The 288,358-nt window shown below is 41.0% G+C and overlaps 3 protein-coding genes and 1 pseudogene across 12 annotated transcripts; 3 read left to right on the forward strand and 1 right to left on the reverse strand.

Annotated features, from left to right (window-relative positions):
• Positions 1–33,810: 33,810 nt before the first annotated feature.
• On the reverse strand, positions 33,811–34,992 carry LOC148034758 (uncharacterized). Its single transcript, XM_087680710.1, has one exon. It carries the CDS (start codon positions 34,990–34,992, stop codon positions 33,811–33,813), a length of 1,182 nt encoding a protein of 393 aa, XP_087536836.1.
• Positions 34,993–76,981: 41,989 nt separating this feature from the next.
• LOC148034759 (Protein kinase superfamily protein) lies at positions 76,982–225,791 on the forward strand. 10 transcript variants are annotated; one of them, XM_087679726.1, is made up of 22 exons: positions 76,983–77,699; positions 113,631–113,675; positions 113,918–113,956; positions 114,077–114,247; positions 114,393–114,461; positions 147,164–147,199; positions 148,536–148,579; positions 148,679–148,769; positions 148,848–148,889; positions 149,034–149,142; positions 149,624–149,738; positions 149,854–149,903; positions 150,420–150,498; positions 150,696–150,746; positions 173,888–174,029; positions 196,758–196,805; positions 197,061–197,168; positions 202,630–202,671; positions 202,775–202,966; positions 203,056–203,151; positions 203,262–203,387; positions 225,168–225,791. In XM_087679726.1, exons 1-22 carry the CDS (start codon positions 77,310–77,312, stop codon positions 225,171–225,173), a joined length of 2,091 nt encoding a protein of 696 aa, XP_087535852.1. In that variant the 5' UTR covers positions 76,983–77,309; the 3' UTR covers positions 225,174–225,791. The 10 variants fall into 10 exon arrangements, 9 of the variants coding, with proteins under 9 accessions (XP_087535852.1, XP_087535854.1, XP_087535853.1 ...); XM_087679723.1 differs by having other exon boundaries at positions 76,984–77,699; positions 114,345–114,461; XM_087679725.1 differs by having other exon boundaries at positions 76,984–77,699; positions 114,393–114,497.
• Positions 88,057–88,778, forward strand: LOC148034760 (uncharacterized; annotated as a pseudogene).
• Positions 225,792–265,222: 39,431 nt separating the features above from the next.
• Positions 265,223–268,209, forward strand: LOC148034761 (pentatricopeptide repeat-containing protein At1g06140, mitochondrial-like). The gene has a single exon (XM_087679731.1). It carries the CDS (start codon positions 265,530–265,532, stop codon positions 267,495–267,497), a length of 1,968 nt encoding a protein of 655 aa, XP_087535857.1. The 5' UTR covers positions 265,223–265,529; the 3' UTR covers positions 267,498–268,209.
• The last annotated feature ends 20,149 nt before the right edge of the window (positions 268,210–288,358 follow it).

The raw sequence follows: 288,358 nt of genomic DNA on the forward strand, positions 1-288,358 counted from the left end.
CTGATCTTCCTCGTATGATTCGCAAGGTGGTCTTAGATACTTAGTCAAAAAGGCGCAGCTTTGCAGGTATTCCTTGATGCTAGTCTTTGCATTAAGAGGTGTGGTTGACAAGAAAGGATGATTACACCTTGTAAAGTGGCTATCGTTCATGTCTTCAAGGATCCTCATACAAAATGAGGGGATTGCCCTCATTCTAGTGATAGTGCAGCTATCTATTCCTAGGTTAATGTCAAGAAAGAGTGGGGGAAGGTGGGCTTCCTCAGTTGGTGGCTTTTGTTTAAGCAAAAACCTAATGGTCTCACTAAATTCAGTTGCATGCACGATGGCCACAAGGTCTTGGGTTGAACTCCTATATTTCATATGGTCATTTAGTATAAGTATAGAAAAAGGGAGATTTGAACCTTGGTAAATGGTTAATAAAGTAAGTGACTTACCATTAGGGTAGCCACTTGGTTATGAAAGAAAGAGAGATATTATGTTTAAAAAACCAAAAAAAGAAGTGGATCCCCTTGACAAGGGTGCAAGGGTAGCACCCCTAGCCTGATGGTAAAGGGAATATTTCATGGTTGACTAAGGACACTTGATAATATGGTAGGTCAAACCAGCCAACTTGATCACCTTTTTGGCTATAAAAGGGCGACCCCTCCAAAGCCATTGTTAATTTATCTTTCACCGTGTTAGAGTTCTTCTAACTAGCCTTAAGCTTGTCACCTGTCATTTGTCAAGATCACTAGATAAATTTCACAATGGAAGCACATGAGCTATCTATGTATTGGTTTGTTTGGAATTAAAGAAGTCCCTATTCTTCTCTTATTTGTTGTAGACTCTCTACTCCTTGCTCATATTTAGTAGAGAGCTCACAGAGGCTTTCTACACCAATGGGTACAATCACAAGGTGTGTATTTTCATTGTCTTATTGGAAATACCTAGGATAAAGAGTAGAAAGGTCAATGATGACATAAATTCAACTCATCATATAATATCAATATCACATGAATGTGTTGCAACTTGTCCAATTAATCAATAACAAGTACTAGTATGCACGTGTTTGATCAAAAGGTCAATAGTATATGTGTCATTAATTACAATAATTGCAAGTGCAAAAGAGGTCACTTGTCCATGGAGATAGATTATCCACATGGCTAGACTTAAGAGTTCCATGGATGTAAACATTTGTGCACATGTGTATTCGCCAAATTATATATATGTATATTCACCATTATAAATGGTCCTAGTTCTAATGTAAATGTCATGAAATTATTTAAATACTACATCATCTTTATGTATTTGTATCTAATTGTATACATAACAAGGGAGCTCTTTTATCAACCATATCTTGTAAAGAAACTAGATGTGTCTACAAACTTCAAAAAGTGCCAATGGAGGGGCTTATGATAATCCCCTAATGCAACAATTTAAGGTTATGAATTTGAGCTTTTGTCTTAAATTATATTCTAAGCATAGATATAACGAGGGGATTGATAGCCTAAGAGTGTAGATATAATTATTATGTAAACTTGTGCACACTACAAATGTCTTTTTTTTATTCTCGTGTATTTTTTTAAAAAGATGGTTAGTAGCATGTGTATAAGGCATACTTGCCCTTTACAAATTGCAATGAGACAATGAGAAACAAATGACATATCAAATAGTCCTTGCTAACCTCATTTTTGGAGTGCAAAGTTGAAGGAAAAAATAAGAATAAGATTTTTAATGATCAATTTTGTGGATATATGTTACATGATCTTCATCAAATTGAATTTGGAATACTTGTAATTTTCAAAAAGATACTATATTTCAGTTGTATTATCTAAGAGTCAGGCTTACTCCCATGCAAATTGTTTCACTTCTTATTCATGAGAGAGTCCATAATTAAGCCCCTAAGTATACATATGCAATGTAAGGGACAAAGCAAGGGATAGGGTGCCCAACTTTTAGGGAAAACCTTACAATTTAAGTCTATACATAAATGATTAAAATTTGAATAGAAGAGGTCATTCTTGTATGTGCTAACTTTGAGAGCTCTTCTTCTTGCTTCTATCTTATCCATTTTGGAGCATCTTGTAAAAGTGAGGGAGGGAGAGAGAGTGAAAGTGTAATTATGAAAACTATGCTTGTCTTTGCATGTCACATCTATGCATATAGGGAAGTGAGAGACAGTGAGCATGCAATGATGAGAAGTATGCATCTTTTTGCATGTTCACAATTGCTTGGAGTATACAAGGATCAAGCTAAATCTCTGAAGCGGTGAATCAAAAAGCAACACTTGGATCATGGAGCCACTTTTAAGCCCATCGAGCAATGAGGACTACGATGAGATAGATAAGTAGGTTAGCTCTCTATAACTTAGATCTAGTCATGAATTTGTCTTCTTTTTTTATGAATGTTTTCTTGATTGGATAGAGAAAAACCATTTATAGCTAGGTGAGAGATAACATAGCTAATATGGTTGAGGTTCTTGAATCAATAAGAGTTCCACCATTGACCAAAAGCCCAATATTCAGGTTCCATTCCTAAGACAAAGTTGGAAATGATAGAGATAGTGTAGCCAATATGGTTGAAGTACTTGAATTCATAAAAGTCTTGTCGTCGAGCAAAAATCCCAACATTTTGGTTCCATTGTTAAGACAAAGGTAAATTTGACTGTTGATGTACATACACTATCACCATGCAATAGAATAGGAGGCTTATGAATGAAAGAGGCACTTTGAAACACTACATTGTTAGCTTAGGAAATCTAGATATGGGCAAGATCAATTTGTCGACATGTATCCCTCCCTTGCATTTTTTGCTCACTATGAACCAAGTGCGACATAGGTCTATTTTAGTTTGAGTTCACTTGTGAATGCAATGGCTCAAGGACTGATGCTAGTTTAAGCTATTAGGTGACCTTAGCGTTGAATTAGGAACCTAGATTCATGTTGATCCTTATGGGTTACATTCAGAACCTTCTATTGCGGAGTGGACTTGAGAGAGACTAGGTGACAAACCCCATGCTATTCTGAGGAGTATCGGGTGACATCACTTAGGAAAATCTCTTGATGGACTACTAAATTGGCATTTTGACTTTTGCTTAGTGTTTGACTAGATTAGGATATGATTGTAGGTTAGAAAATGAAAAAACCACATCAAAGTCAAAAGTTTATTTAAAAATACCAAAGAAATACAACTCTCTCAATCTTTGGATAACTTATTATAACAATCACAAGACTCTACTACATAGGACTCCATCACACAAAGTATACTCCACCATAAGTAGAAACTCACTTACAACAATGGAATAAAGTTAGTAGAGTGAAATTTTGATTTTCATGTCTATTTTCTCAAGATCCATGGATTGTTGATTGTGTAAAAAGGGGGAGTGCTTAACTTTTGCTCTCAATGCAAGATAAGGGAATGTAGAATGTTGATGCTTTTGTTTTAGGGGAAAAGCATCCTATTTTTCGTTTTGGAGCTAGAAAGAGCTAGCCATATTATTAACAAGGTTGCAAAAGAGAGAGGAGAAGCAAGAGGAGATAGAGGAGGAGCAACAAAGGAGAAAAGGACTCTACCAGTATCATCATCATCATCATCACTATCATCTCAATAGCTCTAGGTATTACGATCACCATTCTACTCATTGGAATACTTTTTGTTCATGATTAGATAGGGGAAGTAGTCATTTTGGAGTGCGGTTTACCCTTCTAGTCATAATAACATACATGCTTCCTATTAGGGCCTTGAATAGGCCATCTAGTTACCCTTCCCTCTCCTTGCTCTTTGTCACACTACTACATAGCCTGATGCCACATGCATACACAATTGTGACTCCTTGATCAAGCACATAAGAGTTGATATTTCTCTCAAACACACAAGGCATACACCACTCCACACACACTATGTTAGTCACACATTACACTAGTCACAATCACACACTACACACACTCCCCTCCACATGCACTCACATTCGGCACACACTTCACTCTACTATGCACACCCTAATCTCCACATTCACACACATGCCATGTGTTACACAAAATAGACACAACACACACTCGTAGTGACTCACTACACATACACACTCAAATCCATATTAGCACACTCACTAGACATATAGGACATTACACTCCACCATATACACTGCTCGCACACACGTCACATTAGGCATTGCACTTATACATGTTTCACACACTGTGAACAGCATCACACCTGAAGCACGCTAAGTCACACTACACATACAACATGCTTGCTAAGTCACCAATGTAAAACCATAGAGCTTTTACAAATAATTATATTACTCGTGCACTCAAGCATAAGGTACTAGTATGTTACATGCTTTACAACTCACTCAAGACACGCTCATTAGTGTAGCTCTTGTGTAGTTATATTAGACACTATATGTAGTAATCACACAACAAAATACACCATCAACATTGAGACACAAGCACACTAACACTTTTAGGTACTCACTATAACGTACCCATCACTTAATGCACAAGGTAATACTTGGTAGTCAATCATGGACAATTATGATACTTAACTTTACATTCATATTTTTGCCATAACTTTTGCATACGATATCATATTGAGATGTTTCATAGATAGAAATGAAGATCCCGAGACAAGAACTACAGATATGAGCACTCATAGAGTTAATTTTGTGCAATTTTTAGTTCTTTGTTTTATACAAAATAGAATAGTTTTGGTTTGCACAACAAGCTTATAAGTTAGATAGCTTTATATATTACATGTCTACATATTTTTTGAGCCTTCTATATGCTTATGTTGATGTTCGAAACTGATGTTTATGCCTAGATATGTTTATGGTGACCTTTGAAGCTTGATTTGAGCTTGGTTGGATGTATTTGGGTGCTATCCATTTATATTAGTGATTTTTTACTTGTGGATTGAAGACATATTGAATGTATATACTCTTGGATGTATGCTTGGGCTTTCCAGATGTTATGTGTTTAATGTACTGACCTTTATTGTTTGTAGAGCTTAGTTCTTTGAGTCAATGGGTGACTCTTTGTACTCTGTTGGTTTATACATACACTATTCATTCTAGAGATTCATGACTATGGACTAATTTGATTCTAAGCTTAGATATATTATATTTATAATTATCAATGGCTTGTCAATGGTGGATACATGCTTGATATGCATTGTTGTATGCATCTATGTATCTGACACCCTCTATGTTTTGATAGTTCTTGGTACTTGGTTGTTAGATTGTTGGTTGTATTTTGTATATCCTAGTTGCTATCTAAAGATTCCTAGCAATGTGAGCTTACTCCTTTAGTCATTTCTCTATAAATGTATAGTCATTTACTATAGTTTTATGGACAAAAATGCTGAAAACTATCTATAAGTAGTTTCTTTGAGAGCAAACACCTTGTTTGAGCACTCTACTGCATATGGTTTGTGGATAGCTATGTACTTCTTTGTTCCCCACTCCTTGTGCTCATTTTTCCCTCAAATTTGGGGCTATTTTGTTGCAATTATAATAGCCCATGCTCTTATACTTTGTAGTTCTTTTTGCAAACATAATGACAAGTACTTCTAATGCATCAAATGATAGTGCTATTTTCAACATCAAGAAGTTGGATAGTAACAACTTCTAATATTGGAAGATGCAAATATGGCAAGTACTACTACAACTGAAGCAAGTTAGGCCATTTAACGCCATTGATATAAAGTTAGATATTTGGGATAAAGATGATTGGGATGAGCTTGATGAGTTATGCAAGTCCATTATCATACAGTCTTTGTCTAAGAAAGTGCACTTCAATGTTATTTCAATGGGTAGTGCATATGATTTATGGAAGAAGATATGTGATATTTATAACAAGAAGTGCTCATGATAAGTTGAATGCTTTGAAAACTCAACTCAAGAGGAGCTTTAAGATAAAGTAAATGGGACATGCATCTCATATACTTGGTATGTGCATTATGTGCAATTGCTCTAAGGAACTCCTTTACTTGTCACAAAAGGAGTATGCTCATAAAGTCCTTGAGTGGTTCCACATGCAAAGTAGTAAGCATATTGGTTGTGCATTACTTCTCATGTAAGGGTTAGTTAGATACATTATCCTCACTCAGGTGATGAGAAGGCTAAGATGGCCAAGATCTCATATGCATTCACAATTGGTAGCTTGGTGTATGCCATGATGGCCACTAGACCTAACATAGCATTTGCAATGGAATTTATGTCTCATTATATGGTGACACCTAGTAGGTGATATTGGAACACCATGAAGGGTATCGTGAGATACTTTTAAGGACATTATAGATATGTATATTTGTTATGGTGGCTAGGAAACTAGATTCATGGGCTACACAAACTTTGATTATATAGAATATACAAATAGTAAAAAGTTCACCTTTAGCTATGTCTGCACCTTTGCTAGATATGGGAGCTTTTGCTCAACCACCAAGACCCACCAACCACTTATTGCTCAAGCATTTTGAGTTGAATGCTAATGGATACCTCTCACATAGCCATATGCACCCTCTACCCTACAAGACTAATGAGCTTACCTCCATGCTCGATCGAGTATCCTTCTCTCTTGAACCTTGTGGTAGCTCCACGATCTGATTTGTGAGCTCAAGCAACCTCAATCCTCCACCTTCAAGCTCCATACTCCATAGCCACATGAGACAAGAGATGAGAAGAAGGGAATGAGAAGAAGAGAGGAGAAGATGGAGAGCTTCTCCACCACCGTCCCTCACCCTCACTCCCTCACTCTCACTCTCTCAAGCACAAGTAAGAACAAAAAGAAAAGAAGAAGAGAAGAAGAAAAGGAGAGCCACTTTTTGCCACACAGTAAGAATGAGCTTCTCTATTCACTTTTTTACTTTTATATATGCCCTAATCCCTTTTGGGCACCTACCCCCTGTTTTACATGACCCACCATCTTGCCTAGGTCCTCTTTTCCTATTCCCTTCTATTTACATTGTCCCTTCACCTATGCTCGTCTACACGTTACAAATTGCACAGGAGGGAGCCTGGCGCTCTTTATAAAAATTTAGGGGCGTTTTTGCATTTTAAAATGTGGCTTTCCCCTTTTTCATTTACCTTGAACTTTTAACGTTGCCCTTGTCCTTTTGGCCTTTTCTCCTCTTCTTCCTTTCGTCAAGCCACCTTTTTGTATTTTTGAATTTTCTAAAAAAAATTACTTCCTTTTTCTATGTCTTGCACTAGGGTTAACATTACCACCCTCTTAGTTGAGTACCAATCACATGGCACTTGCAAACAGCTCCTAATGAGGGCTTGGGTAATTGAAGGGTTGCCATGTGGGTCGATGATGGGTCCTTGTAGGGATTAGATGTGGAGAAGAAGCATTTCAAAATGGTGGAGGTTGAGAGTGGACGGGCCTCCGAAGTAGGTGGTTGGTTGTGGGGTGTTGGATTCACCTGAAAAGAAAAAGAAAGCACACTTCCTAAGGGATGTGTCTACCTTACAATGAAGTGCATTGTGTATGTGCCAATGGAACTGGGAGCCCGATCGAGAACAGCATGCAAGCTTGGGGTATTGTCCCACACTTGAGGACCCAATTCATGCATAGAGGAGGTGCGGTGGGTCTAGCTTAAGGAGGCATATCTAACCATAGGTAAGTGTGGCCTCTCTAGGTGTGTTCTACCCTTGATGATCCCTAAGTGTGTGAAGTGGGGGAATAAAAGGGGCTAGGGATTTAGCACCAACCGAGGCCACCGAGTGCACCTAACTTGAGTACCCCTAGGTATGTTGATTGTGGTGCTCATCAAAGGTGAGATGTATTGCTTTTTTTCTCTTTTTATTTTTTTTTCCTTTTCTCTGCTCTTTTTCTCTTTCTTTCTCTCTTTCTTTTCAAAAGTACGTGAAGAACTAATCCCCATGTTCATGATCATGGGAGGAAGAGGTTGGGGGCTTGAGGGACTTGCTAAGAAAGTTATTACCCTACATGTAGCCCTTTAGATTTATGCATACGTTTAGAGGGGTTGTGGAAAAGAATGGATGATTACATCTAGTGAATTGTCTATCATTTATATCCTCTAGTAGAGCCATGCAAAAATATGGGAGAAATGTGGCTCACATCATGAGTCAAAAAAGAGGGGCGGTAGGTGATGTTCTTGAGCAATAGGATCATGTTTGAGCAACACCCTAAGTAACCTAAGGTAATTGCAAGTTGCAATGAAGGTTGGATCACGGCAAGAGGAAAGCTCACTAAGGAAGTGGGAGATAGAGGACCTAAGGTCATCAACAGAAAATGTGAGAGATTATTTTGGTTTAGTGGCATTTACATTATATATCTTGGGGAAGTCATAGTAGCTATGGATGTCAAAATTAAAAATCCACTCCTACCCTTCTTGGATATGGCATGTAGGTTAGGTAATCTCTCTCATAGGGTAGGGTGCTGCAAAAAGACATCCATGCATCCATGTTTGCATCCCAAATTTTTCTCCTCCACTTGGGTTGTGCTTCATACCCCTTCATAGTCTTGGGCACTTTCATGACCTTATCTTCCCAATAATCTGGTGATTCTATCCTCCACCATGGGTTCTTTTATCTTTCTTCATTCCATCAATCCCCAAGTTGTTTGCCCATGTTTATCACATGCCATTTTCCAACGTGAAGGTAAAAAGATTTCAACTTTACATAATGAAACAAATGAACTTCAAAGATAGAATGGAAATTTTTGCTTCAAATAGTCTGTAAATTCCAAGCAAGCATTTCCTAAATATTCTTCTTAAATGCAAAGCCTCTTTATCCATCTTTTTACTTTTGGGTTTCGATTTTAAAGTTTTCTTCCTATTTTCTTTTCCTTTTTATGCTTTTATTATTCATGTTTCTATGAGGTTTTCTTTGCCACCTTGCCCCTTTCTTTTCCACCTTACCCCCCCTTGGAAATGATGTGAATCCTTCCTAGGATTGGATGATGAAGGGTTAAGGGTATTAAGCATATGGGTGTGATGCTTTTACTTTTTCATGAGCCAAGCATAAAACTGTGGGGTGTACTCTATCTAAGGTAGCATGATGGTCCATGTCCTAAGGTCTAATGCCGATGTGCATAAATGTAGGTTAGGACATCAGAGAGGAAGTCACCAAAGTTGATCCGGCTCGCAATGTGTAGTTCTTCCTCACTCAAGATGCAATCCAGGTAAGGATAGGCCATAACATTATCTTCTAAGGATTGACTACAAGTGATGGTCAATACTCTGAATGAGGTAGGAGCCACATAAGTTGGATCATACTCCGTGGTTTTGATGGCACACCTTTGCTCAGCATTGGTCATGATTTTGCAGCCCTCTGTTCCCATTGAAGACAAAGAGAATACCATTTTCGTAGAAAAGAAGAGTCTAAGTTGGCCAATACTTTCAGCTCTTCTAGTTCTTGACTGGTTATAGAGACTTTGCTCTTGCTATACAATGTGATCAGTCATTGTTTGCGAGTTTGCTCTTGAGAAATGTCATTGGCAATCAAATCCTTAGCTACCATAGAGACTTTAACAAACATGAATTTCTATTCTTCCCAAGTGCATGGCAACATTTGTATTTCCATTGCTAAAGGCTTGTCTAGGAGACCTAAGTCTAATGGGTCATAGCTTTTAGCAAGCATAGTGAAGGTGGCATCCAAGCATATAGTGCATGTGACCAAGTCATCCCGTATGTTCTCAGCTAGATCAGAGACCAAGGTAAGAATGGATCTCCTTTCATAAGAGGGTCTAAGGGCTTGCAGGAGGTTGGGGTTTGACTGGGCTAGATAACTTAGCAATTGGTGTCTGTGGCTTTTGCTAATCCTTAGGGCATGTGTTAGCCACTTGTGTGATAGACATGGTTTGCGGCACAAACATTTTGTTGCTTACTGCTTGTGAAGCCATTAGGACACTAGCAGCATTAGGTTGAGTTGGTTTAGGGGGAGTAGGTTACAATATTGGTTGAGAGACATGTTCCGGTTCTATGGGTTTGGTGGATTTTGGCTCAAGTGGCTTGTCAGTTGTTCTAAGTGGCTCACAAGGTCTTGGAGATAGGCTAGTAGTAGACAGCTAAGGGACATGTATGCCACTCATGGGCTTAGGCAAACAAATCTAGTTTTTGCATTCACAATCACCTTGGGCACGCATTAGGGCTTTAGGCACCCCGTCGCAGCTTGGTCATTTGTTTGGTTCTATAGCACCAACTATGTCTTCTAGTTTTAGGGCATGATGTTTTGGGATGATGGACTCGTGAGGGTTGGCTTTTGGGTGGGTGTGGGTGTTATTTAGGTACCCATTGGAGTTGTGGCTCTATGGGATTGCTTGTGTTTTCCTTGGGTTTCGATTGGTTGGACTTGGCAGGGCGAGACAAGTCACAACCCCCCTCCTTAGACTTTGCGCTATTAGGTACTCCTATCGGTGGCAATGCGGGCTTAGATGGGGCCATGCTGCCCTTGTTGAAAGACATAACTATTTGCACATTGCCAATAGCAAGGTGAATGTGCTGCAAGTCATAGCTAATATTGCAATGTGTTTACTTTTTGAATGTGTGTCCTAGCAGTGATTCCTTACCTGCGACCTTAAAGTTAGCCGATACATAGAAAATCGTAGATAGGCTTTTAGCCTCAATAGAGAATGCTACTTGACACTTTCCTAGTAGTAGGTAAGATTGTCCCCCAAATGGGTTGAGCTTTGTGTTGGCTACGATTGGGGTTGACCAATGAGATTCCGATACTCATGGATAAGGATGTTGAAGTCAGCTCCCTAATCGATAAGTGCATCAAAGGTGTGCATTTTTTGAGCAACGAACAACTATGATTTGCAAGTAAGAAAGTTCCATTGCTTCCTTGTCTATATCCTTGATTTCTGCGATGGTGGCTACTCTCACGTTGACAAGTGGTTGCAACATTGGCAACTCGTGCAATGGATGGGTTGGAGGGTAGTACTTCTTGAGGCGACTACCATTAAAGAAGCCCATTCCCTCTCCCTCTAAGGTCTTGAGCTCTATGTTGCCAATTCGACTAATGTTGTGGACTTTGAAAGGCCCTAATCCTCTAAATTTGAACTTCTACTTATGATCCTTCACTAAGTATAGCAACACTGTCTTCTTGCTCAAAGTTACATTGTTTGACATGCTTGTCAAACCAACTCTTATGTCTTTCCTTCTCATAGATTAGCGCGTGAGTAGTTAAAATTCATGGCTTAGAGAGACATTCTAGCTCTACTAGGTATTCCGCCCATGCCTATTTCCATCTCATCTCTCTTGCACTACTACTCTCAGGCTAGGAACGAAAAACTCTACTTGCAGGATTGCTTTGGTCCCGTAGGTCAGCGTGAAGGGTGTTTGTGCCATTGCCATCTTATAATTTGTCCTATGGGTCCACAATGCTATCATTGAGCTTATTGTCCCAATCACTACGTGAAGCAGAGACTACTTTAGTCAACACATTCACTAAGATCTTGTAATGAAGCAAATTAACCACATTAGTTCACTTACCTTTACCAAAATAAACCCTGTAAATACATTAGCCATGATGGTACTAGGGTTTACTATAAAAAGGTAAGAAGTGCTAATGTAGGGATCTTTTTGACACCTATACTAGTTTTGGGAGATCTCTTGTCCATCACCGTCTTGGAGTGAGTACCAATATTTGCTTCTTGTATCTTGATTTCAGCTTCCATGGCTATGTTGTATTATGGTATAATGGAAGATATCTATGGCATGGCCATGATTGAAGCATTTCATGTTCTTTTCTATTATTTTCTTAGTTCAGCTCATTAGTTTTCTTATTGATTTCCATGGTAGAATAGGCCTTCTTTACATTGGTATCAGAGCTTTAGTTTAGATCCTGTCAGAAGTCATTTTCATGCATTAGATCTAGTTGTAGTGACTAGGGAGTGGAAACCATAGTTAAAATTTAGTCACAAGGGTTAGTTCTTCCATAAATATCGTTAAACATGGAGATCTATCGCAAACTGTGACTAAGATGGAGGTTCTTGGCATGACCCTAGTGGATAATGGCGGGGTACACCAAGTAAATGATCTTCAGCCCACAGTATTATAGCAAGCAATTTATTGTTAAATGAAGCTAAAAAAGTGCTCAAACCTTCTCCAAATCAGTCCCAAAGCATAGACATAGCATCCCATAACATCCGGGCATCACCGGGCATCAATAGACATCAAACGGGCAATGCCAAGAAGCATCAAACATTAAATGTCAAGCACTGCCCTATTTTGACAGTCCTGGGACTATGTATACAGCAAAGGGCTGAAGGGGGGAGCACTCGAATCGATCATCGGGAGTCAAGCATTAATGCCGAGGAGTCAAGCATTGCCAAGAGTGTCGGGAAGCCGAGAAGGAGCAAGGAAATGCCGAGGAGTCAAGCATTGCCAAGAGTGCCAGGAAGCCGAGAAGGAGCAAGGAAATGCTGAGGAGCAGATCAGCCCAGCCCCCTAAAAATGCGCCAAAAATTGTGATGGCTATTCCTGGGGACTGGGGGGTCTTCAACAGCCCTCAGGGGCACTCTGCAATGTCAAGGGGGCTCCAATGCAACCCGAGAAGAAGCCGATAAAGGTCTGGAAGCTTGGGGAGGAGGAGGGAGATCAAAACATGCCTGCGAATGAAGGTGCCATGGCTACCATTGAAGCTCGGGTTGAAGCTCTTCAAATCCGGGCGGGCAAGCTCCAATGCCTTTGCTCTAATACCAGTTGAAAGGGAAGTGGAACCCAGGAGGAAGAAGCTTGGTGGTGAGAGCTATGGCGGATGGAGAGCAAGAGCCAAGAGAGAGAGAGACTCAAAAGTGGGAATTCCAACAACCACAATGTGTGGCCGGGCCTTCCTTTATTCAAACTGTCACTAAAAGAATAAAGAATAAGTAACTGTGACGGGCGCCCGCCACCTATAGTGTGTAGTGGCGGATACTGTCAGTGTAGTAATACACGGCCGGCTAGGCGGAGGCACCTTTACCCCCAACAGAAAGAGCATGTTTGAAAGGGAGGAGGGAGGGGAGATTGTGATACAATATTCTCTCGCATTCACCTTTTTTCCACATATTTTAAGGAATCAAGGGAGAAAGTATAACTTAATAGATGATTATTTATTTATTTATTTGATGGAGAGAGAGTCATTTTAATGACATAGAGGGGTGGGATTTAATTAATGGGTGTACTACATCCTCTTCCTCTTAGAAAAATTAAGATGCCCTCATCTTGAGAGAAACTCAAAGTGGTCTCTCATGAGAATGGACTTCTTGATCCTTGTGGCATCCTCTTCAAGAAAGTCTTTCCACTACGTAAGGTACTCTCGTAAAGAGTACAATTCCTAAGAGGATTTTTTCTGATCTCTAGGATTCTATCAAGTTGAACTTCCGAAATTCACTAAATTGGCATTACAATCTCTCCATCATCTAGGATATCATTAGTGTTGGGGACATAGGGTTTCAGAAAATTTACATGAACACATTGTAAACTTTGAGATGAGGGGAAAGTTCAAGCCTATAGGCATTTCTACCAAGATATTTATCAATCTTGTAGGGTCCACAATATCTTGGATTGAGTTTTCTTAATTTCCCAAGAGATAAAGAAATGTTCTTTGGTCATTGAATGTATAAGGAGTCCTCTTGAGGTCTGTGTAAGCCTTCTACCAGTCTTATGCTACTTTGATATATTATCAAATATCCTACTGCTCCTCCATCTCTTCTAGCATTTTTTAGGACTTCGACCCTTAAGGTCAAATTAGAAAATTTGAGAAGGAATAAGCATTCTTACCCACACAATGCATGAATATGAGTCATATCAATACTTTGTTGCTATGAAGCATTGTAGGCAAACTCTACTAAATATAAGTATTCTATCCATTTTTTAGGGTCCCTACTACAATATTCTTCAAAATATATTCCAATACTTGACTAATGCTTTTAGTATGCCCATCAATTTGAGGATAATAGGTAGTACCGAAACAAAGTTGTATGCCAATGGCTTGAAAGAGACATGTCTAGAATCTAGAAGTGAAAAATAAATCTCTATCACCGGCAATCCTCTTTGGCAACCCATGCAATTTGAATTTTTACTTGAGAAACAATCTAGCAATGTCTAATGTTTTGAGATGGTCTTCACAGGAATTATATGCGCAACCTTTGTCAACATATCTATGACTACTAGAATTGATTCATATCCACCTTGCACTATTAGAAGACAAATCACAAAATCCATACTCACACACTCCCACTTCATCTGTGCTATGTCCGATGGGTGTAGCTCTCCTCCAAACTTGATCTTTTCAGCCCACTGATAAGTCCAGCATTGCGTTACATCTTTTGTGGTCTATCACAAAAGCCAATTGTCTTTCGAGCAAATAGTGATGCCATAATTTTAGGGCATGAATGACTTCTAGAAGCTCAAGGTCATGCATACCATAAATCTTCTCATAAGGTTTAAGCTTATGAGAAGAATACACCATTGGATGCCCTTCTTGGGTAGGAACACATCTAAGTGCCATGATGCTAGCTTCTATGATGACCTCAAATTCCTTCGTATCTAGCAACTTTAGGATGGGGATAATAGTGAGACATTGCTTTAGCTTATCAAAGCTTTCCTACTCTTGAGTAGTCCATGTGATTTTTCCTTGTTTTTAAGGAGTTCAATTAGGGGTGCTACTATCAAGGAGCAATCGTTCGTGTTTATAAGCCATCCATGTGATTTTTCCTTTGTTTTTAAGTAGTTCAATGAGGATTTCTACTATTGAGCAATCTTTGATTTTAAAAATTATGTACCACCCTGTGAGACATTGCTTCAACTTGTCAAAGCTTTCCTACTCTTGTCCTCCATATGATTTTTCCTTGTTTTTAAGTAGTTTGATGAGGGGTCTTGCTATCAAGGAGTAATCTTTAATAAAAATCATATACCACCTTGTGAGATGCAAAAATCATTGGATTTCCCTAACACTGGGTTGGCAACCAATCTTGAATGTCTTGGACTTTGGCAAGGCCCACTAATATTCTTTCTTTCAAGACGATGAATCCTAGATATTCTATCGTCCTTTGCACACTTTTTCTATTTGGAAAAAAGCTTGTTTTCATAAAGAATTTTCATGACAAACCATAAATGGCCTAAGTAATATTCCTCTCCCTTAGAATAAGTGATAATATCATCAAAAAATGTGATGAGAAATTCATCTAGGTATGGATAGAAAATATATTGGACCAACATGTTAAAGGTAGTAGGAACATTAGTTAGTTCAAAAGACCTTAGAGTGAATTTGTAATGGCCATAACTAATGTTGAAGGTCATCTTTGGTATATTCTCTTCCTTTATCTAAATTTGATAATACCTGGTCAATCTCAGAAAAGATCATTTCTCCTTGCAATAGATCTAGTAGCTCATCGATTCAGGGAATGGGATATTTATTCTTGATGGTGACTTCACTTCATCCCTTGTAATCGATATACAATCATAGGGTTCAACCCTTTTTCTTTTGGAATAGAACATGAGCACCCCAAGGAGAGTTACTAGGATGAATAAATCCTTGGTCTACCAGTTAGTTTAACTACTCTTTTAATTCAATTGCCTTAGGGATGGACATTTTGTAGGGTCTTCTTGTGACTAGTTCTACTCAAGGGACCAACTTGATCTCATGATCCACATCCCTCTCAAGAGGTAATTATGCTAATTCCTTAGGAAATACATTAGTATACTCACTCAATCATGAAGGACCCTCTTCATCCTTGATATCCTCCACTTTTATGAGTTTGATTAGATAGACAAGAAATCCTTTTCTTAATCCCTTCAAGATTTGACTAGCTTTAGCAAACTAAATCTTAGATTTTCTTGCTTTTCTCTATGATTGGACCATTTTTCCAAATGGATTTTGGAATGTGATATACCCTTCTCCACAATGTATGTTTGCCTAATTGGGTACTAACCATGGGTAGCAACTAGTCCATTCCTAACAAACAGTCATAAACTCCTAATGGCATGACTCAAAAATTTGATGTAGTGGTATTTTCCCCAAATTAAAATTGGACATTACTAATGAATTGGGTTGGCATTGCTTCCCTCTCATTTGCTAGTCCTACAATGAGTTTCCTAAAGGGTTTGGGATTTAACTTTGACCACACTTAGGTAAAATAAATGAATGAGTAGCTCCACAATCAATCAAGATTTGGAAAGAAATACCAAATGTTCTACTAGAATTTGGATGATAGAGGACTATCGCCCAACACCCTAGTTGTTGAATAATGGATGAATAGACCCTTTTTCAACTTCCTCTTTGGAGGCATATCTAATTTATTGTTTTTGCAATAACATAAACATGAGATCCAGCTCCACGTCTTGCTCCTTGCCTTACTCCCTATCCTAGTCTTGGCCTAGCTCCATGCCTTGCCTCACATCCATATCCTTGATTATTGACTTTTTCCTCACTTGGAGGATTACGAGGTGTATTAGCATTGGCATTAATTTCCCTATTGGGACATTGAATGTGGAAGTGGCCTAGTTGGTTGCACTTGAAGAACATAGCTCATTATTCCAATTCTTGTTGCTATTATTATTCTTGCTAGGGTTCTAGAGAGTATTTGTAAGATTAGCATGGCTCTAATTATAATGTTCCTACTAGTAACTCACTCCAGTTTTTTTGGCATAAGGAAACTTGATGAACCTACTTTATTGCTTGGGAAGAGTGGTCAGTGGTTATGCCCTTATCAATGCATTTTCCAAGTGAGTGGGAATCATTGCCTCCGAACTAACCATTAAGAGGTAGATTCAAGTCCTAACAAAAGCAGACCACTTGTTGACTAATGGACATGTGAGGCACATACTTATGTAGTGTAACAAAGTAGGAATAGTGCCCTTCTAGAGTCATCCTTTGTTGCTTAAGGCTAAAAAACTCATTCATTTTAAGAGTTTGATACGCAAGAAAAAAGTATCGGCTTTGGATTGCCACCTTGATTTGGCTCCATGTCATAGTAGACTCAAAGACAGCCTTGTCATAGTACCACTATTTTCACCAAAGCCATGCTTCTCCTATAAGCCTCAAATGTGCAATCACTGCTTGGTTTACCAAAGTAGTTCAAGTAGTAAAGAAGTAATCTTCAATTTGCTTGAACTAAGTTTCAACACTTACCTCAACTTTCGTTCTTTCACCATTAAATTCAAGCCACTGTTAAAGGTATACTAGTCGAAGGAACCCAAAATTAATAATAATAAGTTTCTTATTACCTTAGTACCATTCATGATTTTTACATAGTTAGCAATGCATTTCAAAATAACTCAATTAATTTTGAAGATCGTAATGTCGAAAAGAGACAATTCAAGATCATAATCAAAAGTGTTTGCTTTTAAGTAGAGATTTTATTATAAAAGTCACCAATTTTATTTATTTCAACATAACACTATATTATCAACTTGGTAGAAATTTTACCAAAAAATGGAGTTGTATATCCACATTATTTTTACACCATAGGTTGTATAAACTTTTACAAAAGGTTTCTCATACAAGGCCAAAAGGAAGTTGTACAATATTTCAACTTTTTCTACATTTGATCTTTCTTGTGAGTACTTACATGACCTCAATCATGGATTTGAGATAGTATTAAGGTAGTGTAAGTAAGATTTTCCTTGTATGTATCTAGGGCTAGATAACTATCAAGAAGGTTGGGTAGTTCTTAAATCTTGTAATTAAGTAGATGAGACCAACAAGCATAATGACATGATTTGGTTGGACAACCCCAGTGATACAATAATAAACCCATTGGTTTAGGGTCATTGTTTTTCCTTGGATCCATACCAAAGAGTTCTAACTGCTTATATGAAATATGTAAAGTCTAACTAAATGAAGCCTCTTTGCCCAACGCAGCCTCCACAAACTATATTCTAGGCCGTTTCCTTGGTTGGTTACAAATGCACACGAAACTTTCCAACATTTATTGTGCACAATCTTCAAGGATATACTTTATTGTGCACAATCTTCAAGGATATACTTTGTAAGTATCTTGAGGTATTCATGGATGACCTCTATGTTAACTCCTCATGGGACGAACACTTGGAGAAGCTTTAAGCAATCTTCAAGTGATGTACACAATATTAGCTCTCACATTGAATCCACTTAATTATTCTTTTTTTATTAAACATGCCATCATTCTAGACTACGTAGTGTCTAAGAATGAAAATGACATATTGAAAATTTGAGTCACCTTGGAGTTGCAATTCCCCAAGAAGCCCAAAGGAGTACAATGCTTCCTAGGATACAATGATTACTATACACACTTCATGCTTAATTATGTAACCATTGCTAGACCACTATACAAGCTCTTTGTAAACTAGGAGTGGACCAAGGTAACCATAGAACACAAGGGACTTAGCATGGTAGATGTTGTTAAGAATTTTCATCAATACCTCCTAGCTATTTCTTTCACCTTCCACATAGGCCATCAAGGGCCTTATTACTTTTGATAAACAAACTATGCATCTCATGTCACATCATGAGCTTGTTGTTTCTGGTAGTGGAATTTGGTTTAACATTGTTCTAAGATAGGGAAGACAACATTATATTGCCCACCACATGTCGAGAATGACAAGTGGAGAAAATGCAATGAGGATTGACAATAATCTCTCATACTCCCAGTCGTTCATCCTATAGTAAGGGGCTCAACATTTCAAGGCTGACCTAACCCTCTATTAGGATGATTATATTGTTGACATATTGGAGAATGCATTACTCAAATGCCCAAAAGAGAAAGATTGACTTACTTTCCTACTCATTAGTACAAGTGTTATCTAATTGCTGTTGGGAGTAAAGGCGCCTTCGCCTAGCAGCCCGTCTATTACTACACTGACAGTCACCGCCATTGCATACTGCAGGTAGCGGGTGTCCGTCACCATCACTTTATTCTTTATTATTTTAGTGACAATTTGAATAAAGGAAGGCCCGATCACACATTGTGACTGCTGGAGTTTCCATTTCTTGTCTCTCTCTTCCTTGCTCTTGCTCTCCCATACCATAGCTCTCGAGTGCAAGCTTCGATCCTTCTCACCTTTCAACTAGTATCAGAGCACGACTTCCCAACTCTTGGCTCATGGCATTCTCAACTTCCCATTGACTCCCCACTCGCATTGGGTCTCCTTCTTGGCACCCATCATTCCTCGGCTTCCCGAGCTTCTTCCCGACCTATTGAGGAACCATCAAGGCATTGACATTGAGGTATTGCTTCATTATCTCAGAGATTTATCTCAGTCCACAGGTCTAGGTAAACAGGGTTTTCACAGGTTGTGGGCAGCCATAACTCACACCTCTTGGAGCTTCCCTCACCTGGATCTTGCTTCCAGCTAATCAAGGCTTACTGAGGCTTGGTGTAGGCCTTCTTTGGCCCCCATTTGTGCCCCCTTTGGGCCCCATTGTTGACGCATGGGACAGCAAACCCCCCCAACCAGCTCACGTTTTTTTTGCGCCTGTTTCAAAATCTGGCCCAAAAATCACCCTTTTTGTCATATCTCGGGCATTCGGAACCCGATTTAGGCAAGGTAAGAGTCTAAGTTGGGGTTTTGGCACGCTCCGGACACGATGGTGATGTCGGATTTTCCAAATTCTGATGATAAAATATTTTGCAACAAATTTCAGGTCTGAGATAGCATGTATTTGTATGCCTATGCTTGTTTGGGCATGACTACATAATCGGTTTGATGCTTATTGCATCCTGATTAATTGGGGGATTGAAGCTACATGTAATGCTATGATTTTGGCCTGATTGTGGGGCTAGAAATACATAGTTTATAACATTAAATGCATGCTGAATACTCTTGGGCTGAAGCTATCTTTTATGCTTTGACATATGCCTATTGGTTCCAGGTGTATGTCTTGGGTTATGCTATGATGTATTTATCATCGAGGGACGACTTCGAGCTTGTCATTGGATCCAGATGCTTTTGGAAGCTTGAGCCTATTTCAACCCACACTTATTGACATCGGTCTATGCTTGACAGTGGTCAGTGCTTTGACAGTTATATGCTCTTTAGGTACATGCTTACCCGACGCCTACGACTATATGCATTTGTCTTGGCATAGTGTACCATGTACCTGTTAAGCTTTAGTGCTCTCTGAAGACTTGGCTTGGATTCTCATTTGCTATTCTGGAATTTTGTATTGGATGTCACTTTGGTTGTCAGAGATCTTTATTGGGATGTATGTCTTGCTCATGGATGCTACCTACAATCGCTCTGTAGCCGTCATGCTCTTGGGATGCTATTGAGGCATTGTCTTGGTTACCTATCTTTGGTACTTTAACTTGGTTTGATTGAGCTGTTGAGCTCATTTATCTGCCTTTAGTGCCAGTGGAAGCATCTTGTATGCTTGACCGACATTGAGCAGGAGGTTTATGCTATTTGAGCATTTTGAAGATACTTGAGACTTTGGGATCTCTTACACTTAAATGTTGCATGGTTCATGCACTGATATCTTGGAGTTGCTTTTGACCTGAGCTTGGGCTTTGCACTCTTGTGAGCATACACCTACTGGTGTCAGGTCTTGCCAGTGTTATGTATACTTTGCCCTACTATCCAAGGAGTATGCCTACTCATCACTGACGGATGCTTTGGTGACATTTTTGGGTGTTTGCTCAGGGTCTTGATGACTGTTTGGTGCTGATTTATGCCCGTTTATGGCTGGTCATGTCTTGGTTGTCATTTATTGACTTGGTACAGTGATTTGGTCTTGACTCTCACAGTACCCTGCTGTCATTTATTGACTTGGTGCAGTGATTTGGTCTTGACTCTCACAATACCATGCTGTCATTTATTACAGCAAGCATATAACTCCGAACTGACATGGATTTTTCATGCTGAAATATTCTGAAATGATGTACTTTCACTAGTACTTGGTGGGCAGCAGCTTTGGTTACACTTTTCTCGCCATTTTCTCTCGATTTTGGTGATTTTTTTGGTCATTTTCTACAATAAACAGCAAGCAGTTTTGAACTGTCTACAGTCTTCCAACCTACATTATGATGGGTTTGTCCACTGATCATGCTATTTTTAACATCACTAAGCTTGATGGTATGAATTACTCTTATTGGAAGAGCCAGATTTGGTAGGTGTTGGTGTAGAAATTGCAGATCAAACCATTGAGGTTAAAAATGCATCCACCTGCAACTATGCCAGATGAGGAATGACTTGAGCTTGATGAGTTACGCAAGTCCACTATTGTATTATCTCTCACAGAACAGGTTCATTACAATGTATTTGAAGAAGAACAGAGTGCATGGCAGTTGTGGGATAAAATCAAGAATCTTTATGACAAGAAAAGTCCAGCAGGTCAGACGTATTGGCTGAAGCAGCTTATGGATCTGTGCGCATGAAGGAGAATGTGACTATGTCTGCTCACTTGAGCTAGTTCCATGCTATACTCAAGAACTTGACTTCGCAAGACATCACTTTTGCAGAGGATGTCACTCCTCTTTTCTTGCTTAGTACTCTTAATGAGTCATGGGATGTATTTCGCACTGCATTATGTGCCTCTGTTGCTACCTTGAAATTATATGATGTTGAGAGTACTCTTCTGCAAGAAGAGGTTGGATGCCTCTCATGTGTCGCATGCTATGACAGTTAGAGGCAGGAATGATGGGTATGGAAAGCATGGCAGTGGCAGTGGCCGTGGACGGGATTCTCAGAAATCTCGGTCCAAGTCTCATGGAGTCACGTAGCAAATCCCGTGGCAGGAATGCAGATGTTACTTGTCACCATTGTGGGAAAAAGGGCCATATTAGGCCACAATGCCATGAACTGCGCAATGAAAGGCGCAAAGATAAGGGGAAAGACAAAGTGTAGAATAAGTCTTCTGATCGCAACATAGTGCCTACAAAGTCCAGTGTTAAAATTGAAGAGATCAATGTTATGCAGCCTGAGAATGTTGATGATGATTATATCCTTGCAACTTCTTCTAGTGCTTCGCAGATGACTGAGATACACTCTATGTATGCACAGTGTTGGCTCTTGGACTCAGGTGCGTCCTTTCATGTGACACCTTGCCGACAGTGGTTTCATTCATACCGTACTATTTCGGGTTCTGTGCACTTGGGTGATGACAACTCTCTTGATATTGTGAGCATTGGTGATGTTAGGCTGCAGTTTCCTTCTGGCAGCAGTTTTGGTATGCAGGATGTATGTCATGTACCTGCTTTGACACGCGATCTCCTGTCAGCTGGATAGCTTGATGATGCAGGTTATCATGTATCTTTTGGGGACTCTGCATGGAAGATCACTCGTGAGAGACTTGTGATTACGAGAGGTGCCAAGGCTGGCAGCCTCTATCCCTTGATTGTATCCGCTTCTTCCCTTGATCATGTTTTGTCTGTGGGTTCTATCCCACATGTATCTCTTTGGCATGCCCGTTTGGGCCATATGTCTTTGAAGGGAATGAAAATGCTTTCTGGTTTGCGGTAATTACCGCCCCTTGATTATGCATGTTTTGATTCATGTGAGCATTGTCTTTATGGCAGGCAGACTAGATCTATGCATAAGAAGTCTGGTAGGCCCCGCATGAGTGAGCCCTTGGCATTGGTACATTCGGATATCTGTGGGCCCATGCCTTGTCCGTCTATGGATGGTGCAAAGTATTTTGTTACTTTCATAGATGATTTTTCACGAAAAGTTTGGGCTTATCCCATTAAGCTAAAATCCTATGTCTTGGCTGTGTTTCAGAGATGGCTTGTATTGATTGAGAACCAGTCTGGGTATAGGCTAAAATGCCTAAGGACAGATAATGGGGGTAAGTATGTCTCACGTGCTTTTGAGCAGTTATGTGATGAGAGGGGTATTAAGCATTAGTTGACCGCCCCCTACACCCCCCCCCCTAGAATGGTTTGGTTGAGCGAATGAATAGAACCATCCAGGAGCACGTACGCAGTATGCTCAGCCATGCAGGCCTACCACAGAGCTTTTGGGGTGAGGCAGTTAGTATAGCTATGCATATCATAAACAAATCACCTTCTAGTGGTTTGGATTTCCAGGTTGCAGAGGAGGCATGGACTGGAAAACCTCCCTCTTATGCGCATCTTCGTGTCTTTGGATGTGAGGCATTTTGCCATATGCCCAGGGACAAGAGAAGTAAGCTAGATCCTAAGAGTGTCAAATGCATTTTTCTTATGGGGAATCAGGCGAGATGGGTTACCATCTCTAGGATCCGCAGGCGTGGAAAGTCATCCGTAGTCATGATATAGTCTTCCATGAAGACAAGATGCATAGGCAGCCTGAGAGAGTTGTTGAGATCTGTAGGGTTATATTTCAAGAGGAGCCGAGAGCTCCCACACAGCCAGTTGGACAGCCTACAACTGCAGCAGATGCTCATGGTCAAGGTGTTGGATAGGCAGTTGGGCAGGCAGCAGAGCCTGCTGTGAGACAGTCTACTAGAGACAGATGTCCACCTGATAGATTTCAGCCCTCGATGCATTATGTCTTGGTTACAGATGCAGGAGAGCCTTTCACTTATGATGAGGCTATGCGCAGGGGTGACAATCACTCTTGGGAGAGGGCTATGCAGTCTGAGATAGAGTCATTGCATAAGAATGACACTTGGGATTTGGTTTCCTTGCCTGAGGGCAAGAAGGCTTTGCCATGTAAGCGGGTGTACAAGCTGAAAAGTACCCCTGGATACCCCAAGCCGGCATACAAGGCTAGACTAGTAGCAAAGGGTTTTAAGCAGGAGCATGATATGGACTTTGATGAGGTCTTTTCTTCTGTGGTTAAGATAACCACCCTGCGCTTAGTCTTGGCTTTGGTTGCTTAGCTTGACTTGGATTTATACCAGATGGATGTGAAGACGGGTTTCTTACATGGGGACTTGCATGATGAGATTTATATGGAGCAACCTAAGGGCTTTGCAGAACCTGCCAGGGAGCACCTAGTGTGCAAATTGAAGAAAAGTATTTATGTCTTGAAGCAGGCACCTAGGGAATGGTATCATAAGTTTTATGCCTTTATGCAGTCATAGGGCTACAGCAGGAGTGCTATGGATCCGTGTCTTTACAGAAGAAAGCCCATGATGGTTCTTTATTGATTTTAGTACTCTATGTGGATGATATGCTGATAGCAGGGAAAGCTCATGATGAGCTAGATGCTCTTAAGGCTCATCTCAAGAAGAGCTTTGAGATGAAAGATCTGGGACAGGCCGCTCACATACTTGGTATGCGCATTAGACGCGATAGGCATCAGAGACTCCTCTACTTGTCACAGAGGGAGTACATTCATAAAGTCCTTGAGCACTTCTGCATGCAGGACGTAAAGCCCATTGGCTGTCCATTGCCTTCTTACGTGAAGGTATCACAGGCTGATTGTCCGCAGACAGATGAGCAGATGGCCAAGATTCCCTATGCATCCATAGTGGGCAGTCTTATGTATTCTTTGATCGCCACTCGTCCAGATATTGCCTTTGCAGTTGGTGTTGTGGCACGCTATATGGCTACACCTGGCAAGAAGCATTGGGATGCCGTGAAGGGTATCATGAGGTACCTAAAGGGCACTGCAGATATGTGCATATGCTATGGCAGCCAGGATACAGGAGTCGTGGGGTACACTGACTCTGATTATGCAGGATATGCAGATAGTAGGAAGTACACTTTCGACTATATATTCACCTATGTTGGCGGTGCTATTTCTTGGATGCCCACTGTGGATTCTCAGTGGGCAGTCTTATGTATGCCATGATCGCCACTCGTCCAGATATTGCCTTTGCAGTTGGTGTTGTGGCATGCTATATGGCTACACCTGGCAAGAAGCATTGGGATGCTGTGAAGGGTATCATGAGGTACCTGAAGGGCATTGTAGATATGTGCATATGCTATGGCAGCCAGGATACAGGAATCGTGGGGTACACTGACTCTGATTATGCAGGACATGCAGATAGTAGGAAGTCCACTTTCGGCTATGTATTCACCTATGCTGGCGGTGCTGTTTCTTGGATGTCCAAGGTGCAGAAATGCACGGCCCTTTCTACCAGAGGCTGAGTATGTTACAGCCACTGAGGCTTGCAAGGAGGCCATTTGGTTGGGTCATTTGGTTGCTGACCTTGGTATTGATGCTACCCCTACACTGCATTCAGATTTTATGAGTGCTATTCAGTTAGCCAAGAATCCGGTCTTCCATGCAAAGACGAAACACATTGAGGTGAGGTATCACTTCATACGTGGGGTCATTAAGGACAAGTCTATTGATCTTGTCAAGATCTTGACTGACCAGAACCCTGCAAATCTACTCACGAAAAGCCTCTCTACAGAGCGCTTTGCCTTCCTCAGAAGGTTGATGGGCATGGGATGAGATGACGTCTTTCCTCATCCTGTTGTACATGTGTACATGTTGTACTATCCTTTTTTCTTTTTCTTTTCACTCCTCACTAAGTGGGAGGTTAATGACCGATTCGCCTTTAAGTGGGAGGTTGTTGGGGGTAAAGGCACCTCCGCCTAGCCGCCCGTGTGTTACTACACTGACAGTCACCACCATTGCATACTGCAGGTGGCGAGCGCCCATCACCATCACTTTATTCTTTATTCTTTTAGTGACAGTTTGAATAAAGGAAGACCCGGTCACACATTGTGACTGTTGGAGTTTCCATTTCTTGTATCTCTCTTCCTTGCTCTTGCTCTCCCGCCATAGCTCTCGAGTGCAAGCTTCGATCCTTCTCACCTTTCAATTGCAAGATAGATGTATAAGCTAGGACATGATGGATTATTGAGGAGGTGCACATGAAATTATAAGTTTGAAGATATATTACAAGAGGCACATGTTGACATGATGGATTGTTGAGGAGGTGCATATGCAACTATAAGTTTGAATATGTACTACAGAGACAAGGATAGTTGTATAGGCTAGGACATGATGGATTGTTGAGGAGGTGTATATGCAAGTATAAGTTTGAAGATGTATTGCAAGAGGCACATGTTGGAATAGCTAGAGGCCACTCTAACAACACCATAGCTCTAAATACACTACGAGCACAACTTCAGTGGTCGACACTATTCAAAGATGTGACACAATTTGTAAAAAAAATAGGTACACAAACATGCTTAAACAGGACAAAATGGAGCTAGTGTCAATTCTAGCCTATCAATCCTTCAAAAAATGGGGGATTAACTTTAGGAGACTCATCAACCCCAAAGCATGGTATTCCCAAGCATGATACATCGTACTCACCATAGACTATGTGACCAAATGGATTGAGGTGCAATCCATATAGAAGGATGATGCACAAACAATAGTCAAGTTCTTGTGGGAACAAGGGATTTTCAATTTATGGTGTCAAATAGATATTGTAAGTAATAGAGAAGCTTATTTCATATGTGAAGTGGTAGAGCATCTGCTCTCTATGCTCCTAATCATTCATTGGAAGCCAGCACCATATTATCCACATGCAAATGGCTAGGAAAAGTAAACTAGCAAAACTCTATACTAACAAAGATAACCTCATGTTCATGATTCAATTGAGATAACTAGCTCATGGTAGCTCTATGGGTATACTAAATAGTAGATAAAATTGCCATGGGTCAAACCCCTTTCAAGCTAACTTATGGCACCAATACTATCATGCCTATGGAATTTTTAATCCCCAACCTACACATTGCAATAGTACAAGAATGTTGGGAAGGGAACAAGGCTTGGACTAATAACTCGATGAGTTAATAGCAATCTTTTGATCGAGAAGATCTAATTCTCCTATATTTGCTCAAGGGACATACCTGATTTGGAGAGGGTAATCCTTGCAAGCAATTTTTTGTCCCTAACTATTGTCTAGGTGTGGCATAATCATTGAACATCAAATTTGGTGAGCCTAACAACCATGTTGACATCTTTTTGCTCAAGTTGCAATGATGTCTCCTTTAAGGATTAGTATTGTAATATCTCTAATGGGGTGATGAGGCCATAAAGAATCCATAAGTTCAAATTGAGTAGATAAATGTGCATACTAACACAATGATCTCATCATCTTTAATGCTAGTTGGTTAGCAGTTTCTAGTTCAAATGTGTGTCTTCAGAGATCTTATAGTTTAGGTAGAAATGACATTGATCTCAAGGCCTCCACTACTATAGGTGTTGAAGTAATCTTTGTGTGCACAATCTTATGGGGGATTGATGCTTTGTTGCATACCATCTTAACTTTCAATTGGCCTACATCCAGCATAAGTCTCTTGCGGCACTAAAGGATAGATTACCATACACACAACCATGAAAAAGGATCATGCCATTATCTTAGTAAAAACAACCATATTTCTACGATGGGCTCTTGAAAGAGCACATGTAAACAAATCTCTTCTAGACCTTCTTGAGTTGCATATCCTACCAAAGGTTTATATCCTTGTGCCAATCTCAACTTAGAAGTGCCATGCATCATAATTACATCCTTGTAGCTAAAATTTAACTTTGGCCTTGCTCATTTGTTAGTCAAGCGTATTTGCATATCTAGATGCATTCCCTTAAAATAAATTTCCATTAATATTATTGATATAGATGAATAGTGGTATTTATGTATCTACTAAGGAAGATATCCACTCCACTATCCCCCAGAAAACACAAAAGTTAGATATCATATATATAAGATCCAAACAAAGTTAGTGGTAGTGGGGTAGCCCTACTTCATCTTGATGGTGCAAATTTACCTTTGGATTATGTACTTTGATAACAAAGACCTATGATTCCCTAAGCAAGTTCATTCCACAAGCCTTACTTCATCTCCATGGTGGATTGCAATTGAGTCTCCCTCTAGAGTCTATACTTGGATCATAAATAGCTATGATTCCTTAAGTGAGTTCACTCCATGCCCAAATCATAGCCTCTTTAGCAAACATGTCCATGACATCGTGCTCAAGGCTTTGTGTAAATAAAGTAAACAACAATAAATCATATCACCATGTGCTCCACCCTACCATATAATACAATCAATGTGAGAATGTGATGATCAAGAGTTGAGTACCTCTATGGTAATATGCCTACCTTGGAGCTCTCAAGCCATGTGCATTTGCACATCTATGAGCTCATGCTTAACACTATAGGCATACTTGGACAATGTGCAACCAATTGTGATATGACAGTAATTACTATGCACCATGGATCATGTGTCTTCAAAAAAGGCTAGTGCTTGTATGCTAGTTGGACAAGAAGCCCTCACACATGACCTTATTGGACACATGTGTCGATAAGGTTGCCAACATATCGTTGACATATATAAGATGCTCCTTTTGAAGGGAGTTGGGGGTATCAATACTACTATCAAGATTCCTAGTTACCTTTAGAATGAGAAGGATCTCAAAGAGACCATTACCAAGATTTGGGGGACAGACCTTTAGTATGTAGGATAGCTAGGGTTTGGATGATTTCTTATAGGAGACTAACTCTTCTCTTAGAGAGTATTCCATGAGCACGAGGGAGGGCTAGGATGTAAGTGGAAGGCCAAGAGGATGCATGCCACCATCATAGAGATATAGGGTGAACAACAATTTTTTTGCACTATAGGCCCTAGAAAATCCATATAGGGAGTTAGAAGACTTAGAATATCACACAGATCCTTAGCCTAGGGGCCTCAAGTGGTAGTGCAAGTAGAGCCATACACTATTATGCCACCTTATTGGGCTCCACAACTACATCTCCAAGGTACAAAAGAGATAGACTATTTGACATAGTACCCTAAGAGCGCTCATTAAGAGTATGAGTTAAAATTTGATGGCCCCCTTTTAAGAGGAGGAGCCTTGGGATGTTGAACTATCCTATTAGGCAAATGCGTAGTGGGTGATGGATTGGATCGGGCCTTCTTTTTGAGCTATTGGGATGTGGTTCCCTTTTGAAAGGCAATAAAGATAGATTGAAGATTACATTGGTTGTGACAAAATTTGGTATCTAAACCCCAGACCTTTTGATGGATTTTGGAGGTATTGGGGGCATATAGGAGGAGGATTCTCCAGAGATAATAGTGTAACCTTTGAGAGTGGGCTTGGAGAGATCTCTTTGCAAAGGTAACCTTTGAGAGTGGGCTTGGAGAGATCTCTTTGCAAAGGTGCCCAAGGAGATCCTTCCACATTTTTTAGCAAAAGAAGATGGAACAAATCCTTCCAAAATCAAGGTACATACTTACACATTTTTAAAGGACTCTTGGACCATTTAGGCATATGTATCAAGCAATTAATAAGGCCCACTTGTTTGGCTTGAGAGTTTATATAGGATGTTCATCACCATATGTGAGTATGCATGTACTCTTATGAACAAAGAAAACATCTAAGGCCTGGCGATAATTAGTGTGAGATAAGCTGAAGTTGACTTGATCCCCAACATGATAGTATGCACACCATTCTTGATGTTTCAAAATCTCTTGATTTTCAATAGAAGGTTGGATCCAAAAATGACATTTTGTGCATTTATACCAATGAAATATTGAAATCAACACGAGTATGGCTCTACTTCCTTCTGATTTGATTCTTCCTTCTGAAATATTATAAGAGAGAGAGATTTGATTCTTCCTTCTGATGTCACCTTCAACTCTCCCTTATAATGTTTGTTTGGTTGCTATTGTAATGCCCCAATCTAGGAAGCATCCTCTCTCTCTCTCTCTCTCTCTCTCTCTCTCTCTTTTGCCTCAACTATTCACCACTTGCCTCATCAATAGATTCACCCTCCCCTACCTTACAATTATTTCTTTCTTGCATCATTTTGAGGAAAGGAAATATCCACTCAAGTGTACCATCTAGGTAGTATTCAACCAACCCATCCAACAAAAAGGGATTTTCGCTAGCTAAACTTGTAATGTCTTACTTATCCTCTATTGTAGGCTAACTTCTAAGGTTTCTATCCTCTTGTTGATTTGCTTTTATGAATTATTTTTAGGATATCTTATTGACCATAAGTATGAAATCATCATGGCTTGCATGTACATAGAAGTTTCTCATAAGTAGTTAGATTAGCCAAAAAGTAAGGTGAGCACGACTTTAATTTTAACAATACAATTTTTAGTATTTATTTTGAGTTAACATGTTTAGGGTTTCCCCTATTTAGGATGCCAGCATAATTTTAAAATAGATTTTTGAATTTTCTAGATAGGTTTGAATGGTCTACTACTTGTGCGTGCGTGCGTGCATGTGTGTGTGGAGAGAGACAGAGAGACAGAGAGACAAAGAGACAGAGATGAATATAAAAAGTGAGAGAGAGAAAAGGTAGTGAAGACAATAACCAATGTGGAGGTGGGCACAACCACCCCGATATTGGCATTTGTGTGTGTGTGTGTGTGTGTGTGTGTGTGTGTGTGTGTGTGTGTGTGAAGACAGACATATAGATAGAGATGTGTTCATTGTTGAAGGAGACAATAAGAGAGAAAAGAGAGGGATAATAGTGGTGGAGAAAAAAAAATAGGATGGGGGTAGGGCATCAACACTGCACCATGCAGCATGCATGTCATGGCGGGCCATCGGCATTTGAGGGGGGTGTGTAGAGAGAGAGAGAGAGAGAGAGAAGAGAGAGAGAGAGAGAGAGAGAGAGAGAGAGAGAGAGAGAGAGAGAGAGAGAGAGAGAGAGAGAGAGAGAGAGAGAGAGAGAGAGAGAGAGAGAGATGTGTTCACTATTGAAGGAGACAATAAGAGAGAAAAGAGTGGGATAAGAGTGGTGGAGAAAAAAAATAGGATGGGAGTAGGGCATTGACACTGCACCATGTAGCATGCATGTAGAGAGAGAGAGAGAGAGAGAGAGAGAGAGAGAGAGAGAGAGAGATGTGTTCACTATTGAAGGAGACAATAAGAGAGAAAAGAGTGGGATAAGAGTGGTGGAGAAAAAAAATAGGATGGGAGTAGGGCATTGACACTGCACCATGTAGCATGCATGTCTTAGCAGACCATCAGCACTAGGCCACTTCCACCCTCTTTTCAATCCACCACCCCACTCTCTCTCCCCCTCACTCTTAATTTTCTCTCTAATTGCCATGTCTCTATTTCCCCCCATCTCTCTTCCACTCTATCATTGACCCTCTCTCCCTTCCTCCTCCCTCTTTTCCACTCCATCACCCCACCATCTCTCTATGCTTAGATTTGATAGTTTATTTTTCATCCCCTCTCTCCTTCTTATGCATGAATTGCATTAAGTAAAAACATAAAACTTAGCCTAATCATGTAAGAAAGGTCAATGAATTTCTCTTCAACACCTCTCCCTCTCTCACATATCTTCAAGTAGGATGATGGCACCTTTCCCCCATCCCATCCCCTAGCCCTTATCCCTCTGTAGCCATAGTCCTACTCTCTCTCTCTCTCTCTCTCTCTCTCTCTCTCTCTCTCTCTCTCTCTCTCTCTCCAATGGCTCACCCTTCCCATGTTATCGTCATCATGCCCTTCTTTAGAGGTCTTAATGTACACAAACTCTCGTGCATCCAAAGTGATTGTACACCAAATGAGGAAATCAATTTTTTACAAGGTAGATGTTGGCCATCATCCATATTGAGGCGAATCATCAACCACCTTAATTAAATATGCACATAAGATTATATTGGCCCAAATACCTCTTTAGCACACAATTATTCTAATATTATCTTCTCAATGAACTAAATGTGACATTGTTATGGCTCCCATCACAATTGTTTATACATATACCCTTGACTTTCTAGAATGAACCACCATCCATCTCGATAAATTTACTAAGCATCAAATGTTCTGGGATTATCTTATCAAAGAAGTAAAAGTGATATGGTTATGGACACCATCATAATTCTTCTTTCTTATATCCCCAACTTTCTAAAATGATCAATCATCCTCTTTAATGACTTTCCAAGCCTCTCACCGTCATGCACATGAATACATCACTTGCATGCATAGTCACCATAGCCTTGAGAAAATAGAGGAAGACACAAAAAGCTACAAAAGCTTTGTTAACCTCCTATCTACTCAAGAGACTAGCTTGTTTTAGCACCAAGTTTGTGTATTTGGCAAGCCTTGATGAGTCCATTGGTAGTTATTACCAATCCTTTGACCCTTCGGTCCATGTACTCTTATGTTCATTCCTTGGCATCCTATACCCTAACCTAAGCCATACATTGACCCTTCAACCCTCTCAACAACTTAGCATGCCAACCTATTGCCTATTATTGATGTTATAGTCAAGTTATTCTACAAATCATGTTTGCTAGGCCTTGAATTGACATTACTACCCAATTTATCAAGAATTATTAGCCTTTTAAAAAATGGAAAATATCATCCTGATTGCTTTGTTTTTCTAAGTAGAACCTTCCTAAAGTCTATCCTTCCACTTCACCAAAACTTGCTTAAACATGATGGCATGTGTTGTGTTCATGAAAACTCAAGATTTGTTTTGGCTAATGAGGCTGAACACTATGTCAAGGGACAAGGGTATTGAATGTACATCAAATCTAGTGATCCTCAAAATCAAGCATTGTAGTGGGTACTCCAAAAGACCCTATAAGGACTAGCATTTCAAATATCGTGAAAGTCAAAAAATGTGTCTCAAGGTATAGAGTTCTTGAATAGACATTGCTTTAGACACAAATTTAGAGTATTTTCAAATCAATTAGAGTGGATTGATCTGCATTTTAGATTGTTGTTGATATTAATGTGACCAATGGAGACTAAAGGTTGGGATGAACAATATGGTACACATCCATTCCCCTCAGATCATACTGATGTGTTTGCTTAGCAAAAAGCAGGCTTGATATTCACCAATATACATTATAAGAACAAGGCCAATAGAATAGGAATATGGTTCGCTACAATGTGAATATTCCTAGAAGACCACACTCACTCCTATGCAAGCATTCCCAAAAGTTCCGGTAGTTATTGAAGAAAGGGCATCCAACACCCAATGATGCTTGCATTTCAAAGCTTCCAATCCCTATTGATGTTCCCACCTCAACTAACCAAAAGCAATCACATATGAAAGCCTCCAAACTGTGTTCAATTGGAATTTGACACACTCAACGGTGCAATGATGAGCCTTAAGTTGGGCACACACACGCCTAAAAGAATTAAATGTATACCATCGACAGCTATAATACTTTTACTCCACCATGAATGGTATCATGGTGGATACTTAGCTTCGTTCAAATCACTCTTGAGCAATTTCAATATGACCCACCTTACTAGGATCAATTCCAAATCTAAGATTTGTACAAATGCAACCATCCTTGTAGGGATTGGTATTTGATGAAACTATATCATCCATAGCAACTACAGCTCCCTACCTCATAAAATATTGGCACATGCACGCACACGCACACGCATTCTCTCTCAAATAAGATAAAGCTGCCATGTCAGACAAGCCCTGATACTCCCAGAACGGTGGATCTTCAACATCTGTATTTCTGTCCCCAACTCATTTGGGTTTTCTATGTATTAAAGACACCAGAAAGACTTCTTGATCTGGCAGACAACTGAGAGTATCAGTAGTTTCCTGCACCAACTAAGACGGTGTAGAGCAGCTCATGAGGTACTGCATAAATTAAAACTTCTCAAACTAAACCTGAAAGCTTTTCAATTATGCATTATGATTGTACAAAGGAGCATCCTGATCATGCAGGATTGCAAGATACTCCAGATAATGTGTACTGGGCAAGGCCTCATTGACCGAATCTCCTGGGAATAACCTGACCTTTATATATGTGGCATGAAGAGAGAAAATGCACAAGATGCACAAAAGCTGCAGGAGATCATTCACCACTTTTCCAGGTATCCAGATCTGAGGTAGGACCTCCAACAGAAACATTGAGTTGTCCCATGAATCAGGACAATAGATTCTGATTCACATAAACCAAGTCTTTTGATCAATCACTAACCACTGTTAGTGCAGCTGCAAAAGCTTGATGAATGCAAGACACCTCTGCAGTGCTCATTAAGTAATTGCAACTCTCTGAGTCATATCACCAGTAACTCATGACTTTTTTGAGCTCCTGGTGGTTACAGGGTACTTGATTATTGCAGTATTCTCTTGGACATGGCTCATGGTGCGCATGCCAACCAAAGTTGTAAGAACACCAGGAGTTGTTCGCGCATACTGAAGCGCACATTGTGCGTTTGTTCGTTGTTCTCCAAGCTCAGGAAACCAGCTGATTATTTCTTTGTTAAGATTCTTGCAAAGGTCTGAGAAGTGCAGAGGTGCACCTACAAAAGATGAAAGACCAAGACCGTGTGCAGCATGAAAAGCAGGAAGCATTTTCCCTTTGACAGATTGTACTGCCGTATACCCTGCTTCTGGCAAACTGGCATTGAATGGAATGATAATCGCTCTAAAGTGATGATCTTCTCCTCCAACTTCCTTGGCAGCTGCAACCAACTCCTCCATGGACAGATAGCCAGGGGTATCTGGAGCAAGACAGAAGCAGTTTATAGTCGACATACCATAGGCTGTAATTTTCCCCTCTTTAACGCATTCTTCCATGGCTGCAAAGGCACCCTTCATCTTGTCCATGACCTCAGCACGAGATAACTTCTTTAGCTGCATCTCTGGATTGTCAACATAGTACAAATCAATGGTCTCCAACCCCATCTTCTTCCTGCTCATATCCACCTGATGCTTGAGGTATGATGGAGTCAGACAAGTATGTTCCACATGAAATTCCTCCACACTCTTGATGATACCCGTGCTCACATACCTGTCACGCACATAGTCATCAGCCTCGGTGTCTCGAGGCACATTGTCTCTGAAATCCACATGGAGGAATGAAGCTTTTGAACAGATAACAACTTCATTTCTCTTGATGATGCCCCTTTCAATTGCACGCAGGACACTCTTCCCAACAGCGACCTCACTACGGGCCTGGCGATAGAAGTCAGACGTGTCAACAACATTGACGCCAGAGGCGAAGCATGCAGTGATGGCATCAATGTACTCGCGGTCAGCCTCATCTGTCATGGGGCCATACCATGTGCCAATGCCTAGAGAGGAGACAACAAGACGGCTGGTGGTGCCACCGATCTTGAGGTTGCGGAAGTGGCCGGGGCCGGCAAGGGAGGCCATGCGCTGTGCATAAGCCAAAGTACCGGCAGCATCGGCACGGCCGGGGATGAACCTGGACGGCAAGGGGGATGGGGCAGGGGAGGAGGCTGCGGCCATGGATGAGATACGCGCCGTGCTCCGCCATGGCTGCTGCAGTGCTGTCAGGAGAAACCCTAGGCGTCTTGCTGGCTTTGAGCTGCGGGCTAACATGGCCATGCTCGACAGGCCGGTAGCGAAGGTGTGCTCTAGGAAGCCGCAGCAATCAAGTGACTTGATTACTATATTAGCAGCTCAAAGTTCCGCAGGTCTGGTCTCCATCCGAGCAGAAGGGGGGTTTTAGGTCTCTTGCACAGTCGAGGGTTTAGACTTTAAAAACATCTATCCCCGAGGATTTAATATTTACAAAAGTTGCCAAATGGGTTGCCGCCTAGTGGTTTGTGTGTGGGTTGAGACACAAACCCTCCATTCACAAGCATTAGGGGTCCAATACATGTAAATATTAATATACGCAAAGAGAAAGGACTAGGCTTGATACACATTTTGAAAGAGAAGGGTTTAGCATAAGTATACCTATGTTCTAGCTCCTATCTATGCTATTTAGTTATTTAGTATATATTTCGATACTATATTATTATTCAAACTATGGCTTTCCTAAACCCAAAGACCTAGAATGATCTTCCACCTAGCTCCAAACCTAATTTGAATATTCCCACCCTCTCTCTCTCTCTCTCTCTCTCTCTCTCTCTAAAAAAAAAAAGGAGTTTTTTTTTCCTCTTTCTCCCTAACAAGTGAGCAAGTGGCTATGGAGGTGTGCAGAGAGTACTCTCTCTTTCTCTATGCTTCATCTCTATTGTTCAGGTGAATAGTGGGGAGGAGGTAAGCAACCATTCATAGACAAGGCATCATGTGTGCATGTCGATGATGAGCGAGGCAACAGTTACTAATTGATAGTAGTGGTAAAAAAATGCATAGGCACCAGGTGATCACAATGCACACACACACAGAGATCCTCGGGGGGTTCACTATCTATAAACCTCTATATCACATGCATTCAAATGCCACATCATTTGTTAAACAAAAGAGTTATTCTAACATTGTATCTGGTCCCAATGATTGGGATCAAATGGAATGTCAAAAATCAATTTCTTCCATAAATAATCTAACAATGTGGGGTTTGACCCCAATGGTCGGAGTCAAATGCGACTTGAGCACAAAAATAAAAACATCCCCATGTTTTTATTTAGTTGTAGGCTTTATGCGCCTAAAAGTTCATATTCTACACTCACAAAATGTTGTTGATTTTCTAATGGTAGAGAGAGAGAGAGAGAGAGAGAGAGAGAGAGAGAGAGAGAGAGAGAGAGAGAGAGAGAGAGAGAGAGAGAGAGAGAGAGAGAGAGAGAGTGTGTGTGTGTGTGTGTGTGTGTGTGTGTGTGTGTGTGTGTGTGTGTGTGTGTGTGTGTGTGTGTGTGTGTGTGTGTGTGTGTGTGTGTGTGTGTGTGTGTGTGTGTGTGTGTGTGTGTGTGTGTGTGTGTGTGTGTGTGTGTGTGTGTGTGTGTGTGTGTGTGTGTGTGTGTGTGTGTGTGTGTGTGTGTGTGTGTTCACTAGCCCACCCTCTCCCTCACTATCTCAGCCTAAGGTTGAGACCCTTGAAATTTTTGAGCCATTTTACTTTTTGAATGGATGAAATTCTTCTAGTTTGAAACATATATGGATTAGATCGGAAGGCCAAGTCAATATGGAACCAAATTGATGGATGAATGAGTAGAGAATAGAATAGTTATAAGTACTCTTTTTCTTTTTTCTTCATCTAAACACCATTAAAAATAATAAAAAGACTCATCTCAATATTATGTTAAGCTAAGAATATTGAATCCATCCAATGTTTTGCTTCCTTGCATCATTTCAAGTACTTGATGTCATGCTAAAGCGATTCTAGAGCATAAATGGAAGCACATGAAATTTGAGTATCATTGCATACTATTTTTTGCTTCTTTTGAACATCATTGCGGTAGAAAAGTGGCTCAAAATCATGTGTGTATGTAGAAAGATTGAGGAACTTTATGCTTAGCATCTAGAGGATAAGGGTCAGACACATCAATATTGATGGGCATTGTTTAGGAACATCACTTGAGCATCAAAATGATCACCTCGATTGCATCCTCATACCACCCCAATCGCTGCTATTGAAGCAAAAATTTCTATGCCAAAACACACACTTGGGGAAAAATAAAAATTCTTTTGAAAACTTGAGGACTGGATCTCGCTATTATGCATACATCAAGGGGTCGAACATTGTTGTTGCCACTTGTCAAAAGGTCTTTGATCATCACCTCAACTAGAATCAACCATCACCTTGATTGGCTCTTAAAATCACCTCAGCACACTTCCAAGGGTGAAAGTACATTAGGGGGCATCTTAAACACAAATCAATCCATCACATGTTCACTAGAGGCACTACTTGAATTGTTGAAGTCAAATGGAAGTCGAACATCATCACCTTGATTGTATCATTATATCACCTTAATTATTGGTTCTAAGATCGATATCGTTGCCAAATATGATCTTTGTGATTGTAATAAAGAAGGGCCATGCAAGGGATCATACTAGTCATATAAGGGTATTCGAAGTTAAATAGGCTACTTTAGACACACATGTATTGATCATTGTGATTACCCACCATCACCCTTACTAGATCACCTCCATTGCATCACCTCCACTACACGACCTCTACTTACCCATCACTTCTATCATATGACCTCCATTGCATCTCTTTACTTCTACTCAAGGGGATCATCACCTAGATTGACTTTCACCACCTTGATTAGATCACCTCCACTCGAGGTAATTATGTGTACAGATTTGTACTTTGCAATAAGTTGTTCATTATTGTTTCATACTTTGCACATTTCTCATTTTTTCCATTTAGATAAAGCAGAGAAAGTAAGTAACCTTTGGATCACCATTTGACAATGTTGGTAACATGCTCAAATCCTATGTTGCATTCTTCTCTTGAAGTATTCAAACACTTGATTATAATTATTATTTCTTTTTCATATGTACAACATCCTCTTAGGTCACCTTTGCCCAAGGTCATCATCATCAAGTCGAGTGCCTTCACCTTGACTACCATCACCATGATTGAGACCACCCACTCATCACCTTCAATCATGGATGGTGATCATCACCTCCACTCATGGTGATCCTCACCTTGCTTGTATCCCTTCACCTCCATTGTATTGCACAATCTTAATTGGACCAACTCCACTTGAGGTGACCTCAACTACACCACCTCTAATTGCTCCCATCACTTCTATAGTATCACCTCGATTGCATCTCTTTACTTCCACTCAAGTTGATCATCACCTTAACTAACTTTCCCCACCTTGATTAGATTGCCTCCACTCAAGGTGATCATCATCACATCGACTAGCTTCACCTTGACTGCCATCGCCATGATTCAGACCTCCCATTCATCACCTCCAATCATGGTGATCATCACCTTAATTGCATCTCTTCATCTCCATTGTATTACATCACCTTAACTAGACTAGCTCCACTTGAGGTGACTACTATCCTTCACCTCCAAACAAGGTGAACATCACCTCGGTTGCACCACTTCCACTCAAGGTGATCATCACATTGACTACATTGTACTAGTTTCTAAAAGGTGGACATTATCATGAGGAAGGCTAACATCCATCACCATCTGCCACCAATCCATCACATCCACTCAAGGTGGCATCACCTCAATTGCATTGTATCACTTCCACTCAAGGTAATCCAATCAAGGTGATCATCATCACCTTGATTAACTTTACCTTGACTAACAACAATTTGACTTGACCATTTCCACTCAAGCTAATCATCCTTCACCTCCACTATACCACCTCAAAACCATTGTACATTTGTTGCATTCCAATACCTCCATAACCCCACAAACATCACATCAAATGCACTTCGCCATGATCCAAAAGGTGAATACCACCATTCAGAAGTTGATCATCAACATCTAGAAGGTGATCAACAGGTGAATCGTCACCTCGATCAGAGGAAAAAGTGGGTCATATTTTCACATTCTAGATAAGGATCAAGGGAAGATGGGTCCAAAGGTTTCATGACACTTTTTTTTGGGCTACAACACATAATTAGTGGGTTATTAGTGTATGATCTTGAAATTCAAGATGTTTACACACTAGTAAACATGTGTGTTTGTTGGATATTTCCTCTAGGAGGGGAGGGTAAAGAGATGGTGATAGGGGGATTTGCCCCGATGGTTCAGCAAGAGCCATCAAAGACTTAGGCCCCAAAAGAAGATGATGCATTGCAATCAACTTTACAATGGATGGTTGATCCAATTCTAGTGTTTGAGGCAATGGAGTGGGAGGAGTATCAGCCTCCTCCCTAATAGGCTTATTAGACCCTCCAAGATGTAGGTATTGAGAGTATCCAAGAGGAGTGAGAGTGGTAGGATGGGCTACAACAATGTCATTGATATCATGTCTATTCAAGAGAGTTTCTTCACACCAACTACAAGAGTTGATGGCCCATGGTATGGAATACAGAAACCCCATGTTAGTTGGAGAAGCCTTATAGCATGAGTATTGGCAAAGAGCCATGGAGAAAGAATTAGAAGCCATTGAGTGGAATGATACATGGGAGTTTGCCTCAACAAGTCAAATGCAAAAGTTATCAGCGTGAACTGGTATCCAATGCCACAACAATGACTCTTTGGACAAAGTCAGAGCCAAATTAGTGGCTAAGGGCGTTTCTAGGAAACTCAACATAGAATTTGATAATACCCCTATTGCATGAATGGTGACCATTTTGACTATTCTTGCCCTTGTTGGCCATAGAAGATGGTTGATTTATCAGTTGGATGTGAAATCTACGGTTTTGAATAGATTCTTGAAAGAGGAGATCTATGTTGAGAAGACATTGGGTTCACATAGTCAAAAGGCAAAGGACATGTATACAAGCTAAACAAGGCTCTTTATTGGCCTCAAACTAGCTCCATATGCATGGAACGAGAAGATTGGCATCTTTCTTAGGGAATGGTTGGGGTACCTTAGATTAGACTTTGATCCCAATTTGTACATCCATATCTCAAGTGGTTGAACAACTATGTTTGTGTTTTTTGCGAACAACCTCATATGGACTAGTGACCACAAGTGGATGGTGTAGAAGACCAATGCTTCCTTCAACCAAGGATCAAGATGATTGACATGGGGTTGCTTCACTCCTTTCTTAGCCATGTGGCGGCATGGCAAAGTGAGAGGTAAATTTCTCTCTAATATGTAGGTGCTTTCAAGATAACAACCTATCATTCTGTTTCTACTCTAATAAATCTAAACTGGAAGGTGTCAAGATATGGAGATTCAAAGGTTGTTGATCCTCCTAAATACTAATGTCTTGTATGATCTTTGATTTGGCTTACTAATACTCAACTTGATTTATGGTTTTTAGTTGGTCTTCTTGTATGATTTATGAGTGAGCTCAAGCAAACTCATTAGTATGCAACTATGAGGATCATGAGATTCCCCAAGAGTAGACCAGACCATGATTTGTTCTTTCCAAAAGGCTCAAGAGATCTCAACATGGTATGTGTGGATGGACTAGCTCTGACTAATGGCTCCAAGTGGGCAAGAGATGTTAATAATCGGATGTCAACTATGGGCTATTACTTCTTATTGGGTTCATATGTTGTTTCATGGAGCAACAAGAAGTGACCTATTGTGGCCCTTTCTTATTTAAAACATATAGATAGATATGTACCACTGCATGTGAGGCTATGTGGTTTTGAAGGCTATTATGAGAGCTTGTTTGTTTTTCGAGCCATGGTAATACTATCCTATGCAATAATCAAAGTTTCATAGCCATTGCTCAAAACTTATTGTTTCACGCATAGACCAAGTACATGGAGATCTAGTATCATTATTATATTTGAGTGAAGATATTGGATGGCATCATAATTGAGTATTGTAAGGTGTAGGATAACTTAGCAAAGCTTTTCACTAAAGCTCTTGCTCAAGTCGTATAATATCTATGCTTTAGATCTCTTAGTCTCATGACCCATCTAGGATCTAAGAGGGGGTCTTAAAGTGCCATCTCCTAATTAGATGGTGGACATGTGGATAGCTTGATGGTAGGCAATGAGTAGGTCGAATGGCCCCAGGCAAGTGCAATACCTAGACTTGGGCGATGCAGATGGGTGATAGGTTGGGTAGGTCGATTGGGCAATGTGACCACCAATGGACAGGAGTCAAACCAAGTAGGGCAAGTTGGCACACTTTTAGATTGCAAGTCTATCATTTTCCGCTGGCCAACTTGACTAGTTTGACTACCTATTATAGGCTATAGGTTTTGCACTCATGTACTTTTTTGTTTGACAAATTAGTGAGGTTTTCTACATGTTATACATCCAACACTCACCCAATATATTTATTTATTTATATCTTTATTTATATATATCTCTCTCCCACACACACATACACACATTTCACTCTAACATGTATTTGACATCCTATTTGATGTGTCGATAACCCACCACTCTCCAACATGTGGATTTCTTCTACGGTCAAATTAGTGCATCATGCCACTGGCCATACTTTTGGAACCTTGGGTGATGCGTGATGAATGGAAGAACAAATGTTTCATGTATGGTCCACACTATCATTACAAAATCACACGAATTGGTGCCGCATTTTATGTTGATTGCTAGCTTCTCCTCTTGAGCTAGACCACTCCATGATGCCCCAAAATGAAGATGCAGGCACCCCATGTGATATATATTTTAAGTTTTTTTGCATAATCCCTCTCTAGCTCTCCCAATCATCCTTAACATTGTACATGGCTGTGAGCTAGAATCTTTCTGATAGCCTAAACGATGTCATGAAGGATTGTCTTTACCACCTTTTCCTCCGAATAGTAATACTGCCCTTGATTGGTATGTTTTTTATCACATACCCTTACTTCTTGTACCCTTCTTCTAGGTATGTTTTCGATCACATACTCAGGCCTGTGAGAGGCGTTGGCTTCCTTGGATCCCACTTTCCCATCAACCTTGCATTTTCAAGCTACAATCACATTGTCCCCTCGAAAATTAGGACGTTTATGCAATTCAGTTCCTCTTGTCACCTCCTCAACCACCCTTACCGTCGCTCGAGATGTGGGACTAATTCCTTGTTGTAGTCAACTCAAAAGCTTCTCTACACTGGGTCCTACACCATGGAACTTTCCACCAATGAATGCATGTCGTTTTTGCTCTATAGTAGAGCATTGGCCAAATCATTGACACATGCATCATACAAGTTGATAGATCCCTTGAATCCCTCCCCTGCCAACCAACTTGCATGCATTAGCTCTGCCAGGTTCGTGGTTGGCATATGAGCAATGTCCTCCACCACCTGGACAAAAATACAACATGAGAAGGTTTGGAGCATGAGAAAACAAATGCAACACACATCACATCCTACTATTATGAATTAGTCTTACACCGACAAAGTTCCGCCTCCAATGTAGATATCTAATATGCCACTAACTAAGCCAACAATCCATTGCTGGTATCTTGCAATCTGCAATTTTTCCTAAGGGCCCACCAAGCCTGAATGAATCGATATTGCATTGTTGCATCATCTTCCATGACTGCACACCTCCACATGCGGCACAAGTGCTTATGCTCATATTGGAAACTCTTGTGCACATACTGTGATGTGTGTATTTGGTGACTTTGTTCCCAATTAAATAAGCAAGATCTCTCCCTTCCTTGCATTACGTTGTCCAGATCACCATTGAACACTATGCGGATGACTCTCCAAGCGGTTGCCTCATTTGCCATGAATCCTTGAAAATCAACACTTGGGTGTCCACACTTCTCTATCACTTCATTCATATTTGTCCAAAAGAGGGCTTGTGCATGTGTATCATCTTCCTTCATCTCACATATTGCCAAAGTCATCAACTCTTGTACACTACAGAAACATAAAGGAATGAGAGAGTAAGGAGAACTATGTTACTTAAGTTCATGTTGTGAAGGTAGAATCACGTAAGAGAAACTACATTGGATCATACACATGTGCTGCCATGGTGGTCCAATCATTAATGCAATGCACCTAGTCAAAGCATACCCAGCTATTGCACAGATCCCCAATGTTATTCCTTTGCATACGATTCACTAAGTCAACCCCTAAGACTGGCCCAGTCGTTGACATTTTGAATATAAAGCACCTTCTATCATTGTCAACAGCTTGCCCAGAAAATAGGCTACCATGGAAAAATCTGTATGTACTGTGTTGCTTTAACTTTAGAAGACAAGATTCCATTCCATGATCACTCTTAGCGCGTGCTGCACGGACCATGTGTTTGAACCTACATACACAGAATATTGATCTTCATATGCATGGCTTTTTAATGATATTTTGGAATGTGTTGTGAATGGAATAAAATGTTACATGTTCCTCTGAATGAGTGGTTGAAGTTCCTCGAGCATCGTCAAGAGTTCAGTGACAAACATGGGGACACCTTGCTCACAAACCAAGGCACCCATCACTAGCCACAGTCATCTGCATGTGTCGAGATCCAGTTGCACTAAAGTCTCTTATCATTTCCTTTACGGTCTTTCGCACCTCTTTGACATTAGCTCTACATGTGCCTCTTTGCACCTCATGGTTATGTATGCCTTGATGAATAAACAGTCTTGACATTGGCCTTGCTGACATCACATAATACACTACACACTCGCACTTGGAGAGCAAGATGGGGGGCCCTTACAATAGAAGCATCCAATGCTTCCGATACTATCAGCTAACATTTTGACAATCAGTGTGCTGGTACTGAGTTTACCTACATGGCATGTATTGGGACTTGATTAGTATGATTTACTTGCAATAGGATAGTAGAACCATGTCATGCGGCTCTACAATCATTTTAATGATAGTGGAGCGAATGAATAATCATGTACTTGTCCATGCCACCTTGTTTGGGGAGCAAAAAATTGACCTGCCAGTACAATCTCTATTGGGACACTCTAGCTCTCCAATACATTTGCTTCGGCAAATAGTACCGAGGAATGCCATTGATGTTGATGCAGGCTTTGTCCAACAATGGCCATCGTACTTTTGCTCCATATCCTCCATTAGACACATATTGTCTGCTACTAGTGGAAGCTCGTACGCCACATTGCCATCATAGAAAACTGGGATCTCCTCCACTCTCTCTATAGCGCTTGTATTCTTAAGCAAATGATGTAACACTCGATGTTTGTCCCCCCTAAGACATTATCTACTCAACCACACTTACAACATAAGAGGATTGTCACATCCCCTCCTCTTCCACATCAAGTGTGATAGGGATGGTTTTGATTTTCTCAATGTTCGAGAGGGGTGGTGAGGCTTCCACGGTGATTGTTATTTTCTCAACGTTGCAAGGGCTCTGGGTGAGGTCTATGGTGGGGGAAGGCGACAATGTAGGCCCATTTCCTTGTTTGACAATATAGTCTTGCAAGACCAAGGTATCTAGAACATATACTTGGACAGCCTCATGGTCATTGTTACAATGGATCGACGTGCTTTGTATTTAGCCATTTGCATGGGTGATAGCAAGAACACAGTAGCCATTTCCATTGCAAATGTCTTCCTTCTTAAACATCAAGAACCGACTACTTGTGTAGTGCATAATAGGTTTGGTAGAGAGGGATGATACATATATGTAGACCTCGGTATTTGGTGTAGCACTGGATGATGGATCCATTTCCAAAGCTATCTACACATGTACGAATATGCATGTCAAATATGGGTGTCATTGAAAGATAGTGTGGGGGTGTGTGTCATATACGAGAGAGAGAGAGAGAGAGAGAGAGAGAGAGAGAGAGAGAGAGAGAGAGAGAGAGAGAGAGAGAGAGAGAGAGAGAGAGGGGGGGGGGGGGTTGGAGAGCACCAAGAGGGAGCCAGGGAGAGAGACTGGGGGATGATGGATAGAGTGAGGGGAGGAGGGGAGATGGAGAGAGAGAGGGGGGGTTGGAGAGCACTAAGAGGGAGCCATGGAGAGAGAGAGGGGGGTTGGAGAGCACCAAGAGGGAGCCAAGGGAGAGACCGGGGGGTGATGGAGAGAGAGAGAAAGAGAGAGAGAGAGAGAGAGAGAGAGAGAGAGAGAGAGAGAGAGAGAGAGAGAGAGAGAGAGAGAGAGAGAGAGAGAGAGAGATGTATACGTACATATGAGATTAAGAAAATATTCCACAACTTGAGGGAGGGGGAGGGATTGTGTCATAGGGGGTGCATGGCCTTATATAACCACTTTGAGATAGTGGGGCACTAAATGCACGTCTCAAAAAGAGAGAGAGAGAGAGAGAGAGAGAGAGAGAGAGAGAGAGATGGAGAAAGAGAGACTGGGAGATATGTGCCGTACGAAGAGAGAGATGTGAGAGGGGGGAGGGGTGCTAGTTATATTTTTGTACACCAAATATTGGGCCATCGGTGACCCCTTCTTTGTGGCGACAAAATGATCCCAATCCACATGCACTCTCTCTCATTAGCCATCCTGGCCCACACACACACACTCTCTCTCTCATACTTTGGACCCTAAACCCAAATAACTAAGATAGACACAGGCGTTGGTGGCGACCCCTTTCTTGGCGGGCGCAGAACGATCCTAATCCATATGCACTTGCACTCTCTCTTCATTCCCTCCAAAAAAAAGCCCCATACAACTAACATATTAATACACAATCATATTAACTGATTAATTAGTATTACTATACTAACACATTGATTTATATGAAATGATTAATACTAATATATAAATTAATAAATAAGTTAAGTAATATTAATATACCAATTGTTCACTTAATACTACTTGATTGCTATAATAGCTAATTAATAAAAAAACTAGTTGATATACATGAACTAAAAAACAAGCTAACTATCATCAATTAAGAAATTATTTAATAATTTAATTGATATAATTTGAATGATACACTAATTAACTAATTGATACCATCTTGGTAAATATTATTTGATTTATATTAAATCATTAATAATTTAATTCATATATTAATATTAATCAATTGAGTAATAAATAATTTTAATTACTAAATAATTATGTGATATAATTATTTAATGTTTTTAATAAAATAAACACATAAAATTAAAATTAACAATTATTACTCGAGTTAAAGATATTTATTGGTTGTTAATAACTAATTAAAGATATTTAAGTAATTTATAAATAATCAATCATTGGTTATTTGTTTTAACTAATTAGTTATTAATTTCAAGTAACTAGTTATTGATTATTAATAATTGGTTTTTAGTTATTAATTTCAAGCAATTGATTAATATATAATTTTGTTGGCTAAGTAATTGAATTAATAGCTATTAAACCAATTATTTATTTATTAATTATTAATTTTAAGTAATTATCTATTTAACTAAATATTAATTAATTTTAAGCACTTAATTATTAATTTTAACTAATTAACTAATATATAATTTTATTTGTTAATAAATAATTAATCTCTTAATTGATTAAGTGATTACGTAATTAGTTACTTGGTTTTTAAATAGATAATTAATTATTAAATAATTAAATTTAAACATTTATTAATTAACTAGTTAATGTAAAAAAGTTATTACTTAATTTTTATTAGTTACTTAATTAATAAATAGATTGATTTGTAAGTGAAATTTATTAATAATTAATTAAATACTTAATAGTTAATTGTTGATAATTAATTAATTAGTTGGTGATCCCTTCTGGAAAAAAATCCCACAAGTCCAAGAATACATGGGGGGAAAGAGAGAGTACCAGAGTGATGGGAGAGGAATGAGAGAGAGAGACAACATGAAGAAAGCAATGTTTGAACGAGTGTGTTTTTTTAGCAATAAAGCAATGTTTGAATGAGTGTGTATAAGCTTCTACTTTGTATGACTATCTCATATTATATATATATATATATATATATATATATATATATATATATATATATATCACTACAAGATATAGGCCTTATATCGACGTTAAAAGCGACGAAAATGTAAATAACAAAATTTGCCCCCGTCGTCGCAAAAAGTGTTATTATTGGGGACGCCATAGAGCAGTCGTTATCAGCGTCGCTATTTGCGTCGGTATCAACATCGCATCTGATACTGACACAAATAGCGACACTGATAACGACGCTCTACGACGCAAATAACGACGTGTATAGGTAAATTTGCGATGCTAATAGCGACGGTAACAGGGGAAAAAAACATGTCACCTTCCAAGTGTCATCCAACAAAAGGGAACTCTAGGGGGTACTGGAATACCTAACGCACCAGCTAGCTGGCAACCCAGCTGCAAATTTCAAACCACTCCAAGATCTCTTAAAGGATTCCAATTGGCAATGGACCAGGGTGTACGATTTGAACCTCATGTATAACTGGGCCCTAGTTCCTGACCAACGACACAAGGCATACCAAGCCCTAGGAGATGACGAGCAGTCGGATGACAAAGATTCCAACGACGAATACGAAGACTGCCAATCCTTTAGTGATGAGAGCAAGGGTGAAGTAGATACCATAGAATACGACACTGAAGGACGAGAAATTGAGCAAATACGAGCAGACGCCAAGCCACAGAAAAGGTAGACCCTTAGAGTGGAGCAAGGAGTCACCCGCATGGAATGTGATCGTGCTTGGTTGGAACGCGTAAGAGCCATAGACCTGGAGCAAGCAGGCCTAGCCCAGCCAGGAATGACATCAATACTTAGGACTGAATCACCATCTGAACTGCGCCCACCAGGGGAGACCACCTCTTCTAGCGAAGATGGAGGGTTTGATTCTAAATCGAAAGTTACTTCGGACAGTGATCCAGAGATCCCTAGGCCGCCCACGACTAGACGTACCAAGGGGGACCTACCCGTCCACCTGAGGCGCAGACGGTTAAGGCAGGAAAACACAAAGCAACCCAGGGATACACAATCAGAAGAACAGCAAAAGCCGCAGGATCTCCCTACATGCTTCACAAAATTCAAAAAAGGGGATAGGGTAGTAGTTCTGTTAGGTGCCAAACGTCAAGGCCAGACGAGAGAACCAATCAAGGGACCAGCCAAAGTCAAGGAGGTAGACTTAGCCCAGGAAGGGGAAACACCCCGACCAGTGTTCATTGCCGACGACTTGATGGGCAAAGAAGAAACGAGCCTTGTCGCTCTCTTGTGAGAGTATATAGACGTGTTTGCCTGATCCTTAGAGGAGCTACAAGGGGTAGATCCGAGTGCTGTGACTCACAACATACCCATGACGTCGGACGCGACGCCGGTCAAGCAGCGACCGTACCCTATGAATCCAAAACACACTCATGCTGTCAAAGAGGAAATTGATAAGTTGATGAGAGCTGGATTCATTTACGAAATTGAGCACACAGACTGGGTATCACCCATAGTCATTGTGATGAAGAAGAACGGAAAAATCCGAGTGTGCATCAATTACAAGAAGGTGAACACTGCTACGAACAGAGACAGCTATCCATTGCCGTACACCGAGCACATGCTTGAGAGGCTGGCTGGCAAGGAAGCCTACAGTTTTCTAGATGACTTCTCAGGGTACAACTAGGTGCAAGTGCATCTTGCAGACAGGCACAAGGCCGCCTTTGCCCCTGAGTGGGGCATCTTTGCATACATAGTCATGCCCTTCGGGTTGACCAATGCCCCCGCCACTTTTCAACGTCTCATGTGCACTATCTTTAAGGACATGCTTCGCAAGCAGTTAGAGGTCTTTGTCGATGACCTGTGTGTCCATTCGACCTGGATCGAGCACTTAGACAAACTCCGCGCAGTCTTTAAACGGTGTCGCTTATATCGTCTCTCCTTGAACCCCTTGAAGTGTCAGTTTTGGGTAAAGCACGGATGCATCTTAGGACACATGGTGTCAAAGAACGGCATTGCCACTGACTTCTCAAAGGTCAGAGGGTTATTATTGACCTTCCACCCCCAATTAATTACAAGGGAGTTCAATGCTTCTTAGGCCATACAGGATACTATCGGCGGTTTGTACTAAACTATGCGCTGATCTCCAGACCATTATACAAGCTGTTGTTTGTCTTCGAGTGGACCGAGGCATGCCAACGAGCGTACGAAGAATTGAAAAAGGCTCTAACAACATCACCAATTCTACGAGCCCTAGATTGGACCATCACCTTCCACGTGCACATCGATGCTTCTAAGTTTGCTGTGGGGGCAGTGTTGTGCCAACCTGGTGAGCACAATTTAGATTATCCAGTGAGCTTTACTAGTAGACAACTCACTGAGACGGAGATGAACTATTCGACAACAGAGAGGGAGGGATTAGCCATGGTGTTCGCTGTGAAGAAATTCCGGCATTATCTATTGGCCACACCCTTCATCTTTTTCGTGGACCATCAAGCCCTGCTCTATTTGGTAAACAAACCTTGTGCTACAGGATGCATAGCTCGATGGCTCCTCCTGCTCCTAGAGTTCGACTTCTCTGTGGTAGTACGAAAGGGAAAATAGCATTACATGGCTGATCACATGTTACGCATCCCCACAGGAGAACCCGCTAGACAAGGCATCCTTGACGAGTTACCCAACGCCCACCTATTCCACCTGTCTAGCGAGAGAGACTTATTTAAGGCTGATCTAACGCCATATTGGACGGACGACATCGTCCAAGTGCTCGAGCATGGACTACCTGAGCGACCAATAGAAAAAGCCTCACTCAGGCGCTTGATCCTGAATATTCAGCCCTATCAGCTGATTGTAGGCCAACTCTATAGGCTGGGGCAAGACGGATTGCTGCGTAGATGCGTGTGTGAGCATGAGATGCACGATGTACTCTCAGAGGTGCACAACGGCATCGCGGGAGGACACTTTAGTGGAGACACAACAGCACGAAAGGTGTTGTAGGCTCAACTATGGTGGCCCACACTTTTTCAAGACGCCAAGCTATTCGTCAAGCATTGTGACGAGTGCCAACATACAAAAGTCCCGATTCGCAAAGATCAAATGGAGTTGACCCCAATTATTGCTCGCCAACCCTTCGAAAAATGGGAAATTGACTTCATAGGGCCCATCAGTCCTACGGCGCAGTACTCACAAGCCAAGTACATCGTGGTGGCCACAGATTACCTCACGAAATGGGCAGAGGCAAGAGCCACATGAAAAAATGACACTAGGACGACTGCTAAGTTATTATGGGAGCAAGTGATCTCGCGCTTCGGTTGCCCCATCAAACTGGTTAGCGACCAAGGCACACACTTCATCAACGAAGTGATAGCACATCTCCTATCCACCTTTCTCTATATCCATCGCAAATCCTCACCATACTACCCTCAAGCGAATGGCCATGCAGAATCAACTAACAAGATTCTTATCAATGTCCTGACTAAAGTAGTCTCAGCCTCACGCAGCGACTGGGACAACAAGCTGATGGCAGCCTTGTGGGCCTACCGCACAGCTTATAAAACGACTGTCGGCCAAACCCCCTTTCGGTTGACCTATGGAACTAAGGCAATTCTACCATTAGAATTCTTCATTCCTAGCCTAAGAATAGCATTTCAAGAACGATGGGAAGGGACAAAGGCATGGATGCAACGCCTGGTCGAGCTGGAACGCCTATCAAAAACTCATCTTCTAGCCACCCATGCACTTATCTGTGAGAAAGCCCGACGCAAGAGCTAGTTTGACAAGCATGTCAAGCAGCGCGAGTTTGAACAAGGTGACATAGTGCTCCTTTACTCAGTTAAAGGGCATAAGTAAAAAATGAAATTCAGAGGTCTCGGACCCTTCAAGGTTCGTGCAATTAGCCGAACCGACAATGTCGAGCTTGAGACACTAGACGGTGAGGAAATAGGCTTCTTCAATGGCAGTCATGTCAAGAAGTACTTCCCTCCCATGCGTCCTTTGCATGAGCCACCATTGTTAGAACCGCCGGTCAAAGTACGAGTAGCTACAATCACTGAAATCAACGAAGATGATGAGGAAGCCCTAGAACCTGCTTACCTCCGTGTCACTGCCAAGCAAACATGCGCTTTCAACGCCTTGATCGACGAGGGAGCAGACTTCAATGTCTTAACCCACAGTCATTAGATCCAACTTGGCAAACCGCTACTTCAACCCACAACTGCCAGATTAAACCCATACGGCGCTCAATCATACGCACTTCTCGGCAAGTGCAGAGTCGCCATTTCTAGTGAGTCTGAGACTATTCCAATGCTCTTTTACGTATTGCGAAGTGCTACAAACGTAGAATGGAGTCACTGCTAGGGCAAATCTTCAAAAAGCAGACTCACTACAATGTTGATTATGAGTCACAGCGCATCCACCTAGCAATAGGCAACGTGCGCATTGTCACAGCTTCCAGCAAGGGCTGCGCGACACCATCACCGTCCGCAAAGCCACCGGTAGAAACATCCATCCACAAGACTAAGGAGGGGGATAGGGCACGGTTGCCACTCCCCGACTTCCATAAACTGCAGCCCGCAGCGACCAAAGCGAAGGCCCAACAGCCTTGCTTCCAATGGGTGCCTAAACAGCCGCAACAACAACCGCCTAGGAGTCGATGCACCTATCCTCATAAGACCCAGAACTCTAAACCTAGGAGGCCAAGACGCAATCACAGGAAGCGCCGCGTGGTCAAGAAAAGATGGGTCCCTAAAGCCCTCTTGCATGCGCAAGGCTACTACGAGGGAAATACCTGGCTGTGGATCCCAAAGGTCCCCACGGCCAAAGGCACTATTCATACGCCACCCTTAAGCTTGATCAGCCCACGTCCCCCAACGCCTCAAAACCATAGGCCACAGTGCTCCCCAGAGCCCCAGCCATCTGGCTCATCTATGCTTCGGCCCAAGAGAGCCACACAAACCTATCGGCCCAAGCAACAGCCACCGTCTCACAGGCGGCATCACCCGACCAAGTCAAGCCGACTCCCCACGGCAAAGCTGACTCCAGCAGCCCATCCGTTGTGGCTAACCCTAATCCACCCATATTCCAAACAGCCCAACTGCAGGCTCAAGGAAAATCCCAGCTGCAACTATGTATTATCAAGGCCTCTAGTTCCAACAAACCTTGACCGCCCGTCAGCCTTACGCCCTCCTATGAACGAAAATCCTTTCTAGTGCTAGCCACTGACCTCGCCGAGGACACATGGGATGACGTGGTGGAGTGCATTAAACGACTCGATGCCACCTTCGTCTCACTAGCCCTCATCTATGACCGCTTGGACCTGGGCCTATTGGAAGAACCCTTTGCAACGGAAGTGCGCAATATGCCTTGCTCTTGGGAGACTTTTGAATTCGCATTTGCAAAAGCTTCTCGCACTGCTGTGCTGAGTTGCTCAACAACGAGATCTCCAAAGAGCAAGCCATTAAACAATGTCTCATCACATCCTCCGATCAGCGAACCACTTCTGCTATCACTAATAAGGAAATCACTGAGTTATCTAAGCTCACTGATACGAACTCCACGTTTTTGCAGAGTTGGTACAACCTTAGGCTGCAATGGGAAGTTGAGGGGTGCCACATAATGACCAATGCTGAGCAACGCCGCGCAATCAAAATAGCAAAGTACAACCCCACCTACGTCGCACCAACCTCGTATCGAGTATTAACCATTCTTCGACCGACCCATGGAAGAGCACATCAAGGGGCATCCCCACCTTGACTGCCTCTTAACAGAGGAAGAGCTCCACATTGCAAGTTGGGTCGATTCTGGCGATCTCCTAACCGATGTTCTGGCATACATCACGCATGTGGTATCCGCCCATTCGAATTAGACTGAGAAGCTCAGCTAGAGTATAACCCCAACTTCTATGCTTGGCTCCTGCGCAAATAGACCGACGCCCTTTATGCTGAACACCCTTGTCCTCTCAACCTCCAATTCTGGGACGGATTCTTCCCGTTCCAAAGGGGGAGGGGGTAAGGTGGAATTTAAAAAGTAAACCAAGTATGAAATGTCAATAAATTTGAAATGCAATGGTAAGATGTAATGGTAAAAGTCTGAAAAGAAAAGTTAAGGCTATACTCAATAAAATCTACTACGCTTTTCTTCTTTTAGCAAGTTATTTGTCAAAAAGCACTAATAGTGAAAATGGCTGAACTTGCAGGCATCGATCATGGCAAGCCAGGACAATGCGGGCAAGCTCCCCTTCTCAGAGGAGGAGCAAGCGAAGTACGGCCTCACGGTGGAGACGAGAGCCTTCAACCAGTTGAAGTTCCGTCACATCTTCAACCTTGAAGATGTGGCCATCGAAGAGTCGGCAGTGCGCTAGATCATAGACCAGTGCCATCCTCTGCAGAAATACCTAGATGCAGTGGGTCAGAGGGTGGACTACACCCAGTGCACCGACTTTTTGCACACCTTCAACAGAAACAGAGGCACCGTCACGGTGTGCGAGAATGAAGCCGCCAAGCAAGTGCAGATCGAGCTAACCCCGGAGTTGGTGGAAAGGGCACTGGGGCTGCCAAATAAGGTGGAAAGGAAGCCGAAGAGGGATGTCTACGCCATGTTGAAAATGGACAAGGTGAAGGTCCATACTAACGATGGGATTAGCTTAGCAGACATCCCAAACCCAGAAATCTAGCTGCAAGCAAAAAATCCCCACCTCACACCGAAGAGCAGTGTAGGTCTTTAGATGAAACGGAGACTGACGAAGACGAAGAGGGAGAGTCCCAAGGCAGCCCACAGAGGCACGGAGAACAACGAACAAAAGCCCTGCATGGAAAGAGGGAAGAGGAGCGCAAGAAAAAAGAAAAGGAAGATCTGGAGAGGGCTCGAAGGGAGTCGGTCAGGGATGAGGAGGAGAGAAAAAAGAAGACTGAAGAGGAGCTGAGAAGGAAGGAAGAGGAAGAAATAGCGCTGGCCACCCGTCGCTCCATTGAGGAGTAGCACAAAACAGACGAGGAAGGCGCAGAGAGCCCACACCAACCAGAGAGGCATCTGGTTCTAGTACCAGTGTGCCGAAAATCACACCCCCGCCCCCGGCCGAGGGAAAAGACAAAGAACCGATGATGCCAACTCCCCCCCTCTTCATACCTTCCACGCCAGCCACTCTCATCATGACAACACCCTGCCACCGCCACCCAAGGCTCCACCTCAAAAGTCGATGAGAGCAACATGGTCACTTGGCTGCAATTCCTGGTGGAACGGGAGTTGGCAAGAGAAGCGGGCATGGCCACCCCAGCGTCAAGAGTCAAAAGGGCAGCCACCACGGCTGATATGGAGCCAAGGCCGGGGCTAAAGAGGCAGAAAACAGAAGCCGTTGTCACCACTGCCACCATGTCCCATCCCCCACCTCCAGCAGGCCAATGCGACAAATATGTTAAGGAGCTGCTCTCGCAGCTAGAAAGGGCCAAGGAAGAAAGGAGAACAACCGTGGAGGAGCTGGCAACAAAGTGCGAATCACGAGTCGCTCTCCAGCTGGAGAAAACAAAGCAGATAACAGAATACCAAAGGGAGATTGCTGCGCTCAGGGAGGAAGCCAGCAATAAGGATGCAGAAGAATCAAAAGCCCTGAAGGAACATGACGCTGCTTGGGAAGGAAGAAGAAAAATCTTGATGGAGCGCCTCAATAGAGAGAGGGAGACCAATGCTCACCTGCGGTGCAAGAATGACCAACTCTCTACAGTCAACCTGGAAGCACAAAACCAGCTTAACAAGATCAGATAGGAGGCTGCAGAGCTGGACCAGTTAAGAGGAGAGCAGATGCGAAGGATGCAGGTGAAGCTGGACCAGCTCAACACTCACACAGATCACTGACGAAAGCCAGGAGCAGTCCCGCCTGCACCGCGAGCTCGAGGACTAGCAGCAACAACTCATGGCTATGACCCTCCATCAGGGGGAGAGCCTGGAAGATATGGAAAAAAGAGCAAAAGAATGGGCTGACCACAATGAGGGGAGAATAGAGACTTGGCACACCGGCTAGCCAAAGCAAAAGGAGATAGGGTGCTGGCTGAGAATCAGGCAGAGGCGGCCCACCTCTCCATGATAGCCTAGCAGCACACCTTTCTCAATACACTGCTCCACTCCACCAAACCGGAAGGAAACGAAGCCAATGATCAGCTGTAGAAGAAACTAGCCATTGCACGCAGAGCCCTAACAGCATGCCTGCATGTGCCACTGTAGCTAGGAGGCCCACCGCCACAGAGCCTGGAGGAGCAAAGAAGATATCTTGCACAGGTAGGCCTGACGGCGCATGAAATAGACGAACTCGGCTTCACAGAGGCGAAGGCGCAAGAAGACGTGCAAGCAGAAGGGGGTGAACCAGAGTTTGATCTGGGACCTCAGGAGGAGGACTACGTCCCACCACCCCCTCCTCCACAACAGGAGGAAGTGCAGCCCCCTGACACATCTGCTAGGAGGAAAGCAGCCCAGGCTAGCCGCAGGAGAGAAATGGTAGAGAAGGCAAGGAAAAAGCTGAACGTTAGACCTGTTCCAAAACAACCTACCCCTCTCCTACCGCGCCCTGAGAATCTCCCCGCTAAATTCCATGCAGAGCTGATTATCTGGGAACAGCAGGAATGTACCCACGATCCCTTCAACTTGAGCTTTGAGTTTCCCGCTATATTAAACAGAGTAATGCCCATTCAACTTGTAAACGATGTAATCGCCATGGGTGCAAGGCTCAAGGCCAAGTGGCTAGCAGAGCGAGAGGCCAACCCAACTGCTTGGGGAGCCGAGGACCGCGAATTTTGGCAGGATAAAGTCCTCCAGGTGCCTAGATCAGTGGAAGGCTATAATTGCCAACCCACCTGGAGAAGACACATTTTTAACGTCAACCTTGACGCGTGGATGGTGTTTTGTAACACCCTCCCTTCTGAGAGAAACGACCCCACTTTCATGCCGTATTCTCGAAGGGTAGGGGTCGACTTTAATTCATCCATCCATGGCAGGTTCGACTTTCCCATTATCTATAATGCCAATAGCACCTCCCATAAGGACGCCCTCCTCTTTACCCTCCCTGGTTTGTACAGCTCTATAGATAGATTTCTTAGAGAGTTCACCTCCTGTCCTGACCCCGCCTTCATAACCACTTGTAATTATCTTAGACTAATTAGGGTCCTAGTCCACCAAGAGTTTGCACCTCAAGAACGCCACCTCCCACCCCTCTACTTCGACCCCAACGCCATAGATAGCAGCATCATGACTCGCCTCATGATACACGCTACTCTTTTGCCATCCTTCTGTGTTGCACTGCTCGAAGATATGAGCGATAGCAAATTCACCTAGTGCAACCACCCCTTCCTTTCCACCGCCACTCTCAAAACCTGCCTCAACCTCAAGGGCTACTTGTTGAGTCGCAAATTCCTTAACAAGGTCCCCCGCCCTCCACCATCCCCTACCCGCCATTCGGATGACGAGGAGTAAACTCCCGTCATGCCCTTGTATCACATGTATCCATGTATAAGCCTCTTTATTTTTTTATTTTTATTTTTTAAGAAAAGAAAAGAGAAGAAGAAGAAGCAGAAGAAGAAGAAGAAGAAGAAGAAGAAGAAGAAGCAAGCCACAAGGCAACAAAAAAAGGGTGAACTGGAAAGAAGAGACGACAGCAAAGCATAGCAAAGCTAAGGGATGCATCTACCATTAAGCAAAGATAAGCGGTGAGACCTTCGCAAGATCCGCTTGCAACTCCCCTTCACCTCGTCGTGCACCGCCGTCATTGCACCTAGGGTTCTCCCTAGCCCCTTCCCCACTTCACACTTAGGGCAGATCAAGGGCAGGACTTTCAGACCTGTCACCCTAAGACTTGCACCGCACCTCCAACGACACACTAACTGGGTCCTCAAGTGTGGGACATTACCAAGGGCTTGCCCAAGGTTAGACCCATCTCCCAGTTCCACTGCCACGGGCACGATGTACTACACGGAGAGGCAGACACACCCCTTAGGGAGTGCACAACTTTTATTGCAGGTTATGTTCAAGTTTCAAGAAATGGCTACTCCGCTGAAGAGGATCACCCACGGCATCCTTTAATGACCAAAACTTTTTCCATGTGCTGGTGTCCAGCCATCTGCCTGCTGATGGCTACCATGATTGAACCAAGCCAAGATAGATCTGCCATTGGCATAGATCTTGGAACCTCATCTTCCAAAGATGCATGTCCAATGCCTCAAGATCTACGGATCGCTTGTTGATTCCACAAACCTGAAGAATTTCAATGCAGAGTTGAAGATCTTCAACGCAGTACTGAAGACCTTCAACTCAAAGACGAAGACCTTCAACTCAAAGACAAAGATCTTCAAATCAAAGACACAGATTTTCAATGAGAAGACAGACCATATCTTTGTCAAGACAAAGTTCGGGGGGGGGGGGGGGGGGGGGGGGGGGGGGGGGGGGGGGGTGGGGAGGGGAGGGGCTTCTCTAGAAAAATCCCTCCAATACCATCCTCTTAAGGGATTGCTTATTGCTTTAAGCGTTTTTTATGCTCGAGGGACAATCGGCTACATAACGGATGCCACAAATGTGTGAAAGATGCCGAGCATCTTCATGGAGCCTAAAGCATGCCGGAATCTCTCCTGGTCATCGTCATTAAACTCCATCACCTGTCATTCACACAACCACCTTGGAAGCAGTGTCATTCACCTACCTGTTCCACCTAGCAGCCGACCTAACTAGCCACTACGTCCCACCGTAGTGCCATGGGACTGGCACTTGGCTAGGAGGGGGTAATGTTACCATGTTTCCCGCAGCACAGAGGAGCGAAAAAATGAAAAAAAAAAATCACCAAAAAGGCGCAGGATGAAAGCAGAAAAAGGCGCCTTGACTGGTAACCAGACCTTGCAAATTTAAATGTTCAAGCACGACCCTCAGGAAGTCTCGGTGTCGCCCCGAGACAACAGAAGAGTAAAAGGCGCACCATTAAAATGTGGAAGCACCCCCGAATCCTTGTAAAAGAGCGCCAAGCTCGCTCCTGTGTAAAGTGTACGTATTAGTTGGGAATAGGATAAATTAGAATGGTGGGAAATGGGAAAAAGGGCCTAGGCTACGGCCGGCCATGTAAAAAAGTGAAAAGGGGATGACCGCCCAAAAAGGATTTAGGGCTTTGTATATAAAGTTGAAAAGTGAATGAGAAGCTCATTCTTTGGTGTGTGGCAAAAAGAGTCTTCTTCTTCCTCTCTTCTTTTCTCCTTCTTGCTTGTGTGTGCTCTTGAGAGAGGGAGTGTGAGAGTGTGAGGGAGTGAGTGTGTGTGGGAGTGAGGGATCGAGGGTGAAGCTCTTCACCATCTCCTCTTCTCTTCTTCTCTTCTCTTGCGCGCGCGGCTATGGAGGATGGAGCTTGGAGATGGAGGAGGCTTGAGAATGCTTGAGCTAGCATCAAGAATCGTGGAGCTACCGGAGTGCAAGAGAGAGGAGGGTACTTGATCAAGCATCAAGGTAAGCTCACTACACTCGAAGGATCGACGGCGCGTCGGCTAGGTGAGAGATAGCCATTAGAGCTCGCTTGGAATGCTTGAAACAATAAGCGGTCCGTGGATCTTGGCGGTTGAGCGAAAGCTCCCACACATACCACCATCAAGGTTGTCGGGGGTTTGAATAGAAGATTACCTATTCACAAACACGTACAAGAGAGGTTAAGCTATTGTGACATGTACCATGTCGTAATACAATGAATAAACAAATGAGTTCATGTACCTGTTCACAATGGGCCGGCAACACAAAGGTGTCGCGCAAATCCGTCCATTTTTTTTCGGAATCTATTTCAAGAAATCCAGATGGACCTCATCGAACTATTGCTCCAGCTCCTTCAAGTACCACTTTGAACCACTGCACATTGAATAGTATCGTGGAGAAGCTATGGTAATCCATCGTAACAATAGAATTCCCCTTTACAATAGAAGCTACGACATATCTTTTCTACCTCATCTTCTCTCCATCATCAATAGAATTCCCCTTTACCATTTACAACTCACCCACCTTCTCTCCACACTATTGCACACTACAATCTCTATGAGTGCATGAGATTGGGATCTCCATAGATACCAAAGCATGATCTCTAGCTTGATGGTTGCATATATACTACTACTACTCATGGAAGAAACCTTAAAATAGTTATTATGCTCAAATATATGCTTGTTAGAGCAGAAATTTGTTCCTAAGACTATTCTAAGGATGAAAGAGGGTTAATGATAAACATCTTGTGGTGATGAACATAAGGGACAATCTAGAAGTTATGTAGAAAAGTACCTTTACTACCTAGGCTACTCATCACCTAATGTACTACCAGGAGTAGTAACTTTAAATAATGTAAGATAAATAAAGTACAATGATATACTTGAGATGGAATTGTTTATCTTTAGTACTAGTTATTATTGTACTTAACATAACAAGGATAAGTTATTGTGGATCGCATCTTCTTTTGCGAAGCATATGAATGATGCTATTTTAGTTGTTTGTATTTGTCTTTTTAAGAAGAGATTGATTTTTATGGAATATCAAAAGTTATTTTTGGATTTATGTTATGAAAAATGAATGTTTTTCTAACTGATAGGTTGATTGCCTCCGTTGTATACTTCTACAAAAGTTATTGTGCCCTCATAGGTGGATATTTGGTTACACACTAAACCTCCCCCAATGTTAGTGGCTAAATCTCTTTACCAAGGAGACAGTTTGAGCGTGGTGGAGGCTAGGACAAGCCCCATGTATGAGAGGTCTCTTTGTAGGAAGGACATTATGCTAGGAGGCGCAAGTGTGCTAGGGTTCTCTAGCTATATATCCCTTAGGTTTTGAGGATTGGCCTAACCACTATGAGCCTAGGATGAGCCTATTGTAAGGTCTTATTTCCTTTTCTTTCTTTCTCTCCCTCTCTCATTTCCTCTCCCTCCCTCACCCTCACCCTCTCTTTCTCTCTTTCCCTATTAGGTTTAATGATTTTTCTCTATTTTTCTCTCTCCTCTCCCTCTCTCATTTCTTCTCCCTCCCTCACCCTCACCCTCTCTTTCTCTCTTCCCCTATTACATTTAATGCTTTTTCTCTCTCATCTCCTTCTCTCATTTCTTTTTCTCTCTCATTTCCTTTTCTCTCTTCCTCTCCCTCCCTCACCCTCACCCTCACCCTCACCCTCTCTTTCTCTCTTTCCCTATTATGTTTAACATATTTTCTCTCTCTTTCTCTCTCCTCTCCTTCTCTCATATTTTTCTCTCTCCTCTCCCTCTCTCATTTCCTTTTGCTCTCTTCCTCTCCCTCTCTCATTTCTTCTCCCTTCCTCACCCTCTCCCTCTCTTTCTCTCTTCCCCTATTATGTTTAATGCTTTTTTTCTATTTTTCTCTCTCCTCTCTCTCTCTCTCTCATTTCCTTTTCTCTCTTCCTCTCCCTCTCTCATTTCCTCTCCCTCCCTCACCCTCGCCCTCTCTTCCTCTCTTTCCCTAATATGTTTAACATCTTTTCTCTCTTTTTCTCTCTCCTCTCCTTCTCTCATTTTTTTTCTCTCTTCTCCCTCTCTCATTTCCTCTCCCTTCCTCTCCCTCCCTCTCCCTCTCCCTCTCTTTCTCTCTCATTTCCTCTCCCTCTCTCAATATACACAAATTATACCAAAAACAAGTAAAAGAGAGAGAGAAAACACAAAAGCAAAGTAAGAATGGACAATGCACTCACCTTAAAGACTCAAAGAAGGGCTTGGCGGCTCCTCTTCGTGACGCCGGCTCCTCTTCGCCCTCCGTACACTAGATCCTTCGTGAACGGTGGTGGCGGCGGCAGTGGCAGAGTGAGAAGCCATCTTTCTCTCTTTCTCTCCCTCTCAGCAAGATGGTCGCTCTCTCTTTCATAAATGCGCGAAAAATGATGCGCTCAGGTTTTGGCCCACGTTTTTTTTCTCTGGGTACCATCGCTATTTGCGTCACATTTGCGACGCAAATAGCGATGCCGCTATTTGTCGTCGCTAACACGCATCACTATAGTCTCATATCCTTGTATCTCTCTCTCTCTCTCTCTCTCTCTCTCTCTCTCTCTCTCTCTCTCTCTCTCTCTCTCGTAAAGTTAAATAAGTAAATATTAGTTGTTTAGTTGAGAAAATGAGAGGAGAGAGAGAGAGGGTGGTAAAAGAGAGGATACATGTGAATTTTTCTCGTTAGAAACTCGCGACCCATTTCTTGCGAGAGTAACTTTTTGCCCAACTAGATTTGTGGGTTTTCTTCACCCAATAAGGTGCTGCCGGTGACCCCTTTTTGGCAAAAAAACAAACCACAGTTTTGAGAATAGACAACATGGTAAGAAGAGAGAACAACAAAGCAATTTTTTTTCGCCCAAGAAGGGGCTATTGATAGCCCCTTCTTAAGCGAAAAAAAACGTACCCTATTGGTCTCTCTTCTCCCCATGTTGTATATTCTCGGAACCATGGTGTGTTTTTTCGTCAGAAAGTGGTCGCCAACATCCCCTTATTGGGCGGGAAAAAAATCACAAATCTAGTTGGGCCAAAATTTACTCTCTCCAAGAATGGGTCATCGAAAAAAAATCCGTCCAATAAGGGGCAACCGGCGATCCCTTTCTAGTGAGAAAAAATTACACATATCACATGCTCTCTCTCTTTCCCCCTCTCTTTCATCACTCTTTCTCTCTCTTTCCCCTATTTTCTCTCTCCTTCACCTATAAAAGGACCCATCCCCCCTTTTCACATTGTGAATCCTTCTACTCTTGGTATACGACTCTCTCTCTCTCTATTCCTCCCCCACTCTCTCTCCTTTGTCTTTAAAAGGACCCCCCTCCCCTTGCAATTCAAGTTCTTGTTTTTTGTCCCCTACCCTCGACACGGTTCCGTCTCTCTCCCCCCTCTCTCTCTCTCTCCATACCTCTCTCTCTAACACAGTCACACATAATCTATCTCATCATTCTATCCCAGGCTTTTTCCCTCTCTCTCTCTCTCCACCTCTCACTCTCACTCTCTCCCTCTTTCTCTCTCACTCACACACATGCTCTCTCTCTCTCTTAATCTATCCCCACCTTCCTCTTTTTCTCTATCTCCTTCTCTCTCTCTCTCTCTCTCTCTCTCTCTCTCTCTCTCTCTCTCTCTCTCTCTCTCTCTCTCTCTCTCTCTCTCTCTCTTTATATATATATATATATATATATCTCTCACACACATACACAATTGGTATTTCATTGATAAGAAATTGAGGAAGCAATGTATCTATAAGAAGTAACCCTAAGCCCCTCTATCATGGCCAAATCTATTTCAAAAGACAAGATCATGTCACCCTTTATGACGGCGATGAAAGAATTGCAGAAGGTTTAATCCGACAAACATTCCCCACACCGAGCTTGCTCCCTAAATGAGTGGGAGTTCTTAACACCATCGTGCATCAAAGGGGTGTGAAGGCCCATGGCAAAGGCAATACTGAGATTGACATTGAGGAAAACACAATTGTGCAAAACAGATAGTAAGCACCCCTTGTCTTGATTTTTGTTATAACTACTCTATCTCCCCCTCTTAGCCTATTTCAGATCATTGTTTGTAGGAAAGAGAGCAACGATCGAACAAATCTCCCGAGGACTCTAACTTGCCTCCACAATCTAGAGCAGGACGACATGCTATTGTCATCGGCAACATGCAATCACAAGGGGGAGTCACCCTCCAAGAGCAAGAGGGAGAGCAACACAAACGTGATCATTGACTTCCACTAAGCTACTGGCAACTGTTGCAATTGCATGTGGGGAAGGAGTGACATCAGGAGAATGTGCGCACACTTCAATGGCATAGGCAAGGAACGGAAAGAGAAAGCTTATAGTATTGGAGAGTGACACTGACGAGGAAAGCGATGACCTTCAAAGCATTGAGTCCTTTAGTGCACAGCAAGGGAGTGCCCATACACAAACCAAGGAGAATCAAACACAAAGAATTGAAAAGAGGCGCATGACAGATGCCCATGAAACGACTCGTGAGACCGCTCTCACAATCACTTGTGATAAATGTATTGTGCAAGCATGCATAGATGACCAATTGGAAACATTGACAATGAGTGCTTGTAAGAGATGGCAACATGATTTAGTTTATGGTTTTTATTTCCTTACGTTGATTGGACATTAATTACTTCATCATCTCATTCAGATGTGGACATCCACCCCTTTGCGACCCATCCCATTATGTCGTTTGGTTTCCATGCCTACAATTAGATAAGTCACATCGAAGTATAAGCGACTCTTGAAAACCTTTTTTAGCAACGGGTACATTAGAGTGATAGGTATATTCATAATATCATTAGAGACTCCAGGTCACCAGTGCAAGGAGGTTGATGATACGATTAGAAATGAGTGGGACCCCCGTTGGCTAAAAAAACATAAGGGCTTCGAGGCAGAAATTAGTGGCACCGATTAGACCTTTTTGTCAAATTGCATGTTTTATGTTTGGGATGGCAACCATTGGCGCATAGTATGGATGAATGAGATATGCACATGTGAGTGGCCCTAAACTATAGGACCTTAACTTTCTGCAATGTGTTTGTTGCTTACATCATCATTAACATAATTGATTGTTTGCAACAACCTTTCCAGATAATGCAAGGCAACATGTGTGTGTTGATTGTCATCTTGTGGAGATTTTGTCAACTATTTCTTGTACAAACAAGTATGCAATGGACCATATTCATGAGATCCTAATATAGAATGTACAAGGCTGGCACAAAAGGGGGTTGTCCATACCTCGTATCCAGACCTTGTTTGTAAAGTAAGGATGCTAGGTTAAGCTGACCATGCAACTATTTTTGTCAAGCTAACTGATGAGGCAAAGGCATGGGTACAAGTGCATGGAAAGCTGATGCCCATTCTCTCATGGTACAAGGAACCATTGATTGCAATTGCCCACATTATGTGGAAGGTAGGTAGTTCTTCAAGCTATCTTAATAATGTTTTTTCTGATGCAATGATGTTGTATCTAATTACCAAGTGCAAGACGAGTATGATATGGCAGTGTGACCAATTGAACAGAAACGGACACATCTCTCCAACTCTGAGTTTAGAACCAAGTGGGGCGAGGCGTACTATAGTGTCAATGAAAAGCTTGTCAAGAAAACTCAACATTTTCTAAGAGTTGTAAATCCCAGCCTCAGAGAGAAGTGGTACCGGTAAGTTGTTACCTCTTTGTACTTGCCATTTGTATGTACTCAAATTACATTGGTCCAAAGTAACAATGTTTTTATCAATGCAGAACTGTCTCATGCTTGGAGTGGAGCTCCAAGATGGGGGGTGCATTAAACAAGAAGAGAGTATACACATTGGCATCCTCAAAGCTAAACGAGCCAGATCACATAAGGATATTGAAGGCCATGGAGAGTTTTGACAGGAAAATTCGAACGTTGATGGGCATGCCTAAATGTAGGTTATTTTTGTTCATCTAAATTATGTACATCATAAGTTTAACAAATTGGTATTAAAGGACATAACTTTGATTCGAGCAGATGAAAATGCACCCTTTCAAAGTTGGGCAAGACAAAAGACCTTTTGGGCCATGTTGCAAGACAGCAGAAAGAGATTGCTTTTGAGTTGGGAGAACTACTATAACATTCGAGCTGAACATGATTTATTCTTCCAACACACCCAGGAGATAAAGAGAAAACATAGAGAGTAAATGTTGCGCACTTGATTTTCATGATTTCAAGCCAGATGAACATATGGAGTCATAGAAGTCAATGAAGTTGGTAGCTTGGAGACTTCTGTATAAGTAGTTCACATTATCCTTCTTTAGTAGCATGTCTGCAGTGCTATCTTGCCAATCCATTCCAAAATTGAAATGGTGACTTTGCAAGTCAGGTTCATGTACAGATAGATGGAGAGGGGGGCTATATAAATTTTGCCAAGACAGTGTGAGGACTGGGCAAACGTGCAAGAGGATCATTGCATGTATCAGGATTACTAGATAAAGCAAGAGTGGGACGAGGAGGTATATTGAAGATGCCCTATTTTTCTCAACTATTCAAAAGGTGAATACCCCCTCCAATGAGAAGGGTTTGTACAAAAAATACTCAAGGAAAAAACAAACACAAGAGACACAAGGATCCAGAGGCATGGTAAGTAAAATGAGTTACATTATTAGGAGTTTATTACACTTTGTTGTCTCCTAATAAAGAGACTATGATGGGTTCACATGAAACTGATACTAGTAGTGTGGCTATTGTAAAAAGAAAACAGAAGAGCAAGCACACATCCAATATCATTGAAGAGAGACCAAAGCAAAGATCGGCCCTCATCACCAATTAATTTGGTTTCTCCACACCTAAAAGGTTTGATGTTTTGAAGTACTATAGCCAAGACATCTCTTGTGTCCCTCTAGTGAAAATATTTCCTTGAATATGAATCATAACCACCGAACCATGTAGGCCCCTTCGTTGATACCACTGAAGAGCAGATCGCAATGGAAGGCATTGCCAATAAGGTCTGCAACATTGGCATGGATAGAAGGATACAACAAGTTCTTCCAGATCTTGCAATGGTGGGTGTTACCTTACACATCGCTATAGAGAGATGCACGACAATGACGAGAAGCAGTGAGGCATCACATCGAATTGACAGACGTATTGTAGAACACCAAGATGGTAAGCTTGCTTTTGTATAAAACTCATGATGTGAAGGCACATAATTCTTGTTCATCACCAAAGTAACATCAAGAATATTTTTTAACATATAGAGGATGGAAGAACTGAGTGTCTTGAATTTAAGGTCACATCGCACGTGGCTCGTGCACAAAGAGGTAAAGAAATAATGCTCATAAATTCCACGCATGTCGCGACTGGATGCTATTAGAGCTTTAAAATATTCTATCACTATATTATGTTAATAGTGATGTGTGTCCCTGTAGGGAAGGAAAGAATGCAAGAGCACGGACTAGCCATGCTAGGGGACGTGGCAGCTACAGATAAACAAGCATAACTCATGTTTTTTTTTCCCCCACAATACAATGTCAATAAGAATGGTCGGTATTTTTATAGAGGGGGATACAATTTTTTATTTTCAACCTATAATGTTGGAGGATGTGCCAACCATAGACACTGGTGAACTAACGTGGCTCAATAATATTATCTACGATAACAATTTGAATGAAAAATATGTTGCTAATTATGAATTTATTGTGCAGAGGCCCATACTGAAAGTCATGTGGAAGTCCCCTTGCAAGACATCGTCTCCAATGAAGCTACAATGGTGCAAGATGTTCCAACCACACATACAAGTAAACAAACGTGTAAGAAGAATGTGTTACTAATCGAGGAGTCAATGTGCTAAGGTCCACAACATTGAAAGCCCCATGGAAGACCCCTTGCAAGTTGCTATCTCCCATGCCACTATGATGGCGAAGGTGGAGTGGCGTACTGTTCTGTGCGACCCATTTGAGATTGGAGATGCATTGCAAAATGATCAGCCAAGTGAGGCATTCTTTCGATTGGTAGAGGCATCGAAGGAGGTCAACCAACACAAGATGGTCAAGGTTGACGAAGAAACCACAAACATAGCATGTGATATCGTGGTGGTTCATCTCCCTAAAGGTAGTGATGTGCATGGATTGGGGGATGGAATTCCGTCATGGAACTCCCATACTAAGGCAAAGTCAGTCGATGCCATATATTTGGCTGATCATATTCTCAAGGACGTAGGGATGTTACTTTTCCTTGCCACAACACACTCCATGGTAGAGCTTGTCAAGTAGGTTGTGGAGGATGGACACCGACAGATGGAGTCATGGCAAAAATGTTGGACCTTACACATGGCACAGGTTGTTCATTGTGAGATGCCTATTTGTGTCATTGGAGGCAGAGAGGTGAGAGTTTTAAAGTCATGATATGGTCAAGCTGGATATTATTTATGTATCATACTTGTTGGCTCCATTTAGTGAGTACAATTACCAAAATTAGTATTTCGAGCTTTAAATGCTTGTACATGTGCTATATATTCTAGGATACATGCATTTATATATCGGTTACAATGGAATCATCCCTTCGAAGTTCACAAAAGACAACATTATTGCGAATGAGTGGGTGCGAAATATATCAAGATCCCCAATGAGAGGTCAATATGAGATCCAATGTTGTTAAACTACTATAGAAATGTTTGTAAACATTTAGTAGATTCCTAATCCGTTATATGACTACCAAATACTCGCTTGCTCTCTCTCTCCTTGTGTCACTCACAAATACATATACACCCACACACACACACACACACACTCTCTCTCTCTCTCTCTCTCTCTCTCTCTCTCAATGAGAAACTTTTCACTTTCTCCCTCTCCTACACTCACTCACTCTCTCTCTCTCTCTCTCTCTCTCTCTCTCTCTCTCTCTCTCTCTCTCTTTAGGAAAGAGAGACGAGGTTATGCAAATTGTGTGGACTACAAAGTCTAGAATTAGAGGAGCACACGACTTTGATATCCCTTTATAGGGGCCACTTCACCAGTTTCTAACCACTACTCCTATATCAAAGTTAGGGGTTCTCATCACCCGCATGTTACGCTTTCAAGAGAACCACACTGCATCTATCGTTCTTTCACCATAGCTACCCTTTCCTACCATGGGGGAGGAGAATCATTGTATATCTCGAAAGGTCCCATGGGTCATAATTTGGCTTTCCGTGGACAATAATAAACTACTCTAGTCTCTCTCCTTGTGTGCTCACACATGCACACACACACACACACACACACTCTCTCTCTCTCTCTCTCTCTCTCTCTCTCTCTCTCTCTCTCTCAAATAGCAACCTCTCTCTTAATTTTACAAGTGTCATCCATCCATTTTTCACAACCCTCTTATTTTTACAAGGGTCAAGGGTTTGCATGAGGTAAATTGTCTGACACTTTTAGTTGTTAATATCAGGACAAAAAAAATATCACATCGTTATCCCAAATGCATATATACATTCACGTACCTCTCACTTCTATGTGCATGATTTGATATTATATCCTGATATATCACTTCCATTGTGCACACATAAGCGAAACTGCATCACACATGTTTTCGGTACTTTCAATTGAGTATTATTGTGTGGATTTACTACAAGAGGATAGGATATCAAATAGTTTGTTACACTCACTACAATAACGTGTGATATCTATTGTTTTTCACTTTGTTGGAATAGTTAATATCGAGACAACAATATTATCTCATTGTTACTCAATCCACTGTGCACATATACATTCACATGCATGCATGTTTCTACACTCCACCCTTCCCTAGATATTTTGCATGTGCTTTGTTTACACATCTTGTAGTATTGCAATTGAGCGAATGCCTATACATAATCTCCTTTGCTTGCACATTCCTCTCTCTTTCTCCTCTTCCCTCTCATCCTCATTTCATTGTGCTTGTAAATAAACGCAATCTAAAAATTTTGAAAGTACATATTCATCATGCACACCAAATATTAATCGAGTTTCATTACTGGGGGGTGGAGTTGGTGATCCCTAACAAAGTCTAGGATTGAATAGTGTCCATGGGTTTTCCATCAAATGGGAGTGGGCATATAAAGGCATTGGGTGGGTTCATCTACATCTTCTTCATGCTATCTTCATGCTATCATCCACAAATAGTGTTGTTGTGGCTGAAGTGTGACCAATCAATGTCATCAAAACATTTCATGAAAAAGGGATTTGTGTAACTCCTTCCAACAAAAGTTGTTGTGGGAGTTGCTTCGCACTTTCTTTGTCTATATTGGAATAGAAAGGTTGGTGCTTGCTTTGAAAACTTCACGCATTCACTTCTAACCAATATGAGTAGCTCACTTAAGTTGTCTTCCTTCATAGAGCTCTAGATGGCAATGCCAAACAATGTAGATATTTCCTTCAAAAACCTTGCGAGCGCTAGCCAAAAAATCACCTAATACTTGCCCACTTCTAGGGGCTTTAGTATTTGTGTTCCAAGTTTAAGGATTTAAAGACCCTAGTTGCAAGTAAGAGGTGAGCTTGTTGTGGAAAAGTGATAACTGTGCAAGGTTTCTTGACTCCCTTGAGTATGTTCCTCAGTAAGTTGGTGTGTTTGTAGAAGATTGTTAGTAGATGGTAGTTAGGAGTTGACTCCCTCTTATGTGGTTTTGGAAAAATTTGCTCATGTGAAGATATTTTGATGTTACTTATTTGTTAACCTTGGTTTGACAATTGTTTCATTTTTGGATGAAGACATTGAGTATGAAGGAGTTATCATGCCTATGGAAGAGAGTGTATTTGGATTTATTATACTCAATGTTTTGTCTATACCTCTCAAGTATCCCCATGGTTTCATGGTTGTGAAATTCATCAAAGAATAGCTTGTATAAGTAGATATGCATGCATATACCATGTCACAATCATTAAAAGTTGTGATTCTCTCATTGAACCTAATAATTACAAGGGTTGATTTTGTATATTATATGGCTTGATGAGTATATGAGTATTACCGTTATGTTCTCTATCATTGCTATTGAGGTGTCTATTATGGTTAAATGACCTATTGGTTCTTTTCTTGTTCTAGCATCACAACATTGATGCTTGACATGCATAAGCAACGTGTGGTTCTAATAGCCCTACTTGAGTGCCTTGTTGCATAGCACTATCACTTTTTTCTGCCTTTTGAGAGGCCACTTCTTGCTATGGTGCCTCATTTGCCACAACTTGCTTCCTATTATCCTTGTGATGAGCATGTAATGGTGCCACCATTAAGAGAGACATTTAATAATTACAAGTTCACATACTCACCTAGAATGTGACCGTCAATAATGTATTTTTTACCCCCTTCTATGAGGCTACGTGTGCACTTTGCCATTGAAATGCTCTAATTGTCCACATTTGAGGCAATGCAGTATCACCTTTTTTTTGTCTTGTCAGAGGCCACTTCTTGCTATGGTGCCTTAGTTTCCACAACTTGCTTCTCATTATTATTGCGAGCAAATAATGGTGCCACCATTAAGAGAGACATGAAATAATCATGGTACAAGTTCATGTATTCATCCAATGTATGATTATCAATAATGCTCATTTGTACCCCTTCTATGAGGTTGCGTGTGCACTTTACCATTGAAATGCTCTAATTATCCACATTTGAGAAAATGCCCAATGATCCACTTTAGCCTCAAAACATAATATGCACACCAAAGGTAAAACGTGCAACCCAAAGGGGTGGTTTTTTGTAGTGTATCAAATTCTATTCCAATCGTTTGCCCTTGTGCCCGACAAGATCAACACTTGCTAAACATTTGGATTGCTTTTTGAAAAAAATAGTAACACATAATAAAACATTTCCTAACCTCCACCCTAATTGGACACTATTGTTTCATAATCTCATGAAACTCTTCCAATAGTTTCCATGAGATATCATGCACTAATAGGCCAATCACAAAGAAAGGCAGATGTTGCAAAACCTTGTGCATGCTTGTGATGACTTCAACAAGACCTTGAGATATCTTCTTAGTCCATTGAAAATCTTTTTCACAACATGTTGACAGAGTAGGGAATTCCAATCATGTCATTGCCATATTAGTAGTGATGTGTGTGAACACACTTAGGATTGCTAAGGCAGTACTTATTTCCATCTTTAGGAGGTTTTTTCCCATAGCCTTGTATATATGTCTAGTCACTTTAGGGGCATACTCAATCTTGTAAATATTCTCTATTAGTACTTCTCAATACATTTTCAGTTGTGCTCTCTCAAGCTTCTTCTTCTCCTCATTACAGTATCAGAGGGGTCTTTGACGTGTTGGGCATAGTCATCAACACCCTTTGCTTGGTTTCCTTAGATGTAGATGAGATTTGATGAGCATTTGCAGGTTCACAAGTATTGTAGGAAAGCTTATAAGGGTCTGTGTTTGGCAAATTTTTTAGTAACCTTTGCTTCCGCCTCCATTTGCACTACTACCAATATTACATAAACTATTTTTTCTGTTTGTACAAAAATTTCCACAATAGTCAATTCTGCATGTAAGAACCCTTACAATCTCCTTTATATTATGCTATATAGCATAGCTTGGTTTTGTGCATATTTTCCTCTATATAGGCAACTTTTGCATCAAGTATGGTCAATGGCCATGGCTAACAACAATGATGTATTCTGTTTGTTGGCTATAGATGACAAGTTGCATGGAATCAACTATCCATCGTGGGTTTACATTATGCATCATGTATTGGCTACAAAGGGGTTTTGGACCATTGTGCATGGAATTGAAAGATTAATTGGTGGTATTATGGAAATTGTAAGTGTAGTAAAAATAATAGAAGCATGTGCTATCGAATACACTATAGGTTCCAGTTAATGTTAGACTAGTAACACCACCACATGATTCTAAGTGGATTCATTAGGTTGACAAAGATATAGAAGCTCATACTTTGATTGCATTATTTGTTAAACATATCATGAATTCACATATTCTCTCATGTAGGATAGCTAAGAATGCTTATAGTATCAAGGAAGAAACATAGCCTATGTTCCTTATTTGCATAAGCAATTAGAGAGTGAACATATAGATGAAGGCGACTCCACTAAATTTTTTTAAACAAAGATAAAATATCTTAAGAAGCTATTGATTGTTGCTGATAAGATTTTGTTAGATAGTTCACTTATACAGACTGTTCTCAATGGTCTTCATGATTCTTATTAGAGTTTTGCATCTACTTTCCATTTGGTTATGAAAAGCGATTCAAACACTTTTTCATTTGATGATTGGTTTCAATTTTGTAGCATGAAGAAGACTTAAAGCAAAACAACTCTGTTGCACGTGTTGCAAACCAAGTTTTTGTGGCTAGCTAGAAAAGGAAAAACTTCCTTTTATGCTTGTAAGCAAAAATCTACAAATGTCATTCAAACAAAGTAGACTAATAAGAATGAGATGAAAAATGAAAATAAAATCTTTTGGACTTATCGTAAGGCAAAAGATCATGTCATCGAGTACTATCATAAACTACCTACTAAATAGACTAAGAAGAAAGAGGCTAGGATGGTTGTTGCATAAATGCCTCTCCTTCTAAGTTAGAACCTGTAAATATTGTGTAAGGTACAAAGTGGATATTTAGTACACAATGCAATTATGACCCTTCTTTAAGTGATTATTTCCTATCTATTGTGGATTTAGATGTATGGTACTTTGATAGTAGTGCCATGAAGCATATTACTTCCCTATGTAGTCTGTTTAGTTCTCTTGAGCCTACGTCTAAGGGTAGTACTATGACATGCACCAATAGCTCATCTTATCTTATTAAAGAAGATAAAAATCATGTTGTTGAATACTATTAATGATAGTACTTCTATACTTACAAATGCTTCATATGTAGCAGAGATTAATAAGAATTTGCTACTAGTTTTTGCACTTATAAAGATTGGCTTATTTGTAAACTTTATCTATGATAGATGTATAGTTTATGATCTCTATTGTGGTGATACGATTATTGCATTTAGTTTAGCATGTTGCGAGATGTATAAGATCGATAAGTCTAGGAAATATGTGGAAGACATCGTATGTGTAGTTGTAGATTCACAAGCTGTTTCAAATAAAAAACTTTGGCATGCACATTTTGGTCATCTAAATTTTGCTCGTTTGTTGTGCTTATAGAAATTTGATATGATGTCTTTGTTGCCTCCTCTCGAGGCACTTAGAAATTTTTTTGTGAAGGATGCATATTAGATAAAATGCATCATGCTTCATTTCCAAATGATGGTTTAGTGAGAGCTATTTGTAAACTGCAACTTGTGCATAGTGATCTTTACGGTTCCATGCAAACACCATCTTTTGCTAGCTACTTGCACTTCATAACTTTCATTAATGGATCACTCTAGACATATATAAGGGGCCTTTTTTTTTGCTTTAAAAATTTTGTTAGCATGGTTGAAATTTTATCAAGATGTAAAGTGAGAAATGTCTGTCGAGATTGAGGGGGGAGCATATGTCTAAGAAATTCAATCCATATCTAGCTGGACAAGGGATAAAACACCAATGTTCAATACTATATATACCATAGTAAAATGATGTAGCTAAGAGAGAACACAAATCGCTCTTGGAGATGGCATGGTTCATGAGTCAAGCATTGCCATATAGTGTCTAGCTTAATCTATCACTTTGTATGATGCTTAACATGGCAAAAAAGCTATTTGTGGCTCGCTTCCATGTGTTGCTTGGTTTGTGCTTTGGCACTAGTGCAACAACGTAAGTTAGATGACAAGGTCATAAAATGCATTTTGATTGGACACAATAATGAAAGCAAAGGCTATAAGGTGTACCATCCACAAAGTATGCATATCTTGGTCAATCACGATGTTGTCTTTGTGGAAGATATTGTTCATTCTTTACTTTCATGTTCAAAAGAGATAGATATATCCTCGTAGAATATTCATGAAACTTTCTTGCTTTTGCCAAATGAGGAAGTTTTTAAGCTCGTTAGGCCCCTCATATTAACAAAATCAACAATTTCTATGTGATGGGGATGAGCATGTGCCTTTTGAACATGCACAAAATTAAAATTTTGGATGGCTAATATATAATGCAATCCGAGTAAGATGCTATTGTCAAAACAAATACTTGGTACTTATGTGATTTGCCTCCTAGCAAAAAGAAGGCCATTAGTGCTGCCAAGTGGGGTTACAAGTTAAAGTCCAAGCTAGATAGTATTGTTAATCACTATAAAGCTAGACTTGTAGCAAGGGTTATGCTTAGTAGAAGGCCATTGATTTTGATTAGATCTTTGCTTCCACTTGTCATATGACAATCATTTGTAGCATTTCTGCATTAGAAGCTCATAATGGTTGGAATGCAAATATACATTAGTTGGACGTCAAAACTATATTTTTAAATGGTGATGTTTTTCAGTGTCATGATTTTGTGCAAAAAGGATAAGAAAATAGAGTGTGCAGATTGAAAATGACATTGTATGGTTTGAAGCAAGCACTTCGAGCTTCTTGTTATGAGAGAACATACATACTAAACTACACATTTTTTTCAAAATAGTCCAAATGAGAGCACCTTATATGCCAAATATGAGGATAATGTGCCTCTAATCATTATAGTTAATATTGATGACATGCTACTCATTGGTCATGTGCCTCTAATCATTATAGTTTATGTTGATGACATGTTGCTCATTGGTCCTAATGAGACACATATTTCTCATTTTAAGGTTGAGTTGAATTGAACTTTTGACGTGCTAGATTTGGGCCCATTGTATCATTATTTGGGCATTCACTTTAAGGAGTGTGATAGAGGTTTTAATTTGTGTCAAACAAAGTATGTGGAGATATTATTGTAGGCATCTCGATCTTAAGGATTGCAAACCTATTGCTACTCCTATGGAGATAGGCTTGAAGTTGGGTCTTTATGATGTTGAAGATTAGTTTGATGTTTTTCTCTATCAACAAGTTGTTAGATGCTTTATTTATGTTTGCATTATGCGGCTTGGCATTTAGTTTGCAATCCCATAAATGAGCAATTTCATGCATAGCCTAGGCACTAAGCATTGAGAGATAATGAAGCAAATCTTTCACTACTTAACTGATACTCGACATCTTAGGCTATCTTATCCTAAGGGGGAGGGGGGATCATTATCACTAGACTTATATGCTTCTTAGATTCTAATTGGGCTAGTTATTACAATACTCATGTACTCACAAAGTAGTTTTTACTTCATGCTTGGCAATTCATGCATATTGTGGTTGAGTAAGAAGTAGCCCATTGTGGTCGCCTGTAAGTGTGAAGCTGGCTATAGGGTAGTTATCACAGCTATGGTTGAGTGTGTTTAGCATAGACGCCTCTTGGCTCATTTGGGAGTTGGACAATCATATTCCTTAACAAATAGAGACCACCATCTTCCTTAACAATCATAACACATTGTCATTGCATAGAATCTAGTGTTCCATGCATGTACTAAGCACATTGAGTTGCATTATCATTAAAATAGAGAGAGACTTGGCCTATATGCCAACACATGACAAACTTTTAGATCTTTTCACAAAGGCTTTGCCTTTGAGAAGTTTGAAGTTGTTCATAAAACTTTACGCTTAGTTCCCTTTGTGGATTGATCTAGTCCATTGAGCATAACACTTTCTTATACATGAGTACTAGTTCTTGTTCATTGCATCCCTCCTAGTGGGATTTGCTACCATATTTTGATAGTGATACATCAAAACACACTCAAGACTAATGGGGCACCTTTTTCTCTCATTAGGAAGATTTTCCCTTAGCCTTGTCCTCAAGCTTCTTCTCTAAGTTATATATGTGCATTCCTCTAAACCTAAATCCAACGCATATGTTTTGTGTTGCATTTAAAACACCATTACCCTCTATTTCACTTGAATCTACTTGATAATACCGAGCACATTCATGTAAAAGGGAGTTTGCAAAGTCTATCAAATTCATCCAATCCCCATCTTTGTGAACATCTCATCCACTACTCAATTAGGTCAAAGGTACCAACCACCACTGAAGTATCAATAATATTAGTCTATTGTGTGGTTAGCTCATTTCACCTTAATAGCTTGATAAGATCACCTTTAATCTTCATTCATATCAATTAACTAATTTGTCACATAAGTTCATCTATGTAGCCCACATCTAGGCTTGATTTGCCTTCCCAAACATGTCTAAAAGAGACTTGTCCACTACATGAGGCCTACGAATATGAACAAAAGTAACATTTACTCCGTGCATACACCCATCCCTCCTCAATCTTTCTCTCAATTACACCAAAATATCCAATCAACTTGATACTATGAAGAAGTCTTGAAGCTCTCTTGTGTGGTTTTTGGTGCATACTACCTTATTGATACAAGACATACCATCATATTTGAACCTAATATCTCCTTGAAGATGCACCATCTCACACTTTTCCTCATTCCTTGTCTTTTTCTTCTCATTCTACATATTCTCCATGCTTTGTTCCTGTTATCACTCTTTTTGCAATGCTCTTAGTTGCTTTGCCAACCATGTGCCAAACTTTGTGGCTTCAACAGCCTTGCCATGCTTTCTTCTCCCTAGGCTCACTTTCTCCACCACCTAGGAGTTATTATTGACCCCAACTCATAGGGGCCTTACAGACGACATTGTAGATGGTTTTGAGGGGTGAGAAACATTTTGGTAGAGAAACATTTGAGCATAGTACATATTTTTGCACATTTTATAACCTAAAATTTTAAAGGATTTTTGAAGTTTAAAACTTCTAAAGTTTGCAAAATTTAAGTTTAGAATCCCTTCAAGATTTAAAAGTTTTGTAGCTATTTTACATTAAACACAACTTTTTTCGTATAGTGATGTCCCATATTAGTGTAAGTTAGGTGACAAAAATGTGCTCCCCCAAAAACCTATCGATAGCTCCTCCAAAGTCAACTTGTCTACCACAACATGGCCATTTTAAAACTAATAAAGAGACACAAAAAGTGTGGATTTTGCTTATGTGGTAGCCTCTTATGAAATATAAATCAAAATCAACAATAATATGCATGTATACTTTTCTTAAATGACGACCTTTCATTGAAAATACATCTAGCTACACTAGTGTATAAGTGGCTCAAGTTACAACATTGACCTTAGAAAATATATTTTTTCAAGTAAAAAACTTTAACTTCCTCCTTTCTCATCATCCATGTGATGCCCTTGCTTTTTCAAAAAACCTAATCTTCAAGAAAGTATCTCACCTTATCACAAAGTTGGTCAGCTTTGAGGATTTTTAAAATAGTGTAAAATTTAAAATGTTTTAATCTTTGAATCGTTTGATTTATAGGTTTAAGAAGAGTTCAATGGGATTTGGTACATTTAATAATAGTTTGTCTTGTACGTTGAGAGAGTCTCTGGGCCTAGGTGCACCCAAGGTTAGTGAGGAGAGTGAAACACCACTCTTCCTACTAACCTTGGGGTCGCACCTTGGGGTGTGGGGTGAGTAGGGTTATCTTAATCCTAGCTTCCTCCACTAGAACCCTTGAAAAAGGGGTGTTAACAGAAGGCTTGTGAGGTATCTGTGATCAAGCTTTCTTATTGGTCCACAAATGCACATGATACCCTGTACTTGCCCAACCGATCACTGGCACCTCTTTGGTAACTTGCCAGAGCCGGTGCTAAGTGTGACCAAAATGTTTATTTTGTTTTTTTGGGACAAGAAAACCCACCCCCAATTAACCCCTCTTGACGTTTGCGCGACTAGGCCTTAAAGTTCAATTGGCAAGTCTTGCTTCTTTTCTTGGGTGAGTTGGCCTAGATAAGGCTGTGTGCAGTGCAGACACGTGGTCGTGTTTGAAGAACGATGATGGATTGATCGGCTGAATTAAGCCCAGAGAGAGTGGGCGCGCGCGCGCGCGCGGTCGATCAGACCTGTTGCGCTGTTGGGTTGTTTCATTGGAACGCCTTATCCAGCATTAAGCCTAGAGAGAGACAGAGGGGGGGAGGGGGACTGCGCCTTATCAGTTTTAAGCACACACAGAGAGAGAGAGAGAGAGAGAGAGAGAGAGAGAGAGAGTGTGTGTGTGTGTGTGTGTGTGTGTGTGTGTGTGCGTGTTCTTGATCAGGACTACCGTTGGGTTTCTTCATCGGGACGCCTCATCAGAGAGACCGACCATGTGCAGCCTCGAGAGATTCAAATGGCAGTTCGCGTACATCGGGTCGTCTCGGCCATTCTCTTGTTCCAATCGTCGCACAAGCATCACGATTGTCCAGAGTCCCCGCCTGCCCTGTCTGACCACGGCTATCAGCGCTGCCAGCAGCACCAAGAGCTATCCGATCGAAGAAGCCGATACTTTCTCAAGGTACTCAGGTTACATTGCCCAAGCTGCCACCACAGAGGCCGAGCTGCTTGACGAGTATGATGCCAACCAAATTGCTGCCATCTACAAAAGAAGACCTTTCTTGCTGGCTCGCCGCATTCTTCAGATCCTTTCCACCCTCGGTTGGTGGGGTGCTCTTCGATACCTGGACTCGCTCATGGGACGCTCCGAATTCATGTTCAAGGTACATCCTGGAGGCTGTACGCTGGTGGGCTTTTCATGCATTCGGTTTTTGAGAACGTAAAGAGCTGAAATATTGCTTTGATAGGTATACAAAGCTCAGTAGTCACTTTTGGATAGATGTGTTTAGGAGGCTGGACACTAAACTTAGCATGATTATTGCGGAATCATCCAGAAACTAATGGACAAATTGAGAGGGTTAACCAAATTGTAGAGGATTTTCTTCGTGCATATGCAAGGCAAATGCAAACTGATTGGGAAGAGTACTTAATTTTAGTAGAGTATAACAGTGCCAAGCACTTTTCCACTAGATATGGCGTATTCGTGTTGATATTTGGGCTTTAGTCTTGCAAAAGGGGAAGGTGCAGGCAACCAAATATTTCTTTGGAGGAGCTATGTCAAAACTTGCACAAAGCAGCACTAGGAAGGCACAAGCTATCTCCAAACATATATAATCCACATAGAAGACCTCTTGTGTTTGATAAAGGAGAGTAAGACTATTTGAGGGTGCTTGAGAAATCTAAACTGAGCTTGGAAGGATTTCAAACATTTGTAAATGAACTAGAAAGAATGTGTATGAAGGGTTTTTGGTAAGGTAGAAGGATTTTTCAAAGGAGAGTTCAACATGGGTGTGTGTAAGCACCATTCAAAAAAGGTTTCAAGTATTTAGTTAGACCTTTTGAGTTATGCTTTTACTTTTCAAAGATGAAAACCATTCTTAAGGGGGATAAAGTGTCACATAATTTAATGTGGCAATTAATTAATGTAGTATTATGGGGAAACATAATTGAGATCTATGATTATATGTGTAATGTAGAATAAACACATACGGTGTTTGAGGAGGTAGTATTGCAATCATATTAAGATAAGCACATGACTATAGGCTGAGGCTAATTAATTTATGGGGTGTAAGTCAATCAATGTATGTGAATAGGGGCTAGAGCCAAGGAAAGTGGGTGATGTGGTAGGCATACAGACACTTGCTAGTGTTTTACGTAATTAATCACCAAAAGAGTTGTGCCAAATTTAGTTGAAATATTATCGTGATTGGAGTAGCAATCAAAAACTTTTCACTTGTCAGAAGTGGGCCAGCAGACTGCGACGGAAGCCTCCCTTGTCACCATAAAGACCTCTCATACTCAAGCAACATTGAGGTCATCTGTAGAAAATTGATGGGTGTCAATGATGTCTGAGTCCTCAAAACATTGGTCACTACATCAAAATCCGGAGGGAGCTTGTAGAGGATAGTCCCCACAAAATGAGCCTTTGGAAGGGTGGATTGCTTGTGCCAAAGTTGGTCGTGTAGCGACGTGACATGAAGTAAGAAAGATTAAATAGTATCCTTTGGCTCGAACTTCGTTTCTTGGAGTTGTCCATAAAGAGTGATGGCACACATAGGCAAAGGAGCCTTGTACAACAGCTGAAGCTTCGCCCAAATCTTTGGAGGAGTCCTGTAGGTGACTGTTGGAAGGACTTCTTTAGAGATGCAGCGAAGAAGAGTAGAATAGGCATGGGTATTATTACTATCCCATGTGAGCATATCCTCTTTATAGTTATCCTCGCCAAAATCAGTTGGAAGAGTAGGATACTCAGGACACTCAAAAAACTGTAGACACAATGTACCATAACTGCTTTTGCACCATGCTTTCATAATAGCACTCCATGTTCGATTATTAGGGCTGTGTAATTTGTCATTAGTAGAACAACAGAGAGGAGCCATTTGGGGAGAGAGAGAGAGAGAGAGAGAGAGAGAGAGAGAGAGAGAGAGTACAGCCAAACCAATAGCACAGATTGCAATAAACAGAGTTCACATGCAGTGTATACCAACTGATCAAAAAACGATTGCAAAAACAGAGAAAAGAAAGGGATTACAGCCAATAGACAGTGTCAAAAGCTGGAAGGTGCTGTTGCCCAGCCTGAGAAGGCATTGAACGCAGTAAACACAGCAGCTATGCATCAAAATGTAAATTTATTAGTGAAATAATAATGCAGAAATTGAAATCAGCCCGTTGGACCAAAAACACAGCCTACAAATGGCTGGAAATAGGGTGATGGACAGTAGCCAGCTGTCACTAGGCTGGAGATAGTGTGCAATAGTTAGGAAAAGTCAACGATCAATTGAGGTAGATTTGTAATTAGTAGAAAACAACAGCAATAGCATAGATCTTGAAATCTGATACCATGTCAGAAGTGATGCAGCAATAGAAGCATAAATAGATGCTGAAATAAATTGTTGAACACAAGACAAAAGAGAAAAATAAAGAAGAACACTGCAAAGAAGAGAACTCAAAAAAGTGCTTGAGAAACGGATTGCATATATCAAACATGAGATAGTCATGTACAATAGTGAGTTATCGGTTACGTGAGCATTGGCATTGGTTTCCTCTGTCCAATAGAACCTCAGGTGATAAATGAATGATTGAGTAGGAGGAGCTTGAATATAAAGGATAAAATAATGCCATAAATGGTAGCAGGTTGGCCAATATAAAATGCCCAAATAATTATCATAATGGCCACAATAAAATACCTAAAATACCTAGCAATGTCAAGCATGACCTAGACTCACACATGAGTTGATTAGATTGCTAACTTCACTTGATACTCTTTAATTTTCATCTCTCATTGTGCTATGTTGGTTCTCCTCTTCTCTTTTTTATTCCTATACTAAATGACCATGTAGATGTAGGAATTGATGTCACGGGGACACGAAATTTTGAGATTCTTTAATATTGTCGATAACATTTGATTAAGTTATTAATCAAATGTGCAATGTTGTTTAGCACGTGATAACATGGTAGTTATTTCATGACAACCGGCTAAGGGCCCCGAGGATGCAGTGGTGCCAAAGGCAAAAGTTGCGATAAGTTATGCTATTTGAGCTATGGGGATTAGTTGATGTCAGTTTTGATCCTAGGATAGTTGTTTGGCCAATAAGTGTCAATGGTGACATCAAGGACTAGCATTAATTAATTAATACTAGTCTAAGTGCCAACAGAGTTTGGGGACCACTCCATGTTGCAAATGGCCTAGCCAATTTAATAATGAACGGTACATTTAATTTTAGGTAAAGTCAGAAGGGTTGAAATTTATTTTAAAAACTATTTAATTTTATAAATTAATTAAATGACTATATAATGCTGAAAAATGGTTTTAGAAGGTTGCTACTTGGTGAAAACGTCCATGTAAGACTCAGAAAACGTTTTTGGGGATTGGAGAGAGGGACTCTGAAACCAATGTTCCTTCCTTGGGATGGGTGGTAATTCCTTGATTACAACTTAGTTACAATAGCAACATTTATTACAAAATAGAGAAATGTAAATTAACTCACAATCTTGGATAATGGACACCTTGTTGGCCCCAAAATTGGCGTCCCTTTTGGTATTTCTTTAACTTAATTGAAGAAGAAGTTAATGTACAATGGGATTTTCCCAATCCCTTTCAGTATTTTAACTCCCCTTGATGTCCAAAATGACTAGTACGTCTTCAATTTGATTTGCTCCTTGATTTGGGCAGTCAATTGGCCTTTACAAAGTGGAGATGGAAAATGCCCCAAATTCAATTATTTTTGGTCCCTCCACTTGAATTTGATTGAAAACAGCTTCAGTCCTGTTGAATCCAAGTCTTGATTTTCCAATTTTTGGCACGCTTCTCGAGGTTGTTGCTAAATTGTAATTTTTGCTATAGATTAGGGCTTACAGTAGAGATTTGAAATTTCTCTACATCTGGTGATCTCAATGTTGTAATATTCAGAGTAAGGTTGTAGAAAGGTTGGAAGATAAGAGAGAATGTTGAGGAGAGAGAATATTCAGATTTTCTTCGCAAATAATTGAAGAAAATTGGTCATTAACTACTATTGCTCTATCAAACACCACGAAAGTTGTCACCTATAGTTAGGACCACTAGACAGACCATTGCTCCCTTCTATATGCTATTATCTGTACCAGAAGGACCTTGGGCTGTCCTCATTTGCTTTGGAGGGCTCCAAGCTGTTGTCACATGTTGTAGGACTCATCCCTAGTGGTTGCAAATCACATTAGTAGTCTATCCTTGGTCTCTAATAGCCTTCTTCGCTCTCACAATGGTTGGAATAGATTTCCACTAGCCCCTGAAAACGTTTTTTTCAGTTGTATGGGCAAGTTTTACCAAGTGCTAGCTTTCTAATCCCATTTTTCAGCATTATTCATAATTAAACATTAATTTTCGGTCTTTAAATATTGAAAATTAATCTAACAATTATTTTGATGCCCAAAAAAATGATATGACTTGCCAGTAATTAAATTGGCAAGGCAACTTTCATTCTCGAGTGTCTCTGTGCCATCTTTGACCATCAAATTGGCATTAGGTACTATTAAACATCACTTTTCTAGTATCTTAACTGACACTTATGGCCACAAATGAATGTCCTAGGCCAACAATTGGCACCAGATATCACCAAGTATCTGTGCAGCATAACTTACAACAACTTTTGCCTTTGACATCTCGTGATTTCCTTGGGTTCCAGGCTTGTAAATTTACTCTAAACCTAGTTACACCTCACATTGGCAATATTTACTAAACCAAGTACCTATGCAGCATAACTTACAACAACTTTTGCCTTTGACATCTCGTGATTTCCTTGGGTCCAGGCTTGCAAATTTACTCTAAACCCCGTTATATCTCACATTGGCAATATTTACTAAACCATATGATTAAAGATTAATCCACATGCTAAGTGAGGTTTCAAAAATACATGTCCTCATGATAGCCCTTCCTCTTAAAATCCTTGCAATCGTCCTCGATTGCATTGTTAGATGCATCAAAAGCAAAATAGTGGCCTCGAATTTCCACAAGGCATCATAGTTAACACAACATTGTGCACTATTGCTCAACCATTCCATATGCCTAATACATGCTGAAAATCACCAGCTAACATTACATAACATAAGACTTGCAAAGAATCTCAAAAACATTGCCAGATTATCATATGACATGTCTATTTCTCATGAGCTCAATTCATCTGGAAAAACCAAACCATAGCATATTACAAACCATGGCTAAACCATCAATGGCATCATAACATATGTTGCTTTCCACAAAACCAATTAAATACCATTGAATATTAGTGATCATATAGTGAAAACTAGCATTCGTTAATCAATACCTGATGATCATTAATCAATGCAAATGTATAGTTTCAGAGCTGCAATGAAAACCATATCCGTCTATATACCAAACATAGTGACTAGTACACTGAACAATGATCTCTTAGCAAACATACTGCCAGCTATAGTACCCTAAATGTATGCCGAATACATCCAAGATCCACTATACTAGAGCTGTCCATCACTGAGGAGAAGCAGAGGTGCTAGCTCCCTCACGAGTATTAGGTAATACTCTAGACCCTTGCTTTGCCGACCCCGATTGAGCCTGAACTAAAGTGGGCTCTAACTGGAAAGCATCAAGGTAAAGTTGCAACAACTGAGCATGGTCTGCCAAGTCATCCTCCTCCATCCATTTGGCAATCATTGGTGAATAATTGTGAAACTTCACCAAGTACCTTCTGGAAACCTTATTCCTGATCTTCTGCTCTTTGTGTGCCAAAATGTGCTCTAATTTTCAGCTTCATTTTCAGATTTACCCCGTTTCTTAGCCTTGGCCTCAGTGACGTGGCTTGGAATCATTGTGTTGGAATCTTGCATCCTTTCCATGCAGCAATGTGTCGGCTGTAGTAGCAATTTCTATAAGTTGAGACATGTTGGAAACAATGGACTTTATGCAAAAATCTCGAATATCCTTTGGCAAACCACAAATATACTTCACCTGCTTATGGAGGGGTACTGTGCAATAAGAAGTAACTGGCAGCAATGCATCCCAAAACTTCTTATTATACCGCTCCAGGTTCTTGCAATCTTTGGAACTCAACTAATTCCAAGCTGTCATAATGTCTACTTCAAAGGTACTTGTCAACCAATTTGAAGCAAACATTTGCTTGAACTAGACCCAAGTGGTAGGTGACTTCCCTTGAATAAAAATCGTAGACTACCATTGCAATGCATTTCCCTTCAAATTTATGGCTGCCTTTTGTATCTTAAATGGCTTTGTGAAGTTGCCTCTAGTAGTGTAGGTTGCATCAAAATGCTGAATAAAAACAAGTGCTTTCAGCCTATCTTGTGCACCACTAAAAGGCTCAAACTTCACACTTTTGCCACTTTCATCATAGTCCTGCAGTGGACCTATGGGAGTCAAGTTATCATAAATCGGTTGCTGCAAAAAGGGTGCATTTGCTGTATTTACATGATAACCAGCACTATCAAATGCTCCTACATGATCAATACCAAATCCTTGTGCTCCAACAATCCCTAGGGGTGCAGATATGTATCCATATGGCCCATTTTATGCCCTAAGCATCATTCCTATGTTGCCATATATGGGATTAGGCATTCCACTTGCATTACCCGGATACATTGGGTGTTGTGAGCCATGCATTGGCTATTGCATACCATAGGGATTTGAGCCATACATTCTTGTATGCAGTGTGTGCCCAACCATAGCATGAAAATGTTGAGCTAAAATATGCGTTACTTGCTGATTAGTCTCTTAAATAGCCTCAAAACACACTAAAAATGCTCTTATAGAGTAAAACCCTAAAACGGGGAGTGGTTCGAGAGAGTTTAGTGGAAACCCTAAAACGGGGAGCGGTTCGAGAAAGTTTAGTAGAAACCCTTATTTTTGGGACGCCCTTTCATATCTATATATAGACAAGCTGCCCCCATTCAGTACTTGTTTGCAGGTTACACCAGCCCACACACCCTCTGCTGCTGTTGGCGCCCAGTTTCCAGCCTGCAGCCCGCCTCCATCTGCTGTCCATCCATCATTGATTGCAGCCACATCATCTTCAGCCTGTCCATTGTTGTAGGCGACAGCTCTCAGCTGCTGGCGACTGCTCCAAACTGTCCCAGATTGCTGTTCAGCCTGCTGTCCATCATCTCCAGGGTTAGCCAATCTGCGTTTTCAGCATTGCAGGCCTTGACACTCTTAGACACTGTTTCAGCCTGCTGTTTACAGCAGACTGTGCACAGTTTCTAGCCTCCGATCTGTGGTACACTGCTGCGTTTTGGTGACCAGCCTGCTGCCATTCACTATTCAGCACTCCTACACTCCGACTGCTGGTCACAAACTTGGGATCTGTCTTTTGTGGACGTCACACTCCGACATTGCTCTGCCCTTGAGCACACTGTACACTCTCACATTCATTTACAACATTCATGCACTTCAGAGTTGTGCTCTCTCTCTCTCTCTCCCTTTTTCTGTTTGTGTTTGAGTTTTGAGTTTTGCGTTTAGGGTTTGAGTTTTGCCCTTTGTGTCTGTGTCTGTGTCTTTGTGTTTCTGTCGTGGTTGTACACTCTGTGTGTCCTCAGTGCAAACCCTAGCAGTCTTCTTAACAGAAAATGGTACCACCACCAAAGTATCTATAACGTGCCTGCCTATCGGCTTTCCGGGCACGTTTTTAGCGGTCCATTGAGAGACGAATCTAAGAGATGCTGCCCGGCACTCCCATGGAATGTTACGGGGCTTGTCACTTAGGGTTTCTCGAGTCCGCCTCGCAATGGAACGTTCGCGGCCAAACCCATTGGGATTGACCTGAAATTTGGGTTCCTATTGGTCAAGGTCTCCTAAGAGTATTCTAGCGTTGGGTCTTGGATATTCTACTTTATGCAAAGATACCCAAGCTGAAGTAGATCCATGCTACACTTGGTTTAAAGAGAATGGGAAACGAGAGGGATGGGCCACTCAACCTCTCTATCCATAGGGCATAGTTCCATTCCGGTCCCCTAAAACGGCATGAATCGGGATTTTAACCTAACACTTACTAAGGGTCATCGTCGGTAATACCTTGTGAGAAGCCTCCTAGTTCTCTGGGACTACCCTGTTGTAGGGTGGGACCTGTCGGGTTCCCGCTCACTCGCTTTCCTCAATAGGTATTCTTTATCTATCTAATTAGGTCTTACCACATTTACGCATGATACTTAAAATGAGCTTCCTTAATTAAGCCTTTTAGGTTTAGGGAATAGGGTTCGTTCGTGTAATTTATAGCACAGACACGAATACAGAGCAAGCAGTCCTTTTGACCAACAAGTTCAAACAAGTTCCTTAACTTATATTCAAGTTAATCTTTGTCTCTTGCCCATATAGGAGAAATTATATGTCCCTTTTGCCTTGCAGAAGTAGCTGGTCCAAATCACATGGCACCACAAATTCCATCCTTTATCTAGAATAAGATCTTCCAACGCCACAGACGTTGGGGCCATAGAGATCTTCAATTCCATTCCGGACTTGGCAAGGGGTATCCAAAGCTCCACCTGATCCACAAGCTGCCTAGGAGTGAAACATCATTTCCGTGGTTGGCCTTTTCACCACTCCACCTTCGGCCCATGAATCGAGCAGTGCCCTTTTCGGGTTTATTCGTGGTGCGATCATAGAGGTGATCCACCCGTGCAAAGAACCTTTCCTTAATTAATTCATTTAAGAATCAAGCTCAGTCAAGGCATTCGGCCCTAATATCATCTTTCAAGAAAACATTCCTTTATCCGTATGGCAATTTGTCATCATAGATCCTCGCCATGAATTTACCATCAATCACAAGCATTTGGAATAATCATCCAAATGACAATCCAACAATTCGATGAATATAAAAGCATTTAGGATGTTGTTAGATCAATCAACAAAACCAATTGCATTTTTTCAAACAATGCAAGAATAGATGTGATAACATTTTCATCCGCCACTTAGGTGTAGATGCGTTTACCATACATGGATGAGTGCAATTTTCTTTTTCATAGTTTTAACTCTTGCACTTGAATATGCATCCTACAATTATAAAGATGGAATTTATCCCTTCCAATGATCTATTCTCATGTGACATAGTACGGGACCTAATGTATCTCATGCAGGAATCAAAGTAAGCATCTAATAATTTGGAAATGTATTACTTATATTCGGTACCGTAGTTGTATTGACAGTGATATCCTTGGCCAAAGCTTCGTTGTTGGTTGTGAGATTTCCATCTGCACGTGACATTCTTCGCTTGGGGGCCATCGTCCGCAAGTAGATTCAGGAGATAAAGGAGGAATGAATTTGAGATGGAAGAGCGTAAGAGAAGATGACTTAGTCGAAGATCGAGATAGGGGGGATTGAGCTAACTCTCTCCCTTGCAGCCTCTCAAGGTAACTCCTCTCTCTCTCTCTCTCTCTCTCAGCACTCAGCTGAGCTTCAATTCTCTCTCTCTCTCTCTCAGCACTCTCAGTTGAGCTTCAAGCCTCTCTCTCTCTCTCTCTCTCTCTCTCTCTCTCTCTCTCTCTCTCTCATGACGCCTCGTGACGTGACGGGATGCCTGACGGGATGTTGTGAGGCCTGCCGGGATGCTGTGACGTGATGTTGTGAAGGGGATGCTGTGACGTGACGCGACGGGAGCTCTCTGACGGAAGAACATGCTGGGATGCTGTGACGCCTGACAGGATGTTGTGACGTGACGCCTGACAGGATGCTGTGACATGACGGGAGCTCTCTGATGCCCGACGGAGGACGCCTCTTTGACGCCTGACGAATGACGGACTCCCTCTCTTTGACGAATGATGCAAGAGTGTACCTGGCGTGAGGCAGACCTGTCGTTAGCAATATGGTGTTGCAAAGATGTACTGAATGCATTGACGTATGCATACTGTATGCAGTAATGTACTGACAACAAGTGACTGTAAATAGTGTGAAAGCGTTTGGGCTCGCAAAAGATTACTGGGCTTGCAAAAATTTAGTGAGGGGTTCGGGAAACCTTGGAAATTGGTAGTAATCACAGAAATTGCTCTGATTTGACAGTACAAAATATAAGTTGAGTGGCTCTGCACACAGTGGGTGAGGGATGGATAATGTAGACAAATGCAAGCATCAAACCGTGGAAAATGAATATCTGGGAGACGAATCTGATCAAGAACTAACACAACAAAATACAAGTTGAGTGGCTTTGCATACAGTGGGTGAGAGATGGATAATATAGACAAATGCAAGCATCAAACCGTGGAAAATGAATATCTGGGAGATGAATCTGATCAAGAAGTAACACAACCGTCCATGGAAGCAATGTTCAACACCCCTTCTAAGAACACACGGTACAAGACATATGGCCGTAGGGTACGTGATTGGACCGTCTCCCCAGCATCTGACAGGCATGGAAAGACCTCACGCACTATGAATGAAAAGAAATACAAAGAAATTCACCTCATGATTCGCTCTGAACTACGAATTATGAGACAAGAATTGGAGAAAGAAATACGAGAGCAAATCAAAGCCGAACTGATGGTAAATCAGAGGGTAGAAATGCAAGACATGCACATAAAGATTAAGAATGACTTATAAGCACAAATGCTGTCCGAGATGCACACGTTGAAAACTGAAATGCTGAATGTTGTAGATGTCTACAAATCTGAAATCTTAGAACTGAGGGAAGAACTGAATACATTTAAGAAAAAAGAAATGAACGTGCAAGAAGAATTACAAAAAGAGAAAGAGGCTTTGAAGGCATGTGAAAGGGAGGTTCCCTCATGGGCAGAAGTGGCAAAGACAACACAGAAGCAGATAGAAGAAGCTAGCCCATGGATTGAGGTAGTAAAAAAGAATAAGGGAACATCAGTGAACAAAACTGAAGTAATGAATGCTACCTTGGAAGAAGAAGCTAGGAGACGGGCTAGGGTTTTACATGTACAGGTAGTAGGATGGGAGGAGAAGAGCAGCCCACAGAAAGATGCTAAGACACTTGCTGACAAAATTGGGGCTTCTGACATACCTATCGTCAGTGCTTGGAGAGTGGGGAAAGAAGACTCTTAAGTCCAAGGCTCTAATTCTTCGCTTTGGAGACAGAGAGAAAAAAAAGGCCTTCCTCTCCAAGAGGAGAGCCCTCAAGGGTGAGAAGATTTATTTGGATGAGGACCTTACCCCAACACAAATAGCGCATCGCAGAGAACACATGCCCAAAGTATTGGAGGCTCGCAAAGAGGGAAAGTGGGCTGTCTATAGAGATGGACGAGTCATCATCATTGACAAAAGGACTTCATGATGGTATGAGGCCTATGAGACACTTCAGATGTCAATATGGAATTGTAATGGAGCCATGCGCTTGGATGCTGGTTACTTTGAAGATAGTTTCCGAAACATAGATATAGCAATGTACATAGAAACACACCAATGTAAAGGCAGTCGACTACCAGACGTGTGGGGCTACAGGTGGGAAAGTGCATTTCGTCCAGCAGCTAGAAAACCAGGAAGCACTAGGGGTTTTGGAGGTGTGGCCATACTATACCATGAAGACCTCAAAGGGATAGTGCAAGGAATGAAAAGAGATGATGATGCACGATATTTATGGATTAGGATACATGCAAGAAGACCACGGGATATATTCATCGCAATATGCTACTTCCCTTCTGCAAATTCTACCTATGCCACACGAGATGGATCACCCTTTGATGTACTTTATGAGCATATCATGAGATATGCTAGCATTGGGGACATATTATTAGTAGGAGATCTCAATGCACGGACCAGAGATAGACAGAGTGACTTTTATATACATTATAATGCCATGTTCAAAGAGATCCACATAGATGAAATAGGCCTACGCAGGAGAGCCCAGGATAAAGAAGTGAGTACTTATAGAACACACCTATTGACTTTGGGAAGTGCACATAGACTAGCCATCTTTAATGGTCTGCCACAATGGCCAGGATCTGACAATTTGACATGTTGGAATCACAAAGGAGGGGCAAGTACTGTGGACTACTTGATAGGCTCACTAGCATTGATACTAGACATCCAAAACTTTAAGATATCTAAGAGACCAATTGGATAGCAGCAGATCATGCTATTTTGACACTCATGCTCTTTTGTGTACATATGAAACATGAAACACCATGCCTCCCTAAACATCCCAAGTACTACTTTACAGAAGACACCTCACACGTCTACAGTGGTTCTCTGCAGACCAGTTTACATACATTGGACTTGAGTAGATTGTTGGAAGAATGTACAAGGGATTTAGCAGAGGCCATACATGGATCAGCCATGTATGCATTCCCACACACCTTGCCTTGATGTAGACCCACACGATCTACTGCTCCCCAAAATAGTTGGTATGATGATGAGTGTAGAGTCACACGAGCTCGCCTACAGAGGGAAGTGGAGCTAGGCACTCAGACACATCGCCAAGCAAAGGCATTCTTCAAACACCTTGTGTGGAAGAAGAAACGAGACTACTTAGCGAAAGCAGAAGCAGAGATATATCATCTATTTTTGGGGCGGGATAGCAAAAGCCCATGAAAGATGTTCCATGAAAGACAGCTCCCCATACAGATTACATCACGAGATGCGTGGCTTGACTATGGGAGACAGCTGTATAACGTGCCAGGACAGCCACCTATGCAGCCCCCACACGCTTGTAGGCCAACACAATGGTCATTCTTCACATGGAAAATGGTTAGGGATGCAATTTATACATTACAAATGGGAGGGCACAGGATGAAGATGGACTAGTAGCAGAACATTTCTCACATGCTTGTGACATATTAGCACCCATATTAGCACATATGTTCAATAGAGCAGTATGTGAACGTTACTCTATGAGTTGGTCAGACAATACTATAATCCCGCTATTTAAAAATGGTGATCCCCTAATTCCTAGCAACTATAGGACTATTATGATCGGTCATACTTTGGCCAAGATATATGGATCTATATTGGAGCATGAACTCAATGAATGGGCTGAAATGCAAGGCAAGAGAGCACAAGGACAGGCAGGTTTCAGACGATGATATACCACGCTGGACCATATTCTGACACTTAGAGCCATTATTGAGGAGGGTCGAACCCGAGACGAGGATTTATTGTTGCTTTGTAGACTTCCGCAAAGCTTTTGATATAGTGCCTCGTACACGCATCATGCAGAGATTGTAGGACATTGGAGTACTAGAGGGTATACGATGGGGTGTCTATGCATTATATGAGGCAGTGACAGGTCATGTACGAGCACCTGGGGGGCTATCAGAGAGGATTGACAGTACCATAGGAGTGAAACAAGAATGCCCACTTTCACCCACATTCTTTGGTCTATACATAGATGAAGTGTCTAATTACATAGACCGAGGAGGAGGAGTTGGAGCCAGTTTGTTGGCAGGGGTGTTGATACCCATCTTACTTTATGCAGATGATATTGTTCTCATTTTAGATTCGCCGGAGGGATTGCAGTGCCATCTAAATGCTTTGCGCATCTTCTGTAGAGATAAAGACATCACAGTGAACCTTGGGAAGACCAAAACCATGGTTTTCAATACCTCAGCAGCATGGGTGACTAGATCTATGTACCAGTTCACATTTGGGGGAGACATACTAGAGCATGTGAGGGAATATGTTTATTATTGGGAATCACCTTCTCTGGCCCACGTTTTTCCTTGAGAGGGACATTAGAGGCATGTTTGGCACGTGGATGTGCAGCACTAGGGGCACTCGAGAGTCAATGTGCTCACATACAGTTCTAGGAGCCCCGCACCAAACTCTGGTTGTTTGACACCGTAGTCACACCTACATTACTGTATGGAGCAGAGGTATAGGTTTGCAGCTTGTACCACAGGCGTCTTAGCCCACTCACTGATCAGATTGGAATAGAGAGGGATTATTATGATGGTTGGGATAGCGTGGAAAGGCCATTGATCATGATGATAGCACACATGATTAGGAGTAAGCCCTCCACTCCACATCCCATTGTCAGAGCAGAGCTAGGGGCAACATCTATAGTTACGGAGGCACTCTTCAGGGCAATGACCTTTTGGCACAGACTATGGGAACTTCCACGTCATAGATACTCTAGATTGGCACTAATCTCATCTAGACAACTAGTAGCTGGAGGCGAGAAGAACTGTTGGTTTTCACAGATGACTATTTGGATGAGCCTACATGGTTTGGATATTGACTATCTTCCACCTTTGGATTATAGCCTTGACTGCCCTACACTTTCTCTCAGCCAATTAGAGTTGAACCAGGTGATCGGAGCTGATATCCTGAGGATCGAGACAGCAAGGACATGGATCCATCCACCACTCCCTCTAGGATCAAGGATGGAGTTCTACAGGAGTCATTTCTTATGTCTCTTTGGTGATGGCTTCACTATTTGGCCAGGATATATGGACACTCATCTCTCCCATAGCGTACGGGTTGCTATCGGTCAGATTCGCACCTCCTCACATAGACTTCAGATGGAGATAGGCAGATGGACAAATACCCTAGCAGAGGATAGGACTTGCCAGCTTTGTGGTCGAGAGCCTGAGACGGAGGAGCACCACATATGCAGATGCACAGTATACTATGACATACGAGGACGGTACCACTGCCTCTTTCGTGATGGATTTGGACCCCTTCGTCGCGTCATGGAGTACGAGGACCAGAGATGCCTAGGTCTTTTCCTCCTGGAGCTCGAGAGGCGCCGAACTGCACTACTACGAGACAGGAGGCCAGCTCACCCAGAGGGACAGACACAGAGAGCAGTGACAGACTTCTTCTACAGAGCCGACCCTAGTGACACTACCAACCTAGCAGAGATAGAGCCACCTTGCCAGACACCTTACAGGCCACACCGTGGTGTCACATTGGATAGAGCCACTTCCCTTCGTTGAGTACGACGACTCCGTCTACTAGGACCACGTTCGAGGAGGCCGCACCACAGTCGGATTAGAGCCATTATCACGAGACACGGTAGACTCACCACCAGGCATATTAGTGAAGCAGCTAGGGACCGCATCATAGCTGAGATCATGTGCAGATCTTGAGATCACCTACAGCCCATAGTCTCCACCACACTTTTGTACATGGTTCTACCAGATCTGGTTCTCCTTTCCTTTCCTTTTCTTTTCTATTGATGGAAGAACACTACACATGGTTCAACCCTAGTATAGTCCCATCATATAGTTATTTTCAGTATTGTTTCATAGGCCACCCACTTATTTGTAATGTTATCTTTACCTTACTGATTGAGATGACATTAGACATGGATGTACTTTTTGGATTTTGTCTCATAGGCCACATTGGCCTTATGTAGACGTTAATATATCTTTCTTTCTTTCTCTTTGTGGCGTGACGACTCTCTACGGCTCTCTTTGACGGGATGCTGGCGTGACGGCTCTCTCTCTCTCTCTCTCTCTCTCTCTCTCTCTCTCTCTCTCTCTGTCCTTGGTGTGAGTAGTCGTGGTGAGCAGTCGTGGCGTGAGGAACCTGGCGTAGGGTAATGTACCTGGCGTGATGGAATGCAACCGTGAGCAGGTCTCTCTCACTCAGTTGTGAGCAGTCGTGATCAGAGAATACAATCGTCCTCTCTCGCGTGCTGGTTTGAATGAATGCAGTCGTGAGCAGGGTCTCTCTCGCATGCTGGTTAGCAAGGAATGTAGTCGTGAGCAGTCTCTCGCACACTGGTTTGAATGAATGCAGTCGTGAGCAGTTGTGACCAGAGAATGCAGTCATGAGCAGGTCCCTCTCGCATAGTCGTGAGTAGGGAATGCAGTTGTGGCCAATGTGGACTAGGCAATGATACATTGACTTTGATTTTGATCATGCCCTGGATTATGCAGTAATGCACTGATTGGGGCTGCAATTTGTATCTCTGCACTGACTGAAAACAATGTAAAGGCATTTGGGCTCTTAAAAGATTACTTGGCTTGCAAAAGTTTAGTGAGGGGTTAGGGAAAATCTGAAAATTTGCAGGAATCACAGAAATTGCTTTGATTTGACAATACAAAGTACAAGTTGAGTGGCTTTGCACAGAGTGTGTGAGAGATGGATAATGTAGACAAATGCAAGCATCAAACTGTGGAAAATGAATATCCGGGAGACGAATCTAATCAAGAACTAACACAACCATCCATGGAAGCAATGTTCAACACCCCTTCTAAGAACACTCGGTACAAGACGTATGGTTGTATGATTGGACATGGTCTCCCGAGCATCTGACAGGCATGGAAAGACTTCACGCACCATGAATGAAAAGAAATACGAAGAAATTCATCTCATGATTCGCTCTGAACTACGAATTATGAGACAAGAATTGGAGAAAGAAATACGAGAACAGGTCAAAGCCAAATTGATAGCAAATCCGAGGGCAGAAATGCACGACATGCAGATAAAGATTAAGAATGACTTACAAGCATAAGTGTTGTCCGAAATGCACATGCTGAAAATTGAAATGCTGAAAGTGGTAGATGCCTACAAATCTGAAATCTTAAAACTGGGGAAAGAATAGAATACATTTAAGAAAAAAGAAATGAACGTGCAAGAAGAACTACAAAAAGAGAAAGAGGCTTTGAAGGCATGTGAAGGGGAGGTTCACTCATGGGCAGAAGTGGCAAAGATAACACAGAAGTAGATAGAAAAAGCCAGCCCATGGATTGAGGTAGTGAAAAAGAATAAGGGAACATGAGTGAACAAGACTGAAGTAATGAATGCTACCTTGGAAGAAGAGGCTAGGAGACGGGCTAGGGTTTTACATGTATGGGTAGTAGGATGGGAGGAGAGGAGCAGTCCACAAGAAATGCTAAGACACTTGCTAACAAAATTGGGGATTCAAAAGTACCTATCGTTAGTGCTTGGAGAGTGGGGAAAGAGGACTCTTAAGTCCAAGGCTCTAATTCTTTGCTTTGGGGACATAGAGAAAAAAAAGGCCTTTCTCGCCAAGAGGAGAGCCCTCAAGGGTGAGAAGATTTATTTGGATGAGGACCTTACCCCAACATAAATAGCGCATCGCAAAGAACACATGCCCAAGGTATTGGAGGCTCGCAAAGAGAGAAAGTGGGCTGTTTATAGGGATGGACGAGTCATCATCACTGACAAAAGGACTTCATGATGGTACCAGGCCTACGAGACACTTCGGATGTCAATATGGAATTGTAATGGAGCCCTGTGCTTGAATGCTGGTTACTTTGAAGATAGCTTCCGAAATATAGATATAACAATGTACACAGAAACACACCAATGTAAAGGCAGCCGACTACCAGACGTGCGGGGCTACAGGAGGGAAAGTGCATTTCGTCCAGCAGCTAGCAAACTAGGAAGCACTAGGGGTTCGGGAGATGTGGCCATACTATACCGCAAAGACCTCAAAGGGATAGTGCAAGTAATGAAAAGAGATGATGATGCACGATATTTATGGATTAGGATACATGCAAGAAGACCACGGGATATATTCATCGCAATATGCTACTTCCCTCCTGCAAATTCTACCTATGCCACACGAGATGGATCACCCTTTGATGTACTTTATGAGGATATCATGAGATATGCTAGTCTTGGGGGGACATATTATTAGTAGGAGATTTCAATGCACGCACTGGAGATAGACAGAGTGACTTTTATATGCATGATAATGCCATGTTCAAAGAGATCGACATAGATGAAATAGGCCTACGCAGGAGAGCCTAGGATAAAGAAGTGAGTACCTATGGGACACACCTATTGACTTTGGGAAGTGCACGTAGACTAACCATCTTTAATGGTCTGCCACAATGGCCAGGATTTGACAATTTGGGCAAGTTCTATGGACTACTTGATAGGCTCACTAGCATTGATACTAGACATCCAAAGCTTTAAGATATCTAAGAGACCAATTGGCATAGCAGCAGATTATGCTATTTTGACATTCATGCTCTCGTGTACATATGAAACATGAAACACCATGCCTCCCTAAACATCCCAAATACTACTTTACAGAAGCACCTCACACATCTATAGTGTTTCTCTGTAGACCAGTTTTACATACATTGGACTTGAGTAGATCGTTGGAAGAATGTACAAGGGATTTAGCAGAGGCCACACATGGATCAGCCATGTATGCATTCCCACACACCTTGCTCCGATGTAGACGCACACGATCTACCGCTCCCCAAAATAGTTGATATGATGATGAGCGTAGAGTCACCCAAGCTCGCGTACAGAGAAGTGGAGCTAGGCACTCAGACACATCGCCAAGCAAAGGCGTTCTTCAAACGCCTTGTGCGGAAGAAGAAATGAGACTACTTAGCGAAAGTAGAAGCAGAGATATATCATCTATTTTTGGGGCAATTTATAGATTACAAAATGGGAGGGCACAGGATGAAGATGGACTAGTAGTAGAACATTTCTCACATGCTTGTGGCATATTAGCACCCATATTAGCACATATGTTCAATAGAGCAGTATGTGAACGTTTCCCTATGAGTTGGTCAGACAATACTATAATCCTGCTATTTAAAAATGGTGATCCCCTGATTCCTAGCAACTACAGGACTATTATGATCGGTCATACTTTGGCCAAGATATATGGATCTATATTGGAGCATGAACTCAGTGAATGGGCTGAAATGCAAGGCAAGAGAGCACAAGGACAGGCATGTTTCAGACGAGGATATACCACGCTGGACCATATTCCGACACTTAGAGCCATTATTGAGGAGGGTTGAATCTGAAACAAGAGGATTTATTGTTGCTTTGTAGACTTCTGCAAAGCTTTTGATATAGTGCCTCGTACATGCATCATGCAGAGATTGTAGGACATTGGAGTACCAGAGGGTATACGATGGGTGTCTATGCATTTTATGAGGCAGTGACAGATCATGTACGGGCACCTGGGGGGCTATCAGAGAGGATTGATAGTATCATAGGAGTGAAACAAGGATGTCCACTTTCACCCACATTGTTTGGTCTATACATAGATGAAGTGTATGATTACATAGACCGAGGAGGAGTTGGAGCTAGCCTGGCAGGGGTACCGATACTGATATTATTGTATGCAGATGATATTGTTCTCATTTTAGATTCACTGGAGGGATTGCAGTGCTATCTAGATGCTTTGCACATCTTTTGTAAGAGTTAAAGACCTGACAATGAACCTTGTGAAAACCAAAACCATGGTTTTCAATACTTCAGCAGCATGGGTGACTAGATCTATGTACCAGTTCACATTTGGAAGAGACCTACTGTAGCATGTGAGGGAATATGTCTATTTGGGAGTCACCTTCTCTGGCCCACGTTTTTTGTTGAGAGGGGCATTAGAGGCACGTCTAGCACGTGGATATGCAGCACTAGGGGCACTGAAGAGTCAATGTGCTCACATACAGTTCCAGGAGCCCGCACCAAACTTTTGGACCCCTTTGTCGCATCATGGAGTATGAGGACCAGAGATGCCTAGGTCTTTTCCTCTTGGAGCTTGAGAGGCGCTGAAGTGCACTACTGCGAGATAAGAGGCCAGCTCACCCAGAGGGACACAGAGTCTGAGTAGTGACAGACTTCTTCTACAGAGTCGACCCTACTGACACTACCAGTCTAGTAGAGACAAAGCCACCCCCCTAGACACCTTACAGGCCACACTGTGGAGTCACATTGGATAGAGCCATTTCTCTTTGTCGAGTACGGCGACCCCGTCTACCAGGACCACGTCCGAGGAGGCCACATCATAGTCGGATTAGAGCCATTATCACGAGACACCGAAGGCTCACCACCAAGCATATCAGTGAAGCAGCTAGGGACTGCATCATGGCTGAGATCATGTGCAGATCTTGAGATCAGCTATAGCCCATAGTCTCCACTACACTTTTGTACATGGTTCTATTAGATCTGGTTCTCCTTTCCTTTCCTTTTCTTTTCTACCGTTGGAACAACACTACACATGGTTCAACCCTAGTATAGTCCCATCGTATAGTTATTTTCAGTATTGTTTCATACGCCACCCACTTATTTGTAATGTTATCTTTACCTTACTGATGAGATGACATTAGACATGGATGTACTTTTTGGATTTTGTCTCATAGGCCACATTGGCCTTATGTAGACGTTAATATATCTTTATTTATTTATTTATTTCTCTCTCTCTCTCTCTCGTAGCCTCTTGGCATCTCCTTGTGCTTCCTTGTGCCTTCCTAACTGCTTCCCATGCCTCATATTCATAGCTAAACAAGAGAAGAAGGGTTGTGGCTAAGAAGAAGAGCTCTTTGCGGAGGGGATCTTGGAAAAATCAGTGATTTGATGCTCAATCATAAATCTGATGGTTCCATTGACTTCGAAAGTGGGGTAAAATGTCAAGGGGGATCTTGGAAAAATCAGTGATCTGATGCTCAAATCATAAATCTGATGGTTCCACTGACTTCGAAAGGGGGGTAAAATACCAAGATACTTGGTTAGAAATCTTCAAGATCACTCCTTTTTTTTCTCCTTGTTTGAAGTGTTGTTTACTGCTTGTAGACTGCGATCGCTGTGCGCGTGATTTCGCCAATCCTTCTTTTTTTGTATTAAATCTCCAAAACAAGCTGAAAAAAAAACCACTTGCATTTTTTTTCATGACATCCTGTTCTAGAGATCTCAATAGCTTTTTAGGATATTTACAATAAGTAATATCTAAAATATGCTAGTTTTGCTCAAACTCTAATATTTTTGGACCATCTATACTATATGCATTAATACTAGTGATTAATATGGCTCATAACTCTTGTTCACGTTGTAACTTCCGTGAAGGGTGGTTACAGTCCTTGTCAATCTGAGAAAAATGTCGGATTACGATTGTCGGTTTTTTTTAAAATTATTAATTGACGAACTAACTTTAGAACTAACCAACTAATTTTTGATTGTGTGGAAATATTACAGTATCCTTGTTGTTCCATTACCAATTGTTTGTGCTTATCATGCATTTTGGGCTCTTCCGAAGAAGGTTGAGGCATTTCCTTCAGTTCTTGTGGCTGTCCCAAAGCTGTAGAAGGTGTCTTCCTCTCTTTGCCTTTGCTGTCCTTTCTTGGGGCATTGGTTTGATGCCTGGGGTATAAAGTTGCATGTTTGGTAATGCATGTGTATCCTCAATGCTTATGGGGATCAAGGAATGAATGCTGGTTATGCAAATGCTCCGTTTGGTGTTGATTTTGATGTAAATTTAGTGAATGCACCATTTTTGCAGCAACCAGTGTATGACAACTTGACACCCAATGGGGCCGCAAAAGACTATGATAAGGGTGGAAAAGCAGTGAAGTTTGAGTCCATCAGTGCACAAGATAGGTTGAAAGCTTCGACTTTCATCCAACAATTTGATGCAGCCTATTTAGGGGGAAACTTTATGGAGTTTTCAAAGATTTAAAAGGCAGTCACTTTTTTGAAAGGGAATGCATTGTAGTGGTGGTCCACTCTTTTGATGCAAGGTAGAGCACTGTTAACATGGATACAATTCAAGTAAATGTTTGTATTGAATTGGTTGACAAGTATTTTTGAGGTGGACATCATGTTAGCTTGGAATAAGGTGGATGCTATGTAATATAAGAATTTGGAGCCATACAATAAGAAGTTTTGGGATGCATTGCTGCATGCCACTTCTTGTCGCCCTGTACACCTTCATGAGCAAGTGGAAAAATATGTTTGTGGGTTGCCCAAAGAAATCCGGGATTTTCACATTAAATCCATTGTGTCTAGCATGTTGTAGCTTATAGAGACTGTTGCTATAACAAATGCTTTGCTGTGTGGGAAGGATTCGGGCTTCCTAGAGAGTTAGGAGAAGCCGAATAAAAAGTTGTTTAAGGTTGAGAAAAGGGGCAACGTAGGGAATTGATGGTTGCAAATAAATGCTTCATTTGTGAATAAGAGGGTCACATTGCAAGAGACTGTCCCAATAGATAGCAAGCTAGAAAATCAGAAAATCAAGGAGATCCTAAGGAAAAAAAGCCCAAAACATTAGTGGGATTGGTTCTTGATGTTGTTAGTGATCAGCCCAATGATGATGCTACTGAGTTGTGCAGAGCATGGGGCAAAATTAGGGATCAGCATGCATTGATTTTCTTTGATAATGGTGCACGAGACAACTTCATCTCTATTGACATGGCAATCTATCTAGGCATCAGAGAGGATGAGATGGGACCCATGGAGGAAGTTGTGAAGAGTATGAGCGGAAGCAAAATAGAGTATGCACGTCGATCGAGGTGCAACAATGGTTGAGTGAATAGTGAGTGAGAGTCAACAGATAGATGTGTACCAGTGTGGTACACACAAAGAATAAAAGAATGTATTTATACTTAGGATACGGTACACTTATACCCGCAAGGGTGAGTTCACATGTGTAAAGTAATATACACACGGGAGTAGCATAAGGGCCTTTACACCAAATGTATTTATACTTAGGGTACAATACAATTACACCTGCAAGGGTGAGTTCACATGTGTAAAGTAAATATACATGGGAGTAGTATAAGGGCCTTGACACCCAACAATCTCCCACTTAAAGGTCCTAAGCGAACATTTAATCAACTCCCACTAGTCGAATGCAATGCTCATGTTGAGCTTTTACAAGACTTTTAGTGAAAACATCTGCAGGGTTATCTTGTGTTTTGATCTTAGTCAACGTGACTAGACCATCATCAAGAACGTGTTTGATGAAATGATACCTAACATCAATATGTTTGGTATGTGCATGAAACATGGCATTCTCAGCCAAGCATACAAGACTCTGGCTATCACATCCAAGTACAGGTGTTTTGGTGGGTAGCCGAAAATCCTTGACCAAATGACCAAGCCAAATAGCTTCTTTTGAAGCTTCAGTGGCTGAAATATATTCAATCTCAGTGGTAGAAAGTGCTACTATCTTTTGCAATCTAGAGCACCAAGAAACTGCCCCACTAGTCAAGATAAATATGTACCCACTAGTAGACTTGCGAGTATCCAAGTCACCTGCCATATCTGCATCACAATACTTGTGCAAATCTAATATACTCTTTCCATAGCAAATACATTTTCTGTGTGCCCTTGAAGGTACCGTAAGATGCATTTCACTGCTTCCCTATGTGCTTTGCTAGGACTTACAACTCCCAGTGCATGAGCAATGTCAGGTCTAGTGGCAACCATAGAAATGGTGGTAAAGGAACACCAAGGGGCTTAGCATCAGCCATAGAAATACAATGAAGTACTTTGTTGATATACTTTTCTTGTGAGAGAAACAAGAGCTGCTGCTCTCTATTTCTCGTCACATGCATGTCCAAAATGTGTTCAGCTGGACCCAAGTCTTTCATGGAAAAGGCTATAAGAATTTGCAGGTCTATAAGAAAGAGCACTTGGATTTAATTCATGCATTGTCTACATGGAAACACTATTTGTTAGGGGTTGATTTTACAGTGTAGATAGAGCATTAGACTTTGAGATACTTTCTGATGTAGACAAAGTTGTTAGAGAAGCATATGAGATAGGCAAATTTTCTCTCTATGTTTCATTTTCAGATTGTGCACACGTAAGCCGCAAATTTCAGCCGTCAGCATGGTTTATTACATTGAGTTGGATGCCATGAAAGAGCAATATGTTGCTGATTCGGTCTTTGCTAATGTTTATCATCAGCTTTGCAATGGCCAAAGGCATGAGCACTTTGTGCTAATAGATGGATTTCTAATTATGCATGGATGACTGTGTGTCACAAAGCAATTAAGGCCTAGAGTTATCATTGAAAGTTATGCTTCTCCGTTTATAGGACACAGAGGTATTGATGCCACAATCAAGAAAGTGGAGCATTTCTTTTATTGTTAGCTTTGAGGCATAACGTAGAGCAGTTTGTCAAGACATGCATCGCATGTCAAAAGGTAAAGCATGATAGGCAAAAGATGCCGGGTTTGTTGCAGCCCTTGGGTATTCGAGATAGGCCTTGGTAGAGCATTGCAATGGTTTTTTTATTTTTGAGCTTCTTAAGACACCTACAAGGAATGATGGGATATGAACCATCATATATAGGTTTAGCAAACGAGCCCATTTCATTCCGATGAGAAAGAGAATAAAGGCTAATCATATAGCATAATTGTTTTTGCAGCACATCTTTTAAGTATCATGTAATGCTAGAGTCAATCATTAGTGATCAAGACCCTTGGATGACTAGTTTATTTTGGAAGGGGTTGTTTGAGAATATGGGTACCACATTGAAATTCTCATTATCCTTCCATCTGCAAATAGATGGTCAGTCTAAGGAAGTAAATTCCATAGTGTTAGATCTTTTGAGGTGCTATGTTTCAGACCACAAGACACAGTGTGAACATCATTTGCCCTTGGTTGAGTTTGCTTACAACAACATAATGTATAGTTTCATTGGCAAAGTTCCATTTGAGGTGGTTGAAAGTGGCAAGAAGGTAACATCTATCTTGCAAAGTAAGGATAAGATCTTTGAGGTTGAGCGTTATGTGGAAAACTTGGATGCAGCCTATGATTGCCATAGATGTGCTTTGTAGTTTATTAAAGGTGGTTATGTATGGTTGCGTTTTGAAAAGGCAAGGCTGAAAAAGATGAAAGGAAGAGCGAGACTGTATTTGAAGTTGAGTATGAGATGCTATGGGCCCTTCCAAGTGTTGGAAAAGATCAACAATGTGGCATATCAGTTGAAATTACCTCAAGATTGGCGGATACACAATGCCTTTCATGTTGGTTTATTGAGGCCTTTTCGTGGTGATGTGCCAAAGGATATGTTTACTGAAATTTGGCTTGAGGTTGAGGAGTTGGATGAGATTTTGATACTCCAGCAGATTTTGGTACATAAGGAAAAAAAGGTCAAAGGTAAAGTTTCCAAGAGATACTTGGTGAAATTTTAGAATTATTCATCAATGGATGCCAAATGGATGGAAGAGGATGACTTGGTAGACCTAGTTGTTGCAACTTTACCTAGATGCCTTCTAGTTAGAGTCGACTTTAGTTTGGGCTCAGTTAGGTTCAGCAAAGCAGGGGTCTGTAGCATTGCTTGATGCTCAAGGGGGAGGTAGCACTTCCACTTCACCAGTTGTGGACAACTCTTGTATGTAGTGGATCTTTGATGTATTCAACATGTATCCAAGGTACTGTGTTGCCAATATGTTTGCTATGAGGTCACTACTTAGTGTGCTAGTCACTGCGAGATGTATGCAGATTGAGTATAAGTTTCACCCGAGCATTGAAACTATACTTTTGCATTAGTTTATGATTAGTTTGGCATGAGTTTTTACCTAGATTTTGATTAGTTTTAGCTTAGTTTTTGATTAGTTTGAGAACCGTTTATGGTCAGTTTTGTGATGAGTTTGCACCCGTTACCGATTAGTTTTTGCAATCAGTCAGGGGTTACATTTGCAGCAGTTTGTAATCAGTTTTCAGATCAGCAAGTGATTAGTTACGATCAGCTTATGTTCAGTTTTCAATGGTTTATAGCTGGTTCCATGGGCAGCAGCATGTTAGTAAATGCCATTGAGAGTTTCAGGCATGGTTTATGTTGAAAATATGCTTTACTATGATTCTAACGTTAGAACAATTGAGAAACATGAGTTATGCATGCATCCAATGGGTTTCTAGCAATAGTTTCAGACCGTATTTCAGATTTATATAATGTTCATGTTGACTGGAAATTTTCAGCAAGATTTGGGGCATGTAGAATGGTTGGACAACAATGGCCAATGTTGTGACTGTGATGCCTTATGAAAATTCTAGTGCAGTATGCTTTTCCTTTGGCACAATGTAGTGGAATTGAGGACGATTGCAAGGATTTCAAGGGAAGGTCTTTTGAGATGCTTTAATCTTGGCGATAACATTTGATTAAATTATTAATCATGTGCAAGGTTGTTTAGCACGTGATGCACATGGGAGTTATTTCATCAATTGGCTAAGGACCCTAAGGATATAGTGGGTGTCAAAGGCAAAAGTTGTGATTAGTTATGCCAATTGGGCTTTGGGGGTCAATAGGTGTTAGTTTTGACCCCAGGACAGTTGTTTGACCAATAAGTGTCAATGGTGACTCTAGGGACTAGCATTAATTAATGCTAGTCTAAGGGTCAACAGAGGTTGGAGACCACTCTAGGTTGCAAATGGCCTAGCCAATTTAGTTATGAATGGGTACATTTAATTTTGGACAGGGTCAAAGGAGGACTGAAATTAAATTTTAGAATTTTGAAAATTAATTAAATTGTTGGATAATGGGTTTAGAAGATTGCCACTTGGCAAAACTGCCCGTTTAAGACGAAGAAAACGTTTTTGGGGTTTGGAGAGAGAAATTCGGTTGATTCATCCTGCAAGCGAGAGGAAGGAGATGATGTTGGTCTGATCTGCAGCCATTGGAGGACCATCTGAGGTAGCAAGAGGTAGGAGACGACCAAATTGGAGTAGACAGCAGAAGTTATTGCCTTCTCACGAGTTAGTGACAACAATTTAGGACCTCTTAAGCAGTTGGCGATATCATTAAATGCTGTCTGGTATAGGCAGCAATCAGATTTCAGGCTTTTCTTGCGTGAAAATAAGAAAATTCTCTCTCTTCTGTTATTCTCTTACCGTCTCCAGCTTGTGCTTGGTCATTCTTAGCATTTCTCAGCCATTTGGATCAGATTTTCATAAAATTAGGTGGACAACAGAGAGATCTTTGCTATAAATCCTAAATTTCTGTAGAAATTAGGATTTGATAGCCACCTTGGCATCCGTGCCAACAAGAGAAGGCATCATACATTGAATTCATCACTTGAAATTTGTGTAATTGTCATGGAATTCGGATGCAAGTCAATTCAAGTAGTCACACATGGAGTTATGGCACAAGTGTCTTGGACACATGAGCCAAAAGGGTTTATTGTCACTTTTTTCACTTGGAAGAGATGATGTGAAAAACTCAAAGCTTGACTTTTGTGATGATTGTCTTTTCGGAAAACAAGTAAAGAGTTCATACTCTCGTGGAGCTTCTAGGAAGGCATGTATTTTGGATTTAGTCCATTCAGATGTATGTACCATGCTAATAAAACTCATAGTGGTTTTTGTTATTTTGTCTTTTATTGATGACCATTCTAGAGAGCTATGGGTTTACTTGCTTAAGTAGAAAAGCAAGACATTGGATGCATTTAAAATGTTTTATGCATTCGTTAGTACTCAAAAGGGCTTAAAATTAAAATTTATAAGAACAGACAATGGGAAAGAGTATGTATCTAAAGAATTCACTAAGTTTTGTGATGTCAATGGGATTAAATGAGAGCTTATAGCTCCTTATAATCCATCATCTAATGGTGTGACCGAGTGAATGAATCGCACTTTATGTGTAAAGATTTGGTGCATATTGTCCTAATCTCTTGCAATCGTTTTGGGGAGAGGTGTAACCAGCCTTCCTCCTCGGATAGGGTGGTAAATAACTTGATTAAGCACTATTTATAGCAATTAACAAATTCACAAAATTGAAATGCACACTTTGCCATATAATCTTGGACATTGGATACCCTATTGGCCCCAAAACGGGCGTCCCTTTCAGTATTTATTTAACTTAATTGAAGAAGAAGTTGATGTATAATGGGATTCTCCCAATCCCTTTCGATATTCCAACTCCCCTTGCTGTCCAAAATGACCAGTAAGTCTTCAATCTCATTTGTCCCTTGATTTGGGCAGTCAATTGGTCTTTACTTGCTTTGATGGAGATGGAAAATGCCCCAAATTCATTGATTTGCTGGTTCTTGAACTTGATTGAAAAAGCTTCAACCCTATTGAATCCAAGTCTTGGAGCTTTCAATTTTGGCATGCTTCCGGAGGCTGTTGTTAAACCCTAATTTCTGATGCAGATTAGGGATTACAGTAGAGAAATTTGAAATTTCTCAATCTTTGGTAATCTCAATGTTGTAATCTTGAGTAAGGCTGAGAGATAAGAGAGAATGTTGAGGAGAGAGAAAATTCAGATTTTCTTCGTGAAGAACTAAAGAAAATTTGTTATTTACTGTTGCTGCCATGTCTCAATAGCTTGTAGAATAAAAGAATTGAAGAAAATCAATTATTTACTATTGCTACCTTGTCTCAACAGCCTGTAAATGGTGTTACCTGCTGTTGATTGGTCTTCTCCTACCCCTTGTTGCCTTAGAAGGTCCTCCAATGGCTGCAAATCAGATGAGTAGCATCTCCTCTCCCTCTCTTGTAGAGTGAATCTACTAAAATGCCTCTCTCTAGTCTCTAAAGACGTTTTTCAGTCTTGCATGGGTATTTTGGACAAGTGGGAGCCTTTTCAAATGGTTTTTCTAGCATCATCCTTAATTAAATATTAATTTTTAGTCTTTAAATATTGAAAATTAATCTAATAATTATTTTAGTGCCTTGAAAAATATTTGATTGGCCAATAATTAATTTGGCTAGGCAACTTCCATTCCCGAGTGTTTTTGCGCCATCTTTGACCGTCAGATTGGTGTCACGTACCATTAAATGCCACTTCCCTAGTGTCACTAACTGACAGTTATGGCCAAATGAATGACCTAGGCCAACAACTAGCACCAGATACCACCAAGTACTTGTGCGGCATAACCTATAGCAACTTTTGCCTTTGACATCCCGTGATTTCCTCGGGTCTCGGGCTTGTAAATTTACTCTAACCTTGGTTACACCTCACATGTGCAACATTCACTTAACATTGTGATTAAAAATTAATTCACATGTTAAGTGAGGTTTCAAAAATACATGTCCTCATGATAGCCCTTTCACTTCAAATCCTTACAATCGTCCTCGATTGCACTACTAGATGCATCAAAAGCAAAATAGCAGACTAGAATTTCCACAAGGTATCATAGTTAACACAACATTGCGCACTGTTGCTCAATCATTCCATATGCCCAACACATGCTGAAAATTACCAACTTATCATAACATAACATAAGACTCACAGAGAATCTCAAAAAACATTGCCAGATTATCATGTGACATGTCTATTTCTCATCAGCTTAACTCAACTGGAAAAACCAAGCTATAGCATAGCATAACCAAGCATAAACCATGGCTAAAACATCAATGGCATCATAACATATGCTGTTGTCCATGGAACTAGATGTAAACCATTGAAAATTGAGCATAATTTGAGCATAAACTGATTGCTGATCTGAGAATTGATCACAAACTGCTGCAAATGTGACCCCAAACTGATTACAAACTCATTGCAAAAACTAACTAGCAATCAATGCAAAAACTGATCCCAAAAGTGACCATAAGCAGTTCTCAAGTTGATAAAAAACTGATCAGAAAATTTTCTCAAAATTGAGGCAAAATTCATGCTAAATTGATCATAAATTGATGCAAAAGTATAGTTCCAATGCTCGGGTGAAACTCATACTCATGTGCATACATCTCATAGTGACTAGTACACTAAGTAGTGACCTTAGGGAAAACATACTGTCAGTACAGTACCTTGGATGCATGCTGAATACATCCGAGATCCACTACATACGAGAGCTGTTCACAACTAAAGGAGTGGAAGTGCTACCCCCCCCCTTGAGCATCAGGTAATACTATGAACCCTTGCTCTGCTGAACTTGATGGAGCCGGAACTAAAGTCAGCTGTAACTGAAAGACATCTAGGTAAAGCTGCAATAACTGAGGATGGTCTGCCAAGTTATCCTTTTCCATCCATTTGGTATCCATTGGTGAATAATTCTAAAATTTCACCAAGTATCTCTTGGAAACTTCACCTTTGACCTTTCTTTCCTTATGTGTCAAAATCTACTCGAGTATCAAAATCTCATTTAGCTCCTCAACCTCAAGCTGGATTTCAGCAGACATATCCTTCGGTACATCACCATGAAGAGGCCTCAACAAATTGACATGAAAGGCATTGTATATCCGCGAACGTGGAGGTAATTTTAGTTGATATGGCACATTGCTGATCTTCTCCAACACCTGGAAGGGCCCATAGTATCTTATACTTAACTTCGGATACAATCTTTCTCTTCCTTTCATCTTTTTCAGCCTTGCCTTCTCAAAACACAGCAATAGATAATCACTCTCTACAAATTGCAAAGCACGTTTGTGGCGAATAGTTGCCCTCTTTTGCTTTTCTTGCGATCTCTAAAGTGCATATTTTATCTTTGTATAGGCTACATCCAAGTTTTCCACATAACGATCAACCTCAAAGATCTTATCCTTAGTTTGCAGAATAGGTGGTATCTTCTTGCCACCCTCAACCACCTCAAATGGAGCTTTGCTTGTAGAACTATGCACTGTGTTGTTTCCACTGTGTCTTGCGGTATGAAACATAGCACCTCAAAAGATCTAATACTGTGGAATTTGCTTCCTCAGACTAACCATCTGTCTGTGGATGGAAGAATGATGAGAATTTTAGTGCGGTACCCATATTCTCAAACAACCCCTTCCAAAATAAACTGGTCATTTGGGGGTCTTGATTACTAATGATCGACTTTGGCATACCATGATACTTAAAGATGTCCTGCAAAAACAATCGTGCCATATGATCAGCTTTGATTTTCTTTCTCTTCGTGGGCTTGTTTGCTAAAATTGCAAATGATAGTTCATATCTCATCATTCATTGTAGGTGTCTTATGAAGCTAAAAAATAAAGTCCATTGCAATGCTGTGCGAGGGCCTATCTGGAATAGGCAAGGGCTTTAACAAACCCAACATCTTTGCCTTAATGTTTTACCTTCTGGCATACAGTGTATGTCTTAACAAATTGTTCTACATCATGCCTCAAAGCTAGCCAATAAAAGAAATGCTCCACTGTCTTGACCATGGCATTAATATCTTTGTGTCGTGTATACGGAGGAGCATGACTTTCAGTGATAACTCTAGGCCTTAACCGCTTTGTGACACACAATCGTCCATGCATCATTAGAAATCCGTCTCTTAGCACAAAGTGTTCATGCCTTTGGCCATTGCAAAGCTGATTGTAAACATTAGCAAAGTTCGAATCAGCAACATATTGCTCTTTCATGCCATCCAACTCAGTGTGATAAACCATGTTGACGGTTGAAATTTGTGGCTTACGTGACAGTGCATTAGCCATAACTTAAAAAAAAAAACCATCAATATGTATAATTTGAAAATGAAACATAGAGAGAAAATTTCCCATCTCATATGTTTCTCTGTCAACTTTGTTTGTGTTAGAAAGTACCTCAAAGTTTGATGGTTTGGCTGCATTGTAAAATTAGTCCCTAACAAATAATGTTTCCACTTAGACAGTGCACAAATTACAACCAAGAGCTCTTTCTCATAGACCTGTAAATTCTTTTTTGCACTATGGAAAAATCAGCTCTCATAAGCCACAACTTGGCCGTCTTGCATAAGAATAGTCCTAATGCTATTACCACATGCATCACATTGAACTATGAATGACTTCCTTAGATCGGGCAACATAAGCACAAGATCTGAAGTCATCTTTTCCTTCAACTTTTCAAATGCTGAAATTTCCATTGTAATGCATTTCCTCTCAAGAAAATGGTTGCTTTCAAATCTTCGAGGATTCCGTGAAGTTCCCCCTTGAATAGGCTGTATCAAACCGTTGAATGAAAGTCAAAGCTTTTAGTCTATCTTGTACACCATTGAAGGACTTAAACTTCATTGCTTTTCCACTCTCATCATAGTCTTTTGCTGCCCCTTTGGGTGTCAAGTTGCCATACATTGGTTGCTGCAAGAAGGGTGCATTTGCTGAATTTACATCAAAACCAATGCCAAACAGAGCATTTGCATGACCAACATCCATTCCTTGAGCCCCATAAGCATTCGGGGGTGTAGATGCAGTACCAAACATGGTACTTTGTGCCTCAAGCATCAAGCTAATGCTGCCATACATAGGGTTTTTCATATTTCTAGCCATACCCCTATACATTGGGCCTTGCACACTATGCATTGGTTGCTTTATACCATAGGGATTTATGCCATACATTCTCGTGTGCAACCCTTGTCCAACCATAGCATGAAAAATTGCGCTTCCATCAAAATATCACGGCTACTCTATCATTACATGCATGCTCGGCTGTCCAAAATCCATTGGATTGGCACTTCCTTGATGGCCTTGCATTTGCATTCCTTGCCCCGTAGGTACCAACTGTTTTATTTCATTAGGATCTTTGTGAGCTTCAAATGAAGGGTTTGGTATTATCTTTGGTGCATCTTATTGTTCCGAAGGTGTAGAAGATGTTTTCGTCTTCTTGCCTTTGCTGTCCTTCTTTGGAGCATTCAAAAATTAGGTAAATTGAGGATCCTTTGTCAATTTAGCAAAGAGATTTGCTGCTGTCCTCATTCGATTCTTGAACTGGTCATCAAATTCCTCTTCACTTTGCTGGTCATCAGTCTCCTTATGCTTTGAAGGCCGTGCATCTTTCCCAACAGCAACATTTTCAGCTTGCTGTCCATGGTCTAAGCCTTGTCCAAGGTCAGGCATTGCATTTCTTTCATTCCCATGTGAATGTTCATACTGAGAGGCATTATCACTGTATGAAGACCCTGTTGTTCCCAAAACTGGCACCCCTTTCAAAATTTTTTAACTTAATTGAAGAAGTTGATGTACAATGGGATTCTCCCAATCCCTTTCGGTATTCCAACTCCCCTTGTTATCCAAAATGACCAGCAAGTCTTCAATCTCATTTGCCCCTTGATTTGGGCAGTCAATTGGTCTTCACTTGCTTTGATGGAGATGGATAATGCCCCAAATTCATTGATTTGTTGGTCCCTCCACCTGAGCTTGACTGAAAACAGCTTCAACTCTATTGAATCCAAGTCTTGGAGCTTTCAATTTTTGGCACGCTTCTGGAGGCCGTTGCTAAACCCTAGTTTCTGTTGCAAATTAGGGTTTACAACAAAAAAATCCGAAATTTCACAGCCTCTGGTGATCTCAATGTTGTAATCTCAGAGCAAGGCTGTAGAAATATTGGGAGATGAGAGAGAATGTTGAGGAGAGAGAAAATTCAAACTTTCTTTGTGAAGAACTAAAGAAAATTTGTCATTTATTGCTGTTGCCCTGTCTCAACAGCTTGTAGATGCAAAGAACTGAAGAAAATAAATTATTTACTGTTGCTGCCTTGTTTCAAGAGCATGTAAATGCTATTACCTGCTGTTGATTGGTCTTCTCCTAACCCTTGCTGCCTCAGAAGGTCCTCCAATTGATGCAAATTAGACGAGCAGCATCTCGTCTCCCTCTGTTGCAGGCTCCTGAAATGCCTCTCTCAAGACGTTTTTCAGACTTGTATGGGTATTTTTGACAAGTGGGAGCCTCCCCAAATGGTTTTTCCAGCATTATTCATAATTAAATATTAATTTTCAGTCTTTAAATAGTGAAAATTAATCCAATAATTATTTCGGTGCCTAAAAAAATAATCTGGTTGGCAAATAATTAGTTTAGCTAGGCAACTTCCATTCCTAGTGTCTGCGCCATCGTTGACTATAAGATTAGCGTTAGGTATTATCAAACGCCAATTCCCTAGTGTCACCAATTGACACTTATGGCCAAATGAATGACCTAGGCCAACAACTGGCACTAGATACCACCAAGTTCATGTGCGGCATAACTTATAGGAACTTTTGCCTTTGACATCCCGTGATTTCTTGGGGTCTTCGGCTCGTAAGTTTACTCTAACCTCGGTTACACCTCACATGTGCAACATTCACTTAACCATGTGATTAAAAATTAATCCACATGTTAAGTGAGGCGTCAAAACTACATGTCCTTATGACAAGAAGTACTTAAAAACTAGAGTATATATTTACAACCGATCTCCACATTGTGCACTTGAAAGTTGCATCCCTGAAGAGGTTTGGTTTGGCAAATCTGCTTCATATGACTACTTAAGGGTCTTTGGCTGCGAATGCTATGTACATGTACATGTTGATAGTAGAACCAAACTTGATTTGAAATCTCTCAGAGGCATCTTCATGGGTTATGGAGATGAAGGTGAAATGGGTTATAGAGTTTGGGTTCCAAGCATCAACAAGGTACTGTGCCACCGAGATGTGGTATTTAATGAGTCAAAGCTACTGAAGAATGCCACATTTAGTGATTTAGACAAAAAAGAGTAAAATTTCAGCATGATCAGCCATTGAAAATCCGGCTCCACTTTATGCTGGTTTTGATAATCAGTGTATCATTATCGAGCGAGATGAAATGGGCAACAAAGGGATGCTGAAAATCAGCTTGGGTAACAAAATCAACATGCTGAAAATGAATCACAACAGCCTGAAAATGTATTAAAGCAACCTCAAAATGCAGTTCAGTAGCCAAATAATGAGGCCATTGATATTCTTTTGGATGTGGATCCATTAGTTGATAACACAGATCATTGGGTGAGAAGGTCTATATGTGTCAGGAGACCTGAATTGAGGTTTGATCCCTCTTTAGACTGCATTTTACTAACAGATGAGGGTGAGCCTCTCACATATAAAGAGACATTATCATGTGAGTTAGAGAAAAAGTGGGAGCTAGCTATGCAGGAAGAAATGAAATCTTTGTATTAGAATGATACTTGGAAATTGGTTTCATTGCCCAAAGATAGGAAAGCTATTTCTAACAAATGGGTCTATAAAATCAAGTGTGTGGATGGCAAAACCAAATACAAAGCCAAGCTTGTGGCTAAGGGTAATACCAAAATGACCACTCTTCGGGTATTGTTTGCTATTGTAGTATCTATGGATCTTGAACTTGATCAGATGGATGTTAGAACTACATTCTTGCATGGTAATCACTGCTTATATATAAAGAAGAATGATGATGGAAACCTTATAATAGATGTGCTTTATGTGGATGATATTCTTATTGCTGGTAAGCATAAAAGCCAGGTTAATGCACTAAAAAGACAGCTGAATCCAGCCTTTTCCATGAAGGACTTGGGTGCAGCTGAACACATGTTGGGCATGCGTGTGACGAGAGATAGAGAGTAGTAGCTCTTATTTCTCTCATTAGAAAAGTACATCAGCAAAGTATTTGATGTTTTTCTATATTAGATGCTAAGCCACTTGATGTTCCTTTACCACCATACCTTAAGCTTAGCAAAGAAGATTGCCCAAAAGATGATAAGGTGGCTAGCTCTATGAAGGGTGTTCCTTATGCTTTAGCTTGTGGGACACTCATATATGCTATGGTTGCCAGTAGACTTGATATTGCTCATGCAATGGGAGTTGTGAGCAAGTTTAGGTTCAAACCCTGGCAAAGCAAATTGGGAGGCAGTGAAATGCATCTTCCGGGACTTTAAAGGCACACAAAGAAAATGTATTTGTTATGGAAAGGGTACGTTAGATTTGCAGGGATATTGTGATGCAGACATGGTAGGTGACTTGGATACTCACAAGTCTACTAGCGGGTACATATTTACCTTAATTGTTGGGGCCATTTCTTGGTGCTCTAGATTACAAAAAAAGTAGCACTTTCTACCACTGAGGCTGAATATATTTCAACCACTGAAGCTTTGAAAGAAGCTATTTGGGTTGGCTGTTTGTTCAAGGATTTTGGGCTGCCTACCAAAACACTTGCACTTGGATGTGATAGCCAGAGTGTTGTATGCTTGGCTAAGAATGCCATCTTTCATGCACGTATGAAACATATTGATGTGTGGTATCACTTTATCAGACAGGTGCTGGATGATGGTCTAGTCACACTGACTAAGATCAAAATACAAGATAGCTTGGCAAATGTTCTCACTAAAAGTCTTGCAAAGGCTTAATATGAGCATTGCATTCGGCTAGTGGGAGTTGGTTAAATGTTCACTAAGGACCTTAAAGTGGGAGGTTGTTGGGTGTAACGGCCCTTTTACTCATGCTCCCGTGTGTATATTACTTTACACATGTGAACTCACCCTTGCGGGTGTAAGTGTACCGTACCCTAGGTATAAATACATCCTTTTATTCTTTGTGTGTACCACATTGGTACACACCCATCTCGAGTCTCTACTCTCTCTGCACACTCTCTACTGCTGAATACACCTCCTTTGTCTCGCACTCTACCTGGGCACTTCCGTTCGCCCTTCACTCTCTCAATGTCACATGCGCAACCATGGTGTTCAATAGTATTGTGCATGAAAAATGTTTATGATATAACTTTAGTGAAGGTTAGCAGAATGATTGCATGTTATTTTTGTATTTCCATTGTTTTTTGACAATATTTTCCATAGCTAATTTTTCTTGAAATTATTTACATATTTCCAGGTTTGATGAATGGGGTTTCTTGTTAGCAGAGACGGGCGGGAGAGTTGCGAGCAGCACTGGTGCAGCTAGGCCCTGTATGTATGCTTTGCCTTTACCGCTGAATTCTTCTACCATATGTCTGATGACATTGTCTTAAAATGCACCATTTCTTGTTATGCCATATATGTGAAATTGTACACTATAGCACTTGAGACCTGAATGGGTGTCAGTCTATAACTTCACATTACACTCACGCACACTACACACACATGTATGTGTATCTACGCATGTGTGTGTTATATAGGTCATTTCTCATTTTTATACCTGTTTGGTGCAGGCTTTTGTCAAAATAGCTCAAGCTGTATCTTCACGCCCTGTATGTGCTTTAAGCTTTTCCCTGTCCTTTGATGTAGTCAGTAGTGACCTGGTTTAATAGTGATAAGTTTAAATTTGAGACTTGATGTTTTGTTTTGTATTTTCATTGGAAAATTTCCAGGATGTTATACCCCCAGCTTACCTTGAGGAACTGTCATTACTTCAAGATCAAATTGCACCTTTTTCAACAGATCTTGCATTGGAGATGATTGAGAGAGAACTTGGAGTTCCAGTAGTAGATATTTTCTCAGATATTACTCCACAACCCATTGCTGCTGCATCCCTTGGTCAGGTGCTGAAGTTGATAGAATTTTACATGTTTCTTTATAGTGAAAAACATTACTGTTGCTTGATCCTTTGAAAATGTTACTAAAGCTTGCTGATTTCAGGTTTATCAAGCAAGATTACGTCCTAATGGACAGACTGTTGCTGTGAAGGTGCAAAGGCCTGGTGTACGAGCGGCAATTGCATTGGACATGTTCATACTGCGCATTCTTGCTGGATATGTACGTAGGAGTGGCAGATTCAATACAGATCTTCAGGTTACTACCCGGGAGTCCGCATATTTTGCATTGGGTTAAGTGTTAGCAGCATGCTGTTCTGAGAAAGAGACACAGTAGACCTTGGCAATAAGAAACTTGGGCAACTAGTCAACCAATTACAACAGAAAAGAGATAAGGACAAAGACACAATAAAGCACATTATGGCATGGAGAGACACAATAGACCACATTATGGCAGGGAATGGGGAGACATAGTTGACCACATTATGGTGGGGAATTAAGGTTTGGCCTTGTTCAGGAAAAGAGATCTTTATATGTAGCACATTTGGAAGTATCTGGTTAGAATTAGCAAACAACAATGTACATGGCCCTGATCTCTGTCATCTGATTTCCCACCTATACAAGGGGACTTTTGGGGCCTTTCTCGTAGTGTGAATCCTTGGCCGAAGCTATCTCATAAATAGAGTAGCTACCTTGTTGGAGAGTGACGGTTGGAGAGAGAGAGTGAGAGAGCAGAGTCAAGTACGATTCGATAAGAGTGTATCAACAATTGTGTTGGTACACAAAGAATAAAATGTATTTATACTAGGGCACGTAAGGGTGCATTCACATGTACAATGTGCGTGCACTATACACGGAGGTCAAACCGGGCCTTTATCCCAACCACCTTTCACTTAAAGGTCCAGTGTGAACCTCTAACCAACTCTCACTAGTCGTATGCAATGCTCGTGCTGAGCTGTGCTTAGACTTTTAGTGAGAACATCTGTAGGGTTGTCTTGCGTTTTGATCTTGGTCAATGTGATTTGATCATCTTTCAGAATCTGTCTGATGAAGTGATATCGCACATCTATATGCTTTGTGCGTGAATGATACATGGCATTCTTAGCCAAATACACAACACTCTAGCTATCACATCCCAAAACTGCAGTATCCATAGACATGCCGAGATCCTTTGCAAGTCTGCTCAACCATATAGCTTGCTTAGAAGCTTCAGTAGCTGATATGTATTCAGCTTCAGTGGTACTGAGTGCAATGATGTTCTGTAACCTGGAGCACCAAGACACAGCCCCACCAACAACTGTGAAGACATACCCGTTGGTGGACCTACGAGTGTCCAAGTCACCTGCCATGTCTGCATCACAATAACACTCCAAACTAAGTGCAAATACACTTTCTTTGTGTACCCTTTAGGTATCGAAGAATACACTTGACAGCCTCCCAATATGTTTTGCCAGGATTTGACATAAATTTGCTAACAACTCCCATTGCATGAGCAATGTCTGGACGAGTAGCAACCATAGGAGAGCCACAAGCTGATGCATAAGGGACTCCTTTCATAGCATTTGCTTCTTCCACGTCATCTTTTGGGCTGTTGGCTTTGTTGAGCCCCGAAAGGCTTAGCTTCAGCCATGTTAAATCTGTCCAGTACCTTTTCAATGTATTTTTCTTGAGATAAAAACAACAATTTCTGCATTCTATCTTTACGAATCCTCATGCCCAAAATATGCTATGCATTTTCCAAATCTTTCATGGAGAAGGCTGATTTCAGTTGATTTTTTGAGAGCATCCAAGGTAGTCTTTCTTTTTCCAGCTAGCAACATATCATCCACATACAAAACAAGTATGATGGGGCTGCCATCTGTATCCTTTTTCATGTACAAGCAATGATCTGCATGGCTGTGTGTAAACTCATGAGATAGCATAAAGGTGTCAAAATTTTTGTACCACTACTGTGGTGCTTGCTTTAGCCCATACAGGCTGCGTTTTAGTTTACACACCATCTGCTCTTTTTGAGGAACTACAAAGCCCTCGGGCTGTTTCATGTAGATTTCCTCATCAATGTCACCATGCAAGAAAGCTGCTTTTACATCCATTTGGTATAGCTCTAAGTTCAAGACAGTAGGGAGAGCAAAAAGTACACGTAGAGTGGTCATCTTCACAACATGTGAGAAGACCTCTTGGAAGTCAATCCCTTTCTTTTGTGCATACCCTTTGGCAACCACTTTTGCGTTGTACTTCGGTTTTCCATCAACTATCTTTACTTTGTACACCCATTTGTTTGGAAGTGGCTTCCTTCCCTTGGGCAATGACACAAGATCCCAAGTATCATTTGCATATAGAGATTTAATCTCTTCTTGCATAGCTAGCTCCCACTTACTGTTGAATTCACATGACTTGGCCTCTTTGTATGTAAGAGGCTCACCCTCATGTGTAAGCATCACATAATGTGCAAGGAGGGGTCAAACCTATGTGGTTGCCTTCTTACGTGTGTAGACCTGTGTACTCAATGATCAACATTTTCAGGAATTGGATCTATATCTGGAGGTAGATTATTTTTAGCATTTAGCCCCATTATTAGTTCTCAAGCATTTCAGCTTTCTACTTGTCTAATTGGTCACAAATGCATGAAAAGTTTTAAAAACAGCAAACACTTCACTTTTCTTTTTCAGTAAGTATACCCAAATCTTCTTGGAACAGTCATCAATAAAGGAGACAAAATATGCAGTACCACCCAACAATTTCACGGGCATATTGCATACATCAGAATGCACTAAGTCCAAGACATTGGACTTACGAGAGACACCAGAGTAAAATGAATTTTTTATTTGCTTTCCAAATTGACACTCATTACAAAAGTCAAGTTTAGAGCGTTTTCCATCAACCCTCTTCAGAGAGGTAAGGACATCAAGTCCTTTTTGGCCCAATCTCTTATGCCGTAACTCCAAGTGGCTGCAAATTTCAGCAACTGCAAGAAACCCTCCATTCAAGGCTTTACAGTGCAAACAATACAAAGTGCACTTCTTGGTTCTTTTTGCAATCAGCATGAAACCCTTTCAGACACTGCTTCAGCTTGCTGTTTACAGCAGATTGTGCACAGTTTCTAGCCTCTGATCGACGGTACACTGTTGCATTTACCAGTTTCCAGCCTCCAGACTACTGCGTTTTGGTGACCAATCTGCTGCCATTCACTATTCAGCACTCGTACACTCCGACTGGTGGTCACAGACTTGGGATCCATCTTTGGTGAACGTCACACTTCAACATTGCTCTGCCCTTGAGCACACTGTACACTCTTACATTCATTTACAACATTCATTCACTTCTGAGTTGTGCTCTCTCTCTCCCTTCTTGTGTTTGTGTTTGAGTTTTTGTGTTTGAGTCGTGAGTTTTGCGTTTAGGGTTTGAGTTTTGCCCTCTGTGTCTGTGACTGTCTCTCTGTGTTTCTGTCATGATCGTACACTCGGTGTGTCCTTAGTGCAAACCCTAGCAATTTTCCTCACAAGAGGCACCAGAGTCTACAATCCAAGTATGAGTGACACCATCATCAACTGACAAGAGTGCATCGATCACATCAGCCTTAGTAATCTGCATATCCTGTATGTGACATACAAGGGCATCATAATCAATTGCACATAATACATCATCCTCTGTATCTGAAAGCTCCTCTATGACCACATTAGAGGCCACATTGGCCTTTTCTTTGCCTTTGGTTGCCTCAGATGCTTCTGTCTTATCTTCCTTCTTATTTTTATCTCTTGCATTCTTCTTTCTCTCTTGTTCCTTCTTGTAATACCTATAATCAAGTTTCTTGTGGCCCTTTCGACCACAGTGATAGCAAGTAATGTTACTCTTTTTCTTTCCTTTGCTCTTGCTCCTGTTTCTCTACCGTGCATTTGCATTTTTCTTTTCAGCCTTGTCTCTTACATTATAAGCTGAGTTGCTGCCTTCTCCACTAGACATATGTCTAATTTCTTCATTCAAGATAAAACCCCTCACCCCATCATATGAGAGATTGGGGTTATTGCTGAGTGAAACCACCAAGGTCTCCCAAGAGTCAGGCAGTGTCATGATGAAAAAGATCGCCCTCAACTTATCATCAAAGTCCAAATTTGAATCTTTGAGCTGATTTAGAATCCCTGTAAATGCACTCAAGTGTTTAGCTACAGGTTTGACTCATCTAGTCGCATATTCACCAACTTGCGCATTAAATGCATCTGATTAATAGGTGTGGTGATCTCATAGGTAGCTTTCAACTTCTCCCATATTGCATAAGTTGTATCTAAACCCTTAATATCTGTCAAGATATCATCAGTGATACCCATCTTAATGTAAGCCACAACCTTTTTGTTTACGTTGGCCCACTTTGCATAAGACATTAGTGTGGGTTTATCTTCCTGCAAAGCATCCTCACAATCCTTTAGAAACAAAATGCCCTGCATACGGTCTTTCCAAAGGTCAAAGCCATGACCATGAAACCGTTTGATTTCCATCAAACTCTTGATGTTTGAACTGGAAGAAGTTGCAGCCATTTTATCACGAACACAAGAGTAAATGCACTAAGTTGCAGAAGTACAAGTTGAACGAGCAAAATACACTGCTGTTCTTTCTCAACCAAAAATAAATCTCTGCTGTTTATACATGAACCAGCCACCACACGGGCAAAAATGCAAAAATTCTGCACAAATCCCCAAAATTTCAAGTCCAAAATTGCATAAATGTCAGCCAATTTAACCCAGCTGAGCAAGACTTTGCCAATACATGAAAAGCCCCAAATTTCTCGGATCCAGTGTCACTAAATTTTGCTCAAAGGAGCAGAATTTTGACTAATTTGGCAAAATGCTCAAATTAATTGAGGTCACCACACGCAATGTTTGCAATTCCCGACTTCAAAATCACTGACGGGCATAAGCAATGTCAAATCTGGGAGAAGCCCCAATTTTTCCGAGCTATATTTGCACAGATTTGGAAATGGTGCTTCCACGCTTGAACGCCGTCAAAGAAAGGGGGTAAAAGAGATTTTTTAAAGAAAAACCTGATTTTTAGAAAAAAATATGACGGGGAGGGGGTCCTGTTGACCCGCCGGCCTGGGTCGTGATTGTGCAGCTGGCATCTGCCCTGTCTCCTCGCCACGCACTGGACCCGTCTTCCGTTGCCCGTCTCGTCACACGTCTCGTCACACGTGCTATAGCCTCACGCGGCGCCTGTTTGTCTGTCCGCGCCTGTCTCACGCCGATTGTCAGTTATGCTTTCTCGTCATCGCCTGCCGGTTGCTGTTTGTGTAGCAGCGTCCTGCAGCAGTCCACTGTACCCGACGAGTCACCTGGCCTTGCTCGTCTACTTCTCAACAACTTGACAAACCGATTGCCTGCTTCCGTGAGCTATTTGGCTCTGATTCCAGTTATTGGAGAGTGTGACGGTTGGAGAGAGAGAGTGAGAGAGCAGAGTCAAGTATGATTCAATAAGAGTGTACCAACAATTGTGTTGGTACACAAAGAATAAAATGTATTTATACTTAGGGCACGTAAGGGTGCATTCACATGTGCAATGTGTGCACTATACACGGAGGTCAAACCGGGCATTTATCCCAACATACCCTAGCCGATCCTCTAGCATTGATTAGAATTGTTAAATGCAAATACCTTCTAAATTTCATGCATGCAAAGATAATATTTATTGTTATTTGATTATGAGTAATCCCTTTCCATTTCTTCTTTGATCTTGCTTATCTAGTAACTCTGGCTCATGTAAATGGAGTTCTTTTCTTGTTGCATTAAGACTATCCATATGGCATTCTCTTCTAATGAAACATTAACAAAGGACTCCTTTTGCCAATTTAGAGCTTGAATTGAAAATGAAATTTACAATCTTTTTTACTTACTCAAACTCTTCTTTTGTTTCCTTTCTTCAATTTTAAAGGGTCTTTCTTGGTGATCATTTGCTGTAGATATAAAAGTTGAAAGACCAAAGGTTTAAAGTACCAAAGTCCGAGGTAGTAGCATTGGTGGACCAATTTGATAACCCCTTAGGTGTAACAGGGACAGATGGTCCATGACGAGTGGATCTACCTTGTTGGGGCAGAGGATGCCCCCTCTCGGCTGTGGAGGAGGGTTAGAAGTGCCCTCACCTAATGTGCTTGAGTTATCAGATGGGTAAGAGGGTGGAGTCTTGGGCGGACTGCCCTTGGCCTATGAGTAATACTTGTCGTCAAAATGACGAGTCTCTTGGCAATGTTAATAATATTTATTCCTTTTGGGGATGTTTTGCCAACTTGCTTTTAATCTTTGATGAGGGGACTCACTTTGCTTCTCATTATTCGACTTTGTCTTTGTGTTGTTTTTGCCACCACCTTCCTTCACCTTCTGGGAAGTCAAGGTCCCCTTTAAATATTGTAGGCTATCTTGTGGGCTACGTGTTGATGCCCTTTGATCCATGATCTGGGCTCTCTAGGCATTTAAATTGTCATTAAATGTAGTTGTTGCTCCTAGTGTCACTTTTTTTTTACAAGTAAAATGTGGCTAAATATATTACTTAGAAGACTGATTACAACTGAGTGCTCATGCTCAACAGACTAGCTGGAGTTGATGCAAATTACAAATACGTCATGTATACAAGCCTCTGAAGGCGGTTTGGGGGGGGGGGGGATGGGGGTAAGAAGCCATGGAGTGGGGGTGTATTGTCATTTGGGGCTGTCTGCTTGCATCATGAAGAACATGTCTTAGCTGCCCTAGGTGTGTAGAAAGTGAAAATGGAGCTCTTGACGAGCACGAGATTCACCTTGCACTTGGTTCCATCGGCCGCGGAGGGAGTGGATGATGGAAGTCCAAAGCTTTGCCAAAGCCGTTTGTATTGAAAGGCACTCCCCGCCAAAAACCGCCGACAGCGTGCCTTCTAGATGTGCCATCTTGTAAGACTCCCTACGATCTTCCATACCTCTGAGCAGTCTGCTCTGGACTCTAGTACTTGGCGGTTGGGTAAAGCCTCCAAGCCGACCACTATGCAAGACCCAGCCTCAATGATGAAAACCATGTTCTGTATCCCGGCCTCATACAAAAGGTGATGGCCTTGGTTGATTGCCTGCTAGCAAAAGGCCCCCCACGAGATACAACCAAGGCTGGCTGCCACACAACGGAGAATACGGCAGGCACCTCTCGAAGCTGTGCTGCCCCGCAAGACCAAGGCAGTGCTTTGGGGTTTTCTAAGAGCTGCGGTGGGCAGCACTTATACTCTCCATCCTGTTGCATTTGAGCCAGTGAAGTCCCAACCGCCAGATCTCCATGTGCCAAAAGCCAAAGGAAATACGTTACCCTCCTCGGTCTCTAGCTGTCCCAAAGGCAGCGCCAGAAGGTCTGATGGAAGGCATCTGTGATGTAGTGCCCAGTATCTGCTACGCGAAGGCACCCAATCCATGTCCTCTTGCATCAGTACATGTCTACCAATCCTGGTTGTGTACTCTAAGAACCTCAGTGGCTTCTTGGCGACTGCAGTGGCCAGCCATAACCACTCGCAAGGGTCCCACTCCAACTCATCAAGTGGCGTGCTCTCCCATATCCAGAGGCGCCACTCTCGGAACTCTTCCCAGAACACATAAGAGTCCAGACGCCATGTCTTTCCATGGAGACCAACCATACGAATCCTCCTCCAAGGAAGGACAACGATCTCTTCATGCTGTTGCCCTCTATCAAGGACCAAACGCCCCCCCATCCTGCACGATGAAGTAAATCTTGTAGGGGGCTCAACTTGCTCTACTTGCCACCTGTAGAGGGATACCTACCAGTGAGAATCTAGCGGTCCACACCTCACCAGGCTCCATCAGCTCTCGGATCGGAGGGCCTTGCTACTCCTGGGGGATCGCTGAGTCAATCTCCCTTCTCCTCGCCTCAGCTCCTCGCTGACAACTTGAAGCTCGTTGCAACACCTCCCGATCCTCCATCCTGTACACCTCCTACCACGGGTGCTTGCCAATCTGTATCCCGTCCCGATCTCTGACCTGGGGATTTCAAAAAAGCGGTTGGCGGTCTATCTCCTCTTGGCATCCTGGGGGCTTGTGAATTAAGGCCTTGCAGAGGCCTTGCCACACAAGAAGTAGGCTGCAGAGGAAGGAAGATTTGGGTGGCGTGATCTGGGTAGTCGTGAAGATCCATCTCAAGGATGGCCTCCAACCACCACCAAGCCTCGGTTTGCACTCTTGGACACCCTCCTGCAAAAGGACCTTCCAGGCTTGTCCTCTTGGTGTGAGCCCGCAGACTTCTAGCTTGCCCAAAAGGGCCAGGCTTTGGAACTTTGGGTCTATGATCCCAAGCCTTCCCTCAGACTGATACTGGATGATGGTTACCCATGCAACCTTGGCCCAGAATCCCTAGAACCATTAGAGCCGGCCTAGAGAAAATTCCGCACTAGGCGGTGAAGCTGAATCATGCAAGACGAGGAGAAGCACCAACACGAGGCAATGTACCAAGCCGTCGCTAGAAGGACTTGGTTGACCACTAGGGCTTGGCCCGCTAAGGAAAGGCAAACAATACTCGAGTAGGTTAGCTACTGCCTTATGGAATTGAGAACTGGAAGAAACTGCTAGGCAGGAGTGACGCCGAGTCCCACCTAGAACCCTAGGTATCGGACGGCCTGTCCCTTGCACACCCATCTGAATCCCAAGTGGACGCTCCACTCCATATTGGAGTCCGGGTCTGTAAGAAAACCAACTAATTTTCGCCAGTTGATTTTTGCTCCAATCTCCAGAGCTAGTCTCACTCTTTCCAACATCAACTCATCATCCTCTATATAAAGGGTGGTATCATTTGCATACTCTGAATCTAGCAGCTCCGTCTCCTTCGTCACCGAAAGTCGGAGGTCACGTAGCCCGCTTACATGTGACCGGAGGAAGTAAGACATCGCCTTTGCAAAGAGTAAGAAGAGATACGGGGCAAGAAGACAGCCCTGCCAGACAGATCTCTCCAGTCGAAACTCCTCCTCCCTCTTGCCACCTATGAGAACCTTGCTAGTGGCCGATCTGTAAAGTGCAGAAACCTTGTAGATCCATGCTTGGGGGAAGCCCAATCTCAACATGGTGCCCTCTAAGAAGTCCCCGTCAACCCTGTCATAGGCCTTCTCGAAATCCAGGAGCAGTACAACCAATCCTTGACCACTGTGCTGGTCCCACTCGATCACCTCAAAGAAGGTAAAAACATTGTCTAGGATGCTCCTATCTTGGACAAAACCTTTCTGTGTGTCATGAATGATGTCTGGAAGCACGGGGTGGTGTCACCTACTGGTCATCTTAGCTAGTTTCTTATAGGCCACTGACAATAAGGTGATCGGTCTCCATTGGGATAGCTCCAACCGGTCTCTCCCTTTAGGGAGGAGACTAATAAGACTTGCCAATAGACTCCTTGGCATCCCTCTTGAGCTGAAAATCTCTTGAAAGGCCAGCAGTAGAGGGTCCTTCACCACCTCCCAGTAGGTAGTGAAGAAGGCCTTTGAAAGACCATCCTCTCCTTGGCATTTTTGCCCACCCTGTGCATGGAAAGCCTCTGCTAATTCCTTCTCTGTGAAGGGGTCTACGAGGGAATGCCCCATCTCCTTTGTGATGAGGGATGGAATACAGTCTTAGACCTGTTATCTACAACGCTGTCCCCTAGCTGATACTGCCTCCTGCTGAAAAAGGTGTCTGTAGTAGTCAGTGCCAATCTCCATCACCTCATCTGGGCTAGAGCAAATCCTCTCATACTGATCACGGAGGTTGGGAATTTGATCTCTTGAGGTGCGAGGCTGATGCACCTGAAAGAACTCCCTGCACATTGTGTTCTCCTTCCGCGCCCAAAAGGCTGCTGAGGTATGAAATGAAAACTCAGAGTGCCTATCCTCAAGACCGGTGAGGGCTGCCCGTGCGCGCACCTCCTGCATGTGGAGAGTGGGATCCCTTGGTGCCTCCTGGAGTAGTCTTTGCGTGGCTGCTAGGTCTCGTTGGAGTGCTCTCTCCTCCTGCAGCTCTGCTGCTTGGCTTGTAGGGCTGCCTCTTGGCAAATCCTACTCGACTCGGTTAAGACCTCTTCAATCTCTTCTGCGATCTGGTCCCTCTTGTCCCACTCCCTTGTCCAAAGTTGCTTAATCTGCCTTCTCACCTCTTTCCTCTTGTAGATCGAGTTAGGGATCCGACAGGATTGCGTGTCAAGGAGTGAAGCTGGAGCATCAAGAGTAAGGAGAACCGAGCAGTGATAAGATAAGGTGGTGCTAGCCAACTGCCCTATCTGGCCTCCTTGAAAGCACCCCCACTCTCCCATATAAAACTGGTCCATACAGCTATTCCAGGAGGGCTCCACCCAGCCACCTGTATCCCCATGAGAAGTCCAACAACCTCTCCCTCTTGTGAAAAGTTGGGTCCCGACAGGCATCACGTGCTCCTACCGCAAGTAGGAAGACTTCCCATGTCTTCTGCTCCTCCCCTGCTATACCTTGGTAGTCTTTGCCTCTACCCTACTAGTCCTCTAGGGTTTCTAGGTTGTTGAAGTCTCCTCCAACAATCCAAGAGTCCACCTTTGGAAGTCCTGTTGCAATCTCCATCGTAGGAGCGTAGACATTGAGGACTCTGAGGCATGAGTCCTCTATGTCCAGTCGGATCCATAGGATCCTCTCTTCCTCAATCATCCCGTGGTCACACACATAGGCGGTAAGCCTCGGGCCAATAGAAGTGCATATGCCTCCACTCCTGTCGTGGGCACTAATGGAGTACTCCCAGCAGGTGTGTGAGCTGCCTAGAAGTAGGTTTCCTACTTGATGGGCTTGGGCGGGGGTGAGCTTGTGCTCCTGCAGAAGTAGAATGTCGATTCCCCATGGGCTTGGGCGGACCATGGGGGTAATAGATGCTCCAGGCGGTACCACCAGGGCATCTATCAGCCAGGCTAAGAGCTGTGACTCTGTACATTGGTAGAAGCGGGCAGCCTGTGCGAGGGGCCACTCGATCACATCTACCGGTGCTCTCCACTATGGAGGGGCTCGAAAAATAATGCGCAGATGTGGGACCTCGGCTTCAGCCCATGGGTGAATGTCCATCATGCACCCTGGCCACTGTTGGGAAAAGAGTGCTAGTCCTCCTTCTCCCATCCTCTGGGAGATGTGGTCTGTAACCTGGCCCTTCATCTCCTCCTCTATTTGTGTCATCGTCCAGTCTCCTGAATGAGAGGATTGAAGGAAGAATGCATAGTTTGGTCCATTCGGTGGTGCCAATAAATGGACCTTGCTACTCCTTGACTAGTGGACTATGAAGATCCCCACCTCCAGAGGTAGTGGAAACTCTCCGCGCCCTGCAACTCTCAAGTAGGACCATGGACCACTACGGAAGAACTTTTGTGGGAGCAGTTGTGCCTGCCTAGGGAAAGTGTGGCAAGTGGTTGGGTCTGATGAGCTAGTGGTTGTGTGGGGGGGGGGGGGGGAAACCTAGGTTGCTGGTGAGGAGAAGATATAGGTGTATGAGGCTTGTCACCCCCCGTGGGAAGGGGGGGTCACATGTACTAGGTGAGGATTAGGGGGGCTGAGTGGCGGGGGAGATGGTGGGGAGGTGGAAGATTGAGGGATGATGGGGTGATTAGAGGTAGGAGGCGGGTGGCCCTGGAAGGGGGAGGTTGTGGGATAGGGTTGGGGGGTGATCCTGGAGGAGGGGGTGGGTGTAGGGGCTGTGGGATCTTGGGTGGGGTAGCCTATGACACCTCTGTGGGTGGTGGAGGTGGAGGTCTGTGATCCTGCTGGGTGGGACGAGCTGGGGGGGTGTTGCGAGGTGCTTTGCTGAGGACCCGTCGCTTGCCCTCCTGCTCTCTGCTGCCATGGTTGAGTCCGAGGGGTTGATTGAGGCCCCCCTTGCCATCTCCCTCTTTGTCGTTGCTGGACCCATGTGAAACTGTCAGCATGCACTTTCGGGCGTGTCAGCGGAAGGCGGCTTTGAAGTGTGTGCAATCTGCTGCTTGATGCCCAAAGTCATGGCATTGCAAGCACTGCCTTGGCTGCCCAATCACAATAACCTACTGCTTGAAGGAGTGTTCGTCTATCTTAATCTCCAGGAACTTTGGTATGTTTTTTGTATCTTTCAGAGCCACCTGTACCTTCGGGACTCCAGTGGTTGTCACTGCATCCGTGAAGAAGGTAGGCAGCAAGACTGTGCCGAAGAGCCGTCGAAAGTCCTCCACTAATTGATGATACTCTACCGCTAGTCCGGCGAATAGTAGGGTGACCGGATGTCTAAGAAACCTATTGTGGAGCGTGAATTTTTGCACTGTGAAGCCACTATACCAAGGAACCATATAGATGACTCCCTTCGTGGAGGCACAAGGTGAGCTATCCACTAGCTCACGGGTTGCGTCCATAGAGGTGAGTCGAACCATGAAGATCCCTTGACCTATGAGAACTGCCTCCATGATCTACGATGTTCCAATGCGTAGTGTGGAGTGAAGCCAATCTCGAAGCCGGGCCTTGGATGGGGAGTGTTCTACTACTTGATTAAAGATTGTTGTTTCTTTCAGTTCTAGCTTTGTGGCACGGACGGCTACGAGCTGTTCCTTGGAGAGGATGATGCCAAGGTGTTTGATTGGGGGGCACTCGTTGAATGCATCGGTGTTTGACCAGAGGTTTCCATTGTGCGTCTGTGTTGAGGACCTACCGATCAAGCTATTTTGCTACCAGGGGAGTAGGGGGGATGTTACTGCAGATGGAGGGAGCAACTGGGGGGGTTCGAGGGAGATTGAGGGGCAGCTTGGAAATGAGGAGAGGGCGTGTGGTAGGTGAGGGACAAGGCCGCAAGGCGAGGTAGGCCGGGGCAGCACGAGGGCGGGGGAGGCGTAGCTTAGTGGAGTAGGGGAAGCGCAACGCGGGGGCAAGGGAGGCACATCGTAGGACGGGGGAGATGCAGCGCACCACGGGGGGGAACACGCAGAAGGAACGGGGGCGCGAAGGTGGACATAGCATCGCGACGGGCAGGGAACTCGTAGCTTCCTAGTGTCACTTAGTACGGCCCAGTGTCCTAGGACTAAGTGACACCAGGGTTAGAGTTTATTTTAGGGTTTTCTATGATGGCTAAGCCGTTAGGGTTTCATATTTTATTATTTAAAGACACTTCAAGTCTCATTTTGCACAAGTGTGGCATTATTCAGTGTGATTGCCTAGAGCGCTACACACACACACACACACACACTCTCTCTCTCTCTCATTAATTTATTTCTTCTCATTCGTGATCGAGTATTGTTGTGTTTCGATTAATTCTTTCATTCTCATTCATTTTCCATTAAATTAATCGCACAATTACTTCACGCTTGGGCCAATAGCCACCTCGAGATGTGGAAGTGGGAGGTGGTGCCAATGTTGGAGAAGCCGGCCTTTGCTCGGTGCCATTGGCTATATGCCATAGATTCTTTGCAACAAGAACATATCGCATCATGTAAGCCCATGTTGGGTAATTTGTGCTGTTGAGCTTGTTGCCAGTGCCAAGCATACCCAACAAATCATTATTATTGTTGGCCATGAGTGATGATCGGCAATAAAATAATATTTTTTACATGAAGAGAGAGAAAATTGATGCCCGAATAATAATAAGTCTTTGATAGAAGAATTGTTGTTTGCCTCAATGAAGTTGAATAATATGCAGAATAATAATTTCTCTTGCTGTTTTTCTGCTAAGGAGAGAGAAAAATATGCAAAAAATAATTATTTTCAGAAATAAATGTAACCTGATCAAGGCGTTAATCAGCAATATGCTGAAATCAGAGATTTATGGCTGGAAGTGCTCCAATAATGTGGACAGCAGCTGAATATACTGAAAATTTGCTCAATAATACGCCAAAATAATCAAATTTTCCTTCAATGTCAAGAAAGAACAAGGCCAGCAGCCAAATTATATGATTTTGGAGCACGTCGAGGGCCAATAAGATTTGTTGAGGCAAAAGGCCCAAATTTTGGCGGCCTTGGTGGTGGAATTGGGCAAAAGCTCCAAAATTTACCCGAAAAATGAAGCGAAACTGGGTAAATTTTTACCCAAATATTGTTGAATTCCATGCTAGAAGGTGAATTGAGTCTCAATATTGATGAATTTAAGAAAAGCCCCAGATTTTTTGAAGAAATGGGGAGAAATTGGGCTTGAATGATGAAAAGCCCCAAAATTGATGGGAAAATTGAAGAGAAATTTGACAATTTTTGTTAATTTTTTATTTGAAAGATGCTGGATGTTGGGTCTGACAATGAATTCTACCTCAATGTGGATGAAGAATGTCAAATTCTTGAAAAGCCCCAAATTTGGTGACAAAATTGCAGCGGAATTCGGTCAAATTGTTGAAAAGCCCCAAATTCGATGGTGACATTGCTGAATATCTTTGAATAGATGAAGAATTTGGTGGAATTGATGAAAAGCCCCAAACTTTCTGTGCAAATTCAAGTTGGATAGGGAGATTTGAAGGAAATCCCAAATTTTTGCACAATTTGTGCTTAGATGGGGAAGATGGAAGAAACAAGGGCTTGCTGATTGGACACGAGACTGCGAACTATTCTCGGTTTAAGGATTATACTTTTTCCATTCAGTGTCAATATAATCCTTTTATTCATGATACTTGTTTTTTAGTATTGATGTACCTTCTACTTGGTATTTTGGCAATGGTGCATCTAAGCACATCACCACATTATTTGCATCCCTCTCTGATGTACCTAAGGGAGGTATAGTTATGTGTGCTAACAATGCCTCTTATGCAGTTGAAGGCATTGGACATGTGCAGGTTGTCTCTGTCTTGGGCACTCCTTTGACATTGCATGATGTTCTCTATGTGCCCGACATCAAGAAGAATCTTATCTCCATTTCAGCCATTGCTACTTCCGGGTTTTGTGTCATTTCGATGGCCCCTGATGTGGGGTATATGATGATCGGATTTCTTCTTCCATTGTCTTGACAGGCACCCTCACTAAAGGTCTCTATCGTCTTGACACTTATGATCAACAACTTGCTGAAAATCCTATTGACAGTGCCTTATTAACAAAGGAATCTTTTCATGATACACATTTGTGGCATTAGAGGCTTTGTCACATAAACTATTGAGCATTGATGAAACTCCAATCAGAGGACATGGTCAAAGATCTTTTTCCAAAAATATAGTTGCCATCAAATCACATTTGTGAAGGTTGGTTACTTGGTGAGATGCATGGATTCTCCTTTCCTAAGGATTCTCATGTTCATTCGCCATCTATTTTGCATCTCCTTCCACAATGATGTTTGTGGTCCTATGCGGGCCAAATCCATTAGTGGATCTTTATATTTTGTCACATTCATAGATGACAAATCCCGATTTACTTGGGTATATGGGCTGAAATCTAAGTTTGAAGTCTTCTCTTGCTTCAAGACTTTCATTGCTATGGTGGGAAGCCAAAGTGGCTTTCGCGTTCGGACCCTTTGTACCGACTTGGGGGGGGGGGATTGAATATCTTTCTAAACAGTTTTTAGAGTATCTTACATCTTGAGGAATTCATTATCAATGCACCGTTCCTTACTCCCCACAACAAAATGGAGTATTGGAGTGGAAGAATAGGTCACTCATGGAGATTGCAAGATGCATGCTGAAGAGTAAGAATTCACCTAATTCCTTTTGGTCTGATACTATTCTATTTGCCACTTATGTGAATAGGTGTCCCCCAAGAGCTTTACACACCATCACTCCTTACGAGGCATGGAGTGGGTCCAAGCCTTTCCTTCTCGGAAAAGGCATAAGCTGGATGATAAGGCTGTTCGCTGCATATTTATTGGATATAGTCCTGAAAGTAAAGGGTACCATCTTTATCAATCCTATATAACCAAGATTATTGTCAGTAGAGATGTTATCTTTGCTGAAAATGCTTCTCATCCCTTGCTAGACTACTATTGATGCTTCAGACATCTTTGACAGCGGACTACCGCCTTTCTATAATGGTGCCATGGCTGATCCTTCTTCTCAGCTTTCGTTTTCACCATCTATAGATACCTTACAGTAGTCTATTCAGCTTGATTTACAACCACAACAACATCATGATACCTTGTTTGAAGAGCAGCACCCTATTCTAAATCAATTGGAGCATACAAGGGCTGAAATTCAGCAGCCTAAAAGAGTCCCTCGTTGGCTGTTAGACACCCTTAGGGACAACAAACAACCTCTTTGTAAACGCCCCGAACAACGTAGTATGCTTAACAATTATGATATTCGCTTGTTTTCGAGATTTGATATAAAAGAGAATGAACACTTAAAGCTAAAAATGAAAATTACTCACAATATTACAGCCTTGAAAATGTAAAAGTAATGGAGACAAGATTGAGGGTTGAAGATGGGCACCCACCCATCCCTTCGAAGGAATGTATTTCTGCTCAACCCAAGTCCCTTAGGGAAGAGCTCAGTTACAATCAACCTGAGAGTGAGGAGAAGTAATTCTCACTCTCACAAGATCATGCAAAGATGTACAAACACACATGCTTTATCTATTATGCAATGATAAGTACTAATTTCTTTACAGTATGAGAGAAGAAAGAGGGGAAATCAGCCTTTCTCCATCGTTGATTAGTAGTACATGGATAGGGCTTGCTTCTTATTGCTAAAATGGAAGAAAGAGCTCGAGAAGGAGGTACTGTAATGAATTTACAGGCTTGCTGTCCTGTAAAACAGCAGTGATAGAAGAGGGAATATGGAGGAATTTGATAATGGAGAAGTGGGGGATGATGATGGGGATGGATGGGGTCAGTTTCTGGCTATCTGTGGGTGCTGTATATGAGTTTACAGCAAAGAAAAATGATGCTGAATGAAGAAAAACGAGCTCTTATTTATAGGAGAGAAAGAGCTAGTACAAAAGGGGAAAGTGGAGTAGCACAAGACAAGTGTCCAGCTATATGTTATGAGATGTGACAAGTGGTGGGACACTTGGAAACTTGTGTGACAAGTGTCTTGACACTTGTCTCTTCTCTATGGCCTTCCTTTTTGGGCTGAATACTGTCAAGAATAGAAACAACCAAATTTAGTAAGCATAGTCAGAGTACAGAATTTACTATTTTTAGAATGACATCCCTATTTTTTAGGACTAGCATTTTTAGGCTAATTCGAGGCTCCTAGAATTTAGGGACCTCCTAAAATTTAGGGAACCCCAATATGGATGTTATATGAAAGCTTTTTCCGTGTACATCGCAAAAACGGTATCAGAATCTTCATGTAACTTTCCTATGCAAAGAAATGTGCATTTTAAGCTTTCAGCCCACACATGCACATTGTACAAGCATTTCATGATCATGCCATCTTGTTGATTGTAACTGTCTGTTCTGGCGGATCTAGCCCACACTTCAAGGCATCAATCCTTTCTGTGTGCGAGTCTAACCCTGATATGTATGAGTTCTGGTCACAGGCGCCCAATCGGGCCATATAGGTGGAAGTGTGGACTATCTTTTCTCTAACCCACCGTGTGGGTCCACCATAACCTATGACCACTCATTGGTGGCGAGCTCCAATGCACTTTTCTTTATATCTAATTAGTGCAAAGGAAACAAATTTAATAAATCATTATATAGACAAATTAATGAAAAAGGATACAAATTCTGTTTCTATAGAGTTGTGACACTCTTCCTTTGGTTTCTTACACACGAGCCTCTGCTCGCAAGGATCAAAGTAATCTTCTTACATGTGCATTGATGGCTACAATATGCAATGAAGAACCTCCATGTCATAAAGATGCTTTTTCAGATGATCATTGGGTGGAAGGAATGAAGGCAGAGATTGATTCTATTCATTAGAATGACACTTGGGAGCTATGTGACTTGCCTCACGGCAAGTGTGTCATAGGTACCAAATGGGTTTATAAAATTAAAAGAAAGTTAGATGGTTCTATTGACAAGTACAAAGCCCGCCTTGTTGCCAAGGGCTATGCCCAACAACAAGGAATCGACTTTGAGGAGACTTTTATCCCTACCTCTCACATTACTACCATCAGGAGTACTATTGCCTTTGCTACCCACTTTCATTGGGAGGTGCATCGGTTGGACATCAAGACGGCATTTCTCCATGGATCTCTCACTAAAAAGGTATATGTTTCTCAGCCTCTAGGATTTGCAGTTAAAGGCTTTGAGCACAAGGTTTGTTGTGTCAAGAAGGCTTTGTATGGCTTAAAACAAGCTCCATGGGCTTGGTATGCTCGCATATATTCTCATCTATTGCATCTTGGATTTCAGATTAGCCCTACCATGCTACTCTTTACATTCGGCATCAGGGATTTGATTTTATTATTCTTGTGCTCTATGTTGATGACATGCTTGTCACTGGAACCAATGCTAGTCAAATTGCAGCATTAAGTTTGATTTACAGCAAACATTTGCCTTGACAGATCTTGGTCTACTTCAGTATTATTTGGGTATCCAATTTGCTACTATTAAGGGGGAATCATTATGACACAATCCATATATATTCGATAGCTTCTTCAACATTTTCAGTTTGAGGATTGTAAGCCCGTGTCTACTCCCTTGGAGCTTGGTTTTAGATTCAATTCTGATGATGGTAGCAGTTCCTTTGATGCGACCTTATATTAGCAAGCTGTTAGATGCTTGATTTATTTTTGTCACACGAGGCCCGATCTTCAGTTTGTTGTCTTTGAGTTGAGTAGATATATGCACAACCCTTTAGTACTTCATTGGCAGGTAGTGAAGCGTGTCTCTCGGTATCCTAAAAGGCATCCAAGATCTTGGCCTTTTTCTACAAGGTGGATTCTTCATTCTCTTTGCATGGATATTCCGATAGTGATTGGGCTGGATGTTCAGAATCTCGTGTCTCTCATAGTGGCAACTGCTTCTTCTTGGGTACATCTCTCGTTTCTTGGTTCAGCAAGAAACAAACTATAGTTGCTACTTCCAATTGTAAAGTTGAGTACAGAGCAGGGTTCACAGCCACAATGGAGTGCGTTTAGCTCTGCAAGTTACTTGTAGATCTTCATGTGCACCAGATGGCTCCGACACTTATCTACACTGACAGCTAGAGTACTTTGGCCATTGTGCACAACCTAGTGTTCCATGCCCAGACGAAGTATATAGAAGTTCATCATCATTATGTTCGTGAGCAGATATTATCTGGAGAAATAGAGTTGTCTTACATACCCATTGAAGAAGACTTGACAGATCTTTTCACGAAGGCTCTTTCTCGATCAAAGTTCCAAGCTTTTTGGCAAGTCTTGAACTTGATTCCATTTGTTTTTTGATTTGTCATACTTTGTATTGTCATGGCTTGCTCTATCCGCTTGGATGAACTTGTGCAATCATGACCTTATGTTTCTTTTTGTCTTTTAGGATTTGATTATTTTTTCTAGATCAATCTGCCTATTTCATGGAGGGAAGTTTGTAGGCCATCTCGTGGGCTACACATTGATGCCCTTTGATCCATGATCCAAGCTTCTTACGCGTTACACTGTCATTGAATGTAGTTGTTGCCCCTAGTGTCCTAGCACCAAGTGACACAAGGGTTAGGGTTTATTTTACGGTTTTCTATGATAGTTAAGCCGTTAGGGCTTCATATTTTATTGTTTAAAGACACTTTGTTCCTCGTTTTATACAAGTGTGGCATTATTTAGTGTGATCACCTAGAGTGTTGTACTCTCTCTCTCTCTCATTAATTCATTACTTCTCATTTGTGATGGAGTATTGCTGTGTATCGATTAATTCTTCCATTCTCATTCATTTTCCATTAATTTAATTGCACAATTACTCCACACTTAGGCCAACAAATATTAAAATCTGATTTCTTATAAAATTGATTAAACAACCTTGCGGAACACAAGAGTTGGCTTTTAAACTTATAGAAGGTGGGCAAGAAAGGAAAAGGGCTATGAGATAACTTGCTAGATGAAATTAAAATATTTGTTTAATAGCTTGTTCACAAACAAAGTGACTTGATCATTAGCTCACTTGGGTAAGCCACTTGTTGCGAATGGAGTAAGTGGTGATATTTAGCCAACATGATAGTCAAATCATCCCTCTCAATGAATTTGAACTCTTGGAGCTCAAGTTTGAAGTGGATACATTGGGTATGATTGCGAGCCATGTAGTGGTCAACTAGATGTGCCTAATGCTCAGATACAAGGTCAAAGTATTGGAACTAGGAGTGAAATTTAGGCATAAGTCATTGCATCGACTTGATTATAGCTATGGTGTTTGTGCTCTTCCAAAGAGTGAACAACCTAGTATAACAACTAGTGGGGGTCATGCATTTGACTCATGCTTGGGTTCTTGCCCTTGAACAAGTTTCCACAAGCTTTGGAAATCCAAGATATAACGCATCACATTAGACCAAGTGGTAAAGTTAGACTATTGAAAGGAGTCTTATCTGTAAATGCATGCTTGTATGATGTAGATGGATGGATGGCTATATGAGGTGGGGGATAGGTGTGTGGCTTAGGATAGACTGGTGGGCAACTAGGTGCTACATGTGGCATAGAAGTGCTTGGCATGGTGACTCTAGAGTCTAAATGGGTATGTGGTCCTATTGCCAAAAAGGTGCAGGTTGGACTGTCGGCAAATTGTGTGGCCATTGGGAAATGGGAGAGTAGGGTGGGGTGCGAGACGCGTGGGTGGGATACCCTTACATATAGGTCTACATGGTGCTTGGTTGGGGGGATAAAACCCCACCATGAGTGTATCTTGACCACCTGGTGGAGCAAAGGTAGAGGATTCAAAGGGAAAGGATGTGCTTGTGTGAGGAGACCCCCAGTGTGATGTGTGGTTGGACAAGTGGAATGATGAAAGGTGATGTGATTAATGGTGTATATATAGATGTGTATGTAGTGGAAGAGAAGTGTGGGATTGTAAATGAATGATTTTGTAATGGAAAAGTAGATGAGGATGGAAATGATGATGCACCAACTTGAGATTGACTACGAGAAACAAAACCTGAAGGAGGAAATCTTGAAGGAGGGTAACTTGATTTTTTCTTATATGCACCTCTTCTCGTGTTTACATACATGTATTTTGTGTTATTTAGGACTTAGACTTGTGTGAACAGAGTTAAGATCCCATTCATGTTGAATATTACCAACATTTTGCATGTAAATAGAAACATGAGGTGTGAAAACAAAAGTAAAATCTTGTGTACTTGACACTAGAGTCGAACACTATTGGGACAGCTCGAACAATGGGCAGCAGCTAGAAAAGTGCAAGAAGGAAGTAATCGATAGGCTGGAAAGTGAAAACGAATGTATGTATAGTCCTATTGATGATGGCGACTAGTTGGATGACCTAGGGATACATGATCAGAAGAACAACAAAAGCCGCAGGACCTCCCTAAACGCTTCACAAAATTCAAAAAAGGGGATAGGGTAGTAGTTCTGTTAGGTGCCAAACGTCGAGGGCAATGAGCGAACCAATCGAGGGACCATCCAAAGTCAAGGAGGTAGACTTAGCCCAGGAAGGAGAAACACTCCGATCAATGTTCATTGCCGATGACTTGACGAGCAAGGAAGAAACGAGCCTTGTCGCTCTCTTGCGAGAGTATATAGACGTGTTTGTCTGGTCCTTAGAAGAGCTACAGGGGGTAGATCCGAGTGTTGTGACTCACAACATACCCATGGCGTCGGACGCAATGCCGGTCAAGCAACGACCGTACCCTATGAATCCGAAACACGCTTATGCTGTCAAAGAGGAAATTGACAAGTTGATGAGAGCTGGATTCATTTACAAAATTGAGTACACAGACTGGGTATCACCCATAGTCATTGTGATGAAGAAGAACGGAAAAATCCGAGTGTGCGTCAACTACAAGAAGGTGAACGTTGCTACGAAGAGAGACAACTATCCATTGCCGTACACCGAGCACATGCTTGAGAGGGTGGGAGGCAAGGAAGCCTACAGTTTTCTGGATGGCTTCTCAGGGTACAACCAGGTGCAAGTGCATCTTGCAGACAGGCACAAGACCGCCTTTGCCACTGAGTGGGGCGTCTTTGCATACATAGTCATGTCCTTCGGGTTGACCAATGCCCCCGCCACTTTTCAACGTCTCATGTGCACTATCTTTAAGGACATGCTTCGCAAGGAGTTAGAGGTCTTTGTCGACGACCTGTGTGTCCATTTGACCTGGTTCGAACACTTAGACAAACTCCGCGCAGTCTTTGAATGGTGTCGCTTATATCGTCTCTCCTTGAACCCCTTGAAGTGTCAGTTTTGGGTAAAGCACGGATGCATCTTAGGACATGTGGTGTCGAAGAACGGCATTGCCACTGACTTCTCGAAGGTCAGGGTTATTGTTGACATTCCACCCCCAATTAATTACAAGGGAGTTCAATGCTTCTTAGGCCATACAGGATACTATCGGCGGTTTGTACTGAACTACGCGCTGATCGCTAGACCATTGTACAAGCTGCTGATTGTCTTCGAGTGGACCGAGGCATGCCAATGGGCGTACGAAGAATTGAAAAAGGCTCTAACAATAGCACCAATTCTACGAGCCCCAGATTGGACCATTATCTTCCACGTGCACATCGATGCTTCTAAGTTTGCCGTGGGGGCAGTGTTGTGCCAACCTGGTGAGCACAATTTAGATTATCCAGTGAGCTTTGCTAGCAGACAACTCATTGAGACGGAGATGAACTACTCGACAATAGAAAGGGAGGGATTAGCCATGGTGTTTGCTGTGAAGAAATTCCGGCATTATCTATTGGCCACACCCTTCATCTTTTTCATGGACCATCAAGTCCTACTCTATTTAGTAAACAAACCTTGTGCTGCAGGGCGCATAGCCTGATGGCTCCTCCTACTTCTAGAGTTTGACTTCTCCGTGGTAGTACGAAAGGGAAAACAACATTACATGGTTGATCACATGTCGCGCATCCCCACAGGAGAAGCCGCTGGACAAGGCATCGTTGACGAGTTATCCGACGCCCACCTATTCCACCTGTCCAGCGAGAGAGAATTATTTAAGGCCGATTTAACGCCATATTGGGTAGACGACATAGTCCAAGTGCTCGAGCACGGACTAGTCGAGCGACCAATAGAAAAGGCCCGACTTAGGCGCTTGATCCTAAAGATTCAGCCCTACCAGCTGATTTCAGGCCAACTCTATAGGCTGGGGCAAGACAGATTGCTGCGTAGATGCGTGTGTGAGCATGAGATGCACGATGTGCTCTCAGAGGCGCACAAGGGATATGAGCCTCTTGTGCCAGTCCCTCACCCCCACGGTGTCAAGCCGCATTGGATAGGTGTTGATACCTCCACCCTTGCCTGTGAACCAAGTCCTTCTCGCCCTCTGGCTATCTTGTAAGCTCTCATTGCTCTCTTGCTCACTTGCAATATAATCTCGGCCCTCAAGAGGGGCCCTCGATTTTAGCCCCTACTCACTTGTTGTGCTCTCGTGCCGTGTCGTGTTACACCTCCGCAAGCTTGTGGGATTTCCGAGTGGTGGGTAATATCCGATGAGGCGTGTTCCATGGGGCTGACAAATACTCTGCTAACACCCTCTCTCAGATCATGGGTGATTTGATACAATACAATAGTACAATGAAAAGGGATCAGAAACTATACAACATAGAACCACCAAGTAGAACCATGGATACCCAAGCAGTGGGTGATCAAGCCACCACTAAGGTGCCTCGGAGAGAATCTGATGTCGATGTTGATCGTACCAAACACTTGAAAATAGAGAAGATCAGAGCATGGCTCTGTGTCCATCACCAATGTCTCGCAGTAGCATACAAAACCATCCTCTCAAAAATGCCACTGAACATATGTGACCATGGATTCCCCGCCTTTGGCCAGACCGCCAAAGTGTCCCCTCATGTGAGCGCCAGACAAAAGCCTCCCGCTCTCTGTCAGATAACCAGCTCATCATGAACCTGGATGTCAATCCCAGCTCCAAGATTTGATTCCGCCAGACTGAAGTCGATGCGTCAAGGACGTCCCTCTGTGGAACCTGTGCACCTGTAGAAAAGTATAGATGAGGCGCGGCTGCCCCATCTAAACACCCGCTCACACTCCCTCTCTGGCACAAGAGAGTCGTGATGGATGACCTCATCACCACCACTAGAAAGCAGCCGAGGAAGGGGCCACCAAGCCCTTCTCGCGATCCGAAGAAGAGGATCCCTTCCGTGCCTTGGACTTCACCTTGGTCGGAGGATCAGAGTCGGAGTCTGATGAAGGAGAGGACACATCGGTAGAGTCAACATCCCACTTCGTCTTCTGCTCCTTCTTTCTGGAAGCCGCTAACGTCTTGCAGTCCTTCCGCAAATGTCCCTTCTTGCCACAGTGGTAACACTGGGCCTTCGACTTCTTCTTCCCGTCACCCCTCTCTGAAGCTACATAAGCCTCGCCTCCATAATGTGCCGGAAGCCGCCCCTGTAATCGCAAGGATGTCTCATGCTCAAGAAGCATCGAGGTCATATGTGTAAAACTGACAGGAGTAGATGATATCTGCGCCCGCAAAGCATTGGCCACTCCATCAAACTCTGGGGCGAGCTTGTAGAGGACCGTCCCGACGAGATGCGCCTCGGGAAGAGCAGATTGCATGTGCCGAAGCTGGTCCTGTACCTGCGTAACACGAAGAAGAAAAGACTGAATAGTATCTTTCGGCTCAAACTTCATCTGTTGGAGCTGGCCATAAAGTGTGACGGCCCACATGGTGGAAGGTGCCTCGTACATCTGCTGCAACTTCTGCCATACTTCAGGAGATGTCTTACAGGAGGTAACCGCCGGTAAGACCGCTTTAGAAATACACCGAAGCAACGCCGAGTAAGCACGGGCATCGTCCGAGTTCCATGTGAGTACCACTTCCTCATGGTTGTCCTCATCAAAGTCTTCAGGAAGAGGAAAAGGACGGAGAGGTCGAGGAATAGCTCCACAAACGATGTATCATAACCGCTTCTGCACAAACCAAGCTTTCATGACAGCACTCCATGTGAGATAATCAGGTCCATGTAACTTATCATCAGTGGAAGTGCACGGGGGAGCCATATGGAGAGGATAAAAAGAGAAGTAGAGAAGAGATGGAATTTAGAGAGAAAACACAGCCAAAACACAGACACAGACGGCAGAAAATGAGAGTTCACATGCAATATAACCCAAAATCTGATCAATAGAAGACAAAATCTGTTGCAGAAAGTAAAAAAAAAAAGTCAAAAACTGTCGAAAACAGCAAAAACGGACTGAATTAACAGTCACCCAGCCATGAGAGATGCTGAATCTGCAAAACGCAGGCTGTAAACTACAGAAAAACAGGTAGAAAACTGTCGCCAGCAGCTGTTGATGGAAAACGCAGGCAGCAGAGGGTGCGTAGGCAGCAGGCGATGGCAAAACTGCAGAAATCACAGGTTGGAACAGCCCCAAAACAGGTCGCCTGGCTGCTACAGCAATTGTCTGATCAGCAGGGGTACAAAACAGTCCTGAAAGCAGCAAGAAAACACAGCAGGAGCACAGATCCTGAAATCTGATACCATGTCAGAAGTGGAGCAGCGGTGGAAGCATAAACTTGTGCTGAAATAAACTGCTGGAACACAAGACAAAAAGAGAAAGAAAGAACATGATACAGATGAGAACTCAGATGTATGCACGGGAAATGGAATCCATATATCTGAACACGAGACAGTCGCATACAACAATGAGTCACTGGCTGCGTGGGCACTGGCACTGGCTCTGGCTCCTCTCTCCACAGAGTCTGCAAATGGTGAAGATGATAACTGAGGAGGAGCCACTGAGTATAAATAGGCTGAAAAAGTGGGGAGCAATAAATGCTGGTCAGCCAGCATTGACTGGTGCATAAAATGCTCTACTGGCATAAAATGCCACACCAGAGAAATACCTAAAATACCTAATAAAAAATGCCCAGCCCAGATCAAGCTCAGACTCACACATGAGCTGACAAATACTCTGCTAACAGGACTATGAAAGCACCCTCAAGCGATGGATTACAAAAGGACTATAGTGCGGAGATTGTGGCCAGCGCCATACTGAGTTTAGTGACTTAGAAGACAAATTCGCTTCGTCCAAGTCAAAAGCAGGTGACCACGTTGACCTCAACTTCCTCCAAAACGTAGTGTGCTTTCCTCCATCACACTCAACTGGGTTTGAGCTCTAGTGACGACTTTTTTAGTAACTACATTGATGACGACTTTGCGGAATCAAGTGTAGATGAAGACGGGGCCAAGTGCCCCAATATTTTGAAGAAGGCCGCAAGGGCCATGATCATGTTATGTTGGGTTGAGGCCTAAGCTCAATTGAAGAAGCAAGTCCGCATGGAGCCAGGTTCGAGCTCGTGTGGAGGTACCCCCCTCATGGCATAGAGTTGGGTTTGAACTCGTGTGACCACTCCATCGCCAATGCCACCCTCCCGCCCCAACCTTCAAGCAAAGGCCGGTCATGACACAGAGGGGGAATGAGTCTCCTTGAGCCGGGAGGGTAAACAAATAGCCTACCCGGAAGCGGTTACCACAGAAGACTCCTTGAGCTAGGAGGATAAACAAATGGCCACCTTCCATGACACCTACCCTAGAGAAGACTTCTTGAGTCAGGAGAATAAAGAAACAGCCAACTCCCATGCCAATGATGGATACCTAGCAAACTCCGTGGACCAGGAGGATAAAGAAATGGCTAACTTTAAAGAGTCTACTTGCGAAGACTCCTTGTGCTAGGAGAATAAAGAAATGGGCAACCGCCATGCACATGAAGGACATCTAGCAAGCTCTTCTTACGTCGGGAGGATAAACAAATGGCCACCCACCCTAAGCCCCCAACGCATGCCACAAGGACAAAAACTTCTTGAGCTAGGAATCTAAAGAAACAGCCACCCCCCATGTTGCAAGACATTAGAGTTGCAAAGTGGAAGATTGGCGCAGCCATGAGACTAAAGAAATGGCCACCCCCAATGCAAATTATGGACATCAAGCAATCTCCTTATGCTGGGAGAATAAAGCGACGGCCAATGCAACAGTAAGGACAGAAAGAGCAAAATTGAGCTCCAAGAAGAGAAAGAAGATCAAGGCCCAAGTTGACGCGAGGACGAGACCTGCAAACTTAACTCCTTGTCTTGAGGCGAAGGATGAGACTACCATGTCAACTCCTGAGCCTCAATCTGAGTCTGCGATTAGGAGAAAGCGGGTGGCAAGTGACCATCCACTCGGATGAGTGTGATGAGGAGTTAACTCTCTCCACTCAAATGATTGATCTAGAGGGGACCGAGCCCTCACATAGCAAAGCAGAAGCAATTGCTAGGGTGCCTCTCGTGAGGACCGATCATGGTGATTGGATCGTCATGAATGGATCCCAAGTGGTTGAGGTACACGTTGACGCATAGTCCGTGCTCACCATGAAGGTGAATTTCAAGGAGGTTGCTTTTGCTTGAAAGGCCTACTTGTGTGCTCAAGCCCATTCCGTTCTCCTTACCAAAAGGGTTAATCTTCTTCGTGAGATCAAGGTTGTTGATTGGCTACATGATCAACCCAAGTTGGTTCCAAGGAGGCTTCACCCTCTAGGTCATTCACAATGGACGTAGATCATCACAGAGCAAGATAGGTTGGAATGAGCTAGGTGTGAAGACTTAGCTTGTGCATGTGTCCCTAAGGCAAATCCGGACATGTCAAGGTCCCAAAGAGATGTAGGCAGACTTGTGTCGGGGCACCATGCCAATCCACACCCAACCTCTTGTGCCTTCATGTACCATGCGGTTGTTGAGGGCCAATTCAAAGTAGTCACGACGTAGGTAATGGCTTGTGCCATGCAAGCTAGGCGGTTCGGTGCTATGCATTTGACTGTCCTTCACACACCATGTGCCTTCAAGCTTGATCAGGCCACCAAGGGTCTCAACATACATGTAGGCACTTAACTTGCATGTGATAACGCTATATTTGGGTGATAGAGGACCAGTGGTATTGTTCCTAGGGGAGATGACCATTGCATTGCAAACGTTGTGATTTGATGCAACCCATCAAGTTGCCATGCTTTGTCTAGGCACTCCAACTATCCAGTCCACACACAGGATGGGCTTCCTTCTCACCTTTCGGTGTCTAGGTGTGCTTCAACGCGAGGAAGGGTGCTCGATGTGGGAGAAATGGATCTCTCACGGTGCACAAGGCGACATGTAGCAGCACGGTGTGCTCCTTGGCACGTACCTGTTCCATGTGCTCCCTTCCCTCGGAGGTCCAAAAGAAAAAAGAAGACAGATGGTGTGAAGTGCTGGGATCGCGCCTTCTACCCAACAAGACATGCCACCTTTGCAAGGCGGTGGTGTGTCCCCTTCGACATAAAGACTACTTGTGCCACCAAAGTAAAGATTTGGGCAACTAGGGCCCAACTCTTTTCAAGGGGAGGTGGGTCCTTAAAGCACACCTCTTGGATGGTGAGGCATGTGGCTACCCCGCAGTGGTTAAATGCTGCCTCACAAAGGTGGAGGGATGTGGCCGTTCCAGTGTGGTCAAATGCTCTCTCCTACCTCGACCACGGATTGATAAATTTGGCTAAACAGGGCCTCCACTTGCAAGGCACCACCTTTTGGACCCTTGCCTTCTGGGCGTGGCATGCTCCCCGTTGAGCTTCCTGCCTTGACCCCAAGTCCACTGGCAATTTCTGTGCACTCATATTGTGAGGCCATGTGTTAGGGCAAGTGCGCACGTCTTATCTTAGCCGAGTTACTCTCCACTCCGTGCTTGTAAATATGGTCAACAGGTGGACGGATTGAATTGCACAATAAACTCTTTTGTTCCTAGTCAACATTCATGGGCCACTCCATAGTTGTAAATTGAGTTAGTGGGTGGTACCTTAATTGTAGTTAGAAAAGACCATGTTCCACACTTGTAATTGAGTCAGTGGGCATGGCACCTAGTGGGCAACCGGCCTTGGCCGGCTTGATAGTGAGTCGGCAAAGACCCTCGAAATTTTGATAGACACTGGCTGGCTTGATAGCGAGTGGGCATGGCACCTAGTGGGCAGCCGCCCTTGGCCGGCTTGATAGCGAGTGGGCATGGCCACCTAGTGGGCAGACCTTGGCCGGCTTGATAGCGAGTCGGCAAAGACCCTCGAAATTTTGTACTTAAGAGTCTAGTGGGTAGACACTTATCGTCTTGATAGTGAGGCCTGTTAAGACCCCCAAATTTTGGAGTCCTCATACAGCTGCCCCTTGGGCTCTAAGTTGTGGTTTTGAGACTCGACGAGGACGTAGAGTTCTTCAAAGGGAGGTGTGTATGAGGGATATGAGCCTCTTGTGCCAAACCCTCACCTCCATGGTATCGAGTTGCATTGGATAGGTGTTGATACCTCCTTTTGCCTGTGAACCAAGTCCCTCTCGCCCTCAAGCTATCTTGTAAGCTCTCATTGCTCTCTTGCTCACTTGCAATATATTCTCGGCCCTCGAGAGGGGCCCTCGTTTTTAGCCCCTACTCACTTGTTGTGCTCTTGTGCTGTATGGTGTTATGCTTCGGCGTGCTTGTGGGATCGCCGAGTGGTGGGTAATACCCCCCCATGAGGGGTGTTCCACAGGGTAGGTAAACCCTGCCCCAAGACGGACCCATGGCCAGTTTGTCACAAACAGTCACCAATAGGTAGAGGAGGGCTGATTGAAGGTGCTTGATGATGGACAACAACTTGAATTGTGATATCCACTAAGAAGGGGTGTGGAAGTAAAGAGTAGGGTGCCAACAATTTGCAAACAATGGGCTGTGGTCGGTAGCCTGCCCATTTGTAGATGAAATGGATCCTCCCCCCATATTAGGGTTTGGCATGTGCGACATAGATACTCTCTAGGACAGCAGTCATTTAATGAAACTTTTGTTAATAAGCATGTTTTTGGGTTGTAGTAAAGAGTTAGAGTTAAGTAGTATGTAAGGCATTTTTTAGTTCAATAGCAGGCAGCTGCAAACGCAACCTTGTGGCGGTGAAACAAGCAACTATTCGTGAGAGAATTGCCGGGCTGATTAGGGCAGCAGCATGCAGTAGTAGACAAGATATGGGACAGCTCTAGAGTGTAGTAGGAATGATGGCGATATTTGCCAAAGGTCACGTCACGTTGGAGAACGGCTGGCTGTAATAGGAACTGAGGTATCCACCAAGGAGGGGTGTAGATATCAATGTAGACTGCTTACCAACTGGTGGAGAATCAGCAAAACATGATTAGGGCAGCCTCCTGTTAATAGATGTGTGGATCGTCCCAAATTAGGGTTTGGCTCATAGCAACATGGAATGGCCAGTTTTGGGTCCCCCGTTCCTATTCCCTGTTCCATGCCTATTCCATGTGACTATGTAGCCACATGGAATGACAAATCATGGTTTTCCCCTTTCCCATTCCCAGTTTTGGTTTCCCATTCCATGTTACTATGGTTTGGCTTATGGGACACAAGCACTCTCTAGGAAAGTTTGGTAATAAACACGTTTTGGGGCTGCTTTAAATTGTTTTAAAGAACTAATCAGCTTGTAATGCATATTTTTTGCTCAACAGTGTGCCAATTTGGAAAACCCATTATGAATACCTAGCCGTGTATTGCACAAGTACAAAAGATAGCCAATAGACTGTTGATGGATAGAGGTATCAATGGATTGCCTGCATGTTGAAGTGTAAACTTGTGGCCCATCCTAAATGGAGTAGAGATAGGCCTGTAGTCTTGCATCTGAAACACTCTAAGGAGCTTTCCAATGTATTTAGAGTGTCTCAAAACAAAGTCCCCTCAAGTGCAACAAATTGTATGCCATGATAGTAGTGCAAATGGCCAGGATATGTTAACATCAAATGAATGCTGTAATTCTGCCTTTAAGGCTGCAATATGCATCTCATGGGGCCCAATCAGCAGCATGTTGTCCAAAAGAATGAAAATCAAAATATATCCCTTTTTTGCATACATATAATGTGCTCTTAGTGTGTGAGTTACTAAAACTTAGAGCTATCAAATGAGCATGTATATTCCTGTACCATGCCCTAGGTGCCAGTTTCAAACCATACAAGGCTTTATGCAGTTGGCACACCTTGCCCTTTGACCCTTTTTGAACAAAGCCAAGAGGTTGCGTGACATAATCTTCCTCATGTAGATCATCATTTAGAACAACATTCTTTACATCCAACTGATGTACATGCCAATAAAAATGAGCAGCCAATACAATGACACTGCGAATTGTCTTGATACTCGAAGTGGGGGCAAAGGTCTTATCATAGTCAATCTGGTGCTATTGGGCATACCCTTTGGAAACAAGCCTTGCCCTGTAGTGATCAATACTACCATTACATCTGTGCTTAATCTCATAAACCCATTTTGTGCCTATAGCATGCTTGCTAAGAGGCAAGTCACATAACAATCATATGCCATTACTATTAATGGAGTCCAACTGTGACTGTATGGCAACCATCCAATGCTCATCCTCTAAAGCATCCTTGAAAGAAATAGATTCCTTGTTGCATTTAGTAGCTACAAGCACTTGTGTAACCAAGTTACCGTATGTATGGCGAGTGGTTGCTCTAGCTAAAAAATTGGGAAGTGGAATAGGTTGTTTACTGTCGCGTAATGTATCCAACAGCTATTTAGGGACTGTTTTAGCCTCCCAAATAGTTTTCCTCTTATTGGCCATGATTCCCTCTCTATAGGACTTCTGTTGCTAATTTTTCTACTAAAGCTCAAGAAGTTTGTGCCAATTTACTTTAATGAGGAACTACTTTTGGGGCTATACAAGAGCTGAATGAATTTAGCCAATAAATGAGTTTAAATTTGATGCTGTTTTGAGTAGCTTTACAAAGGGTGCGCATAGTTAGATGGATTTTGGATCCCCCATTTGTCCCATGTGAGTACATAGTCACAAGAAATGGGAATTCTTGGCTGTGCCATGTTCGTGTTTCTATTCTTGTGCTGTGTTCCCAATATGGATCTCTTGTGACTATACATATCTCTTGACCCTCAAGTCATTAAGTTTAAATGTACCCTAACTCAAGGGCAGTTGAGGGGGTCTTGTAGTTTGATTAAGAAGTCCTATAGAAAGGACTCAAGAGCCTGTTTGTTGCCACATCTTGTGTGATCACTACACTTTTACTCTACACCCTAGGGAGCTCAATTGACACATTGGGTGATGGTATGAGATATAAGCTGCTTGTGATGGAGCTTGGCTTGATATGTTGCTGGTCCAAGGCTTGGGCTTGAGTCTTTTGTGGTTTTGATCCGAGTTGTAATGCCCTCATAGATTTCTAACCTACACATGTGACATGACACAAGCTATACAAGCGTAGAATGGAACATAGGGGAATGCGCATCAAGCTCACCTAGCTAACCTTCCAGCTCTATCCTTGATGGTTAGTGATCACTGGCCAACTTCTTGGGTGCCTGTCTAGGATGTCCAAGAATGTAATGCAGATCCATGCTATCAACTTATTGTATAATCTTACCCATCAATATTCCATACTTGAAGGTGTGCCATATCATGTGTAATAAAGCATGTGACATGACTTGTATGGGACCTTCTTTTCTACATGTGTGAACTCACGTGTTTGCGTCATTTGCATTTGTAAGCGCATTCACATCTACATCAGCACCCCATTTCTGTTGGCATTCTCATCTCTTCTCCTTTCTCATTCTTGTTCATGTTCTCATTTCCATCCCCATTTAGATTCCATTCATATGTGCATCTAGATAAGGTTCTAGAGCATGACAAGTGAAACTGTATTTTTGATGGTCATTGTTCTCATCTCTTCTCCTTTCTCATTCTTTTGCATGTTCTCATTTCCATCCCCATTTAGATTCCATTCATATGTGCATCTAGATAAGGTTCTAGAGCATGACAAGTGAAACTGTATTTTTGATGGTCATTGTGTGATATGAATGGTTTAGGAATTTGGCTAATAGGTAGCATGGTTGGCTTCCTTATTTTCTAATGTTCTGCAGGTGTTTAAATTGTAATGGTTTTGCATTATCTTAGTGCTCTTTAAATTTCTTAGGAGCTTGGAACAATATTAAAAAATATTTGTTTTGGAAAATTCTCTGCAGGCAATAGTTGATGAGTGGGCATGCAGCCTTTTTCGGGTACGACCCTTTTCAGCTATTCACACTCACAGATGAACCATGGGCATATAGTAAAAGCACATGTTGAATGATTCTTTGCAATGTTGGTTGTTTGAAAAATGTTACAAAAAGCCCATCATCAACTTTCAAGGATAGTGGACAGATATTTATACAGGCAATATCATGAAAACTAGAAAGTATTGAAAACTTGGAAAGAAATAAGTAGAGAATATGACATGGAGGATGTTTCTGACAAGAAATGTTGTCTTCAAGCATTAGTGATTTGTGTGCTCACTGTCTACAATCTGGATGGTAGTGAGGTTAAGAAGAAAGAAAGATGTGTTAATGTTGTAGAGTCAGAAGAGAGGATTGTTTTGAGCTACTAGTCAAAACAAGCTGCAAATAGTGCCATGGCAACTTCAAACAGCATATCACGCCCTCAAAAGGCATTGGAATTGGATCCCTGCTGCTGATAGGTTTCTACCTGACCAGGTCATTGGTATTATTCAGACTTTGCCTTTGGCCTCCCTTTGTGAAGGCAAGGAGGATGTGCTTTTTGAACTCCAGCCAGCCAATCTGTTTCCAACTCTATAGATTCAGATTGAGATAGTGAGAATGACAGCCATCAGGCTGCCACCAAGCTGACTGACGCTCTTTTCAGCTCAGTTATGGATGATATTCAAACTTGTGCCAAGCACCTTGAAAAACTTCTCTTTTGATGGACAATGATAACTCTGATGTCTTCTTTGTGAAAGTCTTCAAAGATAATTAACCTTAAGGGAAAGAGTCAAGACATTTGAAGATCCTGTATGCTAGACCATGTGACACCTGATATGGGTGCCACAAAGCATGACTATGACAAGAAAAGTGTCCAAAAGGGTGTCAAATATGTCAGGATTCCCCTTCAGCTGAAACAATTTGAATTAGAGCACGTGGTGAAGCATGTCTGCTATTGTGTGAACTTGTTTAGATTAGATGGAGGGCTGAGGCAAATCAATCATCATTTCTTTCAAGAGGTTAAATGCTGGTAAGGATTGCAAGATGGTTAAAAGTCAATTAAACATATTGCATGCTCTAAATTGTAACTCTGCTGTGCGCTTGAATGGAAAAGATCCCTGAGCTTGAGGAGTTGGATCATGTTTTTGCACAAGTTGTGGAGGCTAGGACTACAGTTAAAGCCACTTGTGCTAGGGAAGCTACTTTTTAGGAGTGATTGCAATGTTCAAGAGGCAATTCACTAGATAGTTATTTGACATATATTCTGCCCATTTTTGAAAGTTTTGGGTTAGGAAAAGGTCATGGATTGCTTTTGTGGTTGTATACATATTTCACACGTTTTGAATCATGTTTTATGTAGGAAATGGATTATCAAGCAGAAGCACAAAATGGCATGCGTTTCAGGTGAGCTAAATTTGGTAGTTTATGGAGCCTAGATCTTACTGCATGAATTCAACAACTTCCAACTTTTCCTTTAGTTTAAGTAAGTGTACGCTTGTGCAGGGAAACTTTTGGAAGTCTACCAGATGTTGTGGTTCCAGCAATGTTTCCTGAATTATCAAGTCGCAGAATTCTAGTAATGGAATGGATAGATGTAAGTTCTTTCAATGCCTTTCCCTACAATAGCCAACACACTTGTTTATTGCTAATAGACAATCAGTAACTCTTGCAGGGGCAAAAGTTGTCGGATGTTAATGATCTCCACCTGATTGAGGTATGACTTAGTGAGCTTTTGTTATGATGTACTTGTATGGTAACTGAGATATTGAGGCAATTGGGAGTCGCAATAAGATAAAAACACCAATGTGACACTCCATTGTATGCATAAGCATGAAAAAACTTTTTTGTTTCTTTCAAGGTGGGTGTCTACTGTTCCCTGACCCAGCTCCTAGACAATGGATTTTACCATGCAGATCCTCATCCGGGGAATCTGATGCGGACTTACGATGGGAAGTTGGCATACTTGGGTAATGAGATTTATCGAGTTTCTTACTCTCTTGGAAGCTAGAGAGTTTGAGGCCATTAGTTGTCTTCAAATCATCCTTTTATGAAATTTGTCAACAGGCTTGAGCTCATATGGGAAAGTAATTACTTGTTGTGTAGCTCAACATAGATTGCCTGTTCTCATTTGTGCATTTCTCTTTTGTATACCTTATTGTTCAAACTCAGACTAATTGAAGGATACGTTCACAAATACAAAGGGAAAGATTCCACTCTGTAGCTTCACCAGAAAGTCTGATGTACTGTTTTAGTCGAAACCCTGGGAAAAAATTTGATGCACCTCTTTTGAGAAGTTGGTACATCATAAGCAAACAGTAGGGCTATGTGGCGTCACGTTTCCTATGAGTGCCACCACTGGTGCTTCTCTTCTTTGGGTGTTAAACCAGCCTGCTATAATCTCAAGAAATCCAAGTGAAGCAAATATTTGATGTGATCTTTGCTATGCAGACTTTGGAATGATGGGTGAAATGAAGCAAAACCTTCGTGATGCACTCGTTGAAGCATGTTTGCATCTAGTGAACCGTGATTTTGAGGCCTTGGCCGAAGATTTTGTATCTCTAGGGTACATAATCTCACCAGCATTGGAGTCTTTCCCTTAAAATGTAGGAATTGAAGGTTATTTTATGAAGTCATGATCAAGACCTTGTGGTTTTGAAATTTTTTTGCATTTGTAACAGGCTTTTGCCTGCAGGTTCACAAATGAATGAGGTGTCGAAGGCCTTGACAGGTGAGAAGGCATAGAAAAAGAAAGAAATTACATTTTGCTTTAAAATCTATGCACTTGTCGTTTTAATTTATAGGATCTGTAAAAACTCACATGAAAAAATCTAGATTACTTATAACCCAAAGATGGTCTAATGAAATTGGCTTCACTATCTGCTATTGTTGACAAGTGCATGCTTTAATTCTCATTTGTCTTTTTAGTCATTGTCTTTGCCAAACTTGGGTTTTTACTTTGAATGCCAAGGAGGGTCCAGAACAAACGTTCAGTGATCACAGAGGTTTGAGAGTTGAGCGTTCAGTGTTATCACATGTGACATGATGATGTTTGTAATTTTCCATGTATTTCCTTTCCTTGAATGCTCTCAGTCCAATGTTCAAATAATCAATGTTTTGGAAATGATAGTAGAAGGTATTGGAAATAATCACTGTATTTCCTTTCCTTGAATGCTCTCAGTCCAATGTTCAAATAATCAGTGTTTTGGAAATGATAGTAGAAGGTAATGAAGTGCACTTTTTACAGGTGTCTTTGCAAATGCTGTTAGTAAAGGGGTGCGCAATTTAAGCTTTGGTGATCTCTCAGGAAACCTTGGTCGAACAATGTAAGGGCACCAGTACCTGGATGAATTTGCACTGTGACTGCTGTATGTGTGTGCGCGCACGCATGTGGTGCACTTGTCTGTGTGTGTGTGTGTGTGTGTGTAGGTATGCATGTATGTATAAAATAAGTATGTTTCATGGTTCTCAACAAACACAAACAGTACATTGTAGTAAAAGTGACCAAAGTTTCTTGCATCAGGTATCAATTCAAGTTCAGAATACCATCATACTTCTCACTTGTCGTCCGCAGGTACTTTCTTTACTGTCTTTTTGAACTTCCATTGTACTTGTACCTTGATGAACATCCATATAATGAATGTGAAATGGTGAGGTGTACATGTGAAACTTTGTGTAGGAAAGAAGAACAATTGTCATCAGAAATTTGAATCTGAAGTTGGCTACTATCATGGCTTTTAGATGATTTAGGGGCAGCATTTGAAAATTTACAGGATTTTAGGTTTTCCATGTAGCTCAAGAAGATCCTTGTAAGGTCTAGTTGCTTCCATCATCCCTTTATAAAAAATTTCATGTGATTCTGAAAGAAGGTGTTATTCTTTTACTAAGCCTGATGATAATAGGATTTGAAGTAAGTCGGAAACTTTGCTTAAGTGGCTAAAATTTGTTTAGGTTAGATGTAATCTTAGATCTAATAGGCCTTTGCTTGAGAAATATAGTGAGAGGTTCCATAGTAAATCGAAACCATGACTTGCTCAACTCCACTTGGAACTCAAATGATTGTGAACCTAAGACTCCTAAGGAGGCATGGGATACACTTGTTCCATATCAAGTTTGCAATGAAGCATGAGTTGCTTATTTGCATAAGTTGGAGCATATGAATGAGGGTGATTGTATGGATGGTTGTCTCCAAAGATTAAAGGTCTTAAGAGGAAATTAGATTCTATGGATGAGATAGTACTGGAAGCCTACTTGTGTAGATCGTCCTTGTTGGATTATCATATTCTTATCAAAGCTTGGCATTTGTGTTGTTGTCTTAGCTATACAATTGTACTTAATATAGCAAAATTTAGACAACACAAATAGAGACAAAAAGAAATTAAGATGAGTGCACGGCAAGAGAATGGATACAATCTTCCCCCACAGAAGAGTGAGCATCTCCCTCATGTATGTATTTATGGATTTGTGTTTCTTAGCTTTTGTGCTAAAAAATCATGTAAGCATCCTTTTGGACTTTTTGCTTTCCTTTCATGAAAGATATGTTTTTGTCTAATAACTCTCTAGAACCTCTAAATCTAAACTTAACAAAGTTTTGCTCTTAGGCCATAATACAAATGTTACAATAACAATAAATAACTCTATCCATAAGTTCATGAATAAATTTGTGCAATAATAACACCCAATATAGTAGTATACCAGATACCAAAATGCACTCCACTCATAAATATAAAAATAATTGCATTGCATAACTTTGTCTAATAATCTGCTCACTAGAAACACAAAACACATTAATTTCTTGCTATCTATTCGCTAGGCACAATGTGACTAGTGTCACGTGGTGCCACGTGCAACAAGTCACTAGGGTATGGGGGCAGGTGAACATTGAACCATGTTGAAATGCCAACTACACAGCCAATCCCTACAATGTCACATGCATAGTTTTCCCCCAAGCGGACAACACCATGTCTACCACCATTGTAGTAAAAAAGCCACTCACAATGTGGTTTCACATGGAATGAAGCATTTCAATCAAGAATCCAAGTGTGCATGTCATCATAAGAATCTGCAATCAATGATTGTGCACTAAAAGAAGAAGCAAAGAGTATAATACTGCCACTACCACTCTCGTGATTGACTACATTGACTTTCTCTATCTTCACATTGCTCTTCTTTGCATGTTGGTTGTCCTTTTTCTCATCTTTGCTATCATCAGTGCTTTTGCCCTTGCTCTTCTCTTTCTTCCACTTAAAGTAATCCCGCTTGAAGTGCCCTTTCTTGCAACAATGATGCCAATCTACATTTTTTCCATGAGACTTATTGTGTGCTTTGATTTCAGACTTGCCCTTCTGCTGGGATTTGCCTCTAGTATGCATTGCATTGGAAGACTTGCTTGCTGAATTATTTTGCCTATTTAGCTCTTCCATGAGTAAAGAGCTCTCCACATCTAAATATAATAGCATGGCATTGGAGTTACTCATTGCTGTCCTAAAAGTGTCCCAACTTCCAGGCAAAGTCTGTAGCAAAAACTATTGCTTGAACTCCTCATCAAATGTTGAACTTGAAAGCAATCAGTTGACTGAAAATAGAGTTAAACTCATTCAAATGTAAAGACATAGCAGTAACTTCCTTCATACGAAGGTCCATCAATTTCTTCAACCAATAAACCTTACTTGTTGCACTTTTCTAAGCATATAACTCCTCAAGTCTTTGCCACATATCATAGGTAGAATTCAATTTCTCTATATCAAATAGTAGAGTGTCTAGCATTGAAAGCTCTATGGTAGAGCGTGCAAGCGCATCTAACTCATCCCACTCATCTTGATCCATGGTTGTTGGTTTTATCCTCTTTGTGTTTATGGGCTTCACCTGCTTCTTTTGCACCAAGACATTATAGCAAAGTTATGTACACCCTCAAGCTTCTTAATGTGCAAAAGATTATTGCTATCACTGCTGCCAACCATGATTCACAGCCCAAAAATAACTCAAAAGTCAACAAATGTAAGCCCAACTGTCACACAAATGACCAAGGTATTGGTACCAAGCAGCAATGAAAAACTAAGTAATTGTGGAAAATTTCAAATTTGCAAATCAATTTTCAGAGTGATAAAATGTGTGTTACAGCACACCACAAGTAATTGTAGTTGTGCACGGGCTAATACATCAAATTGCATGAGAAAACCCCAAATTTTAGTTGCAATTTCTGCTCCAAATGCATCTACAGGCATAAATTTGACCCACACAATCAAAACCCCCAAAGTTCCTCTGCTCAAAATTCTCAAATTGCATCTTACATAACTCTCGAGTAGATTCCACAAGCCAATTTTGCCAAAATTTCATAACTTTTACAAAAGCCTCAAATTTGCTTGAGGTCCAATGTGCTCAATTTGCATAGAAATTGTACCACAAGTGCATTTCAATACCAAATTTGACATAAATTCTGGAAATCTTGCAAAAGCCCCAAATTGCATGGGGCCAATACATCAAAATTTCAAGAAATTGTACTTGTCACTGTGCAATTTCCACAAATACATGAAAAATCCCAATTTCTAAGACCTAAATGTGTGCAAGTTTCACAAATTTTACTCAACTGATTAAAATCTTGGAGCATACATTAGAAGCCCCAAATTTCGGGAGTAAATGCGTGCACAATGTTTGAGATTCTTCAATTTGTGCGTAGCAGTGCGTGACAGGCTGCAAATTTTGGCTAAAGGGATGAACCTTTGAAAAAAAACGTGAATTTTATCCCAAAAAAACTCACGAATTGCCATGCTTGACCTGGAACAGCCCATCACCTATCTTGTTGCTTGTCGCCCAACTTACATGACCTACACCGTGATGGTAATGGCAAATAGAGATTAAAATGTGAGCAATAGTAGACTAGTAGAGAGTGAGAGAGATGCATGATTTGTGGGTACAATACAATGTATTTCTTTTAGGTTTTTGAGATAGATATATAGAAGTACAAGTGCTAAGGGTATGTTCATACTTGTGCACATATAAAAGGCACGGTGACCCTTTATTGCCAATAAAAATAAGGATTTGAAAGGCAAGAAGCATAAAACTTTTGCTGAATTGGTATTCGATCTTGTTGGTGAGCAACCAAACACAGATGCTTTAGAGCTATGCTGTGCATGGGGCAAAGTGAGGGATCATCATGCTTTAGTTTTCTTTGATGCAAGAGCTTGTGCCAACTTCATTTCCCTAGAATTGGCAGCCAGGTTGGCCATTAGAGATGATGAGATTGATCCTATGGGTGAGGCTAATTTGGCTTGTCTTGGACATGCAGAGGCAATTGTAACCGGCTTGTTCACTGGAAAGGGCGGTAGTGCACAACCAAAATATTTAAATGCTTTCACCCAATTCACAGTCGCCCACTTTACCTGAACTTAAAGATACAGAATCAAGAAGATATACAGGGAGCTAGAATGCTCCTGTTGTGACATAGACACCCTGTTGGCCCCTAAGTTAGGCGCCCCTTGCGGTATTTCTTTATTTTTAAAAAGAAGAGAAAGTACAATGGGCTGTCTTTCACCTATTCTGGGTGAAATGTGGCAGCATAACAGTACAATTACTGACCCAAAACAAGCTGACCAGGAGGGGAAACTCTGCCCAAGTCTGAAACTTCTGGTTGGAGTGCAGAATTAACCATTTCAGCCTGCTGCTGTTGTTACTGGTTCAGACCAGTTTTGAAACCTGTTTTCAGCTCATACTGTTCCCTGCACTGTTCAGCCCACTGTAATTACTGGTCCAGACCTGTTCTGAAACCTGTTTTCAGCTCATGTTGTTCCCTGTACTGTTGTGCATCATCTGTGCCAAGTGCCCCTTGACTCTGACATCAATTGGGCTCTGAAATAACCTCTGAACAGTCCAAAATCTGTACTGATTTAGTGCTGTTTCAGACACCTGCTTGGTGAGATTACCACCCCCACCTATTCCTGCTTGGGAACTGCAAACAACTGCTCCTGTTCCTGAAGAAAGGAGGCTCTTGCCTCATGCAAAAACAGCATATTCCCATACAGCTGTACCTGAATCAGAAGAAAGGCCCTCAGCTGAGGCATATCCATAACTGTTGGGGGGGAGAGAGAGAGAGAAGGGAGCAAGCTCAACCCTCTGTGCATCATAGACAAGGTATGCAAGCTCTCCAAAACCAATTCTGCATCAACAACTGTTTCTCCTCTTCAAATGAGCCCCCAAAGACCCAAAAAACTGCACGCCAGCCCCTCTTTAAAGAGGAAAGTGCACAAATTTGTGCCAAATGGCAGCATTGGAAGGTGTTTCCCGTTGTAGCCTTCCGGTCTAAAATTCTTCATCCTCAGTGCGAAATTTGACCTCGGCACAGACCAAAGGATTAATCCTCGTGCAAAAACGAAGATAATGACGCGAATAGATTTTGGGGTCCAAAAATAGTAACTCCCTAAATTTTAGGAGTTGCTTCCATTGCATCCCCACTAGTCTTCTGACCATCTTTGCAGACTATGGCTTTGGTTTGTTTTATTTAGTGTTATTATTTTTCTTCAATAATTTCTTAGGCTTTTAAAATCTAAAAATTTTCAATCAATTTATATTCTATTTATTTTCTTTATTTGAAATGAATATGTATACATAGATGAGATACAAAACAACTTGTACATGTACAGGGATATTGCAACTCCAAGAAATTTCGGAGATTTGTCCATCTTCACTTTGAACTAGTCTCTTCTAGGCTAGTTCTTCAAGACACTTGTCCATATACACTTTCACAAGTCTCTTCCAGGCTTGTCAATCTACAATGCCATCAGTCTTTTCCAGACTTGTACTGGACCTTAACTGTCCAGTCTTGACTCACTAGACATTCTTGTCTGTTTCACATACTGGCCATGCAACTCAGGCGTTTAGATTTCAAGAGGGATTCTTCCAAAAAGAAAACCCAAATAAAGTAGTAATAAAGAAATCAGCAAAAAGATAATAGTTGTCACAGTCTTGTGACATACCTCCCTCTCGAAATCGCAAACGTCCTCGTTTGCATGAATGTCATACATGCTTCCAGCTAACCCAGTGAACTTACACTTGGCAACACATGTATAACACATACATGCTATTAGTCAACATTGTGTACTGGACACACTGTTAACACATGTATGATCTAACTGTGAAACATGGTCGACTATCATCATGTGACTCCACATCACTGTTTTCAGATATAGTGGCCGGTACACCACAATGATATCCCCATAGTGGCAGATTCTCATTTGATGACTCCACATCACCCTAACTAAAGATCTAGTGGCCAGTTCATCAAAATGATATCCCCACTGAGTCAATTCACAGAATACATGCTCGATCGAGTAACCATTGTTACAACATGTATTGAATCCAATAGAAGTAAAAACTGTATTCTTGCAAGCAATACTTACTTGTTTAGCACTGAGAAAACCATATGGACACAATAAGTGTTTACCTGTACAAAATCTGTTTCTGTACATAATTTCTTTCTTAAGCAATTGTCACTTTGACAATCTATTTCAGCTTAGAGATACAAGGGGTCAAGGTAGGTTGCAAGCGAAATGCTTCAAGGTAAAGTTCCAACAGATTAGGTGGCTCTGCAAGTTCACCTTCGTCCATCCACTTAGCATCTATAGCTGGATAGTTCTTGAACTTAACCAAATACCTTCTAGCAATCTTGCCTTTCACTTTCCTTTCCTTGTGTGCCAGTACCTGTTCTGGAACAAGAATTTCATCAAGTTCCTCAACTTCGGGCTGTTCCTCAGCTGGCATATCTTCTGGCACATCACCGACATAGGGTCTAAGAAGACTTACATGGAAAGCATTATGAATCTTCCAATTGTTAGGCAATTTCAGCCTATAGCTGACATTACTAATCTTCTCTGTTACTTGAAAAGACCCATAGTATCGCATACTAAGCTTAGTGAAAAGACTTTCCTTGCCTTTCGGCTTCTTTAAGCGTGCCTTTTCAAACCGCAACAGTACCCAATCACCAAGTGAAAATATCAATTCACGACGGTGATGATCAACAGCTTTCTTTTGCTTTGCCTGAGTCCTTTCAAGGGCATGCTTAACTTTCTGATACATTTCACCCATACTTTGCACATACTGATTTACCTAAAAGATCTTATCCTTTGTATGCAAAATGGGAGGAACCTTTTTACCACCTTCAACAATTTCAAAAGGGGCTTTGCCTGTTGACGAATGCACAGTATTATTGTATGCATACTCAACCAAAGGCAAATACTACTCCCACTTTGACTTGTGCTCTGACACGTAGCACTTAAGCAAATCCAAGACAGTAGAATTTTCCTCTTCTGGCTGTCCATCAGTCTGTGGATGAAATGACGATGAGAACTTAAGCGTTATGCCCATGTTCTCAAATATGCCTCTCCAGAATAGACTTGTCATTCGTGGATCACGGTCACTGACAATAGACTGTGGCATACCATGATACTTAAAGACATTGCACATAAACAAACGTGCCATCTGATCTGGTTTTATCTTCTTTCTGATAGGAATGAAATGAGCCTATTTGCTAAACCTGCAAATAATAGTCCATATCCCATCATTTCCTGTCTGTGTCCTTGGAAGATCAAAGATAAAATCCATAGCTATGCTTTCTCATGGTTTATCCGGAATAGGCAATGGCTGTAAAAGCCCTGGTGCTTTTTGCCTGTCAAACTTGACCTTCTGGCAAATCAAGCACTGCCGCATAAAAGCATCCATGTCTCTTCTCAAAGTGGGCCAATAAAAGAATGTCTCTACTGCTTTGACTGTTGCATCAATACCACGATGCCCTGCATACGGTGGAGAATGACTCTCTGTCATAACTTTCCGTCTCAATGGCATAGTCACACATAGTCTACCATGCATCAACATGAAACCATCCTTGAGAAGATAATGCTCATGATGTTGTCCATTGACAAGCTGATCAAAGATCCTTGCAAAATCTTCATCATCAGCATACTGTTCCTTCATATCATCAAGCTCATGATGATAAGGAACTGAGACAGCTAAAATTTGTGGCTTCCTTGACAAAGCATCAGCCACAACATTCTTTTTGCCTTGCGCATGCACAATCTGAAAATGGAACATTGACAAAAAGTTTGCCCAACGCATATGCTTTTCTGACAGCTTAGTCTGAGTTAAGAAATAACGCAATGTCTGATGATCTGTCTGGACAACAAAATCTGCCCCAAGTAGGTAGTGTTTCCAACAAGAAAGCGCATGAATCACAGCCAACAATTCTTTCTCATAGACCTGCATAGTCTTCTTTGGCCCTCGCAAGATTCTGCTTTCATAAGCCACTACCCGGCCATCTTGCATTAGCACTGCACCAATGCTATTGCCACAGGCATCACACTGGACAACAAATGACTTCCTAAGATATGGCAGAATGATCATTGGACTAGAAGTCATCTTTTCTTTAAGAAGATTAAAAGCTGAAATCTCTTTCTGTGTCCACTGGAAAGAGATTTCTTTCTTCTGTAAAGCATGTAAAGGTGAAGCAATCTTTGCAAAGTTGCGGATGAACCTCTTGTAGTAAGAACACAAACCCAAGAAGCTTCTAACATCATGGACAGTCTTCAAATCTAGCCATGTTCTAATTGCTTCAACCTTAGCAGGATCCATTCGGACACCATCCTTTGACACTATGTGCCCCAGGAACTGGATTTCTTCCAAGAAGAACTCACTTTTCTTGCCATTGATAAGCAACCTATTACTGCAAAGCTTATCAAAGACTGCTTTCAAGTGTTCTCTATGCTCCTGTTCATTCTTTGAAAATATAATCATGTCATCAAAGAATGTACCAACAAGCTGCCTGTATGGATGAAAAATCCTGTCCATCATTCGATTAAACGTAGCAGGAGCATTAGTAAGTCCAAATGGCATTACCAAGAACTCATAGAGACCAAACGTGGTCCTAAATGCAGTCTTATGCTCATCCTCTCGCTTAATCCTGATCTGATGGTATCCACTCTTCAAATCTATCGTGCTGAAAATTGACTCTCCTTCCAAACGGTCAAGGATGTCGTCAATTCTTGGAATGGGGAACTTGTTCTTGATGGTACTCTTGTTCAACGCTCGATAATCTATGCACATGTGCCAAGAGCCATCCTTCTTCTACACTAAGAGCACTAGTGAGCAAAAGGGAGATGAACTTGGCTGAATCAGCCCTTTTTCTAACAGCTCATTCACCTCGCTCAATATCTCTTTCTGTTGGGCTGCACTAACCCTACACAAAAATAAACTTGGCTGAAGAGATTGTGGAGGGCGGGAAGAAAGTCCGATCTTTTTTGCATACAAAAGATAAGATCTTTGAGGTTGACAAGTACGTCGAGAGTTTGGATGAAGCTTATGCTAAAATAAAGATAGCTCTCCAAAAGATTCGAGTAAAATAAAAGAGAGCAATTTATCGTTAGTGCATAGCTTTGGCATTTGCAAAGGGTGATCGTGTCTTCTTACTCTTTGAAAAGGCCCGGTTAAAGAAAATGAAGGGTAAAGAGTGTCTTTTTCCTAAACTTAATGTGAGGTATTATGGGCCTTTCCAAGTATTGCAAAGGATCAATGAGCTGGCTTACAGGTTGAAGCTATCTGATCATTAGGAAGATTCACAATGCTTTTCATGTGAGTCTTCTTAAGTCTTTTCATGGTGATGTGCCTAACGATATTAGTGATGAGATGCAGCCAGTGGCTAAGTAATTTAATGAAATCTTGGTTCTTGAGCAAATATTGGTACATAAGAAAAGGAGATTAAGGGTAAAGTCTCTTGTTGCTATTTGGTGAAGTTTTAGAATTATGCATCTCTTGGTGCCAAATGTGTTGGGTATTTTACTCACGCCTTACTTACGCCTACGCTCATATGGGAGTGTCGGTGATCAGTAGGACATTGGGGCACTTTTTACTCTCGGTAGGAGAGGTTTTTTCCCCCAAACTTATGGTCTTATTATCGTATGTACTTATGTGCTTATGTTACACACATTTAGGCACTTAGTGTGTGTCGGGTGTGAACACCCCCCTGCAACCCTAAAGTTTAAGGGTTGTACTTTGTACTTTCAGATTACACTCATTCAGTCTATTCTCTTGGGTGTCGTGCTTCAACTCTGTCTCTCTCACTCTCACACTGTCTACTGAATCTGGCTGTATCTCGATCCTCTGCTCTCACATTTGGTATAGAGCGGTCCTCAGTCAGCAGCCAGGAGTCCCCGCCAGTCTTGCCTCCGAGTCGCCAGCTCAAGACCTGCCCAGTTCTACCCTGCGCGTAGCTCACAATCAACGCGCAACACTACCCTGTCCCAGCGCGCCACCAGCAGGAGCCGTCAACATCCCAGACGCGTCGCGTTAGCTGCAGGTGCTGACGTTTGTCAGCGCAGTCAGTTCGCCTGAAGTCATCCACGTCAGACGTCAGCGTCGTCACATTTCGTCGTCACCTGTCGACCACGTCAGCAGCTGCCCGTCAAACCTCGCCCAGCCCGCCAGTCAGACCTCGCCCAGCCCGCCAGTCCGCCTGCAGTCGCCCTTCAGACCTCGCCCATCAGCAGTCGCCCGTCAGCAGTCGCCTGTCAGACGACCTGCCACGCAACCAACCTGTCCGCTTTTTGACACCCGCCTGCAGCTCGCAACAGTTCTCACGTCAGGTCCACGTCAGTACTCTGCCACACGCCCAGGTAAAATTTTCAAAAATTTTATTATTTCAGCCCAGAATAAAATTCTGGAAGCGGAGGTTCACCCGGGGTTGGCACAAAACTACTGGAGAAATAAATTTCATGCAAATTTCTGGACTGAATCGTCAGAAATTTTGGGGCTTTTGTGTATTTGGAGGACAGATGCATTTAAACTGCTGATACAGTCACAGAACGACTGTTTTTGACAGAAATTTTGGCAAAAATTTTGGGGATTTATTCATAACAGTGTTGCATTGCACTGTTTGCACCTTGGGAAACGTGCAGTAAAAGACAGTTTTCTGGCAGAGTACACCCTTGCACATTAATTGCAGAAACGTATTTGCTGCAATTTCTGGAAATTTGCAGATTTCCAGTTCGTACTGCTTTGACATTGCTCATTTTGTCTTTGGAAATTTGTCATCATGGCAAATCAGGGAGGTGATGTTTTTACGTATGTATCCAAGGAGGACAGACTGGACGGAAACAACTATTCCCTTTGGTCATTTATGATGAAAAATGTATTAGTGGCCAAGAATTTATGGGATTATGTCAGTGGAGAGGAAACTCGGCCGGGAGTTGTAGCTCCCGCTACTCCTCCTCCCCATGGCGCACGTGGACAACGGGGACCTCAGCCCGCTCCACCTCAGCCACTTCCTCCAAGAACTGCAGCTCAAAAAGCTTGGGATACCCATGATGCACAGGCCTTGTCGCTAATTGCTCTGGCAGTTCAACGGTCCATCATACCTCATATCCGTTCGGCATCTTCTTCACGAGATGCATGGTTGACTTTGGAGCATATGTTTGCAGGAAAAAATGAGACACGGATCTCTTTCTTGAAGAAAGAGTTGGAAACTCTGAAGATGCATGAAGGTGATTCTATGCAGGATCACTTAAACAAGATTCAGGACTTGAGGGAGCAGCTCATGAATGTAGATGAGTATTTTTCGGATGCACAGTTGATATCCACCACCTTGAATTCCCTACCTCCTTCGTACTTGTCTTTTCATACTGCATTGAACCTCACCATGAGGATTGCTGAGCACCCACTCACTTTTATTCAGCTGGTTAGCTTGCTTCTAGAGGAGGAGCAAACACGGAAAAACAGTGGTGTGGATGCTATAGTCTCTGAGTAGGCTTTTGTGGCAAGACAGAAAGGCAAGAACAGCAAGGTGAAAAATGCTCCACAAAGTTTTGGCACTTCGGGCACATCGCAGAATCAGTCACAAGGGGGGACGCAAGCAAAGAAAGGAAAATGTCATTATTGTAAGAAGTCCGACTACTATATCACTGAGTGCAGAAAGCGCATTGCCAAAGAGAAGAAAAAGGAGTCAAGAATGTCTGTTTCTTCTACTCCTTCCACTGCTAGTGAGTCTGCGTCCTTTGTTGTGGACAGGGACTATTGTTTTTACACTTGCAGTTATGATATCTCTTGGGCCGATAGAGCACTTAGCTCTACAGAGGATGCTGACACTTGGTTCTTTGACAGTGGTGCTTCTAGACATATCACATCTCGCAGAGATTTGTTTGCTTCAGTTAGTGCACCTCCCGTTGGGAAATCGGTACATTGTGCCAATAATGCATCATACCCTGTTCGTGGTATTGGGGAGATTCAGCTCACAGCCATTGATGGCTCCATTCTCCGCCTGCAGAATGCTTTGTTTGTGCCTGGAATAAAGAAGAATTTGCTTTCTATTTCTTCTTTGGCACGTTGTGGTATGCAGGTCACTTTTGATGATGACGTTGCCTGGTTCGAGAAAAAGAATGCATGATATTGGTCTTGACAGGATCTTTGTGTCATGGTTTATATGAGTTGGATGCTCTTTCAGTAGATCAGTCAGCATACTTGACATCCACTCTTACTCCTGCTATGATACATGCGGAGTTATGGCATGCTCGTTTAGGGCATGTAAACTTTGGCAGCTTGATGCTTTTACAGCGTACTCAGATGCTGGATGGCTTACCTCTCTTGGAGAGACCTCCTGAGCACTTATGCGAGGGATGCATTTTGGGGAAAATGCAACGTTTCTCATTTCCTCGCGATGTTGCTTTTAGGGCAACAACCAGATTGGAGTTGGTGCATTCAGATGTTTGTGGGCCTATGCAGACCATGTCATTGGGTGGTTGTTATTATTTTGTGACATTCATTGATGACTTCACACGTTTCTGCTGGGTCTATTGTTTGAAAAAGAAGTCAGAAGTGTATGATGCATTTTTGGCTTTCAGTGCACTTGTTGAAAACCAATCTGGATGCCACATTAAGACTCTCCGTTCGGACTGAGGGGGGGAATACATGTCCTCTATGCTGAATTCTTTTTTGCATCAGAAGGGCATAGTACATCAGTATACTACAGCTTATACTCCACAGCAGAATGGGGTAGCAGAGAGGAAAAATCGGTCACTCATGGAGATGGCCAGATGTATGCTGAAGGCAAAGAGCTTGCCTCATAGTTTTTGGATGGAAGTAGTCATGTGTGCTTGCCATATTTTGAACAGATGCCCTACCAAAGCCTTGAAGACCATCACACCATTTGAGGCTTGGAACAACCGTAAACCTTCTGTTGGTCACTTTCGTACCTTTGGGTGTCTTGCCTATGCCCATATTCCATAGGTACTTAGAAGAAAATTGGACAACAAGGCTGTTAAGTGCATTTTTATGGGATATAGCAATGAGAGCAAAGGCTATAGACTCTATGATCCCGTTACTAAGAAGGTTTTTGTCAGCCGGGATGTTGTTTTTGATGAAAAATCAGAATTATCCTTGGCTGGTTTGGACACATATCAGGATTCCCGTGATGTTTTTGAAGGGCTGCTGCCCATTACTTTTGGTGATTCAGCTGGAGGTTCACAAAATGAACCTAATGTTCAGCCAGCTGCTCCTATGGATAGTGCAGAAATTCAGCCATTGGCTGATCGGAATATTCAGCATCATGCTGAAACAGAAATTCAGCAAGAGCTTGCACACAGCCAGGATGCTAGATAGCTACCTAGATGGTATTTACAGACTATGCAAGATAGTCCTTTGGATGCACCCATGGCTGGTCGTACTAGAAGGCAAACTCGTTTGCATGATTCAGCACATACTATGGAGTTTATGATGGCAGCAAGTACTTTTGTTAATGAAGAGCCTGAATGTTATGAGGATGCACAACACAGTGTGCATTGGAAGGCAGCCATGCAAGCTGAATTAGATTCTATTACTAAGAATCAAACTTGGGATTTGGTGTCCTTGCCATTTGGGAAGAAAGCCATTGGAACAAAATGGGTCTACAAATTGAAAAGAAAAGCGGATGGATCCATTGATAAATACAAGGCACGGCTGGTAGCTAAAGGCTACGCACAGAAAAAGGGCATTGATTATGAGGAGACAGTTGCTCCTACTTCCCGTATGACGACCATCACGTCTATGATTGCATTGGCTGCACATTATGGTTGGACAGTTCATCAGCTAGATATCAAGACTGCATTTTTGCATGGGGAACTTCAGGAGGAAGTTTATGTACAGCAGCCCATTGGTTTTGGAGTTGAAGGCTCAGAACATTTGGTATGCAAGCTCAAAAAGGCACTATATGGTTTAAAACAAGCTCCTAGAGCTTGGTATGAAAAGATAGATGCTTTCTTGCTTGGTCAGGGGTTTCTAAACAGTTCATCTGAGTCTACCCTTTACGTATGTAAAGAAGGGGGATCTATGCTGATTTTATGTCTTTATGTTGATGACCTTTTGCTCACTGGAACACATGCTGATCAGATTTCAGCATTCAAACAAAATTTGCAACAAACTTTTGACATGTCTGACTTGGGAGTTTTGCATTACTACTTGGGCATCCAGTTCATACATACTGCTCGAGGTATTGGGTTATCACAGTCACGGTATATTGGGCAGCTTCTTGAGAAATTTGGCTTACAGGATTGCAAGCCAGTTACTACTCCCATGGAACCTGGACTGAAACTGTCATTACATGATGACAGTGATTTGTTTGATATACATACATATGCTCCTGCAGTTGGATGCCTTATCTATCTATGCAATACTAGGCCGGACATACAGTTTGCAGTTTCAGCCTTGAGCAGGTATATGTATCAGCCACGTATGTCACATTGGCAAGCTGTCAAGCGTGTTTTCCGCTACTTGCAGGGTACTCGTTCTCTTGGGTTGCTTTATGCCAAGGGGGGACCACTGCATTTACATGCTTACAGTGATTCTGATTGGGCTGGTGATTATGATACACGTCACTCTACTAGTGGCAATTGTTTCTTTCTTGGCACTTCTTGCATTTCTTGGCTTAGCAAGAAACAATCCACTGTTGCCACATCGTCATGTGAAGCTGAATACAAGGCAGCTTTCACCACCACAGTTGAATGCGTATGGCTTAGATGCTTGCTAGCTGATTTGGATGTATCTGTTACTGAGCCTACTCCTTTGTTCACTGACAGTCAGAGTGCCATTGCAGTGGCACGGAACCCAGTGTTTCATGCTCGCACGAAACACATTGAGATTCACTATCACTTTGTCAGAGAGAGGCTACATGCAGGTGATATCAGCCTTGTCTATTGTCCTACCACCAGTAATGTGGCAGACATCTTCACCAAAGCTCTTCCTCGTGACAAATTTGAAGCATTTCGCGATGCTTTAAATTTGATATCCTTTGGTGGCGGATGATCCTTGTACTCTTGATCACTCTTCACTCCAGGGGGATTTGTTGGGTATTTTACTCACGCCTTACTTACGCCTACGCTCATATGGGAGTGTCGATGATCAGTAGGACACTGGGGCACTTTTTACTCTCGGTAGGAGAGGTTTTTTCCCCCAGACTTATGGTCTTATTATCGTATGTACTTATGTGCTTATGTTACACACATTTAGGCACTTAGTGTGTGTCGGGTATGAACACCCCCCTACAACCCTAAGGTTTAAGGGTTGTACTTTGTACTTTCAGATTACACTCATTCAGTCTATTCTCTTGGGTGTCGTGCTTCAACTCTGTCTCTCTCACTCTCACACTGTCTACTGAATCTGGCTGTATCTCGATCCTCTGCTCTCACAAAATGGATGGAGGAGGATGATTTCATAGAATCACCTCATTTGTTACAACTTTACCTTGATGCTTTTAGTTGGAGCCGATTTCAATTCGAGCTCAGTCAGGTTGAACAGAGCGTGGATTTGGAGCATTGCATGATGCTCAAGAGAGGGGTGGTGTTTCTACTTCCTTAGTACAGATATGCTCATGTATCTAGAGGTTGTTTGAAGGTCTTTCAGATTCCATACAGATACTTCTATGATCAGTCTATTAGACACTTGTATTTCTACAATGTTTGGTTATTTACTAGTATAATAAACATCATTTTAATAACTGTGGATTAGTATAGTTATGATTAGTTGTATACTAGTGTAGTAACTACTGTCTTTTTGGCAGTACACGGAGTAACAGCACTGTGCTTCGTTGCTTGGAAACATGTATAAATAATTGTACATTGACAATACATGTAGTAATGGTAGTATGCTTAATTGCTGAAAAACATATATTGGTCCTTTAGTATGTTGTGTTGGATCTTAATTGCGTGCTATTGGGGCCACTTGCAATGTGTCAAGAAAAAGGTACACCAACATAACGAGAAATGAACTTAATGATTTAATTAATTATTACAAAGTTTTTTAATTAAAAAAAACTTGAATTTTGGTATCCCTAGCTCTTGGCATGGTGACCGTTGCATCGGCAACAAAGGATTTGACATTGGGGCATGCGGTGGATAATTGTGCAAGCCATATGGTACATGGCATGGGCTAAAGGAACAAGGTGCAACGTGAAAGTTTCAGTAAATTGAAAGTTTATACCTTAGAATTGAGTTACATTGAAAGTTTTACCCAGTAAAGGCACTGAAGTTATTAAGCAAGCCTTGAGCTAAAGTTTCACCCAATGAGTACCTCACTTATGATTAATGACTAAGTCATTAATTAGTAAATAAAGACATAATATGATTAAGGAGCAGCTGATTATTCATTTAGAAAGCTTATCTTGGCTATTTGCAGCTTTGGAAGCAACTCAAGTTTAGAGATAGTCATTCTTCTCTTTCTTGCTACAGAAAATTGTAGATTTCAACCATGGAATGAGCTTATAGCATAGATGGAGTGTGGACAACTGTTAATTTTTCTCCTCTTGGCATGGGGATTTTATTGGGCAGCCCTTGTAACTCCATTTACAACAAGTTATGCTGCTATTTTTGAGCTAAATAATAGAAAAACAGGTTATGACAACATTGTGGGTTTGTCGTGAAGAAAGTGACACTCACATAGTTTCATCACGAGAAAGCCCCTCTATTTGTGAGAGGAAGAGTGTGAGTGTATAAGGGCTATGCAAGAGAGTTATCTCAGGAAATGCTCCATGAAATTGGATTCAAGCGTGCTGTCATTTTCAGGGTTTAGCAGGCTGAAGTGTTCATTCACAGTTTTGAACACTCTATAGCTGGTTGGAGACTAGCAATGAAGGTTTTAAGGCTATTGTGCACTTGTGGATCAGTTATGTCGTGAGAAATTGTTGAAATACAATCATTTGTAACCAATTTCAAGTATATTTAAGTAATCTAAAGAAATATTGAAAGGGGTGCTAAGCTTTGGGGCCAACAAGTGTGAATATGTGGTGGAGGAGCACTCTAGCTCTAGTTGTGTGCTGAGTTTTCTTGCTGTGGTTTATTGCTCTTTGAGCTTCCAAAGGCCGGTTTCAGATGGCCTCTCTGAGATCTTTATGGTCAATCCTTATAATTTAAGAAGAACCAATTGCATTGGTGCATGAGTAGATAGAATGGTGTCAGGTGTAATGTCAACAAGGCTTCCTCTGTCAAGTGCCTAGTGATTCTCGTAGAATTTGTCAATTTGGGAGAGTATCTTAGTTCTATTGCTCTCTAGCTCTAGTTGTGTGCTGAGTTTTCTTGCTGAATTTACTGAATTTACTGTTTGCTAAAATGTGGTTTATTGCTCTTTGAGCTTCCAAAGGCCGGTTTCAGATGGCCTCTTTGAGATCTTTATGGTCAATCCTTATAATTTAAGAAGAACCAATTGCATTGGTGCATGAGTAGATAGAATGGTGTTAGGTGTAATGTCAACAAGGCTTCCTCTATCAAGTGCCTAGTGATTCTCGTAGAATTTGTCAATTTGGGAGAGTATCTTAGTTCTATTGCTCTATCTGTCAATGAGAGTTGAAGAGATCTTGCTAATCTACCAACCTCTATCATAAACCAAGAGCCTTTGGCTCCTAATGGAAGATAAAATCATCTCAATTTGCTTGCTCTTGTCCTAAAATGATGTTGATGTATCTTGTAAAGAAACAATAGGGTTTGCAAGGAGGAACACTAAGTGTGTATGGTAAGCATTGCAACACAAAATGTAGAAACATAAAATACGAATTTCATAATGAATCATGTTGAATCATTGTTTGGTGTCTCTAGGTGTGGTAGTGAGGTGAGGAGATTGAGTCGATGACCTTGATCAAAGCTCCGAGTATGATGAGGGCTCTAAGCTCATCATCTTCAAAAATCCTTCTTGGAAAGGAACATGGGGGCCAACATTAGAACTTAAAGGCCCACTCATGATTGCCTAGTTATGATGAGTGGGACTTGAAATACCCATTGAAGCCATTACTTTGGGAAAGGTTAAGATGCTTGGCATAATCAATCAATAAGTTGCCAATTGCACATCTATGAGATGCTGTAGTTGCACATTTTTATTAGGTAATGGTATGTCCCATGCCTTGACACAGACAAAGTGCCCTATTTGAACCATCTCGGGCCTTTTATAGTACCTTCTTCTAAGCCTTTCATTGTGTATGCCGTGTCTTTCTTTATTAGAGCTTTCATAATGACCCATCACTCCAACTTTATTGACTTGCCCTCCTCTACATGTGCCCTTCTCAATGCTATTTGCATACCTTTTGAGGACAGAGGTGACTTCCTTAGCAAACTATGAGCTAGGTGCATGTCCTCCAGTAGAAAGTTGATGGTTGTGAACTTGTCTTTGATGTCTTGCACTTTCTTGATGAATGAGATGGGCTACTCCCCTTTATTAAGGGATATCTAATATAGCTGATGTTTCAAAGTGATGGCCCATTGGAAACTTTAGTTCTCAAATCGTTTCTACTATATCTAGAGTGGAGGCCTTAGCAAATTTCTCCACTATTTGGATGAATAGAAGATAGGATCTGTTGTGACTTAAATGGCCATGGCAAAAGCATGAACATCTCCCTTGTCCCAATGTGCTACCTTGGGCTAAGACAATTGCCTCCAGCCCCTTGTATGCACTGATGCTCACTTGCCATTGCTGAAGTTACCCTAGCTTTTCCTTATTTGTAATGCTAGTTCTTAGAACCTTTGGGAATGAGCTTTAAATATTGCCCCGTTGAGCAACTGAAGTTAAGGGTAGCATGAAAGATTAATGTTACATGCTTTAATGCCTAATTATTGCTCCTGAATTCAGTCCCAAAAAGCTTTATTTATGATTAAAAGACTTTTATTTGCACAGTAGGATATTGTGCACCAGGATTCCTGTAAAAGGGCATGTTGTAGGCATCCCTATTCTAATTCTTAGTCATTCCTCATTCTTACTGGCAATTCTCTCAGCCACTCTCCTTTGACAAGTGCTGCCCCTTCCGACATGTGCCTAGTGGATCCTATCACAACAATTCTGTTGCCACCCTATTTGGTGCATCCTGGAGCTGCTGTCATTTCAGATTGTTGCTGTCTAATAGACTAGTACCTACCTGTTATTGGTGACCTACTGCCCACCTGCATTCTGCATTAGGAGGCCCTTTCCAGCCAGCACATATTTGTGTATTTGCTGCTACATGCAGACAATTTCATTTTTGCTGCTGCTGCCTCTAGAGACCTTCCTGGAGACATTTCTAGCCAGCAGACACTTGTATTTGTGCTGCTACAGGTCCTGTAATCTGTGGACAATTTCACTTTTGCTGTCACTATCTAGCATTTGCATTTTAGTTGCAACAGGTCCTTCCATCAATAGACAATTTTGTTTTTGCTGCATGGCCCTTGTTCTTCTCGTCATCACCAACAGCTATGGACTGCACTTTGCTCCCTTCGCTGCTGTTCACCTTTATCTGGTGTCTCTTCAGATCTCTTGCTGCCTAGAGGACTGTGTTTGGCCCCCTCCACAGTGCAGTTTCCTTTATAGGTGCTGCTGCCTAATCAGCCAAGATAGTGTAGTCATCTTGGGTCACTTTGTCAATGGCAGACTCTATGACTCATGCTTGAGCCCTAGTCCTAGAAACATGGAGGCCAGGTGCCCTCATTGTATCATCGTTGTACATGAGCATCATTTCATTAATCCTTTGAGTTTATGGGTTAATTCACTATCAATGTTTGCTGCAGAGTCTCACACCTTTATTGCAAACCCTACTATTATTTACATGGTATTAGAGCAGTTGTAGAGTTTCCTTGTGCCGTCTTTACATATTGTTAGAGTAGAGGTGCTCTCGGACCTAAAGGTGTTCCTTATTTGTGAAGAATATAGGTTGTAGGGAAGCAACAAGGCCTTTGTCAACTCAGGTTCTTTCACTCCACTACAGCATCGAGTTGAATTGTGTCTCGCTCCCTCCCATCCTCCCTTTATAGTTTTTCCACATTGGTGGTATGGCTTCATCCCCACAGGAACGAGTACTGACCATTGGGTTCCATTGGATTATATATGTCTACCAATTGGCAATCCTTATGCTACCTCATTGTTGTGGACAAGAGAGATCATTCGACAATGGCTATTAGAATTCTATGCCCAAGGCAATAAGATGATCATGACACATGCACGGTGCTTTTGAGCAACACAAGGCCGTAAGACCTTATGAATCCATAAGCCCTCCCAAAGGCCATTGCAATGTACTACAGAGGTTTTTCCCATGTACTTTCAGGTTTAGTGGCTTTCACAACCCTCGGCTCTGCAGCCCACTCCATCAAGAGACAATGGCTGTGCGCTGGCTTCAACTTGGCAATCCACTTCATCAAGGGATAGAGGCTATTGTCCAGCCATGGCTTCATAGGAGCTGCAATTTCCACTCCCTCATATGACACCTTAGGTATAGGTTCTACCATGAGCATTGAGGAGAGTATTTTTGATTCCTCCCTTCTACGCCTCTACTATTGAGCATGAAAAGGCCGCTTTTGGTACCTACTTGTCAGAATATATTGGGGTGGTGAGGTTACAATTTGTACGATATGTTCAATATGGAACGTAGACAAACATTTTGAGAATAGTATACATTGTTTTGTATGTTCATTAAAAAATACGTTATACGTTGCTAAGAGGGAGAGGGAGTGTGGATGAAGGTGAGAGAGGGAGAGGTGAAGGAATAGGGAGGGGGAGAGGAAAAGGGGACGTAGATGAAAGTGAGAGAGGGAGAGGGATAGGGAGAGGAGAGGAAGGGGGGGTGTGGATGAAAGTAAGAGGGGGAAGGGGGAGAGGGAGAGTAGGTTAAAGTGGGAGAGAAGGAGGGAGAGGGAGAAGGAAAGTGAGTGTAGATGAAGCTTGAAATTGGAAGGTGGACAAACTGAAGAGAGGGAGATTGAAGAAGATGATGAGATCAATGAGATGAAAGGGAAGACCACTTTAAACAAACAAAAGCACAATAGTAAAAAGAATGGGGCTCAAAAGAGTGTGCTCTCATTGTCCTCTTCCTCACCTTGGAGGCTAGGAGAGACTTCCTAGCCCAACATTGAGCATTAAAAGGCATTGATGTGTTTTTGGGTGATGATCTCATAGTGACCCAACTAGCCCACATGAGGGGCTCTAGGGCAGGCTGGCCTTCTACAGAGAAGGAAGAGTGGTGATTATGGAGAGATGCACAAATGATGGTGTGGGATCTATGGGACCACCCTCAGAGTAGCAACATGGAATTGCAATGGAGCCTTAGGATTGGCTGTGGGAGCATTGAAGGAGACATTTAGAGGGAGAGACACAATATTCTACTCGGACACATCAGGGGCCACACACTACACTCTCATGAGTGACAAGCTATAGATGGAAGTCTACATATAGAAGGAGATGTGTATAGACCACATTAGCCAAGGTTTAGGAGGAGTGGTAGTGCTATATAGAGAGGAGCTTCAATAGATGATCTAGGTAGTCTCCAGGGATGAGCGGGTCAGGTACATGTGGGTGAGAGTGCAAGGTGAGGAATACACACTTTACATTGCCATGTGCTATTTCCCTCCATGACATCCAAATATGCCCCACCCAAGGGTTAATCACCATATGTAGCTTTGGATGAGGGTAGTATATTGTGCTTATCTATCCTTCAATATAGATCTCTAGTCTACTGAGGTACAGACCCAGCATGCAGCCCACTGATACACAAGGTACGTCATCTCTATAGAGAGAGAGGATATCTATGAGGTGGATATTCTTAGATTGTTGCAGGATGCAGACACTGATACTCCACTACAAGAGCTCACCCAACAGTTTAGTGAGGCTCGATACATAGCAGCAGGTGTTACCTTTCCAGACTCACTGCCTACACAGAGAACCTCTACTGGGATGATACCTTGGAACAGCTGGTATGATGACGAGTGCTGTGAGACTAGAGCTTGCCTATAGATAGAGGTAGCATTGGGATCCACTACTCATAGGCAGACATAGTTACTCATGAGATGCCTCATACAACGGAAGAAGAGAGAATTTCTAGCCCAGTTGGAGAGAGATGTATACCAGCTGTTCCTGAATCAGGATTCTAGAGAGACTTGGAGGCTTTTCAAAGAGCATTGCACATACCCATTACATGCCTCGGTACATGGGAGCAGTATGCAGCAAATCTCTACACAGTAGTATGTCAACCTCCTCTCCTTGACCACTACTAGAGCCTTGCCTAGAGACCACCACCTTCTTTACAGAGAGTAGGGTCCATGATGGTATTGACAGACTCAACAGAGGCTTGGCACAGGATAACAATGGACTAGTAGCTGAGCACCTGATTCATACGGTTGGCTCTTGAGCCCTCTCAATAGCTTGCCTGAGAGGGTGATATTTCGTGTTGTTATGCAGAGATGTCATCCTGGTTTGTTGAGTTTCATGGCGTTAGCATGGACAGGGTCCTCCCCTTTCAGTACTCCCTTGATGCACCATCTCTTACCTGGAGCGGCTCAGAGATTGGTAGGGTTATTAGGATGGATCTCACAGCCAGGCAACTTCACTCAGCCATCAGTGACTGGCGCCATTCTTGCGTTTTCTGATCATCCACAGCAGATGACACATTCAGGCATCATTGACTGCCTATTGGAGATCGTCATCATTATCATTCTGTCTTCTAGAGTTGGCATCCATCATCTGCAGCTGCCCCCATCATCAAGCTACAGTTGCCTTCATCTGAAGCAACTCTGATGTCATTATCAACACTCCTCTACCCAAAGGATAGCATTTTGCTCCTTTCATAGCGCAGCTCTCTTCACCATGCTTCTGTCTGGCTGGTCAGGAAAGTGCAGTCATCTCGAGCTTTGATCGGCATCAAAGACTCATCACAAGTCACCTTAGTGCCGGTCTATGGGACATGGAACCTTTTGGCCCCCTTGTATCTTTTGCATTATTCATTACATTCACTCTCTGAGTTTCTGAGTTGTCTCATTATCTGTGTGTTTGCTGTACATACTGTGTGTTTCTCCCACAAACGCTACTATTTCTCCATAAGAGTGCCTTTTACATGCTGATCTGCTGGCTGCAAGAAACAGATTTGCCTGTTGTTGATGCTCATGAACAGTCCAATGCGATCTCCTTCACCAAGCATCTTGGTCCTTCAGTCACCTAAACTGATGACTCCTCTCCTGGTTGATCACTTCAATAGTGAGGACACTGAATGAATAGTATTAGCCAGAAAAGCTACATGAGCTTTCAGTTTGCAACCTTTATAAGCATTTCTGCGTATACATAGAAAAAGTTGCTAATGAGGTCACGTATCAGTTTCAAGTAAGTTTCAGCTTTTAGTATGTCAGCCCTTAAGCAGTGGATATATAGTATCTAGTCAAGAGTATGATTTCATGTCTTGAGCAGGGAAATTTCATTTGACAAAAGGCCTTTGCAATTATGCAGTTTGACAGTGTTGGAGGGGATCGCACTAAGCAGTGATCCCAATTATAAAGTGTTAAGCAGTTCATATCCTTGGATTGCAAGGAAGGTGTTGACAGACAGCTCACCAACACTCCGCTCCACTTTGAAAGCTTTGCTTTACAAGGTGCTTAGTTAAGTTTAGTATGAGATGAAACTAGTGGTTTTGCATTTTTTTGATATTGTAAATTACAAATACTGAAGCTGCAGACAATATGCAAGTATATTATATATAGGAGTGAGATCCCATATTCTCTGTGCATGCTTGAAGGTGTAATTGATGTTTTGGATGTATGAATATGTGTTTCATACTCGTTTTTACAGCATTTCCTTACTCAGATCAGCATTGTGAAATTGTAAGTGAGGCATATTGGATTATGTTTTAAGAAGATGTTAAGGGTGCTGGTAGCATCATCATTGTAGACAACTGTGGATAAGATCGTCAATGATGTCAGTTGAGTGCGCAGACTGTGTCTACACTGCTGCTGCATTTAAGTAATCTTGGCTTGTGCTCCGAACTTTGGGCCAACAACTATTCCATGAATGCCTTAATTCAAGGGAGCAGTGCAAACAATCTTTGTTTGAGAGCGGCCCATGCCTACTGTGCTTATGGAGGAGTAGAAAGTTTTCAGCCTTCTGCCACCTCTGGCCTTTCAGCTTGTGCCTTTGTAAAATCAAACCTTCTTTCATGCCTACCATTGTCATCCCATGATTACAGTTGATCTTTTGTATGATGTAGTCCAAGCAATGTGGCAAACATTAGTCCATCATCAACACACCATATCACGGAAAAATAAACTGAGTATTAGTTACAGTCTGAGTTAACTATAGGCTTTTTATCGAGTCATCTCCACTTTTGAATTTGTACATGCACAGAATGATTTAAGTAACGCTTTGTGACATTGTCTACTATAGAAAATTGGGAATTTGCATTAGTAGTGGCCAGCCAGATTTATGATTGCAGTGACAGCCATACAGTCACATGTAACGAACATGAAAAAAATCCTATGGAAAGTTGGGTTATTTCCAAAGAACACACATATCAATTCAGGATTCGCCCATTGCTGTTTTCATATGTGTCATAGTTTGCTGAAATCTGTGTTTGCTCTTATAGTTTTTATCATTTACAAAGCAAGCTCACACACATATGAGTATGAACATATATTTCAAGTATGTTTGACTGCTTCAAGCTGAAACATAGTGGTCCTATATTTAAGAAGCACTGTTTGGTAGTTTTAGCAATAAATATCTTGTAAGTAGCAGCAATGGAGCCGCACTAAAATCTTCCATTCTATACATCAATATGCATAGAGCTTAAGCAAAGGCTGAAAGGGTAGGTACTTAAAAAGGTATGACATTTTTTAGGACATTGAAAAAGTTAAGTATGGGTAGGCCAAATGTTCTTCATTTTTCAAATTCTTGCAAATGTTTTTAGGGCCAATCATATGACTATGATAAAAACTGTCTTCTTTTATCAAGATCACCATAGCTGGTTTGTGTCATGATCATCAGAGCTGGTTTAATCATTAGTCAAGGGTAAGTTTAAAGGAACACCTTTTGCAGTTCTGCCAGTGCTGTGAATGAAGCTAAGCTGCTGCTAGCATCCTCGAATGGCCTTCGGGATTTACCATCCTGTGACTTTTCCAAGCAGCTCCAGATTTGTGATAATGACATTGAAGGCCCTCTGGGCCTTGCTGGCCAGACAAAGCCTCCAAAACAATGACAACACGAGACTCATAAATTTTATGTCATGCATCTCAGACTTGTTGCTCAGCTGCTAGTAGCGCCTGAAGCTTGGGTATGTGGGGTGAAGAAAAAGCCCTCTGCTAACCGATTGGGCTACCTTGCATGTTATGCCCAAAGGTAGTGTGCTTTAGTATAAGTGAGCATTGTTGTGAAAACCTTGTATTGTACATCTTTGCCAACCAACTGACAACTGCCCTGCCCTTATGTGTAACCTGCTGTGGGAGGTGGCTCTCGCCCACTAGTGTTCTATGAATGCTTCTAGAGGGCATCTGAAAGGTTTGGTGATGCTCTACTTCACTCCATGCATCAACATATGCCTTCTCATTCTCTGCTCCACTCAAAGCCAGCTCTTGGTGCAACTCTTCATCATCTCACATCACAATACCTATTTGGCCATTTTGTGTAGGGTAGAAACTCGCTAAGACCTTTGAGACCAGGTCCTGATCCAGCTCATCTAAGGTGGCACAGCCACAGCTAGAGCCGCCATTCATGCAACTCCTTCCAGGCAGCAAGAGCATCCATCCACGAGTATTCGCTCTTAGCTCGATAACCGAATCCTCCTCCATGGGAGATTTGGGAAGGCCATTCCCTCCTGTTACTGATGTGCAATCCATTGATCTGTGCAGAAGGTATCATCAGGGATATTTTTTGTTTGAAGGGGGAGGGGGGGGGGTTAATGTACTTGCCACCTGTGCTGTATATGCAGAGGGATAATTGGGCCACCTAAATGCTTGTGCACACTTGAGAATGTTGGGAATAAAGGCCTCGTGCCTTTTAAATGTGCTCAGGTGTGAACACACCCTTAGCACTCGTACTTACACATATATATCTATCTAAAAACCTAAAGGTACACACTCATCATTGTACTTGAAAATGTGCTCACTCTCTACTTTGCTCTCTCTCACTCTCTCTATCTCTCACTGCGCGTAATGACTGTCTGCCTCGATCTCCGTGCCTAATCGGCCCCTACAAACTGGTATCAGAGCGCAGAGTGGACGCTCCTTGAGGTCAAAGGCAGCTCATGTACAGCAGTTGAGTGTGTGTCTGTCGCCAGACAGGAGTGAGGAAACAGTCGCAGGTGACCAATGACATGCGCAGGACCAGGCGATTGGTCGAGCGTGGACCAGAGGGCAGCAGCAGGTGTGACGGGCAGTAGTCGGCAAGGACCAGCGAAATCTGACGAGGACAGAGCGTAACGGGACAGCAGTCGCGCGACAGTGGTCCGTGGCGGGTAGGCGTAGGCGACGACGTCCTGTTGGCGACCTGCTCGGGGTCAATGGACCCTGTCATGTTTTTTCTTTCAAAATCGTTAACAAAAAAAAAGAAAAACAGGAAAAAATTCAACTTCTACCCCTTTCTTGACGGGGTTTCGCGTGCCAGGTAGAAAAGGCCAAATCTATGCAACTTGGCCCGAAAATTTGGGGCCTTTCCCGGATTTAGGGATTGTGATGCAGAGCAAGGTCATTTGTCTCAAAATTGCAGGAATTTTGTGACATTTTGTCCCCGACATTTGGGGCTTTTCATGTACATGTGCAAATTGGGCTGAAATTTATCCAATTTCTCAATATTGATGCACATTGGATCCCGTGCAATTTGGGGCTTTTGAAGTTTGGGCGAAATTTGTGCAGCATTTGGTGATTTTATGTACATGCAGGTTGAATTCCGCGCAATTTGGACATCAACACTTGGTAAAATTTGGGGGTTTTGCTGAAATTGCTATATTTGGAAAAATTGGCATGTCCTATGCATGACAGAGGAAATGCAGATGTGCGTTTGATGTTTTGAGCACAAATTTTTGGGGCTTTTGACCGTTCGTGTCAAATTTTATGCCCGTGGGTACATGTACAACAGAAATTGCAGCTGAAATTTTGGGATTCCTCACGTAATGTGATGTATATGCCCTTGCAACAGTTGTAATCAGTTGGATAATGTTGTAGCACATGGTTTGGTGCTTCTGAAAATTTAATTACAGATCTGAAATCTATGCTTCTGCGTGGTCATTTATTGCTAATTGGTAGTCGTTTGTACCTTGGTCACTTGGGTGACAGTTTGGGCCTGCATTTGCTGGTTTTTCTGTCACATTTAGGCTGAAAATCATGGCTGGCAGCAATGACAGCAGTAATCTGATGCACATATAGAAGCTTGAAGGCGCACATAATTTTGCAGTTTGGCAAAAGCAGTGCTACAATATCCTGTTACAAAAGAAACAGGCAAAGCCAATCAAAACCAAAGGGGTAAAGCCCGCGGACATGGAACAGGATGATTGGGATGATTTAAATGAGCTTGCACGCCCAACCATAGAGCTTGGATTCTGCATATGCTATATGGACTAGACTGGAAGAACTGTATGCACAAAAGAGTGCTGCAAGCAAAGTGTATTGGCTGAAAAAGCTTATGGATTTGTGTATGAAAGAGGGTACAACAATGTCTACTCACTTGAGTGAGTTTAACTCCATTTTCAGCCAGCTAGTTGCCTTGAAGTTCATGATTGATGAGGAATTTAAGGCTACTTTCTTGCTTTGCACTCTACCAGACAGTTGGGATACATTTAGGATTGCTATGAGCAAGTCTAATGTAATCCTGTTGTATGCTGATGTAGAGAGTGCTCTACTTATGGAAGAGATGAATTGGCAGAACAATGCATCCAGTAAGTTTTCTAGTGCTTTGCATACTAGGGGCAGATCACAGCAAAAGGCCAAATATGATGGCAAGGGACGCAGTAAATCACGTAGCAATGATGTAGAATGCCATTGTTGTGGCAAGAAGGATCACTTTAAACGTGATTGCTACAAATAGAAGAAAGAGAAAGGAAAAGGCAAGAAGACAGATGATAGCAAGGAAGAGAAGAAGAACAGTCAGCCTAAGAAGAGCAGTGTAAAAATTGAAGAGGTGAATGTAGTCACTCATGACAGTGACAGTGGGAGTGATGTACTCTTTGTCTCTTCACACTTTGGTGCACATGCTTTAGTTGTAGATACAGATGATGACGTGCATACCTGGATTCTTGATTCAGGTGCTTCCTTTCATGTTACCCCTCATCGTGAGTGGTTTTCTGCCTATACAGGGGGTCAACATGGTATTGTCCATCTTGGGGACAACTATGCATGTGAGATTGCAGGTATTGGCAGTGTGTAGTTACAGTTTCAACATGGCTTTGTCTTTACACTTAAGCATGTACGGCATATACCTCAGCTCAAGAAGAGCTTGATTAGCATAGGGCAGCTAGATGATGATGGCTTTCATACCACCTTTGGTGATGGAAAATGGAAGATGTGTAAGGGATCTAGGGCTATCGCCAAAGGTTGCAAGAGTGATACTTTGTATCCACTTCATGTATCTAGTGTGCGTGACCATGTTGTTGCCGTGACCGAGCAGCTAAGCGTTTCTTTGTGGCATGGCCGGTTGGGACGCATGAGTCAAACATGAATAAAAGTGCTTTCTCTTTCGGGTTACTTGCTTTGTCTTCGTTATGCTGATTTTGAGCATTGTGATCATTGCATTTATGGAAAACATGCATAGACGTCTCACAAAAAGTCTATTTCTTTGAAATCTTCTCCTCTAAAGCTATGTATGTCAAATGCCAGGATTATCTTTAGGGGGAAAGAAATATTTTGTTACCTTTGTCGATGATGCTACACGGAAGGTATGGGTTTATCCCATTCGTAGCAATGATGAAGTGCTTGATAAGTTTAAAAAATTCTTGGCATTGGTTGAAAATCAGATAGATAAGACACTTAAGTGTCTTGGCTGTGACAATGGTGGGTAATATGTGTCCAAGGCCTTTCAGGCATTTTGTGATAGCAAAAGGATAAAGAGGGAGCTCACTGCCCCTCATAATTCACCCCAAAATGGAGTTGCAGAGCGTATGAATCAGACCATACAGGATAAGATCCGTACGATGCTGTCTCATGTTGCATTACCCCATGGTTTTTGGGCAGAGGTTGTTATGACAGCGGTTTACTTGATTAATCGGTCACCAAACAGGTCTTTGGGAGGGGGGAGTTCCCCAAGAAGTGTGTTTGGGCAAGCCATCTTCATTCATATGCTCATTTAAAAGTGTTTGGCTTCAAGGCTTTTGTGCACATTCGTAAAGAAAAACGCAGCAAACTCGAGCCAAAGTCCTGTAAATGCATTTTCCTAGGATATGTTGACGAGGGTGAAATGGGGTATAGATTGTGGGATCCCGAGAAACAGAAAGTAGTACCTAGCAATGACGTTATCTTTCGGGAAGATCGCATGCACAAACAGCCCGAAAATTGAGGAGGTCCGTAGGGTTGTATTCCGGGAAGAAATACATTTTGGACAGCAAAATGTGCCCACTGTATAGCAGCAAATACCTGCTATAAATGAACGTATAAATGTAGGAAATGATGCTGGAAATGATCAGTCAGCTATTGCCCAAGAAAATGAGCCATTACATGTGCAAGAACAGCCAGGATAGCAAGCTCTTAATGCTGATTTGCAGGTTGAAATGCCAGGACAGCATGCTGAAAATGGAAATTTACAGGAACAGCCAACAAACAATGACCATTGGGTTAGGAAATCGTCCCAATCTGATAGGTTTGTTCATGGTGCAATTAATGTGGCTGATTATGTCATGTTGACAGACTGTGGTGAACTATCTTGCTTCAAGGAAGCAATGGATAGACGCGACAACAAGAAATGGTATAAAGCCATGCTGTCAGAGATGGAATCTCTTGAAAAAAATGGCACTTGGGACTTGGTGTAGTTGCTTAAAGGGTAGAAAAATCTTCCATGCAAACGGGTTTATAAGATGAAGATAGATTCTTGAATTTTAGTAAGAATTTTCGTGTCACAAGGCCACTTCTCGTGGTTCGATCCTTGTGAAACAAAATCTGTTCAGGTTCGAAGAGTTGCTCTGTTTCTTGAACTTCAGGGGGATCTTCAGTAATGGGTTCCTTTGGTTCTGGTCCTATGTAAGGTTTTAGCAAACTTACATGAAAAGCATTGTGTATTTTCCAATGAGCAGGAAGCTCAAGTCGATAAGAAACTTCATTTATTTTCTCAATCACTTTGAAGGGTCCAAAGTATCTACTGGAGAGCTTTGGAAAAGATAAATTTTGATCGGAACCTTGTTTGAGCTTGCTTTTATCAAACTTTAGCAAGACATATTGATCTTTTTCAAAAGCCAAAGGTCTTCTTCATTTATCTGCTTGCTTCTTTTATCGCTCTTGGGCAACTTTGATAGTGGCTCGAACTTGATCCATTGTTGTTTTTAAATCTGAAGCAAACTCATCAGCAGCAAAAATCTTATCTTTAGTGCGAATAATTGGAGGAGGAATCACTTTACCTTGTACTATTTCATTTGGAGCTTTCCCTGTGGATGAGTGCACTGTATTGTTATAAGCAAACTGCAATAATGGAAGATATTTCTCCCATTGTGACTTATGTTCACTAACATAAGCTTTCAACATATCCAAAAGAGTGAGATTCATCACCTCTGTTTGGCCGTCAGTTTGAGGATGAAAAGCTGAGGAGAACTTTAAAGTGGTTCCTGAATTCTCAAATAAAGCACGCCAAAAGTTACTTGTGAATTTGGAGTCTCTATCTGAAATGATCTCAGAAGGCATACCATGTAATCTGAAGATATGTTGAATGAAAAGTCTTGCAGCTTGTGCAGATTTCAATGTTTTATGACATGGAATAGAATGTGATTGCTTGCTGAATCGATCAATTATGACCCAAATCATATCATGACCTTGAGATGTTCTTGGAATACTTGAGATGAAATCCATTGTGATAGATTCCCATGGATCTTTGGGCAGTGGAAGAGGTTGCAACAATCTTGGAGTCTTCTGCTTATCATACTTGGATTTTTGGCATACTAGACAAGCCTCAATGAAGTTATGTGTATCTCTTCGTAATGTTGGCCAATAAAAGTAGCGCTCAATTGCCCTTAGAGTGGCTGCCCTCCCTCTATGCCCTGCATAAGGGGGTCCATGACTTTCTTTAAGCACCTTTTGTCGAACAGGAAGAGTGACACAAAGGCGGTTGTTCATGAGAAGGTAACCGTCTTTGATGGAATAATTTGGATGAGAATCTCCTTGCTGTAAATTTGACCAAATTGCTGTAAAATCGGTATCTTCATCATAAGTATTCTTCATTGTTTGAAAATCTTCATGATGAGCCACTGTAATAGTTGCAATGCAAGGCACTCTAGAAAGTGCATCAGCAACTATATTTTGTTTTCCTAGAGTGTATATAATTTGAAAATGAAACATAGACAAGAAATTTTTCCATCTTGTATGTTTCTCCTGTAAATGCTTTTGAGTCTTGAAATACTTCAAGCTCTGATGATTAGTTTTAATAAGGAATTCATCGCTTAAAAGATAATGTTTCCATATCTTCAAAGCATGAATCACTGCTAAGAGCTCCTTTTCATAAATGTCATACATTTTCTCCACATCATTTAGACAGCGGCTTTCAAAGGCTACGACATGGCCTTCTTGATTTAGCATTGCACCAATACAATCACCCCAAGCATCTGCTTCCACCACAAATGGTTTTACCAAATCTGGAATGATAAGAACAGGTCGAGAAGTAAGAGCTGTTTTCATTCTTGTGAAGGCTGCTTTCTCTTTTTCCTTCTATTGGAAAGAGGTCTTCTTCTTTGTAAGGTGATGAAGTGGAGAAGCCATATGTGCAAAATGCTTGATGAAGCGATAGAGCATAAGCCAAGAAACGATCGCACCTCATGTACATCATGAAGATGAGGCCATTCTTGGATTATCTTGATCTTTTTAGGATTCATCTGAATCCCTTCAGAAGAGATGACATGCCCAAGGTAATTTATTTTATGCATGAAAAATTCACTCTTTTTACCATTTACCAAGAGTTGATTTTGTTGAAGTAATTGTAGAACAATCTCCAAGTGCTGATGATGCTCCTCTTCATTCTTGCTAAAGACAAGAATATCATCAAAGAAAGTACTGACATATTGTCGATGCTCTCTAAAGATGCGCTCCATAATTCGATTAAAGGTGGCTGGTGCATTGGTTAATCCGAAAGGAACCACCAAGAATTGATAAAGACCGTATGAAGTGCGGAAAGCAGTTTTGTATACATCTTGTGATATTACCCTAATTTGATGATAATCACTCTTTAGATCAATGCGGCTGAAAACCTTTGAGCCTCCTAGACGATCCAAAATGTCGTCAATTCTGGAAATAGGAAACCGATTCTTCACAGTGATTTTGTTGAGGGCTCGATAATCAATGCACATCCTGAATATGCCATCTTTCTTTTGAACAAGAAGAACCGGTAAACAAAATGGTGAGCTACTTGGTCTAATTAGCCCACGGTTGAGTAGTTCTTCGACTTGCTTTCTGATTTCTTCTTGTTGAGGACGGCTCACACGGTATGGTGCTATATTAGGAGGAGAACTGCTCGGAATAATATCAATATGATGGTCTTCTGGCCTTTCTGGGGAAAGCTGATAAGGAAGATATTCCGAAAAACAATCTTTATACTTTTTCAAGAGCTGAAGTCGCTCATAGGTATGGTGTATTCAGAAACTCCAGCTTGGATCTTGTATTTCTTGTCTTTGTTGGTGAGTTCTACCTTCTTTTTCTGAGAGAAGGGCATGCCAAGAATCACATCGCAACCATCAAGGTCTCCGATACAGAAGGTATCTTCGTCACTGTAGCCTTGAATTTGAAACTTGAGCTTGCCAATGTAGGGTGTCACAGTCTTCATTGTGTCACCTTCATCGGCATTTAAAGCTTGGCGAACTTCTGCCGAAGTGTCCATCTCTTCATTCTTTAATCCAAGCTCTTTAGCTAATTGCAAGGAAATGACATTTTCATTCGTCCCAAGATCTATCAGGAATAGTGCTTGCTTATCTTGCAACTGTCCCCAAGCTTTTAATGATTTGCGCATCTCTGGAGTGTGAGTTGTGTTTGTAACTACATCACTGATAGCATTGATTTCCACTGGCGACTTAGGCTTGTTGTCAGAAACCTTGCTTTGTCTTTTGTTTGGACATTGCTTCGCTATGTGGCTTGTTTGTCCACATTTAAAGCACTTCCCTTCTTTCATGAAGCGTTGCTTTTCTTCTTCGGAAAGTTGCTTTGCTTGTAGGTATAGATTGGAGCGAAGTTGAGGAGCATTAGGAGGTGCATAGGGCTTCATCTTCTTTTGATTTGATGGCTGCTTTTGCCGCTGTTTTTGTCCTTCATTTGGGGCTGAATACTCCTCATCAGCATCTACTCTCTTCTCATCATTCTTTTGGAATGATTTGTTGCCATTGTGCTCCATTTCCCATGTATCAGCATGGTCAATGAGTTCCCTGAGAGTAGAACAATGATAATGATTAAGAGCAGTACGAAGTTTAAAATGCAAACCTCCTTGAAACTTCCTAAGCTTTTTCGAACTGCTGATCTTCTTGAAATGTTGGACCTTCAACAGTAGTTCCCAAAATCTCTTGGTATAGTCACTAAGTGACTCATTTTTCCTTTACCAAAGCTGATCCCATTCCATTTTTACATCTCTTTTGAAATGAACAGGAATAAATTGGCTTTGTATCATGTGAATAAAGGACCGCTATGATTTTGGGGTAGCATGATCATATTTCAACCCCGTCCACCAAGTATGGGCTAGGTCGGTCAAATGTAAAGCTGCAAACTTAATCTTTTCTTTTTCTTTATACTTGTCACGACCATACAAAATTTGAAATTGACGAATAAACTTCAGAAGAAGATCAAGATTTCGGGAATCATCATACATACTGAACTTGATCTTCTTTTTAAGTTGAGATAGTGACTTAGTCTTCTTCTTCTTCTTATGTCTTCGTCCATGCCCGGATCTTGAGGTTGAAGATGATGAAGTGCTTGATGGGGATGAAGATTGAGACGAGGCTGAAGAATGTCGATGCCTTTGACGATGATGAGGTCTTCCACGAGAAGGGTGTGACTCTTCATCACTAGAAGAGGGTCCATTAGAGTAGGCGCCATATGACTTTGAAGAAGAAGATGAGCTTCGACGCGATCTCTTTCTTTTGTCTTGAAGTAGAATGGGACTGCCTCTTAGAAGTAGTTGGACTTCTTGATCGGCTCCTTTCATTGGTATGGCTTTGTTTCCTTGAAGCAGACGGGCTTCTTTCCCTGAATTCTTTGGGATTCTCAACTTTTTCTAGTTTGAGAAGTTGCTCACGAATTTGCTGATTCTCCTCTCTAAGACTTTGAATGGCTTGAAGGATAGCACTCGACTGATCCATTGAGACTGTAAGAAAAATATGCTCAAGCTCTCAATGCAAGGGTTGAAAACAAACAAACTTATAATTGTAAGCATTACTAGTGTTGGGTGAGGACCGAGCCAAAGCTCTGATACCACTGTAAACGCCCCGAACAACGTAGTATGCTTAAGAATTATGATATTCGCTTGTTTTCGAGATTCTGCTCAACCCAAGTCCCTTAGGGAAGAGCTCAGTTACAATCAACCTGAGAGTGAGGAGAAGTAATTCTCACTCTCACAAGATCATGCAAAGATGTACAAATACACATGCATCATCTATTATGCAATGATAAGAACCGATTTCTTTACAGTATGAGAGAAGAAAGAGGGGAAATCAGACTTTCTTCATCGTTGATCAGCAGTACATGGATAGGCTTGCTTCTTGTTTCTAAAATGGAAGAAAGAGCTCAAGAAGGAGGTGCTGTAATGAATTTACAGGCTTGCTGTCCTGTAAAACAGCAGTGATAGAAGAGGGAATATGGAGGAATTTTATAATAGAGAAGTGGGGAATGATGACGGGGATGGATGGGGCCAGTTTCTGGCTATTTGTGGGTGCTGTACATGAGTTTACAGCAAAGAAAAATGATGCTGAATGAAGAAAAACGAGCTCTTATTTATAGGAGAGGAAAGAGCTAGTACAAAAGGGGAAAGTGGAGTAGCACAAGGCAAGTGTCCAGCCACATGTCATGAGATGTGACAAGTGGTGGGACACTTGGAAACTTGTGTGACAAGTGTCTTGACACTTGTCTCTTCTCTATGGTCTTTCTTTTTGGACTGAATACTGTCAAGAATAGAAACAACCAAATTTAGTAAGCACAGTCAGAGTACAGAATTTACTATTTTTAGAATGACATCCCTATTTTTTAGGTCTAGCATTTTTAGGCTAATTCGAGACTCCTAAAATTTAGGGACCTCCTAAAATTTAGGGACCCTCCCAATATGGGTGTCATATGAAAGCTTTTTCCGTGTACATCGTAAAAACGGTATCAGAATCTTCATGTGACTTTCCTATGCAAAGAAATGTGTATTTCAAGTTTTCAACCCACACATGCACATTGTACAAGCATTTCATGATCATGCCATCTTGTTGATTGTAACTGTCTGTTCTGGCGGATCTAGCCCATACTTCAAGACATCAATTCTTTTTGTGTGCGAGTCTAACCCTGATATGCGTGAGTTCTGGTCACAAGTGCCCAATCGGGCCATATAGGTGGAAGTGTGAACTATCTTTTCTCTAACCCATTGCGTGGGTCCACCATAACCTGTGACCACTCATTAGTGGCCAGCTCCAATGTACTTTTCTTTATATCTAATTAGTGCAAAGGAAACAAATCTAATAAATCATTATATAGAAAAAATAATGAAGAATGATACAAATTCTATTTCTATAGAGTTGTCACAGACATGAAGGATCTTGATGATGCAAATCACATTCTTGGCATGCGAATACTCATAGATAGAATAAAATGCTTACTCTATCTATCTCAGCAGGAGTATATCTCCAAAGTTTTGCAGCATTTCAATATGTAGGGGGGGAAAACAATTGGGGTTCCATTGCCTCCATATATGAAACTTAGTGTAGAGGACATCCCTACATCTGATGATGAGAAGGCTGAAATGGCCAAGATACCATATGCTTCAGGTATTGGCAGTTTGATGTATGCTATGGTTGCTACACTCCTGACATTGCCTTTGCAGTGGGAGTGGTTAGCAGATACATGGTAACCCTTGGCAAGAAGTATAGGGATGTAGTGATAAGTATTATGAGATACCTCAAAGGCACAAAGGATTTGTGCATCTGCTTTGGAAAGCGGAAGGCATCTGTCATTGGCTTTACGGTGCAGACTATGCTGGTCATGCGGACTACAAAAAGTCCACTTCTGGGTACGTGTTTATCTCAGAGGAGGAGCAGTCTCTTGGATCTCTAGGGTACAAAAGTGTGTTGCATTGTCTACTACAAAGGCAATGTATGTGGTTGCCACTGAGGCATGCAAGGAGGCTTTATAGCTTTCACGGCTGGTGGGAGAGCCTTGCATCTTAGAGTTACTTGTTCTCCATTGTGATAGTCAAAGCGCTATCATGCTAGCATGGAATCCTGTCTTTCATGCAAAGACAAAGCACATATAGGTGAAGTATCACTTCATTAGAGATGTACTGGACAGCAAGAGCATTGAGCTTGTCAAAGTGCATACAGATGATAACCCTTTAGACCTTCTCATGAAGGGTCTTCCAACAGAGCGGTGTCGAAGAGTTTTCGAAAGCAAAGTCGCGACCACAGAGGTCCTTGAGAAATTCCAAAATAGAAGATCAATCAAGCGTATAAGCAAGATGAGAAAATAATGTCAAGTCTTTGTTTTTATTTCTGTTATGACTCCAATGATCTGTGAACACAGTCTGATTTTCTTGTTGTATTTCTAGGATTGATGACAACAACAGCTGTCATTGATTCCTGCAGCAAAAGCAGCATCTAGCCATAGCCTTAGTTCAGATATTTCTAGACTCCATCCAAAGCTTTCATTCAAGTAGTAAGGAACCAAAGCCCACTCTAAAGTGCAATTGCTGAAGAGTACAGAGGGCAATGTGGAACAGGACAAAGAATGCCATCATTCCTAGATGCGATAAGGAATTGCATAATCATATGAACCCCAGGACTTGCATCATCTGTGAGGAAGATGTCATCTACATTTGCAGGAAATCCATCACGCTCTGAAATGCCCTCTGCAATGGTAGATGCCGATTAACCATCCACTGATTCAAATAGGAAGTTGGGAGCTTCCCTGTCGTCCTCTTTTACTAAGCAGCGATAGGCCAATACAGGTGTCAAATGGTCACGGAATATGCGCTAAAACATGGGCACAAGATTTCCACTCTTTGCTGTCATCAGAAACTCTGAAAATCCTGAAGATGAGCTTCCAGCACTCTGTTTATCCAGTTCAGTTGTTGCCACTTGAGCCACAGTGCAAGCAGCTAAAGCAATTCAAGCTTCTTCCTTTCAATAACACTTTTCGTTCGAATTCAGAAATCTTCCAAATCGCATGTAGCGGCACCTTTGGCATTTATCTGGTAGTAGCTATTGAATACATAAGAGGCATGATTCAGTACGATGTTAGGGAGGAAGCAAGGAGCACCATACTTGATAGGTCTACAGTTTGCAGGAGTCTGGCCACAGGCATAGTCCAAGGCCGCTTGGAGGGTGGAGTCATCTGCTGTCTACTTGGCTATGCACCAGGACGATGTCGGTGACATGCTGGTCTGGGTGATGTCGCTTTATTTGTCCTCTGCTGTAGCATTTTCATTCGAGCTAGGCATCACGGAGAGCTTCATTCCAGTCTCATGGAACGGTGTGGCAGAGAATTGCAGGAATACACTGTGTTACTGCTGCGAATCATGCTATGACTACTCCTATGCCTTCTGTAATTGCCAAATAGCTTTCTTCTCCATTCTCTGCTCGATTTCTTTAAGTGCATAAAGTTCCAGTCCCCTTCTCGATTGCAGGTATCACGTCTTGCACATATTTAATAGCTGATGCGATTTCCTTGGCTGAGGATGAGCTTGCTGCGCGCTTGGTTTTCCTTGTTGAGGCCCCTTTGCTTGATGTTTTGCGCTATTTTCTGTTTCTTCAGAGTTGCCTTCTGCTCAAAGGCAGCTTTTTCATGTACATTGCTTATCACAATCCAAGAAACTGTACCCAGTTCATCACCACCATCATCTTTATCTGTTATCTCGGAAGCAGCAAGTTTCTTCCTTCATACTGTCTGTACGTTGCTTTTTCTCCAGGCCAGGCGTCATCGCTGCTTTCCCCCCTCTATTGTTACCAGCACAATGTCTAAAATAAACCTGATCCACATCACGACTCCCTCCAAAAGCAGAGATCAGCACCCTTCATTGCCACTGAAGGCATCATTAAGTCCCACACTCAATTTACAACAAGACACTGAGTGTTCAAACAATAAGCCCTTCCACACTCAGCCCATTATCACTGTAACAATTGCCAGCACCTATAGAAAAGTATATCAAAGTGACCTTGTTGAGTCAAGCCTGTCCATGCGCTTCACTAGCTTCATTTTGTGCCACTGAGTTTTCAAGTGTCTGCCTCTCCAAGGCAACATCTCGTTAAGTCCTATGACATTCCAACATCTCCTTCCACATAACAGTTAACCTGGAGCCTTGGACATCTATATACTCCTTGGCATCTTTTACAAACTTTATTGTCACAATGGCTTTCATTTGAAATGAATCATGTTAATGTGTTGTCTCTTGTTCATCATTATGCTGCCCACCTCCATGGGTCTGTAGGTGTGCTTTTGGGTGAACATTAAATCATCTACTAAACAGTGAGGTTTGATCTCCAGCCCACGCAAAACAAAAATGCAAACACAACGACTAAGTATGCACAAAGTAACAAATATCACACACAAAAACTTTTTGGTGGATTCCACATCTCGGATGCGCAGCAGTACGACAGCGGTCTGCTCATTGCCGACAGATGATGGGAGTTGGATAGATATATGTATTTTAGCTTTGTACATACCTAGACTTAGTTGATTCTTTTCTCCTCTTAAGGCATATTGCCTTTAGGTGGGAGGTTGTTGGGAATAAAGGCCTCGTGCCTTTTAAATGTGCTCCGGTGTGAACACACCCTTAGGGCTTGTACTTACAACACATATATATCTATCTAAAAACCTAAAGGTACACACTCCTCATTGTACTTGAAAACTTGCTCACTCTCTACTCTGCTCTCTCTCACTCTCTCTGTCTCTCACTGCACATAACAACTGTCTGCCTCGATCTCCATCCCTAATCGGCCCCTACAGAGAATTCGTTAAGCAAGGGCCAGCCACTTTGATGGGATAGCAGCATCATACTCCTACATGTAAGCTGCCAAACCTCTGGTAACCCTTGTAAGCTGAGATGGAGCAGCCTCCTCTGCAAGATTGTAGGTGTCCCTTCACATTTTAATCACATGGGCAGAGCCAATGTCATAGGCCATCCATTGGATTTATGTTGGCTCAGTTGGATATTATTTTGTCGCATAGGCTAATTGGGCCTCTAGCATGCATTAATATATCTTTGTTCTTCTCCTGTTGCTTTGGCTGCCAGCATATAGGTTTGTTGAGATGTATCGACCTGAAATTATGAAATCAAAGTTTCAGATTCCTCTTTATTGTCACTTGATTTTTGTAGCGGATTAGAAGTAGAGTCGTAAGGAGATAATTGTCCTCCAATGCTTTCTTTATGGAAAAATGTGCATATTTCGAGATCTCAATGTATTCTAAAAAAGGGAGCTGTTTTAGTAAAGGAAAATCTCTTTACATGTAAGTATAAAGCAATGTAGTCCTATTTTTTTCTTGTAGAAAATCAAAGTTTCTTTACATGTAAATGTAAAACAATCTAGTACCATTTTATTCATTTAATTGAAGATTTGGCTCCTTTCTGGTAGAATTTTCATCTTCTAATTAAATTTAATGATGAGACTAATGGTGATGTCATCATTGCTCACCATTAGAGACAAGTACCTCCCCTGAGTGGATTCCATGTCTTGGATCACCCCATGACATTGTTTCTAGAGAGTCATATTAATCAGGTTGGGATCCTACATGTTAGCTGAAGGATCATTGAGAGATCATTTTGTACATGATGATGGTCTATAGGATGGTACATGATCAGCGTGGGATCCTATAGGTTAGCTAAAGGATTATCGAGAGATCATTTTGTACATGATGATGGTTTATACTTGTAGTAGTCATAGTTGGTTATCTTCATTTTCATTGTTGCTCTCCAGTCGAGATGACATGGTTAGACGCACTCATTTCTTTGTCTCATAGGCCATTTTGGCTATTTGGAGACATATAAATATATTTCTTTCTCACGCTCCAAGTTTATAGTCGTGCTTCCCTAAAAATGCATGTAGTGATAAAGGCACTTACACTCCTTGGATGACCTCTTTCTCTTACCATTCTTTTTGGTTAGGGGCATGTGTGGTTTATATTTGTGGCATTACAATACCTTTATATTTGTATACCTTTAGATGTTATTAGTTGTTGTAATGAAGGAAGGTAGGATAATCACTCTTTGAATCATCTTAAATCCAGATGTTAGCATCATGTGTGTCAGTATTCATGTGACCTTGTAATCTTAGTGAAATGTTGGTGCTTGTATATTCTTAGGATCAAATTGGCGATGGATGAGGCTATATTATAGAGAGACAGGACTTTGGCCGATGTAGTCTTGGAAGGCCACACAGATGCCCATGTGTCCAACGTATCGTGTCGGTAGAGTCTTTACACTGCCTTCCTCAGACCATCAGGATCTCTTGTTCATGGAGGTTTTGTCACCTAGCCAGTCACATATACAAGAGTTTTTGGCGAGTACTTTGCATACATGATCATCAAACATCTTGCATCAGAATGCCCCAGGACACATATACATGACATTTTGGCCAGTGCTTTACATGTACAATCATCGGACATCTTGCAACTGAACACACCAAGACACGTCAGTCACAGACACCCTTCAGGGTTGAGGGAGACAACAAACCCATTGGTGGAGGAGGAGGTGATGCAAAGCGCTAGAGATGCTGTGATGCTAGATAGAGGAGACAATGTTAGTGACAATGAGAGCATGCAAACGATGGCTGGAGGTAGGAGTAGAGAGGCCCAAAGCTGCAAAGAGAGGTGGAGGGATGGTACAGAGTGGTCAAGGACCTCAGATTGCTAGCTCTGCAGTGCCACTTCAGTCTCCTACACCTCCCATAGACACTCTCTTGGTTACCTAGGAGCCAAAGATTTCACATTCCTTGGTTGCAGTAGCATGGCAGATAGATTGACACAACCCATGGAGATAGTGACATCAACATCCTCCAAGAGATATAGCTACTTGTGGATGCATTGCCTCTCCTTGATTCTCTTCTCACAAGGTGGAGAATTGAGAAGTGAGACCATTGCGAGTACTCAACACCTAGCACATGGGGAAAGCCAAGGAGACCTAGGAGAGTGAGTAGGAGGCATAAGACTTGGACACATACTTTGAGGACTTGCCCCCATTACACCTTGAAGTAGAGCTAGCGGAGAGGACACATGAGAGGGTATATGCTAGGAGGTAGCAGAGACAGGCATGGGCTGCAAAGCCATGCTGGTCTGAGAGGTTGAGATGCAACCCACTAGGATACTCTCATGGGATGTATGAGGCTTCGAAGGATGACACTGTAGGCAGGGCTGGAGCCTCATGAGGTAAGATTTGAATAGGGCATTAGTGGGAGGATTGGTTGATTTTCTCATGTTGTAGGACTGCCATCTCTTGGTAGAGAGGATATTCGGATGTTACAGAAAGTTATTGCCACGCCAAAGTCACACTAATTGGGTAGCAGCTATAGGTGTAATAAAGATACAGGATGAAGTATGCATATGCATTGGGCAGCAGTGGACCTGGTCAATATACGGTTGGGATATTGTTATTGCAAGGAGAGCCATGTGGGTCTCTATAATAGTAGGGGAGGCACTTGTTGGTCTGTTGATCATTTATACCCCAAATGGCCAGCAAGATAGGAGACAATTTTGAATTACCCTTAGCCAGTCTCCACCATAGGTCGATCATTGGATAGTGGGAGGAACTTTAATATGGTGGAGGCTCTTGAGGATAGAAGAGGTAGATGCACATAAACTATTAGAGGAGTTAAAAAGGCTACTTGGGAAGAGCTCTTATTTCAGATAAGAGGTCAGGACTCATGGTTCACAGTAGAGTTTGGTAGGTCCACTTGCTTGCTCCAGCTCTCTAGGAGAGACAAGGCAATGGGAACCGATACTTTCTCTTGGATCGATTAGTTCTATATGGATGATTGGGCGTGGGACGACAGCTGTGTCGTAACAGGTGTCATACTTGGCACGACCCTCTTGAACTCTCACATATTCAGCTGCTACTCTTTGAGAGAGAGAGAGAGAGGACCTCACTCCAATGTTAGAATTCTAGAGCACTTGTTCTATAGGAGGATTTTAGAAAGACATTCACACAGATTTGGAGATCTAGACCCTTCTTAGCTGGACAAGCAACTGGTTACTTGGATGAGAGCCTGTAGGAGATTAGTTCCTTTTTTAGGGAGGAGGCCATGAGGAAAAGACGGCCTTTTAGAGAAGGAGAGATCCACCGGAGCATCATTGACTCCCCTATAGAGGGAGGAGGAGAGGCAGCCGGGGTGCACGTGGATAGTTGAGAAGATGCACATTGCCACATCAAAGATTGATGCTTTGAAGGAAATGAGATATGTTTCACATGAGAGCTTCCTTTTGGACTTAGTCTGGTGACAAGGTTAACAAAGATTTTTTCTGCACCACATGGCCAAAACTCTCTAGATAGAGTGTTCAGAGATTGAAAAGAGCTGATGGATCCATTGCATATGGTCCTTTGGAGATGAGAAAGGTGGCTACACAACTTTGCTAGAATCAACTACTAGGCACCTTGGCTATGAGAGGGACAAAGAGAGAGTATTGCAGAGTACCAAGAGGGTAGTTACAAACAGGACGGGTAGATATCTGATGGCCCATTTTACAAAGCAAGAGCTAGAGGAGGCATTTCTGGGAATTCCCTTATGCAAGTGTCTAGGAGAAGACGGATGGGATAAGTCCTCCTTTTCAAGCTACTAGGTTGTTATCAGCATAGGCCTCATCTCAACTTTTCAGGAGATTATTGCATCAGGGGTTATGCCAGGGAGACTTTTCGAGGGGCTGATTCATCTCATTCCCAAAGGGAATGGAGACAGACTGGAGATGACACAGTGGAGACTCGTCACTTTGCTTGGAATTTCCTAATAAGATCATTGCAAGGCCGATTAGTTTCAAGCTAGCCCCATTGATAGTGGCTAGTATACACCCCACTCAAATAGGTTTTGTCCAAGAGTGTAGCATCTTGGAACATTTTCACTTTTTGGGAGTCCAGAACTCTGGCTTGATCTAGGAACCAAGACCTTGTTGTGCTCCTCCTCGACCTTGAGAAGGCACATGATTGTGTGGATCGGGAGTTCTTGGAGGGCACGATGTTGAGGGGCGGATATCTAGAGTAGTGGGTTAGGGGAGTTGTAGCTCTTTACTCCTCAACACATAGCCAAGTTTTGACTGGTGGGGTGTGAGGAAATAGATTCGACGTTTAGAGATTGGTTAGACATGGCTGTCCGCTAGCCCCCTTTTTGTTTTTATTTGTAGCAGAGGCCATGAGATCCTTCTTAAGAGATAGATCTATAGGTATCAGAGGCATCAGGCTCCCCATCCTTGAGTTTGAGGAGCTTCTTGATGTGGAGTTTATTGATGACACAACAATCTATCTAGATGGGGATGAGGGTAACTATACGGCCTTTGTAATGGCCATGGACATATTTTGCAAAGTAGTAGGCGCTCTAATTAATTGGTACAAGTCCTATGGGTTTTGGGTATGTGAACACTAGGTGGGTGGAGTGCCCACCACATGAGGATATCACGCGGGTTCTTGGGATCGCGGTGAGATATCTTGGATTAGTTGGCACCTCTCCTTTTGAGCATTAGACACAACCTTGTTTATTGGAGCTAGTGAGACTTCACTTGTAGGGAGACTAGTAGTCGCCAACCAAGTTCTTCTTGCAGCCATGTGGTATATCACTTCCTGGTGGGCATTCTCCGAGTCATGCATCAGCCAGGTGAAGCACCTTGTGAGGGATTTTATTTGGTCCGGAGAAGATGGGATGTCATCATATGGTCTAGATTTAGAGGAGGATTGGGGATCATAGACCTAGATAGCTAGAGCAAAGTCTTATTGGGCAGGCTCATCGTTAGGGGATTGCTTCTAGGTGAGGAGCCCTAGAAGAGACTTCTAATAGGGAGGCTGTGGGTTATGTCACCTACACATTGACGACCATGCAGCTGAGTGTCCATTGTATTTTTCAGGAGATTAAAACTAGAGACTTAGGGAGGAGCTTTGAGGTTAGATTTGTGGTTGCCATTATTAGAGTATGGAATTGGTATCATCAGGGCTTCACCAACTACCCCCAACTACTGTCAAAGAGAAGAGGCAGCCTCTTCTTTTCAGTCATTATTTGAGATTCAGAGTTGGGCCAAACTCTTGGACAGAGAACATACTTATCATGGGGGAGATTCTCTCTACAGGTTGTTGGATTAATAGGGGAGATTGGTTTGCATTCCAGGAGTTGCTACAGGAGACGTAGAGATAGAGACTACAGGGCCATGGGGGAACCCATGTTATGATTGAGGCCAAGGTGGAGGGAGCATAGACTTTATCTCATTAGGATCCCCACCCCAAATTACTCGCAAGCGGAGTGAACACAAGAACATTGCCACAGGTGGGAGCTGATTGTTAGTATCATACCTTGGTACATCTGGACCGGAAGATGCAGCTATGGCACATGTTATTGACCTTCAGGATGTATCCACAGCAGAGACTTTATCAAGGATTGGGATAGAGATCATTCACTCTCTTTGCAGGAGATGGGAGAAGATGCAGGCCAGCTCTAAGAGGATGAGGAAGAGAAGAGAGGCTCTCTTGTGGACATGGAACTCCTGCACTTTCTTCCATACTCCCCCTCAGATGGTTTGCCATTATAGCCCACTGTATTTGTCGTTCACACAACCATTGTATTTGTGATGTACTTAGTTATGCTTCTGAGAGTCCCTTGTACTTCGTATTTAACTTGGGAGTTTTTTTGCCGAGGCCTTAGTACTAGAATTTTCTTTTCTTGAACTAAAAAAGTATGAGATTACGTAAAATTGGAGACCTTGTTCTGATGCAAGAGGTATCCTTAATAGCGTTTGTCCTGCATTTTGTTTGTTTGGAGGGTGTTAGACTTGCATATACGCGCAAAATGTCAATAGTAATAGGAGTCATTAAATTCTAACGATTCATGATCTACATTTATAATGTTTTTCTATTCTTATCAAATTGAGTTCTCTGAAAGGTAGTGAAGGTACTGGGGCAGTGAACTAGAAAGGTACCAAAGGTATCAAGGTAGTGAATTTTGCTGGTTGTAACTCTATTGTAGCAATTTGAGGAGTATTGGGTTGAGATTCATGAAGATTTATATAAGCTGTTGACATTATTTCAGCCATCTTAAAATGCATCAATGAAACCATTTTCATAGTTCCTGTTGGTTTCAAGCAGTGCTTCTGTGGGAGTAGCAACTTGTTTTTAATTTTCAAAATTGCTAGAAGGGTTGATTACCCTCTCGCTTGATGCTTCGTTTCCTTGGCTTGAATAAATTTGTGAATCTCTTGGTTGTTGATAGAGCCTTTTTTGTACCTCATACAATGGGAGAAGGGGTGGATAAATCCTTAAAATCTCCAGTATTAGAAGTTATTTCTTTTATAGGGCTGCCATCTGCAAATTTTATAAGCATCGAATTATTAATGTGATGTTTATACTATCATGTAAATCCTTAGGTTTCCACATCTAAGTGTAGTAGTTGTAGCGGAGAAAAGAACTATATTTAAGAAATAGGCCAGTAATAATACTTGAGAAATGTGTAGAATTTCACTCAACTTGAGGGGTGAGTGTGTTAACATTTCATATGGAAAAGCAATCTAAGAAAATACTTGACTTTACTTGATAAGTAAAAGTGTTACATCGATATTACCATGCTTAGGTTGGAGCCTTTAATACTTTCTTTACATATTTCTATTAGCAGTCAAATCTCAATATATGTTTTACTCTTACTGTAAAAAATATTACTCTTACTGTAAATATTTTTTTACCATTGTTGATTCATTGAGCCTTTGCTTTCCACAATTGTCTCTGCTTTATCAAGATATGTGCTAATAAAATGCACTGTAAGAAAGGGTAGTTTCAACCAAACTTCTTTAACTAACTTGTTGCTGGTATTTTTTAGCAGGATGGCATATTTCAGATTGATCGATTGGAATCCCTCGTTACTGAGGTCAGAATCGGACCGCCTGATACTAAAATGAACATATTTTGACATAATTCAAGCTACTTCTGACAAAGAAAACTCAAGAATGGCATGCGAGAAATCATTCCTATGTTATGAGATCTCTAAGTGGAAATAGTCAATATATTTGTCCATTTCTTTTGCGTTCTGAAGCCTCAATGTTATAGAACTAGATCTTTTAGAAAATTTTAAAGAGTTAAGCATATGCTTCTTCTAAAACTGTTGTATACATTCTATGACTAGTCTTTAAGGTCTTCAACAACAGAGTCACTTGTTGGAAAAGAAGAAATACTGGATGATGGCAGAAAAGCTCTAATGAAGAAGATGCTAACTTTTCTTTTGAGTGAGAAGGTAAGATATGCGTAGTTTTTTCATGTAGATCTGATATCCTTTATGTGTTGATCATTTGCAGGCTTTCTTTGTATCTTTAAAATTGATACCAAGTACACACACTTTTTTTTTGGGAAAAGACAATTTCAAACAAATCAAAACAGTGGTAAAACATAACCATAATAGACTGATCAGTGTCTCCTAACTGACAGCTATCATAAATGATTGCTGCAATGAGCGAAGAAAAAAGCCATGTCTGAAATGATCTAATGGCCACTTGTGCATGCCTGATTTCATGGAGTCCATGTGTCCATGATGGCCAAAATCTAACCCAAGTAAAGATCTATGAGTACTTGGACAATCCAAAATGAGAACTTGCCATTAACCAGAAAAATTTACCCCATATCTGTGAAGAAAATCTGGCATGCAAGTAGGAAGAAAGTCTATTGAAAAGCTCACAAGGCGTCCATTATGAAACGAGATGTGGAACCATCTCCAAGTATAGGAACTTGCAAGCAATGAGAGGAAGCAATGATATTTGACTACCCACTGACAAAACTCCAGTTTTTGATCCACTGACAGAATTTCAACCATGCATATCCAAAAAAAAAGAGACTTCATTTCAATGACAGCTTGTTCTTCCAAATCTTACCAAGGTTGTTTATCCACTATCTTAGTGATTTGTTCAAATGCCACAAATCATGTCCATGTTTGTCAGTTCAAGGTGGAAATAAACTTTAATAGAGATTACATGTTGGGGAAACAAGGCATGGCTACCTGTGGTATTACTATCCAAAAGTTTCTGAGATGTATCAAGAACCTTAGCATTATGAGAATCTATAATGGTCAAATCATTCCCGTTAAAATAAGTGAATAACATGACAAAGTCAACTGAATGCAAATAGAGGGGTGCATCAAGTTGGCTGGTGATAAAGCATCTCTGTCCAGATCCTAGAATCTTTTCAGTAGAAATGTCTCATAGATTACCAAATGGAACCAGCCTTCCTTAAGTGGATGGGTGGTAAATCCCTGATTACAACTTAATTACAGCAGCAATCAATAAATGCAAATCTGAATATACGAATTTACCTACTGATCTTGGACAATGTACACCTGATTGGCCCCAAAATTGGTTTCACTTTCGGTATTTCTTTAGCTTTATTGAAGAAGAAGTTGATTTACAGTGGGATTCTCCCGATCCCCTTCGCAATCCAAACTCCCCTTGTTGTCCAAAGTGACTAGCAAGTTCTTCAATTTTATTTACCCCTTGATTCGGGTACTCAATTGGCCTTCACCCACTTTATAGACAATGGAAATGCCCCAAGTTCAATGGCTGGCTAGTCCTCTACCTGAATTTAGCTGAAATTCACGTTCAGCTTTGAAAAATCCAAGTCTTGGAGCTTGCAATTTCTGACATCCTTTTCAAGGCCGTTGCTAAATTCTAATTTCTGTTGCAATTAGGGTTGATAGTAGAGAAATTTACAGTTTCTCAGTCTCCAAAGGGTCCAAATGCTGAGATCTTCGGAGCAAGATCGTGAAATGGATGGGAGATAAGAGAGAAAGCTGTAGAGAGAGAAAAGTGAGAGTTTTGTCGCAAAGAATGACTAAAAATCAAACAAATGCAGCTGCTGCCTTGCCACAACAGCATTAAATGTTGTCGCGTATAGTTTTGATATTCAAATCAGTTGTCACCTTGTACTTGGATGCATTTGCCCAGTTGTGGAGGGTTCGAATTCGCAATCGCTTGCTCAAAACTTACTCGTGGTTGGCTGCAATGGTTGAAAATAGGTTGGCCATGGCTATTCACAGCTCTCCCACATTTGCTACAGCAAGATTGATCTCGTTTTTTGTCTTCTTTAGCCTTTTTCCAGTCTATATGGGTAGGTTTGCCAAGTGATAGTCTTTCCAAATGGTTTTTCTAACGTTATCCATCATTAAATATTAATTTTCAGCCTTTAATTATTGAAATTTAATCTAATAATTATTTCGGTACCCAGAAAAATAATATGACTAGCCAATAATTAAATTGGCTAGGCATCTTTCACTTGCGAGTCTCTTTGTGCCATCTTTGACCTTTAGATTGGCGTTAGGTACCATTAAACGCCACATCTCTAGTGTCAGCAATTAACACTTATGGCCAAATGAATGACCTAGGCCAACAATTGACACCAGATACCACGAAGTACCCTTGCAACATAACTTATAACAATTTTTTCCTTTGACATCCCGTGATTTTCTCGGGTCTCGGGCTCATAAATTTACTCTAACCTCAGTTGCACCTCACATGTGCAACATTTACTTAGTCATGTGATTAAAAATTGATCCACATGTCAAGTGAGATTTCAAAAATACATGTGCTCATGACACCAAATGAAGCAAGTAATAATACTAGCCGTTCGCTCTCATGCGTGACAATGCCTTTCAATCCCTCTAGCTATAAGAAGTTTGGTTAGGATAATGCTCAAGTGCTGGCCAACAATGAGAAAGGAATTACTGTCTTGAAGATCCTCATATCCACATACTAGGCCTTTGTCCATGATGCAAGCTATTGCCACCCAAGTGATTTTGATAGTCTCGCCTATACTATGAAAGACTATCTTGCTGGTTGTCCTTCACAACCTTGGGCCTTAGGACAGTCCGAGTCTTTTGTGCATTTCCACACATTGCACATGCTATAGAAGATTTGCTATAGCCAAGTTAGTTACGAACTGTGAAGCTCCTATATGCTCGTAACCAAGGTAAGAGTGAGATCTTCTTGGATTTGGAGCCATCATGGAATCTCCTTCAAAGTTACCCAAGTAAGAGGCAGATATACCTTCTTTTGTATTAATGTTGAGTTTCAACTGGCTTTGGTTTGATTCTATTTCCCTGTATTGTCCTCCCCAACTTGGTATTGTAGCCAAAGAAGGCCTTGCTTTATGAAGGAATGTGTCTCTCCAGACCGACTTTTTGGGATGCCATTGTAATCTATGGAGGGGCCTATACTAACTGTCCCCATACTTTCAGTGTGTAAGTATCTAGTGTGAAGATACTTTAGGGTTTCCAGATAAGAGACTGTTTGTGATTACGACAACACATAGCGAACTTAGACAAGAATGAAAAAGAAGAAGAAGCAATTGACAAATAAATGAATGCAATGTGTAATGAATGATGAAGGTAAGAGAGATACAATGGAGGGAACTTAAGGTACTAAGACTGTCCAATTGCGACTCTCTTGTGGGAGTGGGCTGAGAAAGGCAAGTGAGAGAGTGTCATTATTTGGAGACAGATCCCAAGTGCAGTATTTCTCTAATGTTGATGCAAGGGAGCTGGATGTGTGAACCAACAACAAATGCAAGTGCTAACAATAGAAACGCAACTATGAGCAAATGCTGTAGGGCATTTGATTAAAAGTTAATCAAATGTGCTAATGTGACTTGCACATGTGAGGTGCAAGTTAATTATTTCACAGTGTGGGACCCAAGACCTCGAGATATCAGTTGGTACCAAATGAAAAAACTGAAATAAGTTATGCCTAATAAGTTCTAGGTGGTACTCGGTGTCAGATTTTGGCCTAGTCCAATTTATTGGCCACTAATGTCAGTGGTGACATTAGAGACTAGGTACTAATTAATTAATTAATGTTAGTGTAAGGGTCAATAACTGCTCAATAATACTTGAAAGACAAATTGGTCTAGCTAATTTAATTATTGGCTGGTGGAATTTAATTTTTAAGCACTAGAATAATTGTTAAATTATTTTTTAGAATTAATATTTTGAAAATTAATTTAATAAGTTGGATAGTGTTGGAAAATGGGATTAAAAGGTTTCCATTTGTCAAAACTTGCCCATGCAAGTGGAAAAAACGTTTTTAGGCGCTAGTGGAATTCTATTCTAGTCATTGTGAGAGAGAAGAAAGCTGTTAGAGAGCACGTAGAGGGTACTGATGCGATTTGCAGCCACTAAGGATCATTCTTACAGCATGTGACAACAGTTTGGAGCCCTCTAGGAGCAGGTGGAAACAACCCAAGGTCCTTTTGGTGTAGATGACAACATATTGGAGGGGGCAGCAGTCTTTTTGGTGGTCCTAAGTTATAGATGACAGCTTTCATGGTTGTTTGAATAGGGTAGCCGTAGCTTTTCAACGTTTCTTGCGAGATGAAACTTTGAAATTTCTCTCTCTACAACCTTCTCTCTTATCCCCTAGCTGTCTCTCAAGTTATCTCAGCATTTTCGAGTAGTTTAAGCCATTAGAGGAAGATATTTCAGTCAATCTGTGGTGCAGATTTAATTTGCAGCAGATATTAGGGTTTGACAGCCACCTCGAGATGCATGTTTAGAATTAAGGGCTTAAGACTTGAATTCCAGCAGTTGAAATCAAGGAATTTCAAGGGGCAAATTGGTTTCAAGGCTTGCTGATCATTTGTGGCAGCAAGGGGGCCAATATAAATTAAAGAAATACCGAAAGGTGTTCCAGTTTTGGGGCCAATAGGGTGTCCAATGTCCAAGATTGTAAAGTGTGCATTTTAATTTTATGAATTTGTTAATTGCTGCAATTAAGTGCTTAATTAGGTTTCACCACCCTGTCCGAGAAGGAAGGCTGGTTTCACACGACCACAAGCAAGGCAGCTCAGCCAGGAGCAGGGCAGCTCCTCCAATAGTAGGAACGGCTCAGCCAAGAGCAAGGTGGCAGCACCTACAGCCAAATGGTAACCTGTATGGCAGCAATCTTGGGCTGGAAGTAGCATAAGGGATTTCTTGATCCCAAGGGGTTAACGTAAGTCTTACATTTAACAAATTTACTGACAACATGAGTGGAAAAGGTATGTCAACATATGGGAGAACTTTTACACTACTGGATATTCACAAACTAAATGTGCTTTGTGTAAGAGTTTGTAATTGTAGGTTGCACAGTCTAGTGGTGTGTTTATTTATAATGTTCAGTGTTAAGAGTTTCGTTAATATTAGTTACAACTCTTTTCAGTCAAAAAAAAAAGATTTCCTCCCTTCTCTTCACACACAATGAAGGTATGGCCGTCGGTTTTGTAACTAAGGATGTGGATTCCACCTTAAGGCATGAGCCACTGCTATTACTCCAGCTAGGTTAGAGCCTGGAAAAATGATCCATGGTCTTGGTAAAGTGAGATGCTAGTGGACTGCTTTCTTTGACTGAATGATTTTAAGTAATTCAACGTTGAACAAAAATCAACTGATCTATTTAGGCCTATGGGAATGAGATGAAAATTTTTCTCTTACATGTTGAGCATGTCGTATATGTGAAACTGTTTTATGTTACATTCTGAGTATGTTGCAACTCTTTCTTTTCACCTGTATTGGTGTCCCCTTCTACTCTTAATCATACCTCTGACTTTAATGTATGTCAAGTTGGAAGGGCATATTCAAGTCTTAGGCTTTCTTGAAAGCCCAGATTTGGGTGGTATGAGGAAGGGACTGAAAACACATTGGATGTAGAGAATTGATTTCAAATTCCCCATACTTTCAGGGAGACTTTGTTCGTGAGACATTACTGGATGAGGTTGCTAAGGTATTAATTTTCTTGCTGGAGCTGGAATGTGCTTTGAATGTTTATGGGAAAATGTTAAGTGTGTTGACTTTCCTAAGCTTACATTGCTTCTGAAGTTATTTAGGGTTTGGATGCTTTCAACCGAGCAACATTCGAATCCACTCTTGACACAATTCTCTCAAATCTTCCATCGGGAGTGATACGGCCTTCAATTCCCACCTTACTAGAAGAAGAAGACTTCAAAAATCTTGCTACATTGAGCAGACTCAGTGCAATCATTGCTGAAGGCCTAAGTGAAGCTTCAGATATGGACAATGTAAGTGTACGATTTTTGTTAGAAGTTTTGTCTGATATCATCTGAAACATTAGTTTAAACAAGCATTCGATTGTGGTCTATCTTGCCAGATTGAGACGGATGTGAAACTTTTGACCTGGGAAGACATCTTTACTACTTTTCAACGTAATATCAAGTATATTCCTGACCTTCTAGTGATATCAGAGGTAACTCCCATTTCTGCTATAGATTTTAGTACATCAAGTGAGCTTCACTATTCTGCAGCAAGTTTTGGTATTCCATTTGTGTTTGAACATCATGTTATGGATGCTAGCAGCTCTCTCTAACAGCTCAGCAGCAAGCACTGTTTCTGCCTGCCGAAGTTGTTGGGAGGCTTGCATCAAGGGTTATTGCCAGGTCAATAAGAAGATCTGTTGCTAGAGCTGCTGAAAATCTAACTGTGGTAAGCCATGTTATTTTTCTAGTAGAATGTGGCAAAGGAGTGAATCTATTATTTTGTTATGCTATGGATTTTAAATGCTCTTACAATGTTGGCAAAAATGAGGGTTGCGATAGGTCATGATATGCATTTGGTGTTGGATGGTATTGTGAAATCCTTTTAAAGCTTGTAGATACCTATTTCATGCTCTGCTTGCAGCTGCTCAACATATGCTAGAAATTTTCTATTGATAGTATGGATATATCGCTTAGTGTCACCAGGTGGTGATACTTTTTACAGTTGCTTTTCTTATTTACTTATATAAATATTTTATTTTTCTTTTCTTTTGTTGTTGTTGCTTCTTACCCCCAGAGTTCTCTTGGAATAAGCCGGGATCTTTGCATGGCCAGAAGAGGCAGCCAGAGGGACAAATTGGACTAATGGTTTGTCTGAGCCTTAGGACCGGTTCCATATTGAATGGGCACTGAAGAATAGAATGCCAGTGGTTTGGGATTGTGTGCTTAGCCATTGGAGATGGTGTAGGACAATGAGCCTGGCCAAAACAGAAGATGCACATGTGAGAATGCTCACGGAATAAAAGTCATCGTAACAGAGCCACATTACACTTTTTGATGAGGTCACAATAATAAAAGTTGCTCAGAACTACTTGAGGAATACAAGGGTCACCATCCCTAAAATTTAGGGAGTTACTATTTTGGAACCCAGAATTTGTTCGCGTTATTGTCTTCGTTTTTGCACGAGGATTAATTCTCTGGCTTGTGCTGAGGTCAAATTTTACACCGATCATGGAGAATTTTAGACCAGAAGGTTTAAACGGGAAAATTGTTACATGTATGCCATGTGGCATGAATTCCAAAAAGAGAGAGAGAGAGCATTAAAAAAAACGTAATAGGCATAAAGGGCAGATGAGAAAATGAAGTTTTGAGGAGCTGAGGGCAGATTGCTGCAAGAAAATCAGCCATGGAGAGTACTTCTACGTCTCTAACTTAAGTACGGAGGTAGAGCTTGCTCCCTCTGATCAACTTTCTCTCTATTCTCAGAGAAAATGCTTCGTATGATGGACTTATTCCATCGAAGGTACAATTTTGTGTTTTCTCTAAAATTCTGCACATGAATCATTGAGTATTAGGCACAGAAAATGCAAGACATGTTGGACAGTAAGAACAGTGAATTCTGCATATGCTGGACAGTAAGAACAATGAATTCTGGACATGCTGGACAGTAATAACTGTGAATTCAGAGATCTGTAGAATGCAATTCTGCACAGGAATCATTGAGTTTTGGTCACAAAAAATGCTTTCCTAAAAGGGATGTTGATCTGGACATGTTGTGTTGTTCTTATGCAGCTGGGATTTACTCAGAAGAGATGAAAACCAACTATTCACAGGTTATGTATTTTGGAACATTGGCCTTAATGTAAGAAGGCTGGTATAGAAGACATCAAACCGGAGAGATGGTAACTGAGTCAAAAGAATCATGGCTATATCCTCTAAAGAGATCATCTTGCCAAGGGACAGAAGCTTCTCTCTCATATCCTTCAATGTGTTGACATGATCCTTGATGGAAGGAGAATCATCAATAGTGAGCATCCATAATTTCTTCTCGAGAGTAATCTGGTTGGCAAATGTCTTTTAATAGTATAAATAGACGAGCTTTGGCCACACTTCTGCTACTATCCACAACTTGCGTACATGCACTAGGACAGAATCCTATAAGCTCATAAAGAGGAAATATCGAGCTCTAGTGTTGGGTTGATCCCATAAGGCCACACGATCTATCAATGATCCAACAGTGGGATTCTCCATTGGACATGGGGAATAGGGAAGGTAATAAACTCCTAAAGATCAAAGGTATCAAGAATACACTCCACCTTACCTGACCAAAGCGAGTAGTTTGAACCATCAAACAAGTCTTCTTTGGGTAAGGAAGGGAGTATGGCCACCTGTATAGAGGGTACTATGGATGGCATATGGAGGCTAGTAGAACATGCCTTTTGTGAAACATGGAGAGAACAGGAAGAAGAGGGTTCCCGAACAAACGAGCTAGGTGACCTCAGTTCTTCAAGATCCATGTGATAGTGTTCGCGATAATATCGCCGCCATTTGGAGGTGTGTTGAGAATGCTCCTCATTTGTATCATCAAAGCCGTGAAATTGGTTGTAAGGTATCTTTGATATCTTGCAAGACATCCACTAGAAATCTGTGTTTTGGTTGTATACAGCCTTGAAACAGGAGAAAATTGCTACAGGATCATAGGGAAGTTGATGTAGAAGGTCCACGTGGGGGGAAGTTGATGTAGAAGGTCCACGTGGGGGGGAAATACTATTGCCTACACAAGGAAAGAGCTGTCGCCTCCAAGCAGAAAGCTGCCTTTTCAGCAAAACACCGATGTGGCAAGGCCATCTAGCACTCTAGGGTGGTCTTCTCTGCGAGAAATCAGCTCTGTGTCTCCCTCAGGTGATGATACCATGTGAGAATGCTTAATGGAAAGGAAACACGAACACACAGACAAAGGAACAAAGAGAGATTGTAAGAGAAGAAGAAAATTTGCACTGAACAAGGAAATAATGCTGAATATAGAAGTAGGACTGATTAGTCCTTGCATGCAGCCCACACCATCAATGAGGGTACCAAATTAAGCTAATGATGGCGATAGCATTGAAGACGGAGGAAGACGATGAAGTCGGATTGTGCACTTGCCAAAGGAAGACTGAAGAATGTGTATTCTAGGTGAAAGGAGTGCCAAATATATAGGCATAACCATAAAAAACTGGCCGCTTGCACTCTAGGGCCTAAAGTATGACTGACCAGCATTTAATGTTGGTCCAAATGTAGTAAATGCAGAAAAAAGTGCCAGATGTGCTCAGAAAAAATCCTGGCAAATATGAACACTGTTTGGCAGGTGAAGGGAGATTGGTGTATGCAAAAATTACTTGGGAAATGCACACATCATCTTGTTTGGAGGAGAAAATGCACTAAAAGGCAAAAAAATGAGTGCTCTAGAATAAGCTACCTCCTTCGTCAAAGCAAGTGATAGATAGGTTAGAGCTCCTAAAGTCCTTGTTTGACTTAGATTATGGCTCACAGGTAGGAGATGGTAAGGCACGACAATGATGATTGCTAACACATGCTACCGATGCTCTGGAGATATGTCTTGAACTAGCTCAACTTAATAACATGATGACTATTATAATGAGGGTTCTTTGGAGGTGCAGATGCGGACTTTGAATCCAAGCAATTGTGCTTCCATGTAGGAGCATGTGAACAAGCTTCGACAGCTATAGGTGCAGGTTCAAAATGTTGGCTAGGTGATCGCTTCATAGGATATGGTGATTAATTTGTTATTACAGCTGCCCCGTTGATTCAGTGCATTATACTCCGATTTGATTACTCTAGGGCAGATAGAGACCCTTAAATGGGAGAAGCTGGGTCCTATGGCCTTGGACCAAGAGAAACAACTGAAGGATATGAATTTAAAAAAATCTAAGGCTCTTACAGGTTGGGCTTCCAAAAAGAAGGGGAAGCAAAAGCAAAAAAAGAAAGACAAAAACAAGGACAAGGAGTCCACTTACCGCATTTGTGGCAAGACTAGTCACTGAAAGAAAGATTGCCACGACAAGGATAAGAAGGATACTAAGGAGGAAAGAAGACTACAAATGACTAGGAGCATTTGGTTGCTCCTTCCTCAACAACGTCTCTACATTGGGAGGTTATTGAGCCCTCTTCACAAAATTTGTTTAATGCAATGTTGATGGCCATGGAGACTCGAGTGGGTTGTGGACTATTGCACTTCTTGCTACATGACTCCTCCAGATGGCATTGCCTATGTGCATCTGATGCATGGGCATATCTTGATTGGTGATAGTTCCTCAGTCACTAATAGGATAAGGGTGATATGCAGCTGATTGTGGATGGTCACGGTGGTGCTCATATTGTGGAGGTTTTGTATGTTCCAAACTTGGGCTATCATCTTCTTTCCATGAGCAAGATTTGTGGACTTGGTCTCACAGTTAAGTTTGACAAGGACTTCTTTAAGGTTTTGGATGGAAAGACAAAAGGTGCTTTGCTAGGGGCATGAGCAGAATGAGGTCTATAAGATGCGGAGTTCTTCGACTCTTACTTCTCTTCTTCTTACTTCTCAGTCTTAGTCCAAGCTATGACATGCTTGGTACAGCCACCTCAATTATAAGTATCTTAGGAGGGCAGCTCATGACTAGCTATCGTTAGATGTTGGGGTGAACCATTCGTTGTGTGTATCTTGTATTTGTGGTAAATAGCATAGAGATGTGATTTCCAACAAGGCTTTGAGATGGGCAAAGAGCCCTTGGAGCTTTTTTCTACACACTTGTGTGGATTGATGAGGGAAGACTCACTCAAGGGAAGTCTTTACTTTATGTTGATTGTGGATGATAACATCATGATGACATGGGCACATTTTTTGGTACTAAAATTAGAAGCTTTCTCACATTTTAAGGATTGGCCATCTTCAAGGAAAACCGTTCAGGCAAGAAGCTTAAGATAGTGAGATCCGAGAAAGGTGAAGAGTTTTTCTCTAACAAATTATCTCGATTTTGTGTAGATCGAGGGATTCATCACGAGTATGCTAACAACACTCCGCAAGAGAATAGCATTTTAGAGGAGAAGAAGAGTGTGGTCAAGATGACTTGAACTATGATGGAGCATTGGCAGACACCTCAGTGTGTGCCACATTAGCTCATATCCTCGATACCATTTATTGTTGCAGCTATGACTTCTTTTGAGGCATATTTTAGACTAAAGCCAGTTGTTTCTTATTTCAAGGTGTTTGGATGTGATGCATATATTTACATTTCAAAGAAACAGAGGGATAAGTTCGAGTTGGCTTCCAAGAGACAAGTGTTTGTTGGCTTCAACTCTCAGTTACATAGGGGTATAATTTAAATGATTCCATCTCACAAGATGTCTATATGAGCTGAAATGTGCAGTTCATGGAGTTTCTAGCTTCCAAGGGGGGTGAGGAGCACCCTATTCTTGGAGATCCATGTGATAGTTGGGCACTTGAGCCAATTTTAATGGAGTCTATACCTCTTGAGGATGCAAGAGTGTCGAACCATTTCTACTCCCATGGATTCAAATTGGAAGGATATGGCTTACACAGATTCTTTGCTGGTGGATGCTTCCTGCTATTGAGAGTTGATTGGGTAGTTGATTTGGCTTTTAAATACATGGATTGATTTGTGCCTTTGAGTACGTTTGCTTGCAGGCTTTATGAGTGAAGATTCATTGGTAGGCTGCCTTATTGAGGTTCTTTAGGGGGACCCCTTAGCTTGGCCTATTTTATCTAGTAGGTGTAGATGGTTCAGCTTTGGTGTTATGAGGCTAGACGGGACTCAGATTGGGCTATAGATGTTAATTAGAGAGGATCGACTATAGGCTATTCATAGTAACAGGGAACGGCTGTCCTGAGGCCTCGGAACGTGGGAATGCTGTCCTGAACGGATGGGCAGAATGGGGATGGGAAAATGGGACGAGGACATCCCTTGTTCTGTCCCCAACAGCCGTCCCCCTATCTCGGCCATTTGCTACCCCGTCCCCTTGTCACACCCCCTGTTAGGGGACTTTTTTAACCTTTTTTTGTGGGAATGGGTGTCTCTTAAGGGGTGTTTTTTTTGTGGGTTTTTTTTTATGTTCTTTGGTAGTATACATTCACCCACACACACAACAACATGGGACCGGTTTTGGGGATAGGGATGGGAATAGGGACGGCGGGCCTACAGGGACAAGAATAATAAATTGCCATCCCTTGTTACCATGAGAGGGGGCTCTAACATGAGGATGGGAAGCTACAAAATGGGCATCCCCTATTACTATGCCCACACATCCATCCACCACATCACATGCATACATTTTCAAATGCTATTTATGTATGCTATTCTATTCCGCGTCCCACCCCTCGTCCCCGTTCGTTGCTTTTAGCCGTCCCTTGTCCCCGACCTCGTCCCCGTCCTTGTCCCCATCCCCGTCCTCGTCCCCGTCTGTGTCTTCGTTCCCGTTTCTCTTTCCATGTTATTGTGAGGCTATTGTTTCCTTTTAGGTATAGGTGTGATTTTTTGGAGCAGCAAGAAGCAGCCTACAGTTACCCTACTTTACTCTATAGAGGGTGAGTTCTCTTTTTTTTCCGTCTCTTTTGTTTTCGTAATGGGTAATCTATATTAATTATGAAAAAAAGAGGAAAACAAGATTACAAAGTGCAGTGTGGCACTAGGTTATCAGATTGGAACCAATTACAATGGATTCAACAAACACAAAAAGAGGAGTTTGCAAGAGGCACTGTGGGACCAGAAAGACACACAAGCTCAAAGAGTACTGACAAGATTTTGCTGCATGGGCTTGGGCCTTTGCTTCTAACGTCTCCAGGACACAATCTTTAAAGAAGTCTCCTAGCATTGCCAAAGGGTTGGGCCTTTGAGGTGCGGAGCGGCTCCTAGAACAAGTTTGATCTCATGATCAACTTCTCTTTTTGGAGGTAGCTCAGTTAGCTCTTCAGGAAATACGTCGGCGTATTCTTTTAACCAAGATGGTTCTTCTTTTTTCTAACCATCTTGATTTACCTTGTTAAGCTTGATCAAGTAAACAGGTAATCCTTTCTTCAAGCCTTTCACAAATCGAGAAGCTTTTGCTAGTTGAACCTTAGGTTTCCCTGTTTCACCTTGTGTAGTTGTTATTTCACCATTCAAATCCTGAAATGTGTCAAGTTGACCTTTTCCACAATGGATATGACCCAATTTGCTATGTAGAAAGTACTTCCTTTCCATTTGCTAATTCCACAAGCAGTTTTGATGCATTTACTGTGTCTTCAAGAGATAAGTAGATTACAGTGAATGTTTATAAAGGTTCAAGACATACTTCACGGTCAATCACACGGGTTTGAGAGAGAAGAATGTATGGGGATTAAAGAGCTTAGACTTCGGAGATGGTGGAGATAAAAGAAGTGTTGAAGATTTCAAGCCAAGTTCTTGAAGATGTTAATAGAGCTTCCAACTGCATGTTCTTAGCAAAGATCGCAAGAGTATTATCTCATAAATCCTAACTTGACAAGATTTATGAGATTTCTGTAGAGTAAGAAATGAATTAAAAGAACACTACTATAGCTAATTCTCTAAATATGACTGAAGTATCAGCCCCAAATCAGCCCAAATATCTTTTGGAATTCACCTTTGATGATAGCATAAACTTCCCCTAACACGATGTCAAAGCGTTTGGTGTCGAAAGCCCATCACAGGGGTAAGAGACAGCAGGATGAAGGAAAATCCAGGGAGAGGAGTAGATGGAAGAGAAAGGATTTGAAAAAATAGAAAACGTAGAAGAATACTAACAGAGATAAAGCCTGTCAGTTTATTCCTGCATTATGAAAATATAAAACTCTAATAGACAAAAACGTGTATAAAATAATACCTTCCTCTATGCTGCTCAAATAATCAATCTGATGCTTCCACTGGCTCCAAAAGGGAGGTAAAATACCAGCACACTTGGCTAGAATTCTGCCAGATCACTCCTTCATCTCCCACTTCGGAGTGTTGTTCACTACCTAAAAACAGATCGTCAATTTGATGCTTCCATTGGCTCCGAAAGAAGGATAAAATACCAGCACACTTGGCCAAAATTCTGCCACATCACTCCATCTCCCACTTCAAAGTGCTATTCACTGCCTGAAAACAACAATAGCGCGTCACGCGATTTCGCTAATCTTTCTTTTTGCATAAAATCCTCTCAAAATAGCTGAAAGCTATATGCTTTCTTTTACGTATTATCCTAATCTAGAAGTTCTCTATAGTTTTATGGATTTTTATAAGAGAGAATATCTAAAATATCAAAAATTGACTGAAACTTGTCCAAAAATCTAATATTTTTGAACCATGGACACTAACACTAATGTCTAAAATGGCATTGGCTCGCTAAATCAATAAGAAAGCCACACTCTAGATTTTTTTACATGGTGTACGCGTAGTGGCACAACATCCTGCAGTACTATATGCAGCAACCACATAAGACTAATTGGTGGTGCAACATATCAATGCCACCTTCTTCTACTTCTGCTTTTATTTTTCCCAACAGTAATAGTAGACGAAAAGGGCAGAATTGCCACGGCAGCGTTTTATGTGAGCTTGTTAAGATGCACAAATAGCAATGGCTGAGTAAAACCCACTCTGATACCACTGTTGCGTATGGAGCTCACATGTGTGACCAGGAGGCTATGGCAATTGGAACTCCATGGGGAGAGAGAGAGAGAGAGAGAGAGAGAGAGAGAGAGAGAGAGAGAGAGAGAGAGCAACAACAACAACAATAACGTGCATGTGACCCTCCAGCCCAACAAGCTTTTGATGTTGGTGGTCGTGTTATTACTCCATGGGACCGCAAGTATCCATGTTTTACTTCCCACTCTGCAGATGGACCTTCCTCAAGTTTTCAATCTTCCTTTTGAAGAAGTCATACTTCTTCTTCTTGGCATACAACTTGTGTGTTCTCATAGTCTCTAGGACAATGTGAAGATGTGTTTCATAATCTTCTTCCTCCTTAGAACAAGTTAGGACGTCATCAAAGAATATAAGAACAAAATAATTGAGATGAGGTCTGAAAATGTCCTACATTAATCTATTGAAGGTGGCTGCAGCATTTGTCAACCTAAATGACATCACAAATGACTGTATCTTGTGTTGAAGACAGTTTTAGGAATAATCATTCTTGATTCTGATCTGATAATATCCTGACCAAAGATCGATCTTACAAAAGATCCTTGCTCCTTGTAAACAATCAAGAAGCGCGTCTATCCTCAGAATTGGGTACTTATTCATCACTATTTCTTGGTTTAGCTATCGGTAGTCGATACAAAGACGCCGAGTTCCATCTTTATTCTTTTGGAAATACTGGGGCTCCCCATAGTAAACTACTTGGTTGAGTATACCCTTGTTCTAGTAGTTGTTTGAGTTGCTCTTTTAGTTCAATGCTTGTCCAGTTTTCTTGCCAAACCCTTGTGGTGACCTTCAACCCTACGCGCTGTGACATTGGTAAACCTGACGTGAAGGTCGGTGTAAGAGAACTCTAAGATGGGGGGATTCTTCAGGAGATACTCTACAACAGTTGGTGCGCATACTGCAGTAGACTCAGCAACAACAAATCCAAATATTACAACAACAACAATAAAGGCAAGACGAAGAGAAGATTGATTTCACGGCTATCAAGGCCCTAGAGGAAGTTGGATGAGAATCAAAACAATTTAATTGTCAAAATGTCTTTGTTTTTATTCGCTTGTATGTTGAGAAAATGCTCTTCTTTGGTGTACCGCAATATGCATGGAGTCACTATTTTACCAGACTAGCCAAGCATAGTCTTCAAGAAAGAATCCATGGTCTTTTTCAGCGAGATGCAGATTGGGTTGTATTCAAAAAAGCCCTACGCGAAGAATTCTTCTTAGAAGACTCTAGCCTAATGATGAAGAAAAGTTTTATTGATTGGGTTGAGAAAGCCAAACTGCAATAGCTTTATACCATGAGTTTGAAAGTAAATTTGGACAACTTGATGCTGAAGACCAACAAAGTATGGAAGGTCAGAAGATTGAATCATTCCTTACGGCTGCAGATCCCATTTTGCAAGAGAAGCTTGCTGATCGCTTAGAAGATGCTACCTCCGAATCAAGAGTCAAGACTGCATGGATAGATGTTACTGATGTAGTTAACATGATTACTCGAAGAGAGCGGATGCGACTAAGATTGGACTCTACTTCAACTTTAATAACTCCATTGATGGAGCTTGTTCCACCTTCAAAATTCCCTGTTCCTTTGACTAATCAACCAACTCTTTCTTCTTATGTTCCTTCTAAAAATGATGTCATGGATGAACTTATTAAAAGCATGCGTGACCTTCATCTGAATCTTATAGGAATTAGTTCCAAGGTGGAGAAGCTGGATGTCAAAGTTGAAGAACGAGGACGATCATCAATTCAAAGACCCATGAGAGAAGGCTATAAGAGGCACTGTATTTGGTGTGAGAGCCAACAACATGACAAGAGGGAGTGTTCTGCCTTCCATGAGACTGAAGCATAAAAGCTCGTGTTTTGAAAAGATGGAAAAATTCATACAGCTGAAACTGGTCTTCCATTGGAGCCAAATTTTGGCAATGGTGGAATGAAGAAAAGATTAGAAGATTTAGTTGTAAAGAATGCCTACGCAGCAATTGGTGCAGCTACCTATGGGCTGCAAATTGAACCAACTAAATCAAATTTGAAAGCATGCAAAGCTAATGTGCAATCTAAAGTATGGATGCAGGCACTAGATCAAATGGAACGTGGTAAAGCAGCCAAAGAAGATTTGGCTAATGCGAGTCAGTGCATTCGAGGAGTAATTGGTTGGAAAGAACTGGTAGATTCTTTTTCCGCCTTTGCACATTTGGCTAACATCAATCATAAAGAAGTCTTGCTTGAAGAAAAGAGAAGAAGAGAAGATGAACCAAGGCCTTCCTTTTCTGGCCCTCTGAAATGGGTAACTAGAAGAACGCCTGAACAACCAAAGCTTGCTGAAAATATAACCCCAGATCGAGAGATGGAAGATGTGCCATGGTACTGCAGTAGGATGCTCTATTTTATCTTCCCTCTTCTCCTCCAAGATATCCTCCCACTCACTTGCAATCCTTGTAGGATACAAGAGAGTAATATCCTCAACCTTGGGTGTCGGTGGGTTCTTTGGCTCGTTCCATTTTCTAGACACCTTGGGTGGAATATTGAGGATTTCAAATGCCTTTTGATCAGTAGTTAGTAGAGAAGAAAGAAGAAGAAGGAGATGTAGCCATCTCTTGCTCTGCCTTGCGTCAAGTGAACCTGCCAAGTTGACACTTGTTCCATGTAGCAGTCTCTTGGTCTTCATCAGCATGCAGTCCTATCCGCCATGACAGTGCTGCTACCTTCTTTATCATGGGTCTACCTACCTATCTCAGCTCTTAGTTTATGCCACAGCTTCCTACCTATCAGCCCCTGTTGACCCTTGCGACCTACCGTGTAGGGTGTCTTCGAACTATTAGCTGCATGCTTGAGGCTGATGCCACGGTCAGCTATCTCCACCTGTTGTCATGGCAACTAGCCCAGCCCGTCGAGAAGCGCACACAACCCAATCATGTGTGTTGACCCTCAGATTATTTGCTGGCCCATCATCCACCAGATAAGACGAAAATTAAAGTTTAATTAACTAAAGTTCAAAACATTGGGTTGTTAGGGTGTGGTTTGCATGCAAATTGGGCCTTTCACAATCTAAGCCTTGATTCCATAAATTTCGCTGGCAAAATTTCGGGCTTTTCATGTTGGCACCTTGGCATCCAATCAAGGTGTCCAATGACACATTTGCAACCATTCGCGTGCTCGTCTTGAACATTGGGTGAAAAAAATGGCTCACTAGATGTCTAGTGCTTGGCGATACCATGGCAAGCAATCAACGTTAATTGCGATGTTGTCAACATCAACATTGAGGGTGGATTTTGTTGGGTATTTGACTTACGCCTCACTTACGCCTACGCTCATATGGGAGTGTCGGTGATTAGTAGGACACTGGGGCACTTTTTACTCTCGGTAGGAGAGGTTTTTCCCGCCAGACTTATAGTCTTATTGTTGTATGTGCTTATGTGCTTATGTTACACACTTATGGGCACTTAGTGTGTGTCGGGTGTGAACACCCCCTACAACCCTAAGGTTTAAGGATTGTACTTTGTACTTTCAGGTTACACTTTGTCAGTCTATTGGATTGGGTGTCGTGCTTCACTCTGTCTCTCTCACTCTCACATTGTCTACTGCACTCTCAGCTGCATTTCGATCCTATCACCATCCTTACATTTGATATCAGAGCAATCTGCAGTCTGCAGACTGTAGCCCCCAATGTCTGCGGCCCCCGTCAGTTCTGCAGCTCTCGCCAGTAGCTTAAGGCACCATCTGTACCTGCGTACGCCACCTGTCGTAGCAGCGCCTCATCCTCGTCAGGCTCGACCTGCAGCTCGTCTGCCTACTCCTGTTCGTCAGCTCCACCCATCTTGCTCGTCAGCTCCACCGGCCTGTTCGTCAGCTCCACCCGCCTGCCTGTGGCCAACGCCACCTGTCTGGTCGCATCGTCGACGTTGCAGCGCCACGTCGTCTGCCTGCGATTTGACTGTCCGCCCTATCTACGTGAAACACCCGCCCGATTGCCCCGTCAGCCTGCGACCTGACCAGCGTCTGCCCTGTCCACGTCAACTTACCTGCCCGTCTGCCCCGCCTGCCTGCGACCTGACCAGTGTTCCCCCTGTCCACGTCAGGTAATTTAGAAAATAAATAAATAAATATATATATATATATATATTCATTTTATTCCATAACAAAGTTCTAGAAGAGGAGGTTCATACGCAGCAAGCACAGCATACAGGATACATGTGTGGGACAAATTAGATGCAAATTTCTGGGCACATTTATCAGAAATTTTGGGGCTTTTATGTATTTTGAGGACATTTGCATATGAACTGCACTTACAGTCACAGAAAGACTGTTTTGAACACATTTGAGGCAGAAATTTTGGGGTTCTTGATATTACAGTGTTGCTGAGCACTGTTTGCACCTTGGGAAGTGTGCATTAAAGACGGTTTTTGACAGAGTACGCCCTTGCACATTAATTGCAGAAGTGTGCTTGCTGCAATTTCTGGAAATTTGCAGATTTCCAGTCCTTATTGCTTTGACATTGCTCATTTGTCTTTGGAAATTTGTCATCATGGCAAATCAGGGAGGTGATGTATTTACGTATGTATCCAAGGAAGACAGATTGGACGGAAACAATTATTCGCTATGGTCATTCATGATAAAGAATGTATTAGTGGCCAAGAATTTATGGGATTATGTCAGTGGAGAGGAAACTCGACCGGGAGTTGTAGCTCCTGTTACTCCTCCTCAAGGGGCACGTGGACAACGGGGACCTCAGCCCGCTCCACCTCAGCCACTTCCTCCAAGAACTACAGCTCAAAAAGCTTGGGATACACGTGATGCACAGGCCTTGTCGCTGATTGCTTTGGCAGTTCAGCGGTCCATCATCCCTCACATTCGTTCAGCATCTTCTTCACGAGATGCATGGTTGACTTTGGAGCATATGTTTGGCAGGAAAGAATGAGACTCGGATCTCTTTCTTGAAGAAAGAGTTAGAGACTTTGAAGATGAATGAGGGTGATTCTATGCAGGATCACTTGAATAAGATTCAGGACTTGAGGGAGTAGCTCATGAATGTAGATGAGTACTTTTCGGATGCACAGTTGATATCCACCACCTTGAATTCCTTACCTCCTTTGTACTTGTCTTTTCATACTGTATTGAACCTCACCATGAGGATTGCTCAGCACCCACTCACTTTTATTCAACTGGTTAGTTTGCTTCTAGAGGAGGAGCAAACAAGGAAAAATAGTGGTGTGGATGCTATAGTCTCTGAGTAGGCTTTTGTGGCAAGACAGAAAGGCAAAAACAGCAAGGTAAAAAATGCTCCACAGAGTTTTGGCACTTCGGGCACATCACAGAATCAGACACAAGGGGGGACGCAAGCTAAAAAGGGAAAATGTCATTATTATAAGAAGCCAGGCCACTATATCACTGAGTGCAGGAAGCGTATTGCCAAAGAGAAGGAGTCAGGAATGTCTATTTCTACTACTCCTTTCACTGCTAGTGAGTCCATGTCCTTTGTTGTAAACAGGGACTATTGTTTTTACACTTGCAGTTATGACATCTCTTGGCCCGATAGAGCACTTAGCTCTACAGAGGATGTTGACACTTGGTTCTTTGACAGTGGTGCTTCTAGACATATTACATCTCGCAGAGATCTGTTTGCTTCAGTTAGTGCACCTCCCGTTGGGAAATCTGTACAGTGTGCCAATAATGCATCATATCCTATTCGTGGTATTGGGGAGATTCAACTCACAGTCATTGATGGCTCTATTCTCCACCTGCAGGATGCTTTGTTTGTGCCTGGAATCAAGAAGAATTTGCTTTCTATTTCTTCTTTGGCACATTGTGGTTTGCAGGTCACATTTGATGATGACCGTTGCATGGTTAAAGATAAAGAACGCATGACTTTGGTCTTAACAGGATCTTTGTGTCATGGTTTATATGAGTTGGATGCTCTTTCAGTAGATCAGTTGGCATACTTGACATCCACTCTTACTCCTGCTATGATACAGGTGGAGTTATGGCATGCTCGTTTGAGGCATGTAAACTTTGGCAGCTTGATGCTTTTGCAGCGTACTTAGATGCTGGATGGCTTATCTCTCTTGGAGAGACCTCTTGAGCACTTATGCGAGGGGTGCATTTTGAGAAAAATGCATCGTTTCTCATTTCCCCGTGATGTTGCTTTCAGAGCAACAACCAGATTGCAGTTGGTGCATTCAGATGTTTGTGGGCCCATGCAAACAATGTCATTGGGCGGTTGTTACTATTTTGTGACATTCATTGATGACTTTACACGTTTTTGCTGGGTCTACTGTTTGAAAAAGAAGTCAGAAGTGTATGATGCATTTTTGGCTTTCAGTGCACTTGTTGAAAATCAATCTGGATGCAAAATCAATCTGAATACATGTCCTCTATACTGAATTCCTTTTTGAAGCAGAAAGGCATAGTCCATCAGTACACTACTGCCTATACTCCACAGCAGAATGGGGTAGCAGAGAGAAAGAATCGGTCACTCATGGAGATGGCCAGATGTATGCTGAAGGCAAAGAGCTTGCCTCATAGTTTTTGGATGGAAGCAGTCATGTGTGCTTGCCATATTTTGAACAGATGCCCCACCAAAGCCTTGAAGACCATCACACCTTTTGAGGCTTGGAACAGTCGTAAACCTTCTGTTGGCCACTTCCGTACCTTTGGGTGTCTTGCCCATGCCCATATTTCACAGGTACTTAGAAAAAAGTTGGACAACAAGGCTGTTAAGTGCATTTTTATGGGATATAGCAATGAGAGCAAAGGCTACAGACTCTATGATCCCGTTACAAAGAAGGTTTTTGTTAGTAGAGTTAATTATTTTATAGTGTGGGACCGAGAACCCCACGATATCAACAGGTACCAAAATACTAATGTGAGTGGTGATATTAGAGACTAGGTATTATTTACTTAATTAATGCGAGTCTAAGGATCAATAATTGCTCAAAGACACTTTGGAGACAAATTGGCCTAGCAAATTTGATTATTAGATTGTGGAATTATTTTTTTGATGAGTACTAGAATAAGTATTAAATTAATTTTTAAAATTAATATTTGAAAAATAAATTCAATAAGTTGGATAATACTGGAAAATAGAGTTAGAGGGTTACTACTTCAAAACTCCTCATACACGTGGAAAAAACATTTTTGGGGGGATTAGTGGAATTCTATTTCAACCTTTGTGAGAGAGGAGATTATTAGAGAGCAAGAAGATGCTTTTGATGTGATTTGTAGTCACTAGGGACCAGTTCTACAATGGGATATAATGGTTTGGAGCCCTCTAGGTGAAGATAATAGTAGCCCAAGGTTCTTTTGGTGCAAGTGATATCATACAAGAGAGTAGCAACCTTTCTGGTGGTCCTAAGCTGTAGAGGTGACAGCTTCTATGGTTGTTTGAGTAAGGCAACAATAGTTTTTCAGCATTTCTCGCGAGGAAACTCTAAAATCTCTCTCTGCGGCATTCTCTCATTCTCTAGCCATTTCCCAACTTCCCTTAGCAAAATTCAGTCATTTGAGTCATCAGAGGTGGATATATTGGAAAATCTTTATTGTAAGTCCTAATTTACAATAGAAGTTGTGGTTTGATAGCCATCTTGGGATTTGCGCTCAAAATTGAGGGCTTGGGACTTGAATTCCATTAGCTAGAATCAAAGAATTTCAAGGAGATTCAAGAGGCTAGTCAGCCTATATTAGATTTGGGGCTAAATTGGTTTTTCAAGGAGTAAGGTGAAGGCCATTCCCTAAGCAAACCAAGGGGCAAATTGGTTTGAAGACCGGATGGTTAGTTTTGATAACAAGAGACATTTGGATTAGTGGAGGGGATTAGAGGATCTTCGTTGCACTCCATTAATTTGCAATAAAAGTTAAATAAATACTACAAGGGATGTTGTTTTTTGGGCCAATAGGTTGTCCGTTGTCGAAGATTAAAGTGGTAAAGTGTGCATTTTCAGCTTTTATGAATTTTATACTTGCTGTAATTAGTGTTAAATCAGGTAATTACCACAATTTCCAAAGAGAAAGGCTAGTTTCATGCTTCCATTGTCGAGATACCATCAAACTTCTTGAATTGGTGGGCTCCAGGCCTGATTGAAGGTTAGAAATTTTGCTCTAGTGTATACATCCCTTATAGTTTTGGTATCCCTTATAGTTCTGACAGTGAATTTCTCAGATTGAGAGGCCTTATAGTTTTGGCATGTGGATACATCCCTTATAGTTCTGACTGTGGCTATGATTCATGTGTGTGGGTTGTAAAATGTTTTAAGTGATTGGAATTTCACATGTAGAGCGCATGAGCTCCGTGAAGCAAAAGGTACACATGTTCTTTGACTATGATACTAGCATGTATTTCCAGTAGTAGCAACCGATGCTTTGGCACATTGCAGTGCAATTGAGGATGGTTGCAAGGAGCTTAAGGAGATAATGTATCATAGGGGAGAGAAATTTTATTGCTTTGCTTAGCATTTGATCAAAAATTAATCAAATGTACTAAAGTGACTTGCACATGTGAGGTAGGAGTTAATTATTTCAGTGTGAGATCTAGGACCGTGAGATATTAGTGGGTGCCAAAGACAAAGGTTGTGATAAGTTATGCCTGACAAGTACTAGATGGCACCTGGTATGAGATTTTGGTCTAGACGGACCACAAATATCATTGGTCACATTAGAAACTAGGCATTAATTAATTAACTAATACTAGTTTAAGGATCAATAATTACTCAAGGACACTTAGGAGATAAATTGGCCTAGCCAATTTAATTATTGGCTAGTGGAATTATTTTTATGAGTAATATTATAAATATTAAATTACTTTTTAGAATTATTTCTTTAAAAATAAATTTAAAGAGTTGGATAATGTTGAAAAATAGGATTAGAAGATTGTCACTTGGCAAAACTTCCCATACAAGTGGGAAAAACGTTTTTAGGGGGTGTTGTGGAAGTTTATTCTAGCCATTGTGAGAGAAAAGGTTGCTAGAGAGCAAGGAGATATTAATTATGTGATTTGTAGTCACTAGAGACAGGTTCGATAGTAGATTATAGCCATTTGGAGCCCTCTAGGTCTAGGTGATAGCAACCCAAGATCCTGTTGGTGCAAGTGATAGTATACAGGAGGGAACAAGAGCCTTTGTGGTGGTCCTAAGTTGTAGATGACAGCATCTATGGTTGTTTAAGCAAGACTGCAATAGTTTTCAATGTTTCTCAGAAGCATTTGAGTCATAAAAGCTAAAGATGTTTGAAAATCTTTGTTGTAAACCCTAATTTATAGCAAAAAGTAGGGTTTGATAGCCACCTCGGGATGTATGCTCAAAATTGAGGGCTTAGAACTTGAATTCCAGCAGGTAAAAGCAAAGAATTTAAGGAGATTTAGGAGATCAGCCAGCCCAACAGATTTGGGATTTAATTTGTCTTCAAGGAGCAATGTGAAGGCCATTCACCAAGTAAACCAAGGGGCGAATTGGTTTGAAGGCTTGATGGTCAATTTTGACATCAAGAGATGCTTAGATTAGTGAAGGAGATTAGAGAATCTCAGTTGTACTTCATTCATTTGTAACAAAAGTTCAAGAAATATCACAAGGGGCGCTAGTTTTGGAGCCAACAGGTAGTTCAATTGTTGAAGATTAAAGTGGTTAAGCTGTAGGCGTGAGGATCAAGACACGCAGTGCTTGCTGTCAGTAGAGAGATAGAGAGAGGGAGTGCAGAGTGTACAACTACTTGTGGGTACAATGACGAGTATATCTCTTTAGGTTTTTAGATATATATATATATGAAAGTACAATGTGCTAAGAATGTATTCACACCTGTGTACATATAAAAGGCATGATGGCCTTTATTCGCAACAACCTCCTACCTAAAGGCAATGTGCCTTAAGGGGAGAAAAGAATCAGCTAAGTCTAGGTATGTACAAAGTTGAAATACATATATCTATCCAACTTCCATCGTCTGTTGGTAAGGAGCAAACTGCTCTGTTGGAAGATCCCTTTGTGAGAAGATCTGTAGGATTATCATTTGTATGCACTTTGAGAAGCTCAATGCTCATACTCAGACTTCGTCAGTCCTGTCGCCCAACGTGCAACTCCGACTCTACCGATTGACTCATGTACGACTGATGGAGCATTCAACACCTACGCTCTGATACCAGTTTGTGGAGCTCAAAGGTGCGAGGATCGAGACACGCAATGCTACTCTCAATAGAGAGATAGAGAGAGAGAGTTCAGAGTAGAGAGTGAGAGTGAGCATGACTTTGGTCCTCTCTCTCTCTGCTGACAACAATCACTGCGTGTCTCGATCCTCGCACCTCTGAGCTCAACAAACTAGTATCAGAGCGCAGGTGTTGAACGCTCCATCAGTTGTGCATGAGTCAATCGGTAGAGTCGGAGTTGCACTTTGGGGGACAGGACTGACGAAGTCTGAGTCATTGAGTTGCAAGCGTGGGCGACAGGACTGACGGGGGTGTGCAGCAGTGACGGATTGCTGGATGACATGTGACAGGTCGTGGATAGGTGATAGTTGCTTCACGTGCAGGACAGGGCAGTCACGTGCTGACGCAGGTGACTAGCGAACGAGCCCATGTGATAGTACGGTTCATGTAATAGGTTGTTCTGAGAGCTTGCAGGCCTCATGCACATAGTAGTTACACAGAGAGTGAGAGAGAGTATGCTGACCTGATGGTCTGTTGTAATAGAAAGTAAGAGTTACAGAGAGAATGTTGACCTGATGGTCTGATGTAAATATTCACTATCTAATTCAATTTTCTTCACGAAAAAAAAATTAGTGAGCACGACTTGTGGGTACAACGATGAGTGTACCTCTTTCGGTTTTTAGATAGATATATATATATATATGAAAGTACAATGTGCTAAGGGTGTGTTCACACCCGTGCACATATAAAAGGCATGATGGCCCTTTATTCCCAACAGTATTTTCAACTTATATGAATTTTATGCTTGCTGTAATTATTGATTAATCGATTCATTTTACGACCCTTTCTAGGTGGAAGGCTGGTTTCATCTGGAGTAGTTTCCTTCCTTGGTGCATTTGCGCCTAGAAACCCCACTTCTACCTCCACCTCTTATCCTCTAAGTCAACCCACACAAAAAAAAACCTCAAGGAGTGACAAGCATCACATGCTAGTATCTTGTCCCCGCCAGAGTCGAGCCCCTCTTACACTACCTCTAGCTCCCCTACCTAGACAGCGTGCCACTTTTTCCTCCAACATGCATAGTTTCTCCCATGGGAGTTTTTTTACCGTCCCCTTTGGACCTAGATGAGAGTTCCAAAGCTTCCATGATGTTGATTGTTGGAGTTGCAGCAATCACTTGCTGGATGGATCGACAATTTACTTCTATAGGAGCATAAACTCAGCCCCTCACAGGGCAGTAGGATGAGGGAGGTACTTCTTGTTGGATCACACATCTATTGAGAGTAGTCTATCAACACCCAATGCAGGAGTGGAGTGTGTATCTTGGTTGGCTTGAGCTTGCTAGCTTGTGTATGGGACCATGAGACAATTGTAGCTGGCGGTTTCCTGCATTTCTCATGGGATGTACAGGTGGCCAGGGGGTGCACTCTTGGAGCAGCTGGATAGGTGCAACGAGTGGGGGTGCATTCAAGGAGGTAGTTGAAGCAATTTGTAAGGAACCCCTTATCAATGATGCCTTTGTTCTTGCTTGACGCCCTTGCTTCATCTTTGTATCCTCACTCCTGCTGTATCTTGGACTCGACATATGGGCGTGAGGAGCTGAGGGCAGGTCTCTACCAATTGGATGGCGGGCAGCATGCCAGCAAGTCTTATTGAGTCTCTTTCCCAAAGGGGGGGACTGCTTGGAGCTGTCCCAATGGCAGTTGATCACCTTGTTTTAAGTTGCCTATATTTATTTTTACAACAAACTTTATTTTCTTTATTTTGTTCTAATTTGAAAGACATATTGAAATGGCTTTTATTCATCATTGCTTAAAGACAGTAAGTGAACAGAAACATTAAGCGACTTATATTGAAAGTAGCAGGCTTGTGTGTCATTGCCAAATAAGGAATGAGTAGCCATAGTGTGCGCATGTTGCTTGTCCGTTTTCTTGTAGTGTTGGCCATTATTGTGAACAATTCGTTTGCAATATTGGCATTTAGGTGGTTGTTGCTTGGTGTAGAAGGCTGCAATTTCTACGTTTGTATCTTTGCTCTGCCATTTGTCATCCAGAAGGATGGTGACCATCTCCACATCATGTCCTGAGCCACCTCAAGGGATGTCATGGTTTCACTGTAACTTCTTTAAACAGGCTGTTGAGAAGGACAGCCTTGTTGTGGTCATCCAAATGACCATTTAGTTAAGTCATTTGTTGGAAGAGGAGACTTAGATGGTCAAGGTACTGCTTATTGGGCCTTTCAAGAATTGTAGGAGATATTAAATTACTGCATCTTCAAGAATAACTTTAAATTATTAATCTCTTACCCAAATGTAGTTTGAAGGCCATCCCATAACTTTTTTGCCATTTTGTGAGATTGAGATGATGGAGAAGAGCGTTGGAGAGGTTGAGCCTGAAGGCAAGCACATGATTTGGAACCCCACCAAAGGTCATGTTACAGGATTCTGCTGACAGTTATGCCTGTCTATAGGAGGAAAAAGTATTATTTTTAGAATGACCACATTTCTCTGCGAGATAAGAATCATTTCCTTCTAGTTAACTAAATCCCAAGTATCCCGAATTAAGGAGGCTGGCAAGAGTACGATTGATCATCAGAGTCAAGTAAATAAATGTGAACTACCAAAAGGATCTTCGATGACCTTTCTGGGAGTACGTCTTTCTTGCTCACTTATTGTAGCTGCTGACCACGGCTTCCACAGGGTTGGGGAGCCAACTAACAAGCAAGGACGCCTCGAAGAAAAGTTGACCCTTTGTTAGGTCTTCTTTTGACAGTTTGTGTTGGTTATAAGGGTGGGAAGTTGTTGTTTGGAAGGTGATTTGGCAAGAATTCATGCTCTTTGTAGTGTTATCAGTCTAACCAAAGAGTCATTAGTTCACAATAATTTGTTATTTTATAAATATTCCCAATGCCATTCCCATCCCCATCCCCATCAAAGGGATCCTGATGGTTTTCAAAAAGGGAGTTCTTCTCTGAAAGTTCTGAAAGGTGCAACCTTGTAAAACCCCAATGCTCTTTAGTAGGTAAGTCTCTATTTCATTTTAGAGAGGCGCTTATAGATAGATGTGCAATAAATAGGAATGGGCCTGTTTTCATTGCCTCCAGCACTGCCAAATGTGTTATTTCATGCTGGATCATTTGGGTAAATTTTTATGGATGACAGATTCCAGAGTAATTAGCTGTCTCTGAATATATTCATTAAGGCATACTCACATGGCACCTTCCTCTCTCTTTTCTTTCAAAATTGTTTGTGACAACTTATGTGGTAACAGAGTAATGCTTGACTGCTAATATACTGATAAAGAGCTGTTAATAGATTTTCTGTCTGTTTACCTTTTAATGCTTCTTGGTCAAGTACAAAGGTGGTCTGATGAGGCTTGTAGGGCCCTAGGTTGGACATTTCTAAGCAACTTAAGTATAAACTTGTGGTGGTGCAGGGCTAGCACTATTTTGAGCATGAGAAGGTAAAAAAACGAAAGCAGTATATACATGTCCGAGCTGGCCCGGAAAAAATCGTTTCATGACTTTCCAGTTCAGTCACATAATTTTTCAGCCATCAAGGCAGAGACTGTGTTGTCCTTCATATGGCCTCCTGATATTGGGAGGGCATGAAAAGAGGGTTACCCCATCTATTTATCAGGAACTACTCTTCAAGTATACATAATATGAAGGAAAAATCAGTAAACCTGGGACATGGCCTCAACTACCACTGTAAAATGGGACAGGACCTCAACTATCGATGCCTTTTTTAATCCATATTTGACATGTAAGTCTCAGATTATTGCCGCAGATGATTTAAGGTCTTCTCTACTTGGTGAGTCTTGCATCCAGGGACAATACTGTTTACCAGTCATCATCGTCCTGTCCAAGACCCAGAGCATGATGGTGAGAATTAATAAGCTCCTTGTATAAGGAGAGTTGATAGCACAGAAGAGTGGGTTGCATGAATCTGTGTTAACTAGGGTGCCCTGGGAATAAAAGACCACTAATATGTCTTTGATCTTGTCCTCTCATAATACTCATGTAATTTCATTGATATTTTTATTAATTTAGTAAGTATTAGTCTTCATAAGAAGCTACCATGTTTTTTCCTTTCTTAGTGTTGCATGTTAGGGCATATGCTATTACAATGTAGGGTGACAAGGTGATTTCTCTTTGAAATATCACCCCTAGTTAACTTGGTACTACAAAGTGCGTCTCTTTAGTGTTCCCAAACACAAGATGCATTAACTTGGTTCATGTTAGCATATACACAAGTTTCAAACGGCTTTCATATTTAAAGATGTCATCATGAAAAAAATGAAGCCATTACATTTAAAAACACGGCCAAGGAGAAAAGATTTTATTTACTAGCTAATTTTTGAGTAGCATGTGAACTAGAAACATTACTACTCAGATAGTTATCAATTTATGGATCATGATGGATACTTTTGATGAAGGATGAAGATGGTTCTCAAAGAGAAGGGTTGGTAGGAAATAACCTAAGTTGAGGAAACATTCCCTAATGAACAGATGAAGGAAGATGATTCCATCTCATATCAAAGGTGGGATTATCCAGTGTATGTCCTCACTTGCATCAATCAAGATGATGGACCAACTATGGAGGTATGTATAGAGGGATGTGCTTGCAACAACATACAAATTTAGGAGTGGCAAGAGGAAGTAGGTAGAGTTCAAGGTTGTAAGTGTGAGGTCAAGCTTATGAAGGGAGGAAAAGGCTACTAGGAAGAGATAGGAAGGAAAAGTCTACTAGGAAGAGAGTGAGGGATGCCTAAAGGGATGGATAGATTTGTGGGCCTGTAGGAGAGAGGAAGAGGGTTAGCATGATTGACCAAGGTCCAATAGTAGTGTTATTGCTTGAGAAAACCTCTTCTTTATAGGTTAGCCTAGAATGAATTTTGCCATCCTTGATCACTCATTGCCTACACTTGATATCCAATTATTGACCTCTAAGCTAAGAAAAAGAAATTAAGATGTCATTATGGATCACCATCAACAAAGTAGAAGGATAATTTTATTTTTCTTCCAAGGAAGAATAGCATGTATTGAAGTATCGTAGAGAGAGAGGGTCAAAATGCTTTGCATAACCTAAAGTAGTCTGACATTTCTCTACAAGTGCATGCATAGAATAGAATGATCAAAGCAATAACAATATATTGGTCCATGATAATAGTTAAGATTCAGAGCATCATATAAATGTGGTCTATAGTAATTGTAGATTAAGTACATGTTGAAGGAATGAGCTTTGGAACATTATGTACATTTGGTCTACATTATTAGTATGTATTGTTGTTTGTCCCATTAGAAGTTGCTTTGGTTTTAGCTCTTTAAACATACTTGTTAGGCTATCACAAGGCTCTTTTAAGCCACCTAGTATGATAAATCGTCATGTGAAGGAACATTTTTGTACGCATAGAGAAATGGAAATGTATGACACGATGAAGAACAATATTTCCAGAATTGAATGAAAGTGAATGGATGTGATATGAATGATATGATAAGGGGCCTTTACATTTGTCTCTCAAGATATAGTGCAAAGATGGATGATATCAAAATGTGTTTTACTTGTGATGGATGCCAAAAAACAATAGTAGCAATCCACCAAGGATGAACATGATATGGGTAGTTGAGAATGTGTCCAATGTCAAGCGATAAATTAATTGACAAAATGTAGGTGGTAGCATAAAAAATGAAAGCAGAGGAAGAAAGAAAAAGGTGCAATAAAATTTTTTAAGCACAAGCAAGTGTAGGAGCAAGACTTTGAATAGGACCAAATAAGGATAATAATTCAAGTTGTATAAATGCCAAGCTCCCTCATGTGCAAGTTATAAAATCAAAATTTTCATAATGACATATAGAATAAATTATACTTCATAGGCTTAGAAAGAATACAATACGTGTATTGAGAAAGGACCTCCAAAGCTTGACAACTAAAAGTTCAAGATCATGGGTAGCATAATTCTTCTCATGGCTCTTCAGTTTCTTGAAGATTATGCTATAGGATGACTTTCCTACATAAGCACACATCCTAAGGCAAGCATGCTAGTATCAGTTACTACCTCGAACTCCTTATTGTGGTCTAGAAGTTTTAGGATCGGTGCTGATACCAAACTTTGCTTCAATCTTATCAAAGCTAGTTTGTTCGGTAGTTGACCAAGCAATGTTTGCTTCTTCAGTAAGTCTGTCAAAGGTGCTGCAATCAAAGCATAGTTTTTGATGAAGACCCTATACCATCTTGTCGATCCAAGAAAGCTGCATATTTCTTTGACAATTGTTGGTATTTGGCCATCCTAGAACATTTCTGACTTAGGTCGGCTCCACTGAGATTCCTTCTGCTGATATGATGAATCCCAGATAACCAATTTGATGTTTGAGGAATGCACATTTCGTCATCTTAGCATACAACTTGTGTGACCTCCTTGTCTTAAGGAAAATCCGAAGTTGGGTTCATGATCTCCTTCCTGTTTGGAATAGACTAGAGTGTCATCAAAGAAGACGAGCACGAAGTTATCAAGATATGGTCTAAAAGATATCCTGCATTATCCTGTTGAGGGTGGCAGGCACATTCGTAAGCCCTAATGACATAACTAGAACTTAAAGTGTCCATATCTATTGTTGAAGGTCATCTTTGGGATATCTTCTTCCTTGATTCTTATCTGATAGTAACCAGACCTAAGATAATCTTGGAGAAGTTCTTGGCACCCTGAAGACTATCAAGAAGCTCATCTATTCTAGGACCTAAGGGTGAATGGATGCCCAAAAAAAGGGGACATGCAAATAAGCGAAAAAATAAGAGGATAAGCTCATTCTTGGTGTGTGCAAACTTGTGGCTCTCTTCTTGCTCTTTTGTCTACCTTGTTGTGTGAGCGAGAGTGAGGGACCAAGTTGAAGAAGCTCTTACTTCTCTTATCCTCTTCTTCTCTTCAAGTGATGAGCACGCAATTCGTTCGTGTTTGTGTATTGGATAATTTTTTTGTTGCATGGAGAATTGGTTGCAAGTTGTAGATAGGCTTTAGATTGCATGTGAGCATAAAGTTAGATATTGAGGTGAAAGAAGAAAAAAAACTAAAGAAAATTTAGTCTCTATATACTCCATAGAGTTGTAAGTAGGGGGGCTTCCGCAAGCAAGGGGACTTGAAGAGTGTGAAAGTTGTTCAAAAGAAGGGTTTGTGCTTTTTCTAGGATTGAGTATTAGATTTTCTAGTTGGCTTTTTGTTTTTGGGTGACATATTTGTGTTTGTGGCCTATGAGTTTGCTTTTTGCAAGAAAGATTGCAGTGCTAGCTTGGAACGAGATGTCATGATAGGGGCATTAGCATGAGCTTGAGTTGTTTCCATAATGCCATCACATCACCTAGCTCTAGTCATCAAATTGTCATTTCCATGGGACCCAATTATTGAGCCAATAGGAACAAGACCTTAGTTTCAAGGGGCTCAATTCGGATTGAAAGTCAAAACAAGAATCCACTACATAAGGAGCTTGGTTGTCACAACACTTGACACCTCAACCCCTTAGACTATAGCATTGTGAAATTGAATGCGCGCAAGCCCCATAGAGAGTGATCAAAAGATCCATCCTAAGACCACAAGCTGTTGAAGACACATATGTAAGAGAGATTGAAATACACGAGATTCCCAAGAGGTTGTACACACCCTAGGCTAGTAGACCTATGAAGGGTTGAATAGGCATCATGACATCAATGGTTTGCATCTAAAAGTTGTACTTCCTCTAGACCCATGCACTAGGGTAACATCCTACATAAAACCCAAGCATGCCAAACCTTGAGCCTCTCCCACAAAAGAGCCACCAATGCTTAGAGTTAGGTCACACAAGATATTGTTAAGGAAACTTGGAAGCTTATGGCACTCCATCCCTTAGCTTTCAACTTTTCTTGGAGAAATTGGTGCAAGAAGTACCGTGTGAAACTAGACATATTCCATTAAAAGAGGCTAAGTGCCCTTGAGGACATATGCTCAAGATATTGTAAGGTCAGGGGCCTTAACTATAGGCAAGGTTTGTGCTTAACTTCTCGAAGGTTCAAGCAATTGCATGAGTTAAAGACACTCGCATCAACCTAGGTTGCCTTCACCATTGACCAGTCTACAAGCACACTTCTAGGGACATCTAGCTAATATAGGATTTGCTACACTATCTTAGTCCTAAGAAGCCATACCTATCCAACATATAGTAAGAATCCTTCGAGCCAAGAGCCTAGTGATACCAACATAGCATTTTTTCCTAGGGAAAAACCTTTGAGTGATGTTTCAAACCAACTCACGTTTGAGCTAGTATACATTACTGGAGGCATCATCATCCTCGCATGGTTGGACAATCTAATGCTTAGAAATAGCTAGTTCGCAAGGTGTGAGACTAGCTTTCAAATTAATGGGGTTTGCAATCCTTGGATCCATAAGAAGCTTAAGCGTCTTGATTGTGGAAGTTGATAGTAGCAGATTTTGATGAAATTTTGATAGAGTATTCTTGAAAGGAAAAATCACATTGCATTAATTCACTTCCATTGAGAAAGAATTGAAAACCTGTTTGCACACTATTCATAGTTAATTACACTTTTTAAGAAAGGGATTTTCTACTATGATGAGAAGATTGTGTATGTGTTAAGTCATTCAAAAAGTGTTTTTTTTTTTTTTTTGGGGGGGGGGGGGGGGGGGGGGGGGGGTGTGCAAGATCAATCGACCACTAGAAATAAAACAAGAAGAATGAATATAGAAACCACAAGAAGTTGAACCACAACAATACTAGGACAAGGGGAGAAAAGGTGACAAAAAAAAAAAAACAAACTTGTGAAGTACATAAGTCAAGGGAATCCCAATGCAACAAGCATCTAGATGAAGTGTCTCTTATAGGAGAAATCACTAATCTATTGAACCTCATTAGCATAAATGAAACCTTAGTTCAATAACAAAAAAGATGAGTTAGCGATCTGGATTTGTCAAAATGAGACAAAACTTAACCATAGGGTGGTCCCTTGGAGTCCATTGGTAAAGTCCCATAAAAAATGATACTATAGCTGCCCTATCCAAAGTTTGTATATGGAGCCACTTTACTGTCAAGTTTCGTTGCATAAAATTATATGGTAATTAGAAATCTCACATTTTCTAGATCATCTTATATCTTTGTTTCCTCACATGTCAATGAGGCACCTCTCTCGGAACAGGGATCCACAACTTTTTAATAAGAAGTTGGAGCCTTAGTGTGAACAGATTGTGCTGTAGTGCTTCAAAGTATGCATTCGGCACAAGGTAATCTTCTTTAACCAAGCTAATCTGCTCCTATGCTACTATGATGGCACTCGATGTATCTAAGCTTGCGCCATCATATCTTCTACCCATCATTAGATGCGCGTCCACGTAATCATAATCAATGAGGTCTTCCACCAAATTTTGATGAGAATGGTAAACAACTCTTCTTCCTTCATTTACAAGTATTTCAATAGATTTGATAAAAGCAAGTACTGCACGACACCATCTACATCAATTGGTGTCAAGGAGGTGAGGTTGGGTTTGTTGACTTTGTGACTATTCTAAAGAGGATGGTACATAAGAGACAACCATTTCTTTGCCACCATTTAATGTTTCTCTTGAATATTTATTGGCTCTTTAATTGACTCTTTGCTTCTATATGTGATAGCAATAACCTATGGAGTTGTATCTTCATTGCTCTCCTCCTTTATGGGTATATCCAATGCAAGGAGATAAATCGCCAATATAGAATCACGCTCAAGGACCTCTAAAGGTGTTGTTCCCACTCATGGCAATAGTGCTTGCTTTGTGTGAAGGATCCATGTAAGCAAAACACCTATTCAACACTTTTTGGTGATTTTTCCCTACTTGAAATACCATGAGTTGTCACTAGAAAGTCTTCCAAAACCTGAAAGGGAAATCTAGCAATGAGAGCATGTATTCAAGGTTGAAGTTCTTTGAGAAGACCTCAAAGATAGTCACCTTAGTTGGCAAAGAGAGTCTCATGGATCCATGTGTTAAAGTATACATGAGCATCCATTACAACGAGGAGGGATATGGTAAATGTAAAGAGATGAAGAGAGAATGTGTGAAATGAAACAATAAAACAAGAATTAAAGCAGCTTCATCTTAAAAATCCTAAGTTTTAAACCATTAAAGGTCTATTTGCATACAATGTTTAGTTATGGCTTTATTTAATGTCTTTGTAAATTTCACGTACATACGTAAACAAATCAATATGGTGATTGTACGTTGTATCAACTATGATCTAGAAGTAGTCCCCCCTTCCCTCCTCATTACATAGGTGCGTGTGCATGTCAGATGTCAGCAAAAGGATGTTATACATGTTAAAAATTTCATTGTAAATTGCAAGAATGCATACATACTCTATTAATTAATGTTGAAAGGGAGGTACATTTTCCCTATGCCCAGGTGGATGCTCGGATGTATGCGTCTTCTCTCAAATTAAAAAATGTGTGTATACTCATTCAAAAGAATCAAGGTTAGGGTAGGTGTTTCACTCCCCAATGTGCAGTTGGACGCATGCATCTTATCTCAAAATTTAAAGTATGTGTACACATATATATGTTTAAATAGTTTTGACTATAATTATATAAATACATGTTAAATAAAAAATAAAAAAATTAAAATATTACAAGTGTATGATTTTGCAAAGTGATAATATTTTATTAGCCAAAAAATCCTGAAAGTTTACAAGTGTTGGATATTGCAACTTATGGAGTTGGAATTTTAAGGAGACTCAACAATGTCTAAAATTTGTTGAGCCACACAATTTCCATTGGGATTAGTATTATCCTCACCTCATCTTCGAATCTTCCTACCATCTAATATAAAATAGAAGCTAGCACGTGGATTCTCCATTAATAATTCATCATCTATCTACAACACTTGGGGCTTGTGGTCCTCACAAATGACAATAACATCCACATTTGTACTTTCATATGTGGCATGATCAAGGCACAACAATTCACCCTTGAGCATCCTCCATCTACGATACTTGAACACTAGGCATAAAGTCTGTCATGCAATAAAGCACCTACAATTGGAGAAGTAAAGTTAGTTGATCCATCCCAAAGTAAGAAAATAGTTGACCAAGAGAGTAAAATTTTATGTGAAAGCCATGTCCCTTGTTGTGACTCAACACTCTACCGTGTCAAGACTGTGAGTGTTTTTCACGTCCAAGTTTTGTCTAGAACCCTTGCTACTAATCCTCCAATGTAATTTTTATGGTGCCTATGTACTTGGCACATTTCAAACCCTCACTTTCCTTAAACATATGCACAAAAATTGCAATTAATATGAACAAACTTAGATGCATATTTTTTGAGCTAGTGCTTGGCTTCATATAGTTCAATATGTTTGCCAAAATTTTTGCGCTACACATGTGCAAAATATTGCTACTATACAATAGCCATTCTATGCTATTGAGATTCAATATGTGTATAGACTCCCTTGGGCAATATGTACTCGGAGTCATAGAAAAAATACAAGATTCTCTATGAGTTGCTTGGCTATATGCCCCTCAAAGAGCACTCTACCAATTTGGGGTTACATAGATATAAAATTGCTCATTCTCAATGTGCTATAAAGACTATTTATTTGTAATGTTTCGTTAAATGGCATTATGTATTTGTTTTTGCATGAATACATGTACCAATGTCTCTCTTACAAGGTGAGAATCAACCTTCCTTTGTTTGAGAGCTAAAATTTTACCCTTCCAGTACTTTGATATATCTGCAATTACAAATGCTTTCACCTTGAAAGCTCCCTTGATACTTGGATGCATATGTACCCAAGATGAGCAATGATACATATCCATGATCCAATTCCCTTCTGCATATTTTCTATTAGGTACTTCTACCATATATTTAACCTCAACAATAGATGTAAAGAAGTATATGTTAAATCCCAAACAATAAGCATGTACTAGTAATCACCAATATGCCATACAAATCAACATGTCATTAAGAGGTACTTATAATTTTGTAAACAAACACAAATATTAATATGGAGACACATATAGGTATATACATCGACACAAAGTATAGATTCAATTTCAAGGCATTACTTTAATCATACTATTTATATGAAATAGAATGAAAAGAGTAGTACAATAATAATTAGAGAACTTTATAAAAAGAAATTGTATTATAATGAATAGGAGTTTGATCTAACTCAATGCATTGCATAAAAATGCAAATATTAAAGAGTAGTCAATACATGGATGGTAGCCATATGGCATGTAAATCTAAATAGGCACACAAGAGTTTCATAGATCATAGCCAATTGGCATGGAGATCCAATTGGACACGTAGGACCAAGAAATTAGAGGATTTTTCAACCTTGGCTTCGAGTAGATCCATATCATTCTCGCACAAAAGAATCACTCACCACAAAATAGTTGATTGAGAGTTGCTTCACCTAAACCTTGCACAATGTGTACATGTCACAGAAACATAGTACTTCAATAACAACCAAAATAACTTATTATTCATGAGTTCTTGCAATAAAAAAGAGACAATTTTACTTATAAGATAGAATATTTGCACTACTTTGTTGATTGTAGTAACAATAATAGATTTAAAAATCATGATCATAAAAAAACTATTGAAATCATAGACATTAAAAAAATATGACCAAATTGTTCAATTGATGAATCCCTTTTAACAAAAAATATCTAGATGGTTGCATGAATAAAAGTAACACAAAACTAGGTGAATCTATATATAAGCTAATCTATTGAAGATAAGATTGAATCATTGTTGATCAAAACCTAGAGCTATAGAATCTCTGCCCTACCTTGTGTTAGAGTGTTGCAACAATAATCGATCGCAAAGTTAGAACTAGCATCAAACCCTACTATAAAGATATTAGAAAATGGAAAACACAGAGATGGAGAAAGAGAGTGTGAGTGAGTGAGTGGGCAATAATCTTATGATACATATCCAAGGAATGTACCTGCACAAAATTAGAATCACTCTATACCTCAGTTTTGAGCACATTCTTAATCTCTATAATAGTATCATCACAAGACAACAATTCATCAATGTACTCATCATTAAACAGTAGACATGTATCTCTCAACTCCCTCTCTTTTCTATATACATACTGCTTAGTAGCTCTAGGCAACAACTCTGCAACCTTATGAAAACAAGCATAACTCTAGATTGTAAGATCAATAAAACTTAAAGAAAAAACATTGTTGCTAGGAGGTGAGAGCTTTTCTCTCCCTATACCACCATTTTCCTCAAGACAGTGGTACCTAGTGAAAATTTGGTTCTCTTGTGAAAAGAGGGGGATCTTGTAAGAAGGTATCCCTATTCCTTGAGTGATTCACACAAACTATCATAAACATCAAACCCATGCGTATGTAGAACCATCATCAATACTTTTGTTTCTATCCATGCCTTAGTGATAAAGGGCTACACCAAAATAACATCATAAGAGCATGAATTCTGCACAAAAAAATGGTAATCTTCCTAGACATATTGCATAGTCACTCTCATACTCAAACATGCTACATAAATCTCTTTTGCAATGTTATTGGCAGCTCTCATTTGCCATCCATGCTCCACATCTACGAGCCACTTCCTACTCTTATACCCATTGCAATTGATGACAATGATCTTCGATCCATGATCTAGTAAGGCAGCACATGGTTTTTCCATCTCTCGAATCTTAACCACTATCTCAATGGTTGCCTGTGCCCAATGACTTCTAGAAAAATGACTATGGGAATCATCACAAGAACATCATCCTCTACATAGTGCACTAGCTATACATTCCCACATTCTTCATGCATTTTGTAGAATTCTCAAAAAGAGCATCATCATCACTCTCGTCAACCAGCTCCTCACATTTCACTCTTCACCACCTAGTAGGCACATATTAACCACCACGATGCGATGCCCTTGCAAGGATCACTAGAAGTCACTTAAGCCTAACCATTCAATGGGGGGTACATGGCGTCACTCACGAGACACTCCTCACATAGCAAGATAGATGCGTAGACCATATGCCTCACCTCACCCTTGCACATCCAAGGAGTGCTTTGATGGAGTGAGCACCACTATGCTCATAAGTGCATTTGGCTACAACGCATGACATACTTACAAAGCATGATTATTTTTTTTTAAAGGGGGGTGCATTATGCTATGATGTGTTGGGGTTACAGGCTTATAAACCCACTCATTGAATGTCCTTTGGGTATCCAACTCTAGGTCCTCTGGGAAATACTCCTCTTTCAATGCTTTCATGAATATATTCCATGCAACATCTTACCCATAAAGCTCATTTATGCACATTTTCAATGAAGAAGTCACAAGAAATACTATCTCATCACCTGTGTAGGGATCCAAAAGAAATCTATTTGTGCCTCATATAATTTCATGTAACTAGAGACATTCGTTCCATCAAACAATTTCCTTTCATTAACCACAACTTCCGTAGCTTTAGTTGCTACATTTTCATACTATGCATTAGCTTGCAATTTCATATGCTACATTTTTTGCTATTGATGCGATAGCAATAGTAGCTACTATAATTCATCTTGATGTTGTTGCTAGTCTTGCTACATATACATGTTAAATGCCTATAAAAGATGCCTCATATCATTTGTAAACTCATGTATACATTTAGACCCCAAAAAATCTCTGATCTTGTAATTTTTGACATGGCTTTTCATGTTGGGTTCACCAAAGACATCAAAGGGTTATCATGACAAGCCACAAAATCTGCAAAGGATAATGACCCAAAGTAAAATGGAAGAAGATAAGTAGTTGACGTCAAGTAAGAGTCATTCAAAAGCCATCTAATGTTGAAGTATCATGAACGTCACCTCCTCAAACTTGCATCAATATAAATAAGCATGGTAAATTTTCTAAGGTTCACAATCACCATAAACCACCTAGAAACCCATAGCATAAGAATGTGGCATCAACATGAAATCAAACCATAAGGGCCCAAGGTTGACCATATGATCATATGGAGCCATGAACAACAAATTCCATTGTACTCAAACTGAAAGCTTAAAGCATGTCACCAACATAAACTCACAAGCCCACCTAAGCAATAAGATTCAGCTTATCTAAATGATTCAAAGAGTATGCAATCCCATTCATACTTATTAGCAAAGATAATAATCCACATTAGGATCTCTGCTCAAAAGATGATCATGTGGATAGAGGATAGTACTAGGAAACTTGGCACTTCTTTTGATCGTATAGGAAAATTTTTGTGAAGATGATGAAGAAGCTTTATGGGGTGATGTAAGCTTTGCTATAATTAGACCTCCATGAAGGTGTCAAACTAGTGATGATCATAATCAATCCTCATGTTGCCTTCTCCTATTGCAATGTTTACTCCCTTGCCTTCTCAATAACTTGATGACAAGCTCCCAAAACCACAATGGCTATTTTTGCAACGTGAAGTGGAAATTCTACAGGAAACCAATGTGATTCACATCTTATACTCGACAAGAGAGTCATGGCTCTCTGCTATTGATTTATTCTTCGTATGATTGTAAACCCTCTATAAAACTCAATTTGCCACCTCGATAATTGCATTGCAATCCGCTAGTAATTGCAATGCTTCTCTCTCTATACATGTAGGTTGCCCTAAAAAATGATGATTGTACCCTTAGCACTAGAGATATTACTTCTTTTACTTCATCTGCCACCTCCTACAACAAGGTCACTTCTACAATATCAATCTGAACACATATTGTCACCAAAGACATGCTCCTTAGTACACACTATCAAGAAGAGCACCCCTTTCCAAAGTATTGCAACTTGTCTCCACGTTGCAACACAAACATATCAAATTGTAATCGATGCATCTTTGATCTTCATGTTGGATCCTCCACAATCTATGAACTTTAGTGATTATCAGAATGACTCTTTGCTCTTTATAATTACCTTTAGTTGTTGGCAAGGACTCAACCTCTAATCAAGAAACAACATCCCTTAATCTTCACAGGCCCACATCAAGAAAAATCATGGCCCTCCAACTACTCTTTTGGAGTGCATGCAAGAAACAAGCTTTTGGAGCGAGCTTTGGTAGCCTCAAATTCTATTCCACGTAGTCCATTTGGTCCTCTTTTTTTGTGGGTATATATTCAACACCAATGCTACTCCTCTACTACCACTTCCACTTCCACCACCACCTTCTCCAGCTCCACCACCTCCTCTATTGTTGCTCCTCTATTGCTACCACCACCACATCTTGCTCACCCCCTCCTCACATTAGTACCACAACTTTTAAGCACCTCATGTACTATTTCTCTTCTCTCTCATATATTGGGAACCCATGACATGCATCTGCCTCTTCTCATCCCCCTTAATATCACACACTTTGTCTATCTCTCTCTCTTTCTCTTTTTCACCCGCAACTCTCTCATTTACACACACACACACTCTCTCTCTCTCTCTCTCTCTCTCTCTCTAAGAATGCATTTTAAGTTCTCTCTCCTTAACTTCCTCACATCACTAAATTAAGCTTATGTGCTTATTTTTTATAATATTATCACAATGCTAGTGGTGGTTTAATTATGCATACAAAAGTGATATCAGACTCACATATGCATTCACAGCCTCCCCCTTATGTATTAGTACTTCAATTGTGCACAAACTTAGTGAAACCATATACACTTATATATTAATCTTTCTCTTTCCTATCTGATTAGGCTTAGATATGCATTGAAGTTATGCATCCATATAGAATAGAAAAAAATACACACACACAAAATATGCTCTCTCTCTCTCTCTCTCTCTCTCTCTCTCTCTCTCTCTCTCTCTCTCTCTCTCTCTCTCTCTCTCTCTCTCTCTCTCTCTCTCTCTCTCTCTCTCTCTCTCTCTCTCTCTCTAAGAGGGATCTAGGACATGTATCTCCCTCTCCTACTCCCCCTCAATAATACCTCTCTCTCTCTCTCTCTCTCTCTCTCTCTCTCTCTCTCTCTCTCTCTCTCTCTCTCTCTCTCTCTCTCTCTCTCTCTCTCTCTCTCTCTCTCTCTCTCTCTCTCTCTCTCTCTCTCTCTCTCTCTAAGAGGGATCTAGGACATGTATCTCCCTCTCCTACTCCCCCTCAATAATACCCTCTCTCTCTCTCTCTCTCTCTCTCTCTCTCTCTCTCTCTCTCTCTCTCTCTCTCTCTCTCTCTCTCTCTCTCTCTCTCTCTCTCTCTCTCTCTCTCTCTCTCTCTCTCTCTCTCTAAGAGGGATCTAGGACATGTATCTCCCTCTCCTACTCCCCCTCAATAATACCCTCTCTCTCTCTCTCTCTCTCTCTCTCTCTCTCTCTCTCTCTCTCTCTCTCTCTCTCTCTCTCTCTCTCTCTCTCTCTCTCTCTCTCTCTCTCTCTAAGAGGGATCTAGGACATGTATCTCCCTCTCCTACTCCCCCTCAATAATACCCTCTCTCTCTCTCTCTCTCTCTAAGAGGGATCTAGGACATGTATCTCCCTCTCCTACTCCCCCTCAATAATACCCTCTCTCTCTCTCTCTCTCTCTCTCTCTCTCTCTCTCTCTCTCTCTCTCTCTCTCTCTCTCTCTCTCTCTCTCTCTCTCTCTCTCTCTCTCTCTCTCTCTCTCTCTCTCTCTCTCTCTCTCTCTCTCTCTCTCTCTAACAATGCATTTGTAGTTCTCTCTCCTTAAATTTTTTACATCACTAAACTAAGTTTATGTGCTTATTTTTTATAATATTATCACAATGCTAATGGTTTAAATTATGCATTTACAAGTGCTGTCACATTCACATATACATTCGCATTCCCTCTCTCTCAACATTTTGCATGTAGTTTATACTTATATCATGATACATTAGTACCTCAATGGTGCACACACGAGTGAAACCACATATAAACTTACATATTCCGCTCTCGGTTTCTCTTACTCTCTCTCATCCTCATTTGATGAGGCTTATATATGCATTGAAATTATGCATCCATTTATAATAACCCTTACAACTACTTCACAGACTTTGTAAAATGTAGCTCCATATTGCCTCATTGCGCATATTACTTATTCATTCTAAGACTATACCATTTAACACTCCAAACTTCAACAATCAAATATTTTGATACACTAATATATTTCATATTATACTTCATGAACATACTACGAAAGAGTATACTAAATCCAAATCTACATTTACAAGATAGTGAACTATTACATGAAAAGAAAATGAATATATTTATTTCAAACATCAATCCAGTCCCATTGTTGGAGAGTGGAATAGGTGTTATTCAAAACAAAATCTTGGACTCCCTCATTGTTGGAGGGTGGAATGGGTATTCTCTAACAAACTCTTAAGACTCCCAGATGAAAACTTATTAGGTCAGTCAAATAGGAAAGCATATGTTCCAAGAGGACCATATCCATTGGATTTTTCTAAAATGTACGTGGACATATAAAAGAGGTAGGTGGGTTGCTTTCGCATCTCCTCTATGCTATCATCCACAAATAGTGTCATTGTAGGATAAAGTGTGGCTATCAATATCATCAAAATATTTTAGAAAATGTGGCTTTGCCTGACTCCTTTCAAAAGAATGAGTTATGGGAAATGTTTTGCCCTTGCCTTGATCATATTGAAACACCAATTGTGGTGCTTATACTATTTGCTTATACAATCACTTCTATTTAGTTAGAGTAGTTCGCTCAAGTTCTCCTCCATCGCGCTCCAAATGGGAATGCCAAAGAATGTAGATATTTTCTTTAGAAACTTGGTGAGGTCCCAGCTACAAAATCACCCAATATCTACCAACTTCCAAGGGCTTGAATGGTAACTTTTGCATTGGATGCATATGTAAAAGATCCCATTCAGATCAAAGACAATAAACTTCTTGGTTGTGGGGGGTAGATGAATAGTACAAAAGGTGAGTACACATGTGTATTAAAATGAAAAAAACAGTGCTCTATTATGATTTGATATTATAGAGGTTTATGTAAACATGTAAACAATTTGATATGATACAAGGTCACCACACCTTGCATTGCAATCTAATATAGTGTCCCCTTCTTTTATGTATGTTTGCAAAAATGAACTCCAAAAAGTATTGCCACATTGCATGCTACCAGTAGCACATGATCGTACCAAGGTATTAAGAATTTACTAAAAGAACAAACAACAACTCTCCATTAGTTTAATAATAATGGATCTCATACTGACCTCTCATTGAGGATCCTATTGTATCATGCATCCATTGATCTATAGTTATATAATCTGTGTGATATCACATGCAGTGTTTGTGGTTTCTTCATCAATTTCGAACATTTTACACCGGTTGACCTCCTCCAATGTCTCCATGAATCAAGAGAACACTTCACTTAGTTGATCACTTTGTATAGTATTTCTTGTTTTGAATGCATCATAGAGAATGGTATACCACTCCACCTTGTCATTGTAGAACTATGGGGACAATGTCGTGCGAGGGTGCTTCCACATGAACATTAGTATGGCCCTTTGCAAATAGAGCCAACTATTAGCTATACATTTCCCTTTTTGAATATTGTCACACATAAAATTCATGAGTTATATTTGTTTGCATATATGTGTAAGTGCCACATCCTCTAGCATTGTAGGTTCATAATTTTAAATGCTTTCATCCTCTACATAAGACAAAACATTGTCAGTGATATTGTAAAGAGAAATAAGGTTTAAAAGCTTTCACATCATCATCTCGCTCCCTCCCTCCCTCCCTCATCTCGCTCCCTCACACACACGCACGCACGCACGCACGCACGCACGCACGCACACGCACGCACGCACGCACGCACGCACGATAGAGAGAGATTATGTGACTTGCTTTGAAGGTTTTTTTTTAAAACCAGAATGGATTGCCAATAACCCCTTCCCAATGAAAAAAATCAAAGCAAGTCCCCTTAGAGAGATAAAAGAGGGAACTTACAAAAAAAATTTGTTAGACAAAGGGTTTCCGGCACCCCTTCTGCGTAAAAAAATTTTCACAAGTCCCCTTCTTCATCTCTTTGAGGGGACTTATGAGATTTTTTACACTAAGAATGGGTTGTTGACAACTCCTTATCTTGCAAAAGGAGAGGACTCATGAATTTTTTTTGCCAAGAAGGGGTTGCTAGCAATCCCCTTCTCGATGATAACAAATTTCAAAGTAAGTCACATTCTCTCTCTCTCTCTCTCTCTCTCTCTCTCTCTCTCTCTCTCTCTCTCTCTCTCTCTCTCTCTCTCTCTCTCTCTCTCTCTCTCTCTCTCTCTCTCTCTCTCTCTCTCTCTCTACATATTTCTATTTTATAATTAGCTTAAACATGATTAAGTTATTAACTTAGCAACAATAAATTAAGTAATATGTTACTTAATAATAATTTAATTAGCAAGTTATTAACCAAGTGTACAATTAAGCAATGGTCAATTTTTAGTACTGATCAAAGTAATAATTATTAAAAATGATAGTAATTAGTGGATTATTAATTATTAAAACCTAATAATAAACCATAATAGTTTTATTTAATAAATTATTATTATTTATTTAATAAATACTATACTTAATTAATTTTATTTAACTATATATATATATATATATATATATATATATATATATATATATATATATATATATATATATATATATATATATATATATATATATAGAGAGAGAGAGAGAGAGAGGGTGGGGTTGTGGTAGTGGAAGTGAAGGTGGCTACATCTAAGGGTGGAATAAGAATGAGGGGTTGCCCAAAAAAACTTGCTCAAAATCTCACTTCTTACCCTTTCTTGCTCTTTTGATAAAATGTAATAACAACTCTTTGACACATGAATGCCATTAGTAGCACGCTCCTCCCCATCCTCACCATAGTCTCCTCACATCATCTCCACATCCTAGTCTCCTCACATCATCTCCACATCCCCAAACCTTTCTTGCTAAGATTAGCCTGCTTTTTTTAATTTTAAAAAATGCAATTCTTTTTAGGTGTCAATGCCAAGGCTACTTTTTAACAAGCCATTGGTCCTATCTTATTGTAGATCTATGAATGAACCAATAATAGTGAAATCACCTTTACACCATTAGTAGAGGCTCTCCATAAGATTTGTGCAGGAGATTGTAAATGGTTATTTATGTATGAGAATTGTGTATGTTCCTTTGATTGTCCTCAAATCTCACACTTGGTAGGCTTTTCTGCAATAGCAAGGTGCCTTTCACAATACAATGCATCCCTTGGAGTTAAAGGATGGGAGTAAACTGCTAAGACGAATGGAGCATAGTTTGAGAGGCATGATCAATAACATGAATAGCATCATGAGCATACTAAGCATTATCCCAAGCATCATTGCATACCCATCTGCTCTGCCATCAATGCATAAGTGAATTCACTGCCATACATCTCTTCTGACTACATGCACTTCAAGTGTCACATATGGGTGTGACTAGCATTGAGGAGGTGTCCAAAGGGGATCATTGCATTAGGGAAGGTGGAGATCATGGGGAAGTACTTGCACCTGCATACAAGTGTCAAACTCCGGATCACAAGGAGGTGGGCAAAGTTCCCCTTAGGCCAGGTTATGCACCCCTTCAGGGTCTTAAGTGGTAAGGGAGGGTCACCTCTCTTTTGTCTTACCACCTCGCCTGGCATCGGCCTTTTTCCTTAGCCGAAGTATACATGGCAGACATTTTTATTAAGCAATCAGCATGAGATGCATTGGAAAAGAGACATTGGGCCTTTTCATGAGATGTAAGGAATAAACAAGGGTTGGGGTAGGGGTTACCTTGGTAGTCCAGTGACTCACTAGCTGCTATTTACCCAATTACAATGGCTATTACTCACTTTGAGGCTTATCCAAATTCACAAGACAATATGGGGGTTAATGTCAGCCAATACAATGAATTTTAGGACTAGATATGATACATGCATACAAAGGGGATTGAACTACTAAGCTTATGCAATCTCTAATCTCTCCAACAAGGGATTAAGCTCAGTAAGTGGATAAATTTGAGAGATTAAGATTAGATTGACATACCTCTTCAATGCTTGGGGAGACTGTTGAAACATAGCTCATCATGATGCCCGTTTGCTCCATCAATCAAGCCCAATTGGTTGGGGCATTCCCATGGAAGAAGACTTCAGCATTTGAATGCTCCCAATGATGATGATGGCTCCCATGCTTGTTCCCGAGCTTGAGCTTCAAAGAAGCAAAGCTTCAAGTGAAGCTTTCATGGCTGCCCACCAAAACTCTCTGTGTGCTGAGCTCCATGTCTTCAATCCAAGTAAGAGAAGTCATTCATGGGTTGAAGGGCTTGTGCGGGTTGAGCTCTCAAGATCAAAGATAGCTTCAGTTGAAGAATCCATGGCTGCCCAAATTGTCCAGCTGTTGTCCATCTCAGAGGTTGATTCCCGAAAGCCAAGAGTGTCAAGAAGGAGGAGGTAAGAGTGCTAAGCAAGTGCCCTGGAGTGGCAGAGGGCAGTTGGGGGGAAGGTTGAAGTAGAGGGGGGGCAGGCAAAGCACGAACGAACATCAGTGCAAAATGCGCCGCAATTTGCGAGTTGTTCCCTAGGCTCTCTCCTGGGCTGTGACCCTTCACAAGGGTATTGCCCTTGGTCAGGGGCAAGAGAGGAAGACTCCTGGGGCTTCAGCAGGGCACTTCCATGGCTACTCTAGAGAAAAGGAAGGGTTCTTCTTTGTTGTGTGACTCTAGCAGTTTGCCTAGGAGAAGAGAGAAAGGGGCTGAAGCAAAAAGTGGTTGAGCTTTTGCCCTCCTCTAACCCCTAAGACTTCAAACTTGGCCTAAAACCCTTAAAATTTTCATGAAAAGAAGTGACGACCTGCTATTTCAACAATTTTACCTCTAGATATGTCTGAGTCTCTAGCCATAGCTCTTGCTTGCTCCAAAAAGCTGAGGTTCCCAAAAGCCAGAAGCTTTGATACCACTTGTAATGAATGAAGTTGAGAGGAGAGAGAAGAAGAGCTAAAGAGAGAGAAAGAGAGCAAGAACCTACAGATAAATTGATAAGGCTAAGGTACCATTAGAAGCTCCATTATTACCCATCATAAACATTGTGCCCTCCAACCCAATGGCTAAAAGTAGATTGGAGGGGAGTGTATATGAATTGGAACCATAAGTCACAACCAACTTTCAAGTTAGGTCAAAGGACCTCACATCCACATATGCAAAAAGGGCAACAATTATAGATGCAAAGTCAGATCAGACAGTGCTGCCTAGTGCCTAGGATTGAAGGATCATCAACTTTAGTGCCCTTCTTCACAGAGTTCAACATAGGAATTCAAAGATTTGTCAGAATATTAGAGGACTAATAGGCCAATTGGATAATGAAAGAAAAGTTGCTCTAGCCACACTAGAGAGGGAAAAAAAAACCCATGTAGCATACTGATAGAAAGTAATTAGAGAAGCTTTCAACTTGAAGAAGGAATTGGTAGTGCTTATTAAGGCTAGAGAAGACACATGAAGGAAGCATGAAGAGTTGTAAGAGCAATGTGGGGTGGAGAAGGGTGTAGCTAGAGAGCCAATATGCAAATGCCATTAAGGATAGAGCTTGACTAAATGCGAGTTGAACACACTCACATAATTGTAAGAGTACCCAAAATAAGAGCTGGAGGAAGCAAAAGAAAGATAAAGAAGATCCCAAGTAGGGAAATAGAAAATGTGTGATATCTAATGAAGTATAAAGGATAGTACACAGCTATGAGCTACTCCAAAAGCAACTAGGGTATGAAATGTAGTAAAGGGTAGGGCTTGAGACAAGCTTAGAAGGAGCAACATGTAGCATTAGAAGTCCTAACAAAAGTGGCAAAACAAGGGATTAGAATATGTAAAGGAAAAGACGGGCCAATGGGAAGATAAAAATGCAAATACCATGCTTGACTTGGTCACAAAATTACTCAATCAAAAAAATGTAAATGGAACCTGGCAAAGGAAAGGGCTAAAGTAGGGGAAGAGATGATGCAAACTCAACAGCAAAGTTTTTCCAATGCCCTACTTGAATTTTAGATTAAAGTGAAGGAGATTCGACTGAGAATCTTAAAAGGAAGCTACATCTCACTAGGAGAGCACTCAAACAAGATTGGAAATTAGTATACCTCAACCAAAACATAAGATGAAAAAGGATAATTGTGTGTTATAATTAAAACAAGTTGGGCTTTCAACAGAAGACCTGAGAATGATTGGTGTCTCAGCAAAAATGAAGCATCAATTCTAACCACTAAAAGACCACTTTCATCACCTCCATTGTTTAAGTGGAAGAATGGGATTCAACTAATATTTCTAAAGTCAATGCCACAAGAGTTAGAACACATCCCAAGTGCTCAAGATGAACTTGCTCCTTGGGAAGTAGATGCTAGACAAAAAAGAAAGAAAACAGTGAAAAGAATCACACGAAACTTTATTGGCTCACTGCAAAGAGCATCAAGATACATGCCTTTTCCACAAAATCAGAAACCCAATCCTATTAGTTGTGATAGTGAGATCATAGCACTAGAATTGTGGGAGACTTGGGATTCACCTATACAATTTACCTTTTATTTTCTACACAAAGTTAGGAAGGTATGACCTCTTGATGCACTGCAAAAAATAATTAGAGAGGACATACAATTTACCTTTTATTTTCTACATGGAGTTAGGAAGGTATGACCTCTTGATGCGCTGCAAAAAATAATTAGAGTGGACATATGGCTAGGAAAAAGGTGGCTTCAACATAAGGCCCAAGATCTCAAATTGTGGTAGTAGGAGACAACTGACTACTGGCATGACAAGGTGTTCAAAGTGCCTAGGAAATTATGAGGCTATGAGTCTCAACCAAAATGGATTCTAAGAAAGATCATAGGCATCAACATGGAAGTGTGGGTTGCATTTTGCAATGCCCTACCTCTTGAAAGAGGGGATCCATGCTACAGACCTTATCCATGAAGGCATGGGGTTGATTATAACCTTGAAAAATATGGAAGGTATGAATTCCCTCTTATCTTCAATGTCAATTCCCATAGAGAGGAAGATAGCTTGAAATTTTGAGAGAAAGATTCGATACCATCCTTCAAGTAGTTAGTGTCAAAATTTTCATAATATTTCCTTGATCTAGTCTTTGTCACTACATGCAACTACTTGCACCTGCTCCTCATGTTGTTGAACCAAAGGAAAGTAGAAGAGGAAGAGTGCCTACATGTAGTCTTTTTTGACATAGACATATGTATTGAATGATATATTATGGTAAGACTACTATTGCCACTAATCATACTATCAATATCTCGAGTTATTGGAGTACATGCTAGCAAGTTCACAAATTGTAGTCATCCCTTCCTTTCGACAATACCACTAGCAGTAAGGCCCCAAAAAGTTACACAATAAGCACAACCTACATTGAAAGGTCATTAAATTCACTCCTTATGACAACATAAGAGAGAGGAAAAAGAACCAAGATGAAATAGCTTTTCAAAAAATAAACAAATGGAAATAAAAGTGAAAAGAAATAAAAGAGAGTAGAAGCTCTATTGTAGAATAGTTGCAACCATTTTCATGTCATCTAGGGACCCATGATTTGGGCATTGTTGCGACACTATGCACCCATTTACAAAAAACCTTAGAGGATGACCGTGAGTCAGGTGTTTAGTGTTCCAAAAGTCAATGTCACTAGCAATATATTTTGGATTGTTGAGTGTGGTAGCTTATACATATTTTCTTTGCCTATTTTACCTCCTGTATGTTAGGCGAATAATGTAAGTAGATGGAGATCTCTTAGTGCTACAACAAGGAACATAAGTAGGTCTAGCAACATGGCAACCACCAATGTTTCTTTTGCAATAAGAAACATGATGTGTTTTTGGTCATAGTCTTACAGGATAGTCACAAAGATCCCATTACAGAAAATTCTATTTTGAATTTGGGAGTGAACCCTATAGCTCACCTTGAATAGGGCTTTTCCCCCTCCGATTTCAATAAAAAATGTCCCCAATTGGAGTTGTGATTTGGAAGTTATGCCCAATTTTGTGCACTAGGGTCACTGTGGACAAGGTGCAGACCTCTACAAGGCAGGCACAATAATTCAATTGCAAAAAGTTCTTTTCATTTTCTGTCACAAATACTAATAGCTCATTTCGAAGAGGACTTTTTCCCCTCTAACCTGCACAAAAAATCTCATCAATTGGAGTTTCCTACAGAAAGTTATGCCCTATCTACTGACAACAGGTCCTGTGGACTACATCCAAATGGCTGGCCAGGCAAAAGCAAGGCCTAGGAGGAACTCTAGAGGGAGATTAGAGATCCCAAACCTCCATGAATGAGGAACCGAGCTCGGCACAAGATTACCATGGTGATATATAGGAGAAAATGCCCAAGACGGACCCATACACCCTGCTCAATCACACCCTATGTCAGCATGAGCTTCATCACATGGAATGGCATAAAGACATGGTCACCAATCACCACCAAATGATGTCCAAGTTTGATGAATCCATCGAGCACATGGTCCTCTCAAACTCAGGACTCAATAGATCTTGGAGTAGCTCACTACTCTTATTTCTCAATTAGCTACCCCTTCATCCCAAGAGAAGGTCAATGACTCTAGGCATGAATCTAGATGTCCTCCACATCAACAACCATTGCATGGTCCACAAGGTATACTTAGTGCTAAGGGAATCCCCCCTTCTACCTACAAGATTGGTGAACCCTCTCATGCGCATGATGAGCCCCTATTGAATTTCCACGTCAACCATGTAGCCAACATCCCACTAAGGCCCTCTCCCACCCTTGGTTGAAATTCCCCTGCTCTCCCCAGAAGCCCCCATGCATCCTATACGAATCAGCCCCATCATGGACAATATGGTACCAATGGCCAGTATGGCAATCATGGATAGTTTGGCTATAATGGACAACATGGGATAAATGCATCACATGGGATGTATGGATAGCAAGGCATGTATGACCACCATGGGATGTATGGGCAACAAGGGTTTCATGGGCAGCATGGCCCTCATGATCTGCGTGACAAGATCATCCTAACGAAGTACAATGGGAAAAAGAGCGGTTGGCAAGATGATGGTACACTCTTGACCAACGTAACCTCAATGTACGTGAGTACACAAATCCGTTCATGAACTTGACCGTGTATGTAAAGAGCATTAGCGATTATGCTAAATTGCACAAGTATATCTATGGGTTGGAACCAAGCCTATCGGCAGATATCATGGCCCAAAAATCTACCACAATGTTTCATGCAATTGAACTAGTTGAAAGATATAAAAGAAAGCACTATAAGAATGTGACTTAGAGCCCCATTCCAAGCTAGTAAATAAGTCCCCTTGTAGACTCTCCAAGTGTGAGCATGAAGAGGTTGCAAAGCAAGTCAAGGAGTTTTTGGAGATAGGTTTCACTGAACCAAGTTCTTTCCCCTATGTATCCCTTGTCCTATTAGTCAAGAAGAAAGATGGCTGTTTTTGCATGTGCATTGACTTCAGAGACTTGAACAAAATCACGGTGAAGAACTACTACCCCATCCCACGAATTGAAAATTTGTTGGATGAGTTGAAAGGGGCATGCTTTTTCACTAAAATTGACTTATGCTTTGGCTACCATCAGATCTATATGAGGGAGGGAGATGAGGTCAAAACGGCCTTTAGGATTGATCGTGGACTTTATCATTTTCTAGTGATGCCTTTTGGGTTGACTAACACCCCCGCCACATTTCAAAGCCTCATGAACAAAATCCTACAACCCTTTCTGTTCAAGTTTGTGCTTGTTTTCTTTGATGACATCCTCATTTACAGCAAGTCGTCCAAGGAGCACTTGACACATGTCAGAAGAGTGTTTGACATATTGAGAGAGCATCAACTCTTTGCTAAGGATAACAAATGCACCTTCATGCAGACATATCTGGAGTACTTGGGACACATTGTGAGCAAAAATGGCATACAGGCTGACTCGAAGAAGGTGCAATGTGTTAGGGACTAGCCCACACCTTCCACCACCACTTCTTTGAGTGGCTTCCTTGGTATCTCTTCATTCTATAGATGGTTCATTAAGCACTATGCCACCATTGCAGCACCTTTGACTGATCATTTAAAAAAGGAGTCATTCTTTTGGGATGCCACTACTGATCATAGCTTCAAATAGTTAAAGGATGTGCTTACTTCTGCCCCCATCCTTGTCTTCCCTGACTTCTCTAAGTTGTTTACCATTGTGATACCAGTGGCAGGGGTATTGGTGCAGTATTGTTGCAAGAGCATGGTGTGATTGCATTTGAGAGCTGCAAGCTTGATGAGAAGGAAATGCAAATGAATGTATATGACTAGGAGATGTTGGCCATCCTCCATGCCATCAAGAAATGGCACCACTATTCATATGGTAGCCACTTCCAAGTAAAAAGTGACCACCAAGTCCTCTTACTGACCACACATGACATACATCTAACCTACAACTAGAGAGTTGGTAGATTAGACTGAGCTTGATTTTCAACAGTCCAATCATTGATACCATGATATTGTAATTGGACCCCTTATCAATTGGAGCATCAATTGTATGCTCTTTCTTACCTTTGTGAGTTTGACCCTAAGATAAGTTGATGCTATAGTTTCATCATCTTCGGGATTGAGCTTTGTGATTTTTATAGCAAAGACAAGAATCCGTGGTAGTAATATTGTTAGTTCATGTAAAAGGTGAGTTGGCAAATAGTACTTTTTAAAGTGGTTGCAAAATGTCAATGCCTTCTCCATCAAGATTCCCAAGCTCCAAATTACTAGTTCTTCTAATTTGGTGCACATAGAAACTGCCAAGACCTCTAATCTCCATCTTATGTTTGTGGCCTTTAATGGACTAGGGCAACATTGGAGTGCCCTAATTGAAGTCTCTCTAGTTGACATGCTTATCAAACCATGCCTTTCATTTTTCCTTTTCATAGATTAGGGCATTTTTTGCCAATAGTATTTTTTAAGGGTTCTGGCAAGTGATTGGTCCAAGCTTCTCTACCGTCCCATCTTTCTTGCACAACCACTTTCAAGCTCAAAACAAAAAATTTAACTAGCATTATGGTAGGTATTTGGGAAAATGATCAACCATATAGTGTTGTTTTCCTTTCCTCACAACTATTGAGAAGTCAAATTTGAGTAAAAGTAATAACCATTGGGCTATGCATCCAGTTTCACACGGGTTTGTTTACAAAGTAAAGCAAAGCGTGATGATCAACAGAAAAGGCAATGGGATCACTAATAAGTAGTGGCAAAACTTTTTCACAATAGACACCATTGCCAAACTCTCTCTCTCTTGGTAGTGAAATAGTCCATTTCTATGTTTGTGAGGTGTTGACCGATGAAGCTCACTAAGTAGTCCAAATTATGTTCTCCATTCTAGTACAACATTGCTTCCATGGAAAACTTTGAGGATGTCAATGTACACATAGAAAGTTACATTTTAGTCTAGGGTTTGTAGACTTGGAGCTATTGTTAGAGCCCTTTTTAGTTCCTCTTAAGCATGTTGCCATCCTTTGATCTGTTCAAAAACAATTAGCAACTTGAATAGGGGTTGTGCAATCAATGCATACTTCAACACCAATTACTAATATATCTAATGTGGCTAAGAAAGCATTCAACTTCCTTGTTACTTGCACATAGCCCAAAAAATAATTGAGGAATCTATAATCCTTCTTCCTTGCAACTCTTTCCAACATGTGCTCAATGTAAAGCAACATGTAGTTACTCGTTTCATTGCTACATTGACATTCTTGTAGTTAACATACACTTTGAATTTTTTTTTCTTCTTTAATACAATGATAGTAGATGAAACCCACTCCATGTGCTCGATCTCATATATGAACCCTACATTTAGGAGCTCAACTCTTCTTCAATAGCATGTATGTGTTTTGGGTTCGCTGCATATGATCATTGTTATGCAAGCATTGCATCCAATACCATTGGGATGTTATAGGTGATGATTATAAGATCGATCCCTTTAAGTTCTTCCATGGACCAAGTGAACATAAATTTAAAATCTTTTAAGGGATTGACTAGATTGGTATCTTCATCCTTATTTAGGTTGTTAGGTCTATAAAAACAGGTGGAGGTTCACCTTTGTTGGCTAGGCTAAATTCCTTTACCTTCATGTGTGCCTCTATTGGCTCACTCACCTATCCTTAATACTTTAGACCTAGCAAAACCACAATTTGATCTCCTTTTTTGTATTTTCTGAAATTCTTGGGGAGATCTTGGATTCTCTATTTGTTGCTTAGCTTCTAAATCCTTGGATGTTTTCTTCCTTTTCTCCTTTAACATTTACGCCTTAGGTGGACTAGGAGGTCCCCTTTGTGCACTAAGTCTTAGGTGGCAATGAAATTATTGGATAACCATCTAAGCTTACCCTTAATTCAGAGTTGTAGTTGCATTCTCTACTAGATTAGGATGCTTCACCTAGCAATAGCTTGGATTTGACCCCAACTCATATAGTGTTACTGATTTTTATATTGGTTGAGTCCTAATCACTCATAGTCTAGCACTTTGAGGTACTCAAGCCAAGGTTCCAGGCTTGATTACTCCATTGATGAGCAACATAGGTGCTTCTCTTGGTTTAGAGTTGATAATGATTTTCTCTATCATATGTTTATCGATATCATAGTTTCCTATTTCAACTTCATTATATCAGTCTTCTCCCTCGAAATCATAATCTATGTATGTATTTTTTGTGTTTGCTTCATTGGAAGATACATCATCAGATAGCACATTATCATCTCCAGAGTGTCACTCTTGTCCAAAAGGCCTAATTATAGAGAAGGTTTAGGACATGCACCATAGTCCACTTCCATTTTCGAGCTTCCATGAGTTCTTTGAGAGGTCGCAACTTTGCACCAAGGTTACTCTACAATTCTCCCTTTAGACACTCCAAGCTTTTGATCAACTCTAGTTTGTTGGCAGGCACCTAGTCAATCATGCAAGGAGTTATGTCATCACTTCTTGCCATCATGGAGATTGGAACCAAGGGTAGAGCATTGTTTGAGGTGTCCATCACCTTTTCTTGTGTTCTTCAACTGCTCACTCTATCGGCTACTTGTTTGTAGCATTTTCGTAATCTAACAAGGGTAAGTTGATAGTTTCAAGGATGTTCATCCAACCTCAATCATCATTTGAACAAGGCATGTACCTTGTCACTTGGTCATAGTTTGGTGAGGACTTAGAATCACCTTTCAACATGACTGTGAGGTGGCATCTAGGTTGATGAACAAGGTCTTCCATGTGTTCATATGGATTCTAATTGCCTTCATGGATTGCTAAAGAACATCAAGATGCTGCCCCAATCCTCGATTGCACATGCATTCTTCATCCATTGTCTATCCAATAGGATATCATAATCAACTCCCTTCATGATGATAAAATTCCTTGAGACTTTGGTACTCGCAATCTTAATCGACTCGACTCAAAAGTTCTAACCTTTGTTTTGTTGGCCAATGTGACATTAAAGTGAGTAGTTTCAATAGATGGGTTGTCCTAGGCCTACAAAATCATGCAGTTGAGGAGGCTAGCGTCTATCTTAGTGTCAACGATTTCTATCTAGGTTGTGTCACCCAATGCCATGATCGAGAGGACTACATGAATTTTTGTATTTTCCTAAAAAAGCATTTTTATTAGTGTCAATGATTTCTATCTAGGTTATGTCACCCAATGCCATGATCAAGAGGACTACATGCATTTTTTGTCTTTTCCTAGAAAGCATTGACTTGTAGGGCTCATGATCTAGGTTTTAGGGTTAGTCTTACTTTCTAATTTTGGCTTCATGTCCTTGCATTTTTCCCACTTTGGTTGCACATGTCCTTCTATCCACTTCTTCACAACTTCCCAAACCATAGGGCTTTCTTTCAGTAAAAGTGTCCAAGTGGGAGAGAGATTGGTGTTGAGGTTAGAGTGGCAAGAAAATTACCCTTCTAGGGCACATTGCCACTTGGTTGTTGGTTAAAGTCCTCAGGTATTTGGTTTTTCATTGATAATGTAAGTGGGAGATGAAGGTGGTTTCGTGCTCATGAGTTTATGTCTTTTTTTTTTCAACATCATCTTGGAGATGTACCTATGCTTCTCTCACCCAACTTCTAACTTCTACTATTTTCAATTTTTGCTTTTGGTTAGGGTACTATTTGACTCTCTCACTTTTCTTTTCCTTCGTTTTTGGTGTAAATGTTTTCACTTCTACATAAGGGGCATTGTTTTTCTTTAGACAACAATGTGGTGTTGCATGTTTTCAAGGCAAGCAACTCTCTTTTTTCTCTTCTTCCTATTCTTTTTTCCAATCAATGATGTATCTAGGTTGTTGGGTCCACACACTAAGATGCTAGCCTTGCTTTGCTCAGGCTCTAATCATTTTATTCAAGAGTATTGGGGTAGCATCATCATCCGGTGTTTCTAGGCTAAATAATTTGAATGGTACTAAAGATCATCAAACTAGTGGAGGGTTTTTGTCTATGGCAATCAGCATATAAATGTGTGATTCCACCTTTAGGACACCTCAAGTTAGTCTTTATTAGCTTATTCTTTCTCCCATGCTTAAACCCCTTCCTCTTCCCAAAGCCATCACCAAAACTAGCCAATGGCCTATAGTCGAGTGTTAGGGTAAAGGCCAATGATCTATAGCCAAGTGGGGATCCCTTGTATATGTACATGCTATACAATCATATATAAGTGGATGTAACAAAAAAATAAGTGTAACCATTATTTTTATACCCACAAGACTCTCTTGTGTTCCTCTCTCTCAACCTTATTGTTCTCATCATCAAGCTCCACATATAAAGTAAATAGGTGCTTCAGCTTTAGGACCCATTGAGGCTCAATTTAAGGGCTTCCATAACCTAATTTGGTTGCATTTGGGAAGCCATTAGTGGCTGGAATTGAATAGCTTGTCTTCGGATCCTTGAAAAGAGGTTTCAGATGCTATAAAAGATTGAGTAGTAATGAAGCTTTGCAAGAAAAAAGGAAGCAACATTCTCTTCTACTTTTCTCTTCTAAAATGTGTGTGCAGTAGAGGAAAGGTGAGAATACCTTTCAAGCATTCACTTTTGAAGACATTCTATCAATTTTGAGTGAATACATGGTATTCTAGAAAAGGCATGGATAACTATAGTGGTTTGATTCTGTATTTTGGCTATTCTAATAATTTTGAGTGAATACATGGCATTCTATAGAAGTCGTGGACAACTTTAGTAATTTGATTCAATATTTTGGCCGCAAATTTTGCTTTCGATGTTTGATTAGGATGTTCTAAGACTCAAAACAAAGAGTGTGATGAGAGCTATAGATGTTCTACTATAATACAAGACAAAATCATTTTGATTCGAATAGCGGTTTTAGACAACAACTTGCACACTTAGAGGCTCTCAATTTACTCCTAGCACCAGATTGCATACAAATTTTGATGAACTTGTTATATTGAGGATTTTGCATGATAGTTTATTTACATTTTGGAAAGATTATGTTGAGTGAAATTTGATTTTTGAAGACAATTTACATGTACTTGGTCTTTGGTAAATTGTTTCATGCTCAGAAGATAGCTAAAATACTTGGGAATGCTAGCAAAAATCTCATATGCCTTTGGGAGTGCTTAAATATCACTTTTTCATTAGTTTTATGTTGGCTTAATATTTGGATAGCCATTGCTTTGCTTTGCAATACACTCTGTTTGCAGTCTATTGGTCTATTTTGAACTTGTAGTTGAATATATCTTATTGTTTTCTAGTGTACAAACATACTTTTAAAACTATGGCTTCTTAATAACGTTACAAGAATACATAGTGTAATATTGGAAAGCTTGATGGAAGAAACATTTCATATTAAAAAGAGCAAATATACAATGTATTGGCCTTTACTACACACCCAAACCACCCCCATGGCCTCATGGCCAGGAGCGTCTAAGGGGTATACTAAACTTTGCATTTGTATGGATTGTAATCCAATGGGTAACCCTTCTCACACTCCTTAGAGGGAGTCCCTACACATATCGGTGTTATACACCACGTGAGCACAGACAAAGGGAGCGGCCCTCCTCTAGTTGATTGCCACGGCCCCACTATAGCTCTCCTACACCTCGAGGACTGGCCCTAAGATGCGTCGTGATCACATAAAACACATTCGATACATACTCCACTCTTTTAATTGATCGATGAATGAGATAATAGATAGTCCTCAATGAATATATTTCCTCAAGGAAATGAACCACTAACCCTACAGCTTAGGGTACCTCACACTCAACGTAGGTCATCATTCATAAAAACAATTGCTATGCATCCAGGATGATACTATATGGTGTGTGCAATGCAATTGTGTATGATTTACAGTGTTCAAACAAGTTTATTATTTAACAACCAGCATCATGAAGGTGTAAAAAACATGTCTCTTCATGTCTTTGCTCTAACCGAGATTGCGATGTTGCTTAGGGCCCAGCACCGGGCATGCTCGTGCTACTGGATCCTCTTAATTTTAAACCACATGTATCCTATATGGCATGCATCAAAAACATATTAGAATTCAGTGTATTATCAACACTTTAGACCCCCCTTCTCTCTACTGCTTAAGATTGTGCATTCAGTGGTATGTTTAGAGAGCGGTTTTTAATGTATTTTTCCTTCATGAAAGCAATAAAAACCCACTTTAACATAGAGATAGGGCTGAAATATTATTTTTTCCTATTTTTTGGATGCAAACAACATTTTTTTTCTTTTTTTCTTTTTACCATTTATTTATTGATAGTTATTGATATTTTTTAATTTATTGATTTAATTTTATTGATCTTATTGAGAATTATTTTCCTATAATATTTCATCCCATACGAGCACTATATGCATTGACAAAACCCCAAAAATGCATAATTTTCCTTTAACCACAATGTTACTGGTTTTGCATGTTTATAAAGAAATTATTATATGACTAATTTTTCTTGATTTCTTTAACATTTTTGATAAATCAAAGAATTGGCAACCAAATGCAACCATTTACAATCAAAATTAATCATAATATAATAAAATCTGCAACTTACTCACGAAACCGCACCTTATGATGTACATATCTTGTGATTAGAGGCCCACTAATGCTTTTCAATAGATCCTAACAATCCTTCCAACCTCGATCTAGGCTTCTTTTTTCTTCAACATCATCCCACGATCAAAATCTCTCATCTCAACCCACCCCCTTCTCTCATAGAATCAACAATCCAAACACACAACAAGAGGAGAGAGGAGAGAGAAAGACTAAAAACTGATCTCTTGATAGAATGCATCATTTTCTGAAGGGATTCAAGCATTAGAGAGCGTGGAAATTTAGTATATTGCTGCCTTCTTTTCTCAGCCTGATGCCAAAGGGCACAAAAATGATTTTTTATTCAAGGAGGGGGCGTCGAAAACCACCCCCCTTACGATTCTTTTTTTTTGTTTAAACTTTTAGTTAAATTATTATGCTTAACCATTAAAATATTTAGCTCCAATTTTGGAGTTTTCACACTGTGCAAAGTGGGTTTTTGCAATTTGATAGGGCAAACCAACTCAAATTCAAGATCTGTTTGGCTAGGCGACTCCATGGCATCGAAATCTATAAAGTTAGCCTCTGTCGTGCACTTTTCGGCTCCCGAATCACATAGTTGCTTTATAATGCCAAACCTTGCACGGATTAAATGGGGACTTAAACGGGACTCTGATCGACGAACTGAGACTTGCATTGTGTTCCTCGCATTGAAGCCCATCTAGCGAAATTCCAGCTCGTTGATCTGCAACCATTTCATTTTGCATGAAAATTTGGTCTTTTACACATCTCGAGCCATTTTTTCGCTTCAAAATGGGCTTTAAAAGTTCGCTCTCAAGATACTTTTAGGACAACCATTAGTAACTCCAAACTTGTAGGTGGTCATACAAATGCTAATGTTAAGATAAGATTGCTAGCCTACCTATGTTAGTTATGTTAGTCTGTCATCTCCTGGTTGTGTGCTCCTATCAAAGTCTAATAGAGACGTAGGAGCTCTCACAGTTTAGGTGCATTTATTTTAATTTTCCAGCTTCATGTGTGCATTCCTAGGCTAGTTACTACTTTCCATAATGTGCCTACACCTGGTCGAATGTTGTCATTTTCATCTAGGATTTTTTTGAGGTCACCCCTATTTTTTCTGGCATTTTTCCTTTAGTGACCAACATTAAATGTTGGTCAGCCAACATTTATGGCCCCTATAGGAGCAAGTCAGTCAATTTTTAAGAGATTTGGCTATTTATAGCCAACCCCCCTAATTGGCAGGCACACACACGCTTCAGCCTTCAATCTTCTTTTGTAGGTGTACACTCTAACTCTCTATGTTTGGTGCATCATCAACTTGATCTAGTTCCCTCACTGCTGCTTTGGGTTGCGTGCAGGGATTGATCAATCCACCATCATTATATCATCATTCTTCTTTAGTCAGTGCACTATTCTTCCTTCATCCTCTCTCTCTCTCTCTCTCTCTCTCTCTCTCTCTCTCTCTCTCTCTCTCTCTCTCTCTCTCTCTCTCTATATATATATATATATATATATATATATATATATATATATATATATATATATATATATATATATATATATATATATATATATATATATATATATATATATATGTTCGTATCTCTTCCGTTGCACACTCTCACAAAGTCTACTCACACTAAGAAGGTGAATAGAAAGAGCAATGTAGAGACAAGTCTACTCACAACAATGAGGAGGTGAATAGAAATAGCAATGTAGAATCAAAGATCTGGGATATATGTGGATCATTGGAATGAAAGCTTTATCCCTTTGAACTATCTTCCTTATCTAAAATTTTCTAATCTTGGTTTTTGTGAGCATTGTCTCTTTAAAAAGTAAATGAAAATGTTGCCTAAGAGAGGTAGTGGGAGTAGAAGATTAGAATGTACTAATTTCATCATAGTGATTTGTGTGGGCTAATATATAGGGTTTCATTGGGAGGAGCTTTGTGGTTTTTTACTTCCATAGATGATGGCACGAGGTAGGTTTGGGCTTACTCTTTGCAAAAAGAGTAATGTGTTGAATGCATTTCAAAAATTTCTTAGCATTTGCAAACAATCGGTCAAGAAATAAGTTTAAGTGCATGAGAACTTTTGTGCAAGTTGTGGTATCAAGATAAAATTAACAACTCTTAAGAATCCTACTCAAAATGGTGTGGCAACAGAGAGGATGAACATGACCATTCAAGAAAGGGTCCGTAGTGTGATCTCTTATGCTGCTCTTAGTAATAGATTTTGGGCTAAAGCTATAAAGACAACAATACATTTCATCAACAAGTCTCCTAGCAAGCCATTGGATGGCAAGATATCAGAGGGATTATGGTCTAACATACATCTAAGTATGATTATTTACATGTTTTTGATTGTGAGGCATTTATACATGTATCTAGAGACAAGCAAAGAAAGCTTAATCCTAAGTCCAAGAAATACATTTTCCTTGGCTATGGAGAGTCAAGTAAAATGGGCTATTGCTTATGGCATTGTGAATCTAGAATGGTAGTGTGTAGCCATTATCTCATCTTTAATGAGAACAAGATGCATAAGCAATGTTCTGCATGATGTAGGGCTTGAACCCGAGGAGGTTAATCATAAACATATGTAGGTATCACATGGGTTAAACATGAGGGATTTTTAAAAACCATTTTTACACATTTTTTACGTACATAAGGGTCCTATATAAAGGGGTATTTGCGGATTGAATAGAAAAGGGTTATGTTTTATTAAATGAAAACTCACAGATAAAGATATTTAGGCCTTGAACGCACGTGATATAGAGGGTATATATATAGTGGATTACCTGGGGGCTTGAACAACCTCATGTCTTACAGAACAGATATGTGGGATAGCCACATATTTTTGTTGAGCCAGTTTTACGAAGGTCTACAAGGGTTTCTAAACTACTAGATACATACATTCAATCTCTAGACTATGTCATGATCACAGATTGTGGTAAGCCTTCTTATTATGTTGATGTGATAACTAGGGATTATAGTCATAAGTGATAAAAGGCTATGTAGTCAAATATGGAATATTTAGAAAATAATGCTATATCGGAGTTAGTCTGTTTGCCTAAGGGAAAATATGCATTCCCATGTAAGTGGGTCTACAACTTGAAGGTATCTCCATTGGATGCCCTGCCTAAGTACAAAGCAAGATTGATGGTTAAAGTATTTAAGCAAGTGAAGTGGATTGAATTTCATGAGATCTTCTCCTTAGTAGTCAAGATGGTCACCCTTCATATGGTTCTTGCTTTGGTTGCTAGAGAGGATGTGGAGTTAATTTAGATGGGTGTAAAGACCGCTTTCTTGTTGCATGAGGATGTTTACTGTTGAGAGTTTGGCAATCACAAACATTTGTGTGCCTCTTTGTATGGAGTTGTAAGGCAAGAGACATGTAACTAGTCCTAAATCCCGTATGCACAATGAGAGGTAGAATGCTACTATCCAACTACTATAAAGCATTGTACTTGACTATCACTTTCAGTGAGTTGAATGCAATATATCATGATGCTTTCTTCTTTCAGTTAGTGTCATTGTCATTGTCATCCTCTTACACAAGATTGTGTTTATGAGTCCAAGTTTCCATCTTGGAACCTAATTCACTTGTGTAACAGTCATTCCATTGTCTATGTCATCACAAGTCTTGTATTCATCTTCCAACCTCCATAACTCCTGCCATGCTCTAGGTCTGTCTTTCTAACATGGTATCAAAGCTCAGTTGAGCATGGCTTAGCTCTCCTCTTTGCTCCTCCATAGCCATAGCCCACAGGACCTTGTCTACTTGGAGCTTTTGGATCTCCTCGGCCAGAGCTTATCTCAGCTAGCTCTCTTCTAGAGATTTGTTCTCCTACTCAGGATGCATCACTGTATCACCCCAAAGCTCGACATTACATGCTCATTGCCTCAGCATTTCAAAAATTTCAGCTTGCTACCAATTCTGCAATTGATCCCAGTCGTATAGCGTGTTCTCCTCCTGTGAGCCACCATTGCTCCTGTGATGAGTAGAGGGCATTTGAAGCTTGGCTTATAAGATTCTTGCACATCAAATACCTTGACACATTGTTGGGTCTACGAGCTGCAACGAACAAAAAACCAAACAAAAAACCAATCAACTAGAAAACCCTAAATCAGGGAAGCCATAGCCTTGAACTTCAAGCTCATCTTTCCTACATTTTCTCACTCCTACCACTTGAACCAAGTTCCTACCACTCAAATCTGACTAAGCATTGAAGTTTCTAGCAACATTCACTGATCAAATCAACAAGGAGGGGAGATTTTGGAAGATTTGTGAAGATTGAAAGACTCAAGCAAAGCTAGTATCTCTTGATACTATTTACCATTGCCATTGCTTGTGTCTCTTCACACATTCAAAGTCAGCTTATTTCTGAGAACTTTTGTGTTGATTTTCTATTGTTCCAACCACTCCGCATGGGCAAAGACTCTTTGACATGTAACTTCAAAGGGGTTGGGTTTCATACCTTGCAGATCTACATAAAGCTTATCCTAATGAAGAAGGGCCTATGGGCCATCACCAATGGACAAGAAAAGAAGCCCTAGGATAGTGCCCTTGTAGCAATCTGGCAAAAAAATGATGACAAGGCTCAAGCCATCATAAAGCTTGAGTTGAATGATAGCTATATTCATCATGTGAATGTCTATGGCACATCCCATGACACTTGGAATAGATTGGACACATTGTTTGGTGCCTAGTCAAAGTCTTACAAGTATGGATTGCTAATTGAACTCTTTAGACTAGAGATGAAGCCTAATACATCACTGGCATCTCATCTGAACTACATGGAAAGTCTTCTAACCCACCTTGTAGAAATAAATCTGAAAATGGATGAAGATATATGTATTGGTGTCTTGTCAAAAAGTTTGCCTCAAATTACGATAATGTCTCAACCACCTTAATCAATATGCCAAACCCTCAATTGGTTGACATTAAGGCCTCCTTCTTAGAAGAAGAAAAGAAGATAAAAGGAAAAGAAGAAACTACAAAAGATGGACAACTATTGTATGTTAGTAACATGAACAAAGGCAAAGAGGACCAGCTAATTTGTGACTTCTGCAAAAGGATCGGACATACTGAGAAGTTTTGTCATGCCAAAAAGAGGTCTCAAAAGGCCTATCTTGCAATGGTGAAAGAAGAAGAAGATCATGGAGCAAAAGAAGAAGAAGAAGAAAAAGAAGACCATCAGGAGCAGAAGGACAAGCCTCACTAGTCCTTCTATTCCCAATTTTTTGATAGACTTTTTTGAATCATTGTATGTACACGCCTCTAATGCTCCTTTCATAACCCATGAAAAACTCCTCATGTAACCTATGCATAATAGCCTCTACACACTTAGTGAGGCCTTGTAATAGCCCCTGGATGTCAACCATGTTTTTGGTACCCACACAACCTTTTCTGTGACAGCCTTTAGATGATTACCATATTTATGGCATGCCCACACTTAGCAAGGTTCTACTCATACAACCTTTGTACAGACAAAATGCTACCATCCAACTACTATAAAGTATTGTACTTTGACTGTCACTTTCAGTGAGTTGAATGCAATATATCATGATGCTTTCTTCTTTTAGATAGTGTCATTGTCATTGTCAGTCTCTTACACAGGATTGTGTTTATGAGTCCAAGCTTCCATCTTGGAACCTAATTCACTTGTGTAGTAGTCAATCTATTGTCTATGTCATCATGAGTCTAGTATTCATCTTCCAACCTCTATAGCTCTTGCCATGCTCTAAATCTGTCTTTCTAACATTTACATGCTATAGCTTGAGGGGTTTGTTGTGGAAGGCAAGGATTAGTTGGTGTATAAGTTGCATAAGAGCTTATATGGTTTGAAACATGCTCCCAAAGAATGGTATCATAAGCTTGATACCTTTATGTAATCTTAAAGGTACACTAGAAGTGAGTCCGATTTAATGCCTATCCACTAGAAAGGCTCGAAATGGTAACCTTATAATCTCAATTCTTTATATGGATGATATGATGATTACTTGGAAGTTAGTCATGGATGTGGATGATTTAAATTAGAGATTGCATAAAATCTTTGACATGAAGGACTTGGGAAATGCTTGTCACATTCTTATTATGCATATTATGTGAGATTGAAACAAAGCAATTATTTGAGAAGGGATACATTGTGAAGGTATTGGAGCATTTTAATATGAGGAATGATGGTCACATTCTTACTATGCATATTATATGAGCTTGAGACAGAGCAATACTCTATTTGTCTGAGAAGGAATACATTGTGAATGTATTGGAGAATTTTAATATGGAGAGAGGGAAGGCCATTAGTGTTCCATTTCCTCCATATTTGAAACTTAGCTAGGAGGATAGCCCCAAGTCAAAGGAGTAGAAGGCTAAAATAGCCAATGTTTCTTATGCATCCGCAGCTAGTAGCTTGATGTATACTATGGTTGCTATATATCTATACATTTCCTATGCAGTGGGAGCAGTTAGCATGTATATGTGGCAAACCCTAGTAAGAATCATTGGGAGGCAATAAAGAGTATTATAAGATACTTGAACAATGCTAGATTGCCACATCTTCTTTATTTTCTTCCTTTATTAACTTGAGCCACACAATTGTAGCAACCTTCACCTCCTAAGAAAGGAGAGATTGAGCTCCTCAAAACATCAATTCTTCTTAGCATAGAGATCTAAATCAATTAAAGAACCAGCAAGGTAATGACATGAGGGAGATAAGTTTTCTCTTATCATTTAAAATAGCAATACTCACCATAACAAAGATACTCTCTAAGATTTGTCAAAGCTTTCTTATGTATTACTTTCATATATATAATTTCTATACTACACTATAAATTCAAAAATGGTCATCAATCACAAAAGCTTAAGCAGTATGAAGTGAAAACTTATGCGTACATAGATTTTTAAAAGAAAAGGTGGATGCTTTGCTCAAAGTTTGATTATTGTAACAAAAACAAAGCAAGGGTCCAAGAACAATGCTCAAAATGCTAATTTCTCTTAGACCAGACATCAAATCTATTGAAACAACAACAAAAAAGAAAAAATAGAGAGAGGTGAGCAGCTATGTTTTGCCCAAAATTGATTGTTGCAAGTAGAAGAAATTGAAGTCAAGTGATCAAAACACTAATTTCTCTTAGTGTAGATCTCAAATGCAAGTGAAAATTTACCAAAATAAAGAAGAGAGGGAAAGGGGTCTCTACTACTCAATTTTAAGGTTATATTGAGACAATGGGAGGGCAAAAGAGCAAAGTTGATAATCGTCTAAAAAAGGAGAGGAAATTTTGTATGAGAATAGAGATAATCAAAATATGTGTATCATTTAAACCCATTTTTAAAATCCCCCACTAACCTTTTTTGAAAAACCCAAACATTTTGATAAGGAAAATTCACCCTTCATAAATGTCAAGGTCTTGCCTTTCTATTGGAGAATCCAAAAGGTTCATCTCTTAAGCTACAATAGTTTAAGGGTCTATCTTTGAGCCCATCTTTTTCCTAATGAATCTTTGAAGCTTTTAGAAACTAAAATTTAAGGAAAAGTTTGTCATGACACAAATAAAATGCAATATCTTGCCTTTAGTAGGCCAAAAGAGAGAGAGAGAGTTTGTTGACAATTCAGTTAGGAAACACTTCTATGTAGTGTTGCCATAAAACATGATTTTGAGGTTCTTTTTTAATGTATCAAATTTTGAAATGTTTAATAGGGCATTATCCCAATCTTTATCCTAAGAGTTAGGAAACACTTCTATGCAATGTTCCCAAAAACATATTTTGGAGATTTCTTTTAATGTGTCAATTTTTGAAGCGTTTGATTGGGTCTGATCCAAATCTTTGTAGCCTTAGGGGGGTAAAGGCACTGTAGAGTTGTGCAATTGCAAGACTTAAACCCTTGACTTGCCATTTCTCAAACATTTATCCTACCAATTGAGATGTTGGTCGTTGGTAACACTTTTTGGGGTTGATGAGAACACCTTTAACTTTCTCTCATATTCTCTTGTTATTGTCATCATGTTATAATTCCAATGACCTCAAATCGTGAAAATAAGAAAACTTGTAAATAAGACAAGTTCTTTGTTTCAAATGTGACAATTAGCTTGACACTAAGACATGCACCACATGGATAAGTAAATGGACTTGTGTGTATGTTATTTAGACTTTCTTTACGTTGCAACATCCACGCATATGTTAAGTTTGTTTGAACCCCACCAACTACTGTTCCCCATGCCATGAGACTTGCATGGAGCGAGAAAGTACATGAGGAGAGAGAACACGATATCTACAAATCCATAGCGCTTGGAGATACTCCATCAACTTCAAAAGTTTTGGCACAGAGGTTAGCTAGGGTCAAATTAGCCGCCCACACGTCTTTGGACTTGAGTACACGGACACGGACTTGTCGAGGTAAACTTTACTTGCGTGTGTCTTGGCTCCAACTCTCCTTCTACCACGTGGCATGAGTAGGGATAACTTATGGGGTCTATCAAGCAGGCTGCATGCCAAGAAAAGAAATCAGTTGTCAGCAAACAATGATTAAGTTGAGGCGGCAAGAGGAATTGTATGGTTATGGTGGGCGACACTCAACAAGGCCAAGCGGCATGGAAGGGTCTGAAGAAGAACAACCAGTCTATTCATAGACTGTCAGTGAGGCTTCCTAGCCCCGCCTGCACAAAAGGCCTTGCCCTCGTGAGGGACACGGTCTTCCATTGCCACCATCGCTGAGAGCCATGACGTCTCTCCTGCTCAATACAGCACCTTGACGTCTGGACTGGATTATACAGTAGATGCGGATTCAACATGCGTTCTTAGCGTGGATTTCGATCGCACATATGGTAGATCACCTGGATGTATTACACAGATTCAAGATGCATGCTCAATATCGGATATGCGCTTAACAACAATGAGGCATGGGATTCAACTCGTGCAGATTCGACATGCACTCTTAGTGGCAGATATCGATCACATACGGTAGACCTGGATGTATACACAGATTTAAGATGCATGCTCAATGTTGGATATGTGCTTAATGATGATGAGGCACGGGGTTCAACTCGTGTGGATTCGATATGCATCCTGAATCGCCGATGTCGGTTGTATTCAGTCGATCGCCTGGATGCATACACAGATTCAAGACGTTTTCTCAATGTAGGATACACGCTTGACAATGAGACACGAGGTTCAACTCGCATGCTGAATGTCAGATGTGTGTTTACTGATGATGAGGCACCGCATGACTCTGTTGATCCCTCCTCTTATGCGTTGGGCTTGAGATGGTGTGGCTCTCAAAGGGCATTGAAGGAGGGCAGGCTTGTTCATGCGGCCATAATTGCTGCAGGACTTCAACAAGATACATTCTTGGGGAATCTCCTCGTGCAGATGTATGGACGATGCGGGACTCTCGAGGAAGCACATGCTGTGTTTGTGGCAATGCACTGCAGAAATGTTTTCTCATGGACCATCATGATTGGCGTCTATGTGCAGAAAGGACAGTACAAGGAGGCATTTGAGCTTTTTCTGCACATGCAGCTTGATCATGTCATGCCAAATGCAGCAACTTTTGTCATTATGCTAACTGCTTGTTCCAATGAAATGAATCTGTCTGAAGGTGTCAACATCCATGTACAAGTGTTGAGGGCAGGATTGATTTCAGATGTGACTGTTGGGAATGCACTTATGTCCATGTATGGGAAGTGCAGCAGTCTAGAAGATGCAGAGAGATTGTTCAACACATTACCTTCCAAGAACACCATAACTTATAATGTGATGATCTCAACATATGGCCTGCACCAGGCAGGACATGCTGCTTTAGTCTTATTTCAATATATGGAACAAAAAGGCATTTTTCTGGACAAGGCTACATATTTAGGGCTTATTGATGCCTCTTTGGTCTCTATAACCTTGTCGGTAGGGAAGTGCATACATCTATCAATTGTTGAAAGTGGATTTGATAATGATTGTGAAGTAGGAACTTCTCTTCTGAACATGTATGCCAAGTGTAGCTGTTTAGAAAATTCACAGAGGATGTTTCGGAGGCTCCATCAGGTTGATGCAGTGTCATGGACCTCTATGATAACTGCTTTTGCAAACCATGGCTATGCCCAAGAGGCTCTTAAACTGTCTCAGCTGATGATGCTGGAAGGCAAGATACCTGACAACATTACTTTCACAAGCATTCTTGATGCCTGCGCAAGTCTTGCAGCTCTAGCAGAAGGTAGGCACGCCCACACTTGTATTGTGGAGGGTGGTTTTGAGCTTGATATTGTCATAGGGACAGCACTTGTGGATATGTATGGTAAGTGTGGGAGCATTGATGATGCATTGAGGGTTTTTGAGAAGATTCCTAATCAAAATGTGGTCCTTTGGAATGCATTGATAGGAGCATGTGGGCAACATGGCCATGAGACAAAAGCACTCCAGTTCTTTGGACAAATGCGACAACAAGGATTGACACCAAATGAAGTCACATTCTTTAGTGTCCTTTGTGCATGCCGACATGCTGGTCTTGTTGCTCAAGGTTGCCACCACTTTGCTAGCATGACAAGGATTTTCTATATCTTGCCTACTGTAGAGCATTATAATTGCATGATTGACTTGTTTGGACGGGCTGGCCAACTCGATGAGGTGGAGGACTTAATAGACAGCATGCCACATAGAACCACAATATCATCATGGATGACCTTGCTTGGTGCTTGCAGAATGCATCTGGATGTGGAGCGAGGCAAAAGAGCAGCTGTTTACATTTTGAACCTAGATCCTGAGAATGGTGCTGCCTATGTATCCATTTACAATGTGTATTCGGTGGTTAGCTTGTAACTACAAAGGAGGTTTAAAGACTGACTATCCTTTGGGCCTCCGGAATCACCATTTGGACCAAAAGTCTGTACTTGCATGTTTGCAGCCATGTCTCCCTCAAAGTTGTACAAGGTTTGTTTTTCTGATGGCAAGAAACAAATAGGCATTTAGATGGAAACCCATTTCTTTTGCATTTGAGAGTCCCATTGACAACAAGAATGGAAGACAGCTTTGAGGTCTCCTTTAGAATGGTGTCATTATGAAGCATATGTGTTTGCACCTCGTACAAAGAGATTCTCAAGGTTAGGGATGGAAACAATTGACAACTTACATTTATATAAATCACGATATGGTGGGCTCTGTTGGGACACAGGCGAGAAGCATACAGTGTTCATTGCAAGGGCAAACAACTCAAACTTGAACTTGAAATATCACAATATTCCAACCTCAGCTGTAGGAGAGGTTATCTGAAGTTGATACTTGGCAGTGGGAGATCCTCATTGCCCACGAACCTAACCTTCATTTTTGCTCTAGTTGAGGTACTTATTGGAGAGGTATCACTCGTCAGCATGCAGAAGTTAAAGGAACTGGGATGATGCTTGTGTGCAAGAATGTTCAGTGGTTCTGATGATTGGAGTGCAGGGAGCCACTCTCAGGCTATGGTAGACTGTTGTTGGAAGCTGAAATCTTGTACCCCAAATAAGCATCAGTATTTTGATTGACTGATTTTTGTCGCTTTAAAATTGTTCATATTGTCATTAATTTTAATATTAATCTAATATGAAAGGTTATTGTGATCTTAACATTTAATGTTCATGTTAATTTGATTATTAAATTTAATATTAACATTATGTTTAAGTGTTGTGACAAACATTATTATAAATTTTAATTTTAATGTCGGGAAGAGAGAATGGCTGTGAAGAAGTTGGGGTGAAAGAAAGACTAACCAATCATCTCTTTGGGATAGAGAAAGTTTGATTAGGGGAGAGAGAGCTTGTGGCAAGGAACGAATAGAGATGAAAAGAGAGAGGGGCAATCACGTGTTAAGAAGACTGCTAGGGTTTGCACTAAGGACACAGAGTGTACGACCATGACGGAAACACAAAGACAGACACAGACACAGAGGGCAAAACTCAAATCCTAAACTCAAAACTCAAAACTCAAACCCTAAACGCAAAACTCAAAACTCAAACACAAACAGAAGAAGGAAGAGAGAGAACACAACTTTGAAGTGAATGAATGTTGTAAATGAATGTAAGAGTACAGTGTGCTCAAGGGCAGAGCAATGTCGGAGTGTGACATCCACTGAAGACGGATCCCAAGTCTGTGACCACGAGTCGGAGTGTAGGAGTGCTAAATAGTGAATGGCAGCAGGTCGGTCACCAAAACACAGCAGTCTAGAGGCTGGAAACTGGTAAACGCAGCAGTGTACCACCGATCGGGGGCCGAAAACTGTGCACAGTTTGCTGTAAATAGCAAGCTGAAACAATGTCTGAGAGTGTCAGGGCCTACAATGCTGAAAATGCAAGCTGCTGAGCCTGGAGATGATGGACAGCAAGCTGAACAGCAGTCTGGGATAGTTTGGAGCAGTCGTCGCCAGTAGCTGAGAGCTGTCGCCTACCGCAATGGACAGGCTAAAGATGATGTGGCTGCAATCGATGATGGCTGGACAGCAGATGGAGGCGGGCTACAGGCTGGAAACTGGGTGCCAACAGCAACAGAGGGTGTGTGGGCTAGTGTAACCTGCAAAACAAGGATGATTGCTGAATGGGGGCAACTTGTCTATTTATAGATGTGGAAGGGCGCCCCAAAAATTAGGGTTTCCACTAAATTTCTCGAACCGCTCCCCTTTTTAGGGTTTCTTCTAAACTCTCTTGAACCGCTCCCCTTTTTAGGGTTTTACTTTGAAAGAGCATTTTTAGTGTGTTTTGGGGTTGTTTAAGAGACTAATCAGCAAGTAATGCATATTTTAGCTCAACATCACCTAGCAATCCATATAGGGCGGTTCTTGTGGTGGTGGTCAAATAGGCCACTATGATAGTTGGCAAGGGGCATGGTGACTATGATGTCTCCAGATTGTTTACGTGGGAGACAGTCTATCAAACCAATGTTCGCAATCCACTTGCCCTCATTTATTTGAACTAAGAGATTGCATATTTACTTTTTTGTGTAACACAACATTGCCTAAAATTGACTCTCTTATCCTTTTATAGTCCTGTCTATTTTCATCTTGATAGTTTGAATCTTTAATTAAAAGGTGGAAGCAAACCTCCACAATTTCCCCTTTGTTGCTCATTTTTATAAAAAAGAAGACTGAACAAATCAACATTCAATGCACTCTGTTTACAATCCTATTATTCTTAGTCCTTTCTCTTTGTGTTTTCTTTTGAGGTATATATTCTCTCACATTATCATGGCTTCCCACGATGTATCTCCTTTCGATGCATCCATTCTTATCAAACCCCAATACATGGGCGCCCATCGAACCCCAACCCATGCATGGCTAATGTCATCATTATCTCCTTTCAATGCATCCATTCTTATCAAACCCCAATACATGGACACCCATCGAACCCCAACCCATGCATGGCTAATGTCATTAATGATAGAGATCACTCGTTAGTGGCGATTCTCCAAGCTTAAATTAAGGACATGCAACGACAATTGGTCAAGATACGTACTCTCCATTTTTCATTTGTGCCCGTAGCCATAAGGACATTGCCTCTTCAGCTTCAAATATGATCCCTTTAAAGGAGAGAATAAGGAATGTGATGAGACGAGCATCAATTCATGGCTTGCCAAATAGGTGGTGTAATTTGATTTGTATTAGTTCAATGGCGCTTAGCATATCAAATAAGTAAAGATCATGTTTCAAGGAAAGGCATATGCTTGGTGGACAATTTTATGCCCTAAGCCGAAGGCATGGGCTAATTTTCAATCTGTTTTTCAAAAGCATTTTGTGAGACCAATGATTATATTAAAGATTTTTATAAATTATTTGAGCTGGATACGAAAAAGAAGAGCTTGGATGCATATTCACATAAGTTTAAAGATTTGCTACATAAAACAAAGACCTTGGATAATCGTCAAGCACTCCCTTACATGCAATACATTTCAAAATTGTCGTCGAACTAGCAAAACAAGGTGCTCCACAATCCATTACACTTGCTCAAGTATGTCTATAGGTATATGGAAAATTTTAATAAAACTTTGATTGTGAGTAGGGGTGTCCAGTTGACGAGGGGTTCTCATCAACTTGCCTCTATCTTTAAATCAAAGAAATCTTCTACCCTAGCAATAACTCGACAGTCGTCTTTGGAGTTGCATGAGAAGAAAAAAGGTAAGAGTAAGGTCACTTGCAACGAGATTCGCTTGAAGGGTTGTTGATTTGCTTCTCATTAGACAAGTCACTTTTGCAGCGATTGAGATTGCCCCTAAACTAAGAAGATGAAATCTACTTTTAAGACTTCAATAAATAGCTTGAAGCTCTAGATATATCTTTTGTAGTTTTATTGGAAGATTACTTTGTAAATGTAAGTAGTCATAATGGTTGTTCCATTAATAAAACCATATTTGACACACTTAATCTCTTAACAATCACTAGGCATATAAATGGCCAAGAAGTTACCATTTTGTTTGATAATGACTCTATTCACAATTTCTTTCTTCATGGTTGATGTAGAAATTGTAGCTCCACACGATACCTTCTGATTGAATTTATCATGTCCATTATAGAGGGCCCTATTGTGGATTATTGTTAGGATCATGTGATATTGAGTTTGGATCTTTCAATCTAGTAGTGTCAACAACTTTTGGACTTCTGACTTATGGGCCTTGACCATGTTGATATCATTATTGGCATGACATGGTTCTTTGATAAATATTCATCTTTGTATATTGATTACAAAACTTGATGTATTTTTTTTTTTGTTGTTTCCATGTCATAGAGAAATGTATACCCTTTGGATTCACATAAAAGAATGTACATATGATCTCAACTTTGGAATTTATTGAATGTTTTTTCAATCGAAATGTTACTACTTATATTTGTTTCATTGAAAAAGTTCAATAGTTTGATTTTCAATGTAATTTAATTTCTTTTCATAATAATATTAATGATAATTCAAATGTGAGTATTTGAATCTAATTCTATATGAGTATATTGATGTCTTTTCGTTCGAACTAGCTAACAGACTTCCATCCTCTCCCACAATCTTAGACCATATGATCTAGATGTTGCCTAGTAGCCATTCCATCTTACGACAACCTTACAGGCTTAGCCCAAAAGAGGAAGATGAGATAGTCAGGCAACTTCAAGTTTACTTAGCTAAGGGTTTTATTGAGCCAAGTAGATCTCCATGAGGCACGCTTGTCCTCACTAAAAGGAAAAATGGCACGATGCACATTTGTATTGATTATAAAGATCTCAATAAGGTGACTATCAAGAATAAGTATCCACTAACTAGGATGGATGACCTTATAGAGTGACTTTGTAGTGTGCGATATTTCACAAAAATTGATCTTAGGTCTAGTTACCATTAGATACAAATAACTTTAGTGAATGTCTCGAAAACTATGTTTCGAACACAATAAGGACATTATTAACTTTTGGTCTTATCTTTTGGATTAACCAATGCTCCCACAACTTTTCAATAGATGATGAATAACATATTTTATACGTATCTCGAAAAGTGGATAATCATTTTCCTAGGTGACATCTTTATTTATAGTAAGTTATTAGAGGAACATGTGAAACATTTGTGTCTTGTCTTACGTCACTTAACAGGTGAGAGTAATTATTTCTAAAACTATCCAAGTGTAATTTTTTTCGCACAGAGCTATTGTATCTTGGTCATGTCATCTTGATTGATGGCATTCGAATTCATTCCAAAAAGGTTCAAGTAGTGCTTGGTTAATCTATTCCAGGGACCATAACGAAAGTAAAATCTTTTTTAGGTTTTATTAGATTTTTTTGAATGTCCATAAATAACTATACTCCTATTATTGAACCTTGAATACATGAAGTAAAAAAAAGCACATGAAATTAACCTTCCTTCTTCGATAAGGTGGTAATACTTGATTAAGCTCAATAAATGACTATAAACTGAAATGCACACTTTACCTTAACAATCTTGGACAATAGACACCCTATTGCCTCCAAAACTGGTACCCCTTACATTATTTTTTAAACTTATATTGCCAATGGATTGCATACAAGCTGAGATTTCACAATCTCCTTTGTTGATCCAAAAGCCTCTTACTGTACAAAACAATCATCAAGCAATTTGGGCCAATTACCCCTTGACTTTTCACCCAAGGCTTGCCTAATGGAATCCCAATTGGCCAAATGTTGCCACAAATTCACAATGGATGAGCTAGCACGTCTAAAATCCCTAAGAATTCCTTCAATTTCAAGTGTTGATTTCACTGTACGATGCCCTTGACTGATGGCACATGTCCCAAGGTGGCTGTTAAATCCTAATTCTGTAGAAATTTAAGTATTATAGTAAAAATTCATTTGTTGTCTACCAGATTTGGGTGAGATACTTAGAAATGCTAAAATTTTATGAGAGAAGGTGTTAGAGAGCTATAGAGAGAGGAATTCCAAAAAATCTTCGCGGGGAAACCTCAAAATTGATTGCTACCCTATCTTGATCAACCTCAAGGATGTCGCTTGCTATCTGGAGAGACATAAACTATTATTGCATGTCTCTAATTGTTGCCGCCAGTATCTAGAAGACTCATTAATGCTATCATCTGCTCTCTCTGGCCTCCTAGTTGTTTTCTCTTGGCTCCATTGGCTAAAATCAAGCCTAAAAACTAATCAACAACTCACCCTCTCTCTCTTTCCCAAGCTGAATCAATGAAAATCAACCTCCACCAATCCCCAAAAATTTTTCTAAGTTGCATGCATATTTGTGCCGATTGGTTGCCTTCTAAACTCAATTTTTTGCATTATCAAGCCATTTAATTAATCTTCAAATTTAATTTTAGCCCTTTGACCTTGTCTAAAATTAAAAATGCCCATCCATAAATAAAATGGTTAGGCCTTTTGCAACCTAGTGTGATTTTCAACCTCTATTGACCCTTAGATTGACATTAATTAATTAATTAGTGCCTAGTCCCCTAATGTAACCACTGACACTTAATGGCCAAACGATTGTCCTAGGGTCAAAACTGATACCAAGTGATAACAAAAGACCATATGGCATAACTTGTTACAACTTTTATCTTTGACACTCACTACATCCTCACGATCCTTGGCCTATTACCATGAAATAACTACCATGTGTAATACATGCACTTAACAATCTTGCACATTTAATTATTAACTTAATCAAATGTTGCTAGCAAGATTAAAACATCTCAAAAATCACATATCCCCATGACATAAGTTATTATGCTGCTTGTTTGGTGTAGTGAGCTTGATCAATGTTTCCAAACATTGAAACGCTTGGTTACCACTACACCAATGTTGTAGATTATTAATCTGAATAAACCTTTTGAGGTTCATACAAATTTGAGTAATTATACTTTAGTTAGTGCTCTGTATTAGGATGATCAACCTATTATATTTGAGAGACATAAGCTCATTGATACTCAAACATGTTACAACAACCAAGAGAAGGAATTATTGGCAGTCATCCATGCGTTTAAAGTATGGTATCATTATTTGTACAATGCCTAGTTGATTATTTAGACAAACCACCATTCATTAAGATCAGTCCGATCTCTATGGCTGCAAGGCAAGATGGGCAAAGCTTAGACAAGAGTTTGACTTCAAGATTCATTATAGAAAGGACACAACTAATATGATTGTCGATACTCTTAGTTGAATTCGCAAAAGTTAATATCTTATCCTTCTCTGAGATCTTGACTGATGTGTATATTTCTCTGAAGGGGCATTACTAAAATTATTTTCACTTTGGTAAGATGTAGTAACTAGTTCAAGAGGGATCAAGTAGCCCGAAAGCTTTGGTACTCCGGATGCCCAAAGGTTAGCTACTGAGAGAAAGATGGCCAAAAAGTATTCCATTCATGATGAATTTCTTTTTAAACAAGGCAAAGTGTGTGTACTTGATGATCAAGATATCCACAAGAAAATTTTATATGAGTGTCATGATGCTTGGCATACACTAGACTTTGGCCATGTTTACTCACTACTTTGGGGGGGTGAAAATGCTATTTACAATCAAAATTTCTACGCAATATGCAGGAGATATTGATGATTGTTAGGGAAAGCATTAAAACCACCCAAGATCATGCAATGTTTTATACTAACTAACATCATATTCCTTGAGAGCTTAAGGAGGGCATGTGAGTTTACCTTAAAGTCCCAAAGGACTCCAATTCAATGACTACCAGCAACAAAGTGTAGTACATTGTACATTGTCTTCAAGGTATTGTGGCCTTTTCTAGATTACCAAAAAGATAAGTAGCAATTCTTATGAGTTGGATTTACCTTTGAAAATCTAAGTTCACTCTATGTTCCATTTGAGCCATTTGAAAGAATGATTAGGACAAGGTGAATTGATTGTTTCAATTAAGGAAGTCCCACAACTCAAAGACATCACCTGATATATTCCACTTGAACCCGAATTGGTTCTTAACCTTAGGACTAAACAATCTCATTGGAACATTTATTCTTCAAGTGGAAAATTTGCCCGAAGTTGGAGACTACTTGAGAGTTAATGCATTCCTTGAAGGGTCATTTTTCTCACTTCATCCATGAGGATATTGTTGAGTATAGCAATTATTCATAAGAGGGGAAGTGTTACATTCCTAGACATTCAGATGGGTGCTAGTAGCATTGGTCACACTGGTCATAAAGTGAATTAGTGTGAATGCACTAAGGATGCTTTGGGGTTGAGCAGTCGAGTTCTATTTATAACACTCAAGGCCCTATTGTGCACATTCATTGTGTGATCACCTCTTGGACTCTTGGCCTATTGGCTGACGCATCTATACACAGGGATGGTGTGGATTGGTGGTATGGAAGACAAACCCTTGGGATATGGCCTTGACCCAAAGTGCTGCTAGCTCCTAGGGTTAGGAATGAGCCCATTTGGCTTTGTGGTTGGGAGGTGAGTCTAATGTCCAATCCCTTTTATTCGTGGACTAGCTTGTGTCGTGTCTCATATGCAAGTTGGATCCTAGGGGAACATTTCAAGAATGGCGTGCTACAACAAGATGACTTCTCAATTGCCATGGCATTTGTCAAACACATGTCATCCATTGTGGGATAGGAAGCTGAGTCACCAAATGGATATGCCCAAGTGCTTAGCTCACTATTGACCCCATGTACAAGTTGTATTTCTTCAGAAATTGCCTCACTTATAGCCTAGCCATTCACTATTGATGAGCTGTTTTTTGTGATCTAAAAAATGAAATGTGGCAAATCACTAGGGCTAGATCGCCTGCCAATCAAATTCTATTGAACCATTTAGGAAATTTGTGGCAAAGATCTGTATGACTTTGCCAACCATTCTAGGATGTGGCTTTTTGCTGGAGACCGTAGATCGTGGAATGATTAAACTCATGCCCAAGTCCATTGACAAGCTCTTGAGTCTTGATCACACAATGGAGGCCGTTGACTATGTTGAATGTCACATATAAGATAATAGCCAAAGCTATTGCCATGAGAATAAAGTTTATGCTGCCCAAAGTTCTCCATAGAGACCAATATGCCTTTCTTCATGGGAAACACATCCATGACATCACACTAAATCTTGTATTCTCAGTTGAGCTTGCTTTGAAGAATGATGGCCAGTTTGTTTTAATAAACATGGACATGGACACGGCCTATAACAGGATTTGTTGGCACTCATCTCTGCCACACTAGAATGGATGGGTTTTGGCAGTGTTCTGCAGGATGATTTCAGGTTTATTCATGAATGCCACAACAGCAATAATTTATGTCAATGGTTTCATTTCTCACTCATTCCAGGACACAAATGCAGTACTCAGACAGTTCAGGCTTAGCAATGATGAAGCAGAATGGCTAAAGGAGACCTTCCTGCAATCAAGGACCTCGCCCACTTCCCGCATCTGCATGGACTGACAGTACCCCTGGAAATCAATGATTGCAGTCAGAGGGAAGAAGATGTGCTTCGCAAAAGGCAGAAAAGACTTTGATGAGAGAAAGAATGAGCTATTTGGTAAACTCCAGGGGGAGAGGAAAGCAGTATTCCCCCATGAACACGGGAAAAACCTGGAGGTGCAGAATGAGAAAGGTGTGGGAGGCAACACCATCCAACAAACTCCATCTGATGCAGCTCTGGAAGGTATGCTCCAAGAAGTTAGCTATTAGAGACAGGCTGGCCAAGGTCATGGGAGTTGGCCAACTTTGTATGGCGTGCCTCAAAGCTAAAGAAACCATCCCTCATCATGCGCTCTGGCATTGCCTGGCGCTGGAGACATTTGGAAGAAGGTGAAGAAGTGGACAGGCTTAAATGCAGGGATAAAGATGAAGACAGCATTGTTTGCAGATAAAGGCAAGCTCGACGAAGAATCACTCAGCTGTGGAACCTGATTAGAGCTGTGGTGCTGAAAGCAATCTGGTCCAACAGAAATACAGTAGTTGTTGCTAAGTCTAGTAGGCTTTCTACTCATGATTTTTGGGAAAACTGTCAGGGAAACCTTGGCACTCGTTAAGAGGCTTAGGAAGAAAGGTCAGATTCTCGAAGTTAGCCTGAAGCTCTTGAGAAAGTGGTGTGTCAGAAGAACCGGGGCTTTCACTTTGTATCCCTGTAGCATCTTTCAAGATATGCAGATGTAAATATTCCGTTGATAGCAGTATCAATATTTATTCGCACCAATCGCATTACCAAAAAACATCAGAGTTACTGTGGACCTGTTCATTATCTGATCTTGCTAGGTTGTGACCGCGGCATGGAGCAAGTCTTGAACAAAACAGGATAACACCACCATTGGGGCTGGAAATGCATCAGGCAGCACTTAATGTAAGATTTTTGGCAGGAGTCCGAATTGCCCAATGAAACATTAGCCCGGATTGTTGGTTCTGCTCACGGGTGGCAACTGGTTTTTGCTGAGACCATAGACCATTGAGCATGTTCAATGCAAGCAGGGAGAAGGCAATTACGTTGTACAAATTATTGTATTGTTAAAAACAATGATCTTTTTCTCAATTTATTGCATCAATTTTAGGAATGTTTGTAATTGGGCTTCATCCCAATACCTGCACCCAGAGGATTAGACACTGAAAAGGTCTGCTTTATCCTAGGATTTGAACTGTTGTGACCTGCCATTATTGATGCAGCTATCCTGTCAATTGGGCTGCCGTTCAATGGTGAATTGTTGAAATAATCTTCAAGCCTTGTTGCAGGTAACTTGGCGGCCTAGCATGCAAGATATATACTTGGAAGCATGTAGATTTGAAAAGAAAGAAAAAAGAACCAGTATAGGCATAGAAACACGAAGTACAAATCTGAACGAACCCACCCGAAAGACGCAGGTCTCTCTTCCTCAGCTCTCTCAATCGAGATGTCAAGACAGCTCTCTGCCAAAACTCTCTCAACAGTGCAAACAAGAGATAACAAGAGAACCTAATGAAGGTAGTACTCCTTTGGTGAGCTTTGTCTTGCAGAAGACTGTGTTGATCTTGATTAAGAACTCAAAAATAATCTTGAGACACAGCTTCCCAAGGATGAAAATGCAGAAATCAGTCTCTGGATCTATTTTCTGGAAGAAATATCGCAGTGAATTGACCTGAAAGGTCTGAATCAGGTCTAGAAATGCCTTCCCCTATGTCTGGAACAGCTTCACCACACCTAACTGATGCAGGAGAGAGCTCCTAGCAAAACTGAAGGCAGGTTTGCCCAACAAAGGTGTTGGTGCTGATGGTGAGTGGAGAGTATTTGGCCTTGGATGCATTTTACACAGATATCAAAAGGTGGCTCACCTAAAATTAACAAATGCATGGAGCTTGTGAGTCAGTAATCGCACATCGAAGAAATTTGAGGAAAGAACTGAGAAATTTACTTTAATCTTACGATACTTGATGTTTAACCTGCAACGATACAGAACATGGCAACCCATTGCGCCCATGTTGGTTGCTGATGCTCTTGAAGGCGCCTTATATATGCATAGCACTCTTGTGGATGCCAATCTGACCTACACTAGTGTGCTTGATATGTCTACACTCCATGGCATGGCTCCTTTTGCAGTAATTGGCAACATTGGAAAAATCCACCCACATCAATTTGCAATCCTCTAGCTCTATTGTAAGGTACCCCTCGTTTTCAACCTTAGACCAATCCTTTACTTAGTCATCCGAAATCTCACAAGTCCACGAGCACCACTACCCAATTCCCCTTCTAAAAACATTGGACTTAGTTAAACATGGGAGGTATACTCCCACCTAATAGGTAATGATGGAGGTAATGATGGACGGTCACCACAAAGGTTGCTTTATAGCCAAACAAAGATGAGAGTAGCTAACATTGTACTTGATTCAAAGAGATGAAACAAGGAGCTAAGTATCAACCCATTTGTCATAGCATAGGCCTCCTAAAAAGTATTTGCTTTGGTTCTAATTCTTACATATATTAGGAGAAATATGGACTCTCTTTTTTGCCCCTTAAAGAGTGAATAAAGAAATATAGACCTAACCAATGAGAGAGCTCGGATTCCAAATTCATGTAACATGAATCTTCTAGCCATATCTTGGCCCAAATCTTTCCTCAGCAATAAAATAAGGGGAAATATGGAGAATACAATGCTAACACTTCCTAGAAGTTTGTGACTCGAATTTTCTTTTTCTTTTTTTTTTAATGCTTGACTTTTCATTTCTCCCCTTTTTAGTTTTCTCCTCTTTCTTAGGCGGAACTCAAATTTATCATATCTCTTTCCCCGCTTCTTCTTTTCTAACGAAATCTTACAACCTCAATGTTGCTTACCCTATCTGTAACCCTGTGAAATTTCATTTTCTCGATATAAACACAGAGTGAGTTTCACACATTTTATGAGAGCAGAGCTTGTTCTACCAAAGCCCTAAGATTTTCTTCACAAAACTTTACAGGTATATTGTTCTCTTCCATGGATGTTTTATAGTAAAGCTTTATCTCGTTTGGACAAAACCTGTGCAAGTTATGTGCATTCTCTGACATGTAATTTATTTTGTTTTGGTACTCTAGGAGTCTCTTACAATCAAGAACAATGATCTTTTGAACACTCAACTTCTTTTTCAACATCTTACGGTTTCTTTGTAAACAAAGTTACAGGTATGTTGTCTTGTTTTTTTGTTGCTCCATGGTTAAATTTTATCTCGTTTGGATAAAATGTATGCAAGATATATGCATACTAGGTTTTCCTTTGTTTTTTTACTCCCAGTGTCTTTAAGGGTGGAGAACAATGATGTTTTTTTAAATTAACTTCTTCAACATCTTTGGGCTTCTTTGCAAAGAAAACCATAGCTGTATTGCCACTTTTTTCTATTGCTCCATGGTTAGGTTTCAACTCATTTGGGCAAAGCCCATGTAAGTTATATGTATACTTTGACTCGATATTTCTTTTATTTTTATACTCTAGGAATTTGTCAGTGAAGAAACAATTGTCTTATTATAAGTCAACTTCTTGTTCAACATCTCCGGGCTTCTTTGTGAAAAGAATTGCAGGTACAATGTTTTTTTAAATTGCTCCAGTTAAATTTCATTTCATTTGGAGAGAACATTTGTAAATTATACACATGCTGATAGGTAACTTTTTTATTTGGTTATCATAGATGTCTTCACGAAGAAAAAACATCAGTAAAATACTTGCAGTGGAGGTCTTCAATAGGAAAGACAGTGGTGGTAATTGGATTTGTGATAAGTACTATAAGTTGGATTGGATTTTGATGCACCCAAGTACTCAAGGGAGTTTCAAGGTCAGACGTAAGGATGTTGCAAACCCTAGCAAACATTAGAAAGGTAGAATTTTAGAGTTCAGAAAAGTGTTCAATGGAACAAGTACAATAATAGAAGTATTGATCCAACATGTTTATACACACAAACAAATCTCTGTACACGACAAGAACTACATTGCAAATTATAAATCGAATAGTAAGTTTTTAAATTTTATCACTATTTATTCTTTTGCATCAGAGTTGTTTTTAAAAATCTTTGCAGTGTTCTAATTCAATCTTGTTTTACTAACAGCTCTATATCCATCAACTTTGCATGAATGGCAAAATGTAGAATGTTTGAGCGGTAAGATACACGTTTGGCATGGACATAGATTCTTTGATCTATGATAATAACTATGCAAGTCAACTTGTAACTCAAAATATCTTTTTTTATAATTCATTATGTGTAGTAGAAAGCCAGAGATTGCAGCATGTCCCATTGTTGCCACTATATATCTAGTGGTGAATGGTTGATTAGTAGCTTAGAGTTGTTAGGAGCATGTAAGTCCAAGATAAAATCTGACATCAATAGTACTATGAAACCCACCATAGGCTCCAAAGATGTGCATCTTAGTTGGTTTATTCCATTCTCATTGTTTACACATTTGTTTGGTTCATGTGATGTTCTGAAGAAAACAAAGATTATATATCAATGCAAGTGTCCATCCAAGGAATGGATGAGTCAGCTATTGGGTGAGTCTTGGCAAGTCAAAAGAACACATTTTGATGAGACAATTGAATGCAAGGTCAACCAATCCGATCGCACATTCAGGTAAATCTTTTTTACTACTTTGAATGCCTTGATTTAATTGACATAGGTCTTGCTTAGATGAATTGTTGTATTATTCGCATTTACTTATCATTATTTTTATTTTTATTACAGGTATTTCATAGCCAGACAAACTCTGTGCATTCGCTTTTGATATAGAAGATGGCGACTTTTGCGAGGGGAGTGGATCAGCTTGGATCAAGATACTCGAGATGAGACACATATAGCTCTCATAGATGTGGTTATCTTGTGGAATGGTCATAATCCTTTTGTGGTCAGCACAGAGAGCCATTGGCCCATTTTTTTTCTAAGACAAGAAGTCCAATTAATGTCCAATGAGCCCCTCTGCAACTTCTATTTCAAGTTAGATAATAGAAAAGTCAGGATTTGTAGTGAGCAATCCATGACATGTAAACATTCTGCTTCTCCACATATCCTTGAGATAGTGGAATCCTTGTAAAAAAAGTCAGGATTCGTAGTGAGCAATCCATGACATGTAAACAATCTGCTTCTCCACATATCCTTGAGATAGTGGAATCCTTGTCATTGTTTTCTTTGATGACATATTGGTTTTCAGTAAGAATGAGAACGAGCATTATGAACATTTATCTTTGGTTTTCAAATCGTTTTGTGATACGGCAAACCCTCTCACCTGCTCTATTTCGGACTCTACTATCAGATGGGTCCCATAGATTTCCTATATAGTTTACGCGCTCGATCAAGCCATGCAAAGGTAATAAATCGAGCCCTCGTGCACGTGAGGTAGCATCTCCGTGCCAGAGCAGTGCCCACCTCATCCTAGGACCACGCCACGATAGATCTCATCGAGCGTGATCCAGCATTTGCCATATATGTTTTGTACACTGAGGTGCAAGTGGACAATGAGAAAGACATCGACACACCCTCTTGGCCACAGCTAGAGTATTTCGAGAGGGAGCCTGAAGAGATCACACTCGATTCGAGAGTAGAGGCAACACAAAGCTTAGCCATTGTGCACCCACCTCCTTGACCTGTTGACATACCGACAAGCGATGAGCCAACCCTTGCTTCTCTCCATCCTATCATCATCAAGGGGGTGGAATATTTACTTATGCAAGATATACTAGAAATTTTAGAGCTAAGGGAAGAATAGCTATATTATATCATGGTGCGTGATGCACCTTATGATTTTATAGAGTTTGATATACAATATGCACCATCACATGTTGATGAGGTGGCTTGATATGATGGCATGAGTGTCGATGACATCTTTGCCATTGTGAGTATCCAAGAGCAAATTGAGAATATGGCTCCATAGTATGAGATCTCAAATGAGGAGTTCGAGTGGTTGCAAGAACGCATTTTTGGACCTCGACCCAACTACGCAGTACCTTCCCAAGAGAGACGAGGGTGGCCCAGTTACAGGAGCAGACCCGAATGCTCCATTACAACAATAGATAGATGATGCAGGGAAGGTAATGTTATCAAATTAATGTTATCGAATTTGTATCAAAATTTACCGGTAGGGCCCTAGAAATTCAAGTCCCTAGACACGAGCCTCCAGATAGGGCAACTCTAGGGGCTCGATCCCAAAAAAATTTGATATGCATACTCCCAATGCCCTAGAGGACCTACTAGTAAATTTTGACGTAAATCTGATGTATAAATCTTTACCACACTCCATGCATAGTGAGTTTGACACAGTGAGTCTGACTCTGAACTTGTGTGACGTAGGACATTTTCTATATAGATGAATTTTCATCTAGACAAGGTGGCCGATCTGGTAGCTAAGGAAGGGTGCAGGACTGGACATTGAAGGATTATATCGGTCAGCTTGTGAGCGACATTTTTTTATTCCATAAGACATACTCTCTGGCTTTTTTTGAGAACTTTTTGAAGTTGAGGGCACCAACGAAGGGCCCTTCAAGACCATCCCAACGAACTCTAGCTTGGAGAAAGTAGTGTTGCTTCGACATTCAAAGCCCCTCTACTTATTCTCTAGTACTAGGTCTAGGCCACTTTTTTCCATGATGGCCCGTAGCATGGTTGCCGGTGTTGAAGACCCCAATGTCATTAGGCAGGAACTACTAGGGCAAAATGTGTTACTACCTATGATCAAGAATAGCTCTGACCATGGGGAGTCTTCTAGCTCAAAGAAGCCTAGGAGAGAGTAGATGTACTTAGTGCCAAATCATATCTCATCACCAATGTAATGTAATTTGTAATCTTCTCTTGAAATAATGAAAATCGATATTTATTGGATTTGCGTATTCAGGGCCTAGACGCGATCCTCCGAACAGGTGTCTTAGAGAGTTTTGATGGGGCCAATTTTTTAATATCCGTGAGTTTTTATGATGCCTTGCATGTGGGTGAATTTTCATCAAATTTCAATTTATAAAATTGGCAGTTCAATCATTTTTTGAAAATGCATTAACTAGATTATACTTCACTGATAATAGAAAAACTCACCACTGCACCAAGTACGCGCAACTGCATATTAAATGTGTTGTCAACCAAACTACATGAAATATTGGAAACTTAAAATTTCACAAAAAATAAGTCATGGGTCAAATGGAATATCTCATATCGGATATAGTGTTGCCAAATCGCTAAATACAGTAAAGATATAGTGCATCGGCCCATGTACAACTGATCATTGATGTGTGTGTGATTGCACATTGAATTTATTCTTAACAAAACTACTTTCACAAAATTAGAAACCTGAAAATACGCACAATGCAAATCATGGCAAAACAGAATATCAAATATCAGATTTGGCATTACGAAACTATGAAATACACGGTAGATAGTGCATTGTACCAAGTACAACTAGAGCTAGAAAAAATTTAGCTCCATTTTGTAGACCACTGCTATCAAATACTTGAAGGTCTACTGGAAAGATAAACCAAAACTAAGCTCCTTACAATCTATAACCAAACCTAAGCTAAAAACATAGATCCAATTATAAGGTAGCTTCTCAAAGCATATTGTTGACATTAATATTAAATGCATCCTTGTTGTTGCGGATCCTACAAACAAGAACCATATCTATGAGCTTAATAGTGATACGTCGGGCATGAATAGCTAAAACTTGAGAATCATCCATTAGATCAATCAAGTAACTTTCAGCTGCTTCTTGGAGAGCGAGCAAGGTTTGGCTTGACCATCACCCCACATTCCTTGCATGGTTCCTTGAAAAGAACTTGTGATGATGCCCTAATTGTAAATCTTGCAGTATTTCTCGCACCAACCTAGAGAATGGTGCCTTAGGAATAATCAAGTTGGCACTCTTCTAGAATTTCCTTATCTCATGTAGCACAGATGTGCCTGGTCTCCATCTTCGCTTCTTATGTGTAGGAGGACAGACGTGTATTACCAACTAGAGCAGTAGTGGGAGGTGAAGCAATTGGAGCACGTGGACCACCATTTCTGGACAATGACAAACCATCATTATTGACCACACTAGGGCAACCATTGTTGGACACAGTAGCACCACCATTATTAGCTACAATAGGGCCACCGTTGTCGGCCACCAAGGGACCTTTATCACTCACAGTACGCTCACTAGATTCGAAAGGTGGAGGGTAGAGTGAAGAGTAATGGGAAAAAATGAAAGGAGAGACTTGACTTAAGTATGAAACTTATAAACTTACTGTGGTGTAAATGACTTTTAAAATTAAAAAACATAGTTCAAAATCGACTTTGAAAAACATAGTGACAAACCTTTGAAATTTTAAACAAAATTTGCAAGACATCTCATGTTAAAGATAGGAGTATTGATATGTCATATCTTAGGTACCTATGCTCTCTCGTGGACTCTAAATGCATCAAAAGTATTATCTTCATCTAGGTCTCCATTTCTTGCCATCTCTCTCTTGGATTGCCAACCATTGTGCGTGGAGTTGTCTAGCTGTGATATTTTTATATCTTGCTTTTCTCACTTCATATATTGCCCTACTTATAAATTCTGCTTGAGAGGTTTTGGACTTCCTTTCGTTTTCCTCGTATCATATCTCTAATCTCCTATACCACCATTATAAAAATTGCCTCATAGAATTGGAATCATTGATGCCACCTCCATGATCAATTGCCTTCTGAAAAGCACAGCGAGTTTGCCAATGAAATCGTTCCATGCCTTGAGTTAACCATACTGCCAAACTTCCTTGATCTGAAAAGTATGGACTATGTGCTTCAAGTATATGCTGCACAAGAAGAGAGATTAGAAACACAAACTAATTAAAAATGATGATATTTTTTTGTAATGGTGACAATACTAACAATGTAGTGTGTTATATTGTTTGTAGTCCATGCCTCCACCATGGACTTATGAAATTCAACAACTGTCTCTTTAAATGTATTGGCATCACCATCCCTAAACGTCAACTTTTGTAAGAGAGCTACTAATCTATCTAGGTGTATCCACACTTCTGCATTTGCAATCCTCGTTCATCCCCCATTGCTCCAATCCGGAACAGCAAGGTGCAACTTTTTCCATGCTTCATACTTCTCTGGTTGTTTTACAAGTATATTACCTTCCTCATCTCGAGGTGGAGATATAAACTTCCTAGCCTTGGGTCCACCAAAGCATGGTTTACAAGGGATATTTTCACTCTTTTCCGATTTTTTCTCATCCTTTTTTATTTCTACTTGGCCCCCGTGCAATCCAACTTCAGAGAGGACTCGTTCTACCTTCTTGAATGTAGCATCAACTTCTGACACAGGTTGCATCTTGTATGCAAAGCATATATATTCATATACTAGCTTCTCAATTATTCTAACCAAACAATGCAATGTGCAAAAGTAAACCCTTGTTAGTGGTATTTCCAAAATAGGGTGCCAGTTTGGATCCACTGAAACTAGCATTTCATTTCTCATGGCTTTTTTATCACATGTTGAAGCACCTTGTTGTCCTGCCTTGGCAAACCATTCTTTCTTTCCATCTTTCCCTTTCTTCCTAGTTTGCGTGCAGTATATGCATGGAAATTTTGCATTCGCTACATTTGATAAACCAAACATACACTTCAATGTTTTTAAATCACCTGCAAGATGCCATTCAACTTGATAGTGCCCAAACCCCTCGATGTGTAAAATTGCTCCATTATTTTGATGTTGAATAACACTTGGTATATTAGTGAGACTTAAAAAAAATTTAAGTACTTCATGGTCCTCTTTGGTACTTTAAATGCTGCAAGCCACCATATTTCATTCTTTGACTATACACTAAAATATAAAGAATGGTTTTCATCGATGTTGGGATCCAATGCTCAATTCATAAGTGTTATACTCATACGTTCAAGTTTTTGCCCCTTAATAATCTCACTCTTATCAAGTTTAAGGACAAACTTAAGCTTGCCTCTACATTCTTCCATAGACATATTGTCGAACTTGACCATAGCAATTTGAACCCTACATATATCCAATACAAATTTGTTGGATGCATTCAATACAAATGCAACTTTTTTGGAACCATAGTTCAATATGTGTGTATTTTCCAGATGTGTTGGCTCACCAATTAGTTCTAAAACTTTCTCATTTAGTTGTTCTCAATCCTTCTTCACGTGAAATGATTTTGGCAGAGGCATTACTCGCTTGTTTTGAAGACTTGCTTAAATCCTGTATCCAATTGTTAAGAGATCATACTATATGACTCAGAACTCATTCCCACCTTGTCACATAATCCCTGAGCATCTGTAGCAGTTAACAAGTTGCTCACATCCCTAAGATGTTCATGTGCAACTCCATCTATAATGTCCCTGAATTTATGATTTTCCAATGCATTTTTGCCCATATCCTTGCTTAAGACTTTGGAAATAGTATCATTCTCTGCATGAGGGAACATATTTCTCATTGTAGCAGATTGAGCATATATCCATCTATGATATTGTCCACTTCCTTTGGTTAATTGGTGAATTGGTTTAACTAATTGGATGCGTCGACGTGCTTCTTTAGTTTTTAAAGTGAGCCCAATCTCCAAAGTTTTGTGAGCTTTCTCTTTATGTTTCTATTCTCCTTCTCCAAGTCCATAACTTTAGACTATAACTCCATATTTTGCACGTGTGTAGCCTGCATAGCATCTTCAATGACAGACATTGCAATAATCTATCCCTTTCCATCAAAGGCTGCATATTCCCTTGTAATCTTGTCTGCATACTTGTCAAGGCTTGATGAATCCCTGCTAATCCTTCTATGACAAGTCTGCATGTGTATCCATACAATCCTTCATTGCCTTCACAAACGAACTTTACAAATGATGTAAGCCCTTCAAATTGTGGTGGCCTTTGAGTGACTGGATCGGGTGGATAAATGCACCCATCAACCCAAAGGTCCACATTTTTTTTCCCTACATTTCTTTCTTGTTGCATCCTGTATCTTATTGCATCATCCCTTTCTACTGTTATTTTGAACATTTGTGCATATTCGTCCTCCAATTGAAAGTAAATATCTCTCTTTCTCTTGGTACGTCATGCACTTGTATCATCCTGTAAAGAAAAATATATGCCAATTTTAACATTACACAATTACACCCCTTTGATTAATAGTAAGCTAAGGAGTCGATGCCAATTTTCTGATCAATAGCAAGAACGTCTAAATATCTAGGAGTTGCAGGTCAGCATCAATCCAGTAGCATGCAGCTAATTCTCGATTGGCTTAAATCACACAATTACATCCCTTTGATTCACTATATTTGTGTTCTTTTTTACCCAGTTGGATCTTGTCTCTTTCTCTTGATTTCAGTCATGATCGACCCTAATCAATCTCTAATCTGCATGTAATCTTAGCTTTTAATCTACCTCTAATCAACATCCAATCTTATCTTCTGATCCATCCAAAATACTCTCTCTCTCTCTCTCTCTCTCTCTCTCTCTCTCTCTCTCTCTCTCTCTCTCTCTCTCTCTCTCTCTCTCTCTCTCTCTCTCTCTCTCTATGAATTGACACTTAAGGATTAAACAACAACTATGAAGAATAATAACATCACAGAGATTAAAAAAATAAAGATACCTCCATTATCACTTGATTGCTGGTAGTATAGAGTGTTGAAGAGGAAGATATCTAAAAGCACAGTATTGAAGAGGAAGATTGCTTGTAGCAGGGTAGAGAGTGGTGTAGATAGAGATTATTTGATTTCAGCAAATGCTATCAAAACCACTCCTGAGATTGCTTGTAGCAGGGTAGAGAGTGTTGTAGATAGTACTGAGTATTGCTTTAGAAGAATTCATATGCAATAAACTA

The sequence above is a fragment of the Lygodium microphyllum genome, chromosome 6, assembly GCF_053477565.2.
Source record: "Lygodium microphyllum isolate KBCC chromosome 6, Lygodium_microphyllum_v1.1.10, whole genome shotgun sequence".
Taxonomy (NCBI): domain Eukaryota; kingdom Viridiplantae; phylum Streptophyta; class Polypodiopsida; order Schizaeales; family Lygodiaceae; genus Lygodium; species Lygodium microphyllum.

Bases quoted from the DNA above. Each gene is read 5' to 3' on its own strand.
- LOC148034758 (XM_087680710.1), bottom strand. From the start codon at position 34,992: ATGGCCGCAGCCTCCTCCCCTGCCCCATCCCCCTTGCCGTCCAGGTTC.
- LOC148034761 (XM_087679731.1), top strand. From the start codon at position 265,530: ATGTATTACACAGATTCAAGATGCATGCTCAATATCGGATATGCGCTT.
- LOC148034759 (XM_087679721.1), top strand. From the start codon at position 77,310: ATGTGCAGCCTCGAGAGATTCAAATGGCAGTTCGCGTACATCGGGTCG. The intron at 202,672-202,774 runs GTATTAATTTTC...GAAGTTATTTAG, and splicing joins TACTGGATGAGGTTGCTAAG to GGTTTGGATGCTTTCAACCG. The intron at 202,967-203,055 runs GTAAGTGTACGA...CTATCTTGCCAG, and splicing joins AAGCTTCAGATATGGACAAT to ATTGAGACGGATGTGAAACT.